This window comes from Apteryx mantelli, chromosome 1 (assembly GCF_036417845.1).
Source record: "Apteryx mantelli isolate bAptMan1 chromosome 1, bAptMan1.hap1, whole genome shotgun sequence".
Classification (NCBI taxonomy): domain Eukaryota; kingdom Metazoa; phylum Chordata; class Aves; order Apterygiformes; family Apterygidae; genus Apteryx; species Apteryx mantelli.
The window spans coordinates 20688458-20951710 of NC_089978.1; the positions used below are offsets into that span (position 1 = coordinate 20688458).

At 38.1% G+C, this 263253-nt stretch overlaps 4 protein-coding genes and 1 long non-coding RNA gene across 19 annotated transcripts; 3 read left to right on the forward strand and 2 right to left on the reverse strand.

The window, feature by feature from the left end:
* The first annotated feature begins 78030 nt into the window (after window positions 1-78030).
* Window positions 78031-135559, forward strand: RNF17 (ring finger protein 17). Its single transcript, XM_067289813.1, has 36 exons — window positions 78031-78107; window positions 78787-78878; window positions 79580-79671; window positions 82266-82400; window positions 84796-84879; window positions 86468-86568; window positions 87437-87608; window positions 89400-89476; window positions 91515-91589; window positions 93211-93484; window positions 96675-96762; window positions 99485-99646; window positions 100852-101041; window positions 101435-101600; window positions 102911-103101; window positions 104150-104288; window positions 104689-104842; window positions 106140-106255; window positions 108602-108722; window positions 109459-109576; window positions 112887-113108; window positions 114042-114192; window positions 118186-118304; window positions 119076-119166; window positions 120039-120154; window positions 120486-120793; window positions 121989-122152; window positions 122984-123103; window positions 124178-124258; window positions 125074-125199; window positions 129311-129421; window positions 131165-131321; window positions 132287-132422; window positions 133804-133993; window positions 134376-134477; window positions 135475-135559. Exons 1-35 carry the CDS (start codon window positions 78031-78033, stop codon window positions 134472-134474), a joined length of 4815 nt encoding a protein of 1604 aa, XP_067145914.1. The 3' UTR covers window positions 134475-134477; window positions 135475-135559.
* Window positions 135560-138040: 2481 nt separating this feature from the next.
* On the reverse strand, window positions 138041-155847 carry CENPJ (centromere protein J). 4 transcript variants are annotated; one of them, XM_013962203.2, is made up of 17 exons: window positions 155706-155847; window positions 153068-153568; window positions 151768-151891; window positions 150618-150920; window positions 149292-149439; window positions 148205-148310; window positions 146294-147911; window positions 144633-144765; window positions 143563-143728; window positions 142319-142555; window positions 141569-141668; window positions 140442-140542; window positions 139648-139746; window positions 139397-139537; window positions 139194-139278; window positions 138976-139096; window positions 138041-138365 (listed from the first exon to the last, which is right to left on the reverse strand). In XM_013962203.2, exons 2-17 carry the CDS (start codon window positions 153455-153457, stop codon window positions 138173-138175), a joined length of 4065 nt encoding a protein of 1354 aa, XP_013817657.1. In that variant the 5' UTR covers window positions 153458-153568; window positions 155706-155847; the 3' UTR covers window positions 138041-138172. The 4 variants fall into 4 exon arrangements, with proteins under 4 accessions (XP_013817657.1, XP_013817658.1, XP_067146110.1 ...); XM_013962204.2 differs by lacking the exon at window positions 155706-155847 and adding an exon at window positions 155606-155628; XM_067290009.1 differs by lacking the exon at window positions 155706-155847 and adding an exon at window positions 155328-155358.
* PARP4 (poly(ADP-ribose) polymerase family member 4) lies at window positions 155524-207562 on the forward strand. Of its 4 annotated transcripts, none has more exons than XM_067290005.1 (35): window positions 155524-155641; window positions 160442-160574; window positions 163281-163476; window positions 164495-164618; window positions 165756-165834; window positions 166411-166524; window positions 167321-167470; window positions 168771-168908; window positions 170919-171092; window positions 173232-173392; window positions 175925-176062; window positions 177269-177367; window positions 177585-177768; window positions 178517-178673; window positions 179200-179324; window positions 181030-181161; window positions 181349-181435; window positions 182454-182618; window positions 183545-183591; window positions 185029-185110; window positions 185559-185696; window positions 187493-187688; window positions 187886-187956; window positions 189959-190146; window positions 191983-192082; window positions 193384-193554; window positions 194007-194087; window positions 195844-195924; window positions 196751-196846; window positions 199032-199181; window positions 201115-201792; window positions 202278-202376; window positions 204355-204457; window positions 205345-205477; window positions 206926-207562. In XM_067290005.1, the coding sequence occupies exons 2-35, from the start codon at window positions 160449-160451 to the stop codon at window positions 207074-207076; spliced, it is 4914 nt and encodes a 1637-aa protein (XP_067146106.1). In that variant the 5' UTR covers window positions 155524-155641; window positions 160442-160448; the 3' UTR covers window positions 207077-207562. The 4 variants fall into 4 exon arrangements, with proteins under 4 accessions (XP_067146106.1, XP_067146109.1, XP_067146108.1 ...); XM_067290008.1 differs by lacking the exon at window positions 155524-155641 and adding an exon at window positions 156397-156426; XM_067290007.1 differs by lacking the exon at window positions 155524-155641 and adding an exon at window positions 157365-157386.
* A 1983-nt stretch (window positions 207563-209545) lies between these two features.
* MPHOSPH8 (M-phase phosphoprotein 8) lies at window positions 209546-235055 on the forward strand. 9 transcript variants are annotated; one of them, XM_067290029.1, is made up of 14 exons: window positions 209546-209828; window positions 214775-214930; window positions 215885-216739; window positions 220212-220308; window positions 221430-221681; window positions 222195-222320; window positions 222407-222495; window positions 223703-223843; window positions 224661-224747; window positions 226640-226794; window positions 229401-229555; window positions 230964-231091; window positions 231698-231781; window positions 232694-235055. In XM_067290029.1, the coding sequence occupies exons 1-14, from the start codon at window positions 209583-209585 to the stop codon at window positions 232733-232735; spliced, it is 2613 nt and encodes an 870-aa protein (XP_067146130.1). In that variant the 5' UTR covers window positions 209546-209582; the 3' UTR covers window positions 232736-235055. The 9 variants fall into 9 exon arrangements, with proteins under 9 accessions (XP_067146130.1, XP_067146138.1, XP_067146146.1 ...); XM_013962202.2 differs by lacking the exon at window positions 209546-209828 and adding an exon at window positions 210285-211559; XM_067290037.1 differs by lacking the exon at window positions 231698-231781.
* Window positions 235056-240234: 5179 nt separating this feature from the next.
* On the reverse strand, window positions 240235-242832 carry LOC136991251 (uncharacterized). Its single transcript, XR_010883264.1, has 2 exons — window positions 241484-242832; window positions 240235-241185 (listed from the first exon to the last, which is right to left on the reverse strand). It is a non-coding gene; the product is annotated as an uncharacterized lncRNA (long non-coding RNA).
* Window positions 242833-263253: the final 20421 nt, after the last annotated feature.

Below are 263253 nucleotides of genomic sequence, written 5' to 3' on the forward strand. Positions count from 1 at the left end.
CACCAGAGTCTAAGCTGTAAAACCAGTGTGTGCTGGGACATGGGATCTACTGATGATCCCAGCCAGGATCTCCTAATCTCTGCTTCAGAGCAGCAGGGTTGCTCCAGGCACACACTGCAGTGACTGCTTTGTCTTCGCCCTCCTTCCCTGCATCACTGGGAAGCAAATCCCTACACCTCTCTGGGGCTATTGAATGTCATTCATTCCCAGCCTCTAGTTTTAGAGGCTAAAACAGATCTTTAATGGAATGTGCTTCCTTCTCCCAGCTTTTATACTCCCTCTTATCTTGCACTGAGCAGGTTAACTTTTTGAACTTTGGGCCCCTTTTGCTGCTTCTGCTCCTGTAGGAGCAAGAGGGTTGCTCACAGGATGAGGTTTCAGGGTAAGATTCATCTCCTCTAACTTCAGTTGCATAAACCTTTGGCCTCTAGCTAAGCTAGCCATTAGGTCCCTTCTATATTAATGAAGGTAGAAGCACCCGACTGAACACCTTAACACCCCCATCCTTAACACCTATTTCAGGATAGGATGAATCATCCTCTGGAAGTGCCTGTCTCTCTCCAGTGACTAGAGGAGGAGACCAAACAACGTGCTTAAACAATCCTTCAAGTGGATAACTTTGGATGAGGATACTCCTGGCATTCTTCAGCCTGTGCAGGGGTAGTAGATACTCAACAAATGAGGTTTTCTGCAATAATCAGAGATCTCATGGAATCATGGGAAACTCTTCATCTCAAGGGCACTGCTGTCTCATTCACCTTATTCCCCCTCTTTCCTCAAGCAGATTATTTAGTTTGCAAACTTTTTGGAACAAGGACTTGGCTCCTATCTGCTGGTAAAGCAGCTGGCACATGGTTAGTCCTGTACAAACAAGCAGTAATAATGCTTTCTACAAGCAGATGCTTGGAATGTTCTCAGATGAAGACAGCTCAGTCTAATTTAATGAAATACAAATAATGTGTTTCACACAATGATCTCCATATGAACGTTGGACTCCTCACTAATTAAAAGGGGACTTAGGGAATTCATTACATGCCATGTAAATCTGGCCTCACAGATAGATGTTTTCTATATAAGTGACTGTGGGTATCAACCCTGATCTTACAGAAATCAGTGGCAAAACTGTCACTGAATGTAGTGGGAGGTAAACTTGGTTCTGTTGTCACAAGAATGAGTGTGAATATTCCCTTTCCCCTTTAATATGAAGTTAAGTACAAATATATTATTATGTCAGTGAGGAAATCTCCAGATACTGATAATTTTCCTTGCAATTTTGAAAATCATTTAAGGTTGTATATTAGTCCTTGAATGCTGTTTCTTTCACTTAACAGCTAGATTGTACAGCTTCTTAACTGTTACACTGAATATCAGTGGGTATCTCTCAGAGAGCAGTAAGCAAAGATTTGAGATAGGTGGTCTTCATTCTGCCCATCTCATATTACATCACAGATTTCAAAATGTTGAACAAAATGTTACCTGCTGAACTAGAAATGATTCTCCCTTTCGTCACCCATTGGACAAAACAGGTTTTTACTGTACTCAAACACACAAGAGACAATGTTAGCAGATTGTTTAATCTACTGGAATTTAGCAAAATAAAGGGATGAAGTATGTGCTCTCATCATAACACAAGATATCTGAGAAGAGTAGATTTTATACATATATATATGTTTACATTATACAATGCATCAACTACAGCAATCCAGTGTAATGGGATTTTCACTTACAGCTGAGACCAGCTCCTCACTCCAGCAGCCTTTCATACGGAGAGAGATGCCAGTCTGTGTGTCCATCATCCCTCCAAGACATGAGCTACCTTCTTTGCTAATTCATAACTCGGGATGTTATTGCATCCTTATAACTGAGCTTAGGTTCTGTCCTTAAGGACCCAGATTTCAATTCACCAGTCACTTGTGTTTATTGCTGCATTGATTTTAGTGAAGCTGTTACTGATTAACAGAAGCATAACTTAGAGAGGGATCAGATCTATCTTCAGTTTTGTGGTATGATTAGCAACAGATTCAGAGCTACAGGTAGAAAAGTATGTGCAGAAACAGCATTTCTGAAATATCTGTGAAACACAGCAATACTGAAAACAGTTGCACCTCAAAATGGTACACAGTGCTTGCCCTTTTTTCTCATTCAGTTCATGACACTGTTTCATTAAAACATCAACAGGAAACCATTCAATTTATAGGCAAAAATAAGATCTGTCAAAATAATCTAAATTTAATTTAATATTTTATATTACATACAGTAAGGTATGTTCAGAATTTCCAGAGTTCAAATTCAGAACAAAGACAAATACCACAGTGACAAAATGTCTCATAGTAAGGAGTGCTGTATTTTGACCAGCTCTGTTTATGGCATTGAAGTTTTGTGTAAGCTTGGGCTGTAGTTCATAGAGCTAGGATCATCACCATACAAACATGGAAAGAAAAATGGAGGCTGAATATTAGCAGACATTAATTATTTGGAAAGCTCATTACACTGGAATAGCATGTCAAGGAAACTTATGGAAGATCTTTCTCTTGGAACACTGAAAATATGATTGGAGAAAACACTTAGAAAACTCTGCTGCAGACAAGAAGACAATCTGATAGATTAATTCATCACAGCTGAACATTTCTAATTCTGCTATCTATCTCTCTCAGCGGAAATTAGATGCTGAGTTTTATCAGGAAGACTGAATTTGATCTAACTGCTGCAGAGTCTTCTGGAGTGATATAATTTCAGCTTTCAAAACTGCTTAAGCTAATTCAAGAAATTTCCCAAACCTGAATGTTACCTTTCATCTTTCAGAGGAAATGATTTTGAGCATGGTATGAGCAACATTTTCAGCTCTGAGGTTTGAACTTACTGCGGTAACTGGAAATGTGAACCCTTTTAAAGTGAGTTGAAGTGTGCTGCTTGACACTTTGCTCTCTGCAGCTTGTTTCCACATATGCTCTTCCAGACATACAAAGTCTGTGCCAAACTTCCAGTCCCACCATGCACTGCAAATGTAGCGCTTGCAGTGAAAGGAAAGACATAGCTGCTATTCTGGATTTGTGGTTTCTACCAACACTTCTCTTAAGCAGTTGTTTACCTCCATCCAAGTAGCAAAGTTATGTGATACGTGTAAAGTATTTTCATAATGAAACATAAGGATGATTGTTCTTTTTTTGGTTCCATCTAGTTTGTATTTTTCCAGTTTCCATGGAGAAAAGCATGTGATATCAATAGTAAATTCCTTGCTAAAGTTAAAATATATTCCACTCTGATTTTTCCAGTAACTCAGTATGGTCATATTGTGTTGCAAAAAATGAAAACTTGATTCTCTGAAAACAAGAAAGCATTAGAGGTCCCAAATCACTTAGTTGTCTGTGGTCGGCTGGAGGATTCTCTTCCCTGCAAGTTTTGTTCTGGCCACTGGTTTCCACAGCTTTGTTACCTCCTTGCTGGATTACAACAAAGTAATTGTGGTAACAATATTAACAATATTGTTAATAAACTATGTTAAATAAACAATAATTTGGATGTGAATCTTTCAGGACTTGGAAGACTTCAGTTGGTACAAGCAGCTTCATGTCTGAGGTACCTTCATGCACGCTAACTCTTAGAAACAAATCAAACTATCCTCACTGTACCACACTGCTTCTTCAAGGCTCCCCTCAAGTAATAAACCTGAATTCAAAATCCCAGGCCAGTTTCTAAAGCACATTGCAGCCTATGGCTACTTCAGAATGAAGTCTCTGGCTGACACCTCATTTCCATGGCACAATGAACATTACTACAGCAATAATTTAAAATTCTCTGTACACGAAACAGAATTTCCTTGGAAGATGGCACTAAACTCTGAAATGCATCTGCATTGGAGCTAAGGACATCCCCAGCCTCACTGCCTGCTGCTCCAAAGAGCACATTCCTCTGACCCTGTCTCCTCTAATACAAAGAAAAAGCACAACATATGCATATTTACATATCTTGTTAAGCATTCAAAATTAAACATTCAAAATTAAGTAATCAACAGAAAAAAATTCATCAACTGAAAGGAGAGCAAAAGTATATTACACATTGGTCATGTGGAAGAATTCACTGCTAGGACGTACGTGCTGGTGAGAACTTCAGAAAAGAAGAAAACAGAAAAGCTGATGTTGCCTGGGGAATTTCAGCATCAAATCACTGTAATTCTCCAACTCAGATAGTCCTTACAGATATCCATGATGTCCTTATTTTCACTTTCTACCCTAAATTGTGGTGCACTAGTTACAACAGAAACACTCTGCCCCAAAAGTAAATTTATTAAAGAAATAAATAATTGTTTTTCTCATTATGCCTTGCCAGTCTCAGTGGCAATGGGATAAGCTTTCATGTTATTTTTTTGAAACACTTACATTTTTGAAATCCACGTGCTTTTAAAATACAAATGCTCCTGCATTAAGAATAGGTTCTTTATTTATGTAAAGGAAGGTTTTCAATCTATCTGCCCAGTTGCATGAACCTTGAATTTTAGGAAAATGAAGGCTTGCAGATGCAGTTCTTACCTATGTTATATGTCATTTTGTACAGAGCAGGTAAGTTTCATACCAGCTGAGATATTTGCTTAAACAACTGTACTCTTAACGAAATCACATTGCTGAAAATTTTTCTCAGTGGAGGCTGCTGCAAGAAACCTGTGATCATAGGCAACTCAGTGGGGTTTCTGACATTTTTCAATAGCAGCTAAGAATAGGACATCTAAAGCCATTTCCTTTAGTTCCTCATTTGGGAAAACGGGGAGGTGATGACAGTGATCTAGAAAGCTACAGGAAGTTGCTTTCAACTCTATTTTAATTGGACTCAGAGGCACCACAGGCAATAGTAAAGAAAAGGTAGTGAAAAGCCCAGAATTTACAGCAGAGGACAAGAAAATATAAAAAGATCTGTAAGATTGCCAAATAAATAAACAAGATGGGCTGTAAGGGAGAGCGATGTGAATGGGACCCTGGGTGGAGACTCTGGAGATGTGAGTTTCTCTCTGGGACAACTTGGGGACTTTACAAGTGTCACTTCAACTTCCCTGTGTCTTGGACCTCTTCTGTGTAAACGGATTTATGTGACCACTGCTGTAACACAAAACGATATAACAACTAGACATTAGTAGGTTATTACTTGTCCACAGAAAACCTGTGATTTAATCGTTACTGCTTTCTTAAGACAATACTGATGGTTGCTGCCAGCCTGACCATGAAAGCAAGTAAAGGTAATTTCTAAATTCATTGAAATTCAGAATTCTAAATTCAAATTAAAATTTCTAAAATTTCAAAATAGCTAGAGTGGCCATGTAAGTCTGTTCTCAGGAATACCACAACTGTTAATTTCTGCATGTCATCCATCACTTTTTCTTCTCTTCTCCTTGTACAAGACAAGAAGAGACAGATATCTGACTGACTGTTGCAGCAAGGGCTCCAGCAGGAAAATGTGAACTATGGGGCAAGAAGAAGCCAGAGAAAAAGAGAAGGAAATAAGGAAGCAATTACAGAGGCATGGTATGAGGAACATAGTGCAAGGAAGTCTGATTATGAGAAGCCAACTGAAAATGGAGACTACGAGCACAGCAGAGGAGTATGGAGAAATTTAGTCTGAAGGAGGCAGTCCCTCAAAGATTCAAAGCCACCATAGTCTACCAAAGAAAGCAAACTTTCCTCCAATAAGCAGCCCTACTGATTTCAATGGGATTAGGAAAGCAGGTATAGCTATAGGCCCTGAGCTCTCCTTGAATTATTTATCATCTCAAATACTCTGTGAGGAACAAACTGTGCCATCTCATAGTGCTGCTCCATAAAGATCAAAGTCTTCAGAAAGAATCCACCTGCAGGACTGCAGATTTTGGAAAGTCTAACCCAATTACCACTCCACGTGTTACATGAAAGCCTGCTTTGTCAATGTAGGTGAAAAGAATAGGCGGGATTTTATTGTCTGACAACAGCCAATATGGGAAGCTGAAATATGAAGATTAGCTGTAACTTTGTTTTTCACAATTAACTTCAGGGCTTCTTCACCAGACTTGTGTGCTTTGAAGAGTGAACACCATGGAATATTTTGAAACCATGCAACATACTGAAAAGTACCATACACAAAAGGATTAGGAACAGAAAATGTCCTTTGAGCAAAGATAAGGCTGGAGCAGCTCAGGAGATAAAATCACAGCCTTGTACCTTTCGATAGCCAAGCCAAGCAGAAGGAAAGGAATAAAAGCAATGGGTGTGAAAACAAGTACAATTTTTAACTATACCGAATGGAGCATTGTGTGTGTAGGTTTGGAAAACTTACTCATATACAGATAAGAGATCCTCACTCAAAACCTCTTAATAATAGGAAGTCTAGATTCAGATCTTGGGACCCTTCTAAACCTTACACTGCTTATCAATTATTGACTATAAAGCCCATGGAAATCACTGATCACCTATCTATTAATCTGAATGGAGTCTATATCAGTAATAAAGAATACTCACATCCACAATGTTGTTTTTCCTGATGTCAGTGACATCTGCCCATCACTTTTGCTAGTGACACAGCCACCCAGATCTAAGATCTGCAAACTAGCTGCACACCTAGACCTTCTCTTAATGAAGCAATTGCCTTTACTATGGAAATTAACTAGGAGAGGCTAATTCTGAAGTTCTCTGACTTGACGAGCCAATAAAAATTGCAAATTGACTTCTCTTCACAGGAATTTCAGAGAGAGTTAGTTAATTAATTCTAATTTTAAAAAGTCTTTTTCCCAGAAAGAAGGGTAGGGGCTGAGGATTTACTTTTTTGATGATAGACTGTCTTTGTTAATTAACATCTCAGGCAAAAGCTCATCCTGCAGAGCAGTGAATACACAGTCTCAAACTCTAGTAAAGGCCAGGCTGTGCTGACATAGCTAATCACAGTGTTGGGAGAAGCCCAATACTATCATGTGCCAAAGTACAACCTGCCACTTCTTCAGTGCACACACGGAAATTACTGTGCTTCAGATATCTTCGTACAGTTAAAGCAGCAAAACTCCCTCCTAGTATGGCTCAGTTATATCAGTGTAATTTCCATGTTAGGCACTTGCATTATAAATAAAAAAAAAACAGACACAATTAGGTGGGAAGGATCAAGCCCTCCAAAAAGACAAGTGACACTCTAGATGAGATTCATTTCTGCTAAATTCAGACTTCTACAGAGGAGAAACATGCACCTGAGCTGGTAGCACCTTCAGTAGCCAAGGGTCCAGACGAGGCATTTTCAAGGCATGATTCCTCTAACCCACTTCAGATTTAGGATGGAAAAGACTTTGGCCTGAATGTACCTGTTTGTCTCTGTTGACTACAAATGGAGACAAGATAACTAGAGCAGACACAAACATCTACAGGGGAATATTACATTTGGTCAGATAAATTCACCGTTTGTGTCAAAAAGTGGCACTACCTTTCTCTGTAGCTCTGATAGTTCAGAAACAAATAATCTTCATTTAGAAACTCATATTCTAACATATAAAGCATATATGAAGGGTCAGTAGCTGTTATGTGCTACATACCGCCTCCGTAAAAACCTGTTATAATTCATACAAGGGGAATAAAAGTGTTCTGATAGTGCCTTTGATTTGAGTGACATATGCTCAATTTTTTATGCTGCCAGTGTGAAGTGATACTTAAGATTTCTAAAAATATATCTGTCAGTTTCCTAACTCATGGAAGAACGTGGAAGAATTCTATATTAGACTCCATCTTGTCAAAGAAAATAAAGCTGATTATAAAAAAGAGTGCTCCAATTTGAGCAGCTGCTTCAGAAAAAAGTGCTTGTGGATTGATTATGGTTGCTACAGCAAATGTCTTGACCACTAAATCTGGCACATTGAAAGGGCCGGCTTCACAAAGCCAAAAGTTGTTACCGGCTATATCAGTTATGAAAAAGAATTTAAGCAGAAACACATGAATGATCATTGAAAGATGCTTAGAACAATTTATTAGATGCCCAAAAGGCCACAATGCCATAACTAAAAATAAGGCTTGGCTGGTTAGCCGATCAGCCTGGCTTAGAGAGAAAGTGAAAACAGGGATGATGGTAGCAATGCAAGTAAGTGTATTCAAATTTGAAGCTGGAAGTTTTAGAAAACTGAAACAAGAAAGTAAAGCCACAAAAACAACTCCATGAGCTTCAGACTTATGAATAATATGCTGGGTTTTAAGTATCTCAGGAACAACACAAACTTTAAAAATAACAAAGTTCCTGTACTATATATAAACATAAGTCTTGGGCAATTATGAAGAATAAGCAAAGGTGTTCAATAAATGTTTCTATTCTTCACTGGTACAAATATGAAAGAATGGATTAATATCAAATGATGACAAAATACATTCATTTCAAGAGCAACAAGGGATAATGTCAATCAGCAGTTATTAAAATTAATCATTTATTTAAGCATATCTGCATAAATTCCACTCAAGAGTTTGAAGGAGCCAGCCCAGGAATTCTCTGGATCATTAGTGTTGAGTTTTTTGATTCAGTCTTCAAAAAAATGTGGTCATTAAAAGGCCTAGGGTCATCTGAAAGGTCTTGACATTCAGAGAAATAGTGTTCTGCTAATATGACTGGTGTACTTACAAGCTTGACAGCTTGACATTCATCCTCAGAAAAATAGAAGAGCATGTGACCTATACTCAATTAATATGGAATGACAGAAGTTATTGCAATCTGGGAAATTTAATGGACTTACAGAAAACAGATTGGGTGAAAGAGCTAAATAAATTTTTTTCATGGGATTATATATTTGGATGATAAAAAGAATAATGTTGATGTAATAACAGCAGACCTCTGTAAGCAAGTTGACTTGGGACTGCATGACATTTTAAAAAATATATAATCGCACAATATCAATATGGCATGTATTATGTATGTGGCCTAATACTGGCCAAACCGATAGGAGCATAATCTCTCAATTTACTAAGAAAGACATTTTAGATAGATTTGATCATAATTTTTGAAATCCTCCAGAAATTTCTTATTGGGTTTCTTTGGCAGTTTCTTCTATGTTTTTTTATTATGCTGAAGAAAAAAAAACACACATATAATGAGGTCCAGTGGCCAGAAGTTGAAGCTAAATGCATGGCCAATTAAACGTTGGAACAGTTCCCTGGGGGTTACAGTGGAGTCATCATCTATAGATATTTTAGAATTGAGATTGATTGTTTCTCTAAAAAAATGTGCTCTAGATCAGATATAAATTAAGTCAGCAAAATCCTATGACTTGTGTTATGAAAAGGTCAGACTCAGACTAGAGAATGGCCCCTTCTGTTTATTAAATAAACAGAAATACAGATAAGGAAAGAATCATCAAAATCAAAATGAATTTTGGTGTTGGCTTTCATGGGGATAAGATCAAGCAACTGACAGTGTATCTACCCTGACCTCCAAGTTTGCCGTGTTGCCGTTAGTTGCAGCAAGTCGAGGTGCTGATCCATCAGACAGACTCATGTGTCTGCATGGAGTCCCCACTGCCCACGAGGTTCTCAGAGAGGGCAGAGGGACACTTTCACAGAGTAATGGGTTGGATCAGACCACAGAAATTACTATCAATATTAGTTTTACCTCTCTTTACTTTGCAATAGAATAATGGGTCTGTCTTGTGATTTTGAAGTTATGAAACATATATGCAGACACATATATGCATTTTCATATAAACAAAGGATTAAAGGGGTGCAAATTAAAGCAGTGTCAGAAGGGCACATCCTCACCTATGAGGCATGTAAAAGAGAGCAACACTGAAAAGTATCATAAATGCATGAGGAGAAGTAAGTCACTTCTACCGACTTGCACAGAGAGGATTCAGGCTGACAAGGCTGAGCTGGAGGACAGTCAGACTGTGCCCTAAACTACATAAAACCTACTCATTCTTTTGTTTAGCCTAAGTGAGCTATTAGAAATGTACAAGTTTAATGCTAAACAGAAGACAATTTCTCATTTTATTAAAAAAGTCTCAAAAGTGTTTCATACTGCAATGGGCTGCATTTTATTGTGCAAGTGAGAAGACATGTCATATCCTGGTTGCAGAATGCACCTTGGACTAAATTTTATGTGACTGATAGCCCCCTTCACTGCAGTCAGAGCTGCACATATGGAACAAAGCACAGGTTTTTGGCCACTGACGAGGAACTAAATAGCTCTTTAAGCTAACGGAGAAACAGTTTTGTGAGCCCTGCTTGAAGTTCAGGAAGAGGGCCTATCTTTCCTTTCATGTAGGTGGTACAAAGTAAGAGTGAATTCATACTAGTTGTGGAATTACTCCAGTGGAAGAGAACTGTGAGACCCACATGCGAGGAGACAGAATTAGCCTATTTTAGTGAAGCAATTATGTAAAAAGCAAGTGAAATATAAGAAAAAGAATTCATAATAATTATTATCTGCCAGGCACTGTGCTAACACTGGCATCAGTTCTTATAGTTAGAGATTATCCTTAATGACATTCTCCTCTAGTAGGGGAATTCCAGCTGTAATAGAATTTATATTTGCTTCACAGACTTTATGTGAGCAGAGAATATTAACTACAAATAAATAATTAGGCTGCATTTGTTCTGCATGTCCATTTTATGTCATTATTGAGCCTTACTTAGCCTGGAGAAAATGCTTCAAATAAAAACCTCTTTCCATTTTTGAAAGGTATTTTGTTAAGGATGTTACTGTAGTAAAAACATAGTTGGAAAAGACTTTAGGGTTCTTATTTATGTTTGAATTTAGGCAGAACACCCAGAGGTGGATGTAATAACCGTATCATAATGCATAAATACCATTTTTCCACTATATTTGAAGGTGATGGAGCAGCTCATCCTGGTTGCCATCTCTAAGCATGTGGAGGAAAAGAAGGTGATCAGGAGCAGTCAACATGGCTTCACCAAGGGGAAATCATGCTTAACCAATCTGATAGCCTTCTCTGATGGAATGACTGGCTGGGTAGATGAGGGAAGAGCAGTGGATGTTGTCTACCTAGACTTCAGCAAGGCTTTTGACACTGTCTCCCAGAACATCCTCATAGGGAAGCTCAGGAAGTGCGGGTTAGATGAGTGGACAGTGAGGTGGATTGAGAACTGGCTGAATGGCAGAGCTCAGAGGGTTGTGATCAGCAGCGCAGTCTAGTTGGAGGCCTGTAGCTAGCGGTGTCCCCCAGGGGTCAGGACTGGGTCCAGTCTTGTTCAACTTCTTCATCAATGACCTGGATGAAGGGGCAGAGTGCACCCTCAGCAAGTTTGCCGACGATACAAAACTGGGAGGAGTGGCTGATACACCGGAGGGTTGTGCTGCCATTCAGAGAGACCTGGACAGGCTGGAGAGGTGGGCGGAGAGGAACCTCATGAAGTTCAACAAAGGCAAGTGCAGGGTCCTGCACCCAGGGAGGAATAACCCCATGCACCAGTACAGGTTGGGGGCTGACCTGCTGGAAAGCAGCTCTGCAGAGAAGGACCTGGGAGTGCTGGTGGACACCAAGTTCAGCATGAGGCAGCAATGTGCCCTTGTGGCCAAGAAGGCCAATGGTATCCTGGGGTGCATGAGGAAGAGTGTTGCCAGCAGGTCGAGGGAGGTGATCCTCCCCCTCTACTCAGCCCTGGTGAGGCCACATCTGGAGTAGTGTGTCCAGTGCTGGGCTCCCCAGTACAAGAGGGATGTGGCACTACTGGAGCAAGTCCAGCAAAGGGCTACTAAGATGATTAGGGGACTGGAGCATCTCTCTTATGAGGAAAGGCTGAGAGAGCTGGGCCTGTTTAGCCTGGAGAAGAGAAGGCTGAGAGGAGATCTTATTAACGTGTACAAGTATCTGAAGGGAGGGTGTCGAGAGGATGGGACCAGACTCTTTTCAGTGGTGCCCAGCAACAGGACACACGGCAACGGGCACAAACTGAAACGCAGGAGGTTCCATCTGAATATGAGGGAAAACTTCTTTACTGTGAGGGTGACAGAGCACAGGAACAGGTTGCCCAGAGAGGTTGTGGAGTCTCCTTCTCTGGAGATATTCAAAACCTGCCTGGACGTGATCCTGTGCAATGTGCTCTAGGTGACCCTGCTTGAGCAGGGGTGCTGGACTAGATGGTCTCCAGAGGTCCCTTCCAACCTCAACCACTCTGTGTGTGTGATTTTGTGATTTCTAGAGCAGATAATAATCACAGAATGGCAGAATAGTCGACTTCAGAAGAGACCTCTGAGGATTGCCTAGTCCAACTGCTCAAGCAAAGGAGGCTCAACCACAGCAGGTTGCTCAGGGCCAAATCTAGGTGAGTTTTGAATATCTCCAAGGACGGACACTCCACTACATCTCTGAGCAACTTGTTCCAGTGTTTGTTCACCTTCACAGGAAAGAAGTTTTTTCTCATCTTGAAATGGAATTTCCTATATTCCTATCTCTGCCCACTGCCTCTCCTGTCACTGGGCACCACTAAGAACAGTCTGGCTCCATTTTTTTACATCCTCCCATCAGATATTTACACACAGTGATAAAACCCTCCCCAAACATTCTCTTCTCCAGACTAAATAGTCCCAGCTCTGTCAGCCTCTCCCCTTATGTCAGATGCTCCAGCCCCTTAATCATCTTTGTGGCTCTTCATTGGACTTGTTCCAGTATGTTCATATCTCTCTATTACTGGGGAGCCCCAAACTGGCCCCAGCACTCCAGAGGTGGCCTCACGAGGATGGAGTAAAAGGGAAGGATCACCTCCCTTGACCTGCTGGTAATGGTCCTCCTAGAACGGCCATGATGCCATTGGCCTTCTTTGCTGCAAGGGCACACAGCTGGCTTATGTTCAACTTGTTGTCCACCAGAACCCTCAGGTCTTTTTCTGTGAAGCTACTCTCCAGCAGGTCAGCCCCCAGAATAATTCATTATAATTCGTAATAATAATTCATTTTTAACCATTGCATTAATTTGCCACATTTTGGCTGCTGTTAATAGATACAGTTCCACTTATTTCACAGGCACCTATTGACATGTGATTTTAGGGTTTGTATTTTCAGTCTGCAGAGGATGCATAATTACCATTAGGTATTATAAAGTTGCTCATGCAAGTGCACATGTACCTGTAAGAAAAGCAAGTTTACTAAAATATTCAGATGACAGTAATGGAGATAGATAGGTTAAAAATATAGCTTTTCTTTAATAAAAAAATAATGTATAGAATTACACTGAAGTTTATTTTAAATGCATACTTGATCAGCTATGAAAGGGAGATGTTTCTAGCAGCCTATACAGCAAATGATGCAACGTAGCAACAGACTGGCTTAATAAATGCTCATTATTATTGTTTATATTGTGATGGTACCTCGAGTCTCCATGACAGATTGAGACTTCATTGGGCTACACATCACAAAACACGTGGAATAGATCGCCAAAGAGAGGACGTCCTATCTGACGACACAGATAAAGAATGGGAGGGTGAACAAAACACAGAGGTGGAGTAACTCATCCAGTCTCACAGCCACAAAAGTAGAAACTGAATCCAAATATCCTAAAATCCAATCCATTTACATCATTAAAGCTACATATAAAAAAGCTCTATTGGAACAACTTTTCTTCAGAATTTATCAGTTCATTGAAATGAAAACATCCCCAAAGATGGCTAGATTTGAGTTCTGTTTCAGTGGGAACCAGCTAGAAATCTCTTTACTTTTCCACCAACTCACCCATCTTGCTCCATGAGCAGTCTCTGATTTAGGAACCTAGGAAGTCAGGGGCCCATGGTCCTACTGCAGGCTCCTGTAAGCAGTGTTTTGAAGTAGGAGCTCTCCTGAGTCAACCCAGCTGATACTTCTGCCATTACCTTTTGTGGAAAACTAAAGAAAAAATCATTCCAGCTAAAATCAGAGACCTATCATCTTACAATGGGATGGTTCACTTGCTGATGGTGCCCATCTGTCCCCACTGAGAACACAGAAAACCTTGATGACTGGCTTACACCAGACCATAACTTTCAGATGGCTAGATGATAGCTAAGATGAACCCAACAGTATATGTGCAGTACAGAGCTGTATTCTCCTCATAATGGATGCAAGCAATTTATATAATTATGAACTGGAATTTCATGCACGTATCAGTTGGAAAACAACCTACAAAATCCTTGAAATGGTGGATTAAAAAAATAAAGAGAGGAGGAACAGACTTCATTGTTTCCTCATGTCCATCTAAAGCAATTAAAAGGAAAGCTTTGATCTCTTCTCTTTTAGATTAACCATTCTGCAATTTGGGAGAGATCATTTCCCAGATCAAGGAGGGTACAGGAAAATTACCTTGAATGAATGCAGTAAAAACTTCATAGGAGCAGTTAAATAAAGTATAATTTTTTCATTAAAGTTTAATGAGTTACTGTAATTAAAAATGACTTTTTTTCCATAGCATTTTGCTCATATATGGCATGGAAGTCTCATCTTGAAGAAAGAAATTCAATATCAATTCCCAGAAGCCCCACCTCTAACTGCTGCTCTCCATCTCTTACAACAGGCTTGTCTTGTCCTAGCCTCTGGATATTGTCAGGGGAAACCAAACCTGTCACCACAAGATCATGATAAATTCCTGTCTATCATACCATAGCCTTGGGAATTATCACTGAATATAGGAGATAATAATGTGTGTGCTTTGAACAACAGAGTGCTAGTGGTAGTTTTACAGTAGCTATGAATTAAAACCCTTTAATACCTCCTTTAACTGACCAGTATTATTGCCTTCCATGGTAATTTGACTATGGGATTTCAGGGCTCCTCTTCACATTTGTTGAGAGAAGTTCTTGCTCAGGCTCTGCCATCAAGCTATTCTTAAAACAAAAATATGGGTAACCACAAAGCAAAAATGGCCAACAGCAAGAGATCTGTCAGCTCAAGTTCATAGTCATCATAGTCGTGATGTGCACAATTTTGAAAAGTACCTAACCTTTAAATGTCAAATCCTAGATCTTTACAGACCTTTCAGGAAGAATTAGATAATATGTTTGCAATTCAGCTTTGAAAACCTGAGCTTTTGGGTTGTTTGGTTTTTTTTTAATCTGCTATAATTCTCATTTTTATGGGAAAACAACAACAACATTGGTATGGTTCCAAGGGTTGCAAGTAGTGAGTTTGAGACAACAGAAGCAGAAAGGAGAGAAGGATCTGTCAGCTAGCAAGATCATGTTGTGTCTAGTCACCAGTTACAGGGTTTGTGAAATATAAGGTTTGTCAGACCAGGAGTAACACCGGTCCTCTAAAACTGAACTAATGTGCTCTGAGAGGTAAAGAGATTTCAAGCCTCCAGGAATAGGTGCATTCCCAGCTGCAATGTTTCCTCTTGTAGAAGTGGAGAGCAGCTGAGAGATCTGCATCTCCTCCTCATCTGAATGAGTTAACTCAGCTTTCAGCCCAAGGAATACCTAAAGCAAAAGAAAAATTAATTATGAATGTCCTCAGAAACCAATGTAGCTGAAGCCAGAATTTTTGACTGCCATAAATGAAACCGAAATAACAATGTCCCTGCCAGTAAGCATGCAAAAAAGTGTCAGCTGGAATTTGGGTAGGAGAACGGTTAGGACATATATAGCAGTAGGGCAGGTGGATGGGAAAAGCATCTTGAAAAATATACAGGGTCAGACAGCCTGGCCTGAGCCATGCTTCTACATATCCTACCCAGGGTTCTGTGAATGTCAAAAGCCACTAACAGGAATAAGAAACAAACAGTAATTCTGCCTTGTTCAGATGCAGCATAAAGAAAGGTTCGGATGAGCAGGGAAGAACTGAATCCAGATTCACCAGAGCTGTCGTAATGCCTGATCTCGGGCCGTGTCCCCAAGACACTGCGCATGCTGCAAACTGAACTTAGGCAAGATAACAAAGCGTTAGCAAGGAGAAATTCCTGGGAAGTGCTTCAGACAGAGAGTCACAGGACACATAGAAGAGACTAAAAGGTGAAAATACTTCATTTTAAACCCTCAGGTTGATTTTTAAATGTGTGGGTTGCTATGCACACTATTTGTCTGTCCCATGAACATAAAGATTGACATAGTGGAGCAAATCAGTCCAATTTAATTCATTACCTGACGCTTCAGAGGAAACTGAATGATGAAATACTCTCCTTTGCCCATAAAGGAGCACTCTTTCTACACTCTATGATGGGTCTATGCTTCGAAGTAAAAAGATTACTAACAATTTGTTTAAAATGATTCTGTCTAATTTGTTTGCGGATGGCCTCATTTTCCATATTATTCTTCCCCGAGTAACTTCTTGGCTCCAAAAACATTTCACAGAATTAAACAAAACATACTTTGTTTAAAAATGTAATCTATGTTTTCCCTTTGACTTTGATTGAAACCCAATGTGTTTGCCCTCCTTGCTGACAAAGAAAACTCACTGAAGGGAAGTTAAAATATGAGTGAGGGCTACTCAGGTCTTCCTCTGAGAATCAGAAATAACTATTTTATTTTTCTAACAATTGCAGTTTAATCTCCGGAAAAATCCCCTGTTAATCTTCTAATGATATATAAAATGCTATCAAACTGTGTGGCATCTCATGAGCATGTTTTTCTAGTTTGTTTTAAGTGACTAGTGGTTTGAATGCCTCGTTTTGAAGATATCTCGCTTAAGGCCTCTTAAAGATACATCGTTTTCAGAAATTGATGAACTCTCTCTTTGTGAGTTAGGTCCTATAAGCATTTGCTGACCACCAACAACAGAGAGATCCAAAATCACTGGCAACTCATAAAGATTAAGTAAAAGTCACAGCTACAGTTCCAATGAGATGAAGCAAAAAACTCACTCCAGTGAATTGTTTCCAGTCCATTATTTGCTAGCAGACCGGCTTGTAGCAGATGAGGATCATTTTTGAGGGCCTTGAAGTGATCCATCTAAAAATCAGTTTCTCACTCTGTACCTCAATAAATTACATTTGAGCTTTACTTGCCACCAAACCCAGATCTGAAAAGTAATCTTTAAAACAAGAACTGTGCTGCATGCTTCATACCAGAACAGCACCCAGGATCATGTGGAAATGAGCAGCTGATACACCATGTTCCCTGGGAAAGCCTGCTGCTCAGCAGGGCTCTTCTGAAACAGCTTATCTATTTGTTGAGACCACCTAGGAATATGAATCAGGAACTGAAGATTTGATTCATACCCTATTTAAATAAATAGTAATTCCACTTATGCCTTCAGGTTCTGCCTCAGATATTTAGCAAATAGCTTTTAGCTATTAGCTTGACTTTTAGCTAATCATTTACCTAACAGAATTCCTGCATGCTGAATCCTCCTGCAACCTGAATCTCATTTTGCAGACATTGGCCTTACTGGGTATCATCTGCATACAATAGAAATGGAAATAATTTTCAGAGCACTTTGAATAAATTAACCTGCCACTGGAAATACGGCACCCCCTCTGCTCTTGTCAGACCTCTTTATCCCTTATTAAAAGATCAGTTGTTGATACCATTGACAGCTTTATTATTACTAAGTGACAGCATGTGTCGGAAAATCAAGAGAAAACACAGCAAGAATATGAAAAGGTTGAAAACAACAGAGACAACATTACTGTTGCCATGGTAAAGACCAGCATCGAGTGAGGCCAACAGGACAGTGGTTACGACAGACGGTGCTCAGGCAGTTTCTTTGTCCCAGATAATTGTAAAAACACATTGGGAAGGGGCAGAGAAGATCCAGCGGAGTGTTGTCATTGCAAGCTCAAGCAAGGCCTCAGCGAGTACCACGCCAACAGCTTATTTGGAAAAGTAAAGTTGATGAGGAAGAAATGCTTGAGTCCTCCCTGAACAGTACGGATAGCCATTTAGTTATTTCTCTCAAGGGTTGCCTTGCATTAACAGTCATACATTTTGGCAGTGGCTCTGATAATCCGCTGAAGAACATTTTATCACTTGTCAATTCTTGACCAATTCATGGAGCATATTTAAAGAGTGTGCCATTAATCATGTCAAAAAGAAATATGCTTGGAGTTTGCAATTCTGAACTCCATTCCTCCAAAGGTAACTCCTTCTGTCTTTGTTTCTGTGTTTCACATACAGCCTCCCTGTGTCTGTGCAGCTGCTGCTGCATCGTAGGCAGCCACATTGACAAAATAAAGCAATTCAAAAGCAGCTTGTTTTCCAGGTTTCCAGGCCTCTTAATTTTAATTACTTCTGAAAGTGTTGCCTCCTTCAAAAAATACATATGGTGGAAAGTAAAAGAAATAGCTGGTTTAATATAGGTAGGAAATTATACCTGGATAAAAAGTCATACCATTTGTCTTCCCTATAATTATTTATATCTTCTATTATTTTCAACTTTTGTCTATTTTTGGTTTCCTTCCCTAAGAGGTGTTCTTTCTGTTGAGGACCATAGCATAATCATCCCTCTGCAATGATATCAATAGCTAAACAAGGAGGAAGGATTACAGAAACAGATAAATCTTCTTATGCTTGTGACTGAGTCTCCCTGTACCCAGCAATGTGGCAGAACACCAACCTTCCTGTGAACAAAGCCAAAGTCAAAGTGCCTCTCTTTGAAGAATTGAGCATCAAAGTACTTTGCTCTAACACAATAACATTCTCTTTAAATGAATTCCTTTGGGATAAATATGTATCAGTGTTTTATGTATTCTAATTATAATTTTTTAAAGATGGAACTTTTACCAGAACAAATATATCAGCTCACTGGCAGAAACTGCATTAGCAGCTTCCCATTATGTTGAGAAGTCACAGAGGCAAACCTGGCCAATTTAACAGCAGGTTCACAACAGTGTGTTAGTTTAAACCCATTGCAAGGCACCATCCAGACTGGGATAGAAGAGGGTTACTGTGCTTGTTTCTCCTAACTTTAGACTTTGATGCCTTTTTCCTGCTATTAGGGTCACCCCAGTGTGTCCTGAAAAGCCACGATGCTGCCCTTTTCCACCAGGAGCTCCATGTTGCACATCCACCCCATGCCAGACACGGGGAGAGAGGCACAGGCACAGAAATCTCTGGTCTAGCCCGTGCTGTAGGGCTTCCCGACCCATCTCCTTTTGCCCTGATTCTCTAGCCCTGATTCTCTATTTGCTGACACCAACCCCTAACCACAGTATGGGCTCTAGCATTTGGTTTCACCTAACACCTCATGCGATCACTTTAAAATACCAAGAAAGCAGCTAGATGAGTTGTTCTAACTAGGAAGCTCAATATTCTGTATTGCTCCAGCAGTCAAGATAGCTGTGACAACAGAAAATGTATTTAATCCATTTCAAGCACAGATGAGTATTCATTTACCCAAAGTGCATACTCTACAACATTTGTTATTTTCCCCGTGCTATGATTTCCATCTCTATCAGATGACTCCTTAAGGCCATATTATATTTATTATGCAACGTGATGGACATTTTGCTGAGTGTTTCATTTAAGGTACAAAGTGTCTGAATCTGAGAAAACCAGCATGCTGGGCAATTTGTGCTGGTGCCCAATTTTAGAAGCTATATAGAGCAACTACAGAGTCACCCTGTTCAAGGGATTGTCTTCTGAGAGACCTGCTGATTTTTTTAAATATTTTTCAAGTTTTCAGTTCTAAAACAAATATCACTTCTTTAAAAAGCATGATGTGAACTGTAACAAGGGTCCTGGGGAAACACAGCAATATCAAAAATAGCAGAACCAGGACACAACAGTATTTTCAAAACATAATTGCTTCAAATGAAATTTTTGTTATTTTTATTATTTTCTGGTTTTAACAATTAAAAGTGATCTAACACTGGTGGCTTGATCACAACTGAAAAATACAGTAAAAGAAGTCATGTGCAATGAAAATCTATGGACATTGCAGGAAGCTTAGGGCCACTGTGGCACCTGTCTGTCCTGTTCATTCTGCCTGTTGGCAGGACCTCTCCCTGGTCTATCCCACCCATTCCCAGCCTGCCTGCCTCGCTCCACATGAGGGCTACCACAGCCTCCAGCCCCTGCTTCCCAGGGCTATGAAGTGCAGCTGGCAAGGCCTGAGGCTGAGAAATCCTCCACAGAGTTCCCCCAGACTCCCAGGGTGGGACAAGGTGGCAATGGGGTCAGCACAGACATTTTCAGCTTGGAAAGGCATTTGGATTCCCGATACTGGGGGAAATGTGGTAAAACGGCTTCTTATCCCTGAATACCATGTAGCAGAATGGGCCACAGCTCAGTTTCTTCCATCAGCCAGCAATTTCGTAGCAGGGAAATGGGCTAGTGACAGGAGCTTTTTCCTTGGGTTGGCAGTCGCTGGCTGTCATGAAAGCAAGCCACATGCAGTGCCCCTGGAGAGGATCTTGTTCCCTCCCACAAGAACAGCTCATCTTCTCAGCCATCCCCATATCCACAAGGACAGCCATTGCCATCTGGAGCCCAGTAACTCAGTTTCCCACAGGTTGGATGGGAGACACTCGGACGAACATGCATTACGCATGACCCTGCAAGCCCCTGTCAGTGACCAGGAAGGGTCCATGGATGCTGTGACTGGCATTGAATGAGTACATGAAACTCATGTTTCATTAGCCCTGCCCTCTTCAAGTAGGGATGGGGCTGGCAGCATTTCCCTCTGGCAGACAGAAACATTGACAGTGTTGGTGTGCTCATTGGCACCGTGGCCAGCAGACCCTGCAGGGATTACGTGGTCACGTAACCCTCAGCAGACAACGCTGGCTTATGGGATGTGCTTTTGCTGAGCTGAGAGACATGTAGCAGGGCCCCAGGAGAGGGCCAAGCATGCACCAGCGCCCACATCATCATCTCAACAGCATAGCAGATAGAGACCTACAGCCTGTACAAGGTCTCAGCAGAGCCCCAACAAGAAGTAGAAACAGCAGGGCATGATCTTCTGTGTGCAGCACCAAAAACAATAGATCTGGTTTCTGGGATAGAATAACAATCCCATACAACCTCTCCACTGGTAAGTTAAATATATGTTGGACTACCTTCTGGCACTAAAGCCGGAACTAAGCTAAGCTAAGCTAACTAAGCCAGAACTAAAATGAGAACTAAGCTTTAACACTCCAAAGTGGGCTGGATACATCCAAACTATTTAACAGACACGGTCCCTCATTTGTGTTGACTCCTGAATGAGGGGGCACAAGTGTGCCAGGGACTGCTCTAACCATTTAGCTTTATAAACAGTCAAGTTCCAGCACTCAGAAATGTTCCCTATCCTGTTTCATTTACAAATATACATGTAGCCTACCTTGAATAAGAGATCCAGGTGTGCTCCCACAGCAGAGAACTGACATCCCTTCAACTGCTTACTGTGAAGATTACTTAATATATGGTAATCTTCTCTCCTTCTGATCCTAGCTAGTTAAACAGCACTATGAAGAAGTAAATATTGCAAAGTATGGTCTCCAGTAAACTGGCTTTGTGCAGACTGGCTGAAAGGTGTGGGGTCAAAGTTCAGAGCTAGCCTGGATCAACTGAATCGTAAGGACAGTTAGACCTCTAACACACATGTAGACATTCACCTTTAGGCATCTGAGGCTGAAGCTTCATCCAGTCCAGGGGGTTGCATAAATTAGGCACACAGGCACCTGACTAGAAGTCTATCCCAAAGCAGACTGTTGGCTGCAGCTGTATGTAAAGCTGTTTAGCTTTGACACTGAATTTTCCTCATAGGGTGTGGTGGCAGGTACATTGCTGCAAGGGATATATGTCCTTCTGCTCCAAAGCTCTGCTCTTCAGCTCTTCTGTGCCTGTGACCGGCTTAGGTCCTGAAGGAGGAGGGTTTGGTCATGGTGGCCATGAATGTGTTTTGTTCCACACAAAGTATGAACAGTTTCAGGATTGCTCTAATTCATAATTTGCTTCCTTTGCCTGACATAGAGCCTATGAGAAAATATGTTAGGATAGAGATTTTAAGCCTGCTTTTGCCTTCCATTTCAGAATACATAGCTATAGGAACATTTCCATCCTTTACTTCTTTCCTCCAGCAGTAGACCCAAGTTCTTAAGAATATAGATGTTCAGCCAGTACTATCCTTTAGATTACAACAGTTTGTCATTCTCACACTTCCTATTACTCTTTTCCTAATACTACAAATATCAGGCCAAAATATGTTCTATCTTAAAGTAATGCTTCTTCATTGATGCTAAATGAAATTATGCATAGCAAAATGAGGCAGAAACCGGTCAGCTGTCTCTATAATCTATCCTCATATGAAAGTTTCTCCCTACCCACAACATTTTCTGAGGGTGTAGATCAGTAAATTTCCCATAAATTCCCACGTAATGTGTATCTATAACTCAGAAAAGGTCTTAAAGTGCATATCCTTTACGCCTTCTTTGTAAATCCAATTCCAGTTCTGCAAGGCTATCAGGCACTTAAATGAGGCACTTGGTATATACATTATTGCATAGTCATTAATCTGCGTAGGGATCACACAGAGTTCTGAATCTCAGAAAGAAGGAAGAAAACTTTCATAGCAGTAGAAATTTAGTGTCATCACTTATAATGGCATTTATAGGAACATTACATGAAAATACGCTTACAGTAGTTCAGATAAGCAGCTCAGTACATTTCCTCCAGATTCTCTTTATCATTCCTTGTATGCTTTGCAGCCTAATGAATGAGGATCTTATTTTTATTATGTTCATAGCTTGATTCAATGGAGGAAGATCTGGCTTTTAGATGCCAGGCCAAACTTGAAGAGTTATTTGGATTCAAATCCTTTCTCTCACAAGCATTTCTTAATCTTCGACTCAGGAAAGATTTTTGACCTCCTTGCTACTATGCCACTAAAAGGACTTCCCAGCTTTGAAAATATCCCTTGGGTTTAGCTGGTTGGAGGCATCACACATTGAACACTTAACAGAATCAGCTAAATATAACTCCAGTATTTGATGAAGTATTAGCAAATCACAAACCCAAAGAGGGATAAAATGTTCTTTTCTATCTAAAGCGCAAAGAAAACATATCATTGCAAAGCCTTTTCAAACAGTGGACCTTATATTCCAAACAATCATGAATATTAGCAATCATATTTTACAGAAACTTAGAACTATGATGAATACAGTACAGTCTGGGTGCTGACCTGCTGGAAAGCAGCTCTGCAGAGAAGGACCTGGGAGTGCTGGTGGACACCAAGTTAAGCATGAGGCAGCAATGTGCCCTTGTGGCCAAGAAGGCCAATGGTATCCTGGGGTGCATGAGGAAGAGTGTTGCCAGCAGGTCAAGGGAGGTGATCCTCCCCCTCTACTCAGCCCTGGTGAGGCCACATCTGGAGTAATGTGTCCAGTTCTGGGCTCCCCAGTACAAGAGGGATGTGGCACTACTGGAGCAAGTCCAGCGAAGGGCTACTAAGATGATTAGGGGACTGGAGCATCTCTGTTATGAGGAAAGGCTGAGAGAGCTGGGCCTGTTTAGCCTGGAGAAGAGAAGGCTGAGAGGAGATCTTATTAACGTGTACAAGTATCTGAAGGGAGGGTGTCGAGAGGATGGGACCAGACTCTTTTCAGTGGTGCCCAGTGACAGGACACGAGGCAACGGGCACAACCTGAAACACAGGAAGCTCCGTCTGAACATAAGGGAAAACTTCTTTCCTGTGAGGGTGACAGAGCACTGGAACAGGTTGCCCAGAGAGGTTGTGGAATCTCCTTCCTTGCAGATACTCAAAACCCACCTGGATGCGATCCTGTGCAACATGCTCTAGGTGACCCTGCTTGATCAGGGGTGCTGGACTAGATGATCTCCAGAGGTCCCTTCCAACCTCAGCCATTCTGTGATTCTGTGATTCTGTGAATATATGGGATCATACTGAATCTAGACTGAAACTAGACAAAAGAGAAACAAAACACATTGAGCTGACAGGTTCAGGCTGTTCAACCATAAATTTTGATTTAAGGGTTGCTGTAAAAACATGAGATGCTCTTAATCCCATGTAAAACCAAAGCAGGATCTTCTCAACCACATCATCAAGAAATTCCAAGCTTTCTGAAAAAATACTGCTGGGCCCATCTATGAAAAGACAGGCTAAGAGGAGGTACGTACATGAGCTGAAGGGGAAAGGCTTCTGCCTGTATTTTGGAGGAGGGAAAGTCCAGATTCCTCCCCCTCCCTCAGGGGCAGCACCCAAATCTGGGTGTTGTGCAAGCATCATCATATTGCTTCTGCCAGACAGACAGCTTGCAAAGCCTAGTGTTCTTTGGCAAAATGAAGGGGTTTTACTCAGCTCCTAACTCATGCTAGGGCACAGGAAAATTATCTCAACAAGCTGGTAATGCTATAGCTTTTTCTGGTTATCACATAGGATTTTAAAAAAAGAATTATCAACACCAAATTGTCCATTTAAAGAAAGGATTTGATTATTTAAATGTTTTACCGTCCCTTTTTCTGAAATCCTGTTGTGTGCTAATTTTTGCAAAAGCACTTGGATCTTGTTACTGAACTGGCTTAACTGTTACATTAAGCTCCCTCTGCCAGAACAAGTCAAAAATAATTTGAAGGTCAATATAATTATGTTCATTTATCTATTTCCATCATAATGCAACAGGCATTGTGGATAGGAAAGAAACAACTGATATCTTTATCTCTTGACTTCCAGAAAGCCTTTTCCAGTCTGTCATGACTTTTCCATAAGCAGCCAAGGCTCTACGTGAAATTTGCTGCATAAAGATTACCAGGGAGTAGTTGTGTATGTTTTCTTCTTAACACAGAACATTTGAAGTGAAGTTTCACATGGATCTCTCAGTATCTGGTTCTATTTGGTATTTCAATAATGATTTGGATATTCAGGAAGAGAATGTGTCTATTAGATCTGCAGGATCATGCAGAACTAGGAGGCACTGCCCATGTGTTTGAGAACAGGACTAGGATTCAAAATGGCAATGACAAGCTGGTAGAAAAGCTGGAAAAATGAGAATGCAGATCAAGATGGACGAGTTCGGGTACTATACTTGAGCTAGAATAATCAACCGCGTAAATACAGGAGGAGAAACAGCTAGCTGAACGGCAGTGAAATCTGAAGAGAAGGTGCAGGTGAGTGAAAAAAATCATGCTGCGATGGAAAAGATAAAAATCCTACTAGTAAGTCTAAGTAAGGGTATATCTTGAAAATCATGGTAACTGTACCTTTAACATTTCAGCTGAAGTAGGACTAATTCAGACTACGCTGCAGCTGGACATCACTTGCTTCCAGCTTCCTTTATGGTTGTGGTCAAGCAGAGACACAAATGCCACACGCAGTTTACAGTTTAATTTCCTTTTCTTTCAGCAAATAAAAGTCATCCTTCTTTTCTCCCTTAACTCTTTAATTAACAGATCTCTATCTACCCCCTCTGTATTAGACATGCCATTACCACATCATCTGGTTGCTATATTGGAGGATTATGGGTCTGCTGGAAGCAGGAGACAGCTAGACGCAAATGATTGGCCTAGCAGCACACAGATTTCAAGCCACTAAGGAAGGAGAGTTGTTGGAAATGTCAGACATTTCTCTACCCTGGGACAGATGAAAGACTAGATTCCTAGAAGCTGGTCTCTCAGAAACTCTCTCAAGATCTGACCCAGGAATTCATAATGTTCAAGAGAAAGCAAGCCAGCAATTTGTACAAGCCAGCTGTCAGACTCAGTAATGACTCAATTTAAAATCATTAATGCCAAATATGTACAACTCAAGCTCATCGTGGAGCAAAGCAAAGGCCCATAAACCTAGGAAAAAAGAATTCCAGCCAGTTTTTGTAATGGCATGTACTCACCAACACCAGAGGGAGGGAAAACAAGCCTTGTTCAGGACATCGCTTCTTTTAGTGTTTAACAGATTAATTCAAAAGAGGTGGATTCTCTTTGCACTCTTCGACCACCGATCTCACAGATTTCAAAACTTTAACACTTCCAAGCAGACTCCTTATTGTTGGCCAGAACTCTTTTCTTAGCCACCCTATTCAGTCCATGGGGGACACCAGCCAGCACTCTCTGATTCTTTCTGTACAGTGCGAGCAACAACTTCATTCCTCCCAGGGTGCTGCATGGCACTAGTCCTCGACTCCTCAGAGTCTACAGAGCATTTTCGTCTTGACAAAGAGTCCTCATAGCCATAACTAACAGCAGCAGAAGACTGTATCCAGTATCTTAAGCTACCCACCTTATAAGCTTTTTGCATGACAAAATGGTAACTCTGATTTTAACCTCTCCTTCTAAAACAGTACCTAGTCACCCTGAATTTAGACCCTTTAGCTGTTCCCATGCCAATATCTGTCAAGAAAATTCTCCTCCTAATGACAAAAAGGCGCTCTAAAAGCCATAACAATTCAGGCTCAGCTCCTGGGTGTGACTCCAAAATGTGCCTAAAGGATTTCACTGACTCTGCCCTGGATGAATTTTATTCACATAGTTTCCAGCAAACTGACACCCCTTTTTTGAGTAGTACTGGTCTGGGTTAGCGTCTTGTTACAAAAGCAATCACTAGCACATTTGGGCTGCTATTTACATTTGCAAAACATTCACAACATATTTTCATGAGTAGAAGGTCCAGAAACTCCCTTCTGCATAAGCCTCAGCTAAGGTACCACTACCCCATTATCCAGAAATGTCACCCCTCAAAAAGTCAATAGTCTATCTCCTACAAGACTATGCTTCATTCAGTCCAGAAAGACCCAAATCTGGAGCAGATGCTACAGTCTACAAGAGCCCAATGTAGATGTGCTGGCCTACATGCAAGCAGCCAAAGGGCATACAGCCATATCTCTTCCCTGATCATGTAAGTGTGCACTCAGTGGGACCATAAGACAGATATCCCATAACAAATGCCAGGTGCACATCCTGTGAAAGAGGAGTTTGCGCTTTATCACTTGATGGACAAACATCTGAACTTGTCAGAAACCCTTGTTATGTGACCTAAAAAAACAGCTGCACACCCTTCACATTGTTGGATTTGCAGGTGGACCCACCATAAGGCAGGTCACGGCTCCATTTCGGATGCCCAGTGATTATATTTCCAGTTGTATAGAGGATGTGGCTGAGGGACGCCTGGGAAAGCTGGCAGAAGGTTGCAACCTGCCAGCTATGAGGATAATTCCTCTGGCACGCTGGATCCAGCCTGTGGACTACCCGGAGGCCTCTGCCCACGTCTTCCCTCCCTTCTCCTACTCTCCCCTCCCCTTTCTTTCTCTTTCCCTTCCTTTTCCTCTCCTTGAATAATTGACTCTACAGTTGATGTCCAAACTGGAAGAATAGCAAATATGGGAATTAGAATCAAAACAAAAAAAAATTGTTGAAAGTGTCAGAACCAGGTAAACTGTCACAAAAAATCATAGCATTTTAATACAAAATTCTGAAATTAAAGTATACTCTCAAGCTAGCCTTAACATAAGACCTTCTCCATATTTCTAACCTAGGCATTTCCAACAGAACTGAACTGAGGGAAACTTATGATACTATTAAGCCATGCTTGGGTAACAGGAGATATAATAAATAGCAGACATGGTAGCAGAAGCAATAATATTTTTATACTGCCGTCTGGAAAAGCTTATTAGTATGTTTTCCATTTTGCAGTTTTCCCCACAGCAGCATTAAAGAATGACACATACTCTACCTGTAGGGTTTATGAGAAAGGCACCACATGTTTTCTACATGAGAAGATATTTGCAGTCTTTGCACCATCAAATCAGCACTTTCCTAATGCTATATAGCTTGTTTACCCAGCAAATACGTGTTCTGGACATGGTACTTGCCAAATGCTGGTCACTGGGCTGTTAGTGCCCATTGTTTCCTGCCAAACAAAACTGAAGCATGTGTTTTTTTTAATGACATTGCACAGAAAGACATGTTACAGCTTTCTACTAAAAAACGTGGAGACAGTATGTGAAATCTAAGCTCTTTATTCAAGCAGTATCACAATCAACTTGATAACATTTCAATTTTTCTATTATTACCAGCTGTGGATGCAAAGTAAGCCCAAACTTCATACAATAGCTTTATTTTGTCTAACATTTTCTATGTAAACCATATCCAAAAAGTTTTACAGAAGTAAATACACAGCTCCAGGGAAAAATGGCAGAGTCTGAGAGGAGCGAAAAAGACCAGCAGAGACTTGGAGCCTGATGAGGCAAAGAGATGCAGGCATCCTTGGAGGCAGGCGCTACAGAGGATGACAGTGGCGGTGACAATGACTGGGGAAGATCCTCTGCCTACGAGTGAAGGAGGGGGTTCACATAAACTTAGCAGGAGCACTGAACCTATGATCCCTGCTTATATCATACCAAATACTTCTTGAAAGGCATTTCACTGGGAATGAGGACTGCCCTGAAGCTCTCAGCAGATCAAGCTGACTGGACATATTTGAGAATGAGGCTTCAAAAGAAGCTGAGCAAAATTAAAAGGAAACCCCTTTTCAAATAATCCATCTAACATAAACTAGTAAAGGCAGATGAACCATACATGCATTTTGCAGCAATAAATGAAATTAATTATGCAGCTCTGAACCCAGAACTACATTTTGGAATCTGCTACTAACAGCAGGTTCTGTTCTTTGCCGTATGCTTAAACTAATTAGATGAGACAGTAACAGAACAAAACAGTCTGAATCTACTATGACTGTCATATTAAAAATGCATGACAAACTGTTAGTAAATAGGTATTTCAAAAATAGCAGAGCAACACTGAGTTAGACTTATTCAGCTATTATGCAATGTCACGTTACAAATCATTTAAGCATAAAAGGAAAATTCCTTAGCTAATCTTTATGGTTTTCATAGATCTTGGTACATTAGGCAAAGTATTGATTATCATTAACTGTTACACATTTACAGAGAAATTGTTCATGAAAACCTGACTTCCTTTTCACAGAGAAGAAATTAATCCTTAGAGAAGTTCACAACAGATGTTTCAATATACCTTGTTCTTGAAATTTAAAAAAGCAAAAGAAAAATTCCTAATTTAGAAGAAGGGATTGATTTAAGCTACTCATACACCGAATATAAACCTACTTTCACTTCAAAACAAACACTCTACAAAGAATCTTCTCCTGTCTAGTCCAGACAATATGATATGCTTTGCAGCACTAACACAGATGCTGTAGGGCTTTAACCTTACATAAATTTAGATTTCTGGATCTTAAAATGAATACCTTCTGAGTAATCATAATGTAATTACTTAAACCAGATTACTTGATTGGAATGGCATGTTAATATAAGAATCTTGTCATTTAGATTTTGCTCTTAACTATCTTCCCTTTTTCTCTGGATAATCATCATTACAGTAATGACGACGATAAAGGCCCATATGTTTCTTTGTCTTGCGTGCTGTTGATTGAGGGAGTGTGGTGCAAGTTAATGTAAAACAAGCTTGAAAACACACTGTGCCAGATAAAGATGCCTACACAGAATTGTGCTAGCACAATCACCGCCCCAAAAAGCAGGACATGGGGAGGCTGGAAGGCTGCCAGCTGAAATAGGGGTATAGTTAGTCAGGGATCACAGAATCAGCAGGGGGGACAGGCTTGGCCACATGATTCCTTCATCATAACTGCAGATATTTACATGTGTTAAGATGAAAGAGGCTAATGCTGTCTGATGGGGCATTAATGTGCAATGTGCAGAAACCACATGCTGCAGATGTCCCCATCAGCACGAAACTCAGTTTTTGAAAGCTGGCAGCTCCATGAATGGAGGTCACTTGTGTCTACAACTCACCTCTTGTCTGAAGGCTTACCTGCCCTAAGTTTGTAACCGCAACTGCAACCGTTTCACTGCAGCTCCCTCAGGTAAGCACGGTCCACACCAGCGTTGAATGACTTGTATCGCAACACTGCAAGTTGCTTTCTTCACAAAGACTTTGCATCAAGACAGTCATCCCAGTGGCTGAACTCTGGGTGCAGATGAGTTCCCAGAGTATGAATAATTAGCATACAGTATTGGTGAGCAGCTGTGCCTCCTGCACTGGTCAGCATTAATTTCTCATTACCTCAGCAAAGAGCATGGATCAAGAGCTAGGATTACGTGAAGAACTGGTGTCTCATAATAGAGAGCTTTTGCACTAGTCCTTGCTATCCAAAAAGATAAAGGATGTTTTTCTGGCTGTTTTATAGCACTTGTGCAGCTACTCTAACAAACAGATATCTTTTTGTTCTTACTGTCCACCCACAGACGACAGTGGGACCTGTCATATTGCGCCACAAGCTGTTCTCCCAGCCTTTTATACATGTTTCCATCTATTCTAAATGTTTTTTGCAGGACAGGACAACACCTAAGTCCATCCTCCTGCTCTGCTCCTTGTAATGTGAGAAAACATAAGGTGCTTGACTTTCTCCTTCAAAGGCTAATCTTCATGTATTAGCCCTGAATGCTGGGTGTTACTTGCGTTGTACATCATAATTTTTCCTTTAGCAACAGAAATCTAATCTCTGCTGTTCAGCAGAAAAATCCTGTACAGGACTGGCATTTGTCATGTGAGCGTATATATGCTTTATGCTGACATGTATGCTTAAATAATTACAGATATTATGTATCTTACTCAGTATGTGTCCCCTGCTAACATGGACAAAGTTACCTTGAAAGCAGAGAGACCTCCATGGGATTACCCTCATGTTTATATTTTCCTCACAGAGAAAGATTAAAAATTATGCCCATGAGAGAGAGAAAATAAAGGCAGGGGGAAAGAACCAGCTAACTTCCTAGACTACTTAAATTGCTTCTGGCATTCCAAGTACTTTATTAGGTTCAGTCTGAACATGGGAAAATCACTGATGTACACATTTTCAAACTAATCACTAGTTTTCATGAACTTCATTCACCTAGAGAGGTGCTCAGTTTAAAATAACTTGGCCTTGGTTTCTTCAGTGGTGTTGAGTACCACTGTTTCACATTGACCTGAATTTTGTGATATGGATGCTTTACCCTTTTAAAAACCAGTTTCAGACTGGCCACACATCTCCATTTGCATCTGAATGTGTTTTCCTTGATGTGCAGCACATATCAGATTGGATTTTTTCCCAGTGTTCAAAGAAAGAAAGGTAAGGAGTGTTACTGGAGTTCAAAGTACTCATGGATTTGATTCACTTCTCAGTTGTTGATCTGAGAGAGACTCTCTTCCAGAGAGAAGCCTACCCTCGTTAATGCGGACATTAATCCTTGACAGCAGAAGGGAAGGACCAGTTCCTTAATTTAAAGCAGGTCCACTGCATTCATAAACAAGAAGGAAGAGCTGGGATTTCTGCACAGCCTTTATCCTCCCTCTTCATTTCAAAAAAGCAAAATAAAACAATTCTGTTGATCTCAGCTGTACAAGGTTTGTGGGTTGAGGTGCTACACCGTAATCACCCAGCCCATCTCTCTGCCTGAAAACCCACTATTAATTGGTCATGGTCATGATGGACTGACTTTGATTTTCTCATTCTGAGTGAAACTGTATATGCTGCCTTGAAAAGAGTCCAACAGCCTGCTGAACTGTGCAAGGAATAGCTTTTGGGTGGAGGCTGTACTTCTTGCCAACATCAATTGCCTTGTAGAAAGCTTTCTGGTTTATGAAGGACTGAATGCTTCAAAACTCAATGCAGCTCTTGCTGTTGTCTTAAGAGATGCTTAGTCTACATTTCGACAAGTACATTAAATGGGATAGGGGATCTTATTGGAGGATGGGAGAAGGTCTGCTTATCAAAGCAACCTGAAAGCATCTTTCAAAGAGTCTTTTCTGAAGGTTACAAATGATAAACCTCTATTTCTGGCATGACATGGAAGGCAAGTCCAGCTTTAGCAGAGTTTGCTATTTTACATCATAGCTGACCTCCCTCCACAGCATATACTCAAAGCACATTTGTTGTTTCTGGAAGAATTACGTCTGATGGGAGAAAAGAGCTGTCTCTTGAAAATTCAGGGTAGCTATTCATCAGAATAGATGTCAAAAGCTTTAATCATGACCACTCAGCCAAAGCCTTCCTTCTGACAAAAAGCATTTTATTTAATGATGCAGATAAAAACGACAGACTTGACTGAAAGCTGTTGTTCAGTTACATGCTGTTAATATTTACCTTCATGCACAAAATCACCTTGCATTTTCAGCACTTTGTGATTCCTGTATAATCAAACTTGCAGTGATTTGTATATGAAGGATGTTTTCAGTATCTATTCATCTGAAGGGGCATAAAACCATATTGGTATTTTGGAGTGATTTGGTGAAAAACAAAAGTGATTTTGTGAAAGGCTGGGTTTTCCATTCCTTTCCTATAGTGGGAACAGAAAACCTAGCTCAAGGTAGCATCACCTTATTCAACACTGCTACCCCATTCCTGCTTAACCTTATAGAGAAGGGTCCAGTATGCATTAAGTCAGAAAAGCAAGAGAGAAGACCACAAAAAGGGTCAGATCTCCTCCTCGTAAAACTGCTTTAGTTTCCAGGGCACCCCTTTCGCTGCCCAGGCCTTGTGATTTTTCTGTAGAAACCACTGATGTGAATAGAAGTTAGCAGCACTTTCCTAGTCCTGTTTCTTCAAGCATAAAACACTCACTTAAAGTAATAGAAGATAGAACTTATGTGTATTTTTTTCATAGAAATATAGGACTAGAAAGGATATCCTAGGTCAATGGGTCTTATCTCGCTTTGCAGTAAATGCTCCATAAAAGACCCTCATGAAGTGAAAGCAGTTTCACCTTTAATTAGGCATATCATCTCCACTATTTTTGATCCAGAATCTCCGTTCTGTGATGGCAGGAAATATTCTTCTCGTTCCTCACGTAAATTTGTTCTTGCAGTAGGATAGGGGAAAGGTAGGTAGCTGAAGTGAGAGGGAAGGGTCCATGAATCCTTGATAGTGAGATGGGCTAGGGTTTTCCTTTTCCCTGGAGGGGAGAGTAAAAAATTCCCCATCTACATGCAAAGGCTTTCACAAAACAGAGAAATTGATGTCTCCCATCACCTCACCCACATCCAAGATACCCCCTCAAACTACAATTAGCCCTCCCAGTCCCCCAGCTAAACCAGTTCCTCCTACGAAGGCATTGGCCTATTATCTGACTGAAGATGTCCCCTAAAACTTTTGTCAGCCCTACCTGTCACAGCCCCACAAGAAGTGCCCTGCCTTTCCTTCACCCATCCAGCTTCCCTCTGACCCTTGGTCCCAACACCTCCCCTGTGGTCTGCCGGTGTTTGCCCTTTCCTGCTCTGCTCCTGTGGAACCCACTCTGCCATCACTGCAAAACTGAATTACGGCCTCAAGGATCCTGTCTGGGGCAAAAAAAATTGTGCCAGTGTGGCTGAGAGTTTTCAAGACCACTCTAGATCTTGTGCCACAATTGTCCATATCATTTAAATAGTTCTATTTATTTTCTAGCATTTATGTAACCCTTTCATTTCCTGCCTTCTCACCCCTCTGCCACCTTCAGTTAAAAGTATAGAGAGGAATAATGTCCAGTTTCTAACTTCAGCTCACTAGGAGGAGAAATCAAGCTCTTTTAATCTTCTCTCAAATGAATTCCCCTCTAGTCCCTCCATCATACTAACAACCCTTGCCTGTATCCCTTCCACCCTGACTGACTCTTCCTTGAGCATTCAGGGCCCAAACAGAGCACAGTGTCCCAGAGGAGCTCTTGTTGATGACATTATAGCCACTTGAAACATCTTCCCTTGTTCATCATAGAAACATATTGGTGTATTTCATGGCCAAACCACAGTTGTCACTCATAGTGATCCCATGATCACTACTAATTTTGTCCAGCTCTTTTTCCTGGTCTGGTCTTTGTTAGTGATGAATTCCTATGTTAGTGCAGAAGATTTTTTTCTATTACTTCCTAATTACATGGCCCTGCACCTTGAACTATTACAGTTTATTTCATTTCTATTACTGCAATTTTGAAGATTACCCTATTCTTACACTATGATATGTCAAGCTCCCTTTGAATTCAGTGCCTCCCAGCTTACCTTTTCATGGACTCCAGGCTCTCCAACAGGCCACACCTGGGGTCCTGCAGATCATGGGGCTCTGCATTTTGCACACTGAGGCTATTGCAGACTTGGAGGTGAGAGAAGTTAACAGATCTCTCTCTAACACTTTCTTATATGGCATTTTCCCATTTTACATTTAATTTCTATCATCTGTTCCCTTCTATGTTAAGCAGCAAAGGTGACATCGACATGGGCCATCTGTGTACTTTAAAGTGTAAGAATAAAAGATGTTCTGCTGCTGTCATAGACAACAGTCCAAGGGAGTTGTGCTTTTACGTATCTGAGCCAAATTTATCTTTGGAGAGGAATGCATTTAAAGCTTCTGTTACTTCACAGAAGTCTCCTTCAGTTTTGCCTGTTAATACTGTGCAACAACATTTTTAAAAAGGCTTTAGGATAATAAGTCTATTTATTTCAGTAATAATAAACATAATAAAAATGTTTTTGCACAGCTTACAGATATCTCTTTTCTGAAATTACTGAAAGTCCCTTGCTGACATCAGCTCTGAGGAATTCCTGATGCTGGCTAGTTACATTTACATCATTCACTATTTAAAGTAAGGGAATTTAGCTAGAATTACGCTAATGCAATGCATCAGAAACTTGTTGGATAATTATTTGCAAGCTCAGTGCCATATATTTAATCCCAAGAATTGGCATTTACTAAACCTGTATTTATCTGAATTCTGATTTAACTCTTTATATTTACTTAAAGGCTTTACTTTTGTAAAGATCAACAAAAAATACAGTGATAATTAGCAATGTTTTACTTTAATGATCTGGAAAGCTTATTTTGAGAGAGGTGGTTGGGCAAGATGACTGCAGAAGTAGAATGACATCTAAAGTCAGATATAGATGAAAAGTGTTGGAAAGACAGGAGGAACATCACAAGAAATTAAATGGAAAACAAGGACCAAATGAGGTATAAAGAATATGAGACAGAAAGAAATGGAAGAAACAGGAGAGAACAGGGCAGTTTCTGTACATCTACTTCAGATACCTCACTTCAGTGCTACAAAAATCCAAATATTCTCACTCTCTGCAACAGACATCTAGGCCAGCTATAATGCAAGATCAGCACCACCGGCACTGAGAGATACTTGGGCGGGCACCAATAATAATATCTACAGCACTTCTTATTATAAAAGGATTTATTTCATAACACACCCACACAAAGCTTCTTTGCATGAAGGAATGAACACTCTGGTGGAGCATTTTGCATAACCCAGAGGCTGCTTCTGTGTGCCATGTTAGTGCTGAGCTTCAGTAGCAAGAGGAAGACTAGGGAAAACGTGGGCCCTTTGCTGAATGGGGTGGGTGCCCTGGCGACAAAGGATGCAGAGAAGGCAGAGTTACTGAATGCCACCTTTGCTTCAGTCTTTACTGCTCAGGCCAGCCCTCAGGAACCCCAGACCCTGGAGGCAAAAGAGAAAGTCTGGAGAAAGGGAGACTTTCCCTTGGTCAAGGAGGATGGGGTTAGAGATCATTTAGGCAAACCTGACACCCACAAATCCATGGGCCCTGATGGGATGCACCCACGAGTGCTGAGGGAGCTGGCGGACGTTATTGCTAAGCCACTCTCCATCATCTTGGAAAGGTCATGGAGAACAGGAGAGGTGTCTGAAGACTGGAAGAAAGCCAATGTCACCCCAGTCTTCAAAAAGGGCAAGAAGAAGGACCCAGGGAACTACAGGCCAGTCAGCCTCACCTGCATCCCTGGAAAGGTGATGGAGCAGCTCATCCTGGAGGCCATCTCCAAGCATGTGGAGGAAAAGAAGGTGATCAGGAGTAGTCAGCATGGCTTCACCAAGGGGAAATCATGCTTAACCAATCTGATAGCCTTCTCTGATGGAATGACTGGCTGGGTAGATGAGGGGAGAGCAGTGGATGTTGTCTACCTAGACTTCAGCAAGGCTTTTGACACTGTCTCCCAGAACATCCTCATAGGGAAGCTCAGGAAGTGCGGGTTAGATGAGTGGACAGTGAGGTGGATTGAGAACTGGCTGAATGGCAGAGCTCAGAGGGTTGTGATCAGCGGCACAGAGTCTAGTTGGAGGCCTGTAGCTAGCGGTGTCCCCCAGGGGTCAGGACTGGGTCCAGTCTTGTTCAACTTCTTCATCAATGACCTGCATGAAGGGGCAGAGTGCACCCTCAGCAAGTTTGCTGACGATACAAAACTGGGAGGAGTGGCTGATACACCGGAGGGTTGTGCTGCCATTCAGAGAGACCTGGGCAGGCTGGAGAGGTGGGTGGAGAGGAACCTCATGAAGTTCAACAAAGGCAAGTGCAGGGTCCTGCACCTGGGGAGGAATAACCCCATGCACCAGTACAGGTTGGGGGTTGACCTGCTGGAAAGCAGCTCTGTGGAGAAGGACCTGGGAGTGCTGGTGGACACCAAGTTAAGCATGAGGCAGCAATGTGCCCTTGTGGCCAAGAAGGCCAATGGTATCCTGGGGTGCATGAGGAAGAGTGTTGCCAGCAGGTCGAGGGAGGTGATCCTCCCCCTCTACTCAGCCCTGGTGAGGCCACATCTGGAGTAATGTGTCCAGTTCTGGGCTCCCCAGTACAAGAGGGATGTGGCACTACTGGAGCAAGTCCAGCAAAGGGCTACTAAGATGATTAGGGGCCTGGAGCATCTCTCTTATAAGGAAAGGCTGAGAGAGCTGGGCCTGTTCAGCCTGGAGAAGAGAAGGCTGAGAGGAGATCTTATCAACGTGTACAAGTATCTGAAGGGAGGGTGTCAAGAGGATGGGACCAGACTCTTCTCAGTGGTGCCCAGCGACAGGACGCGAGGCAACGGGCACAAACTGAAACACAGACACTTCCATCTGAACATGAGGAAAAACTTCTTTACTGTGAGGGTGCCAGAGCATTGGAACAGGTTGCCCAGAGAGGTTGTGGAGTCTCCTTCCTTGGAGATATTCAAAACCCGCCTGGACACGATCCTGTGCAATGTGTTCTAGGTGACCCTGCTTGAGGGAGTTGGACTAGGGGGTTGGACTAGATGATCTCCAGAGGTCCCTTCCAACCTCAGCGATTCTGTGATTCTGTGATTCTGTGATTCTGTGATTCACTTGTACCTGACTTCAGAAGCAAGCTGGCTGACTCCCTCAACAAATGTGATTTTATTATTTAAGTTCTGAAAATGTAAATTGATTAAAGCAGTTAAAAGCACTTAAAATAGGTTAAAAATTGTGGAATGTCATATACATACACTATGACCCTTATTAAGTTGTTTGGCTTCATAATGGTGAGGCCTAGATGCAAAAAAGTAAAAACCAAATGCTGGCAGAGGTTTTCAAAATTGATAGATAATCAATCAAGCATGGAGTGATTGAATGAAAGAGAAAACCAGTATTAAAAAGAAAAGATTTTGCAGAATGTTTACTGTTAAATGCCATTTTGAAAGGCCTCACAGAAAAATTGTTTTTCAAAGTGGAAGAATGAAGAATTCTCATTATTTGAACAGCATGTTTAGGAAATAATCTGCTTAACTAACGTAATGCGATGTTACAGTATTTTGGGAGAAAGGATGAGTTTATTTTTTAAATCAGCTTCTAATTCTCTCCAAAGTTCCTAATCCATTTTAACTGTATGCCACTCAAAATGGGTTAAAAGAAATCTTGCTGTTTAATAAACTATGAAGTGGTATGTTCTGTTGTTCAGTATAGAAAGCTGCTATCTGACAAGGATTGCATAAAAGAAACAATGTTTTCCTCTGCTATGTCATTCTTTGAAGATCTGGTAACAAAAGTACTGAATGCATCAAAATATGCAGCAGCAATACAGCTAAAAAGGAATGAACTCACTCAATCATGATATTATAAATCTACTGAAAGGGCAAAGAGAAATACCTTTCTTCTTGTTTAGATGAAAGAGTTCTGAGACAACATTGGCAATCACAGTTAAATATCCATATCTAACTGAAATAAAAGAGTACTTGAGTTCCAGGAGCAGCAAAATCAAAGATGTTCATGAAATTAATGTCTGAAATTGATTTTGTTACATCAAGAACCATACATTCTTAACAAATGGTGAACCAAGTTTAATTGAGATAGTTGCAGACTCTTCCCCTTTTGAAAAAGTAACTGGGCATTCAAGTGGCATTTCACTGCCACACATGGAGCAATTCAGACAAAACAAAGCACTCGAAATCAAAATATTATCACAAATTCAGAAATCAATGAAAATTGGAAAAAAAAAAAATTAAATGTCCTTATCTTGCAAGCACTGAAAAACCCCTAGTTCAAGATGCTTCTGGAAAAGGGTGTTTGTAGTATTCAGAAATGTTGATGAATAAAAGTGTGGGACAACTTAGTCACAAGCAAATGTTTCAGTACTTTATTCAAATTTGAAGGCGGTAACATTATTGCTAGCCTCCAAAGGCCAGAATTGTCTATAAATGCGTTATCAACAGTGGCTCACAGACCTAATATATTTTGCTAATTTTAATTTTCATCTCAAAATACTAAATTCTCTATTTCAAGGTCATGGAAAAAAAGTGCAAAGTATGCTTGATTTATAAATGAGCTTAAAGAGAAACTATTTCCAAGAAAGGATTAGACTTGAAAAATGAAAATACTTCTTGTTATTGAAGTCACATTTGAAAAGAGAAGAGTATTTTCATGACACTGTTGACAGTAATTATGAAACATGGAGGTAGTAAGTAGATTTTACAATCAGTTATTTCAGGAGAAGTTTAATCAGGTATCTTTGTTTCAAAAACTAGAAAAAACACTAGAAAAATGTTAGAATGATCCAGTTCATCATGAATCCAGACACAGCTGAGTTTAAAGTATTATAAATGCAGAATTTCATCCATTTGGCTATAAACAATGTGAAGAAGGAGAAGATTAATTATTAGCTGTATTCAGTTCGTAAAAATGAGGTTCACTGATGTAAGAGAACAATTAAAAACTCCTCAATGTGAAACACCAAGTGTAAATATAAGAAAGGAAATCCTAAGAGCCTAGAAATTCTTGAATGGTTTTTTCAATGCAATAAAATATTTATCACCGAATAAGTGAAAAAATTTTGGATTTACATATTTCTCCAGAAAGTTGTTCTCATTTAAGAATTATGTAAAATCACAAATCTTACGAAGTAAATGAGTGTGAATTGCACAATTCTCAAAGCAGCCACATTCAAGTCCAGGATTTTGATGCTTCCTGCAGATCTGCAGCATCAGATATCGCATTAAGTCCCAACATTACCAGCTCATCACATGAGTAGCCTCCGCTCATAGGTAAGTTTATTTTTTAGTAAGGTTGGCTTCAGACCCCCCAAAAGTTGCTGTCGCTTGGTAAGGCTTCCTATACAGTAAATGGAGAGGTCAAGGCATATTCAAAGAGGGATTATAAACAGCTAAAAGTGAGGCATTTACATTTTACCATTGATTATATAAGAAGCACAGGCACCTCTCTGCATAATTTGGCCTTTCCAAATACCAAATGAGAAGAGAGCAGGAGTCACATGAAATGCTGAAGGCATTTTAAGATCAGGCCAGAGAACACTCCATGGTGGAGACATTCCCCACCCCTCCTGCGAAGTGGGTTCATACTATAAAGAGTGGAAATCTTAAACAGCAAGAAAGCACTTCCCTGTGAGAGGAGAACCTGTGGTTCCTGTTCCCCCCCACACACACACGCTTAGTGTAAGTAAGTGGGAACTCTAAATGGGAAATGTATAAGCAAGACCTGTAATCTTGGCCCCTCTCACCCTATTCTTTGTAATCAAGATGCCTAAAGTTGTTGCATAAATTATGATTGAAAGATAGGATATTTCAAGATTCAGACTGCATGGTCATCCTTAACTCTACTGCATTTTGTGCCTAGTCTGTATATTGAATGAAACATGGAGTCCTAAAGAAAATAATGTGGAAGTACCCCATCTTTTGACTAAATACAAGTGCTTGAATTTGCAGCTTAAACATTCTCCATTTTGGTACTTATCTTACTTTGTAAGAAGATACAGACTAATTCTGAACTGTCAAACAGCTCTATAAGGCCTGAAGGAAAACTTGAACTTGAATCTTCAGTATTCAAGGCAGGGATTCAGCAGAGTTACCAAATGTAGAAGGGTCTTGTTACTGCAGAAGTTTGGAAGCGCTGCTGATATGACTGCTTGAACATAAGGTGTGATAAGGGTTTTCTACCTCCCACATCCCCACCCAGTATTACCAGGATTGGCCTGGCCTCTACAAAATGCCTTCTGTTGCAGTAGCCATTGCAAGGGCAAAGCCTTTCCATATTCAGGTTTTAGTACTCTCTCAGAGAAACAAGAGGACAACTTACTCGTATTTATACATAAGAGGAAAGAAAAGGCACAACTCCAGCTTAATGAGTTTTGCTATGTCTACTATCAAAGCACATCACAAATAGTGCTGGTGGTAGAACATCTTCATAAAAAGGTCACTCTCATTCTAGACTTCTGGAATAAAATTGATATAACAGAGTGGAATAGTTGTCCCTCATAAGTTAATATAAACATGAAAAATATTCTTCCTGATGCATGTGAAGCTATTTCATTACTACTGAAGAAAATAAAGACATTATGTTTTTATTGGACTAAATTCTAGAGGTTTTAAAACTCCTGATTTCTCCAAACTAGATACTATACCCTACAAAGCAAAATTTAATTATTTCATAATAGCCCATAGAAACCTTAAAGGCAATTTATTTTTTTCAACAGAATTCATAGATGCCACTTTAATTGTAACTTAATGAGCTTAAAGTAAGCATAGCGTAGATATAATCAACCTTCCTTGGAGTGCCTTAGAGTCAGTGTTTGAAGAAGATTTAATTTCAGCAGTCATAGCTAAGCAATATAAACTCTTTCCTATTGAGTGGCAAAACATAAGCAGGGATTCACAGTGGTTTACAATTAGAGAGATCAGCATCTCATAGCCATAGATACCACAGTGTGTCTCTCTTTAAAAGGGAGATCTCCCTCCCCATGAAAGGGACCAGAAAGAAAGAGTAAAGCCTACAGTTGTTCGGCACTCAATGGGGAACTGCATAGCACCAGAAGGGTCAATTACTCCAGCAACAGTAAGTGTTTCTGAGAAGTCTCATCTATTAGCTTTTACCCCATGAAGCTCCTGGTAAAGCCTCAGGAAATATAGGCAGAAGACAACTTTCTCCTTTTGACCTGTAAATGATGAAGACAGTTGCATGGAACTGCTCAGCATTACATTTTAATTTTCCATTCCTCAGTTTTCATGGTATTAAGTTCTTCTGATGATCTGAATTTTCGGGTTACTGTGCTTCCTGAAAGGTGCTCTCGAATTGTCTCAAAACAAACTCTTAAACAACTTAAGAATGAGCAATTGGTGCTATACCTACTCCTGAATCATTCTACAGTCCCACTTTGGACTTTAAAACAATTCTTTCCTTTCCTTGCTAAACAAAGGGGTAAAGTAGATGCTAGACTACATGAGGGAAATACAAAAACAACAAGATGCGCAAGTGTCCACATTGGAATCTTGGAGGAAGCTTATGTCTCTGAATCCAAGAACCAAGTAAGAAAGCTCTACTCTCTATCACTGCCAAAACTTTCTAGTTGGAAGGGGTGGACCCCAAGTCTTCTTGGCACCTGTATTTGTGTACATGCTCGAAGCAGCACAGTCTGAGAGCTCAGCATCTTCCTAAAACCCTTTGCAGTCCAGATGTTAGACCCCTCATGCTGCCATTTCCACTTCAGTTTAAATAGAATTGTAATTTAAATAGAATTAAATTTAAATAGAATTGCAAATGTCCTGCACCTAGGGAGGAATAACCCCATGCACCAGGACAGGCCGGGGGTTGACCTGCTGGAAAGCAGCACTGCAGAGAAGGACCCGGCAGTCCTGGTGGACAACAAGTTGAACATGAGCCAGCAATGTGCCCCGTGGCAAAGAAGGCCAATGGTATCCTGGGGTGCATGAGGAAGAGTGTTGCCAGCAGGTCGAGGGAGGTGATCCTCCCCCTCTACTCAGCCCTGGTGAGGCCACATCTGGAGCGCTGGGTTCAGTTCATGGCTCCCTGATACAAGAGAGACATGGAGCTACTGGAGTGAGTCCAGCGAAGGGCCACAAAGATGATTAGGGGACTGTAGCATCCCTCTTATGAGGAAAGGCTGAGAGAGCTGGGACTCTTTAGCCTGGAGAAAAGAAGGCTCAGAGGGGATCTTATCAATGTGTATAAATATTCGAAGGCAGAGTGTAAAGAGTGTTGTGAGAACACCTGCAGAAGATCTGGCGAGGAGTCAGTGACTGGCAGAGTACATGGTAGCCAGCCCAGCGTGTGAAACTACACACTGACCAAATTCCCATCAGGTCCAGGCATACATATTCCGTTTTGTCAGCAATGTCTAGCTGCTTCCCAGACAGTAGTTTCTCAAGGTTAGCACAGCTGAAATAAGGAAATAGTTCTAGTAGATGTAAGGGGCCCTTAGGAACAAGTGGAGTCCTGTCTGGGCATCCGGCCCGTGCGTCCAATCAGTGCCTCCAGCAGCCTCCTGTTGGTGACCCCTCAGCATGGTTCCCGGGGCTCCCCGTGAAGCTTGGAATGCAAGTCCTTTATTAAATCTATCCTGTTTAACCCCTTATTAACCCTGAGTGTCTCTTTCCCCTGGTATCCAACCCTCTCTTGCCTGCCTTGCAGTCACAGGAAGATGGGGCCAGACTCTTTTCAGTGGTGCCCAGTGACAGAACACGAGGCAACGGGCACAACCTGAAACACAGGAAGCTCCGTCTGAACATAAGGGAAAACTTCTTTACTGTGAGGGTGACAGAGCACTGGAACAGGTTGCCCAGAGAGGTTGTGGAGTCTCCATCCTTGCAGATACTCAAAAGCCGTCTGGACACAATCCTGGACAACCTGCTCTAGGTGACCCTGCTTGAGCAGGGGGGTTGGACTAGATGATCTCTAAATATCCCTTCCAGCCACAACCATTCTGTGATTCTGTGAACTTTGACTTAGGCATGCCAGAGACTGAAAGTGAGATAACTCTTGCCCCAAGATCTGAGCAAGCTGCTCAAGTTAGGCAACATTTTTTATGTACATGTGAAAATGGCAAAGGACATGGCTTGACCAGAGCTAGAAAATGTCCATTGGAAAGCCCAGTACAGCCAATGGAAAGTCACTCAGTGATTTCAGTGAGACTTGGAATAGACTTTAATTGCATTACTTACAGCTCTGGAATCCACAGGTGTAAAGAAGCCTTGCACACAACTCCTTAAAAGGGGAAATAGAAAGGGTACACCCTGTGATTTCTCATTCCAGTTACAAATTTTGAAGTTAAGGCAAATAGTCAAAATAAATATGTGTTTTCACAGCTGTTCACAATAGCTTATAATATATAAAGCTTGACTTATAAGTGATTTTTCTGTTTTAGAATAGCATCATAACTACCACGCCCATATGCATTTACTCAGAGAGACTGCTAAAATAACTTGCCAGGAATGGGAGTGCAATTCCATCTGCTAACAGTTGAATAAAATTGGAAATAGCTTTACCCATTTTCAAAAAAAAAAATTGTCCTCGTATTGCCAGCAATTTCTCCTCATCTTCTGTCTTCATGTGACCTATTTTCAGCTTTTAAACCAGTTCTTAGGTCATGAATAACAGGGTGAGTAATGACTTAGGCAAGAATCACTGAAGTGAGAGAGGAAGGACACTAACTGGGCAACCAAGTCTGCCTCCTTATAGTTAGAAGATTGTATTTACATTTTCTTATTTACTTTTTCAGTACATTTTTGTAGCATTACAGGCAGACAATTGCAAATGTTGCAGGTCTCCATGTTCCTCCTGCTTCCTTTCAGAAGCGATTCCATAACATAACGTTGTTATTCCACCAAAGATTTTCTTGATACCATGTGAACATTTAAGATGACCATTCTTATACATAGCTCAGCTATTACTTACCTCAGAGAAGTTTCATCCATTCTGTGTTATAGTTATCTTTCAGAGAAAGGAAAGCTCTAGTCCCTCTCTCCTTGACAAAGTCAATAAGACACTGTGGCTCCGCATTCACTTCTGCATTTCTAAACAAGGTTCCACAGTAGAGATACAACATTAATGGGACTTTTTGTTTTCATAGCTGGAACCTACTAACCTATCGTGAACATGATCCCAATTGTTCTGAGTATTTCTGATTTAAAAGGGTCTTCTGGTTAGTGAGAAAATGTAATAGGACTTCTAGTGCATAAAGAGAAGACTCAAACAAGCTGTATAGCCCAAGGTCACAATCAGATTCCTTAGGGGAAGAAGATATTCCTGTACTTGTCATCTAAACAAAGGAAACAAGAAAGGTGTCATTTGTATTTTGGTGAGAGAGATGCTGAGAAGTAATTGGGAACAAAGCCAGACTCCTAGGTGTACAGTTGAGATAATGCATCCCCAAAACACCCATGCAAAGCAGCAAACATGCATCTTCCTGGGGTTATGAGAATAAATACACCACTTTCTACATCTTCCAAGGGCATGTAATTCTGGAGAATTTAATCAAAAGCAATATACTCTATAAGCAGACACTGCATCAGTACAATTATGCACGACAATTACTGTTCCTACAAACTGATATTACTTTTTGATAAAGTCATATGACAGATATCCTCTACTTATCTCCCACTTACACCCACTTTCTTTCTATAATGTGGAGGTAGAAAAATTTCCCAAATTAGATAGCTAAAAAAACTGGTGGGAAGAATCTCTTTCAGTTTTCTTCACTATAGTTCAAACATCAATGACCACTGTCACTCATCTGAGGAGCTGGGAAACCAGTCTGCTCAAAAACAGTTTGCTAGGTGACCCTGCTTGAGCAGAGGGGTTGGATTCCAGAGGTCCCTTCCAACCTCAACCATTCTGTGATTCTGTGATTCTGTGCTTCCATTCTTTGCAAAAGAAGCAGAATTTAGCTTGTTTTGCCTCATTAATTCTAAATTTTGCAAGTGATAGGATTTGAGAAGTTTCAAAAATTTGATCTCTGAAGCTTGTTTATATTGACACAGCATATATTATATTCTCACATTTTCCTCATTTAAATGATTTCACCTGTGATATTGAATAGATGGAATATTGTTAGAGGTGTGAAAGGTGAGATAGGGAATAAACAAGTTTTATGTCATGCACCCCAAGTCTTTCAGAGTTGATATTTTAAATTTAGCATACGCTGTCCAACTATTGGGCTTGCTGGAAAAGCTTATAAGCAAAGGACAGGTGCCTCAGTCTTTCAAACTAGATTAGCCAGGTTAGTATCACGTTCATTAATGGGCCATGCAAAGAGAAACTCTGAAATGCCAGTGTTGCCTGAAGAATAGGAAGACATTTCCCTTCCTACATTATGTGATGCATCAGAATATGTTTGTGTTGTTTTCAGTAACATTATTCGTTTCAAGATTCCTGTAGCTGAAAGAGAGAATTACAAGTCTAAAATTTCAAATATTCCTGATAATCCTTTTATCTCATATTTTGGAAACCATCTGGAAGACCTTAGTGAAAAGCAAGACACCCAAAAGCTAATGAATGCAAAGCACAGTCTTTCCTAAAATTGTGTGTCTAAAATAACAGACTTGTTTAGATTCCAGTTGGAATAAGTGAGAGTTTCAGGCATAGTTTCTTTGCCAAAGGGTTTGTGCTCCTCTCATCTGGTTTCCGGGGGTTCCCTCAAGTGAGCATTTGGGTTCATATCTTAAAGAGACAAGGCCTGTACTGTAGCCTTGAACACGTGTCAGACATTTATTATGCTCTGAGTGGGAATCAAAACAGGCATTAAGCTGAAATTTTATGTAAGTACAATATTTCTTTATGGAGATAGATCTAGACCACATCCTGGATTGCTAGACCAACAGATGTGGGATTGTCTGATCTAGAGGTCACAGAAATATTTTGGCTAATTTAAGGTTTCTAACTCTTCTTTTCCTTCACAGAGATCACTGACTATCTCCATTGATTTTAGTATTGTTCTTAGCTTGACCTGTTGTAAATGAGAAAAGAATCAAATCCAGATGTTTCCACTAATAACAGATCTTGAGAGGATGGCTGCACAACTTTGTCAGAGTTCAGGTAAGTAGAGAGAAGAAGGCAAATAAACAGAACTGAAACAGGGTAAGGAAGAAAATCACAATTTTTCAACAAAGTAAAAGCAAGAAATAAGTTAGACCCCCTGTAGAGACAATAGATGATGAAGCTAAAAGAGGAAGGCTCAGTAAAATGAAGCCATAGCATAAAAATTAAGTGCATTTTGTAATCATATTTGCTGTGAAAAAAATGAGGAGATGCTGATACCCACCACAGCACTTCTTTATGGTGAATGGAAAATCTTTCTCAACTTGAAGTGTCAATAGAAGCGGTTATGGGGCAAGAAGAAAAAATGGAACAAATGATCAGGACAAGATGGCAGAAACTCATGATTTCTAAACATATTCTCAAGGATGAAAAAGCCAAACTACTAAATTACTTCAGAGAGCCTCAGGATCAGAAAAGTGACACCAGTTTTTACAAAGGATTTCAAAAGAGATCTGGGGAACTATGAACAAGTAACTTGGACATCTATACTGGGGAAATTGGTAACAACTATTCTAAGGAATAGAATTAGCAGGTACAAAGCTAAACAATGATGTAGTGGGGAAGATCAACACAGCCTTCATAAAGAGGTTGAGTCTTACAAATCTATTGGAATTCTCTTATTATTCTTTGAATAAACATGTGGACAAAAACTACATATTTGATATAATCTACTTTCATTTCCAAAACACTTCTCGCAAGGCTTTCTGTGAAAGGGTCTTAAAGAAGCAAACTGAAAAGGACAAGAGGAAAGGTCCTCACATGGGTAAATGACTAGATAAAGTTAGAAAACAAAAGTGGGAATACTCACTCATTTTTCACTGTACTGGGAGGTCACTATGAATCTATGATTGGGGCCACACTGTTCACCACAGCTATAAATAGAGAGATAATATGCATACGGGTTGTCAATGTTTGTTAACAATACTAACCTATGCAGGGTTATAGAGATGCCAGCTGACTGAAGAAATACAGAAGGGCCCTATCACTGAACGACTGAGAGAGAAGATGGCAGATCAAGTTCAGTGAAGAAAAATCTAAAATTATACAGAGGAGAAGAATCCCTACTGCATACTTACGATGCTGGGCTCTGAGCTGACAATTGCTACTCAGGAATGAGGTCATGGGGTTATCAATAGCTTGATAATTGTTTCAAAAATACAAATCATAATTTAAAAAATAGTGGAAGACAGAAAAGAAAGCATCACAGGTCACAGTACAGGCCAATGGTGCAACTACATCTTGAACACTGCAGGATATTCTTACCTCTCTATATCAAAATGGTAGGAAAAACAGAAAAGCTAGCAAAAAGAGCAACAAGAATGGGTCAAAGGTATAGAACAGCTTCTACATGGGGAACAGCTAAGTTGATAGGATGATGTCAGGGTGCAACAAAGTTTTATTAAATCCTGAAAGCAGGGAAAAAGTGAATAACGAATTACACAGGGCCTCAAGGAAAGCTGAAGTGGCAAACAAAACTAACAAAGGTAGATACTTCTTCACAAATTGTGTAGATAAATGACCTTTTCTCACAGGATATTGTGGATCCCACAAAGTTACATAGGTTAAAAAAGCATCTAGACCACCTCATAGAAAAAAGTTAACAGAGGTCTATAAAATTAAAATGTGCAACCCTTTGCTCAACTGCTCAATTCATATGGTCTTACCTAAGCATCTGCTATTGACCTATTAGGTTTAGCAGGGTTTGATGGGTTTTGGCCAGACATGGTACAGCTGTTCTTACAGTCTAATGAATATATTTTTTTTAATCTTTCATATCTTACAGTTTATCCAACTAAGAAAATTTGTTCTGCCTATTATTGTAATATAATACTTCAAATACGGTAAGCAGCACAACAGGAACACTTCCAGTCCTAGTAACTGGTGAGATGTTGATTCTCAGATTTATCACAAGTCCTTTTAATCTAGCAAAGCTTTTTGTGTATGCACAAGCCTGAACAAACAAAATAGTAAAATTTAGGAAAGAAGATGTACGATGGTATTCATCTTTTTGCCAGTCCGGGATTGGTCCTGACAGTACATTTTCTCACTGTTTTTCTCTGCTGTCTAATTCCCATGAGATGTTTTTCTATGGTTAATATATCTCATGTCATTTCCCAGAGGTTGTGTCACTGTAATTTCCAAACCCTGTGCGTGGTAAAGACATCTGCAAGAGATAATAAACACCCACCCTGAAACTGAAATCTTAACTTGGGCAAAATTCCCTTTTGAGAAAATGGGAATGGCTCTTCTTGAAAAACAGCCAGAGGCCTGTAGCTGCAAGTGGAGGAAGAACTAAAATTGCTTTAGAAATAATGAAGTAAAAGCAAGTGTTTTTCAGCATGTTGTGTACTAGGCCTAGACTGCAATCTGATCATTAGATCCAGACTATTCCTTTGTAACACACAATATTCTGTTTTTTCAGGAATAGTCAGGTGGTCTCATCATGAACAGTGTGATTTCTCCTAAACACAGTTGGACTGTTTCATAACGAACTGTATGATTTTCTCTCATTTATCTGTAAAGCGAGTAGTATCATAATTTGACATTTAGGGATGCTACAAGGAAAGCTTAACCAAAAGAATAGGGGGTGACTAAATACTTCTCCCCTTTTCCACCAAATGACTACACAAAAATATACTTCATAAAGATGCATTGTACAGGCTGCCAGGACCCTGTCTATACAAGAAGATGCTCCCATACTCTGTCTTGATGTTTCAGAGAAGCATAAGGAGAGATGTAAGCATTGCAAGATGAGCTGCAGAGGCCAGTGCTTTCAGGTGAAGTTAATAGCAATGGACTTTCTCCAGTGAGAAGAGAGTCTGTTGATAAAACTGAGTTGAGAAAGCATTCCAGTTTGTATTTTCCTATATACTTTACAAAAGGGATTAGTCTTCATGCAAGAAGCACTGAAGAACAAGTGGGTGCTCCACACTTATTAGAGGACATCTGTGGAAATGCTGTGGGCTGAAAGTTGCACTGGCAGGAGAACTAGTTTAAATCCTGATGAACGTGCTAGGGAGAATTTAATTACCTTTAATGCCAGAAAGGCCATGTGGGTGTCAGCTGTAAATATATAAATAATTAAAATCACCAACTGGTTTTCTTGATTTCATGGTCTTCTTCTGTATGTCTGTATGGTTGTTAGATCCCTCGCAAGGGCTGTCTTACTGAGGGAAGGCTCCTGCACCTCTGACTGAGGCCCTTCAGGATCCCGTAATGAAGACTTCATAGAGCACAAGTACAATCAAAAGCAGACGAAGCACTGATTGCCAAGCTATGGACAGCAAACTATCTGCCCAGACAACTCAGCTGACTGAGACAGAACAACACAAGCCAACACTCTGTATAGCCAAAGCTTCAACTTAAAACAGCAACTCCAAATCTTCCCTGAGCACTTTGGGTCTGTTCCTGGCTTCTGCCATTGCCCAGTGACTCCCTGCAAGATGCAAGTTGCTAAGCTCTCTCAGCACTGGACCTATGCATAGCTGGCTTTGGAGGTAGAAAGTCTTGGGGGAGTTGGGTTTTTTTTTCCCTCAAATATGCATCTGTACTAGGTACCCTGAAAAATCTTCCTAGCTCCCTTCATCTCAAGAACTCCATGGCACGAGTAATGTGAGTTTCTACTCCCTTAAAGTGCATGATCTGAAGAATACTTGGGCAGGGCAGGGCTTTTTCTCACCCTTCCTCATGGAAACCCAAGTGTGAATGTAAATGGACCCACAACAGGGCACTTAGGGTTTACAATCATTAGCAGAGACTGCAGAGCATAGACTCTTTTTAAGGAAGTAGGAGACAGGGAAAGGGGAGAATGAGAAAGGCGGTGACAAGACCAGCTTCCTATATCGTTAATGTTCAGCTGTGGCTTCTCTGTCTTTTTAGCCCTTCCAATCAGTGATGAGAGTGCCTGCAGGGAGCCTGGCATACCGTGCAAGCAACAGAGTGATTTTATCTTCAGCTCTGTTAAGGCAGAGTTTATCCAGGGAGCCTAAGAAAGTTCCCAAGAAAGTTAGGGTTAAGAAACTATGCAAGTGATTTGTAGATATGCCATAGGTACACACAGGCTGAAGGGTCAGGATGAGCCCATGTTCTTTTAGATCTGGGGTTCAAACATCTCATGATGTTCTCAAGTATACTCTGAGAGCAAGGCAGTATGGATGGTAGTGTCCCATTAGTGCAGCCTCGCTGTGCTTCCATGCTCCCACTCCCCAAGCATCCATACTGCCTTGCTTTTTACTTTTCAACAGTTTTATTTCCAAACAGCACAGATTATCATCAATCTTACTTCTATCACTACAGACACTTGAAACATGAAACTAAAGTACTAGGTGTTACTCAGAGAAATTCAGAAAAGATTTCACACCATCTGAAATCTCTTGCACAGTTCCTGTGTTCTTTACTTTGGACCTTTTTCCCCATTATAAACTGAATTTCAGTCTTTAGAGAGTTGACAGGTAATACATATTTTTAGTGTGTGCCCATGGCAACATTTATTTCGTTAAAACATAATGTGTATGCCACACTGCCAACAAATTGCCAACACTACTTCCAAAAACAATAATTATGCATTTCTACATTGTCAACACAGAGATCACTATCAACATCCCCAGCCTCAGAAAATTACTCAATTCACTCCTGAACTTAACTTCTCTCTAAAAGTACATTCTTCCAGGAAACATCTGAGTGACTGTCTAAGCCTTATACCACTAAGAAGTCACCAAAAAAAGTCTAGTAAAGTAAGAAGTGAAGTGACTATGAGAACAGAGAATTCTCTACCAAGAACATCAGATTCACATTTCAAAAACAGCATCAAATGTCTTTTAACAAAAGCAGTGTGGCTCAATTCAGCCTTCTCACGCATTTATATAGTTGGAAGAAATGGTCTATTCAGAGCTTTGCAGATTAATACTTACATTTTGAGGCTATTTCAATGATACCGTGTGACTGTTCACTCAACTCCTTCTCAGGATTTGGGCCTAACACACAGCTACTGCTAAGGCCTGACATAGCACCATTAGGCTAAAGCAAGAGCAACATGTACCCCAGATACTGAAGGACAAAAAGAATGAGGTCTGCTGTCCTTGCAGTTGTACAAGTAACTGCTTGTTAACACCTGATAAGACTGAAACTCTTTGGAATTAAGCAAATCCTTGCCCAGTGACTGAAATGACCAATAGGATTTGTAGAGACCAAACATCCAAGCTGGAAGGTACAAATACGGCAGCTCACCCAAACAGCCTTTGAAGCAGATCCACCAGCAGCCCAGCTGCTGAGGTTCTTGTGCTTCCCAGTGCAGTTCAGGGGACACCAGCAGCATTGTGATGGAGGAGAAAGGATAAGCACCCTCCCCATCAGTTAAGTAACTGTTTTGCTCATAAGTGCGCAAATTATCAAATTATCAAGTTAATGAATCAGTGAACTTGCAAATTAAGTATCTAGAGAAATAACAATTTAGCCTAGTCTACAGAGAAGGGATTAAATCTTTGTGTGCCTTCTTGGGTTTTTTTCCTAATGAGCTCGTAAAAGTAAAGTTTGTTTCACACTTTATACTGTCCTGTAAATTTGAGAGATTACAACAAATTGTGACATACCAGTGGGATTTCTGATGCCTCTAGTGATGGCTTCATCCTCATCTAAATGAAGCATAACTGAGTATGATGATGGCAGGATGTATTTCCTTCATTTGCTGCCTTATTTTTTGAATCCTTCTCAAACCTTGTAAAGCCCAATGCTCCCCTCAAGGTAAATGCTGTCTGAGGAGGATTCTGTTGTACACATTACATACAGCACTACTGCTAATGCTTCTAAGTCCAGCCTAAATACATGCTCTCTCTCACATTCCTACAGGAAATCCCACATTTTACCTTTTTCTGATAAGCATGCCATCACTGTTCCCAGCAGCAGAGTGGCTTGCTTGCCAGGTATGAACAGAGTAGATATTCTGCTTCTTGTTTGGAAGATTCAGTACAAATTAGCAGATCATAAGATTTCAGCAAACTTCCATGAAAATTAATTAATTCATGTCCTGTTCTAAGTGAACTTTTTTGCTAGTGAGTTTCAAAAGTGGACAGAACTCTAGAAAACATTCTGTAAGGCATAATCCTTCATCCTCACAGAAAACTGGATATCCTACCAAGTATTTCCTATCTATGCTAGACTGCAGCACTTGTGGTCTCTCAGATGTTAGGTCAGATAGAAAGGTGACTAACGTCATCTTGAGAAGCATATTAAGCTTTACTTGGATATTAATGAGGTTGTAGAGGTCTGATGTATAATTCTAGTCCATGCTTAAATGTGTATGAAGCAGTTCGACCATCCAGAAGAGATGATTAAAGATACTGACTAATGATATCTTCCTCACACCCATTGTACCAGCCCCATTCCCTGTGCTTTATTAATGAGTGTACCATTGGAAAATCCACTATCAGTGTTCTTATTATCCAAAGGTCACAGACTGCATTAGCATTTGCAATAGAGCAGTTTTTCTAGAGGTTGTACAAGTCAGTCACTTACCAGACAAGCTACCATATAAAGAACCCATAATCTTTCACTCCTGTCTAGGCTCAGTGTAGTCTACCAGAAGAATTTCATGAGCATGAAGAAGACTATAGGATTATCTGTATTGCTCGTATCTCTTCTGTAACACCCATTTTCTATGAAACATCTCCCTAAAGAGATCTTCTGAAAAGCAGCACTGTTGAAAGTATCTAGCTGCCACATCTCTCAGCAAGTTCCTATATCTTTATTTTCAGCATATGATTTCGTGCCTGCCACTAAGTTCTCAAATAAATCTCAGTGCTGTTCCCAAAGCAGCAGAAACTCAGCTCAGAGGACAAATGGGGAAAGAAAACACAACAGTTTTTCTTATAGTTACCAATCTTTACAGTACTCTGAGGTCAAAGGATGCTGACATTCAGATCTTGATAATGAACATGAGATTTTCAGTTACATTATCATCTCCAAATGTCAGAATGGAGTACTCCAGTCACAACACATTATAGCAAAACAATCGGTGCACTCAGAGGGGGTCTGATCTTCCATTCTGTCATACCACTTTTATACCAGTTTGACTTCACTTACCTTAATGGAGTTGTGCTAATCTAAAACAAAAGTAATAAAGCAGAGAATTGGCCCCAACAATGATTTCTGAATTACTGTGGGGAACATATTCCTAAGTAAGATATCTTGGATATTTAACAAATGTAAAAATGATTATATTTTAAAAAGAAATCAACTCATCCTTCTCTAATATTTCAGACAATAGAATGCCTTGGGCTTTTCTCAGATCTATAGCAAAACTGACAATTTCCCTGGTGTTCAGCACCTCTGTAAATGACCCTGAAAATTTGAACTAGGCTTGCAGAAGGACATTTCCAAAATGGTAAACAGAAAATGAAAAGAGCAAGGAGAAGAGAAGTTAAACACAAAAATGTTGTTTCGTGCTCTGCAGCACAATCACTCCAAAAACTCCAGTCTTTTTGCTCAAAATACTTGGGAGAAAATATGAAGAAGTTGTGGGCACATGGACAATTAGAGAAGCTCTACTGGTAAGGTTTTCCTCAAAGATGGTCTGTCATACTACTTTTCTCTTCCCCTGCAATATATCTTAATGAAGCTGAGACAGGGTCTGGAATCTTATCTCTCTTTGTTTGCCTTTGATGCACCAAATTACTAGATTCAGAAACTTATAGTACAAGAAGAAGGAATAATAAGGGAACACTTAATTTTTAAATCTCTACTTGATGCACCTCATATTCTCATAATGTTGTTGATGTCAACCACTAGCAATAGAATGTAGGAAACCACATTATGTATAGAGAACAAGTGAGAAGAAGATGGCTATTTATGGATGAGACAAAGAAGAAAAGAAGAGGAAGAAACTCCAGCCAAGCTATTTCTGATCTGATACAAAACCCCGCTTACCCAATGGCTGGGCAGTGTCAGGACATAGAGGGAGACTGCTTCACCACACAGGTCAGCAGGATGCACAGATACCAGAGTTCAGGCACACTGACATCTGACCATCAGCAAACCAAGAAATTTGGACAGTAATTTGTTTCCTCAAATAAAGTGTATGTCTCTTGTACAGCCTGATCTGTTCAAATTAGTCCCCCTTGGAACAAATGGTAGTTCCAATAGATGATGCTTTATATTAATATATATCAAGAAATAAGCATTACCTGTTTTTTATCATGTATAGTATCACAATCTTTGACTTAAAAATGATCTTTTTTAAGAAGGCCAAGTTATTGATATCTGCAATTCAACATACACAGAAATAATAATACAGATAATCAGAAAGAATATTATTTATAAAAATGCTTTAATAAATCATTTCCTAACACAGTGACCACTTGGATCTTGATGGAATTATTTCAAAGCTTTTGAACCACTAGCAGGTATGTATACGGTTCATACAGTTCTACCATTCTTAGAAACTCCTCACTCATCGCGTATTAATAAGGAGATGAGACGGGAATACAGAATGTCTTCCAAGCATAAATTTTTTAAACATTTTACTTATGAAGAGAATAGCTCTGTATAAAGAAGATGCTTTTCTTTTCCTCCTGCATTTTCTTTTTCCCACTCTGTTCATCTCTCTCATTATTTTTAAGATGTTCATTCCAGCACCCTGGGAGGAAGTCTCCCACACCAAATGGCAAGACTGCAGATCCAGTTTAGTTTTTGATCACTGCAAAGTCACTAGAGATCTTGCTAACAAGACTACATGTCATTACTAAGCTTTGTCCAGTTGTATATGTAGCTCATCTGTTAGCCTGTATTTTTCTTGCATGCTGACATCAACCAACCCATTACCTAATTTATCTCGTTGATAACGGGTTTTGTTCTAAATTCTCAGTGTATAGAGAATACTTTTTAAATGTTAAATATTAAGATTGCAAGAGTAGTGAAACCATAGACAGCAGTCCACTAAGAAGGCTAATACAAGATATCAAGCTATGCACATGAATCCACTCCTCTTTAGAAATCTGCTGGTCTTATGGATATAAAATATATGTTCAACTGCTGAAGACAAATTCTCCTCTCACTTACAAAGCTGCAATTTTACATCAATAGCACAAGTGCAGAAAGAATCTGCCCCTAGTGTTTTGGGGTTCTATATAGCCTTGCTCTAACAATATTTTGTGTATCTTTGTGCATTGCACCCTTTTTAAAGAGCAGTTGTTACTTCCTGAGTGGCTGAAGAAATAGCCTCTGACAGAACCAATGTTTCAAAAACTTCATCTTCATACAGTAAAAAGTAAGCTATTCCATTTGTATTTAATTTCTGTATGCTGCTATGGTTATTACTTAATATTCCACGCTTGACATTGCAAGGATTTATATCGAATCTTCTACTTATTTTTGTTGCAGAACCTTTCTCTTTCTCCCTGTGTTCATTTTTACCAGGAATTAAACAGTTTCACATGAGTTATGTAAGTTGGCAAAAGATATTATAGAGAATAAAATATAGGAAATCTCTTGTTAGAACAAACAAAGTTAATCTAAAACCTTTTGGCAGTAACAGTGTTACTCTCCTTACCCAGTCCATCCTTGCATGTTTGATATTGTCACAGTATGTAAAAGTATTTTTCTTTTTCCTGTTTTTTAAATGGAGCATCAATGTTAAATATTATATTTTTTATTTTGTTTTATATTTGATTTGATGTATATGTACAAGTGAGGGAATACATTTTTAAGAAGTATAAAAACCATCCTTGTATGATGGTTACCTCTCCTGTAATGAGCTGTGAATGCTCTAAGCACTGTACATAGTGTACAATGACATAACAGAATTTAAGCCAGATCACAGGGGAAAGGCTGTCAAAGGGGCAATTGTTCAAAAGCTTCTGACTTTTGTTTCTCCACAGAGACTTAGCAGGATGCCTTATTTTCACAGGTTTAAAAAAATAATGCTGTTAAAGAAAAAAAGTCGGTTAATTCTCAGTGCTGATCCCTCCTACCCTACTCTACCTCCCAGTTAGTCTAAAAAGTCTCATCTTCACCAGGGCCTTGTGCACATTAGTTTTCTCCATGTACACAGAGCACCTTTCTGAGCTGCCAGAGCGTAGCAAGTACCTCCTGTGTGAGCTTTAGCAACTCTGATGGCAAGTGCTCACATTTGTCTGACCTGTGCATGCTCTCACTTTCTCTTTCCAGCAGAGCAGGCCAGCTCAGTCCAAGCAGCAGAGCTCCCATGGAGAAGGCTGTCACAGTGGAGATGCAGAGGGATGCTTTCTGACCTTCTCTGCATAGACATGGCAGAATAGTTACTCCAGTCCTTCTATGTCTCTTTTGCCGGGAAAGATCCATCTGCTTGAACTCCATGACACACAGGAAAGCTGTGCTCCCTGCATACTCTTCAACTTTCTAATTTACAGCTCAGCAGACTCATGAAGGGATGAGGGAAACAGAAAGAAGGGAGGGGGTAATGGTCTGTGGCACTGCAAGACATTGGGTTAGCACCTCTGTGTCTGGTTTTGGCTGCTGTGCATGTACCTCACTTCCTTGTCAATGCAATGCAGGGAAAGCTACTCTCAGGAAACATTCCTGATCACAGTTCCTCTGATTTTGTAGCTTGTGCTAGCTAAGCCTCTTTCTCCAAAGCTGCCTCTATGGATATTCTAATTTTGTGAGTGGATTGTATCAACATTTAAGTGCAGTGTTTGAAACTCATGCTCAGTTTTATTCAGGAATTACTTTCCCACATAGACAAGCCTTTCTGCCTATTTTTTACCGTTGGCCTCAAAGCGAGTGAAACAAGCAGATCTGGTTGTAACTAGGAGGGAGAAGAAGCAGATCTGGTGTCACACCTGCAGCCCAACCCATGGCACCAAAAACAGCAGCTGAGACAATAATGCAGGGACAGATAGGGACAGTTTCTTAACAGTTTCTACAGTTTCTTAAGGAAGAAAATCACTTGACTTGCACAGGACCAGGACAGCTGGGGCTAAAGCTCTGTGACTAAGCCAAAGAACAAATAGGTGGATTTAACTTCCACAGCCAACCATCCACCTTCCACATTATGAATTGCACTTATCCAGAATCTGAACTTGCTAACAATGTTATTTCTCTGCCTTGCTCTATTTCACACCTTATTTTTGTTTTTCTAAGTAATTCAAAATTATCTGAAAACCTAATTCATTGAATTAAAAAATAAATAAATAAAACAATACTCAGGAAATATTTGCCCCAAAATGTCTTTTGATAAATGAGATCAGATTTGTATATGTTAAGTAGTCTATTGCTATACTGTTCTGTATTATGTTAAGAAAAAAGCAAGAAATTAAGTTCATAATGGTAACTCATTTTAAAAAACAATGTGGATGGCATCCAATATAACTCAAGTTAATCCTCAACCAAGTATTTTCTTTCACACGAAAACAATCTTTACTTCAACTGGATCAGGACCAGTTACAAAGCTTTGTTATTTTTGGTAGTGACAGCAGTAACCATAGTAGTAAAAAAAACAGCTTTAGTAACTTAAATGGCATCTCAAGCATTTTTAAAAGTACAATTTATTTTTTACATGATTGAAAATCAATTAGTCATTCATTTTGCATGGTTTGGGGAAAGTTTGAACAGTAGTTTTCTGAAACTGTAGCTCAAAACATGGCTTAAAAAATCAAAGTATAAAAATACTCTAATATTAGTCTTTGCTTTCTATTGTTTTGATTCACATGGCTAATACATGAATATATAGGAAGGCTCTCAAAAGTGTGAGATTGCATGGTACACTTACATAGCCATACGTATATACAAAGCTCTCTATAGAATTTCATTTATCACCTTTTTTTTTTAAGCGTTTAGCATCTCATTGTTGCAGAGCACCTTACAAACATGAGGCAAGTTTATCCAACAGTATCTACCCAAGTACACCAATTCCCCCTTTGCTGGAATATCAGCTTTAAAGCCCCCAAAAGTCATTCCGTAATCAAAACTATCTAATCAAGAACCAATCATATTAGTGGCTCAGATGGGGTAGGCATTGGAGTGAAAATAGCTGTGTTAGGAGCTGAGAGTTGTATCATGGAGGGAAATGTTACAGAAACAAGAGAGAAGACTTTCAAAGACAGGAAAAGCAAATGAGCACAAAAATAAAAGAGAACAAAATACAATAGTGGCTTACAGTGGAACAGATTTTCTTTGTAAATTATAAATGCAACTGGACATATAACAACCTTAGTGTTTAATTACAACAGAAAGTCACATTCCCTGTCTGATACCTGTGCAACCGATATGAGTAGATAAGAGCTTTGTGCTTGGGGAAATTCACTGTCCTGCTTTTATAGTCCTGACCCCATGAACTATGTCATGCCTAACCAAATTGCAGAACTCATTACCACAAGATGTTAAAGAGATCATATGCATAAATAGGTTCCAAAATGATTAAAAGATGTATGGAGAGAAGATCTACTAATGATTATTAAATATGACTAATATCTAACCTACTGAGTCCCAGAAGCTAGAAAAACAAACCAGGGGAAGGAGCAATCTGTACTTATACTGTTTCTCTAAACATCCATGGCACTGGAGTCAGAGCACTGGAACAGGCTGCCCGAAGAGATTGTGGAGTCTCCTTCTCTGGAGATATTCAAAATCCACTTGGATGCGATCCTGTGAAACGTGCTCTAAGTGACCCTGCTTGAGCAGAAGGGTTGGACTTAGACAATCTCCAGAGGTCCCTTCCAACCTCAACTATTCTGTGATTCTGTGATACGGCTGTGATCCTGCTTTTTGCCATGCTTGACTCTCTCAGGACCCTGAACTCCACCATCTCATGGTCCCTGCAGCCAAGGCTGCCCCCAGCCTTCACATCCCTGAGCAGTTCTTCCTTGTTTGTAAGTACGATGTCTGGCAATGCATACCCCTCATTGGCTCCTTGATCACCTATGTCACTAAATTATCATCAATGGACTCCAGAAACCTCCTGGATTGCTTGTGTTGCTCTTCCAGCAGGTATCGGGGTGGTTACCCCCATGAGGACCTGGGCCTGTGAACATGAGGCTTCTTCTAGTTGTCTGAAGAAGGCCTTATCTACTTCTTCCTGATCAGGCAGCCTGTTGCAAACATCTACCTTGTTGCTTATGTCTGCCCTCTAATTGTAACCCATAAGTTATCAGCTGGCTCATCATCCATCTCTAGGCAGAGCTCCATGCATTCCAGCTGCTCTCTCACATAAAGGGCAACTCCCCCTCCTGCCTGTCCTTCCTAAAGAGTTGTATCCATCCATTGCAGCACTCCAGTCATGACAGCTATCCCACCACATTACTGTGATCCCAGTGAGATCATAGCCCTGCAACTGCACACAGACCTGTAATTCCTCCTGTTTGTTCCCCATGCTTCATGCACTAGCATACAAGCACTTTAGCAGGGCACTCAGTAGTGCTGATTTAGTAGCTTAATTCAATTTTTGGTCTGATCCTGTAAGGCTATTCTTACAAAGGGCTGTTCCTGTATGTTTTTACTATGATCCAAGGTGGATAGTGTAAGTAATTACCATAGACAATAGATCATAGACAATAGGTAAAGAAGGAACATGGTCATCTGGTCCATCCCCTTATCCCAAGCCAGGGTCAAATAGTGTTCCTGAGAGATGCTTGTCTAATCTATTCTTAAGAGGTCCAGTAGTTTTTAAATATTGACAGCCTCCCTGCGTGCTTATTTATCATAAAGCTTAGAACATTTTCATAGTATTTAACCTAAATATTCTTTTTTTCAGCTAAAGCCCATTACCTCTGTTCCTGCTTCAGTGAACATGGACAGCAGTCTATTAACTTCTTCCTTTCTGATACCTTTTATACTTCACGACATTACATCTTACCTGTTATTTACATCTCTGAACAACCCCCTTCCTTCATTCTTTTCGCTGGCCATGTCCTCCTGTCCCCTGATCAGTCTGGCTGCTTTCCTTGGGACCCTCTCCAACCAGTCCAACTTTTTCCTGATATGCTCCCCCAAAACTTGTGTAACTGAGAGGTGAGGTCTGCCCAACAGAAAAAGTACACCAAGCATCTTTCAGATGACACTTGCCTTGTTCACAATAACATGTCATTATGGACTCATATTTAGTTTGCAACTTCTAAAGTAAGTATGTAACTTCTAAATCCTTTCATAGGACATGTACAAGCCCAGTTATACAGTATCTGTATTGACAGACAGATGAATGTATGCCAGCTTTGACAGTTATACATCTTGGTTGAGGACATCCATGACACAATGTCTGATGGGAGAACGTGTCAGAAATGGTCTTGGGATAAAATCTTCCCTCCCAACAGCATTTGAAAAAGCCTGCCACTACACAGAACAGGTGGGATAGCAGTCACAGAGGAGACATGGCAAAGGCAGGTGAGGATGTGTTATTTCTATACAGCAAAGCTTTTGCCTTTACCAGAAGCTTATAGTGCAATTAAGTGCCCCCAGCAAGGCTTCTTGCCTGTCTTTGAAATGAATCAAAATGTATTATCTTGCATAATTACAGCGTATAATATCTGTAGTATTCTATGTTATTGTTGAAGACAAGGCCTGCGAGAGCCACCCCTGTGAAACAAAAAAACCCTCTGTGTCCTCATGTGTTTGAAGAAAATTAGTATAAAAAACTTGTCATTATGAATTATCTGGATTCATACCTGTATATGCATTCTTATTGATGAGGCAGTTCCTGTTTCTTTCAAGGACAAAGCATGTTTCTGTTTATGTTCAGTCTCATTCTACTTCCATTCTCCCAGACTAACTCAGGCTAAGATCAATGCGGATCACAGTCCTGGCATCACATGTTCTGTGGTATGCAGTGATCACATAGTTTCCTAAATGGGAGAAGCCAAAGGAACTCCTTTGCTATAAAAGAAAGTTCACACTAGAAGATGCAATGGATGTAGCACTCCTCGTTTCAAGCACAAGAACAGACAGAAACCAAGGAGGTAGCAACATCTCTTGAACCTGTTTTAAAAGGTCTTGTGTTGCTTTGCTCACTGAGTAGATCCAGCTTATGAGATCAGAGGGCAAGAGAAATATTTAAATGTATAAAAACAAGTAAACTGCAATATTACCTATCAAAAGTTTCCATTGCCACCTACGTATGTGCACAGAAACTGGTTTGTGGAAGTGCTAATGCCACTGTCTTCTACTAGCCTCGTGGAAGCATAACACTTCTGAAAATCAGACATGCCTAAGCCATTTTTAGTGCAGTAGATTAGCAGCGCAGTGAGTAGTGGAGACATTAAATGAGGTCATCTTGTAATCTAATGATCATTTTCAATTTCTCCTTCCTAGGCCTTCGGGCTGTAGCCAGGTCACTTCTTCCTTTGATACAGCACTAAAACTCAACCCTTCCTCCTGGGCAGAAGTTCACATTAGTATAACCCTTTTAGTTAGAGCAAGGATGAAAGTAATAAAGAGGCAATAACAGCTGTATTTGAATTCTGAAGGGAATTGTGACTATTAAGAAGGCAATATATTAGTCAGACCTGGAACCTGCAATCGAGTAACACTGTTCCTCTTAATGATTAGGTGATTGAGGCAAAATATTTACAAATTCAGGTGATCTTGGAAGGAAATCCTATGAAATTAGGTCTTCTGTTTCCTCTCGTTTAGTCTTTCCAATAACAGCTATTACAGATTGCCAAAGTCTTATTATTTATTGTCAACCACCTGCAGATTTCTCTGTTGTGGAGAAAAAAAAAAGAAATTAATTTTAAAATATCACAGTTGATACTTTATCCTAGGGAAAGAACAGACAGTAATATCCAACAGTCTTTAAATCCCTTTGTTTACTGTACCACTAGACTTTATGTAATGCTGTTTTTCTTCCTGAAATACGTCTGCCAGTGATATGAAATGATCGCAATGTAATATCCTAAATGTTTTCATCATGTGTAATTATTTATTTTCATGCCATTCTGAAATCCTAGGCAGATTGCCGACTTGATGATCATGTTTTCCCCCACAAAGTATTTAGTAGACAAGAGACAAAAGCCTTAAAAGGATCAGAAATAGAAATGTTTACATAACCTGCCACTTGAATCATCAGAAAGCAAATGCTATATTTTATCAGAAGAACACAAACAAGCTTTTCTTGTCAATGACTTTCTTATTTATTGTTTGCCTTAAAATTTTATATTAAAGTAAATATTACAAACAGAAAACAAAACAAAGAAACAAAGAAAGTAAGTAAAAGCCAAGCTGATTGAATTGATTTGTATCAAACCTGGCAAAAGGCTGACATGTAATTTTAGCTAATGTTATTAATTTAATGGACTGCCTCTAGAACTGCAGTTATATTAATTCAATTTACATCAATTTGCAAATAAATTTACAGTGTAGGCCCTAGTTGTTAAACTGGATCAAGAGAAACCAGTAATAGCATCACAATCGCTTTTGTTTGTGGAAAAAAAGTAAGATTTTACGTGGATCTTTCAAAAGATGGTATTCAGTGAATTTTGATACCAGACCGATGGTTCTGAAGCCTGTAATTAGGAGGAATAAAAAACATATGACTTCAGGAGCATGTGGATGCTATCTTTAATGCAGCTGCATGAAAAATGCACTTTTAGCTGCTCTGCTAGAGGAAAGGTATCCTAACAAAAAGTGTGTTCCCTGTAGTCAGCTTTTTTTACCATTTTGGTTGAATTATTTGGATTTTGAAAAGTCAGTTGCTGGAAAAGCATAGAAACCTCTGCTTTTTCCTAAGGATTGAGATTTAAGGCACACTGGGCACTTCTGTACATGTCTTCAAAGCTTCACTTGTAGTAAACAATTGCACTCTGGGCTTCTCTCAGTCATGTTTGAAAGCATTAGTAAATCCCAAACCCAGTATATGGCTAGTGTGATACACAGCATGCAAAAGAACTTATGCAGGTTGGAGAGAAGAGAAAAATCTGCTAGATAAATCATTAGATAGGAGAATCATTTGGGTAGGATTCATCTCAGCTAAATTTAGACAGTTGTAATGCAGATGTCTATCTCAGCTAGTCTCTCTAAGTTCTCTTTATGGTCAACGGAGAAAAACAGGCACTTTCATGTGTGATTCATCTGTTTTGCTTGAAACATCTAGTTTAGAGCGCACAGATTGGTATTCTAAAACTGCCTGTTCTTCTTCACTAATTATAAAAGGATGGTCAGATGATCTATGAATCCATGTGTATATAAACTGATCCTTGAGGTGACAAAGCAAATGCCTGCTGTGGTTGCAAACATGATAGTTCTTCATCACAAGTAGCAGAGCGCTCCATTTTTCTGGGTCCCATGACATTCTTCTCAGCTTATTCACAAGAAGGGGAGATGAAATGGGGCTGCTACTCATGGAGTGTTTGCAGAGAACCAGCCCCATCTGGAAAACATTGTTCCTGCATGGTCATTTCTGTTCAGAATTCTTCTGGTCCTGGATGTCTTTGGAAGGTGTCAACCCAAGACAAGAGGAAGAAGAAGTTAGCCAGACACAACACGTAATAGCTTTCAAAATTTTTTCTTGGGATGTCTTTGGGAATCTTCCAGGAAAAATCCAGTGAAACTATATTGCTTTTTTTGCCATCTTCGTTTCTTCCCAACCTTACTGAAGTAACTGTTATAATACAAGGCAACACAGTTTAACAAGATTCTGTATTAAAGTTGGTACTCCTTTTGATGCTGTACCTTTTAAAATTACCACAGCAAACCTGGCAAATCTAATGCTCCTATCAGCCTGAATATATACCAAAACTTATGAGCTCTCATCAGTCCTAAGAAGGGTTTCTACTGCTACATTAGCAGAAAGCAATAAACAAGAAATATCTGGCCCCCCTGAAGAACAGGGCAAGTGATTTAGTGCCAGCGGACACAGATAAGGCTAAAGTACTCAGTCTTCTCTGCCTCAGTCTTCACCAACAAATTCTCTCATGGCCTTTGTGCCTAGAGCCAGGGTTCAAGGAGAAGAACTGCCAGTAGTGAACAGGATCGAGTCAGGGATATCTTGTGAAATCTTGGCCCATACCTCTCCCTGGGACCAGGGGAGATGCCCCTGAGGATGCTGAGAGAGCTGGCTCAGCACATTGCATGACACTGTTTCTCTGTCATCTGTGAAATGTCATGGAGGTTGGGGGGGGGGGTCCCTGATGACTGGAGGAAGGCAAAAGTTGCACCCATCTTCAAAAAGGGAAAGGACAATGTAGGGACCTACAGGGCACTCATCCTCACTTCACCCCCTAGGAAAATCATGGAGCGAGTCCTTTTGCAAGCCATACCCAGGAACATAAAGGAGAAAAAGGTGATAGCGTAGAGCCAGGATGAATAAAGGGTAAACTAGCGCTTGACCAATCTGATTGTCTTCTGTGATGAAATGACTACATCTGTAGACAAGAGGAAAGCAGTGGATGTCATCTACCTTGACTTTAGCAAGGCTTTCAACACAGTCTCCCACATCACCTTGTATTCAAGTTGGGACATCACAGTTTAGATGGGTCAATTACTAGATGTGTGAAAAAATGGTTAGATCATCAGGCTCAAAGAGCAGTGGTTAATAGTTCAGCCTCTATGTAGAGGTCAGTTACAAGTTCCCCTATCCCACTCTATCCCGAACCCTGTTTTGTTCAATATTATTAACAAAGACTTGGCAGAGAAGATTGAGTGCTTGCTATCAAGTCTGTGGGTGACATCAAGCTGAGGGCTGCAATCAATATGCCTGAGAGCAGGACTGACATTCAGAGGGATCTGAATAGGATAGAAGAATTGGCTGACAGGAACTTCATGACATTGAACAAGGACAAATACAAAGTCCTGCAGCTGGGATAGACTAACCTGCTGCACGATTTGTATTGGTGGGGCTGCCTGGCCAGGAAGCAGCTCTGCTAAAAAGAATGTGGGGGTCCTATACGACATGCGGCTAAATACAAGTCAGCAAAGTTTCCTGGCAACAGTGAAAGATAACACCATTCTGGGCTGTATTCACAAGAATGTAGCTGGTAGATCAAGGGAAGTGATTCCCTTTATTCAGCACTCCTAAGACTATCTCTGGAATACTGTGTCCAGTTTTGGACTCACAGAACAAGAAGGATGATCATGTGAGTCCAGAGGAGGGCCATCAAGATGGTCGGAGGCTGGAGCATGTGCCCTGTGAAGAGAGGCTGAGGGAGCCAGGGTTGTTCAGCCCGGAGAAGAGATAGCCCTGGGGCCATAATAGCAGCCTGTCAGTGCCTATGAGATTACAGAAAAGATTGAACCAGGCTCTTTACTGAAATACATGGAAGGACAACAAGAAACAATGGTCATAAATCGAAAGAAAGAAGGTTCTGACTGGATATAAGGAAAAAACATTCACTATGAGGATAGCCCTGAGCAACCTAGCTGACCCTGCTTTGAGCAGGAGATTGGACTGGAGACCTCCTGAGGCCTCTTCCAGACTGAATGAGTCTATGATTTAAATATATTTTAAAAGGAGAGGAAGCAATGAATAGCCTTGCAAGAACCATGAAGATATCTTTATTCCACCTGGGGAATTCTGTGTGATAATACCCACTATTTAGCAAAATCTTGTTCACAAAAAACAGTAGATATTTCAGCAGAGTATTTTGGGCAGGGCTGAATACATTTTTTTTAATCAAGCTTTCTCTCCTAAGTCCTTTCTTCCCACCTATACCTTCACAAACACCATAGTTCTTTAGTTTTACATGCTCAGTAATCTCCCTTCAGTCCACAATCAGAAACTGTTGAACCAAACTTACCTCTCATATATTAATGACATTCCCCAACTGCAAACTCCATTCAGAACCCCATATGAGATGGATGTTTTTCAAAAGTGAAATAATTTCCACTTAAAAAAAAAAAAAACACTATACCCTTTCAACCAACTGTAGGCTATTTCCTGAATCCATTAGCAACTACAGGATATGAGCAACTTGATTTGGGGGTTCAAAATATACGGCCAGGACTCTTGGTGACCTGTTTGGAAAGACTTAAAAAAACCGCCAAGTTTGAATAGATCAACTTTGCCTGAAATGTGATTGAGTTCCCCTTTGTAAATACATTGAAGTACACTCAGAAAAAATTCTAGCATTTCTGATACTAACCTAGCATTTTCCATGATTTTGATTGAAGTCTGCTTGAAACGTTTAAATTTGTTTTTTTCCTTGTTTTAGCCACTGCTCTGCTGTTCCATTCTGACTGTGTATGTTGTTCAGTTTAGAAGAACAGGCTTCATATTTTCCACTTAGAACTCCAGTGATTCCTGGAATATATGTGATTTAGAGGTAAGAGCCTTCACTCATTATTTCAGTCTGACAAGTGTGACTGAAGAAATGGGAGAGAGTGACATGGAGAGAAACTCCAGCAAAGCCCCTCCTTCACAGAAGACAAACAGACATTGGAAAATGCTTGAGTTCTTTTTCTTTGTCCTTTGATTAATGTATGTCATAAATTTTCATTAAATATTCTCTGAAATGGTATGAATTTGAGACACATTATAAGTATTCACAAACAAACTCTTGCTTGAATTTAGTAAGGTGCCAGAACACCTATTATTGGAAACACAGGCCTTTGCTTTAACTGCTCTTAAGATTCCCCACTGCACTTCATCAGCAGGCCTTCAGTCTATATAATAAGGATTATATTTTCATGTCAATGAATGTTTTTCCCAATTTCAAATCAAACAGGGTCATCTTTGCTAAAGTTAACAGATCAGCCAAAATGTCAATTGGGATATTGTTCCAACCAGGTGATACACTAAGACTCAAAATGTATTTTACTGATGCTATCCAATAGATGATGAGTCTAGTCATTGGTGTCATGAACTGGATTTAAACCATGGATGAGAAACTAATCACACCCCTGAAATAAGTATGTGTGTACAAATTTTACTTGTATATATACTGAATCGTCTTGTGCTACAGCTGAATTTAGTTCTCTCAGACAAGAGGCACTATATCACATTATTACTCTACAATGTTAACTTTGCATTAGACCTTTGTTGTTTTCTTTGGGTCAGAATGCTACTAATGTGGAAAAAAACAATAAATACTGGTTCATACCATAAGATAATTTGAGAAAACTGGCCTTATCTCTTACTGTGACCAAAAGTGGATGTTTAGAGAAAATATACAAAAACAGGCAAGTGTGGAATGGTACTTCCCTCACTATACTCCCTACCTATCAGCATTTAGAGGCCAACAAAGCTAGAGATCACGTCTGCATCACCCTATTTAATAGTTTGTCTGGTCTAATTCATGAACCATAAAACTGACTGATCGTATTTTAATACATTTATACTTCTGTAGAAATTAATTTGTATTATTAAGTTATGGATTGTTTCCAAAAGTATTTCCTCATACTTAATTTAAATCTGTCATTTGATCATTTCATCAGGTGCTTCTGGTTCTTAAGCTATTTAAAAGGAATGAGCAATCATGCCTGACTGCATTCTCATAGAAAACTATCATTTTTCTGTCACATCCATCCTAAGCTGCAGAGTTATAGCCCATTTAAGCCTTTTCCGATGAAAATCTCTGCATATATCTCACCATTCATGATTATCTTTGTATCTACTCTCAAACGCAAAGAACAAACAAGTATGATCCTGTAAGTGGTTTAGAGTCATTTTTCCTTATATGTACCATATTGCAATTATCAACCTCAATTTTATGCTCAGCACTATATGAATTATTAAACAATAGCTTTTGCATCAACAAAAGTTATTAACCATGTACTTCAACTACTATTCACAAAAAAATCAGAAAGACAGATAAATATGTGAAAAGGGAAGCAGACAGCTATACCAGCCAAGCTAAATAAAAAGACTTTCTGTTTCTGATATTTTCTTGCATTTTGAAAGGAACTGAAATGTAAAATAGAGGTCTTTTTTTAGATTCAGCAAAAGCTCTGGGTGTATTAATTCTCATATGCTGTACACATAGTAGCAACACTTTATACTTTCTCAAATAGCAGGTGTGTGCCCAAAAAATGAATGATACAAAAGACATTTCTGGAAACAGTAGGTACAAGAGGCACACAACTGTAGCTTTCTTTGGAACAACAAACATAGCATTTCTTGGATTTTTAATATTATATCTTTTGTAGAGATTTAAAATTAAAATGTTCTCAATCTTGAGAACATGCCCTCCTTGCTTAGCAGTTCCTTTAAATTCAAATTCCCCATTTGTCATTGATTCAATAACTCTTTTCCATTTTCTTTACACATGAATAACACAAAAACCTAAAAACAAACAGTACCTTCTAGTAAAACACTTAAATGTTTTTCCTAGCATGAGCAGAATTAATTTGATAGTAATTGCAATGCCAGGGACTGGAATGGCTGTGCCACAGGGTTGTAATCCTGTTCCTGTCAAACAGCATCACTTCACTTTTATTGGTAAAGTAACAGAATTCAGAGCCGGAGGTATGTGGTATTTCTCATGGATATTACAACTCATAATAATTATGCATCTTCTTTGTCTAAGGTTTTGGACAAAAACATCGCAAAACAACTAAATAGACAAGAGGAATTGACAACAGAATAACTGACCAGCTCAAGGTCATATAAGGATTTAGAGGAGGATTAAGGTACTAAACTCTTATTTCCTGAGTTTCAATATCCAAGCTCATAACCATTAGACACAGCCTTTTAACCATAGGAATAGTCTATACTTTGCCTTCCTCAGTCTCAATTTTTAACGCATTAGGAAGAATCCTAACTAGTAAATCCTCTAAATGTCTTATTAAGAAGTCAACTATTTTCTATGCATTGGTTATAAATGACAAAGAAGCTAGTGATCTTGCCTTACGCAGAGATCCAGCACAGGAGACCAAAGCTGAGGATCCCAGTGGGATAGCTCAAAGGCTTATAAGAACACATTTGGTAAATCATATTTTGAGCAACTTGCTGTGAGAGGAATCTTGTTTTGTATTTGCATCTTGAACAGTTGGATCTTCATTTGTGGACAGACACTCGAAGAATACAGCTGATGCTTTCATTTTCATCTCAAATAGGTGCAATTTCTAGAAAGCAGAGGGTTTAGAGAAGCTTATTAGTTCTTTGAAAGAAAATTAAACCATCTAGTAAATCTAGTTCTTTAGCAAAGCACTCACACATGAATAAAGACATAATAATATTTATTGAAGAAAATAAGAATTAAGAAATTAAGAATTGCAAGGGCATTTAGCCAAATGAATCCTGAATTCAGAATCTGGAAAATACAGAAGGGTTTTAATTTCAAATCTTTTTAAACTTCTTGTTGCTTCAAGAGATTAAATCATTTATCATTAAATTTGTTCAGATTGTTCTTAGAGATGCCCCTGATATTAAGGAAGGACTCCTTTTATGTCCTCTGAGCACATTGATTTTTTAATGGTTAATCTCCCAAAATCATAAAAAATGAAAATTTAAGACAGTTTCTGCTTGAAAACTAGGTATGTAAGATGCTGTACAGCACTAGCTCTAGCACTATTGATTGTTGAGATAGGAACTACTAAAATCTGGCCAAAAGTGAAATAAGAGAAGAAGACATATTTAGACGTAACATGTAATATCTGATGATTCTTACCCTCAGTGGATGGAGATAAGCACACTGAGACTGATGGAATTTTGGCTTTCCCATGGTATATGACTTATTTTCCCACTCCCACTCCAGGTCTTTTAAGTGGCAACTCCTGTGATGTGTCTACCCTCAACCTTTACAAGGTGAAAATAGAAATGGGAAATTGGCCAGAAACTGATTAGAAACAAAAGTAAAATTCACAAGTTTATAATCACAGTTCAAGATCAGGAATGTGCCTTTCTAAACAAACAGCCAAGCCAGTGAAATGAAAATGAGATAGTTCACATTCTTTCTATTTTAACAAAAGAAATTAGTATTACTATTCCAGTCATGAAAATATGTTTGTTGGGAGCTCTCTTAATCAAAGGACTAGATCACTGTATTTACCTTAACATCCATTGCAGGATACTGTGCACAGCTGTTGATTCAGAAGGACCTTGAAGGAGAGCAGAAAGAAGAAACAGCTTCTCTGTGCTTTTCAGATAGATCAGCATTCTGGCTATCCATAGCCTTTGCATACAAAGCTGTGGTGTGGGCCCTGAGCCAAATCTCCTTCTCTCTTTTTCATATATAATCTTACAGATGCAAGAAGAGACCAGTGCTTGCTTTCCAGGGTGGTTATGCTTTTCCTAAGCCTTTGCCTCCACAACCTCTGATTTTGCCTGGCAATAGTTTCCATCTTTGTCTCTGAATAATAACTATAGTACAGTGAGGGATGCGGTTGCAAAATGCATGTAACTACGTTGGACTCAGTTTGGACAGTAATATATGAAGAGATGACAATGCAATCTTCATTGTGGACCGTAAAGCTTATCAGGGACTCTGGTTGCCCAGGTTACCACGTCTTCACTGTCTTGCAAACAAGCTCCATAAAACACAGCCAGAGTTTGTTCTTCCATGCATGAGCAGAAATCTGGCAGTCAAAACTGCATGCAGTCTGCAGTAGGGTGCATTATACTATTTTCTGCATTATTATGTTCCATAGGTTATGGAATCACTGTTAATATTGTCTATCATCTCATTTGGTTTCTGAAAGTAGTTTCACACAGGGCAAATATTTGCCATGCTTTAGTTTTTTTCTGGAGAGTTTATAGTCATTCTGGAACATACAAGCATGTACTCAGCTGAAAAACTTGTTTCCAAAAAGTGTTGCTTAGCATTTCTCAGTGTTGGGTTCACATGTATTCAAATATCGCTATTCCTTAAGTTCAAGCAAAGTTTCCTAAAGGCTCCATGTACCTTTAGCATTTTTAGAGCTATATTTAAAAATCACCTAAACAATAAAGGATGAGCTTAAAGTTATATTGTATGATAGCATAAAAACAAATGACAAGACCACTAACCAGCATGTTTCTCTCACCTATGTGTTTAGACCCTAACGATCTACGAAAATTTTTTGTTTCTGTTGTACTAACTAAACAATAATTTATGCCCCAAGGATTTGGACTAAAAAGAATATTTCATGAAGAAGAATCTCAAATGGGATTTTTACTGTGAAACAAAATTTCTTAAAGATTTTAAAGACAAAAGAGACTGCTTGGTTTGCCCAGAGGCAGAATTTCATTTTCAGTGAGCCTAACTGTGGCTGAGCTACAACATGAATTTTAGAAAGGTGTCAACATCTTTCATACATACATCTACATACATACAAACATAACTGAAAGACCCCCAAGATCCAAATCCAGCAGATGATAGAATGCAAACTTCAGCACCTACACAGAAGTTTCAGTAAGACCCCACAGAATACAGCAGTGTCTCTCTTTGATACTCATTTCTGTACTAGGGCCCAAATTTGCGCCAATATGAAATGGCCTTCCTTACTAAAGACATATTAAGTCTCAGACATTGAAAGATGAAGTCAGAAAAAGGTTTTCTGATGGTTTAAGGAGTCTTACAGTATTGGATATCTTCTCCTTATTCATAATACACGGTCAAAGTGCATCTTAGTCTTTTCAATAGTGGACTAAAATTGGGTATACATGCTCAGCCTCACTACTGGCTGGGCCTGGGGACATGGAGCTGTGGCAGCCTTGCCTCTATCAGGCTTCCAGATTCAGTATCCAAACACAGTGGACAAAGCTAATTCATATTCCAACCTTGGGCTCCTATTTCCCTACAAGGAAAAAATGCTGTTGTTTAAATAAAAACTACTGTATCCTGTTCACAGTAAAAAGCTTAAAGGAGGAATTTTAAAGCTTGATTCAAATGTTAAAGGTGTCTTACAAAAATTACAAGAACATTTTAAATAACAAGCATCTCAACGCATGAATTTTCATGTCCTATTTTTACTATAAATATACCTAAAGACAGACCCAGCAAATTTCTTGCACTGTCCTTAAGGCAGAAGAAGAATTCTTTAATGAAAGTAGCATAAGTTCAGCACAGTTGCCACGAAAGTATCTAGAACCAAACTCTGTCCACCATTACATTTACAGGTGTTTTGTTGGTTTCAATGCAGCTGCTGAGTGTGTGGGAAGAAAGTATCTAACATACTCTATAATTAATTTCATTACAAGATTAGATAAATATTAGCTACTGAATATAATCACCCAATAAGCCAAGGCTTACCAGTTACTTAGTCAGATTAATTTATATACAGGGAAATGCTGTATAGTAAGGATTGGTTATATGCAACCGTGGTGACATCTTCTGGAAGGCAATTTCTGGGAGTTTTAGCATAATTTTCCTGATACTGAACAGCCTTCCTTTTAAAGATAGGCAGCAATTCTGTAGACCCTTTTGGGGGGGTGAAAGTCATTCTCACCCTCCTCCCTCCCCCAGCCATTCATTTCTGCTCCCCACTGCTTCCTCAGCTGTGGTAGTTCAGCTGTTTGTGTGGACTGCATGGTGAACTGCAACAAATAACAGTACTTCATTATTTTAATGTGGATCAGTTTTCTGGCCCAGTATGTTGTATGCCCTCACGAACAGTTGTTCCAGCACAACAGAGGAGAGAGGAAGAAGTGCCTGAAGGCAGAAAGAGATGCAGAAGGACTTCAGCTGACACCACTACTGTGGGAAAATGTCCATCTAAGAGCAATCACTGACTGTGCATTGTTAAATGGAAGGATATAAGGTCCTCTGTATGAATGATGAGGGATCTAACTGGTTATGTAACAGCACTATATTGATCCAGCTGACTGTATGGCTCCAGAAAAAATTGTGATAACACAACAGAAAGGTCACACACCTGTGACCAGAAAAAGGGCAGGATCCTCCACTTTCAGCAGCAGCACAGGTTTAGATCAACTTACACTGGTCATGAAAAGTCATTTTAGATACTGTGAAGAAAGCAACATTTTATCTGCAAGTCACTAAACAGTATTTTTACATGAATGACTGCAGCCAGCTAGTATAGTTGTAAAAGTTAACTACTTCATAATGATAGAAACTTCACTGAAAAACATACCAACCAAAGTGTTGGACCTGAAACTATGGATATTGGGTAATTTTAGAAATCATTAATATGTACATATTGGCTTAAAAAAACTGATGATCTTGAAAACTCTGATCCCTTTTTCAGTATATGTTATCTAAGCCTGGGGTATTTCAGAAACTGTTAGTAATTAAGTACAACAGTACCCCCAGACATCAGTGTCTTTTTGTTAGACCACCACACCATGCTGAGATTGCTTGCCTAACTTGTGTAATGTAAATTTCAGAAACTAGATAGTTTAATTGTTCATGTTTTGCAATCATTGATCAAATTATACTTTCAATAAAGCTGTACATCCCCTGCCTACAAACTTTTCTGAGTCATTGCATTCATTGCATTTGGCCTTTCCTGCAGTAACACTAGAGGCCTATCTCCTTCTCTAAACACATGTGCAATCTCTGCCATAATGTTTAGGGGAAAATTATTTTTCTACTTAGCATCTATCACATGGCCACACTACAGAAAAAATCCAGTAGCAATTATGTACCAGAAAACCAAGACAAATATTTGCAGAATCCACAATCTAAACATTGGCCCACTGGCCCACTGGCCAGTTTTAGTTCATTCAGCCACTAAACCGTGAAAACAGAAATTCTTGCTGAGAGAGGGCAAAAAATAGAGGATGAGAAAAAAGGACACATTTGAAGAAATAATAATTGTTACATGTTCCTGGCTGGAAAGATATTCCACCTACAGTTAATACATGCTGCCATCTTGTGGTTCCTAATTGTAAAGGTTCTGATCAGTTTTGACATTGCATTTTAAATGCTATCATGTAAAATTAAGAAACAATGGAAACGTTCTCTAAACAGCTAATGACACAGATAGAAGATTTTCATTCTTTTCAATCCCTGTTGCCTTTGCTGAAATCATAAACCAGGTTGCCATTTTTCTTTTCAGCTTTTCAGAGTGATATGAACACAAAGCTGAAGGGGTGCAGTGTATGTTTGTTTATGTATTATTTATTATTTATTTATGCATGCATTGAATATAAACAAAGATATCGTATGTATGATATACAGCATAACATATATGTATATCTTCTATAATTCTTTGTAATTTGTGGGACAGGCATAGAGAATAGAATGTGTAGCTGTAGAGATTTTTATGAAGTTTAACAATACATAAGCAGAGAATGGCAACTAAAATGAGGATTTGTTGTTATCGTTCATTCATTTATTAAATGCAGCTAAAGTGTAAGGAAAAGCAAGGATGAGCTATCTTCCTACAAAAGAGCTAATTAGGCTTCTCATCAGAGAGCTCACTAAGCTACCTTCTAGACAGTCCTATACACTGCTGATTTAAAACTGGATTAGGACCTTTAACCCAAGTATTCCCTCTTATCATTCCCCTTTCTCTGCTATATCTGATAGAGGTCTCCCATCAACTACCCTGCATCCTACCCCGCAGCCATTATTTACTATCAGCATGTTTTTAAGTAATGCTTATAAGAAGAAGTGATTTTTTCAATTAGAAATTAATACAAAATATGGAAGAAACAGACAAAATTCTGGGTGCACAAGCCTTTCCTCAGCTTTGAAACATAGGCAGAAATTTTCAAAGCTAAATACAAGTTGAGAAAACTCCTGAGAGTTTAACTTCATTGTGATAACTGGTTAGACAATCTGAGAGAAAAGACAAGCGGTATTGATAGAGCAGGAGAGAAGGGGTTAGCTCTTATGGGACAGAGAGACAATTTATCACCTGTGGAACACGAGTTAACTGAAGAAGGGGAAAACGATAATGTGCCATAGAGCCAGTATCTAAAGTGAGTCTATGCTTTTAATGTCAAGGAGAAATATGAATTCCAGTACCCCGGCCTGTCTTTGGAAAATATTTCGTAGCTCTCCTTTGAAAAATGTCTTACTAGTAACTGGAAGTTGTATGTCCAAGTTCAGTCTGGTATGTAGTGATTTTTAGTCTCACTAACAGGATTTCCTCAAGGGCATCCTGGGGACAAAATGACACAGGGTATTTTTGGTGAGGCACATACGTGGGGTCTAAAACTGTTAACGATTCTGCTGTAGTATGACATTTATTGTAGTGGTTGTGGAAATCTACTGGCAGTTGTCACATTTATTGTTCAGTCCCAGTTAGTTCCATCAAATACGTTAATTCACTGAAGCTTTTCTTCCAATAATAAATCTATACAGATTGGAGGGCTCTTTGAGGTCAGTGATGGGGGCCATGGGGAAATTTCCAAATAGACTCTTCTCCCACCACTGGTTATAACTGAATTTTGTAATACCATCTTGGTAAGGATGGAATATGGCAGCCAGGGGTGTACAGTCAGCAGGAGCGGGTCTTTTTGTATCAAAGTTTGCATCTGGTTTGCTCTAAGTTATTATCTACATTCCCAGAGCAGTGACCTCATAGGGCAAAGGTCTTCTTTAGATCACCAAGATGGAATACAACAGTATTCTCCTCAAAACAAATTTGACAGTATCTAAGAGCCTGTTTGTGCATCACAGCCTTTCTGATGTGCCCTGGGTGGTTTCTGGTTTTGCCTACCTAGGTGTGTTCTGGAATGTATTTGTATTTTGTAAGCTATGTGTGTCTAGAAACAGCTTGATGAATAGGTGATGGCTATTGAATCACGAAAATCAATAAAGGAGTCCAAATTTTTAGCCTAGATGTTAAAGATGCCATCTGTGTATTAGAGATGCAGGGCTGGTAATGCTAGGACGAATGTAGGTTCCCTTGCCAGCAGATCTTGGAAAGGATGCAAAAAGTCTTGGGGAAAGAGAATGAGACATCAGCTTGCTCTTGGAGTTGTGCAGGAAGGGATGATACTTTGAAATCTTAACTCAAAAGTCAAATAGCATCTTTTTTGATGTCCTTATACTAGATGAAAACAGAGAGAGTTGCCTGTTAGTCTCACTGATGCACCCTCTGCATTTCAGGATTACTGTAGTTTTAAACTGCTGGTTCAGTCACCATTTGGAGAATCTACATTCTTTTTCACAGAAATCCCTCCCAATGTCCTAGCAGCCCTCAGCCTCACTAAATTAACTATAAGAAGCAAACTTCCTGTAGGCCAAACCACACCAAAGCAAGCCAGACTGCGCATGAAGCACAGCTGTAAAATTTGGCAACAAATCTCCACAAGCATCTTATACAGAGATGACCATAATCAGGTCCCAGTTAATGAAACAGGCTCCTGGGGAAAACAATTTACAAGCAGAATCACCTTAAGGATAACTTTGATCCAAGGAAAACTAGAAATTTTTGCCCTTCACAACCAAATCATGTTACAAAACATATTCAAGTGTAGATAATTAAAACAATTCACGTTTGCCTGATTTGTGTATTTTACAGAAAGTAGCTGAGGACTTCTTTCCACAGAATTGGCCAATTTTTGAACTTTACTGCCCCTTTCTTCATGCTTTCTTCCACATTACTCCTCCTGAAATTCTTCCTCTGTCCTTTGAGCAGATAGGACTGTTGCCTTCTCCTTCAGCTCTTTTCTCAACACATGCAACATTGTTTGCATTGACCACGCCACTCTGGAATTGCTCTGTGGATAAGAAAACCTAAAGAGTTCATGTGAACTTTTGAACTTTGCCTCATTATCTGAGTCAAAACCCCAGCCCAACAAATACTTCCTTCATATATTTAAAACTGTTATGGAAAATTAGGCTCGCCGGCCACCATAACAGAGTCCGACCCTAGGTTCCCGCTGAGGCAGAATTTCGAAGTCAGATTGGAGAGAAATAAAATTTAATGATACACGTGTGGTAATTACAGCTCGAGCTGGGTGCCTCCGAAGAGGGACCCCGAACAAAGAAATCCCTGGACAATTATACCCTTACAATCTAAATTCCCCACCCCTTAAGCGATAGTTTGGACCAATAGTAATAGTTAGGTCTGGGGTCTTCCCCTTCTTCACTGGGCCCCTCCATTGTCTCTAGGCAGGCTGCTGCTTTTCTTACCTTCAAGGTTGGCTGCTCCTGCTGTCCAAGTAACTTCTTTATCCCTCCAGCTTGAACCGGCTCTGGGGCCCCCTTTTACTTATCTAAGTAAAAGTTCACAGCCTGAGGCCTAAGGCTTCAGCAAATTTAGCTACTAATGCTAAGCAAGTTATGCTAAGCGATTAATTCTAGACAGCTTCAGTCCAATATTCTCTAACAAAAACGAAGGCCTAAGACACCGTTTTCTTTCAAGATTACACATTTTGGGTAGAAACTAGTTTTATTGTGAACAGTGCAAAAATATGAATAACCTAAGCTTTGTTAGGAAACGTACCTCTTTGCAAAAATGGCCTATTTCATGGTTTTGCAAGGAAGGTGTCTAACAGGTAAAATCAGTGGGTGTAACTGAATTTTGTTTTAGGTGATTTAAATAGAATGCTGGAGGATGCCGTGGTAAACTCAGGATAGCCAAAACAGGAGTGGTGAAACACTGCAAAAACTACTCTTCCACTCTTATTTGTTCTGCAAGTTTTGAGAGTGCCTGTGGAATACAGTAACCCCAAATCATGACTTACTGGGTGCTAGCCAAAAAAAACCCAGCACCTTTAAACGCAATTCCTGCTCTCCCAGCAGATGAGGGGAGGGCTAATGCCGGGCTACGCCCTGCCTACGCGGCCGTTGGAGCCTCGCCGCGTCGCGCCTCAGCGCGCCCACGTGGCGGCGAGGCCAACGCGCAGCCCCCACAGCCCGCAGCAACAGCCGCCCTCCGCGGGGGGAGGCCGCCGGCCACGCCTCGCCCTGATTGGCTGCGACGGGAGCCAAGGCTGAGGAGGCGCTCGCTGATTGGCGGCGGCGGCGGTGGTGGTTGTGGCGCGTGCTGGCGCGGCGAGGCTGCCGGCTGGAGGGTTGCTGTGCCGCGCCCTGCTCCTTTCGCCCGGTCGCCTCGGTATGTCCTTGCTCGCAGCTTCTTTACCGGCCGCTTTGTGGCACGGCGGGCGCCCGGGGCTTCCCTGTGGGCACCTGCCCCGACAAGGTTGCTCTGGGTGCCCACTGCCAGGGAAGAGCAGGGCTCCCGTCGAGTGGCGGGGGGAGGGGAAAGGAGGAGAACAAGCTGCTGCGCGGGGCAGAGGTGCAGCAGGGAACACAAATGGCCCAATAGCAGGCCTTCAGAAAGGGAGCTGGGATCAGTATGTGTGGAGGGTCGCAAGCTGAGCATGAACCTATGCTGTTGTGGTACTGCAGTATTTGTTCAAGTGAAGGAATGTGTATGTTAAAGTGAATTTGTCATCTTTTTTTTGAAAGTCTGATACCACCATGAGTAGAAAGAAAGGGTTCTCCTCAGTGGATGACAGTAATGGAGAAGTTAATAGAAGAAAAGTGAAAGATAAAAAGTATGTGAATTTTGAGGTTACTCTAGTGATTTTAATTCATAAGTTCTGACCATATAACAAGGAATATTACTGAGTAAATGTAGAAAATAATGTTTATATTCTGCAGTGTCATGGATGAGTCCATTTTTATTTACTGTGTATGTGTGTGATATGTCGTATATGTAGTAATGTACGTGTGAAGATGTAGCATTTTGGGTAGGTTCAGGTGAAAGACATTTTAAATCCATTTTGGGATGTCACCAAATAAAGTTATTAGGTTACCAACATCTCAGATTGATCCAAATATGTATTTTACAAGTAAATAAAAATTTAATTCACTTATTCATTTTTAATTCAATAACTGTATAGAATGGATGTGACATGAATTGTTATATAGTAATTCTTCTAGAGCTGGTTCTAATTACCTAACTCTATAGTCACCTGAAAGCTCTGTATTAACAACACCTTTATGGGTGCCAAGTTCAGTATCATAGAGATAACTTTCTTTGTCTTTGCTTCCAGTAGAAGAGGGTAAAGTGTGATTTGTGTGTGAGCATGTGCATGGTGTACATTACATTTCATTAACTGCACATTCCATCTGCATTTCATAAAAAGTGGGCAAGTTTGGTTCTAAGAGAGCTGAAAATCAGTAGAGTTCATGTTTGGTTTATATCTTTAAACTTTACTTTTACTTCTGAAGGCAACATCTTAAGATATTAGAAAAGGATTTTACAGGACCAAATCACAGAAAGAGTGATTCCTGTCATATGTCAAGAGCGATGAGTATGAAAGGTAACACTTTTGGCTTTTATTTCCAGAAATGTTGTGATGTGCAGTATTTATTATTTATGTTTTAGTTTATCTCGCCAAAACAATAGCTAAGCTGTCGGGTTTGATTAATGCATTATTTACTAAATCCCCAGCAGTTATCAGAAACACTTTTCTCTTTATCAGAAACACTTCTCTTTTCCCCCCTCCTGTTTTTTTTTCTTTTTTGAAGGTAATGAAATGTTTCTTTTCTTCTAAAAGAAACTTCATTTATGCTTGAATATCTTTTTCCAACAGTCTTAAAATTTTGTTAAATAAATAGTATTTATTGATGTATTACAAAAGAATTGTTTTTTTTTTCTGTACTGTATCTGTATATTTTGAATGTGTGTTTTCTTTTGCCTTTTTATTTTCTCTTTCATCTATTTATCCTGTCCTGAATGTAGGAGCAATACCATACAGATAATCATGCAGATGATAACCTAATTATTAAACAGATATGAAAGTTTTCTGGGAATTAAGAAAATTTATTTATACTTATCTGGACTTCTATTCGTAGCTTTTAAATTCTGTCATCGTAAAAGTCAATGTCGAGATTTTGACTTCATTAAGACTGGGTAGAAGACTATTATAGTGATCATGTATTGCTGCTTTTCTGTCTCATTGGTTAAGATGCCCTCCAGTTATAACTTTCAGTCAAGTATTTGGTATGCTTGCTTTTACAGAGTCACAGGAAGAGCCTCCTGAAAAGGATGAAGACGCTGACTTTTTCGATTTGTCTGCTCTTCAAGTAAATCAATCCGAAGCTTTCTGTTCAGTATTCATTGTGATGGTCTGAAATAATGATATTACAAAATCTTCTGCATTCTTAGTGAAAGTAATTGAAGCAAGCTCAGTTCCCCCTTTTCTCCTCTACCTCATGTATTGTAGATGGACAAATTTGAAATTACTGTTGTTCAGGAAATACCTGTTAGAGATAAGCATCTGTTCTTTAGAGCCTCCTGCTCCCCAGCTACTCTTTGTTAGTATTTCTGGCAGTGCAACATGATTATGTAGTGCCCATCTGATGTCCGAAGTCTGGTTTTAGAAATTTTATTTTTACTGTTCTCTTCAGTGGCTGTTGTTGTCAACTCCATTCCACCATCTCCTCTGCACATACACAGGCAAAAAAAGGCAAAAAATCACATGTACATTTAAAAAAAATTCTCCCCTTTCAGCTTCTTAATAAAAAGATTAAAAACAATAGTTTTCCTGTTGCGCAGTTGTGCATACCTTATGACTGTAGTTCTCTCTGTTTCTGCATTTTAAAAAAAGAAATACACTGCTTGTGAATCCTTTCTGCATTGTGGCTTGCTGATGCCATTTGTTCAAAGGAAACAATTCTTTTGGACAAATGTTAACTGCATTTTTTTTTTAATTACTATTTTTAAATGTATGCAAAAGATACGGTGTGACCACTCTGGCATTTCCATTATGAAGTTCAGGTTTGGCTTTTATTGTAAAATACAAAAAAGTGAAATTTCCAAGAGAATTGAGCCATGTCACTAAACTCTACAGAAAAGTTATGATGAAGTTCATTAATACAATAACGGTAGAAGCATGCATCAGTTTTAAAGTGTGAAAAACCCTAAGAGCAAACATAGGAAATCAGTGTTGCTTTTACTAGGAAGACTTCCCATTTACCAGAAGGATGTTCTAATGGGTACAGAATTTGACCTGAAAACTGTTTTCTTAAACGTCTGGTTGCTCCAGTCAACAGCAATTGCTTTGAAGCTTGGCCTCACTGAAAAATGGGGAGGGATTGAAGGTGAAAACAGGCTCATATGAAGACTTGGGGGGGACACTAGATTTCATCCTGTAGTTGAACTTGTTTTACTTCTTTCCTCTGGATTTAGACCAAAGTTGATTTTAGACCGCGCAGTAGAAACTCACCAAGGCTGACAAGGTAAACCTTATTACCCAGCTATTTTCAATGTGTTTCAGTGTGTGGGGGGGACCTGACCAAGCATATTTCCAGCTGTTTTGACTTCTGCTGATGCTTAATCAATTTCTTCATGTGATTTGAACTTCACTGATACTAATATGTTCTCAGTATGGCTCTTCAGTGCAGCCAGAACACAGCTCACTTGAGTACATCAGACGAGTACTCAAGGCATCCTGGTTTTCTAACACTTGAAAACAAGATTTCTTTGGAAGGCAAAAAGAAGTAGATATGGTTTGGCTTGAAAATATTTGGAACTGAAGGTTTTAAACCCTGTTTGTGGAAACTCCCTGATCAGAAAGAGAGAGAGAGAGAGAGAGGCAGAGACAGGATAGAGAATTGATGAAATACCAGGCAATGGAGAAATGGAAGTAAGGACTATATCACTGAAGCACTCCACCCCCCCCCACCCCCCCAAAAAAAAACCTTCTGCTTAGATAACTAATCATGACTATAAGGATTTCATGCCAGCAAAGTTTTCTGGTAAGGTCATATCTAAATTACTTTACTGTTTACTCTCACTTATTTGTTTAGCCTATGTGAATTTGATGAAGGATAGTCTTAAAGCGGGTGTCTTTTGTCTGTCCATGTCACTGCCCTTGCCATGGAGATTCATGTTGATATAAATGGGAATAGGCCCAAGTGATTCTTATGGATCTGTTGTAACTGTGTGAGGGAGGTATAGAGAATATCTCTTCTGAGATAGGTGCATGAAGTCGCACATTGTTGAACTTGTTCAAAGTAAAATACTCAGGTTTTGATGTGTAGCTGTCAGCTTCTACAGTACTATTCTTTGAAACCTCTCACCATCCATCAGAAACAACAAACTTGAGCATGGAAAGAACACCACAGTGCTTCCTTCCTATAATTATTGATTCATGCAGATTGTTGCTGTTAAAGTCTTGACAGCTCTTTAGGTCTGTGTGCTTTGTAGAAGAGCAGGAAGGGTGATAATATGAGAGAGAGAATTTAAGAGCTTTCCTAATGGATTGTCAGTTTGTAACATTTTTGTACAACAATTTTGTTTTACAGCATTGTAACATGATCTGTCATGCACTCTAAAATTAACAGCCTAATCAATAAGTGATGGGGTATCTAAAAGAAACTGCTTGGAAAGCAAATAAGAAATTAATCCTGAAGTATTAATATTCATGCATTTTGCTCTCAACAAGGGTAAAAATCTCTGCTACCTCCCAAAGTTTTGTTCTTCCTTGCCAGAATTGCCAGGTATAAAGCCATTGGCTAAAGGTGATTTTGAAGATGATGCTAGTAGAAAGGAGGAGACCTTTTGAAAAATGAGGCATCTCTAGTATTTTATCCTTAAAGTCTAAGTTTTGGAAGTAGGCATGTATGTCTGTTTAAGGGCAGATTTTGGAAATACTCAAATTGTGTGTAAAACAGTTTTTGAAAGCTTGCTACTTAATTTAAAGCGTGTAGGGTTTTATCTTACAGTTTCATTTTGCAGGAGCTTCAGTCACAATACCAAAGAGAAAAATGTTCAGCATCCGGTTTCTTCAGATGGTGGGCTGAAGTACAAACCAGTTCTAGCTCCACCAGTAGACACGGTGTGTTAATGTTGAATTTCATTATATTCTCATTTATTATTTCTGTATATGCGTAGTTAATACTCCATTTGTTAAGACACAGAGACAGAATGCTGAAGCTTTACTCTGACATGCATCTTACAATGGAATTGATGTGCAGGCAACTACAGCGTTAATAGAATAACTGACAAAATGAACACAGACCAAACTACTAGATCATAGCTGAGGAGGGCTAATGTGTTCAGGTGGCTGTGAAACTACATATTTTGAATTTAGGTTTTTAAAAAGACACCTGAGGCTTCACAATATTCTTTTTTTTCCTTTCCCCCCTTCCCCCCCCTTTTTTTTCTAATTCAAGACAAAGAATTGCAAGGCTTATGCAACACGTCCTTAACGTAGTTAGGCAGTGTCTCAGGGCAACAGTGTGCTTACATTAGGCTATTAGGCAAGTGGGTATCTCTTAAAAAAATTCTGTTATGAATTTTCTAACCTGATCTTCCTGAATGAATTTAAAGTTCTAGGCCAGGTGAACTAGTTTTGTTGACACCTGGTGGTGTCTTAAAATGATAAAATAAAACTGGACTGAATGATATATTCCTTACCAGTCCTGTTTTCTTGCTTGAAGATTGTTCTATGCAGTTACCTTGAAAGATGTATAATTTGTAAATGTCTGTATTAGTTTCTAATGTAGTTTTGTTATGGTGCCCATTAAAGTTTAAAAATGTTTTTCTTTTCTGAACATTCTTGAAATCTATTTGAAATAAGGCCATATAACATGTTATCTTAAACTATAATGTCTTACCATTGACAAAGTTTTAAACAAAATAGGCTAAGGTCATCTTTTAAGTATACTGAGTTTGCAGTCTTAAGTAATCTTTGATGGTAGTCACCCCTTCTGTTGATGGAAAACTTTATTTTCTGGAGAAAGCTGTTGCAATGTGTATTTTCCCCTCTTCTGACTTCATCATTTGAAAAACCACATTTATTGAGATTATATTAATTCTAAACTTGATAAGCTGATGCTTCCTCTTGTTTCATTCTGCTTTTTCAGTCTTTTTTATTCCTTAACTAGTGACCACTAGATTTTTGGCAGTATCATTTCTTTTATCATTGAGTGAATATGTATCCATGTGCTTTGAATTTTGAAAGGGTATTTATTATTGTGCTGCCGATCATAGAACCATGAAGTAGGGAGGGAGCTATGTTATTCCCAGGCATTTTTTTACCTATTGTGTCTCTTTACATCTGCTCAAAATAGAGTGGGAATGGTTGATATAGGGAGATATTCCTAACACAGTTAGCATCCAAATCATAAAAGCAGGAGGATTTTCTTTGTTTTTTTTGCTCTTAAGGAGGAGACATAGTTTGTTTGAGATGTTCAGATACATTAATCAGAAAACTGTCTTGGAGATGAAGATGACAACAAACCTTTAATAAATTCTGAGATCTCTAAAATGATGCTTGTGACTAATTCATCTCTCCCAGAAAACCACCTAATCATGGTGCAAAAGCAGCAGTAGTTGAAGAGTCTGCTACCTCCTTTCACTTTTAGAGGTGTTTGGTCAGAGGCAAAACTGTTTCATGTTTTTGAAATCAAGCTTTAACTTCTCTCCTGAGTCATTGTTCTGCTAAACTATGAAGAACCCTTAAGTACTTGAAGAAGTTTGTTAGTTAAGTTGCCTTTTGGCAAGCTAAACTGATTGCCTGGTAGTTGACAGGCTTAAGCAGCACCAGCCCTAACCTCCACACGTTGCCCTCTGATGACTTTTTGGGGCATCCCCAACTGGTGACCTTCTTTTTTTGTTTACTTGTTTTCAGCAGAACATCAGCACTCTAACACCAGCTTTAGTAATGCCAGTGACAGAATAAGTTACTTCTGTATGTACATTCACTTCTATGCTGATTCTAAACCCAAGTATCTTATTATCTTTTCTTTCATCAGCATAGAGCTGGGAGCTTGTTATGTATTTTTGTGTTACTGCTGTTTTTCTGTTGTTCCCCAAATGCAATTTCTAAATATTTTATTTACTTTTTTTTCTTGGGTACAGTGTTTCCATTTTTTAATCTGGCGTGCCTTCTTTGCTCAGTATTTGCTCTGTTTATAACCTTGCATTGTTTTCATTTGACCAGATTTTTTAATTAGTGTAAATAAATGTATGCATTTAATGGAAAAAATAATTTGGAATCCTTGTTTCAGAAGTACTATAATGAAAATAGCCTTGGTCTAAAAGTGTAATTCAGGCGAGCCAGTGTTCTGGGCCTGTTTCCTGCTGTAGAGCTACTCAGAGCCTTACAGAGATTGTCAGAGTCACTCACTTCAGGTGCTTCTGTTAATTAGAAATGGCAAATGATTATAGCCCATCTCGGCTTCTAATCATACAAGTGACTTATTATTCTTTGGCAAATTTTTCACCAGGACAGCAAAACTGTTGATGAAGATATTGATGAAGCTTTGTGGATAGCTATTTGTAATCTCAGCCGCTTAAAAGATGCAGATGAGGTAAGTGAAAATAAATTGAATAAATCTTTAAATATTAAGTCTTATCCTTGATTAAAGCTTTTTGTTATGGGTAGTCGCACAAAAACATGTTCATGCTCTTACTGCCTTTGCAGTGTTTATTTCGATGTCTGTTCTGTCCTTTAACTGTTTGCATTATTTTTGTGGAATGTGCAGCATTAAGCTCCAGACTGTACCAAGTACATGAGCCTGTGTTTTATTTAAATATATGGGTGGACCCAGTAACTTCAACAGAACTGCATATAAGCCAGCCTTTAAGTACTAGCTTGTGTTTCCTTGCATCAGGGTGAAGTGCAGCATTCTTTTTTGCTCTAACAATTAAGCTAACTCTCTAGTTTTCTTGTGCCTCCTTTTGGATCTAAAGATGGAAAAGAAATTATCTGTGGGCAACGGGGGTAACATTTCTCCAAAAAAACAAAAAACAAAAAAACAAAAAAAACCCCAAAACACAGATGATGTAAAGTCAGGCATTTTTGTATGCAGAAAATAATATAGGAAAAATCCTAAAATACTGAATAATGCTCTTAACAGAAAGGTTTTACTAGATATCCTATGAACTTCTTTATATTGATTATTTGTTTCCACTTTAATTCTTATTTATATTAAATGTGCTAAGGAAAAGCTTGCATCTTTGCCATTTATTGACATTTTTATATGTATTTTAAGTTATCCAGGCACAGAAATGTTTTATGGTCCAAAAACCTAAAGCAAATTCATTCTAGTACATGTTGCATGAAGTGCCCTTAAACATTGTTTTCCATTTCCTCTCCAGTTTGTCTTGCTGCAGTGGCTGATCTGTCATCTTGTAAAAACCTTGCATTTTGGCAATTTTTATAGCTAATGCACACAGCTGTGGTCTTCAACAGCTTTTCAGTAAAGGCTGAGTATTGCCAGTGCAGTGTTGTATTACTGACAGGTTTTGGGTTTTTTTGGTTGTTTTTTTTTTTTAACAATCTCTTTATCAAGTGTAACTAGAGCAACAGAGAACTGATGCTTAACAAGAGGAAAAACCTTTTGTTTCCTTAGTGCTCCCATTGAGGTTAAAAAACAGTAGGAATCATAGCTTGATAATTACCCACGCACACTGCTGTATTAGAATGTGAAGTAAGGAAAGTGAGGCCGCGAGTCCAAGACAGGAAGTTACCTCTTGCCTGTTAGACCTAAAGACTTCGGTTGACATAATGCAGACAGTGTGAGCTGATTTGAGCTTAGAGAAAACAAAAGGATGGGTGAGCTATAATTTTTCCCCTATTGTATCTTTATAGTTAGCCTCTATTGCTGTAATTCAGTCCATGTTGAGGGCTGATTGTGCAAAGAATAGTAGTTCTGCTGACAGTTACAGTGCTGAAAACTGAAGGCTAAAACCTGGCATTGTGGGTCATCTTGTTTTGTTTCTTTTTTGGTTTTAGTCAAGACCAACCACACTGTGGTTTCCTGTCAGTTCTTCTACTGGAGTGTTTGTCACTCTCTTTCGGTTCATTGATTCATTTGTTCTGTTCTGAATAAAACCAGAAATATTAATGTGAGAACAGTGGGTAAATGGATGTTTATTCAATATTGAATGTAATAGATGCTGAAGTACTTGGAATTGAAAGTGAAACAGGAAGGAGACAAAGTGGCAGAAATTGCAGATAGAATGTTTGATGAACTTATTACTTCTCTCCAGTCAAGGTAATGTTCTGGTTTGTCAGGTTGGGAGTGGAGGGGAGACTGAGTTATTCTTACCAATAAATTGTTTCCAATTCAGCTAAAAATACATAATTCTGAATAAAATTTCAGTTTTCCTTATAACAGTATTTTATAATACCTGTTTTAATCTTTGTACAGCTTTTTTGGCCATTCATAATGGTATCTTAATTCTTGGAGCTACTTTGTATGGCTGGAAGAAAGTAGCATATGTAGCCTCTGTTGTTTAAAAAAAAACTTAAACAGTCTTATTCATGTCTGTTCCCTGAAATAATAACTTGATTCCAAAGGTACCATTGATAGTACCATTAACAGATGATCAGTGTGAGAACAAGAATAACTTACAAAACCTACTTCCTGAAAATTTTTGGGCTTATAAAAGCCTAAGGATCTTTCTAGTTCTTCATTTTCAAGAATATGTGTATCTTGAGATTTATGTATATATTTATGTATGGCAAAGCTTAGTATTCCAGAAGAGCCTTTAAAAGGGGGATCTGATATCTTAATAGACTGAATTATAGAATTCAGCCTTTTAGTCTGTGGTTGAATGTGTATAGAAATACCTGGAGGCTTGACTGGAAGAGTGGGGTTTTTTAAACATTTAATAAAAAAATGTTTCTCCAAAGGATATGGCTCTTCAGTGTGAACTGTTAAATTTTTTGGTTCACCTGATTTTTATTTCAGACTTCCGTGTTTCCACTTATATCACTGTATCAGAAAAGCCATACTTCAGTTTGAGATGCATCCACTTTGTGTTGTGGTGGAACTGTGGCAATTGTGTTTTACAGTTGAAGTTTGAATCTGCACTGCTGAGTTTATTACGTTCTGAAAAGTAATGTTGTTTTTAATACAGGAAAAGGAAGTTGTATGCAGAATTATTGATGAATATTGACAGTTATAGTGCAGAAGTTGCAAAGGCTAAAGAGTACATTGAAGAGAAGAAAAGTTACTTGATTGGTGCCGTTAGGATTGCAAAGGAATTAAAAATTACACCTTCTGTAAGAATCTACTGTGATCTGGCTCAGGTAGTTAAATTCTCACACTGTGAAATAACTTCGGTAACGACTACATTCAAATATTTGTTGAAAGTTCTTTCTTTACAAAACTTTTGCAGTAAAGTATTCTATATTTCCCCTATCCCCACCCCCACCCCACCCCCTGCCATTGCCTAGTCTAAATTTGTTTTTGGTCATGAATTAGGGCCTGATGACTGATTGGTAACAAAAAGATGGTCGTTGCCCCTTAAGAGCTTGCCATCTGAAACAACAAATGGAAAGGGAGGACAGGGAAACAGTGACACAGTGGAACAATGGCCAGTGAAAGGGCAGTGATTTCAGGAGTTCAGAAGTCTCTCAAGTCTTTCCCATTCTAGAGTTCTCTGACCTCACCAAACTACTCCAGATTTAATAGTCATGCTCTCTTGAGCCTCCTGCTCCCAGGCCTTTACTACCACTCTTCCTCCCCTCATATCTGCTGCTTATAGAAACACATAATACCTGCTGTGCTGTATCAAACCAAAGGTCCATCTAATGAAGTCTCCCATCTCTGGCAGCAGGCAGGGGAAGATGCTTGGAGGATGAAACTGAGAACATGAGCAGTTAGGGAGTATAGGAAATTGCAGGTTAGGGATTTTATAATTTGAGGTTACATCAGGGCCATTACGTTGAGTAGCAGTTGACTTATTCTGTCATAGACTGGTGTAACACGTCCTTGAGCTCCTTTATACTGCTGGTGACGCTCAGGGTGTGGGTGTACGCGTACATAAACAGGGCCACAGGTTAGTATTAAAAATATGAGGAGTATATAGAGAACAGCTCCCTCTTATTCTTTCTAAACCTGCTACCTGATTATTTCATTAGGAGCCTTTGTAGTTGTGTTGTGAAATAAAATGAATAACTAGTCCGTAGCCATTCTTCCATGCAACTCAATTTTAAGCTATCATGTTCCCTGCATCCAGTTGTCACTTTCCATGTGAAGAAACCTAGTCTCTCTCATCTGGTCATGGATGGAAGTCTGATTCCTCCTTTTTATTTCCTGGAACTTGCTCCCTTAACCAGTGTGACCTTTAGCAGCTGACACCCACCCACCCTGTGCTCCCATAGGCTGCTTCAGGTTGAGCCTACCTTCTTGTGTAGAAGTTGCCCTCTCAGTGGCTGTTATACCAAAACAAAATCCTATTCCTGCTTCTAATTCACAGAATCGTAGAATGGTTGAGGTCGGGGGGGGGGGGGGGGGGGAACCTCTGGAGATCATCTAGTCCAGGCCCCCTGCTCAAGCATGGTCACCTAGAGCAGGTTGCCCAGGACCCTGTCTGGACGGCTTTTGAATATCTCCAAGAAAGGAGACTCCATAATCTCTCTGGGAAACCTGTTCCAGTGCTCCGTTACCCTCAACAGCAAAGAAGCTTTTCCTTATGCACAGATGGAACTTCCTGTGTTTCAGTTTGTGCCTGTTACATCTTGTCCTATTGCGGGCACCACTGAAAAGAGTCTGGCCCCGTCCTCTTTACACCGTCCCTTCAAATATTTATATGCACTGATAGGATCCCCCTTCAGTCTTCTCGAGGCTGAACAGTTCCTGCTTCTAGTTATGTGCTACAGTTAGAAAAAAACACAGGTGTTAGGTCTTAAGCAGTATAAGAAGACATGTTGAGAAGGAATGTACTTTTGACCTTAATTATTATCAGCTATAAATGAGTAAATTTTTCTGTAGAATTCAAAATATCATATTCTGATTATGTCATGTTGTAGATAATAGATGCCTGCATAATCTGTTTTTTGTATAATAGAAGCTAAGACTGCACTTCTTAATTTCAGATTATTCGTAATCTAAAGTTGACAATTGAGGATGAGCTCTCAAGAGTGAATAGTCTGAAGGAGAAAACATCTCTAAGGTAAATGACTGGAACTGGAGGTAGATGGGAAGGTAAATGGATGCACTGGTTATGTCAGTAGCAAAAGCTGTCCATTTACGAGTTAAACAGCACAAATCAAGCTGCTTCACTTGCAGTATATTTAAAAAATTTTACTGATTCAGGTGTATATAAACATATTGTTAAAAATGCACAGTATCTTCATCTGAGACATCAGGGAGAAAAGACATTATGGTGTACATACAGTTTGCTGATATGTTTAAAAAAAAAAAGAATAGACCTGCGTTTAAAAAAATGTTTGGCAGGCTTCTAACATTTTACACTTCCTCCTCTTCCCTTACAAGTAGAAATAAACTGGGGAAGTAACAGCTTAAATCTTTAAAAAAAACCAAACAAACAAACCAAAAAAAACCCTTTCTCATCTTCAGCAAAGATGCTTTTTGTGGCACAGATATCTAAGAAGAAATTCCTGGAAACTCCGCTTACCATGTTGCCCTCCTTAGAAATTGCAAACATAAAATTTCTATACTTGAATGTTAGGAAAAGAGCAGGGAAGAAATGTGTCACAGCTGTGGTTTAGCTGACCCTCTGCAGTTTGGTAGGAGGACTTGACTCCACAAGGTAGGAGTCCTTGTGGCAGGAGGACTGCAAATGCTAGTGTATATAGGGTACGCTCAGAAATGATAAGGGAAAGAATAAGGATGCTGTCAGGTTGTTTGTTGCTGATGTTTTAGTTCATGGACAAGAGCAAGAGCTGGTGCTAGTGATGGCTGTTATTTGCGTAAATGTCTGTTGAAAGAGCATGATGCGTAGTCCGTTAGGTTATTGGAACATGTTGAGGGACCCATTTCGTTTAAGGACATGGAACCACTCCTGGGGAGAAGGGGCTGTTTTGCATTGAATTCTGACTAATGCAGAGGAATGAAGCTGAAAGATCACTACTTACACTCAAAGTACGAAACATTAAGTAGTTGATTAATGTGTGAAAGGAAGAGTCATAGAATACGGGTAAAAGAATTTTTGAAAGCATCCTATAGTAAACTCAGTGAATTGGTGTGTAGGGCCTCATTTAAAGATAATGTGAGTAGTGAAGAAGAAGAATTTCAGAGAAGTTCTTACTTAAATGCACGGTGGCAAACTCTCCCAACCTAGAGGAAAGCAAAAAACAATACAAAGTCAATTGTGTTTGCACGGGGAGACCTTCTAAGGACCTGAAAATGAAAAACAGATGGTTAGAAGAGGAATAAAGGAGACCTGATAAAGGATGAGTATAAAGGCCTTGCATGGTGGTGCCGCTCCAAAATAACATTGAAGGTGAAAAAATTACAACTGGTAAGGTGCAAGAAACTTGAGACCATTTCCATAAATGTAAAATACCAAAGAAGAAAGGATAGGTGCATTCCTGAATAGAGAAAAAAGAGAAGAAATGCTTCAGAGAAGATGGGCTGTTCAATAGTGCATATGCTTCAGTTTTCACAAATTGTTAATGTTGACTAGATGGTTAGCAAAGCAATTCGTTTGAATAAAGTCATGTTTACAGTTCTGCTAGCTTAATTATTGTAAAAGTACTTAAGAGATGTTACTAGCTTTTATTTGGGAAAGAAAATGGAGCTGTTTGTTAGTGTAATGATAAAACAAGAAAAGAATATATAGGTTTTGGGCTTCAATTATGGTTTTTTCCTTCAGGATTTTTGGAGAGGTTTTTTTCTCTATGAGGAAAATTTGATGGAATTAAACCTGTTATTGATGAGAACTCCATAAATAAATATTGGAGTACTCTGTGTGTGAGAGAGGAAGCTAGGAGAGTTTTTAAATATAAATGTGAAGATAAACAAATAACCAGATCTGTTAATAGGCTGTTAACATGCCAATTTTCAGTGCTCTTTTTGTCCACAAGTGAAGGAATGAAATAGGTAATTAACCTCTTTTTTTTTTTTTTTTTTTTTTGCCTGTTTATGTACTGCAGGAATTTTGTCCTAAAAATGATGTGTATCTCAAAGTGTCAGAGTGATTTAGATCATCCTGGTGACTTTCATAATCTTTTTTATCTTTTTTCTAGTTTCTTCATGAATACTAATGAGATTACATCTTTGTTAAAAAATATGGGGAAGATTGAATGGGGAAAAACAACAAAGTAAGCATTTTTTTTAATAAAGAGGATGGGTACAGTAATTTACCTAGTCATCTAGCAGTTAAATGTTTATTAGAGATTTAAAAAAAAAAAAGTCCGTGTATGCTTCTAAGAGTATGATAACAAACCAAAGCAAAACTTATGATGTTGGCATTTTGGTTGCCATTCCAGCTAAACCAGTTAGTGTTTCAGTGGTGGCATTTCAGTCTTACATGTGTTTCACCCAGCTATTTTTACTGTATCATTTAAGTTATGTACTGAAGACTTACTTTTTAATGATGGATGCTATTCCAGCTTTGGCATTTAATGCTATAATAGAGATGTTTATAATTTCAGTATATGAAAATTGCTTCATGTAAGTGTAAATACATCTGGAAAATCTACAGCAAATACTGAAATTTACAGTATTTCTGCTTCATAGTCTAAATGCCAATTATGGCAAATGTCAAAATAATTGATTTAAGATTAACCTTAACCAGAAAAAAAACCTGACTTTTCTTTAATTAGACCCCTTTACTTTTCCTGCGGTCTTTCTCAAAAACTTGAGAAAATAAAATGGAATGGAATTGCTGTTAAAATGTAAGGGAGGCGTATTGTTATCACTGGTAATCTGAGAAAAGGGTTGTCACATACTGTAATAATACTTGGAAATCCTGCAGATTACAGTACAGAGTAACTGCCAGCATCTAGCATGCCTTTTGTTTTTAACATAAACTGTCTGTCACATTACTAATGTTTTTCAGATAGTTTGTTTGTACTTATGGGTGCTATTTGGTCATTTAAGCAGGGGCAGCTCATGTTTGTGCTGACCTGTGCCCAAGGATAAAAGGAGGATTTCCTCTATAGAGGGGTGATGAACTAAATTCTGCATACTGTTTTGTAGCAGTTTGCAGATCATTCTTGGAATCTCTTGCTTAGATTGAGGAATAATTTCTCAAAGAATGAGTGGCCCTCTCTTTATCTGTGATTTATTATGACATTGGCAAAAGTGTTAAAAGTGCTTTAAGGAAAATCTGTTTATGTACAATGGCCTGAATAACCTATGCTGCTCTCTTGTATGTTTATGGTGTCAGAAATCTCCCAAGGTATCATATATTACAGTTTGGAATAACCCAGATTTGACAATCTTGAAAGCATGCTGTAAAAAAATCTCTCTTTCAATATGAAGTATAGTATACTGTAGTGCATAGTCTATAGTATAAAGTGGTCCCTTTTAAAAAAAGTTAAAAGAGAACAATGTTCAATTAGGAAGGAGGAAGGATCAGTTCCAGCAGAGGCCTAGTTTTTTCTCCTTCATAGGATTCAGAAATAGTTCTACTGTTTTGTTGTCTTGGTATTCAAAAATATCATACAATTTTTTGAGAAATACCAATTTTTTAATTGAAAAATTTTTTATTTTATATTTTTATTGAAAATATTTTATTAATTTTTTATTGAAAGTTTCAATAAATATTGAAATTATTAAAATAACTTCTGCTGTTTCCGCCAGTTTTTATGAGGTATTTTCATAGTATTGTGATCTGTTTTTTAAAAGGAAAAAAAATGCTTTAACTTGCCTGCTTCTCTGAAAACAAACCCAATTCTATTAATTCCTGTCTCCAAATAGATGTTTTCCCAAATATAGTGAAGACGATGGACAACACACTCTTAGGCCTGATGACAAAGAAGAAATACCACCAGGCTGTGATACTCATTTTTCTGTAGACAATACCTTTCCAGCACTTACCAGAGAAAGGAAAATAAAGGCTCTTGCAAAACTTGGTGTTCATGAAGAAGTGAAAAATACTCGAGTACAAGAGTTACTTACTATGATACATCGTCAGAATATTCCTGTTCTACCCAAGACTCTGTCCAGCCCTGATGTCATAATAGAAGAAATAATTGAAGATGATGAGGAAGGTAGGTTGCTTAACACCTGATGCTTTCAATATTCAGTTGTCAGTCATAATGTCATTTATCCATAGCATGTTTGTAGTCAAACTCAGCGCTCATACAGACTCTTTCATGGCTCCTGCATTTCACTTTCCCTTGCTTTGAACTTCTGTGGTTTCTTTTTTTCCTTCCCTTAGCTTGGCTTAGGGAGAACTTTCTTACAACTTTTTTCTAGTAGCTGTCATCATAAGTTTCTGTGTCTTCCTGGAAAAGTCTCCTTGACTATCTTAGTTGTTACAGTCCTTCCTGGAGTTTCTAACATTGTCTTATCTTAACTAGCAACAACAGTAAGTTCTTCAGTTTGTCAGTTCTTCTCTGAACTGATTAGTAGAGTGTAGCTAGCAGGTCCAAGGAAGTGATCTTAGGCTCTGTGATACCGCACTGGAGTGCTGTGTCCAGTGTTGGACCCTGCAGTACTGAAAGTCACTGGTCTACTGGAGCAGGTTTCAGCAGAGTCAGCCAAGCTAGCTAGGAGCTGGAGCACATGAAGCGTGAGAAGAGGATGAAGGAACTAGGCTTCTTCAACCTTAAGAAGAGGAGGCTTCAAGGGGAACTTCATGGCTGTCTACAGCTACCTGTTTGGTGTATATAGAGAAGTTGGAGCCAGATTTTTCTAGGAGGTACATTGATAGGACAAGAGGCAACAGACACAAGTTGGAACGTGGAAAATTACAATTAGATACTAGGAAGAACATTTTACTGTGAGGGTGGTCTAACACTGGCACAGTTTGCTGAGAGATGTTGTGGAAACTCCATCTTTGGAGGTGTTTAAGGCTCTGTTTAGCCCAAGTCTAAGAATCTCTTTTTATTTTCAGATTGCCTTTTAGGAAATTATCAGGTTTCCCTACCTTACTTCCCTTTTTAACAACTTTTGAATATTATGGAGGCATGTATCGTAATCTTCCATTGCTGTGCAGCTGACCTTAACATCTTAAGGTTTTTAAACTTTTTTTGTGTTCATGCTGCCTGCAGCCATCTTGTTTACAATTCTTTCTGCTGATTCTGTTATTTCAGCTTTTTTACCCAGACTATTCAAATAATTGTTGCCATTGAACTATTACCATTTGTTATTCATAAAATTTAATGTTGACAAGCCATGTTTCTCCAAGTGCTTTTACATATGTATATTCCATTCTGAGTGCATATACATATCACATGCTCAAGTTTGGAGACTTTGCCTTGGCAGTGCCTGTACAGCAGATAACCTGTTTTTCCTTTTGGTCTGCATCAAGGAAATAATAGACAAAACACAGTTCCTTTCATTTGCCATTGGTAAATGGCAAAGTTTTGCTGGTAGACCATAGCTTTGACTTTATAACCACTTTTGAAACTTGATTTTCTTTATTGATCAATCTTATTAGTGGCTCAATTTCCAGTTTGTCTCTTTGCTTCATGTTTAGACTATGCTACATCACTTGTGTGGCCAAATAAGCCTTAATCTCTGTTTCTGTTCAGGCATGATAGCATGTCTTCTTTCAGACCACTTTGCTTAGAACTTGATATTGTCAAGTTCTTGTCAATAGTCAGGAAGAACAGGGCGGTATGTATGTTTGTTGTTGTAAAAAGTTTAAACATTAGGTCTCTGACATTAGCCTACTGGGGTTGCACAAACTTGGCAGGCCAAGACATTTAACTCTTGAGGAAAGGAATTAATTACAGGGACCCTACTAGATGGAGGAACATTGCTTCACCAAATAATGTGCTGAATGCAGGTCCTTCACATTCTAGGCTAGGGAAAACAGCAAAAAGGCTTGTTTTATGTGCAAGGTAAATCTGTTGGGTCAGTTTTGAATTCCAGAGCATAAGACTCTGCCAGGTATAAGCTCACTGAGGATAAAAGATTCATATTCAGAAAAACAGTTGCTGGTGACCAAGATGACATTCTTTGAACCTAGACCTGGAAAGAGAAATTCAAGGAGAAAATATCCTCCTCATCATTTTTTTGAGGCTTACCTTTCTCAGCCATCCTCTTCTGAAATATACAAAGGCACACTCCTCCACAGCAGAACAGCAATGATCTGTTCAACTTATCATACTCCTCAAAGGTTTCAGAAATACAAACATAAGCTTTGTTATCTGTGCACTCTGACAACTCTTCTTAACAGTACAATGGCAGATTTGCATGTTGACTGTCCATTCCTTTCATCAGTTTTTCCATGCCAAAACAGGAGTGATAAAGGCTCCCTGCATTGGTGTTGATACAATGCCTATACCCAGTTTCATTTCTGTGCCTCCTTTTCCTTCTTGGGAATCTTCTCAGGACATTGTGCACCAGCAAATTTTCTTCTTGCTTTTATCTCAAAAGGTAAGTTGGTATCACTAAGGAAAGTACTTCTGTAAGGTTCACTTCGAAGTGTTGTTCTTAATAAAATTATCATCCTTGCACCAAGCTAAAATGGTAATATGAATAACCAAAATTCTCCCTTTGGAACCAGATTATTGGTTTATACCTCTCCACCTTGAGGACACATGCTAGAGCTTTATCACCATACCATAGTACAAGAAATATTTGTGATGTCTGATCATCTTACTTTTCAGCAGTGCCACTGAGCACCACAGATGAGCTCAGAATAGGGAAAGAATAAGTTCAACAATGCTTTGGGGAAGTTAGATGTTCTCAAGTTGTATGAGCCTCAAACTTCAGTCAAGTGGCTGAATCAATTTCAGAGTCGTCCGTGGCTGTTTTTGAGAATAAGTGAGGTACCAGAATACTAAACAGCGCATGCAGTACCTGATTTTAGAGAAAATGAAAGGACAACCTGGAGAATTGTTGATCAGTTTTCATTTACAGAAAGAAATTCATGTGATGTAAATTTCAGAGCTTGGGTACGGCTGTCTAAAATAGCTTATTCCAAAATCCCAGTGGACTTCACAACACACTTTCTGTCCAAACAAAATTTCTTCGAACTGGAGTGTAATACAAGTTTTGCATATCCTGGATCTTATATTTTTTATGTAGTTTGATAATCTTGGAATTAACACATGGGCTGGCCATGTGCATGTTTCACTGAGTGTGCATCTGCTCCAGTAACATCAGGTATGAAAATTTTTTCCTCCTCAGTACCCTTACAGAATCCTTAATTTCTCTTTAATGTATTTGCCTATATGTATACATACTTTAACTAACATAATTCATTAAACTTCTTTTAAAACAATAAACAAACAGAACTTCCCACAGAATGTCCTGAAGGTGAACAGAGGAAGAAACTCTTCCAGAAGAAAACACCTTTTGAACACAAAGCCGGTTAGTGGTTTTCCTATCTGGTAAATGGTTTAGTTTGTGGTGGTAGTTGCTTGTTGCAATTTTTGTTATTTAACTAAGTCTGACTAAGATCTGCTGTTGAAGAGAGTCATTTTTATAAGGAGCTGTTAGAGAAGACACTGAAATTAGTTGGAGAGTTGGACACACATTAGCATTCTAGTTGGAATCAGGAATGTATTATGAAGCAGATAGCCTGTTTTTGCTTATTTGTAAAAGCTGTCTTGGGACATGTGAACTGAATTCCTTCCAGGTGAAACTAGTCTGGGAGGTGCTTATAGTGTGGATGTCATTCTTGATACCAGCTGTGTTGCTCTGTAAATCCACTCGTTGTGCACTCCTTGCTAATGTAGGTACAGTCTTTAAGACTTGCCATAAAACCACTTAGTTTGAAGCTGCAGTACAGGAAGTCCCAAGCAACTTTCAGAAACTCAACATACGTAGTGTTTCTCAGCAGCTGGTAAATATTTGACTTAATGACATCAGTGCTGTCTGTGGCCAGTGCGACCTGTTTTTGTAGGTCAGTAATTTATATACTGAATTTTGAACTGCTGTCTTGTTCTCCCTCCTTCCCTGTTTAAGGTTCTGAATTATGAGTAAACGGAAGTGTATGAAAGTGAGAGTGTAATTTGAGGAAATAACTTATTCTCTCCACAGATTCTGTAGGCAGAATTTGTGCAGCACTTTGTTAAGCGTGATAGTAGTGATAAAAGTTGAAGAGTAGAGATTGCAGTATTGGGAAAGAAAGAAACTGACCTAAGACGCTGATAGAGGAAGAAATGGATGTAGAAAATACTGCTGCAAAAAGCTGTGCCTTACTCTAGGAAACAAAATAGTATTAGCAGAGGAATGAGATCAAGGAAATTGCATTGCTGTGTTTTATTACCTCAAGAGCATACAAATGCTCTCTCCCCTCTCCCCCATCAATTTCCTCTCCTGTAACTTGAGAATTCATTCATCAGTCTTAATGAGACTTGATAGAGTATTAAGGGATTCAAACAGTTAATGTTCATAATGAGTTCTATGGAAATAAGTAGTTAGCAGAGAAATTCTCTTAACACCTACACTGAAGTAAAGCTTTAGAGGTCAGAGAATTCACATAAAGAGGAAAAAAAAGTCATAAATATCACAACTCTCTGGTGTTTGAGCCTGTCTGGGCACTTAAGTGAGTCTCCCTCATGTATACGTTAGGAAAATAAGATCTTAAAGGTTAAATGATCATGATTCATAGAATGATCATGCTGTGATTGTATTTTTCAGCAGTACGCTAAAATACATATTTTATGCAATATTAGATCTTTGGGGATTATGGAAACTGTAATTTGAAGTATGATGGAACAAGTCTTTCATTCTCCCCTGCTAGTAGGGTTAGCTATCAGACAAATACATTTTTTGATAAATCTTTCAAATCCTTTTCAGGCACTTGTGTTTTGTTTGGGGGACGGGATGGGACAGGAGCAGTGGAGGTTACTTGAAGAAACATATTTGTACTGCCTAAATGTGAACAGACTTCAGCCATCTCTTCTGGATCCATCTGGTTCCAGTGATCCGGAACTGCCCTAGCTCCTGTCACTGTCTCTTGTGCTGGAGATACCGGACTCCACTGATCTATTGAAGAAGCTGTTAATACATGCTTTTCTTAGTTTATTTAAGACAGACTAGCTGAATCAGCAGATCGTTGGAGATGGTGACCTCCAGCAGGGGTGAGCCAGAAGAGTTTGTGTACCTGTAGCTTAAATCTTACAAATCATTCAGACTTACAGGCTCAGACACCATCTTAACCACTGGAGATGCCTAAGAATAATCTTAACCTCTATTCTGGGCATTGAATTTCCTAAGCTTCCAAGCACGGTCCTGTGTACATGCTCAGAATGTCTTGAATGCCAAATTCTTTATGCCATCTCTTGCCCGTGATCAGTTCTAGTTCAGAGATGGGCGCAGAGATGATTATGCTGTAGAATGCTGCATATCTGTTTGTTAGCTGTGCCCAGATCAGTCACTTACATGACATGGGTTCTAGTACAGATTGCAGCTGCTTTGGAGTGATGATGCTGTCCATTCTTTGCAGAAAGTTTTGTGGCTTAAAATACTCTTGCGGGAATTGAGACACTGGGCTTCTGAACCCTCCTTGACCCATCCACCATTTTTGGTGACTAGCTTCAAAAGTGGACCCCCACGTTTTGGATCCCAGATCAAGGGAGGTGCCTGCAGTACAAGTAATATGGATGCTTAGCCAAAAGTACCTTTTTATCGAGGGTTCTGTTGGCTAGCTTTTGAATGTTTCTTGATCTTCATGCAACAGCACTGAATAACTATACAAAAGTGCTTATGATTTCTGTTTTTAAAGGTAGATATCTCACTTAGGCTAATTCACTTTCTTGCTTCTTTGCTTAAATAGAATACAAGCTTTGAATTACCTGCCTTAGTTCAAGAGCCTACTTTGTAGGCAGTGAGACAGTAAGCTTTTTGTTTTGTAAGGTGGCTCAAGGGAGGTAGATCTTGCTCTTTGTTCAAAAGAGAGGATTTAATCAGGGAAGTGAACATGACAGTTAGTTGAAACAAGTGTGAGCAGACTGTTGTGAGATTAAACTATTTGAGGTAATGAGAAGTGTCATGACTGATGCAACATAAACCTAATCGTATATGTATAATAATATCTATTGGTGTCACTTGGACTGTGTTTGACATCTATTTATGTCTTGTTCAGGCTCGACAGAACTCGTGTTTGTAAGCCACGTTATAAATCCATGCCACTTCTATATTCGGAGATACTCACAGAAGAAAGTAGCAGGTGTTTTGGAGAAGAAATTGAAAAACTTTTGTCATAGTACGAGTTCCTATCTCTGGCCTTCAGATGTTTTGGAACTAGGTAACTTAGTCACTTCCAAAGGCCTACATTAGCTTAAAATACCATCTTGCAGTATTTCTTCCTTAGTTCTCGCTTCTAGAAGGTGTTTAGAAAACTTACAAAAATTATGTATTAATTTGAATAGACAGTAAAGTTTAATATTACTTTGGAATGTATCAGTTTTATTCTAGTAATACATTTTTTGAAAAATTTGGAGACTAAATTTGAGCTAGGGTACATTATGCAGAAGTGGGGAACTTGTGGAATATTTAGTTCTAAATGTTTTGATGTTGGGGTTATTGTGCACCAGGTAGGTGCTGGTTCTTTCCGGATCTTAGTAAGAAAGAATGCCCACTCAAATCTTTACATGTAATATGATGCTTAATCAGAATATTCAGAGATAGAACTGGAATGCAAGATTAGCAATTAAAATCATCTGATGGTGGAAGGCCTGAGATGATACAGAATTGAACAAACCTCTTAATCAGGACATGGAGCACTGTGTAGATCCTGTCCATGGTGAGGTTCACCAGCATTTTGGTCTTTAGAGCTCTTACAGGTTTTTCTTAGAATAAAACATCTGTATTTATTCATACTGTCAAGCAAAAGGATGTTCTCATGTGAACATGCTGCTTCAGTTTTAGATAAAGATGAGGTCACAGGTGGTACAATCACCGGTGCCAAGTGGGAGCTGCCTACGGGTTCCTCTGTTACAGTTAGCTGGACAAGTTTATCCTGCAGCCAAGGGATATGTGCAGCACAGCGCAGGCCAGTGCCTGCTCAGGTCAGCTGTTCTGTGAATCGCTAAATCTTCAGTGTACAGTAGTCTTCCTGGTTAGGATCACTGCAGAGATTTTTAAATTTTTTTTCATAAAGGATTTTTTTATGTGAACTTGACTGAACTATTGCAAATAAACTAGACTTTCCTGGGTTTGGGTGTTTCAGTAATAGGTATAGAAGGTTTACCAGAAATATTTTTTAATGCAAGCCAACCACCTCCTAGCTGTACAGACATTGTGTAAATGAATGTGGGGAGAAAACTTCTATTGGATATCAAGACAAGGTTTTTAATGTCTTTGTATCTTTATTTTAGAGGTAGCACTCTTCTACCTTTGCAAAAGAGTGAAAGCAGTAGACCATTATATAGAACTGTAATAGCAGTACTTACAATGCAGGATATCTACAAATTCTGAATTTAGTCTGTTTTTTCATTTGCTTTTCTATAGGTGCTAGAACTTTTATTAAGAGTAAAGAAAATGGAATGTGGTGCCGTGGAACTATCACTGAACTAGTTCCCCTAAAAAGTAAAAATGTGAGGAAGCCTTGTGGTTCAGTAAGATACAAAGTTTGTGATATTGCAGTGATGGAAGTATTCCTGATAGATTTTGGGAGTTCGGAAGTTCTAATTTTTTCAAGGTATGTTTACAGAGAGTGTTGTTTGTCAGCAGTTGTTGTCCTTTGACTGTAGTTTCTCAAGAGGATCTCTACTAAGAAACAAATCCTTAATCAGTAAATAAGCTTCATGCAAGCTGATAAATATTCATATGACACTAGTATTCTTTACATCTCTCTCTCAGAAAAATTGGAGGTGTATGTAAGTACACAAATGAACTAATCTTCACGTTAAAATGTTTAAGTTAGACTTGTATTGCAGAAAGAGAATGTGTGAGTTCTGAATGTTTAAGAACAAGAAATGCATTTTATTCAGGCACTAAACTTTCTAGATCTGTTTTAATCTCATGACATTATGCCAATTAAAGTTTGGGTTTTGCTCTTCTTTCAAACTGCTTTTATTTCCATTAGCAATAGATATGTTCCTGTTGAAAGGCCTGAAACTGCTGCCTTGCAAATTATTGACACAGATGATGTTTGTTTGTTTGTAAGAAAGCCTGATCAGCATATTGAGGCACAACTTGCTGCTATTCCTCCTTTAGCGGTACTGTGTTCATTGAAGGATATTGTTCCCAAAAATACGGTAAGTAAAAGATGTTCTTGCTATTTCATGAGATTTTTTTTCTGCTGAGAATTTATGTTAAAGAATTTAAATGCATAATTTACAATAGTCTTCTAGTATAAACAGAAAAACCCCATGAGGAGTAAAGAGTGTATATAAATTTATTAAATATTTATATTAAATGAAGACAGATGTCTGTAAGCTTGTTGCTTTCTAGCTATAAAAAGCCTGTGTTTACAGTGATACATTGCAGGTTTAAATCTCATCGCTTTTTTGCAGAGATGTTCTTTTGTCAAATTCAAAAACAAATGATAGAACTGAAGTTTTTATTTTATGGCTGTCTGATAGCTTCATGCAAATGGCAACTTTCAAAAATAATCAAAATAGAAAAATAATGGCTTTAGTTATTCAGGGAGCCTACTGGGGTTATCCTTTATTACTTGAAATCTTGTGCCCTATGTTAAAAAGTGTCATTTGTTTCTTTTTTTTTAGTATAAAACCAAATTTAAAACTTTGAGCCCTTATTCCCCTAGGAAAGGACATAAATGGCAGCTTTTTTTCTTCAGTGTTCACTCTTATTTATTCGGTTACTTTTTGCAGCATTCACAGGGGAATGCGTATGTCCAACACAGTTGTGTATTTCTGACAATATAACTGCTGGTGTCTTTTACTAGTCTGAGATCATCTGAAATAGCTTTAAATAGGACAGATCTGGAACAAACTCCACAAATCTGAATAAATTGTCCCATCCCGTCGTCCCCCCCCCACCATGGGCTTGGATCTTCAAACCTAAAAAACACAAATTTGAAGTACCAAATGCATTAATTTGATTCAAGAGAATTAAGTTTAGACAAGCTATTTCAAGGTAGATAAAATGACACAAAGGATGTTGTGGAGAGGAAGAATATGTAAGTTGAATGAACAGCTATAGCGTGTTATACATTTGTTTAAAGATATAAAAGGGAAACGATAAATTTTCAGACAGCTTAGAGCAAAAATGTAAGTAGTGAGATAAAACTGCATGTTGGCAATTCTAGTCTGTCTGTCAGGAAAATCAGAAGTATTGAGTTTAAAGAAAGGATGGTACAAATTACAACCCTTTGTTCTAACTCAATTTTATGCAGTTAAAAACATTTATAAATCCATCACAAAGAATACTGTCTTGTGCTGTCCAGACTGCAGACTAGACAATCTTGATAGGTCTCATAGGTGGGTTAAGTATTCCATCTGTACAGGTGTGTATGTATTCACTTCCCTGCTTCCCTTCACCCGTCCCTGATTTGGAAGTCCCAGACATCTTGAATAACTTTTTTTCCTTCTGCTTAACACAGAGTGAAGGTTGGGGACAGGAAGCAAAGACAGAATTTTTAAAAATGGTAAATAATAAAGTTGTTTTAATGAGCATATTTAGAGAAGAGGACGGTGTGCTCATTGTGGATCTGAAAAAACCTCCATTTAACAAAATAAGCAATAACATGCCAGTGTCTCTCAAGGATGCATTAGTTTTTTTAGACTTGGCAAGGTACGTGTTTTCTTTTAGTTTATGCTCTTATGCCATCAATGATAATTGCATAATACTTTTAAAATTAAGAAATTTACCAAGCAAATTATTTTTGCAGTGGTTGAGATTTATTAATCTTCAGCAATATCTGAACCTAACTTTTTACACCTTTGCTAATAAACATTGTTGCATGTTCATTTTCACTACTCAGGGCTTTATTTGGATAACAGATCTTAACTCATTTTAGAAAATGACAAAAATTAAGTTCCTGTATAGGTTTGGTGAGATTAATGGCAAGGATGTGAAAGGAGAAGCTTAGTGCCCCCCACCAACAGAAAAGAATGCAAAAATCAGCCTTTGTCTTTTTGGTTTGGCTGGTGACAACCAGGCTAGTCAACATGTGCGGCTTCCAACCATCCACGTGATGTGATGCATGTAGCTCAACAAATAACTAAAGATCAGGCATAAGGGGAGCTTGCTGGCATCACGGCAGAAGAGAGCGCTGCTTTGGAGGGACTAGTGGAGGTCCACAGGCAGGGGATAGAGAAGAACATGAGTGTTAGATTTGGGATTTGGGCGCAGGGGTATGGTATGCAAATCTGTAGGAAATTAGAGTTCATTCTGCTGCACACAGAGCAACTTATTTGTTTGTATTTATAAATATTTACTCAGAGTAAAAAATAAATTACCTCTCACTGATCTCTCCATCTACATGCCTCTGGTAATCACTTTTTTTCTCAAAATGGTTTTGTCAATGTAATGAGTTCTAGTCTTTTGCTTTAATTTTTTTAAATGATTTAAATGCACAGTACTGCTTTCCAAATGAAAAAATCTGTTTTAAGGCCAGCTGCTATATTACATTTGTGGAGGGAGAAGCACTAAGGTAGAGAAATTTGGTTGGGCAGACTGCAAGAAGGCAAGTTCAGACTATTCATACAAATGTGGATGAAATTATTTTTAAGAGACCATTCTGCATTTTTCATGAGAAATTTCACATCTGGATATGAAAGGTTTCCTGCTTAGTTAATTTTGGCAGAATTTATTCAAAATCTCTTTTTGTTTACTTTAGATTTAGATCACAGCTTCCCAGTGAATTAGAAAATAATGTAATCTTGCGGTATAGTCCACCTAAAATACCACAAGAAACAGAAGTCGTCTCTGTTGTAGTTTGTCATATTAATAGTCCTAGTGATTTCTATCTCCAATTGGTAAGTTTAGAAATAAGTTCTGTTAAAATATTTGTACAGAGGTTTATTTAAGTGTTGAACTACTTAGAGTCCACATTAAATGACCTCAGATTTCCATTAATTTTTAGCAAAATTCTAAAAAGTTAACTTTTTTTTTGGTCACTGTCTTGTTACATGCTTAATAGCTATGTGGGTACATAGAGTCTTACTGTTTAGCGTGATGACTGAACAGGTCATTATTAAAAAATTGTTAGGTTCTTTAATTCACTTTGCATGTTCATAACCATCATTTAATTTGGGAGGATGACAAGTGCACTACTAGATAAAACATCCATTTAAAAAAATATATCATTGTGAAAATTCAGAATGTTCTTAGCCTAATGTGTGTGTGTTACAGGAGGTTTTGTTTTTCATATTTTAGATGGATAGCCTGGATTTTTTAGCTCTTCTAAAGAAAATTGAGGAGATATACAAACATGAGGGTAGGGAAAATTTGGAGATTGTCTGCCCAGTTGAAGGGCAAGCCTGTATTGCAAAATACAAACATGGAATTTGGTGCAGAGCGCAGATTATAGGTGAAGTATTGATATTTTTTTTCCCCACTGTATTGATATTTTTTTTCCCCACTGTATTGACGACTTTTTTTTTCCCCACTGTAATGTTAAGTTGCAAAATTAGAAATGACACTGAGTCACACACTGGATATGAATAATAACAAACAGTAATTATTTTTATCGGGAATTTTTATACCGACAGCTAGCTTCATAAATTTCATCATACTAGTGCATGTTATGTTCTCTTCTTTTGCTATTAATAGATTGTTTTGTATATATATATATTCTTAAGAATATATGAGAGGCAGTACATTTCACTTTCTATAAACTATTGAAATTCCATTATATAATTACTGTTAATAATATCTTTTCACTTATTACAATTTCAGTTTACAAATCTGTCTTTTATATCCAATCTCTGAGTGTAAACTGTGTAGAAGAGAATCAAACAAAATGCCCACTGCACTTATGTGGAGGAATGGTTAGATCAAAAGGGCCATGATCTGTTAAAAGTGAGCAATCCCGCCTACGATTACATAGAATAAGGTTCAGCATGTGGGCAAGCTGCTGTCCTTGAAGTCTCCTCTAAACGATGAAAACAGGAACATCGCCGGTGTCGACATCAAGAAAAGGGGAAGCAGCACACAGCTCTGACCGCAAAGCTAGTAACACAAGCAGTCGCCCGACACCAATCCTGTCGAGGCACATCGCGCGTATACAGGGGGCCTTAACCAACAGTAGCATTGTTACTAACGCAAGCTTCTGCTCATTGTCTATATATACTCTGTAAAAGCTTGAATAAAGAGAGAACGACCATACTCATATTGAGACTCATCGTTACTCCGGGCCCGTCCCCCACTCCGACACACTTAAATTCCAGGGATAGGTAGCAACCCGTTATCCCTGTAGCAATTCCAAAGTTTCTTTCAAAATGAAAGCTGTGATGGCATCTTAAGTTGTCATTGTGAGTAGTGTGGTGTATTTAACAAGCCTGCATGTGTACTTTCTTGTATACTTGGTACATACTTAACATGCCACTGTCTCTCTCATAAAATTGCAAGATGGCAACCAAACAAGATGGACCAAAATGTTAACTGTATCATTTCAGGAATCCCACAGAGCTGGCTTTTAAAGACTATAGTTTTGAATTGGGATATAAAATATTTCAAAATGTGACATTTCATGCTTATAGGATGTAAATGTGGATTTTGCTTTGAAACTGACAACTTTTTTTTTATTTATATCTAATACTTATTTTCTGTTTTAGTAACTTAAAAGTTTATCTAATGTTATGATTTCTGGGTTGTTTTTCTTGAAGGGCTGCCAAGTCATCAGGAGGTTGTGGTAAAATATGTTGACTTTGGCAACATTGCTAAAATAAGTCTTAAAGACATATACAAAGTAAAAAAGGAATTTCTGAGCTTTCCAGAAAAGGTAAGTTAATGCTTGCCCATAATAAATATTGAAAATAAATAGACTCTCAAAGGATGGAAGGGGAAAGAGAGGATTGTGCGCTTTCTGAAGTAAATAAAATGTTAAGCAAGTAAGAGGTTGTTACAATTTCTTTTCAAATGGGTTTATGATGAGGCATTTGAAGTGTGTTTTGAGTGCAATCTGAAAACCTTTTTTTTTTGTGATGTTACTTGGTTTTGAATGAAATTAGAGTTTACCTTGGGGTGTTTTTTTTGTTTTTGGGGGGGTTTGTTTTTGTTGTTTGTTTTTTAATGCCTTGTCCTATTCCGTAGATAGCCCAACTAATTTTTACATTCTTTAACTTTCAAACAATGATCTAATAATGCTCTTGGAGGTGGGTTTTTTGTTGTTGTTGTTGTTTTGTTTGTTTTTTTTAAGGCATTTAGAGTTTGAGGTTTTCTTAACATTGGATCTTGTAGAAGTGTTTTTGGTTTTTGACAAGGGGCAAATCTGAATGGGAAAGGAAAAGGGTTTTTTTTGTCAAAAATGCACGTAAGTAGAAAATTTTTTTTCAGCTGTTCAGTAGATGGTTCTAGTTGCCAACTACAATTATACTAAACTGAAAAACTTCATATGTCAGTGGGTGTGTTTTTTAAACCTGTAGGCACCAGAAGTAGTAATTATTACAATTAAGGTTAACCAGTACCAGTTACTGAAACAGGGTTTAGTTGCTTATATTTTGAACAGCTCTTGCTGGGGAAAGTTTCAGCCAAAATCATTCAGCTGTTTTTGACAGCAAGGGAGAGGAAATGCTCTGAAAATGGTAAAGGGTTCTTGCAGTTGCAGTGTTTTGATGCTTCCTATCAGAGTGATTAATGAATAAGGGTGTTGAGTTGATGTGCATTATCCCATCATTCCATTTGGTTGCTTATTACTGACCAAACATACGTCCTCAGAAAAATCTGTTAGGAGTTTGTTAGCCATTGAACACATTACTATTTGGTCTCCTCACTTTCAGCATAAAGGAGAAGGGACTAAAGAGTACACGTGCAGAAGGATGTAGAGCCCCTAGAGAATGATTTACAAAACCTCGAACCAGTCAGCTGTCAAATTTCTGTGTTCTTCTGTCATCTGTAGTTTACTATGAAGCACTTTGGCAAGGTGTTTAAACCTGAAGTTTGCATAAAAAATAGCTTTCTATTGCTATTGGTTCTTTAAATTCAAGTAGTAGAAAGATCTCCAAGAGTTAGTGTGCTTATGTGTTGCTATGCTTTCATACCTTTTCATTTTTTAAAAAATAATTTATGAAGGGTTTAAAATTCCTTGAAACATGAATGAACACAAGACTGCAAAATCAGGTGTTCTGAAGGTAAGAAATGCAGAGTTGAGGTTGCTTTTGCAAGTCTGTCCTGTTGCATGTAAGCATTGACAGGTCTTCATCACATGATCACGTTGTATTGCCCCAAATGTAAGTTGGTAAGAGATTTAAATTAGACTGTTATAAGAAAAACTGGACTTCCAGCGCATTTTACGGCTATCTTAACAGACTCAAGTGGTGCAGAAGTCTTGCCAAGACTGGAAAGGGCAAAACTGTGTAATGTGAGTTGGCCTTAGCATCCATGGCCCTTTTTTTCAAAGGTTATCTAATTTATCAGCCCACTTCATTTTCCTGTTCCTGACTGCTTGTATCCTAAGAATATCTGCACAAAATACTCTTATTTCTATTGCCCTATTCTTTTTCTCTCCCTTGTCCCCCACCTTTGTTAACTCTTCTTACTTTTGATGTGACAATTTGCTTAAAAAAGGAACTTTTTAATCTTTGTTTCAAAGTACTTCATTTTTTTCTGATTTCCTGTCTGTCTTTTTTTGTGTATCCTAATTAATACCTTTCCAAACTTTCTTTGGCAATTTTCTGACATAGTTACTGTGGAACTGAGGTGTCTGCCTGTAGTCTTTCAGACTTATACAATGATACAATCATGCTAACCTTAGATGATTTGAGCCTGTATGTTACATTCAGATCAGCAAAACCGGATGAAGGTTTTCTTTTTCACTTCTGTGCAGTAGTCATTCTTGATTTTTTTGCAGCCAATTCTATACCTAACCATAAAGGGAGTCAGGGAGAAGTAAAGCACTTTATATTTCAGCAAGAACATAATCTGAATTTGAGGTTCATGTCCTGCTGCAGGCTGTGAAGGGACCTTGTGGAGAACATCTTAAATCAGATCAAGGACTAATGATGTGGAAACAGGCCAGGGTCACGCTGTCTTGCTGTTCTGCACGGGTACACAACAAAGGCTGTGATTTGGCTGTAAAGGGATGGTCTTGATATGTGATGGTAGATATGTAATTTGAATTATTCTTTAGGCAATCAGGAGCAAGCTGGCTTACATTGAGCCTTATAAAGGAGCAAGTGAGTGGACCAGAGCAGCCAAAGAAAGGCTTGAAGAAATGACTGAAGATAAATTTATGCTATGTTCAGTTGTTAGTAAGTTATCAAGAGTGTATCAGTCTTTATTTAAATATTCTTAAATTAATTCAGAAATAAAAATGTACACTTTCATATCTTAAATAGTGTTTGTTTGAAATTCTTACGTTCATACTTGTGACAGGTAGCCTGGAGTGAGAGTGTCCAAACACAAAGTAACTGGAGGAGAGGTAATAGATACAGCCTCTGACAAAAAGCTGTTTGTCTCTCTTATGGGCCACACCAGTGTTAATTGGTTTATTAGAATTGGCTTGTTTCTAAGGGTGCTGATCATCCTTGACTCTCCCTGACTTCATTGGGAGCTATGAATGCGACCACTGCTGGTCTTAAGCATCCCCAAAAAATGAAGTTTGGTAACACTCATGAGTCTTAGTAGGTTTTTTCTCAATACCATTTATTGTTAATGTATAGGTGATTATTTTTCTACAGCTGTGGAATGATGACCCATCTGATAAATGAAATTACATGCAGCAGTTGTTTTTTATACATATGTATTTATAGTGTATAAACAAGGTGTTCATACTGTACTTATTGGTGTCTTTTAAGTTAATTTCACAGATGTGTGCAAAGTTAAGCCTCTAGACTATTGATATTCAGGATCAAATTATTTTATAAATCAGATACAGTTTTACAAAGTTTGGCCTCTTCCTAACCATTTACCTTGTCTCCAAAACCATTAACAGTCTTTTTACTAGCATTGTTTAGTGCTAATTACGTTTATATTCTTCATTCACAGAAATTTTAGAAAATAACTTTTTATCTGTTGAACTCTTTGACTCCTCTGCTGTTCCTGGAAGATGCTCTAGTATTAACCGTCAGTTAGTTAAAGAAGACCTAGCATCCTACATATCTGGGTAAATATGCTGTGCATAATGTAAATATATATATATATAAATACAAATATATATATAATATAAAAATATATAAAATCTGGAAATACTGAATTTGTGTAACAAAATTATGGGCTTTAGTATTTCACCTTAAACAACTGGAGTTTATCATACTTGTCACGCATCCATCGCCTGAAATAAGTAACAATCTGTGTAACACTGCTGTTTAGCATAATTGAATTGTCTAAAAACTAAATATTGATTAACATGATAACTTTCTAAACTGGTTATTATGAGGTTCCCATTCCCTCATAGTAAGAAAATAAATATCATTTTTGTAATTTAAGCTGCACTTCAGATAAGTCATCTCTTTGGAAGTACTGTGACTTGAAAACAAATACTCAGATAATCAGTAATGGGGGAATCAGAGCTACAGGGGCTATTGGGAAACTGACAGACAAAAAAAGAAAAGTTGGGAAGCCTGTTCGGGGAGATAAGGCTGATAAGGAGATAATGCTGCTGCATCTACTTTGCTGTCTTTTTTAGCAAATAACCCGTGGATTATATGCATGAAAATCAGTAATCAATGATTATTTTTTCATTAATAATTTGTTATTACTGATCACAATGAAAAGATTTTGTTTTGAAAAGGGAAAACTGGATTTCTGCTGAGGAATAGAAATAGATATTTGGGGGGGGTTTCAGCAAGAAGTAAATAGATTTTCATATCTTAATTCAGGAATAACTAAACCCTAGTAACATTTTTTGTTATTACTTATTATTTTGAATACACCTTGTAAAGTTAAGCAGCTTTATTAAACTTTGAAAGCCAAATTAAAATGTTTTGTTATTGTCACTAGGATATCTTTTTCCTTTGCAATTCAACTATACTTAGATGTCTGCCTGTGGCCTGCAGACAAATGAATATGTTGTTTTTATATTGGTCACTATGTAACACTTATAATTTAAGTAATGTGGATTTCTTTTTCCATTTCTTTTAGCTGGAATGATGTTTTGGTTATTTTTTTAATTTGTAGCTTCTTCTGTTTTCCAGTGTACATAGATTTCTCTAGTTCTCCATAGCTCACTTGTTGCATTTTCTATTCTTCTCACTGAACATCCTGTTTGTGAAGACAAGCATATGCAAGAAGGAAAGAGATGGGATTACTATTAGAACAGCTGGAATCGCATTTGGGATATGCTTACCCTTCTGCATGTAATGCTGTTTAGGGATATCCAGGCAAGCTCTAAACACATATGAGGCAATATGAGTAGGTGAGCACAGTGCTCCAGGGAGGCTGACTTGCTGAGAAGCGACAGTAACTGCATGTGGCAAACGTCAGTAACCTTACTCTTGCTTTGGAACGGGAGGTAGCACATACAGAATTCAAGGAGAAAACCTTGAAGTCTGAAGCTCATTCCAAACTGACTGTTTTTTCTGATGGATCTGCAATGATAATGCTCTACTGGAGTTACTAGAGAGAGGGTTATATGACATGTAACATTTTTCACTTGTGAGAAATCTCTGTGGCAGATTGCCTCTGTATGGAGCCCATTTCGTAGTTCAGACTGGTTGTACACAAGCCAAGCATATTTATGCGCTATCGTGTTCATTTCTTACTTAGTTCTCAAAGTTAGCTGTTTACTCAATGATTTCCAGATAACTGCATCAGGAGGGCTTGCATAAATAATTGTATGGCAGTATGTAGCAGTTGATTCAGCCCTTAAACATTCAGGATTTTTCTCTCTGATAGAGTAGTTTTTGTTTCAATTGAAGAAAAAGTTAGGGTGGATCTCTGAGGGGGAAATAAGTGAGTTTCTTCCTGGAGACCCAGAAATGTAGGGAGCAATAACCCCATGCACCAGGGCAGGCTGGGGGCTGGCCAGCTGGAAAGCAGCTCTGCAGAGAAGAACCTGGGGGTCCTGGTGGACAACAAGTTGACCATGAGTTAGTAATGTGCTCCCGTGGCAAAGAAGGCCAGTGGTATCCTGGGGTGCATTAGGCAGAGCATTGCCAGCAGGTCGAGGAAGGTGATCCTTCCCTCTACTCAGCCCTGGTGAGGCCACATCTGGAGTGCTGGGTCCACGCTGGGCTCCCCAATACAAGAGAGACATACAGCTACTGGAGTGAGTCCAGTGGATTGCTACAGAGATGATTAAGGGACTGGAGCATGTCTCATATGAGGAGATGCTGGGAGAACTGGGACTCTTTAGCCTGGAAAAGAGAAGACTGGGGGGGGGGGGGGTGTTCTTATCAACGTGTGCAAGTATCTGAAGGGAGGGTATAAGGAGGATGGGGCCAGACTCTTCTCAGTGGTGCCCAGTGATAGGATGAGAGGCAAAGGGCACAAAACGAAACACAGGAAGTTCCATCTGAACACAAGGAAAAATGAGGGTGACAGAGCACTGGAACAGGTTGCCCAGAGAGGTTGTGGAGTCTCCGTTCTTGGAGATGTTCAAAAGCTGTCTGGACAGTGTCCTGGACAAAGTTGTCTAGGCAATCCTGCTTGAGCAGGGGATTGGGCTAGATAATATCCAGAGGTCCCTTCCAACATCAGCCATTCTGTGAAATGGCCAGCAGTTAAACTCGTGTGGTGTTGGATTTAGTCTGAGATTTACAAGAAGCAGAGATAGATGATTTTCAAGCTGTAATCTCTCATGTCTCTAGTTAGCATAGTTCATTTTGACACTTAGTGAAATGGATTGATAGGTATCGGCCAACTCTTGATTGCTGTTGTGCTTTATTCTGTCCAGTTTACACAATTTAAGCAAGTTTACGTTAAGGTATTACTGTGACTATACTTCGCTTTGTACTCTAACTAGGAAAGAGCTAGCTCTAGGATTTTGCATTGTATTTGTACCCATAACTTCAGGGAGTGCTAGAAGGATAAATGTTCCACTGACTTAATGTTTATTTCTGAAAGGAATATTAACACATCTTGGAAGTAGAGTATTGCAGACTTCACTCAGAGGCAATATAGCTTTCCAGAAACTTGACACTAGTAATTTGATGTCTTTTAAGCCAGACAAGCAACCCCATTCGTATCAGGTTTACTCTTCTGGCAGCCTATATTGCTTAGTACTCTCATCTGACAGTAGAATATGCAAGGGTAGCTACTGAAGGAGAATAAAAATGTTACTATCATGAGTGCTTCAGATGCAGCATTTTAAAATGTTTTTGGCTTTTGTTGGAGTTTTTTCTGCTTTTCTAAGTTGTTATTTGTTTTTCACTTTTTCCTTCTTCCCCTATCATGTTGGAATTGCAATCATAGAACTTTTTTTCACTTTGATAACGTGTAAACTTTCAGTCCTAATTATTTGACATTCCTTACAGATATATTGAAAGTACTGCTGTGGGGCCCAGTGAAATATGGGATGCTCCTCTAGAAGAAATTCCTGAAACCCTGGAAAATTTAAATCCTATAAACATGGAATGTCTGGAGGAAGTGGATTTCAGATCACTTTCTAATAAAGAGCTACAAGTGAGAATTAGTCATGTTGTGTCCCCTAGCAAAATTTTTATACAATGGCTATCATCAGAAAGTTTACTGAAAAGGTACTTAAATTCAAAGAACTTGTCTAGAGTTAAGGCACACTTACTACAAATTGATGAAAAATATGGTTAGAACAAACTATTTCAGGTGGCATTTGGCAGTGGGGCACTCTTTTGAGTGCTGTTGAATTGTCCTGCTTTGAGGGAAGTATAGGAACAAAAGACAGATTTGCACTAAGTTGTGTTTCATTAAATATTTGTGATTCAAAATTAACTGTATGATCTAACTCCCATTTCAAATAATTCTGATGTAGCAAGTGTGGGAGCCTGGCAAATGCAATATTGTCCAGAAAGACTAAATCTTTCTGCTTGTTACTCTCTCCTTCTGTTCCTTTGTTTGGAATCTGACTAAATAATACCAGCATTCTAAATCATAGACCTTCAGTCAATTTATTTCTTTTTCCATGATTCTAATATGCTGTTAGGAAAGCTTGAAAGCAACTTCTGAACATGATATGTCAACCTTCTTTGGTACTTGAAAGCCAAACCTTAAGTAATACTGCCTACTGTTTAGAGACAAATATAAATATCATTGTTTAGTGCGAGTTACTTATTTTCTACCTCTTATTTCTCCTTTGATTTTTACTTCTTTGCATATACTGACCTGGAGTCCCCTTCAGTTAGTTATGGCACTAAGTGAGGCTCGCTGTCTCTTAAGTTGTCAAGAGAAAATAATCAAGAGTATCAATCAAATATTGCTATACAGGAGGGTCAGGGCCTTTCAGATTAATTCAGCAATTCTAATTGGATTGCATCTTTTTTGAACCTCCATTTCGTGTATTTCTAACATGCCATAAGGAAAGGCTACAATACTAGGTGTCTGTTAAACAGTTATTAAAATTTTACTGTATGCTAGTTAAGCAGTAATTGACTGAAAAAACCCTTTACTTATTGGGTAAAATCTTACTATTGGAAAAGTATATTTTTTAATGTTAGTTTACAGGAGAAGATGGCTACTATTTATGAAGAATCCCAGCCAGAGTCTGTGAAGTGGGAAACCAGTATGCATTGTGCTGTTTATGTACGTGATTGGAAACAGTGGCAAAGAGGTCAGATAAGCAGGATTGTCTCGGAAACAACTGCAGAGGTGAACATCATCATAAGATTCATACTTTTATTTCTAAAGTTTTTGAGAATTCATTGATAAAATAATCTCAAATCTTGAGGTTTTTGTGTTAATATTTTCTCATATAGCCTTTTGCTTTTGTCCAGAGTTTATTTTCAGTTACATTATACATTGCTGTAAGGAAGATTATTGTCTCATCAAAACTCAAAATGTATTTAGCAGGGCACTTGATAGTTGAGGAAGGTTCATGAGATTGACTTTGTGTATGGTCACAGTACACAGAGCAACATGCCACAGATTCCCAAGCTGTAGCCTAACAGTTTGACTCAGATTCCAGAAGCATTATGATCCTCAAGTTGGCAGTCAGCCAAACCTAATAATCCTTGCTAAGAGATGGGGTTGGCTGAATTAAGTCCACCACCATGTGAACATCTGTAGTTATGCTGTTCCTTGAACCATAAACTGATGTTGATGCACTGTGCCAAAGAGATGTAACACTTTACCCAGTAACCTTTCACACAATGCTGCTTTAAGCGTGCATTTTGTTGCACCCACTTGAATAAGGAGCATCGGGAGCAGGCATTGAATGAGTAGATAACTACTTAACTCAAAAGTAAGAGTGGCTTTTTTAGTTGTACAGGTAATCCAGGTCTTGATTACAATTAGTTCTCTCTAGCATCATCAGATTATGCCCCTGGATCTTAGTAACAGGAAGCAGAAGTGGGACTTCCTATATTTAGGATTTGTATAATCTTTGCCTTCCAAAACTAGGAACCCCTTCAGTTGGAAGTGCTGGAATTATTTGAAATTACTATATTATTTTTTAATTATATAAGACTTATAGTTTGTATCAATCATTATATTATTAGTATATGAAATGCTGGGGAAGGTGAGAAGAGGGAGTTGCCCTTTATGTGAGAGGGCAGCTGAAATGCATGGTGCTTTGCCTAGGGATGGATGATGAGCCAGCTGAGAGCTTATGGGTTATGATTAGAGGGTGGACCAACATGGGCAACATTGTGGTGAGCGTCTGCAACAGGCCGCCTGGTCAGGAAGAAAAGTAGTAGGTGAGGTCTTTTTCAGACAGCTAGAGGAAGCCTCACATGCACAGGCCCTGGTCCTTATGGGGTACTTTAACTGTTTTGATATCTGCTGGAAGGACACATGCAATCCAAGAGGTTTCTGGAATCCACTGATGATAACTTTGTGACACAGCTGACTGAGGAGCCAGTGAGGGGAGAGGCTTTGCTGGACTTCATACTTACAAATGAGGAAGAACTGCTCAGGGATGTGAAGGCTGGAGGCAGCCTTGGCTGCAGGGACCATGAGATGGTGGAGTTCAGGATCTTGAGAGAAGCAAGCAAGGCAAAAAGCAGGATCACAGCCATGGACTTCAGGACAGCAGGCTTTGGCCTGTTCAAGAATCTGCTTGGAAGAACTGCAGGGGATAGGGTCCTGGAGGGAAGAGGGGTCCAGAAGACCTGTTGGAAGCATCACCTCCTTCAAGGTCAAGAATGGTCCATCCCCGCGTGTAGTAAATCAAGCAAAGGTGGCAGGAGGCCTGCATGGATGACAGAATGCATGCTCATCAAGTTTGCAGACAGTACAAAACTTGGAGGAGTGATTGACAGACCAGATGGGAGCATTGCCTTTCAGAGGGACCTTGACAAGCTGGAGAAAAGGGCTAACAGGAACCTCATGAAGTTTAGCACTAGGAAGTGCCAAGTCCTGCCCCTAGACAAGAATAATCTCATGCACCATTACAGGCTGGGGGCCAACTGGCTGGAAAGTAACTTGGCAGAAAAGGACCTGGGGGTCCTGGTGGACAAGTTGAACATGAGCCAGCAATGTGCCCTTGCAGCAAAGGGAGGCCAACGATATCATGAGCCGCATTAGGAGGAGCGTTGCCAGCATGTTGAGGGAGGTGATTCTTCTCTACTCAGCCCTGGTGAGGCCACATCTGGAGTGCTGTGTCCAGTTCTGGGCTCGCAAGCACAAGAGAGATACGGACATACTGGAGAAAGTCCAACAAAGGGCCATGAAGGTGATTAAGGGGCAGGAGCATCTGTCATAGGAAGAAAGGCTTAGAGCTGGGCCTGTTTAGCCTGGAGAAGAGAAGGTTCAGGGGGGTGTCTTATCACTGTGTATAAATACCTGATGGGAGGGCGTAAAGAAAACGGAGCCAGACTGTTCTTAGTGGTGTCCAGTGACAGGAGAAGAGGCAAATGGGCACAAACTGAAATACAAGAAGCTGCATTTCAAAATAAAAAACCTTTTTCCTGTAAAGTTGATTTAACACTGGTAGTGGGTTGCTTAGAGAAGTTGCAGAGTTTCCATCCTTGACGATATTCAAAACCTGACTGAACGCAGCCCTAAGCAGCCCCTATTGTAGTTGATCCTGTTTTGAGCAGGGAAGTTGGACTAGACAATCTCTAGCGGTTCCTTCCAGCCTCAATGATTCTGTGTTTCTATTTGACTGTGCTTAAATTTCTTTCAGGCCTTAAAGATTTGAAAGAGATTTTGTTGTTATTCATGGTATAGTTCAGAAAAGATGTAGTATAAACATAGTTGAGCTAATAACAGTAATAACAGGCTAGGATATCTGTTACTGTTCAGGAAGGGAGGAAACAAGCTATTTCAGCATTTCTGTGTTTGCAAATTTATATGCACCAATATAACCAAAGTAGGGGAAAAGAAATTTCTTTTTCCAGGTAACAGCCTAGATGCATACACACTCCTACAAAGAGTGTGCAGGTATCACCAAGAATTGCACAACGTAGTGGTAGTAAGTCCAAATGCACGCTCCAGTAGGTGCACATCAGCTATTGTGCTGTAAGTCTTGTATGTTGTTTTCTTGTGCTTTCTACATCCAGCTCCCCTAAAACAGCATTTCCCTGTCCATTGGACATCACCTTAGGAATTTTGTCACTTTGCTACCATCTGATTTCTTAGCAAAGCTTCATTGTTTCCTGTGTTGTTTTTTTACTTTGTGCGTAGTAAGCTAGGTCTTTGCCTGCATTTCTTGTTATGTTTGTAGTGGCCTGCCTTTTGAAACAGTTTCCTGAGGCTTTTGCTTGAATTTTTTTTTTTAATCTCTCTGTGGACAGTATATTGAGTGGGGTTAGTTATTTTGCAGGGAGACGACTGGCATGTGTGTGTGGAGGGGAAAGGGAGTTGTTCCCTAATCCTTAATACCACCACCAGTAAAAATGTCCAGTGAAGTATTTAGGGGTTTTTTGGTTTTTTGTTTTTTTTCTTAAAGTTGTCATTATCTAACAGGAGTAAAGATGGTTCTGACTGAGCTTTTGGGATCCCAAATATGCCCCTTTTTATTATAGTTCTCTTTCAGTGAACAGTGGGCCCATGTTATTACCCTTACCCTTACCATTTCAGGAAAAGCAATGTTTGGAGATAACTTTATGATTGCAGGGAATATAAACATCAGTGCTAATCTTATCTGATTGAAAAGGGCTTGGATTTGGCTTTTCAGGCCAGCAGTTTTGCTGGTTCATTCTTCTTCCTGTTGTACAAGAAGCTGCTCTACTGGGTCAGACAAAGATCCGTTAATCCCAGTATTCTCTCTTCAGTAGCATCTAGAGTAGATGCTTGGGGAAAGCTTACAGTAAACAAGGCAGATATAGAGTGACTTTCCTCTGCCATACTTCCCCAGTTTCCAGCAATGAAAGTTGTGGGATTTCTGACTTGAAGGTGCAGCTGTACTGTCATGTTTGGTAACCTGGCAAACTTATTCTCTATGAATTTGTTTAACCCCCTTTGAACACGTTTGCGTTTCAGCCTCTCGGTACTCTGTGGTCGTCATTTGTGTTGTGTGAACAGTGCAGAGGCCAATGGTAATCTCTGTGTGGCATTCACTGGTAACTTCACTCCATTATGAATGCTGCTAGTGTGTGTGTATGCATATATAAAAATTATGCATTGAATTATCGTTTATTGCAGATAATGGATAATGTTAGAGGGTTTTTTCTGTTTCATTGTGTTTCCTGTCTGTAACAGGTAATGTTGTATGATTCCGGAGCTGTAAAAACAGTGGATGTCAGCTGTCTAAGAAAACTTGAAGAAAATATGAAGATAATGAGGACGTTAGCAATAGAATGTTCCTTGGTAGATATAAGGTAACCTTTCCCTTATATTGAAATAGCAGTATCAGAAACCTGCTAATGATATAACTCAATATTTTCTTGGGTTAGCACTGATGACCTGAGACCTGGATATGATTTGCTTTTTGTATAAAGAAGAAATTGGGTGACAGCTGTCACATGTTATAAAGGCTTTTTTTCTAAGGTTATGGTGCATACCAGTAAAGCACAAACTCTGATACAGAAATAAAAAACTTTGCATAGGATGAATTATAAAACACTGGACAGGTGGCATAGGATTTCCTGATTTCCTGAATGTTCTTTTCTTTGACACAGAATTTTGGATGAATCCAGCCTCATGAAAGTGTACAGAAGGTCTCTCTTTTCCAGACTGTAGAAAAGAGAGAGAATTGTTGTGGGTTTTGTGTGCTGTCTATACTGGAAAGAAAAACAATCATGTTGTAATACCTGTTCCCTAAATGAGTACAGAATGCCCAATTTGCAGATGAACTATGGTTTTCCATGGTTCTTTGAAGACTTAATTCTAGAATTCATGATCCTCCCAGAATTTGAAAGTTTGTTTTTGTGTTTTTGAATTCTTCTGTCATACCAATCCAGAACCAAATAACCATTTCTTTTTACTATTGGCTGTAATACAGATTGTCTTTTTTTCACTGGCAATACAGGCAATTTCAAAAAACATTGGAGCCTTAGTAAAGGGTTAGATTTTTCCATGTAAGCTTAGAAGATGGTCAGTAAAGCCAACTTCTCTTGTACTAAAGGAAGTTTTAATTTGTTTCATGTCAGACCAACAGGTGGAAGCATGCAGTGGACAGCAACAGTATGTGAATGTGTATCCTATTACCTAACTGACGCACAAGCAAAAATAATTATACAGGTTTGTAATTACAAACAGCAGTATTCATGAAATTTCTGTTAGGTTGTTTGTTCATTAATTTAATTTTGCAAAATATTTTCACTCTTCAAACAATATGAGTGGAACTTTAGGTTGCTGTTTGCTATAAAGGAAAAGATGCTTTCTTTTTTTTTCTGTTTGATTTTTGTTACTCACTGGAGCATTAGAGCAGTTTGGCTGCAGAGTGTAAAAAGAAAATCTTACATACACTTAGTTACTGAAGCATAGTTTTAAAATATTTGGGTTCACTGGGTGCTGGTATCTCTTATGGACAGATGAGCTTTTCAGCAAGATGCTCGTGTTCTTGAAAATAACTTTAGCAGCTGCTGTATTTGTTTTCAAGCCTCAGAAACTGAAATAACAGGTCAGTTTTAGGTCCAGTGCTGTATGAACATCATTTATGGTAGACTTCTTCCATCAGTAAACAAAACTTAATTATTATGAGGGTTTGATTTGTTCAGTATTTGTTGGCAGCTGCCACTGAGTTTTATAGTGCGTCTGGGAATAAAAGCACTGATGAGCAAGGTTACCTATGAGTAGATTTAATGTTCCTGGGAGAGAAAAACAAGTATTTGGCAGTTCATTCAAAGAAAACAGCTAGGGGAAGAAGCAAAGCTTTACTCTGGTTTCTTTCTTTCTTTTTTTTTTTTCTCCCCCCCCAATGTCATGTTTAGAAGAGTTGGTTAGATGATGGGAGCTGTAATATGAATTAAATAAACTTTGCATCTTCTGATCTGGCATCAGTTGTTCAACAGAGTCTTATTTGTAGTCAATACAAATAAAATGAAAAATATGCCAGTAGTTTAGAGAAAGTACATATTCTAACATGTTGTATGGCTCTAATTTTTTACCAGGAAAGTGATGTGGCTTGTCCGTTGCCTGTGAAAATTCTTTGCAAAGATGAAGCAGGACAATTTATTGATATTTCAGAACACCTTATTAAAAAGGGTTTGGCTTTTAGAAACAGAAGGTTTGGACACTTTTATATTCTTTCAGACTCAGATTCAAATTGTGGTAAGCTGATAAGTAAAATGAAAACTTGAGTTGTTCTCTGCAGCATACATAGAAACAAAGCACTGTTTTAAGTGGACTTACTTGAGTAAAATAGTATTAATTGTATCCATTGCGTGTTTCAGTTCTTTAAGTCAGTGGATGAGATGTCTGACGATATTTTAACAAGCATTTGCCATCTCTGTGGTTTGTTGGGTTTTTTTTCTTTTTACTTCTGTTGTTTTATTCTTTTTCACTTTTCAAGTTGTTCATCTTCTGATATGTTGATACGATTTGATTGAATTTGCTAGAACTGATAAAGCTGATGTGGCTGGCTCAATCCCCAAGGAACATCTTGAAGTACATTTAGAACAAGAGAACTCGCAATTAGATGGTTGTAATTTGGAAACTGCATGTACGCTAAACAGTGCTGCTCCAGAGAAAGACATCACCGTTTCTGAGAGAGAACATAAATCAAACCAAACAGAGGAACCACTGCTTCAGTCAGGAGTGGATGAAGTATATAAACCTCCTGTTATACCTGAAACGAAAATTTTTCAAGCTGTAGTAAGTTGCGTTGGTCATGATGGAACTATCTATGTGATACCAGTATCATTAGGTAAGATTACATAGAAGGAAATGTATCTGTGTTTATGAATCCAGTAGCTGTGGTAATGTCAGAACATTTTTCTGTAAGATTCCTGTTTGGGACTGCTGTCCTTTAGATAGGATGAGGACTTTTGCATGTGTGTGTGCACGCACATTGCATGTATTTTGTCTACTTACTTTTGTCCAACTATGTAGAAATTCAACAGCTTTTGGAAAAAAGAAACCAAAATCCCCACAAGGCAGTGCCTTACATTTTAAAAGATCAAAATAAACTGTTCTGTCCATCCACCCCCAACAATAAATCAGAAAACCCAAAACACTCGGGCAAGCAAGTTACTTGCCTTGCTTCTCTAGGCAGTATTGTGTAAAGCAGCAAGTGCTTTATTTTGTAATTGTATTTTGTATTTGCTTTCTTTTGTAATTTGTATTTTGTCTTACACATTCTCAAAAACTAGGTTGGTTCTCAAGTATCACTGGGGGGGGTGGTTTCTGTCTTCAGTGTGAGCTCAATGCCCAGTTTTCTTTTTTAGTGTAATAGATTTTGTATCTCTGAATATTTTCTATTTCAAAATGTTTGAAAAAAAAGTACAGTTTCATCTGACAGATGCCATGTCTTCTGTACCCTGATAATACATTGTGCTCCGGAAAAAGGTTTTGCCGTGAAAACAATCTTTTTTTCACTCTGCTCTACAAATGTATTTAACTATTAAATCATGTCATAAAGATTTGAAAAAAGTACAGTAATCCCTCCCACCCAAGACTGTATTGCTCTTCTAGTAGTTGCTGTAGGCTACTATCAGAGGAGTGTTTTTTGGAAATATGTCTCATGTTGTCTCATGGCATCCTGCTGCTGTTTCTGGGAATCTCTTGTCTTGTTGGTGACTGCTATTTTCAGAGGCTCTTGCATTACTACTGTCAAGGTGTCAACTGCAAAAACTTTAGATCCTTCTTTTCTGAGATTAAAATCCAGAATTACTGATGGTTTCACTATTGCAAATATGATTAAATTCTTGTTCAAGTAATAACTTGTTCGCTAGTGCTAGAAGTTGAACAAACAATGCATCAGTGTTGAGAAACATTTTTGGAGTGGCATAGGTACTTTATACATGTCTTCATGCGAATCTGCTATCCTCAGTTGATAAAAGTAATTTGCACTAATATGTTTTAGACTATTTTGAAATTTACATTTACAAAACTTTTTTCAGCAAATGAACTAAACAAATTGATGACTGAAATACAATGTAACTTCAAATGCCTTGGTCTTCTGGAACCCTACTGTTGGAAGAAGGGAGAGGCTTGTGTTATAAGAGGGTCAGATACCGTGTGGTATCGAGGTAAAGTTACAGAACTTGGTGGTGGTGCTCTCCAGGTAAGTTTGATTATATATCTTACAAATATGTGTGTGTGCACACATGTGTGCACCTGTATGTGTTTAAAAAAAACAAAAAACAAAAAAAAAAATCACTCCTTTTGTCATTTGGATGACCTGACTGTCCAGATAATCATTCTGCTTTAAAACTGTAATAATTTTCCATTCTGATTTTCCATTTATTTTAAAGGTGAATTCTATCTGCCTATTTCATTTGTTGTAATTTTCCTGTAGTTCTTCTGTTGATGATAAAGGATCCTAAATAAAAAAGCAATCACCTAAGTAATCCCTTTAAAAGAGGGAAAAAAAAGAAAAAAAAAACTGAATACTTTCATTGTGATCATATGTGCAATGCCTTGAAAGTATTTTTGTTTAGCTTCCACCACCACCACCCCACAAATAGTCACTATCTATTTGTTTAAGCTCTTTCTGCTGCTCAGGTATAGAGCAACTTTTTCTTATTAGCAGTTAGTCTTACCTAATCTCTTGAGTCTGGTTGTGCTCTTTAAATGTAAGTTTCTAACTCTGACACTTCCCTCGTTCACAAAATTAGTATTTCTTCCAGATATTAGTGTTAAACTACTGTAGCTTATTGCACATAAAGGTAGGATCTCTTGCAGGGCAAGTTTAGAGACTTCTAATCCTTCTGATCTATACCAATTCTTTAATTCCCTCCTTATTTCCACTTTGTCACATCTCATACATATCAGCAAACCATTTTATTTCTCTGGAAAAATCAATTCTGTAAATGAACCCTTTCTATGATAAACTTGATTAAAAAAAAGAAAATAAAAATAGGAATTATTTTTGGAAACCATTTTTTTCATATAGGTGCAGTACATAGACCGTGGTTCCATTGAGAAGATCCCCCAGTGTCATCTGTATCCAACTGCCTTGTACACTGATATTCCTCCATTTTGCCTACCATGTGAGCTCTACAAGACAGTACCAGTGAGTAATGCTAAACTTGAAGACTTTCTAGTAGTATTCAGACTGATAGACTGTTTAGTCATATAAAGGTTGAGAGTTATTTGTGGGTATTTTCTGGTATTTTTGCTTGTGTTTGCTGACAAATCTATGAGAACTCAAACAACAGCTGATCAGGATCATTTCAGCAAGGCAGTCTTTAGGCAGAAAATGCCAGATTGCTTTATGAAGTGACTGTTTCAAAAACCTCTGTCATTGGGAAAGTTGTCTTGGGAATGAAATCTTTGTGAGAGAGGACACAGCACTAGCTGGCAGGATGGTATTCTCAAGTGACTGTTTTACAGTAGCAGCAACAAGAGGTGTGGCCTGTGCTTCTTAATACAAAATGGCCGGAAAAATGTAAATCTTGATGTCCTGCAAAAGTGTGTGTATCATTCTGAACTCCAGCTGTGCAGGAAACAATCTGTTAGGCTAAACTAATACACATGAATTGTTTCAGGGTTTGTTGCTAGTCTCAGTAAGTGGTTAATACCTAAGTAGCATTTTCATGCTTTATCACATCTTACTCAAATTTGAACTGTCATTTTTTTAATGTAACTTAACAAAACAGCTAGATTATTTTAAGGAAAACTGTTATTTACTGCTATAGACAATTTAATTGATTGATAGATTAAGAAAGATAGGATTATAGGCCTGCAGGTTGGGATGCAAACAGATATTGCAAGGAAAATATTTAAAGTATTGTGTGTTTTCTTCTCTCTATCTTCAAGTGTAATTCTGTATGTTGGCCTATGTTTCATGTAATTCTGCACACTTACATGATTATGTATATAGTAAGGGTTAGACTTGGCAAGCAGCATCTCTTTCTCAATGACTTCAAGATTTAAAAATTGCTGATCTGCTTTGTCAAACAGTAAAGTCCTGTATACCAAATAGTAAATCATGTTTGTTGCGGACAAATCAAATTAATGGTGTGTGTTTTCAGTGTTAAATTTTTCAATGTTAAGCACGTATTTTCATTTTACTGTTTTAAGAATAATAGTGTTCCTTTTAGCATCTTACTGTTTTGGGTGTTTGTCTTTTCCTCTCACTGAATAGATTGGAAATTTTTGGCAGCAGGATGCAATAGATCTCCTTCAAGAGCTACTTACAGATGAAGAGGTTGAAATACATGTTCAGGTAGCTTCATTCATTCATAAATGAAGAATGAAGCTTACTGTTTTGCTCCCCCCCTTTTTTTTTTTAACTTACATTATAAATACTAGATCAAGTAGCATAACAATAAATACATTTCTTAGACAAAATATTTAATTTGGTCCTCAATCTTTATGCTGTCTGTGAGAGAGAAGGGGAATCAAAGGCTAAAGTTATTTCTCTTATGATTTTTACCTGTGTCATAAATATCAGGCCTTAGATGAGTTCTTTAAAGGTATTGCAGCTTTTTGCTATTGTTTGTATTCTGTGCCGCTGAACTGGCCAGTTTGCATTCTACAAGCCACTTACCAACATTAGAAATTCTTCTGAATCCAATTTTAACTGATTAAAATTGGGTGAAAATAAGTATGGGCTTAAATTAATATATAATGCTATAGGGAAACGTAAATATCTATCTCCTGTAAAACTTGTGATTTCAGGTAATTTAGCTTGTAATGATAAATTGTGAAGGAAGAGGGTTTATCTTTGAGCAAGCATGAGAGAATGTTTCAGTGTTAGACTGGGTAGTCAGTGCTGCTACTCCAGAGATATGTGCAGTCATACTCCAATTTGTGTCATAATCTTAATAGCCATTCTTACTGGGTTTGTGTCCTTGATGGTACCTGTAGGTACCTACAGTTAATGATACCTATGGGAGTACTATATGGTCCAAAAAATGTGGTACCATACCTATAGTTTTGGTACCTATAGAAACCACAGATTTGAATTTTCTGGCCACTATTTTTAAAACCTCAGTCACGCTTTTACTGTTATAATCTTATTTTGTCTTGTTTAAGTAGGAACTACCAGATAATCCATGGGGCAAATTGTCCATCAGCCTGTATATCGATGGAATGTCACTTTCTTCCCTCATGGCATACCAAAAGCACTGTCTTGTTGAATCTTGTCAGGACTTGTCAAAGCTGGTGAGTGTTTTTTTTTTTTCTTTTGCTATTGTGATTATTTTGAAATTAAAAAGCATACCAGTTGCTTGTTGTGACCCTTGCTTTTTCTTTTTGTAATAGAAAATTCTTTTTGTATTTCTATACAGTTTTGCAATGTAAATAGTAGTAAGACTAAATATACAGCTCCCTAGCATAACAACGATACATACAGCATGTTGCTAAAATTGTGTGGAATGGTGAATTGCCAAGAGTTTGTTCTTGAACTCCTTTCTGAAAACAGATTTTTGTCTGCACTTCTGTTTAAAGTGTAATTAGTTTCTGTGCTCATCTGAAGCTTACTTTAAAAAGGATAGTAACAGGGTGGTATTTTTATTACTTGAACGGATTAGCAGTTGATGTCAGAAAAGCATTTAAACACAAATTATTGGAAAGGCTGTTTCTTCTTGTCCTTAGTAAGGTACCACTGTTTTTCTGACCTAGCTCATTCAGATCAGGTACACTTCTTAAATTTCAGCTGGGTAATACCTCTTTCTGGGTTTAGTTGTAGAGGCTAAACAGTGAGCCTCACAAGCCAGCTGATACTCCACATTGACTAAAGGAGGTGATTGTTACATAAAGCATAATCATTATGTATTTTACTGTTTTATAGTTTTGTAACTTTATTTCGTTATTGCAGATCTGTGCTTTTACGTAAGTGATTTGGTAAGTGCTGTGTTCCATTCGTGTAGGTGTTGTAGTTCTGTTAATAGCGGTACTAAGCTGCTTGTGCAGACCCGTTACACTGTTGCCTTGCTGCAAGTATCTTCTTGTCTTTGAGACACCCTTCTGTTGAGCTGCCTAGGTCAGCTTAGGAGCTGGTAGCACTCCAGTCTTCAGTCTTTGTTACCATATGATAATCCTAGCTCCATCGTCATGCAGAAATCTCCTTAATAGCAGCAGGATATTGGAGAGGGCACCTGAACCCCAAGGGTTCTGGGTGAGCTTACAACAGTGGATCTCATTCTAAGTACACGTATATATACACAAGACCATTATACTGTGGTATTTTTTTGTTTGGGTGGTTTTGAGGGTGTGGGGATTTTGGGGTGGGGGTGGGGGTGAGGTGTTTGGTTTTATGCAACTGTGAGTCAGAACCAGGTAGCCCCAGGCTTCCTTATGCTCACATATTAAGGCATGAGGGACCTGCTTCTTTTGACAGGCAAGGGTTTAATCTGCTTGTTCTTAGCTCAGGCTTAACTAACAAAAGATTTTTCTCACAGATATTTAGAACTACTTTTTCTACAGCAGTTGACTGCAAACTGTTTCCATCCATCTGAACCAAAATCGATTCAAAATTCCTTCTATAGACTACTTCTGTCTTTAACTGAATTCCAGATAAACCCCTTTACTGTGAGGTACTTAAACTTACAGCATTTAAGCTTTGTTCTTTCTTGAGTTGATTCATTTAAATGAATGTCGAACATTGGTGCTGTGTCTTTGAGCAAATGGCCAGACTTTTTCAATTCGCCCCTTGAGGTGACAGGGCTGCTTTTTTTTTTTTTTTTTTGACTAGTCAATCAGTTATATAAGCCAAGTTCATTCAACCAGCATCTATCTGCCTTCCAAATTACACCAAAGACAATGCTGAGAAGACCTGATGCAAAGCCATCTTTGATATTACTGACTTGTCAATCTGAAAGCTTCCAGCATCACCAGGAGCTGTTCCAGATTCTGTCAGCAATTCTACAGAGAGATCAGTGTCATCTCGGGCAGAGAGAAAAAATCTTTCAGTCCAGCATTGAGAATAAGGCAGAAGCAGCAGCATAAAAAGGGCAGATTTCTCAGGCACTGATACTGTAACCATCTGCATGAATTTCCATCCTAAATGAGGAGAGCGTATAGTGCTGGTGATGGTGCTGTACTACATTCATCATTGCAAATTCAAGCACTGAGATGTCTATGTGGTTTGGCACTTAAACTGCACGAAGGCCGACTCGTCCTGTCCCTGTTCTCCGTTTTTCAGTAGGCAACTAATTTCCTCTAAAAACAATGATCTATATAACTAAAAGACCTGCCAGATACCCTAAGATGTTGTTTCCTGTCAGGAATGCAACAAGACAAGCCTATATGGAGGGGAAAAGTCAAATGATTGCGAACATGTTAAAGGCCAGCTGTGCAGGTCTTAAGTCCCCCCATCTCTGGCATCAGGAAGGTATGCTGTGTCGCTGATGTTTGCAACAAGACTAGTGGAAAAGCATTCTGCAAACTCCTAGAAGGCATTTATGCTTTCTTTCTGGTAATATGAGAGTAAAGTCTAGATACCTTGTCCTTTTCAGGGAAATACAGTATTTGAGTTTTGCCAGAATATCACTTCAGACTTCGTGATCTTAAAGATGTTGTTAAATGCCTCATACTGGTGGTTAGGGTCAAGTAGGCTGTTCATAAAGTTTTTTATGTGGTATAGAATACAACATAACACACTGCAGTGAAGCCTACCATTTACTTTGAATTAAATTTTTCATGCTGAAAGGCAAGAGTGTTTAATCTCCTGAGTTGCCTTACTAAATATACAGAATTCTGCGATGTGTAAATTATGTTGTATAATTTCTGCTATGCCTTTCCAAACATAATAAAGAGCAGTTAATATAAGCCATTTTTATATTTTTAAAGACTAGACACAAAGGCAGAAAGGATGGGGGACAACTTTTTGGAATAGGTGACTCTTAAACATCTCTCGGTGGAACTGGTGGACATCCTTATGGTATTGCTCTCCGAAACTGGACTGTCTGTGCCGAAGTATGGTAGATCTAGCAGTAACTGATCTGCTCACAATAAGGAAAGATTGCTAACAATAACAATGATAACAGCAAAAATACTAATGCAGTTCTTTCTTTCAAAAACACGCACAAGAGCTGGCTGAGATAGATATCCACCTGAACTCCCTGCAGTGCACAGTTGGGAACAAGCTGAAATTTCAGTTGATAGTTTGCAGCCAGCTGTAATCAGATTGCCTGTCACAGTGTTTTTGACTGTTTTGCAGAATTCTGCTGTTCAGTTTGGCATATATATCTACAATACAGCCAGACAAGGGGCTGTTCAGACATCCTTTCTTTACTAGTACATCATTTAGCAAGATTTTCTTTAACTCTTCGGAGAAAACACTTTCGCGGGAAGAGGTATTTTTTCCTGTTAAGGCTGAGGTACATAAAGGTTTATGTATTCTGTCTTGTGTCAGGTGCTACAGAAAATATGGGTTGGACTTCATTGCTTTATTTTGCAGTTATATGTTTCTGGTTGCTTCCATGTTGCTTTTTGTTCTGGATCAAGTTTTGGATGTAGTAAAGTCCATTCATTAAATAGATATATAAAGACATCTTTATTTTAGAGAAATTGGTACCTTTTGTTATGTGTTTTATTAAAGTACCAGAGAGAATAGGAGCTGTACTCATGAGCTAGAACCTGGCTGAACTATGTGCTATACAGACACATCATTATAAGGACATCATTTAATGCGCTAAAGCTTATTTTGTCGTGAACCAAATGACTTAATGGCATGTAGAACTGAAACTGTGAAGTTATCTGGCACTAGAAGCAGATGCACTGCAGCATGCTGTGTTGGTTAAACAATACCTATCTGTATTTTGCAAAATCTATTATGTTGTAAAAGGAGTGATAATTCTTGTGGCAAAGGAGTTAAATTACTCTGTCTTTTGCCAAAGAGAGAATTTTTTCTCTGGCAAACAGCAGGAGTGTAGGGCATTCAGGTTAATCTGTGCCAGTTAGTTGCTTTTACTTTAGTTTTTCTTCCTAAGTATTCTAAGCTTTCTTTCCAAGTATTTTATCTCTTTAAAGGGAATCAATATTTCAGTCTTTTTTGCATTAATGGCAAACAAGTTAGCATGTCAGCACATTAGGACCATTTCTGAGATTATCTTCTTTATATTTTAGAAGTGTTTATTAAATAGTTCAGTTCTTTTAGCTAAAACTTTTCTAAAAAAACTAATAACAATCCAAAGAAATTGATACATATATTTTTTTCTATCAGACACATTGTTTACATTATTAGATAATTCCTCTCATCAGAAGTCATAAAAAGGTCAGTTTGCAGTTTATTACTAAATGTGAATGTTGACTAAAGTCTGTCTTGGTCTAGGAATTGCTTGAAGGAGATGTTCCTGTTCTGCCTCCATATACATTGCCTTCACTACCTGTTCCAGGAGATACCTTTCCTGTCAGAGTTACCCATCTTGTGTCCCCTAAAGAGGTATGTTTCATAAATGTCTCAAATATTGTAGACAGGCATGTTGCAGTTTCGAGCTAGTGAACAAGATATTATGGCTAACAATTGTAGACAATATAAAGAAGTATCACTGAGGTGGCAAAATGCTACTTATTTATTGATACTGATGGTTGCGTAGTGCAGCTGTTGGTTAAACTATTATTTCAAATGTCCTAATGTATTTTTTTCTGAAAGCAGAGAAATTAATACTGCACATTTCTCTAAAAATTGAATTTTTGGAATCACGTCTGGTATTTATTCATCTTGTATGATAAGAAAATAGATCACTGGATTTTTACTTGACAGAATGACAATGCTTTTCTCTTCTGTATCCTCCAAAAACTAAATTACTGGAATATACATTGAAATATGAACATTTTCTAGCTGTTAGAATGGAGCTGTTTGTCTTTGGTCAGTGATTCAGCATTGATTTTTTGCAAACCCAAGCAGCTTCCCTCTAGTAGCTTCCTAGACAAAAGACTGAGTGTAATGCTGATTGATTAGTTAAAAGATTCATATGCAGACCTTGAGTGTTGAATCAAATCTGAAAGCAGGAAGTAGTAAGAAGCTGATAGTGTCACAGAATCTAAAATCTTTTAAGTGGGTTGACTTATGTTGAACTACTCAAAAGTTTGTTGTTCTGGTAAATATGTAAACCAAATAATTGGTTTTATGGTACTCAAGTGATTGTTTTAAATTCAGTGTTGTGGTCTAACATTAATTTACCACACTTATTTCCTTAAAGAAATATATATATCTCCAAAAACAATGTACAAACTGAATATATTCATCTGTTTTGACTAAGTACAAGACAGAAGTGTTTGTTCACCTTAGTGAAGGACTTTTCTTCGATTATCTGTTCTGTTTCCTTTCTTACTGGAGAAGTGATATAATCAACATTTTGGGTTCATTTTGTGTAAAAGATTTGAATTCTTTTGCTTTTGATCAGGATAAATGCTGGGAAATGTTAGATCTTGCTTTTGATTCCTGTAGATTTAGGTAGCATTTGCTTGATAGAATCGTGGCTTGATAAATATTATATATAAATTAGAAAATTAAAGTTAATCTTACTGATTGCTGGTGAATCATGATTGTAAGTTTAAAAAAAAAATTTTTTTTACTCATTAATTACTCATTAAGTTAGTAGAATATCATAGTATTCTGAAATGGCTCTGTAAAAAAGATAAAGATTTTAGTTTAGTTAGAAAATCTTTCCAGGTAGGTAAGCTAAAATCTACATACTAATTTTTATATATAGTGTTTAAATTTCCATTTCCTTGACCTACAGCATTATACTGATGACCAAATTATAAACTTGGTGAATGGAATGTCAAAAAGTTTGTTTCTTCTGTCATTAATTTTAAAATTAATCTTTGGGTTTGCCATTATGAAGCATGAATATTACCAGGTAGCGTGAGGAAGGAATCCTGATTAGACACAACTCTGTATATCCTATATAGGTACGCTCTCTAATGTGTATATTTCTTACATTCTTACTTTTTGACATTATGAGAGGTGGTGTTTTAGTGACCCTCTTTTATTTTGGGAAAATTTTTGATATAAATGTGAAATTATTCATAATAGGTTGAGGAAAGAAGAAATAAGGGAGAGAGGCAATGCTGAATCTTTCCAAGATGGGAACAAGTATCCTTCTAATAATCTTTAATCACTGATGAAATTTGAAAATTACAAGTCTGCAAAAATTATGAGAGCTTTTTCTCTGAATAGGTATATATTTGCCTTGATCCTTCCAAGAGCCTTAAAAAACCATCTAACACAGACAGAGATGCCAACAGCAGCTCTGCATTGGAGAGCCTTGATGAAGCCCTGAAGTGGTGCAATAAAAATGTGGATTTTCTTCCTCCTCTAACAAACTTCAGAACAGGTATATTAGAGTGTTTATTTCCCCTGTTGTTTCATGTGTTTGTACAAAAGGCTGAAATTATTTTGGAGGAATAGAAATAATTATGTTTCTTTGCATCTTTAAATAAAACTCACTTGGAGAGTAAGAAATAATCCCACTATTCTCCTATGTTCGTACTTTGCATGAAATTGAGACTTCTGTCTCATCTTGTTCTACTAGAAAATGATGGAAAGAACTCACGTTTCTGTGATGCCTGACAAAGCTTATGAACTGAGTTCAGATTGCAAATGCTGATAAACTTTTATGACAGTAACAAAATTCCTCCCTTAAGGTGACTGTCGCTGAAGCTATAGCTATGTAAGTCTTGCTACTAAATATTCAAAAGACACAAGTTGTATACAGAAAATCATGTAACCAAAAGCTTAAAATTATGTGAACCCTAGGGAGTGTCACTTTACTTTAATTCTGGATTTCTCAATTTAGGCAAAAGAAGGACTTTCATTCTGTCATCCACAATTGCTGGGCCTACAGCAACATAAAGCTTACGGGTCTAGAGCTTTGTGAAGAAACAAGTTATTGCTAGGACCAATCAGGAGAATTCAGCTTGAGCTTTTAGACAACACCTGCCTCTTTTTCCTCAAGACTATGTCTATCAGACGGTTCTTTTTAGATTGATCTGTTTACTAATTGGAATATGTAAGTGAGTCAAAGTAAGAGTTTAGATGTTAGATGGGTTGGTTCGCTATCTTTACCAAGCAATTTTCTATTAAGTCTCTTGGTTGCCATATGAGGTGCAGAGACTTGACTTAAATTGCATAGTAATGACTGTGAATTGGAGCGCAGAGAGAATTGGAGGATGCGTAGAATAAAATAGCAATATGAAGTAGAGAAAGAAGAAAAAGTTGAAAATACCAGTCATGCAATAAAACTGATTTTAAAGTGCATTTTGAGAATATGTTGGGGTTTTTTTTTTTTTCTTTTTACAGAAATGCCTTGCCTTGTTGAATACAATGATGGTTTATGGTATAGAGCGAAGCTCCTTGCTGTTAAAGAATTTGACCCTGTTAAGGTCCTGATTCAATTTGTTGACTATGGTAATTTTTCAGTTGTCCCAGCCAGCAGGTAAATATATGAATATATAAATATATAAACTTACATTTATATATATATGTGTGTGTGTATGTATTATATATAATGTATATAACATTCACTTGTTTATAAATAAATGTGTGTTTGTAAATATAAAGATATGTTATATGCTGTATATTTGTGTATAATTATAGATATATTATAAATAGTATTAAATTTCAGTTGGAGAGAAAGCTGGTTGGCTGGTTAAATGAGTTTCTGTCTACAGAGAGGTAGATTGTGCACCTGCCTCTCTTTCTCAAGTAGTTATGTTGACCCATTATTGTAATATCTGACTGCTCCATCATCTTTGGGGTACTTGCTTCACAACCTGTGAAATAGGCTTGGGTTTATAGTCTGCTTTTGCACCTGAGAAGTTTGTACGAAATAGGGATGGAACCCTCCAGGTGTAGACATGCCTCAGCTGGTCCTGTGAGACTGCTTAGCTCACATGTAAGCAAGGTACAGTCTGTACAGGAGACAGCTGGGGAATAAATAAGGAAGGGTCTGAGTGGGCCACACCCCATGTTGCTTGTGTGGAAAATAGAAATTCAAATTCCTGTTCTGCTTGGTGCTGAGCCAGTCTGGGAACTGCTTCTCTGCCCCCCCTCCCCCCCCCAGATGCCAGCTAAGTGTCTCAAACACCCAGGCTTTTGGGTTCCCTAAGCTTCTCTAAATTTTCTCTGTTGCGATTCTTTTACTTTGTATAAATCTTAATCATATAAACTTGCTTTAGAGATCACTGAAGTATCTACAGGTCTGTGCTTAACATGAGGCAAAATGGGGATTTGAACTGAGTACCTGCTTCCCAAACTACTAGGGTTTTGGGGAGAGGCTTTGTTTTGTTTCAGGGTTGCACTTCCTGCTCTGCTTCTGCCTCTTGCTTCTTGGATGGAGAGAGAGTGAAGTGGGAGATAATATAAAATTAATATCTATTTTCAGTAATTTGACTAGGACGCTTCAAGGAATAGCACTTCTGACTGCAAAGGTCCCTGTCATTTTCCAGACGCACCAGTTTTGGAGCCTGTGTTGTGGTTCCTGGTTACCTTGCGTGACTTGCTTTTTGCATTTCTTGCTCAAATCTGTGCAGGCACTTGAGTCTCCTCCCCAGGCACTGTGATGGGAGCTGGTGCGCCTAACAGTCTGAGGGCTCTGTGTGATGCTCGTCTGCCTCTTGAGTGTTACCGTGCTGAACTCCTCTAGAGAACCTAGCCCTAACCAAATTGTTCAGTATGATACCGGCAGGTTTTTGTAGAGCAGTTACTCTGATTCCAGTTTCTAGACCTTTACTTGACTGCACTAAGCTCTCCTTCTGTCCTTATGAACTGTTTAGCTTGACAGATAGTTCCAGGCAAATGTTTTCATTTTGTTTTAGACTGCGTCAGATACCTTCTCATCTGCTGCATTATCCTGTTCAGGCAGTACGAGCTCTGTTGGCTGGCTTTAGGCCTCCTGTGTGTGATAAAAACAAGAAAAGAATTCCTTACTGCCCCGAATGGAGCATGGAAGCATTGTGGGCTATGATGGAGTGCATTGAAGGAAAACAGCTCTCTGCTTCCATACTTGTGAGAAACCTTTTTCTTTTAGCTCTTGCTTGGCCTAAAATTCTTATTAGCAGTCTTAGTATAATTTCTGAGTATTTGTTTTATTGTGAGCCCTATTAATTTAAAGAAGAAAAAAAATGAACCTTTTACTGTGCAGGTACCACTGATGAAGAGAGGAAATCATGCATCTTTTTTCTTAATCCCATTGATTAAAAACTTTCTGAGCATTCCTGTTATTTAAAACCAGTTTCCTTTTACTACAAAGAGAAATATTCTTTACGTTCACAATTCCATTTGGGCTGAGAGTATAGCTGGTAGAGTGAATTTTACTACTGGTTGGCTTTTGAGATTTGAACCTGTTTTTGTCATGCTGCTTAAAACTGTGTCAACTCCTGGTTTTCAGGCTGTTTCACCAGAGGTCACCATTTCTTTGTATGATGATGATCAGAACCTAGTTCATATGAAGCTGATAGAATTGGGATTTGCAGATATGGATGAGTAATGTGTAAGTACAGTGAATAAGAACTACAAATTCATAGCATTATGAAGGGCATTATTTCAAAAGTTTTAAGGAAAGGACTAAATTGTCACTGTAATATAAATTTATCACAACTAGAAGTCTTTACTGATGTGGGGTGGGGTTTTTTTGTTTGTTTAAACTTAGGTAAGCTTTCTGATTTTCAAATGAGTTTAAATGTTGGGGGGGGACTATAAAGGATAAATATTAAATATTTTGACCAGATTTTTTTTACCATGATCCCTGCTACGGACACTTCCACCTTTCTAAAAAGCTGTTATTCTCTGCAGAGAATTTTTTTTTTTAACTTGCAAATTACTGAAGCCCACAGTATAGTTTTAAGAATCAACAGGGACTGAAACAAAGAGAGCTAAGTTCAGGCAATGTAACAGGAAGAGCTTTTGCTACTAATCATTGAAGAAGAAAAATTGCAGATGGTTGGCAGTGTATGCTACCCACAGTCATAACAAGTTGTTCATTATGAGCATTTTATCTCCATGTTCTGTGCCAGTGGTTCTCAGACTGAGATCCATGATATTGTGATAAAATTTACTGATATCCATACATTTAGTCAAACATGGACAAATTTAGTGAAAAGCTTCACTGCCATATGGTAGCTGCAAAAAATACTGAGGACTGATAATGATGTAATTCTCAAATTTTTTTGCCCAGCACTACTTTAGTCCTTTTCCTTTCCCTTTAATGAGCTCTCTTCTGATCTACTTTTATAGATAATACTCTCTAGACTTCTGAATCTTGAAATAGCAAAACTGTATATTTACATTTCAATCATTCTTTACCTTAGAGCCTTAAATATTGTCTTGTGATATCCTTTTTATAAGAGTATATGAAATAAATGTAGAGAAATAAAGAACTAGATATAAGAGCTAATGCTGGGCACACTTGTTTAAATTATCTCCTTTTAGAAGACTTAAGAGAAGGTGATAGTCTTATTCCTGTGATGTAACTCAAGTTTGTGTTTCAGGCATATTTGGTGACAGACTTCTCCAGTACTGGCGTCTTAATCAAGAACGAAAATGGGGGGGGAGGATTGTTACTTTATCCCCCCCCCCGAATGCACTTGTATTGCTATGTTTCCTGTTTTCAGAAATGTTCAGATTCATGTGTTTTGTGTGTCCTTGCACTTCCTCCCCACTCCCAGAGATGCAGCATTCATTTGAAAGGTGTTAGAATAAACACTAGCTTGCTGAACATGCATCTGAAAGTTTGGTTTTTGGGTGTTTTTTTGTTTGTTTGTTACTGGTATAGTCAGTAAGGTTTTTTGGATGTGCCTTTATTGTGCTAGTGTAGTGTGTTTTTTACGTTTGGAGCTCAGCCTCTGCAGTTTCCTCGTGGAGAGTTTTGTCTAGATTAGCAAGGAAAAAAGTACAGGAAATCAGTGTAGTAAAATTCAAGTCTTAATGTCATACAAGGCGAAGGTGATACTCCTTTTAAACAAAACTGGTTTCATCTACTCGGTCATTTGCTTAGAGATCTTCATAGCACTCACCCCCACTTCCTCACAAGCACCTAAGTACACGTATCTAGCTGGGTTGGCCAGGATTGCTCACCTGCAACGCAGAGGACAAGCCATGAATCCTCATTACAACAAGCTGGGTCTTGGATAGGTCTTCTGTACCTACTAGGAAACCGCATTACTATGGCAAGAGTATTTTGCTTCAGTCTTGCTTGCTTGATCCTCCACAAATCTTGGGCAAGGTTTCTGTCCACTTTGTGTTTCCTTATTTTGGTATTTTTAAGGGCTACAGTCTGACCTCCTGTTTGGAATAGCAGAAGGGGGAATGGCACTTACACTGAAAATAGAAGGACAACATTAAGGTACAATGGAGTGTAAGTTCTCTTAATACAGACAACACTTTTTGTGTTCACTAGTGCCAGCTGTAAATCCTCTCCTTGATTATCAATACATGCTCTTATTTTAAACCTTTATCTATATTGTTTCTTCAGGTACTTCTACAAAGAAACACTTCCATTCCTATAAATCTTAGTATTTGTTAGAAGTATCTTCAAAAGGATAACAGCTCCATTTGAGTACCTTCTTGCAGGGGGTGGGGTGAAAATATGTTTTAACAGCCTTTTACCACTTGAACTGCTTTCGCTACTTCATTGCAATCAGAGAACCTATGGCAGAAGTGTCTCCTTTTTGCCTTTGTAAAGATTAGAAAAAGGTGTGTTATCTTTCACAGCAAATACTTCTTGAGCTGAACAAATATGATTTAATCTCTCCCCCTTTGTCCATTGTGTTAGTAACTGGAACTGAACTGGTCGGCGGGGGGGAGGTTGCCCTTGGTCTTCTGCCAATTTAGCAAGCTGACCTGAGTTACAGAGATAGCAAGATTGTCCCTTTTAGGCTGCTGTATCAGACCAGCTTGTGTTATTGAATTATACCCTTATGCTTGTCCCTTCACTCAAGATCACATGAAAGCAAGAGCAGAACATTTTTATCTCTGGAATTCACAGCATGCCTGTTCTGTAGCAGGAACATTGTGTGGTTTTAGTACATATCTGGTCTACATCATTTCTGAGAATATGTGCTATGCTCTTGCTAATATCCTATAGAGCTGTTGTGTGGTATCTTCAGAAACTGATGTTTGTCACCTTACTTTCATTAAAAAATTGATAAGGGCCTTAAAAGGCAGCTCTTATGTAATTCTGATCTCTTGAAGACTGCCAGAAAGCATGTGAACTCTCAACCAAGCAGCTTCTACTTAGGAATAAGCAAGTGAGTGTAGTTCCACTACTACAAGTTGCCTTACCCCTTGAGTAAGGGCACAGGCTGTAACTACAGAGCTTTGCTTTCCATAAGGAGAAAGGGGGGCCTGGGGGAAAGAAGGTGAAAGTCATCTAAGCAAAAGGTAAAGAATGAAGCAAACGTTTCAGCGTCTGCTGCAATGCAGCAGACACACTGACAGTAATGACAGCTTGTCTGTGGACTCTAGGGAATTCTTAAAGACAAATCAGCTTATAAAACTCTCAGGCAAAAAAAGAGGATGAGATGACCCTTGTTGACTACAGATGTTTCCCTCCACTTTTTTCATGAGTATCTGGGAAATTGAGCTATCCCACAGTCCCACCCTGTCCTAGCCTTATGAATAAAGCTGAACATTTACGGAACTTACTTTGGGATCTGTTTCCTAATTACGGGATGAAAAGCAAATAAGCTAATGAAGGAAGAAAAAGAATAGTCTATGGCTGAGTGAAAAGAAATACTGACACTCATTCATTCTTTTAAGTCCAGTGGTAAAGAAAACCAATACCTAGTCTAAGTCTGGAATAATTCCCTAATTCCAGTCTTCTACAGTATTCTACAGCTCATAGGAGTTCCAGCAACACAGCCTTTTAGCTTAAAGTGTCTTTTCCCTTAGGCCTCTAACATAACTACAGAAGTTTGATCAATTTTCACTAACAGTTGAGTTAACACCCTCTAAACTACACATGACAGAATATTGAATTGATAAACTGCTTCCTAAAAGTAGAAGAGGGGGCAAGACTGAAGAATTTATATAAGGAAAACCACTGATACAGTAAAACCCACTGAAAAATAAATTTATTTCAGGAAAACTATAAAGAACATATACACAACTTTAAGCTTAAAGGGAGTTTTTGTTTACAGAAATGTACATTATTTTTGCTGCTAACACTTCCAGTAGTTTCCGCACCAACTACAACTTGGTGTCCATGATAATATTACCATCCTTGTCCTTTACTCTTACTCTCCCAGAGACATACTTTGTTTCCTGATGTCCATTCATATACACAGTCTTCACAGTACCATCTGGATACTCCCGTCTCTTGAACTGTGATGTGTGCAGTTCTCTCTGGCCGTTATTAAACTCTATAGTTTTGCTTCCATCTCTGCATTAAATAATACATTTTTATTAATATTTTTTAAAAATCATTTAAGTCATATATAGACTAAAGTTTACTCTCAGGACTAATATTAAACATGCAAGCCTAAATGAAGAAAGAACTTCAAAAATATAACACTTGTGGAAAGTCTGTTTTGTTAAATCTCATCCCAACCAGTTGGTATGCAAAATCATGTTTCTGAGAAACCAGCATGACTTCTTCATATTTCACATATCTACCTCATTTTTTTCTGCACTAAATCTAATGCTGCAACAGTCCAGGGAAAATTTAAAACTCAATGTTTTGAGGCTAGACTTGCTTGAGGCACCCAAACTACACTCTTAAGTGTTCTCTGGAATTATGCACAAGTCAGGAAGATCTTTCAGCTGAAAGCTTAAGAAAACATACATAGACATTCAGTCTTCTACATCTCCTGCAAGCTACAAAGAGGGAAAACTTAAAATATCAAGAGCAAATCCATGTTCACAGTACAGTACATTTAAATGTAAGGTGTCAGAAGTAGATAGAAATACCACTATATACTGCATCTGTTAGCTAAAAACTACTACTTTCTCATCAACCAACAGTCCATGGTACCTTTTAAGCTAAAGCTTACCTCTGAACACGAACAATAGTACCATCTGGAAAAATACTTTCTTCTTGCCCATCCAGAAACAAGTTTTTGATAGTTTGATCAGGGAAAGTAATTTCTTTCCTGCCATCAGGATAATGCTTTTCTGAAACATTTTGAGACAATATGCTTATTATATACATATACAAGTATCTATACAGGCAGCAATTTTGTGGCTTGGTTAGGTTGAATGGTTTCTTTACCTATTTGCCCATTTGAAAATTGCAAGACCTCTAAGCCATCGGAGTATGTAGTATGTGTCGTCTTAGCATCAGCATAATAATAGATCTGCATAAAACAGTGCATATTAATATATCTGGCCACAAATTTTGTGTGTGTGTGTGTGCGCGCGCTCATGCACGCAAATATGTATTTATAGAGAAATGCAGAAGATTAGCATACATACCACTGTTTGATCAGGCATAACTTGCTTCACATCTCCATTAAAGAAAGTTATAGTTATGGTCTTCCCATCAGAACTCACTTTTTTCCATGTCCCATTGGGGAAAAATATGAGGTGACAGCCATTTTTTAAAACCTTTTCAACCTAAAGAATAGGTTACAGAGAAGTCAATATTTACCATCAGATTCACATACCCATAAAGCTTTCACAACAGCTGTCCTGTAGAATTTCAGAGTAGCAAGCTCTCATTTTACCTTTCCATCAGGATAAGCAATTTCTTTCTGTATCTCTTCACTGCCTGTATATGCAGGTACAGATGGTACTGAAACAAGAGTTTCATTAGGAGAGGTGTCCTGAAATGACAATAGTAATCTAAGCATAAACTGAAACCAAGCCTTGTCTTTATACAGCCTTTTCTGGGCTGACAGAAAACAAGAAATATGAGGAGAGGAAGCCTAGAAAGGCATAAATTAGGTTTTATGCAACTTGTAGTATAATGTAAATAAGATTAAACTCAGGCTCAGCTATAATTTGTCATCTGTGGTCACTTTTTTCTGGATTAAAATGGAATTCATTATAGCATTTCAGCATGGTGCCCAAATGACCAAAGTCATCCTTATCAAGGTATGAAACAATTGAAGTTTCATAAAGCCTAAATGCTACCTACAGCAATTAATGTTAGAATGAATTCAACTACTCGCAAGATTCTTGCCTCTTCCCCCCCATATGGAGCATATAAATATCCAGCTTTTTCCCCCTCTCCAAAGTAAAAACATTTTTCAAAATTCAAGGGGGTAGCAGCTTATCATCATTTTATTTTCTTTCCTCAACCAGAGGAGGCTGTGAATACTAGACACAAGTAAAACATTCTGTATTGATTACTGCATAATCGTTTTCTGGTTTGATAACGACATTGCTGTTAAAGAACATAAGAAAGTTGAGTCAACAGCTTCATAAGTCACCCTCCAAATACTCATTTAAGTGCAAATAACTGTACTACTGTTTTTATTTGTTTTCCTTTAAAACCAAATCAAGATACAGGACTTACTTCCATAAAAGTCCTAGAAGCATCCTCAGGTGCCACCACTGTTTCATCCGAGTTGTTTCTATCATTAGCAGGTGCTGACTTAGGTATTCTAGAAAGCCTTCCTACTCAGATATATGTAATAAAGTTAATTTATACAGAAAAACTACAATTTAAGTGTAAAAGTAATCATAAATATACATGAGGTCAAGCTGTACAGGATACCTACATTTCTTACGTGCAGTAGACACTGAAAGCAGTACCTTTATGAAAAGAATCAGCATAAGCCAACTCCTTCAGGGATATTACTGCTTTGTATATCAGCAAGAAGCCACAACTGAAGCAGCATTGCAACAATCATAATACCTGCACCTTCTCTATTGCTTTATTTCGATAGATTTACAAAGGAGTTTTTTCCTAACAACCTAGATGATAGATAACTTAATGTTTTTATTAGTTATACTTTACAATGAATAAAGCAAGACTGATGTAATCTTTTAACAGGGACTGATTGGCAGATTTTTCCCATGTCTCTCCCAGCATGCCAGAAGGATTACCAAAATAAAACCAGCGAGGGCTTCAGTTCTGGAGTGCACGCCTCTAACAGAGAGCATAAGGTTGGTTGTCTTTAGCACCCTAACAGGAGAGGTTATTTGATTACTCCATATTTTATTATTCATTGTGAACAGGTACAGCTGCCAACAGCATTGGTTTATTACTATGAAAAGAAGGAAACCAAAGAACAGCAGTACTGTCCACTGCTATGGCATTGCCCATATGCTTACAGGTGCTGTTAGTGGAAGGCTCTGGAGAGAGGCAGTAGTTCTGATGCTATCAACTTAGTCATCTGATCGACACCCGCTGCTGGGAGAACGTCAGCGATCAGTGCCATTTTAGATTACAGAACGCAGCTTCTGGTATGCCCCAGACCACCAACATTATCGGAAGCACTTGCACTCCAAGAATGGCATCATCACAGCTTTATCCCTAATCTTACCCTGGAAAGTATTTATCCATACATTTAAGTCCACTTCAACTATTCTCAACCTACTTTTTAGTTGGTGATGCACTCTATTTAATACAAACAAAAATCCCCAGTTATTTTCTTCAAAAGGGTTAACAGAATTCTGTGATTAAGCAAACATTTATACCTTTTGCCCATGAATAACTTTTGCCACTTATCTTGCTGCACTTTTGTGCTGGAAGAAGTGGAGATGGCGTTTGACTTTTCTGGCCTCTATTGGGCAGACGCTAGAAGGAAGTTAATGAGTTAGTTGTGGTTTACATGATGTTTATTCATAACTGTTCATACACTTGCAATAAAACTTATCAACACACACCATCTGACAGGAAATTTACTGGAAGCTTTCTACACAAACATTGTACCAAACATTTTTGAGGTTTAGTCAGCTGCGGGGCTTGTATAATGTAGCCCAAGGTATATTTTGGAACTCTTCCCCTGTCTGCTGCCTTACTACCAACAACTACAGAATGTTAATTTGGCATAAGTAATCCAGAGTAATAGTTACAGCAGTTGCATTTAGTTTTGAAACTAACTAAACAGTGGTGAACTGGCTGGTTTGCCTGGATCATCCTTAGAGTTCAAAAGTTTTCAGGTTTGATCCCATCCATTCATTTTCCTCATATAATTGCATCATTTTGAATTTTTAAGTAGATAAGTTGCTAAAGAGAATGGAAGTTGCATACCGCGAACACTTACATTTGGACAGAATTGGACATAAACAACATTCTGTGTTTGTCACCACTAGTAGAGCCCCAATATTATTAAATTAAAGGAAGCATCTAGGTCGTGTCTATTAGATTCCAAGCTCATGATCCAAAACACTCAGTATTCACACACACACACGCTCAATTTAAAACACCTAAGATGAATAACTTACTACAGATTCTGCTCTTTTTATCCCAAAATTTTCAATTTTCCTCTTGTTTCCAGCAGCTTCAACTTTCTTCCAGGCTTCTAGACGAAACCTCTCCATAATTTTGACTTCTTCTTTTAGCTCCAAATTCTCATTTACTAAAGCTTCTATTTGATCTCTAAGACGTCGCTGAGTGGTTAACCATTTCGTCTCTTTTTGTTTTATATCTTCCTGTAACTCTGCAATCTGCTGTTTTAAAGCCTTAGAAAAATGCATGTTTGAAATTTAAAAAGGTGTATTTTTTAATATACTAAAAGATGTTAATGTTCTAATAAAAATTTACAAGCACAAAAAAGAAGCCCAAGAGACAGTGACAAAAAACAGGTAAGATCTGCTTAATGACAGAGGTTGAGAGGTAGAAGTTTTCTTTCCTGAAAGAGATATTACTTACTTTAGACTAACAACTTTTTAATCTCAACTTCAATCACAGGAAGTGCCTTATGCCCCTCTCAGCACCCTTTGCACTTCAGAGACTGGCCAGCACAAATACTCAAGAGTCAGAAATGTTAAATCTTTAATGCTACCTAGAGAAGATCCTTCAAAAATCTTGGCATGGGAGAATAGGGAGGGCACAGTCACATAAAACACATGAATCTGTCTAGCCAGATCGTTTAGCAAGTGACATTACTTCAACAGATCAAAGCAAGTTAGGAAATTCAACAAATAACTGTATGGGGAAAGGGGAAATCCATGTGATGTTTAATACAACTTGTCTGTACATCTCAATTACTACACATCCAGACAATCATGAGGCAAATGGATCTTGTTTCTTACATCTCTGACATTTAAAGACCAACAAGTAATCACAAAGCATAACTGTGAAAACTGTAGAAGGTAACTATTTTCACTATGGAAAAGTCATAGAGGGAAACACACTTGAATACAGTTTCATTTTGCATTTTGATCCACTACCATGAGTAAAAACTTGCAACTTAATATTAACTAGAGTAATTTTCTGTCAGAGTTCAGACCATTCTGCTATAGTTATGAGCACTTCCTAGTATGGAAGCAGGACAAAAAAAGTTGCTCATCAGGGTGGTTTTTTTGCCTTAAAACCCTCAAACATGATATTATAAAGACTAAAATTCCTAACTTGAAATCACTTGCAATCTTCCAAATTAAGCTAGAATTTAGTTCTCAGCCTCCTTTAAATGGATTTAGGTTTTTCCCCACATAGACTAGAAGAATAAGAATTAACATTTTCATACCTGAATTTCATCACGTTCTTTTTTATCTGGAATTGCTCTAGCTTCTGTAGTGTATTTTTCAAAAACTTTACGCTCTTTTTGCAGTTTTTTCATTTCTTTCTTTTTATATTCTTCTATTTCAGCCAGTTCTTGGGCTTTCTGCTGTTGAAAGTCTGCAATTTCTTTCCTATAATTATAAAACAAATCCTTCTGTTTTAGTCCCAATCTACCTCACATCTGGGTTTGAAGTGAGAAAATTAAGACACTTATTAAGACATGAATTTGGTGGAAGTTGATTTAAAATTAGGATCTTTTACCCCCAGGAAGACTGTACTATAAACAGTACTACTTTTTAAGAAATAAGAACTGTGACACAGCCAGTACTTGAAGTCCAACAATTCCCATCTTCATATCTTCTACTCACAAAAGTTGTCCTGAATTCACCAAAGCTTTGGCTAGCACCTGCCAACGTTCCTTAAAACGGCAGAATATCTTACCCGAAAAAGTATTGTGAAAAAAAAAATCTGCTAACAACAGCAGGTCACAAATTAAACATTAGCCAGCAACATGATGCTGTTTCCAAAACAAAATGAAAGTGACTTTAGTTTATAGGAAAAGATGTGCTACATATAAGTCACCAGAGATAATTACTCTGCTCTATTTGTCACTTGTAAATCCCCCAGTTCAAATCAAAACATTCCCAGTTTGTGCACACAAACATCCAATCCAAAAGAAGAGCATCAACCATGTTAGCCTGAACATTAGCTTAGCAAAACCAATTTAAGACTATTTTATCATTCAAAACAAAAGAATACAGAATAAAATACTGTCATATATAAGCCTGAGGATATCACATTAAACCAAGAGGGGTTCTTAATGTTATTCCTAGATTAGCACTTCATGTATGAGTAATAATTACAGTTTAACATGTATACTGAGCAACCACCAGTTGCTTGACCTATGTCTCCACTGTTACTGAAACACACCAATTAAATATCTATGTTGCTGTAATACTATCTAGGTAGGAACAGAATATGGCAGTCTGGAACATACTAAGTGAATACACAAAAATATTTTCAGTTAAAAGTTACCTGAGATTTGCCAAGGCATACTCTCTTTCTTCACGGAGTCTAGTTAGAGTTGCATTTTCAGCTCTGAATCTCTCAATTTCAGTTTCCAGTTCAGTGAGTCTCTCTTTCAATATCTGGGATGGAACAGTGTTTCCTAGCAAAGAACAAGATCCAAGTTATCTAAACAGTGTTCATATAAAGATTCAAGTAAGCAACTATCCCACATTAGTAAAATCAAATTATACTATTTTTAAAATAGTAATATTATTGCAAAAAAAATTCTAATATTAAAATAATACAGAAAGTGACAATATTTTAAAGCACCCTGCACTATTAACTTAGGCACCTTGAATAGCAAGCATATATCCATTATCTTCATAAACCTAAATATATATTAGGAATTGGAATTTGAAGCAGGTTTTCATGTCAAGCTAGAGAAATTAAGTGAAAGGATGATAAGGACAGAGTTACAACCAAGAATCAAACAGGAGAGATTATGGTCATAAGCTTTCCCAAGTTTTACTCCCAAAGTCTGCTCACATGCATCACTGAAGTGAAATCTATTGCAGAGACCCATAAGAGGATTTGCAGGCTTCTTTGCCCTCTCGGTTTCCTCTTCAGTCACGACTTAACTTTCCTAGAGTTTTAATGGTCTGCTTCTAGGTAGGCAAGAGAAGTGCCTAAGTTTTGATGGCACAGTGTAGCTAGTTGCCACATTCAACCTTAAATGCCACAGAGATTCAGTAAATACCTACCCCTCTTATTCCCTGCAAACAAGATCTAGTAGGCATCTTTAGGCAACCCTACAAAATCAGCTCTCCACAAAACATAAACAGAATAGAAAGCAGCAGTTTTCATATGAACTTTCCATAAAAAAGAGAAAAAAAAATCCTTAACATTCTTTGGAGCAAAGCCTGAAATCAAGATTTCATTACCTCCCAGAGGAAGGATTTCCTCCCGGAGGAAAGATTTAAACACTAGGCTATGCTGTCAGGCTCCCATTGAACAACTGCATTTTTAACAATCTCGCAGCTGCAACAGCTTCAACAGGAGGTTTCACAGGCAGTCCTTCCCCAGACTATAACCTTATACTTAAAACAGCTGAAATCAGCTTGGGCAGAGCAGGAGAATGAATCTAGGTTTCCCATATTCCATGTGAGTTCTGTATTGTACTGTTAGCTGAAAACAGAGAAAGGGCTGCCACATACTCCTATGCTGTAAGAGGAACAACCTAAGCTAACAGGGCATGGCATTACCCTACTGTGGTGTGAACACACTCTACCACCAAAAAGGGAGGTTCTGCTTCATTTTATGCACCCCTTTGTTGCTTCCCTTGATTTGGAACCAATGATCAAGCAGCTTCAGATTAAGTTAGTACAATGTGCTGGTCTGATAGAAAACTAGCCTTCAGAAAGAAACTAATTTTATTTATAAACAAGTAAATAAATGTCCACTGATCTTACTCATCCTGCAAGCTGCACAATTGCTAGATCTGACACAAGGAGAAACAGCAGACATGCAACTGGGAGAGGAGATGAAGGATAAGGCGGCAGCCATTCCCTCCAGCAGAAGTCCATACTTACACCCTTTGGTGTAATGTCAAATTGTATCTCACATCTTAGAAGGAAAGACTTTCAATACATTTCCTCTTCAATATTTCCTACCAGTTACTGTTTTCTCACCTCCTGGCTCCTGTTCCACATTTGATTTGATTTCATGTTCTGAATGACAGCCTGTCTTCTGTTTCGGTTTCAGTGAAGGAAACAGTTTCATCATCAGGTTTGATACAGGAGGTCCATTTGAATCACCATCTACTGCAGGCTGTTTGGACAGTTCATCTCCTCTCTTTGAGGCAACTTTTCTCTTTATTGTTTTATCTGGGACAAAGGTATCATTTTTACAGGAAAATTCTGTCTGTAGAGGCATTTTAGTTGTGTATTTTTCAGGTAAATCATTCTGAACATAATTTTCATCAAGATCACTCCATGTTCTTTCATCATCAAACTCAAACTTACTCCTATTTATACAAGACATGCTTCTCTGATGGTCTGAAGCTTTGCTTTGCTTTGACAGTGCACTGCAATCTTTGTCTGATAAGTCAAGGTCAGCATCTCCATTTTTTTTTTCTCTGCTAATGTCTGTAACAGAACCTCCATAACCAAAAAATTCTGGATCACTTTCTCTATGGCTCATAAAGGATGTATTAGCATCTTCACTTTCACATTTTAATGTGGTCTCAGATTCTTTTTCAGAATCTGTAGTAATATCACTGTTTCCTTCATCCTTATCTTCATTTACAATCCATTGAGTACTTTTTAAAGCAGGGGCTGCTGTCATGGAAGAAGCTGAAAACAGTATACTATCTGTTTTATTGAACTGATCCTTCAGTCTAAAAGCTGTTCCTGAAGTTGATACTGTATGCATAACTGCTCTGTCATTTTTATTTCCCTGTGTGTCAGAGCTTGCCTTCTTATTTTTCTTATTTTTAAGTGTAAAAGCCAGTGCATTTACTTGCTTCTGTTTTGCCTTGATAGGGGTAGAAGACATTCTCCGTCCTTTTAAAGTCTGCTGATCTTGATCCAAGATCCTTTGCACAAACGAGGAATTACTCGAAAAAGATATTTCATCCGCAGCTTGTTCTAGAAACAAGAATTCATCTAATTCTAGATTTTCTTTTTCCTTTTCTTTTTCCCAGTGTTCCAGCTTATTCTGAAATGAAACTTCAAAAGACAGTTCTGGGCCTTTTACAGAGTGACTTACAGAACATTTAGAATTAGAAAAGGCACTGGTCAGCTCATGAGACAACTGAGGCTTTTCTGTGTCAGGTAATTTGTTTCTGATTCTGCTGCCAGTGTTAACAGATTTAGCAAATTCCATGATGTTCTCTTTATTTTCTATTTTGTTGTTAATTTCTGATGGGAAAGAATCTCTCATCTGTCCATCAAGATTCTTTCCTGTTTGCACTCTTGTTTCTAATGGGAAGATATTTTTTCCATTTTGATTCCTGAGTACCAGGGTTTTCTGAATAGGACCATGCTTTGCTTTATCAGACTGCTTATATTTTTTACATGGTGCAAAAGGATTCTCAGAAACCAGTTCTTCGCCAGGAGGCACAGTTTTCTTCTGTATTTGTGATCTGTCCACTCTAACATTTCTGTCCTCTGAAGCACTTTGTTGAGGTTTGTTTTCTCCAAGTTTTGTTATCTTAGATTTGGCATTAGTAAACCTTGTTAAGCCTTCTCCTCTTTTCAGGAAGGGTTGTTTGATCACTGGTTTTTGAACGGTTGATCTACTTGTCTCCTGTAAGGGGGTAAGGAAAAAGAAGCAAATGCAAAATGTTAAAAGCCCCTTATACAGTTTAAGATTTCTTCAAATAATCCCACATATGAGTAGGAATTTATATAGGATGTCTCTACTGGATTTCTAAAGACTTCTTAAACAATGAAATAATTGGGGTTTGTTGTTTTTAAAAATTTGAACATTGCATTCAATGTTAGCTTTTAAACACTAGAATTTGCCTTGTACATTTGTAAGATACCTATAATATTTTGTCACAGTATAGAAAGAACAATAAAGTTAAAAAATAAAAGAACCTGTAACTCTTGGTTTTGCTTCAGACGCTGCTCTTCTAGTTGTATCTGTTCTTCTAGGAATTCTTCAAAAGTCTGTTTCTTCTCCTGAATCCCAGCTTTAATAGGTCTGGTGTAATTCAGAACCAAGTCTTACATTTTTATATAAAATAACTGTGTTTAACATCATTGCTATTCAAAGACCTAAGATCTAATTACACAAAAGATGACAAATTATGAAGAACTTCAGTCATTAAGTTGCAAAGTTAACCCAAGAAATGCATTATACCACTGGCTGTTTATCTTTTGAGAAATGGTTTATCAAATCCCTGCTATAATGAACGACATATATACAGAAGATACTGTATGCAAGTTTTGCTGTTTCTTCTTTCACTGCTTTTCTCAGTGATCCATTCTTCTGCCTGAACCAAACTTTCACTCAGATTCTAGTCATACTGCCAATTTATACAAATAGTCTTAATGCTGATTCACAGTAATGCCACTGAGATAATGTTCCTTATCTCTCCCTTTGATTAGATACTCCTGCTCCTTCACTGTTTGGAACAACTATTTATTGGCTTTGTGCTGACCAGGCAGCAAAGGCAGAGCTTTAAAACAATTCCAACCACTATTTTTATTCCACCAGGAACAAAGCTATTACCATACATAAGGCTTCTCCCACAAGCACTATTATTACTTCTTGGCCATCCACAGATGCTTACAACATAACTCCTGGTAATAGAAGGGGCCTTACACTCCTCCTTCACATTACTTCTTTTGTCACCTAACAGTGGGTAGGAAGTTGTAATTAATCAAGTTGGGAGCAGTAATTATAACTGTTTATATACTAAGCCTATACCAAAATGTGCTTCTAAACTATCATTACCTCATGCTGTACACACCTCTTTACGCCATGTCTTTCACAGCAACAGTGATTTCAAGCTAGAGCCTCTCTTACCTTTGGTCTCTACGGTATCTAGCAAAATGAAATCCTTAGTTGGGAAAGCTATACAAATTGAGAATATTAGACTCTTTCAATCAGGACTCAGAAATCAGTCAAACTAGTGTTAGCTATTTGACAAAAAATATGCATAACAATGGTCTTCATTACCTTTCCTCTGTATTAGTCACCCATAATTGTTTTTCTGCACCGGAATTTTCTGAGAAATCTGCACTTCCAACACATGCATGATCAATGTGACAGTCTTTACTCTCCACTGATTTTTCCATCTTTTGTTCTGGACACCACATGTTTTTTCCTATGAAATGACAGAAAACTGTATTTTTTTTCTAACATAAAATCAGTTTTCAGCTCTATTTTTACAAAGCATTCAGATGAGATTAAAACCAGAAGGGAGCATTGTGATCATGTAGTCTGAATTCCTACATAAAATAGTCCTAAGATTTCCCCAAATTAATTCTTTTTTGAGTTGAAGCTGTCTTTTTAGAGGAACATCCAATTTTGCATTTACATTTTCTATAGATCTTAGTACCTCATTCTAATTGTTCATCTTCTTTGCTGTTATTAATTTATGACTTAAATCCAAATTTGTTCAGTTACTTTACCTTTGTCTGCTGTACAGAAGAGCTCTCTTATCAAGCTTGTTTCCCACGTACATACACGTAAATTAAAATCAATTCCTCCTTTACATCCTCTTAACCAACCCTTCTGATTCCAAGTTTTAAAGAAGCTATGAAGTATGATGAAATGCAATCTCATACCTTTTATCTGAAACCTCTACAGGTTTTCAGCAACTGTATTAAATTGCTAAATTAAAACTGAAAACAGTATTCCAGCCAGAGCATCACAGTAGTCACACTGGTGCCAATAGTAAAACTGAGGAGAACAGGAAAGGTGAAGAATTCTAGCGCATTGTTTCTGATGTATAAATAACTTCTGGTTATACAGTGGGATCTCTTCGTCAACTCACAGCCATCTTGACCCCTAATTCCAGTTCAGTTACTAATTCTGACGATAGAGGTGGTAGGAAGACATTCTGTATTCCTGGACAGATCGTTATGTTCCATTCACCATATGAAAACATGGGTTCAATTCAGCCCAACTTACCAACAATCCAGCTATCCAAGATTTGTCATTATGTATCATTTTCCCAGTCTTTATCATATATAGGCTTTAACAGTAATGATTATAGTTTTTCCTAAAACAGACAAACATTTTATACAAACAAAAGAACCTGTTTTTTCTGCACACTGCTTTTAACAAAACTCAAATGGACATCAACAGGAACCCTCTGAGGCCTACAAGCTGACGGTATGTCAACTGATGAAGTATTTACCAAAGTAAACCAATATTTACCTAAAAACTTCACAATAAATGGTAGCAAATTATTATGTTCAGTAACTATGGGGGGGGGGGGGGAAACACCACACACACCAAGTTATCTTAAAAAGGTGCATCTTTCAACAAATGACTAACCAGTGGTATATTTGTCTTCCTCATTGTTTTTCAAGCAATTCTGCATTTTCAGAGGCACACCCCGACATTGTTTCTCACAGGCAGAGACTGCTGAAAGACTGCTTTTCAAAGATGAGATGCATTCCTTGTTGTTTAACTTTTGTAAAAATCCACTGTCACGTGTATGTGAAGAAACATTATCGAGAGCAAAAGCTCTGTCTTCATTGTGGTTCTGATATACAGATGATGGAAACTGGTGTAAAGCTGTCAAGCCCAGTGAATGTTCATATCTTAGGTTTTGACCTTCAGCTACTAGAGCAGAGCCTTGAAATAAAAAGGAAAAAACCCTGTGTCATTGTATTTGTATTATTATATCCCTACTGTTCCAAAAAGAAAAGAAATGGCACTGAAGAGCAAGACTGATCATCCAGCCTCCATCCTTATACTCCTGATCAAGAATAAGCCATGAGGCAATCTGGTTTTTGTTCCACTTAAAACTAATCCCTCAGCTAACTTTCTCAGGTAGGCAGAGTGAAAGAAAGATAGTCATTTAAGTAGGCATGGGCTGATACTGCCAACAAAAGAAAGTGCCTCTGCTCAGCTGACTGTTTTTTTCCACTCCAGTGTTGTCCCCGCCCTTTGCACATAACAAATTGGACTGGAAAACTGATCCATGTTGCAAATGTTTGGTTTGGGTTGGTTGCTTGCTTGGTTTGTTCATGTTTTTTTAAACACATATCAGCTTCCCAGTCCAGCTCACCATCTGAACAATTTGTGCTGCACAATCACAAACAAGGAAGAACCACTTCTCTTGGATACAGTGCCAGCTTCAAGCAATCAAAAATACTGTTAGAAACAGCTAATCAGAGAGGAAAGCAACTGTTTTATCCTGCCTTTTATATTTCGACTATGTTCTTTGAAACAAGGGCTTCCATCATAATGCATGTTGATTAAGTTACAATTATATTCAGCATTTTATAACAACAGGATATTTGGGTGCTACTGTAGAAGGAATATTATCAAACACTGAAATGACGCAGCACTTATCTTTGACTAATTAAGTAGTTTTAGGATGAAGAACATTGAATACGCTTTCACATTTTAACTGGAAAATGAAATCAAACTCCTCAGTTTACTCAAGGTACGTCATCTGCTTTATTTCTCAGCTTACCAAGAACTGCTGTCTGGCCAGATACCATACTAAGTAGCTTCTGCTGCTCTTCCATAAGCCTTTGAAGTTGTTCCATCTGTTGTTTCTTTAGCTGTTCCTGTTTCTGTTGTTGCAATTCCTTCAGCTTTTCAAGCAAAAAATAAATGAGTTTGAAGGTAAGTTTACTTAGAATATATCTCAGAATAAGTGTTCTCAAAACAACAAGTATTTGCTGTTTTAAAGATGTTCTATTAGGTAAGTAAAACATGAAAAAAAAATCTAAAAATTATGAAGTGCTATCCTGAACAAAACTGTCATTTTTTCTGTCTGTGAATGCATATACTATTTCCAGCTTGCCTAACAATTCCACTAGTCTTAACACTTAACAATTCCACTAGTCTTAACACTTAACAATTCCTCTTCAGATACCAATATTAGAACGAATATCCTTTATTTAGTTGGATACCACTTACATTACTGGAAAAGTGAATATATCTTCCTAACATGTAAAACAGGGGGGAAAAAACAGCAACAACTTCTAGCAAAGGGGACAAGGAGGTTAGTGAGCTCTTGATCCCTAATAGCAAGATTTATTAAAGTGTCTCTTAACATTTGCAGCTAACATTATATCTGGCACCTGGGGAGAGCTACAAGCAGACATAGAGCCAGTTACAGTGGCTTAACTAGCAAGATTGCTTCAAGAGGCAGGGCGGAGGGAGGAGGGAAATCAATCATAGGGTCATAAATCCATGCTTTTGGTCCCAAAGTCTTGCATACTTCATCATATTCAACACTAAAATCTCTCATCACCTAAACAGAGCCTGGTATATGGGTGTGTATACCTATTTTGAGAACTAATAGAAGATGTTCCTTGCTATGTTGCAAGAATATACAACTTTACTGTGTTCCTCTGTGATTTTCCAATGTACTGAAGTATTTGGACTGAAGTACTACCATTGTAACAACCAGCACTAGCACTCTGTTTCCTAAGCTTTGAGTGAAGTAATAATGGATTACTCTAAAACAAAGTGCATCTTTTCAGTTAAAAAAAATTGACAGCAAATACTCTGCCACTGAATGCACTTTCATTTCTGAACTGGAACCTGTGCCAGCTGGAAACAACAGACATTAATTAGATCTTCAATAACTGCACATTATGAGAAGGAGGACAACAACCTTTATTCGTGTGTAGAGACTTGCTCTTTAAGCATGGTCTGTTCTATACACTGCACAGGTTTTGCTTACTTTCAGGTATGACAAATCATGTGCAGGAACAAAATAAATCTTTGTTGGTGCATGTCAAGAATTTTATAACTTTTACCTGTTCAAGCTTTTGTAAGAGTGGATCATTGTAGTCTGATTTATTCTGACCATCCACTTCACCATGGACAAACTCTGTTTTAGAGGCTTCTAAATTATATGCTGCTGCTGGAAAAGATGTTTCAGTGGTGTGTTGCTGAAGTCTACAAGAGCTGCTGGATTCCAGTATTTGTTCTTCACACAAGGAGTCCTCACTTATAGAGCAGCTGCTTGAAAGATAGAGCACTTCAACAGGGAAAGCTGTGATGTTTTCATGTCCAGATAACGGACTTTCTTTGTTGATTTTCAACCCAGGAAAATTAGGATCTAGTAAGACTCCAGCACGGGAAGTGTCAGACATCCAATGTGCAATGAAGTTCGGTTCACTACTTAGATCTTCAACAGTTGGCATCTTATATTCCAATTTAATGTTGCATCAGCAAATAACATCTAGTGTTTATCTAGTGTTAAAACAGTAAAGAGTTTCAAGTGTTTGGTATGGATGATTATCTTCTTTTTGCACCTAGAAATTAAACAGATAAACAGAATGAGAAGTCTACAAAAATAGATCCTCAAACAGAAATTTACTCTCTTATGACCAACTTAATATATTTATAAAACTGAGTCACTATCTATTTTTCTTTTTTGATACAATCAATTGATACAATTGATACAATCAATTTAGACCACTAGTAACAAACACTTTCTATACAGGAAGTCAACAAAATCTAACTTTTAAACTTTAATATTAACTGCATTCAAATAAATAACATCTCAAACGTTATAAAGCTATACACAATATTCTATTCAATAGCACAGGGACAGGTTCAGAGCTTTTAAAAAGCATTCACAGCAAAAGGAGAGAGAAATGTTTTGAGGAGCTGAAAAAGATACACTAATATGAAGGTCCCGTGAGGGAAGTAATTTTTAAAGTTTGTCTACATACAATCATTTTACTGTGTATATTTCAGTGAGCACTTATCATTTTCATGCTTTCCTTGGTTTCTCATGGGAACTCTACACTGTGCTGCCTGTTAACCTCTTCCTCCTCCTCCCATCATCTTTTTTTTTTTCTTCCCCCAAACACAGAAAGAGTTTGAAGACTATGAAAGTGTCAGTGATGATCAAATTCCTACAAGCTTCATGAAGCAGTAATGAATTCAGGTAGCTAAGAAGCCCGGAGCGATGCCCCACTAAGGCCAGAGCCAGAACTGCTGCTGCTCACGTGGCAACAGCAGTCTGGCCACTCAGCGCTGCTACGTCAAACAAGTCCAAGAGCAGATAACTCTCTGCCTGTGTGTATGATGTGTCATAAGGAACACAGACAGAAAAAGTGGTCAGGGAACAAAGGACATTCAACCATAGGAAACCAGTCGTCAACAGTCCTGCTACTCAGGAAACAACATTTTAAAGTTTCCCCATTCCCAAGAGATCAGTCCATGCCAGCTCTTGTTTAATTCTCCACATACACAGAAGCTGTAAAAGGGCTTAAGCCTTTAACCAAAGTTTCACAGAGGCAACAACATGAGAAGCAGCAGACCGGCCTATAACTAGGGGAGACAGCAAGATTCCCTTAAATGAACGGTTTTCAACTTCATCCTGTTTTCAGACACCACTGAAACTTCCCCAGCAAGGTGCAGATTCCTGCATAAGCAAATTTAAACCTGCTGGGTTTACACTTTTTTTCGTGTCACCTTTTGGAGACCCCTTCAAGGCAGCCTGTCAGTCCACAAGCAGATGCCTGAGCTAGACAACACAGTGAAAACTAGTCTTAGATCACTGCCCACCAGGTTTTGAGACCCCCCAAAAATACCCTCCTAAAATTTATATGAACTGTCTAATAAAAGTGCGATCTATTTAAAGCTTCTCCTGAAGTTTAAAGGCAGCGGCTCCTCTGTGCAGACCTTCTGAGGGAGGGGAGGTGGGGAAGGGAAGAAAGGACCCCCCAAAAGCCGGAAGAGCCCTCCTCGGTGGCGAGGAGGCGAGCGCAGCCTTTCTCCTTGCTCCGGAGCGGAGCCGGGGCGCCAAGGCCAGCCGGCATCTCCCTCCCCCGGGGACACCCCAGCGCCGCCCCAGCCTCCAGCACCGCGACGTCCTCACAGAAGGCAGCCCGAAGGGCCGAGGGCGGCCGCCCCGGCGGGGTCCCCCGCGCCCGCCGCTCCCCCGCCCCAGGGCAGCTCCGACCCGCGGCCCCTCGCGGGCGCCGAGGCAGCAGCCCCGATCCTCGCACCCCCGCTCGCCGCCGCCGCGCCGGCCGCCCGCCCTCCCCGTCTCTTACAAACCTGCCGCCATCGCACAGCCTCCCAGCGCCACAGGCTGAACAACGCCCCGCGCGAGGCATGCTGGGAGTTGTAGTCCCAGGCCGCTACCCTGCCCGCCCAGCTGCGAGGAGGCCCTGCGGCGCTCGAACTACAGCTCCCACGAGCCTCAGCGGCCAAAAGGCCGTTGATAGGCTTCAACGGTAACGACCGCCCTCGCCCCTGCCGCGCCCGCGCTCCCGTTCCTGCTCGGGGCTGTTGGAGGCGGCGGGGATCGGGCTGGGACGGCGTCTTTCCAGCACCTCGAGCTGCCCCTCGCTCCCGGGGCGGCCTTGCAGGTAGAAGCGGCTCGCTTTTTCCCCCAGCTCCCTCCCGTGTCGCTGCTCGCGGCCCTGGTGTCACCGAAATCACTGCGGGATCGCGGGTTCGCAGGCGTCTCCCCGAAGCTGCTGCGGGCGTCGTGTTTCACGCCGGGCCCCGGCGCCCCAAGGCGGCCTGGAAAACCTGGGAGGTTAACGGCCGGTTCCGCGCAGTATCCATTAACAGCTGCCGTGAAAAGTACGAGGAAGTTCCCGTTTAGTGAGCGGTCCGCAAGCCTCCCGGGGTGGGGCTTCCCGGGGGGGGTGGGGCTCGGCTCGGGGGATGTTTGCTTTTGCAGCCGGTTCTTACGCCCTTTTAATCTTTAAGTAGCTGCAGTAGGCGAGGAGTGGAAGGGCAAACGGGCCAAGAGCACGCCTTGTCTTTCTGGCATTTTGCATTTTAGGTGTGCTCTGTCTTGTTGAGCTTCCCCCCCCCCCCTCCAAAATTAGCGGTTTCCTTTAAACTCCAGTAGAAGGCACAGCATCACACACTAGAAACTCACGGTGCGTTGCAGGTTGCGACAATCTGGTTTTGCTCTTTACTCTCGTAGGCAAGTACAAAACTGTGCTCTAGGTTGTATGTACCCGTGGCAGCCCTTCCAACTGCCGAGTACTAGTTTTAATTTCAGCTCTCTCTTCTTTCTGTAATTCCACCTGGTTCTTTCTCCTAAACTTTAATTTTGCCAGTTATGAATATATTTTCTACATGATTGTCCTCAAGCTTGATTCTGCATTAGCAGTGTGAAGCTACTGTGATAGAAAAGGTGAGGATTTCTACCTATGCCTTTTTAAGGCACAGCATCACTATTAATTCCTTTGACATCTTTATTAGGAAAATATGGTAGAGGTTTGTTTTCAATATTTCTGCATGCTGAAGGCCTTACTGGACTCCAGATTATTCATGGACTACTTTGGATGATAAAAATTTCTCTTTGGCTCCCTCTGCATGCTAAAAATGTAATCTGTTGTTTGTGATAGTCCCAAGCTCACAGTTTGATCAGGAAGTGCAAGCTCACAATTCCTTTGAGGAAAATCGGACCTCAATGATCTCCACTGACACAAATTAAAATTGTAGGAATTAAGCCAGCAGTGATTGTCAACAGTTTTCCTTTACATAACTTCCTTATCTGGTGCTGCCCCAACACAGTTTCCAGTTTAAAGTGTCTATCAGCTGCTAATTAATTTTCAACATGCAGGTTCAATTGAACGGTCTATTATGATTTTGAAGTTTGAAAGTTTTACAGCTCAAAAAGACTAAAGCCAAAGGCTTTGCTAGAATTCCTTGAAAAGTTTGATTCTCCAGAAGAATAGAAAAGAGGCTAACATTCAGTGATAGCATTCAGCAACAGTGAAAGAGAATAAAATCCCCTTCACTCAAGGGAGAGAAAAGCTCCTGGGAGCAGACTCTGAACAGGTTTCAACTCAATTTCCTCTGCTCTGTAAGGTATTCCAAAGTTCACTTACACTGTACAGTGGTAGTTTCCTCATTCTTCCAAGTTTGGAGAGGGTTTACTGTCCATAGCTGTGTGGTAGACTGTACTTGGCTTGGTTTGATTTATTTGACTGGGTCACAATTAGTGTTGCTGCCCCTTTAGGCTTTTTACAGTGTTTGAGGAATGAGTGTGTCCTAGCCCTTCCTATCTCACAACACCCGGTCTCTCCAGTTGTATCTCGCACTGTTGGGAAGCAGGAAAGCCCTTCAGGGAGGGGAGCTGCCTCAGCAGGTGAGTGTAGATGATTTGTGTTGCTTAAAATCTAAAGAGAGGAGTGGGATCAAGGGTCGTTTAATGCCTGTAGTGCTGGCAGTACAGAAGGGTAGGGGGGTTACTTTGCGAACAAACTCAGAGGAAATGAATCTGTCCTTCTCTCCAGTTTACACATTCCTTTCTGCTTGCTGGCTGATGTATGGTTTATTTACAGATCAGTTCTCTCAACAATTTTTTCTCAGTTCGCAGTGAGCAGCATAATTTTCATAAGCAAAATGTGATATAAAATAACATTGTGGAGCTTTTATGCCACATGTGGCTACCGGTCTCAGGTGTTTCTGATGTTTCAAGGTGATATGGATGTACTGGCAGGACTGATGCTTGTAATAGCTTGTATTTATTTCATTGCCTTCTAATAATCTTATTGCTTAGGCTATGCAAATAGAATTCGTTATTTCCTGAGGAGACAACTTCTGATGAAACTTTGGCCGGAATCTGCTTTAGAGAGTGTATTGAGAAAACTAGTGCATGCAGAGGTCTAGGAGTAAAAAGGGAGGCAGTGCCCTGGTCCACTCTGTTATTATTAAGGGAAACCTTTGGCGATGGCACATTTGCCCTTATATATGCTCCAAATTTATGCATCTTATTTGTGATGAGATTCAAAATAAAGTTCATAAAAGCAGCTTACACCATGCCATAGAGCTTCTTAAAGTTATAGTTTCCCACAGAGCCAAATTACAAGAAGGCTGGCTTGTAAGATTTTTATTACCTCAGATACCACGGTATTTTGTGAAAACCTCTCAGTTAAAATATGGAAGAAGAGTTGTTTTTCCTGTGTGAGCAGAGCGTACTTTGATGCCAAAAAGATTGCTAATTCCAGACAACAAAAAACAAGAGTCACAAAATACACGTTTATAGTGCCTTCATGTGCCCTTTTGTTAGGCAGTGCCTGCCTGATCTAAATATATGTATTAGAATTACAGTGTCGCCAGTTCGCTCAGATGTATAGCGTAGTAGATGGTTTGGGCCTTTCCTACAGGTTGCCTTTCTGAGATCAAATTGTACAGCTATGTATAAAATCATGTCTGATGGTGCTGATTTTCCAGGCTTTCCTGAAACCCAAAATTCAAATGAATTATGTTGCTCTCTCCCTTAGACAAACTCCTTCCTATTCTTCAGCTCGTCACTTAGTTATTCCACAGTAGCTGGCAAGAGTATTGCTTTACTTTCTGCATTGAAAAATGATTTTACTTACATTCATTGAAAATCAAATATGCCATAGAGTAAGAAAATATGCTCAGTCCTCAATTGTAATCCCACCTCTAAATTACCGCAGGTTCATTTGTTTATCTGAAACTGTATCGTTTAAGGCTTAATCAGAATTTGCAGTGCATGTGGGATCTCTCATCAAGTTGGAGAAAGCTCATCTTTTTTCTTCTGAATGGCCTGCCCAAAAGAGAGAGCACTTAATGTCGGGCATTTTTGGCCAACACAAGAAGTACTTTCCTTTCACATCGTCTTTGCTTTTCGAGGAGCAATTTCTTATTTGTTTTGCCTTATCCTGTGGGTCCAGGATGAATTTGGAGAAGGCAAATATTCTGGATTGTCAGTTTTGTCCAGTCATCTCACAGTTAGAAATATTTTGCCTTAAGTCATGGTGAAAAATTTCTATCAGCAAGTAACTCTTCCAGAAATATGAAAAGTTAGAGTAAATACAAAGTCTTTACAAGTAACATTGATGCTAACCCTCTGTCTGAGATACAGACACAATGGTTAGCCAAAGAATTACCACTAAAAAGAATTTTCTGACTGAAATATTTTGTTTTACAGGCATACGTTCTCTTCACGCTCATTACTGTAGGGTGCATCTGCATTAGCAGTTTGGCTTGGAGCAGAAATAGTTTTAAGCCAAATCTTTTGGTTGTCACCAGTTGCCTTATGTTGATTAAGGTCTCAAAGTGGTTTTGAGATGTACAATCTGAATGCCTTTCAGAGAAAACTGAACTGAGCACTGTGCTTCAAATATGTCTAACAGGGACATAAGTGTGGGCCTAGGCGAAGGCCCTCTAGCTTGCACTTAGCACACATGCCACTCGAAGGCTCTCCTGTGACAGGCTGGGGAGCTCAAGGGATATAAAGAGCTCAGTGGTCATAAAGTGTTCTCGTTTACACTACAGTTCTTTTTATCATTCTCATCAGTTTTTAAAATAATAATAACTTTGCACACACAAGCAGCCAGGAAAATAGGTATATACTGAGGATACATTTTAATGACTTAAGCCAGACACTGTCTTTACATTTTGTTGTCATAAATTCTACTCCTGATTAAATAAAACTTTCCCAGCCTCCCATATCTTAGTGTAGTTTGTCACAAATAACACGCAGCCAATTTTCATTGAGGTTGTTCTACAGGCATTGTAGGCGGACACTGCTAAGAAAAGAAGCTGTCCACCTACATCCATCCCTCCCCTGACTACTCGCTTCCACTCCCATGTTCCTATGTAAGTCTTTGCCCTAGGCCACAGGGTGAAGTAAATCAGAAAACAGATCTGAATTAAAACTAACCTCTTGCTTTGTTGTTTTTTGCTCTGTTGGGTTTAATCTGGATCATTTTTGGAAAGTCCTTTTTGAATGTTGTTTTTCTGTGTTTACAGATTATATACATCTATGAGTGGAAACATGAGAAACAGTTTACGTTCTTGAAAAAGAGAGTTGTTTTATAGTAGTATTGTCTGAAAGGGGAACAGAAAGATTGTTCTAGTCTAAAATAAAATAATTCCACATTACTAACAATGGGTATTAGCAGCAAGAAATCAAGATATGAGTTTGACAATTAGTTCATGCCATGCCTTTACTGAAAACGTAGGTCACACTAAATTTTCCACATGATTTAAGAAAATGAATAAAACTGATTAAGAACTATTCTCGGTGGATTTGATTACCATGCTAATAAAATGGATTTTGTTTTGATATTTTCTAGAGTTGAAAAGAGTATATTTGGTGGGAGATTACTTAGATGGATAATAGGAATGAAAGTTTTTTGAGCCAAAAAAACTATTTCCTTTTTTAACAGGAGGACGATGACAATCTTTTCAAACTGTGTGTTTTTTTTAAAACTGAAGCACTTGCCTATTCAGGAGAAGAATAGGCTGAAAACATGCATTAAAGAAAACAGTGGAGTAATTCATTTTGTGCTTGATCACAAGGTATGTTTCAGATTTATTTCTGAGATCTCTGTAGGAAAATATCAAATACTGTTAAGTGTTGTAGAGTGTTAGTCTTACCTCTTCTACAGAAGTTGTAAGAACTGTAGAGATTATTTCTCTGTTTAATATTTCAGTAACAATAATTGTGTTTACATTTTTAATGCATCTGGCTCTGTAGTTTTGAAATTTCACATAAAAAATTAAGAGCAATACTCTCTCTCCACAAAAGAACCAGGAAGTTTCTTTCCTGGTTAAAACTGCCATGCTGTTTTTCTTCTCTCATCATCAGGTAGGGAAAACGCTGAATAAGGAGATGCATCGTGAATTGGGCTTTAGTTATGTTATTGTTTGTATTAATGAAAGCATTTGATTGCTGAGTGAAAATAAATGACTGTGATATTGCAGCTTTTTATTTTAAATCCAGTTTTATATTTTAAATATATATAGAACATGCAACATGGCTAAATCAAGGAGCCTGCTTGCATGATGTGTGCAACAACAAAACCAGTGGGCTACATTTATATTAGTATATTAAACATGACTAGGAATGTTTCCAGGGACTGTGGCCATGTCTGTGCCTGTAGTATGGCTTGGCCCACATCTGTGCTAGTGAACTCTCTTGGTCCTTGGGACCGAGTGGTCTCATCCAAACTGCCTGTTGGGAATGGTCACGGTGATGTCCTGTCTTCCAAAGCCCACTGGGAACTGGGGGGATGCACATTGGTGGAGGTCAGAAGTATGCCAAGGACTATGCCAGTGCCTTAACAATATAGATATTCGCATGCCAGTGACAGGAAATGGATTATGTAACTTATTAGTGAAGGTATTGCATAAAGATACGCCACATCTTTTTACTTCTGGCACTTGAAAGTGACATTTATTTTTTTCCCCCATAACTCATATATTATGGCAAGCTCGTCTATATTGTCATATTAGAGTGCTTACTTCTGATCCCCCTGGGGGAGAAGGTAGTGCATTATGTTATGATTTTATTTCTTGTTTTGCCTAGGTTTTGTTTGTTTTTTTAGTTTCAAGAAAAATATGATTAAGTGAGCTAACTTCTCCCTCTCACTTATGTGCAGTTTTTCCTAATATAACATTAAACATGTTACTTTAGAGCCTGCTGTTGTACATAGAGCTTCCATGGATGATTATTATGTTACAAACAGCAAAAACTGTAGATGCTGTCCTCAAGAGTCTACAGTTTAAATTGTGCGTAACATAAGGAATTGACATTGAACAAAAGAAAAGGAATGTGTGAAGAAAAGGAATATTGTAGGTGCATCATCACCTTACTCAGAACACAGCTGTTTCCTGACAACTCTGACAATGCACATCTGTTTAGGAGAGAAAGTGAAAAATAACATACCCGTTTTAGGGAGAGTATTTTTGTTTTGCACCGTAAATCCAGGATCTTCTGAGTTGTTTTGACGCATCACTGTGCTATGGCTCTGGTGGTGTAAAGAACTATGGGCTGGACAATAAATAAGGTTCTCATTCATCCCTTCAGACTGCTGACCTGTAAATATGAGCTGGGGAAAAAGAAGAGTCAAGGAAATTCCCTCATTAAAAAAATGGACTTGGAAACAAAAATGCTAAAAAAAATGAATTCCTGAATATAGCAAGTGAATTAAGAGATAATGAAGTACAAACATGCCTTAATTGAAACATGTATCTCGAAAAATATTTATAAATACAGTGCAAAGTTAGAATTTCAGTACCTAGAAATTGTGAACTCTGAGATACTGAAAACCACTAACAAGTGGCTGGCCTGTTCGGAATGGACCTTACCCAAGCTTTTAAAAATTAAATTATGATTAAGCAAGCATTTCATCCTATCTCCAGGTGGGAATCTCAGAATAAATCTGGGTTTAGTGCTGAGAAACACTGTATCAGGGAAGAACTCTCCCCCCCCCCCCCCAAAAAAGCTGTATTTTGTTATATATGACAAATGAAAGTACATGCATTTATTATCTTGTTTTCAAGTAAAATAGATCTAATATCATTCTAATGACCTTGCATTGATCTGGATCAGTCAGTTTTTGTATGCTTAGTTTTAACTGCTGGAGGTGCAAAATTTACTGCTTCTTACTTATGACCATTTTATATGAATTGACTTCTCTTAACATCTCTATTTTGACCTGTGAGGAAAGCTTTAACTTACAACATGTATATGATTCCAGTAAAACAGTATAAGATCCTTTATGAGTCTACCAAAACATATTACCATTATTTAGCCCTCTTCCCCATTTTTTTGTACATTCTTCCTCCTTACCCTTTGAGGTAAGAGAGATCTGGGTTTGGCCTGGGTTTGTACCGTGTTTGCCACAGTAGAGCCTGGCCCGTTATTGGCCCCCCTGTGTGCTGCTGAGAGCTCTACAGAACGTGAGGCAGCTGGTCACCCTCGTATCTCTGTAGTCGCTGTAGAGAGATTAACTCACTCTGAAGTTGTCCTTACTTTAGCTGGACTGAATTGTGGACAACTGAAGGAGTCTTGCTCTCTCTGTTGACAGTGGAGGAAGAGAAGTACTGCTATGTTCCTAAATTAGATGTTTCAATTAAAATATGGCCCCAAAAGGTTGTGTATTTTTTAAATGTTTCGTTTGGACTCTAGGGTTTTACCAGGATGAATTACAAATAAACGTTATTTGTGTTAATAGTGTAGTTATGTGTGCATAACAACTGTATTTGTAACTTGTCTTTTAGTGTACACATGTTGTTGTGGATACTGTCAATGTCCTCAGCTCCCATCATCTAAAAATTATTCGGAAGTATCAGCTCCCTGTTGTATGTGTAGATTTCATATGGAAATCAGTTGAAAAGGGGAAACTTCTACAAATTGATGCCTATGAGGATAACAAATTACAAGACAACACTTTTAACCAAAAGCTAGATAGTCATGGTAAGTTTGTTTAGTGACATGATTTATTCATATATCAATTATTTTGGAACAGAATGTTTTAGAAGGTGAATATATAGAATTAGCTTTTAAGAAATCAGCAACCCCATATACTGACAACAAAATTGATATAAATAAGAAATTTTCTGAAAATAAATTATTGTCCTGAAAATTATTAATGTTTTAATTCTTGTCTTTTTCTAGTAACTGTCCTTTTTATTTCTGTTTACTTTTGCATCTCTTAATGGAATGCCATCTCTTGAGTTTCATGGGGTGCTAGCCTTTCCTTTAAGTATTTCAAAAAGTAATTCCTTTTGACACAAAACACTGTACTTTATGGACGTGCTCACATCATGAATCGGTACAACTTTCTGAACTAAATAGAACACTGAGAATCAAGAACCCAGCACTGGGTTACTGTTAGACAAATATGGTTTTGCACAGTAGAGGCCATGGGCATGCATGGCTGAAACGGGGTAGTTCCTTTTTCTAGCAGTCCTAAACAGTTTTAAGCTAAAAGTGAAGCTGCCTCCATAGGCCATATCTAGAAAAGTTTGGGGGGGGGGGGTTGTTTTTAAAGCAAAACAAAACAAAAAACTAGCTGTGGATTGTTCTCTGGCACTGGGGCCAAGTGGCACAGAGCAGGTTTCAGCTACATGCCCAAATTTTCTCCTCTCCCTATCACAAAAGTCAGGGTGACTGCATACAGAGTGCCTGGGGAGAATAGGCTCTGGCATTGCCTGTGGAAGTAGTATTTGACAAGGAGCAAACCTCCAGGAAGCACTCCAACAGCAAAGCAGCTGGGGCAGTTACCCTCCAGTGGTTGACTCCATGTTCTGCCCAGTTTTATGTCTGAATAAAATGTGGCCTCAGTAGCTGTTAACTTGTTTGAACATGTAAAATATTTATGAAGATCAAGTAGCTGTGTTGGCCCTTTAAAAAAAAAAAACAAAAAACCTATTCATATGTTAAATCAAAGAAACCAGATGTTATGCCAAGTAAATAAAGATTTTGACTGCAGGTATAGAAGACTTCTCATCTTCTGAGAATAAAAATGCTACTGAGAAAAATGAAAACAATGACTGCAATCCTATTATTACTGAAGAAAGTGGCAGCAGAATTGAGTCCGAAGTGGGGACTCCTAGGTAAAATAAGATAAAATTAAAGGTGTATTTTGATTTATCTATGTTGATATTTCTGTAAAAGAACAAAAATCCCCTTTGGAATCTGTTTCAGTGACTTATGGAGATGGTTCGTTATCTTAAGAATACTATAGTGGAGGAAAAAGTTATCCTTTCTCCATTTTCTGTACTCTGTGTGTATGAATTTATACCAGCTTCTGATTTATTTTCCCTTTGAATCTGACTGTGGAAAATGATTTTGCATTTTTCCATTTCAGTGTACACCCACGGTGCAGATCCCTAGTATGTGCAGAGCTTCTACCAACTCAGCAGGCAGTAGGCATTGCTCAAGCTTCCTGGATTAATGATTGGAGCATTGTTTATGATCACAGTTTTTTTTCTTTTGGTTGTTCATCATCTTTGCAGTCCAGTTTGGTTCATTATTTTTAGAAGTGCGGAGCACATATCTCTCCCACTAAACTCCTAAGAGAGCTGAAAATCAGGATCATTGAGACTGCTCTTACCTAATAGGAAAAGAGTATTGTTATAACTTATTTATTATTGAATTAAAGGAACAAAATGAGCTCCAACACTGATGTATGTTTTTTTAAATGTATTAATAAAATGCAGCTTTTGCTTTCAGAGACTGCTGTCAGGGATAGGATAGGTGTTTAATTATTCTCTGGGAATATATATACTAGAAGGTGTACTTACTTCATTTAAAAGTCCTGATGCTGAAGGACCCAACTACAAGTGTATATCCTAATATAAAAGTCAGGAATGAAAGAGGGATTAGCCTAGGACAGCACAGCTAGCTGACCAAAACTAGAAGCATCTGTTAGAAAATTAATGTGCAATCAGGCTATGAAAATCTATTAATTTTGTTGCTTCCATAGTTTTTCCAGAGGATGAAGATTTAAATGTAGTCTTCATCTTCAGGTTCACACTAGATGGTTTGGCTTACTAGTGCAAGTCAGGAGCTTGTCTGGGTGGGATTTTATTTCTCAAAGCTTTTTGTTGTTGTTATTTTGTTGCTGAAAATATATTTATCTTCCTATATTAGTTCTTACTTTAGTGTGATGCTGCAGCTTATGACAGTACTGTTTTTATTGATGATGGGTGCTTTTAAATGTTAAAGGAAACTAATTGCTCTGATTCCAGATTTTACACAGAAAATGATCAAGATATTCCTTTTTTTCCTCAAGATTTTGAAGTTGCAAAATACAATGTCCTTGAAAAAGTAAGCCTTTCTCTTACTGTGAAAAAATGTAGGAGAATGTAGGAGGATCAGTAGATGAATAAAAGGTTTGCAGTTTTATACGCATCAACAACTCTTTTATGTTACCATGTACCTCAATGCAAAGAGAAGTATTGAAAAGTACTTTAATATTATGTCTTTCAGTGCAGCCTAATTCAACCCAAACAAAACTCTTCTGTTTACTGTCATGTTCTAATGAAAGCATTACGGTAGAATAATACATATATGCTTCTGACAATGTATGTTGTTATCATGGCTGTTATATTTAAATTACATTTAATACCTAAAACATTTTTATTAAAAAGAAAACTATCAAAACACAATAATAGATGAAACTATATAGCAATCAGTACAGTGAGGCCTGAGAGGAGTTTCTGCTTATTATTGTGATACAAATAATGAATAATTTTGCTTGTTTTCATAGCTAGTCATAGAGTGTGGTGGTTCTGAATGGGTGGAAAATGAGTAGAGTGAGGGGAAATATATGGTGCAGCATTATGTGAACGCAATACTGAAACAATAAACGGGGGGGGGGGCTTTATTTATCTCTCCATTCAGATTTACTCCAAGGAGAGAAAAGATGTTGTAGTTATTGAATTACAGTGTTCCAAAGAACATTATGAGTTTCCATTTCGAGTGTGTGCGCACTTTAGTGCATCAAATGGATCCAAGGTATGAGCCACTCATTGACATTAGGTGTTTGTTTCTTTATGCACGTTGAACACACCTGTCCCAGAGCTCCAGATACGTTTCATTCTTATTTGTAGTCTGTTTCTTACTTACAGATAACAGGAAGTCATTCTGCTAGCTTTATCATAATAAATTTGATTCAAAGTTAACTTCTCTATGTATGTCTACAGCACTCTCAGAAGAGCTGGTTTAGTACTAGGCAGCAGTACAGCATGGTTCCGAATGTACCTGCTTTCATATACATGTTTGCGGTAATATCTAAACTGTATAATGGCATACTTAAGGGCTAAAATGCTATAGAGAATAATATTCTGGACATACTTTTGACAGCAAGGCTGTTCTTGAGGGCAGCCTAAACATATTTCTCTGAATACGAGTTATGTGTGCAATCTGGTATAGCACAATACCAGTCAGTGTCATTGTGACAATGTTAGGTTCAAGTCAAAGGAGCTGAATCAGGGATGAATTTGGACAAGAAATCTTGATTTATAGTTTTGAATCATTTATTTATCAGTTCTAGCTCAGTTGGTAGAACAGGTTCTTCTAAATGCATGCTGGAATAAATTATCTTGTCACTATGGGGTTTGTGAGTAGAGCCTTGTGCTTGTTCTTCTTGTCCCACAAACCCTCACAAAAGCACTGCCTTACTGGAAGCCTGTTAAATAAAAACCCAGAAGTTAAGTGTGGATTTGTCAGCTGTTAGAGCAGTGGGCTGTAAAATTAACTCTGTACATCTCCATATAGTTTCTCTGACTAATTTTATACTCTTAAATTACAGAACAATAAACAATTCATAATAACTAAGACTGCTGAAGAAATTAGAGAAAACTATGAGGCTTTCATTGCAGACCTGAAGAGCCAGAATTTCCTGTTAAGAGAAACTTTTCCACCCAAAGCAGAATCTTTAGCTTCTACAAAACTGCAAAAGGCTAGTACAACTTCCATGTTTACGCTTTTTTGTCCTTCATTATTTATTTTTGTTTTCAGCTTTCTGAATGTGGTAAACATCGTCTTGATTGCAGTGATATAATCATAAGTTAAAGGAAACTGTGTGTAAAAGTTTTGGGGTTTGGTTTTTTGAATATTGAGTGAATGCTGCACATGTGTAACCACATTAAAAGCATATAAAGTCATTTTCATTATAGCATATATTCTCAGTAGGCACATTATCAAAATGAATGTGATGCCTAAACAGCGATGTTCTAATATAGCAACCGGAACTGTTGTGTCATGTGTAACTTAGACTGTCATAATTATTTCGCATGCATGCAAGGCTTCACAGGCTTGATGCAGATCTTACTGAAATCAGTACCAGGACTCCCACCAATATACTTCTGGTCCCAGAAGTATATTTCAGACAACATTTTACTGCTATTTAAATTAGTTGTAGTGTCACAAAAAGTAAATGAGAAAAACCTTTCTCACTATAAGCTACCTACTTCTCTTCTACCACAGTTAACTTGCATTTTAGATCACAACTGGCACCTAGATTATATCCAGCCTACATACCTCCTCTAGTGATCTCAGAAGCCATGTGGTAGATGCCATATAGACAAGTAATGTAGAGTGTCCAAACTGGTATGATAACTAGTGGAAATGTCAAGTTTAATGTTAGCTGCTGGGGTTGAAGAACAGTGAGAAAAAAACGAAGTGTTCAACTGAAAGTGTTCCTCAAATACACATGAGAAAATCTGTGTTTTCACAACTCTTTTGGATGTATGGACTGCACTGATTTTCATGGCCTTTCTATTGTCCTATAGCTTTGCTGCTTCAATTTTTATTTTCACAAAAGGAATATCTTTCCCACCGGGGCTTTCTGAACTAGAGATACAACAGTCATCTATTACAGATGGTACAAAAGAATGGCCATTTGAATCCATCTGTTCTATTACCAGCTGTGCAAAAAAGGAAATGGTTGAGATCTGTAGACTGCTATGTTTGTACCCCTGATACTACAGGGTACTGATAAAGATACCTCAAGCAAATCAACTTCTATCTTCTCCCAGACGTTACATCTCAGCTTTCAAGCAGGCCATGGTCACCTGCCTCTCATGCTCTCCACTCAGAAGACAAATCTTCCCCTTAAGTTGATGGGACTGAAGAAATCGTACTAAACCTGAATGTGTATTGTGTACTGTATTGCTTATAGGAGAGTTTGTTTATCTGAGCAAGAACTTAAGGGACTTGCATCTTTGTCTTTTCACTGAATTGTGTTTGTTTTACTACAGTTACTTCTAGAAGAAGCCATAAATTCAAGTGCTTTATGTCAGGAAGTTAGTGATTTTGTGGAATTGATCTGGGCAGAAGCTCTTGGTCACCTGGATAGTTTACTACTTGAACCAGTAAAAAACATAAGCCTCAATGATGTAAGTTAATTCTTGTTATTCTGCGGGAACGAATAGATAAAAACTACTATAAGTAAGTTTCTTTTTTTTTCCCAGCAAACAAATACGTTGTTTCACATATTGGGATTGGAATTACACTTGATAATACTGTACTTAAGCATATCCATGCTTCAGAAATTTTGATATCAAATTTTGAGAATTACAACACTGAAAACATGCAGTACTCCCTAGAGCAGATGGTTGTCTTTTCCATTTTATAGTGATTTACACAATCCTTATGGAAGGAACCCTTCTGTGAGGTAAATTGAGGCACGTAAGAAGACAGTCCTTTATTTTCGTATGCTAGAAGTGTGCATAAATAGTAGGTTATTGTCCCCTGCCAATATGTTTCAATCATACTTCAGCCAGACATTATCTAGTAATGGAAAAATAGTTCTAATTATAGTCCATGTTTGTATTATCAGATGAGACATGTAATTAACACATGGCTACTTTTGAAGGCCTTTATATATTACAGCTGTTATTGAGACTAACTGCCTATCCACCCCTCTGTAACTCTAGGGTTCATTTAATCACACTTTTCCACATACTTCAGTAGTTTTGCTTTGCTCCCTAGGTGCCTAAGAGGTTAACATTTATTCATATGATTAAAGCCTGGCTGTTTAAGAAGGCACTTTTGCTCATCTCTGTCACCACTGAAGGCAAAGTTAGTTGGAGAATATGTTGGTTTTAAATTGGAAGAGCTTTGCCAATAAAAGTTCCTCAATTCTGGAATGTCCTTGCCCTTATCTTATTACATAAAACTCAGTTTTGATGTTCTTCAGCAGCAGATGTATGGTAGGAGAATATCCCTTTAACTTTTTGAAGTGGAATATACATTTGCCTAGGCATTGGTGAGTAAGCAGTACATTAGGAATATTTTGTGTACTCAGAGATAGTAATGAGTGCATTTCATAAATCAGCAAAGACAAAAATGAAATGCTTTTTGTGGTAAATGCTTTTTATGAGATGCAATTGTTTGGATATGAAGATTCCTAACATGTTTCAGATAGGTGAACAAACCAAATTTGATAGTGTTCAATCATTGATAGCTTTTGCAAGAGCCGAATCATGGACCTAAAAGATTCTGTATTCCAAAGCACATACCTATAAGGATATGATAAAACTGTTTTCACTAACTTTTCCCACTAATAATTAATTTTAAGAGAAATAACTTTTGTCCAGGAAGAAAAAAATCTCTTGATTTTTGAAACACAATAATTAAGTGAATTCCCGTTCAGTTAGATTAACTCTCCATCCTTTTTCCAAAGGCTTTTGCAAGACAGAGACCAGCCTTGGGTCAATATTGGAACTGCAGTAAGACTTTGTTATGCAGCCTCTAATATCAACATTTTACTGCCTGTTGCCTATGGTTCATGTAAAGTAAAGCCACTTTGCCTTTTCCCTCCTGCCCTGAGAAGATCAAATAACATGAGTATTCTGTGAAAAATTTCCATTTGAGAGGCAGTGTACAAATAAAAGCAAATTTATGTCCTGTCTGTCTGGACAAAGTATTTAATGAATCATTACTTTCTTGTGATCTAGAGGCTGCATGTTATAAACAGGACTTCTGCTCTGCTTTATGTATTTTAGGATAAATTAGTGCACTTAGAAATTTCATAAGAAACGTATTAAACTAATTTCTGTCATTATTTCATCAATGCATTAGAGCTGACAATGTGAATCAGCAAGAAGTTAAAGAGCATTATCTTTCGATCTAATTCATATTCTGTATTATTTTATGGAGGTTATTTTACTGGCTCTTAGCTCTACTGAGGTGCTTTGCAAGTAGTCAAGTATAAGGACAGAATAATATCCAAGTTTTAAATTTCATATCCTAGTATAGAAAAATATTTTGTCGATATTGCACTAACAAAAAGTTGAAGTGGAATTTCAATGTGGAATTAAATGATCCATTTTCAATATTTATTTTTTTGTGCTTTTTCTGCAATTTTGTGATGGTTTCCAGTTTAATGATCTCTTCTTTTATAGGTGAGCAAAGCAGAAGGTATCTTACTCCAGATAAAGAATGCACTGGATGAGGGAGCAAATGAGGTGGCACTGCAAGTGATGATAAAGGAATTTTATCAAGTTATACGTCACAAAACTGGAATAGACTATAATGTTTCCAAAAAGCTGTTATCTAGTAAACAGGACCTTTGTCAGGTAACTTTTCCAGATTGCTAGTAATTCCTGATCTGCACTGTGCTGTATCAGTTTTAAATGTGCTCACTAGATAAGTTGACTGGGTATTTTGTGCAGCCAGTCACAGACAGTATTAGTTTAAAAAATTAATTTATTGAGATCTCTTGCGTAGAGTAACGCTCTTGGTGGGGAATTGAACCTGTTGAACAGGAAGACCAGTCAAGGTATGGATGCTGACAGGCGTCTCCTTTGCAATTTCTGTGATGGCATCTTCAGCTGGATCAACTGAGATTCACAAAACTTTTTCTGGTGAATTCTTATAATCCAGCTGGCCTTAGTAACCACTCCAGCATACACATAATCAGTTTCTATTGATCATCTTAAATTAATACAGAACATATCTTAACTCTTTTATTAGTGCACAGAAGACTGTTCTGTGTGATCTCTACTACATATGCAGGAACAGTTTCAAGAAGCTGTTTAAAATTATCTACCTATGTACAGTTTGGTCAGTTCCTACATCTACAGCACAAAATGGGGGGGAGAGGGTGTGTAGTCTGCCAGACTGCCTGGATTCTCTGTGCAAGAAGCTAATCAGCACATCTAAACATACAGATAGTGTTTTGTCAGTTGGTGTAAGGCCAGCTGTCCTGCCTAGGAAAATCTCCCACCACCACTCCCCCTTAGGTCTCCTGTGTTAATGAGTTCATTTTTAAGCTGGCTAGGAGTTCAGGCAGACAGGAGTTCAGTTGCCCTGTTGCAAATCAGTCCTCCGTCTCATCTTCGCAGAGTGGCTGGGAAATTCTCAGGCTGCCCAGGGAGCAGGTGCTGACGGGTGCAGAGCGTGCGCGCAGGCAGAGCCCTGACACCCAGCAGCTGTCGGGGAGCAGCAGGGGCAGGCGAGCCAGGAGGGAAGGTGAGGAAGGCCAGGACAGTTACCTCACCAGCAAGGGCACAGGCCCGCAGTACCAAACAAGAAGAGCAGAGCAGGTGACGGTGACTGCCAGTGGCAGTAACCAGGGGCAGACAGCAGTCCAGATCACCTCATCATTATGGCCTTGTCTGGCAGGCCCAAGGTCAAGCCAGGAAGTCAAGTCCACAGGATCAGTCAGAACTGGGGAAGTACCAGGCCAGGTGCAGACATATCTGCAACATAGCTCAGCCAGAGACCAAGGACAAGAGCTGGAGCTTAAAGGCAGCTCCTGAGTAAAGGTAGGTCATGCCCCTGCTGGGGCTTCTCACAGCTTTTTCAAGGCCTTACAGCTGTACTGTCAAAGCTGGCCCCGAGCCCAGGCAACTAGACCCTCGGGTGAAGTGAGATGCACTCAGGGCCCTGTCAGCTATATCACACTTGTAACTGTAGAACAAACTTGAATTTCTTCCTTGTATCACAATTATAATGTAAATTGCATAGATTGTGCTAGAGATCCCTCTTTGTTTTTGCAAAGGATACCCAAAGGTCAGTCTTTGAGTTACAAAATACAAAGGGGGAAAGGTAAAGAGAGGGAGGCTTCCTACTGGGGTAAAAAAGTAAATGTTAATAGTGTCTTTAATCTGGAAGTATTCCTGATATCAGAAATTATTATGTCTCGTACACCTTTCCCATGACTTAGTGAAATGTAGTATTAAAATTTTATTAACTGTCCTCTTTTTTCCTGGTCTGTGAAAATTACATGAATGCGTTGTTCTATTGCCCTAACTAGATAGTGGCACCAGTGACAATATATGACGGATTCTAATAAGTAAGGGTTGCCTTGCAAGCGAAATGAAAACAATAGCCGACCATGAATTCTGGTTTGTGGAGCTTTTATGAGCAGGCTCCATCAGGAACTTGATTTGGAGTTGTACAAAAGCAGTCTAACTATTTCTCGTATTCCTTTTTCTTCTGATTTGTTTTTATGGGATGCAATAGCCGTTTTGGTCTTGTTCCTTACTATATCTGACAAGTGAAAATGTTCTTTTGCATATTCCACTTCAGTGATATTACAGTGTAACTTTATATAATTCAGTCTCAGTTTTGTGTTCAGCCTGAGTGTTTCCTTAATTAAAAATGTACCAAGTATTCGTTTGCAACAGAATTCACTGAAAAAAGTTAATGTTTATTATTCATTCATATGTGTTAATCATGCAACAATTGTAATTTCTGTCATTATTTTCTAGCTAATCCGAGACATGCTTAATATACGTGAAACAAATATGTCATGCCCAAACCCATCATCTTTGGCCAAATACCAGGCTCTAAGGTGCAAGATTGAAGCTGTTGACTCAGAGAGTTATGAATTTCTCAGTGTTAAAGAACAACTGTTAAAAAACAATCACAAGTGAGTGTTTAGTAGTTATACAATGATTCTATACCATTCAAGGGACAGTGCACGATATACCTCTAAAATGGACTGAATTATCAGGTTTTGTTACGGTGCAGCGTTGATTGATGTGAATATGATGTTCTCTCTAGAGCTAATGGGATTGCAGAACAGACATATTTACCATAACCTATACTAGAACCAAATGGAAGTAAATTCAGAAAACTGAAAATAATGACATTGTTCAGTTTTTAATTTTGAAAAGCTGTCTATTTATAGAAGCTAGTGAAATAGGATATATAGGCTTTAGGCTTGTTTTCTCTGCTTTTCAGTGTTTATTTTCAGGTATTTTATAGTATAACTTTCTGCTGAGTTAAAACAAAACAAATTTTCTGTGTGTTATTAGAAGACACTGATGATGGGGGGAGTACTTGGTCATCTCTTGAATATTTACAGAACTTCCTGTTCCTTTTGAAATAGTTTTCAGTTGTGTAAACATTATATATTTTTGGAAAGTTATTCTGCAGATTTGCCTGTGATTTTATTTAATGTTCTTGACCTTGACTTTTAACTGGGTTATAACTGACCTCTGTCTTTTTTAAGTAATTAAAAATGGGTAAATATGGTGAAATAAGGTTAAAGGGATGGTTTAAGAGATTAATGGTTCTAGAAATGAAATAATCAATGACTAGATCTTAATACAGAGAAGAATGATATGGCCCTCAGTTACACACTTATATAGTCACTTCAGGTTTGTTCCTACTGAGTAGTTACATTGTTAAACAACTTGGACCTTTGCTCAGGCCTAAACCTACCTCGAAAATACTGGTTACTAACCAGTTGCACTCAAATGTGTATTGATCAAGTATGGAAAGAGCACTGTGCTTGGAATGTGAAAACTTCTGTTTGGCTTCAGGAAAGTTCAGTAGTTGTGAGCAGTTGATGACATTTTGTTTATACTTAAGGCATTTAAAATTAATACAACAATAGTTTGTGACTCAGTTCCATCTTCTGGTTCTTTCTTTGACAGAACCAAATGAATAAACTTTTTGTGAACTAGCTGTCATCCGAACTACTCTTTGTGCATAGCGGTTACCTATCTTAGCTAACTTAGGTCTTGAGACTATACTATGTACCATATAAGTCATCCAACTAATAAGCACAGGATTTTCCCAGAAAGTTTTGACTTTACTTTTAAACAGGATATAAAAAAGCATAATTACATTGCAGGAACTGGAGCATATTTAGTCCCTTTCAGTCTCTGTATTTGCAATTCTATTTTTTGTCACAAAACAATTGTTTTGGGGGGAAAAAAAATTCAACTGCAGTAGAAATGTATTGAAGGATCAGTGTCTAAGTAGTTTCAAAAAAAAAAAAAACCTTTATATAGCAGCTTCATAAATTAGGACATAAAATATCTACAATCCTTAACAGAAGCCACACAGTTTGAGTAAAGTATTCAAGAATACAGAAAAGTGCAAGTCCTATTTACCAATATTATTTTAGCACTTAGGAACTCAAGTCTGACTGAAGTTCACTGGGCCTTAAAAGCATAACTGTTTGATTTATGCTTTTAATTTCCAGGTAATACCTGCTTTTGGTATCTAATCATTGTGATCCATAAGCCTTTTCTGAATTGCTTTGTAAATCCCAAAGTACATCACCATGTCACAGTCAGGAATCCCAGAATCCTAAAAATCATCTTCTGAGTATTTCTTAAGGTACGTCTGTCTTGACACTGCTAAGCAGCTCAGTCCTGAGTCCACAGTCTGTCACCTGAGGAAGTGCATCCCAAGGCTGTGTTCATACCAGACTCCTTAACTAGAGGTGGTGAGCGTGCTGTTCCCCACCCAGGCCTTTACACCATAGCTAAGGAGAGCGTTCAGCTGGCAAGGATAAAGATGAGAGAGAAAATCTGGCTCTGGTGCTTAGTGTAATCACAAGAAGGGAAGGACATGAATCCCAGTGACTGCTCAGTCCAGTAACTATGGTATGTAAAATGCATACATCTTGTGGAAGGTGGGATTGCAACCCAAATTTTTCTCCTCTCAAGTGTATTTTTTAATTGGGAGGTCTAAGTTACTACCTCCAAATAACTTGAACTATAATGCCAAGATGTTTAGTTCAGCCAAGACAGTGCGTTATCTGAGTGTTCTCAGAATTTTTAGTGCAAGGTAAGTCTGCTTGTAAAAACTAGATGCTAATGAACTCTGAGCCACATAGAGATATATGGAGTTTTATATGTCACGTCTTTGAATTTAGGTCCCAAAATGTCAAATAAGATAATTTCATCTGAGTTTAAGCATGAAAAAACATTTTTGGTTTATCTCTAAATGTCTCTAAGTAGCACTTGATTTTAGTCACTAGGTTTTTAGTATCTCCAGTGATTTCAGTAAATGCTCTGTTATCTTTTTTTCTCTAACAGTTGCAAAAAAAAAATTGAACATTAATTTGAGATTTACAATCAGCCTTTATCTCTTAGCAGTAGATTGATCTCGAATGCACTTTCTAAGTCATATGATCTCAAAGATAATTTCAAATTCCTTGCAGTGACTGTCCAGTGAGAATTTTACAAGTATATAGGGTCAGCAGAATAGGTGAAACAGCAGAATTTCTGAGCAGTCTTGGAAATATTCAGTCCCTATTCCATGCATCACCTGTGCGCAACTTTGTGGGAATTCTTTGCAGGTAAAAATTTACATTACCTTTTTTTATGAAGCTGAATCAGGATTAATTATTTTCTTAAGTATATTTTGACTTAATAAATTGATTTTTATAAAGTCCTTTTACATTATGTTTAACCTAATTGTTTACTGTTAACATTTATATAGATATGTCAGTATACTTCTACAGACCTCTAGAAGGAAAATCGGTCTTTTGTAATGTTGAATTTAATTACTCTCCAAGTGGGTTAGACTTGAGATGCAAGTGTTTGGATATGGTGGTGAGGAGCATAGTTTAAATCCACATGAAAGACAACAGAATGGAGAAAGTAGGGAGAATAATGGCTGTGTGGATAATTTATCCTGTATTTCAGGAAAGAATTCCAATGATGTCCTCCTCCTACCTCTATACGTTATTTCTCCATGACCACTTTATGATCATTTAAAAATATGCCACTTAATTTTCTGGAGTAACCTGGCATCTTGTTCTATGACCAAATTCCATGGGTTCTCTCAAACATGGCAATAATGTTCATGGCTAAAATAATATAACCTAATACTGCCTACATTATATTTAAATCCCCATCACATGTGATGAATACCAGATACTGAAAATTCAAGGATGTTGAAAAGAGCATGTCTGATGTATAATACCATCAAAACTAAATTTATTTCAAAAGTCGTATTAGCATTCTGTTTTCCTCACACTGCAGACTTTAACTGTAGATTACAAAACTGTTGAACTTACTTAAATGTTTTGTCTTTTTATATTCCTTTTATGTAAAAGGTTTACGTGGGCATCCATCAGTAATAAATCAAATGTCTTATAAAAAGTCTAAGGATGGTATCTCTACACTAATATGTTTGCAAATCAAACACTGAAAATGTTTCCAAGTATCATTCCCCCTCATTCTGCCTTTAAAACTCCTTTTTTTACTTAGATGCATTCTGCTAAACATAGGAAAAGCAAACAGTCTTTATTGCTTATATTAATCAGTCTTGATGACTAGTATTGCCTTGGGATTTATTTTTTTGATGAATAGGCTTCCTTGAGTCTCTATGGGTGGTTTCTGTAAAGTGTATTTTGTTTTAATCCTCTGTAATTAGTTATTGCACAATTTGAGTTAGCCCAAATGCTATATACAAAAAACATCAAATATCTTGAGCTTCACTTGTGGTTTGTTTTTTTGTTTTGTTTTTTGTTTGTTTTTTTGTTCCCCCCACCTTCTAGAGGACTCCTTATGCCAAAAGTGGTCGTTGAAGATCATGGCCTGGAGAGAACTGACGCTGGGAATCTGGGCAGTGGCATTTACTTCAGTGATTCTATTAGGTCTGAATGACCATGGTATCTTCTTTATTTTGCCTTTTCTGTATTCTTTTGACTTTCCAAGTTAAGTAGATACAATGTTTAATACTTATAAGGTAATTTAATCATAAAATTTATTCCTGACCATTTTTCCAGAAATACTTGTGAATTCTTAAGCTTTTATGACATTTATATTTACATCAATTTTAATAAAATGTCTATGATCTTTCTTTACATATAGTGCCAGTGTTAAGTATTCTTCGCCCAGTGTGATGGATGGAACTCGACTCCTGGCAGTTTGTGATGTGGCACTTGGCTCCTGCTTGGATTTGTATCAACGAAATTTTTCATTAAATAGTGCACCATCAGGTTATGACAGTGTGCATGGAGTTCATAAAACAACAGATGTCTCCTCAGATTTTGAGGTACTGTTCCTACGGTATTGGGCACTTGAAAAGACACCAAGTTTGGATGTATTGTACCAGTGATAGATAATAGAATGTAACCTGTATTTCAGTTCAGACACTAAATCACTAGATAGCAGTGAGTAAAATGACTATCTGTCTTACTATCTGTAAAGTGCATATAAAACTTCTAAGGCTCTCTTTATTACTATTTGTAAAAAGATTTAAAATTTTTGCAAGAAAAAATAATTAAATGAAAAAACAATTTTATTATATCTGAATTATTGTATAAATATCTGAGATTTGATATTGGAGTTGTTATTTGGAAATGATATCCTGCCTTGTATGGAATAAGAAGTAACCACCATGGAAGGTTCATTGTTTTGTAAGTGAACCCAACTACCATAGTCTCTGTCCTTATTAAGGCCTATACTCCAAGGCAGGGATTATAGCTGTACCAGTACACAAATACAGTTGCTGTCTAGGTATCCATTGAAGTTTGGATTTGGGGTGTTTTATTGTTAATTCTTTTGAGGAAATGTTGTGCTTTAGAGAGAGGAGGGACTGTGGAGAATACAAAATAAGAAGGTAGAAGAGATGCAAATGCAGGTGTTAGAGTGCTTAGGGGAGTGAAAAAAACTGGCAGATTTTTATTATTTATCCAATACGATGTGCCATTTAGATTCACCTCTTAATCAGTTTGCAGGTTTTTTTGAAATAATACCTGTGGCTTTGCTTTTCTTGTAAAATGTCTTTCTTTTTCCACCAGGATGATGAATTTGTTGTGTATAAAACCAATCAGGTTAAAATTAGATATGTTGTTAAGTTTTGTGTTGCTGAAGACCATGTAAAACCATTTCAGCCTGGAACTGGGGTGGAACTGGAGCGAGATCAGCCAGTGTCACAACATCCTTTACAGCATGAAAGTAAGAAATGTTTTCTGTTTGTAGCTTGATTGCTTCAAGAATATCCTAAATATTTATCAGAACCCTTTCTAGAGTACTTGTATGAAACTAACATTTTAATAAAAATTAATTTGCAGTTGATTTGCAGATGTTGCCAAATTAGACATGACCATGTGGCATCTTTATAGCATCTGTTTAACAGATTTCCTATAGGCGTAATTACCGAGAGCAGTTGCAACTCCTTCTGTCAGAGCGTGTTTCAAGAGACCTAGCAGGAAATGCTTTTGCATAAATCATCAGATGGTCTTAAATAATTCCAATCCAAGTTTTAAAACAAAGGCTTCATAAGACCTTAAAGACCTATCATGCTCAGGTAGCAATGAAACACAAGTATTCCTAAAAGAAACGGAGTATTACTTTTAATTTGTGTCTTCTGAATTGCATAGATAAATATGGGCCATTGATGGATAGGATTATTTTCAGACCACTTTCCTGGATATATATTTCAAAAGCTAACTTTCTAATCTTTCTTAAACTCTTTGTTTAGGCTATGCCCTCCCAAGTGTGAATCTTGTGAATGCTGTAAAAACTGGTCTTCAGGACAGATTGGGAAATCTTGTCCCTCTGAAAAGTGTTAACATCAAGGGGAGGATAATAGACTTTGTAGCACAGGTAGAGTACACTACTTACTGTCCTTTTCCATTATGGAGGTCTGAAATATTATTCCAGTTGTTATATAGCACTTTAGTTGTTTAAAAAAAAAAAAGGAAAAAAAAATGGCAATTCTATCTCTAAATGAAGACAAGTTCTGAAACTGAGAGAAAGCAAATTTTATTCTTAGAGAAGCACAGTCAAACAAATGCCAAAAACTCTTTGGTCAGTGAAAGGCTTGGCTTTATTTTTCAAAGTTTTTTTTTTTTTCTGCCTCTGAGTCATCTAGTCAGCACTGAAAAGGAACTTTTTGCAGCAGCTTACGCATTCTCTTCTCTATTGAAAACTTTATTGCTAATCGTTTGGCTAACTGAATTAGAAACCAGTAAGAAATGCGTGGTATGATTAAAGGTCTCTGGAATTACATTTCTGTGGTTTGTTTTTAACTTTGGTTAGACAACCTAAATTAGCTGTCTCAAGTAAAAAGAACTTCCTATTCTAACCTGAAAATTAGCTAATAAAAGTTAGCCAAGCAAAGTTAAGGGCTTACCTTATTTTTTTTTTTTAATATATATGCCCTACAAATATGTTTTGTTACATCAAGTCATGGGTCTTTTCCTATCCTGCAATGTAATTCCACAATTTTCCCCCTGCAACTGAGTTCTGTATAGAGTGGTCTCAACCACGCTAAAGCCTGGTTCTACTGAATTCTGGCATGCATGTCTCGCTGCATGGGAATCTGTTTTCAGGGTTTTCCAGTGCCAAAGTAGCTCCTTAAAAGCAAATTATGTTGTTATTTGTTGCTAAAGCCTTAGTAAAGAGAGCAGGGAAAAAACAGGAAAAAAAAAAAAGAGATTTTAAAGAAGCCTGTGCTTATATTATTCTGACACTGGCAACTGTTGTCTGGTCAGTCTGATTCTGATTTGAGCAACTGTTCCTCTCATGAGAGAATGTCTTTTTTTAGTCTGTTTTTCTATGGAAATGAATTACTATCTAGTAGCATCTGTTCTATGACCCAGTCTACCAAAGCAGAAAATAGTCTCCAAGGCTGAGGAATAGAGCATAAATCAGAAATGATCAGATGACAAGGGACAACAAAAGTGCCAGCAAAGGGAGATGAGAAATTCCTGGAATCTTGTTAGGACACAAGAAGTGAACAGAAGAACAGATGTAGGAAGAAAGTCGGACTATCTGCCACCTGAAAGACAGAAATTCTGTCATTAGAAGATAGATACTACACCTATAGAAGCGATATTGGCTTTTTCAAACATCCCTTTCAGTATATCTTAAAAATAGACCAATTTTCTTTGAAGGTTTAATCTTCCTTCTTGTTTAGTCTTTACGGCCTTGAAACTATCTTAGACATATTGCAGTGGTGGCTTTTTAATGTGGACTCTTCTTTTGTAAAGAGTAGTTTGACAGCTCTAGCTCTGCCAGTACACCAAATGAGCTTTAGAAGGCCATGGCTTACTCTTCTTGTGGAAGAGATTTGATTAATGATTTAGAGTTTAAAAGTTCCACAGCTCCTTGCATGTTTCTGGATGTACCTATTCCTCAAGCACTGGCGAACGTTTTACACTTATTTCTAATGTACACATAAGTCTTCCAGTTAGGGCGTACTTATTGACATTTTGCAGTACAAAGCAGTTATGCTGTTACACTTGAAATACTGCTGTTTTTATCGTATTTTAATGTTACAGAGTTATGAAAGAAATACTCATTTCAGGTAGTGATGTTTCAGACTTACACCAATCAAAACAGTAGTCCGATTGAAGCTAAATATGTCTTTCCTTTGGATGATAAAGCTGCTGTGTGTGGATTTGAAGCTTTTATCAATGGAAAACACATCATTGGAGAGGTAAAATGTTATTGCACTTTGATGCATCCAATCTCAAGATTTGAAAGCACTTAATTTTGTTTTTTCTCAAGTTCTTTGTTGTTACCACTTGACCAGATTTCAAGGTAGTCATGTCATTTGAAATAATATTGGCTAAGTGTTCTGTATATATAAATGAAATAACTCATTTTGGAACAATCTTTCGTAGGTTAAAGAAAAGAAACAAGCACATAGGGAATATAGCAAAGCTATCAGTCAGGGTGATGGAGCTTATCTAATGGACCAGGATGCACCGGTATGTTGAATATGGTGGTTTGTTTACCTATATGAAAATTTTGTAATGGTCAGATTAGAGACAGATTATCTGGACATGAGTGAATATTCCCTTGGAATCTTTACAGAATCATGTCTTTATTGGGAAGTTCCTTTTTATTGGAACTTATTTAGACAGTACATGTGATCACTTTTAAAAACTAGTATTTTTTCTTTCAGTATGTCCTACAGCTTATATAAGATACTTCTCTTTCTGGAGCTTTTCTTTGTAGAGAAATCCAAACTTTTTTTGTAAAAGAATAATTTTTTTTTTTTAGTTAATATTGGTCAGTTTGGCCCAGAAATCTTAAAGAACTATTAAAGGTTTGTCATTTCAAATAGTACTTTCTGTGCTAGCATTTGGTCTCAGCATATGTAAACAACAATTAAATTTGGGGGAGGGGGGAGTGCAGGCTTTAACAATGTCATTAAAGCTAGCCACTTTGTTATAGGTAAACGTGACAAATCGTAACGACCACTCTAACTGGGTTGCATAAATTCCAATTTAATAAAATAACTGAGCAAGTCACAAGTAAGCAAAACAGCGCTGGGCGGCCAGGGAGCCTCCGCTCCACCAACGGCGCGCAAAATTCCCCCGCTCACAGTCTCCTTATATGCGGCTCTAGTTCCGGGTATACGTGGCACTTCCTGTAACTTCTGCGGTTGCGCCGACTGTTGCTAGGGGGTCTTCTGCAGCGGGGATGAAGGCTGCAGTCTTCCTCGGCGTTGTGAGTGATGACCTTCAGGTCGTGTGCACACATTTCACAATACAGTTGTGCAGTACCGCCATATTAGGTAATCTAAACTAACATTGCAGTTTCGCTAGCTCAGTGGAATCATCTCGGGTGGGGGACATGTTTTCGTTACAGGATGTTGTAGTTTAGCCCGTACTTAGCGCCTAGTTTCATCGTACAATCACTTCCCGAGTTGATGTAACAAATTAGCACGTATCACAACTTCCTCTCCCCTTCTCTCTCCCCCTCCCCCACTTTTTTTTTAAGGATATTTTTGTAATAAGTGTTGGAAACTTACCTCCCGACTCTACAGTTCTCATCAAAATCTCCTATATCACTGAACTGAGTTTTCATAATGGTTGTATCTCCTTTCATTTGCCTGCTTCTGTGTCACCATGGCAACAGGACAAAGCATTAAATGAGAACACACAGGTTTGTTAAAAGTCTTAAAATAGCGTCTTCGGCATCTTTTTGTTTTGAAGCAGAAGTTCTGTGCCTAGCAGATTGTAGTTACGCAAGAGGCTTCTGTACAGTCATGATTATTTTCCTTTTAGTCTCTTATTAAAAGATAATTGCTTGCAACCTTTCTTGTCGTAACGAGGGTGCCAAAAAGCAATGTGAGCACAAACTTAAGCAGGAGTGCTGCAATTGGTAGAAAGCTTCTAACTATCTCTGAGGATTTATTTACACCTGCAGTACTTAGAAAGCTGACTTAAGTTGAAACATGTTATATGTCATATAGTTAGACATATAGTGTCAACAGTTAGATGTCATATTTTGTTCTGCATTATCTGGTGCTTCTGTACTGCTGTTCCTCCTTCACAAGATGTTTGCAGACATTTACAATGCATTTGTTTGCAAGAAAGACACTACCTCCATCATGAAACAACAGCTGAGCATCCGCTAAACACTCTATTATCCTTCTCTGCTTCATGGACAAGGTTGCCCATCTGTTTCCTTGGGTGCCCTTGATGGCTCCAGAGTTCTCCAGGTGGGAGGGGAGGTCATCTCTCTGTTTAAATGCTGGTTCTTTGTGATGCAGCTCCTGTGAAATCATACAGCTGTATCAGATTTCCAACTTTTCGACAAACCTGCCTTCTACCTCAAAGCTGTATTATGCTGAGTTCTGCAGTTTAATTGTGGGAGAGAAGCATATGCAGGTTCATCTGAATTTTAGCTACTGTTATGCTCAGATAACATCTATATGAATAAATAAAGTAGAGAGGGTTCCATGCAATTCCAGCTTAGCAATATAAGTGGAATGAAATATGAAATATGAATATAAGTGGAATGAAAGTGGAGTAGCATACAAGTATTTTTAAAGTGATGCAGTTTAAAAGTTCTTTTTTATTTTGTAGGATATGGTAAAAAAGGTTTATGTTAAACAAGTAGATACACGAAAGAAGTAAGTTGCTTTCATTAATATTAATCTGCTTTATTGTCAATACTTTAGATCATTAAAGTAAAACATCGTTTTAAATTAACTTTTTTTCTCTTTGTATGGAAATTGTGATGTCAGGTAGCATTATCAAGAGATGAAAGTAATTTCACTTCTCATTCTCATCTATTGTTATTCTTAGCTATTATCATAGGGGAATAATTTTTAATTAAGCATCATTCTTTTTTTTCTTCACTAAATACTTCATTTTGTTTCTTTTACTAAGGTTTTTATATAAATTCCCAAGTCACATAACCTAGTGAGCCTCGCATGATCTTCATATTTGCAGTATCATTGCACTTAATACTTTAGCCTTTCTTTCCACTTGCATTTTAAATAAAAATTCACAATCATTTGAAACTATGATGTTACTGGTAAAGTAATACTTGTTGGAAACTGATTATTATAATTTTATTTCCTGTAACACTTCACAGATGGCTGTTCTTAACCAAAACCAAAAGCCATCAGGTAGCAATAACAGTAAATATGCCAAAGAGACAGCTGCTCTTCAAGGAGTTGGCTTTTCAGTTTAAAAAAAAACAAAACATGAAAATTTCTCATGAGCATGTCCTAGTTTTTTTCTTCTATCTACAAAGCAGGCACAAAACTACATCCGTTATTTTCTCAAGTTTTATATTATCTTGAAATGGTGGTTCCTATTATCTTGGTTTTGTTCAGTATATTTACTGCTTGTTAATAGAAATGTTATACTGCTGTGCTAAAGGTTTGATGCTGTTTCTGCCATGTATCAGGAATAAATTAACCAGTTTGTATAATAGGCATCTAGCTGTAGAAAAGGTATTTAAAATTATAATACAATTTTAAATTGATATGAAGGAAAAATTCAACTGAAAAAATTGGGAAACACGTAAGAATAGATATTGTGTGGGAAAAGAGATCAGGTATCTCAGGGACGGAAAATACCGTCTGACAGACTGGTTTTTAATCTGGCTACAAAATCAACTAACAAGAACCAATGACTGCAATCCGAATGAGAGGAGGTGGTGTGCACTTTAACAGTAAGGACTGGAACGGTTAGTTAAAGGAAATTATGAACTTGCTCTTTCTGAAATCCAGATTGGTTGTCTGTTAGGAAGTTATGCTTTAGACAAATAAAACATTACACTAAATGAGGAGAAAATTGGTTAAAATGCTAGTGTGTTATAGAGATCATGTCAAATGACCTGTTGATCCCTTCTGGCCTTTGAAGGTGAATCAGCAAGGTTATTTTTTGAGTATCCTAGGGACAGAAACTTGTCTAGGTAGTTTGCTATTCCACACTTCTATCCAAAGAATTAAAAAGGACAGGAAACATAGCTCATTTTCATGGAGATGTCATGGCATGCAGATTAAATATCTTCCATTCTAGAATGCCATTTGATCGCTTCCTTTCTCTTTATATAGTGGATTTTCCTTGGACATGTCTATTGAGATGCCGTACAGTATTGAATGCATACATAGTTGGACACATGAACTTAAAATAAAGGTAAATTAATTTCACTATAACTATGCATCTGCCTTTGCAGTTCTGCTGTATATTTTAAAAGGACATTTTATGCTAGGAGGTGTGTGTACTAGATCTGTCTGGTTTGTACAGAGGGTTCATTGTGCAGACTGGTTGTTCCTGTCTCAGATGAAAACTTCTCTTGTGCTTGAAGCTTTAAAATACCTTAAAAACTTATATTCTTTAAAATATCATTTACTTGAATGTATTTTAAAATACATTACATAAGTAGAAACTGCACCTTGTAAACTTTGTATAAACTTTTTAGCAAAAACCTTTGGGACTACTCATTAAATGTGCTGTCTTCATTCCCTGTCCTCACAAATCACAAGTTTGTTTTAAAACATGCTGTTTGGCACAAGTAATTACCATTTACTGTACTGTTATTGCTAAATAAATATTTAAATGACTGGATTTTTTTCTTTTCTAGAAAACAGATTGCAAGGCTGTAATTAAGACTGTGGAGAACAGCTCTTTGGACGTTAGTGGCTTTGCTCTAGAAATCTGGATTTCTCAAGTCTATCTACCCCGGATGTGGGTAGAGAAGCATCCCAACAAAAGGAGTGAGGTGCAGTAATTGTGGGCATGACCCAAGTTCCAGGATTAAATGCACATTATTATACTGTTCCTGAGGCAATACTGACAATGCTAAAATATAATAGACAGAAACAGTTTCTTTTTGATGGGTAAAAGATGAACAATTTCACATCATGGACAATGTTCAGTTCCTCCCCCCCCCTCCCCAAGCTGAGTATTCTCCAGAAATGAGTTTTTCATTTCAGTTACTTAGAATCTTGTCCCCTTTGTTCTATCCTTTGTCTTGTAATAGAGTAAATGTTGAGGTGCATTTTGAACTCTCTGTGTCCAGTCATATTTCTGTTAAAACACTTTCTTTCTCTAATTGTGCTGCAGTTGGTATTTCATAGAAATGCAGCTACAGTGTTTGATACAGATGTTGCATGCCTGAGGCTGGAACTAAGTAGCTTCAGAGTCATGCAGTCACTATATTGATTAAAAAATAAGCAGCATTTTAAGCTATTTTATTCTCCAGACAGTTATGTAGAAAACGTATAAGAGAGCAGCAAAAAAAGAAAGAAAGAAAAAAGTAGATTCAAGAGCTAAATTTGCAGGGGCTACATTTACAACACACACACAAATGTTTATAGAATCTGTAAGTGTTTTATTTTAAGGGATTTGGCCTTCCTAGGTAATTTCACATTCTGGTGTAGTTCTGACTGTTGCACTGATTATTTGCAAAGGCATTTAAAGCTAATCTTTTTCACTAATAAGTAAAAGAGAAATAAATAGCAGTTCCACAGCTTCAGATTACCCAGAAGCAGATGTGGCTGCAGCTGTGACCATGTCATGAAGAGCCCATCATCAGCCCTGGGAGACATTAATGAAAGATTAGGGAAGAAAGGATGGATCGGTTCAACCTCTTTTGTCTTTACTGGCAGTAATTTCTTGCCTGAGAAATAAGTGTAACACTTAAGAGTATATCTTTAAATATGTGATTGCAGGTTATTACAAACTGTCTCATTCCCCTGCATTTTTGTGTGACCACAAGGATAAGAGTGGAGCCCCTGGCACTTTTAGCTATTTTCAGCTGCTGCTTATCAAAGTTTTTTCTTAAATAAGACAAAATGCTGCAGAAGTGACATGTAAAGTCTTGGTGTTACCAGTCCTGTTAATCCAGTGTTGATTAAAACAAGTAAAATGACAGATTAGATTGTTTTCTTTGATAGTTATGTCTAGTTATGTCTTTTATGTTTTTTCCTCCTTTAGTCAGAGTTGCTTGTTTAAAGGGATTAGTTTAGGGATTACTTTCTGATGACTACAGTAATATTGATATTCCCCTGAGGTGAGGAAAGAGAAAGAAATTCCTGTTTGTGTTTCCAGAAGCTTTCCCTCCTGTTGGAGACAGGCTTTTCAAAGCATTTGTTTTTTGTTTTTTGTTTTTTTTTAATATCCCCTCTGCTCATAAAGAGGGCAATAGGCACTTTTATGCTTCACCTATTTTTTAGTTCTAGTACCTTCTCACAAGCTGATGGTGGCAGTGATGATTGTAAAACATAATATCTGGGACTTTTTAACTTGGAGAAGTGAATCCAGTGCTGATTGCAAAAGAATGAATTGGATAGGAACAAAAAACCCACAAAATTCCTTCTCCTGTTTTTCATATGAGAACAGGTAAAAGACAGGGAGGTTGCGCTTTTCAAGTATTAAGAATAAATGAAATATATTTGCTAAAACTTTGATATATAGTTATATTCTGCTCTCATTCCATAATAAGAAAATTTGGGTACACTTCAAATGAAGTAACATTTGTCCACTGCAATGATGATCTTACTTCTCTCTCCTCAGGCTTGCATGCTTGTATTCCAACCAGAGTTTGTAACAGCTTCTGAAGAAGTGCAGCTGTCCAATGAAATTATTATTTGCTTAGACTGCTCCAATTCCATGGCAGGTTCAGCCCTACAGCAAGCAAAGCAGATTGCTTTACATGCTTTGGAACTGTTTTCTTTAAGACAAAGAGTGAATGTTGTCAAATTTGGCACAAGTGAGTTTTTGTTTCCTTTTTAAATGAGAGCCACCTTTTACTTTCTTGTCATGACTAAACTGTGGTCTGGAACACCTAGTACAGTAATATGGAATACTCTACTCTGATAGTCTAGTCATAAAACTTAAACTTTTATTTCCAAAATGGTGCCACATGCTTAATATTTTAATGCTCTTAATATCAATCTTTATTCACAGATTTCACAGAACTTTCTTCATTTTCAAAGGACATCTTGGGTGATCTGGCATCACTGAAGGAGTTTATTACAGTAAGTAAATTAGTTTGGCTGCATTCTATTGAACACTTTTTTGCAAGGAATACTCATCATTGTAAAACACTTGCACAAATTTTCCTCCTTTTTTACTTTTTTTCTAGGCCAACATCTTGAATTTCTTCTATAATTTAGTCTATTTAAAATCTGTTTGCCCTAGCAACAAGCACAGGCATATCTGAATATTAATTCCAGTTTGATTTTGAGTGACTGCTTAAGTGGTTATTTTGAAGCTTAGTAGATATCAGTGTTAGGACATTTTTCAGTGTTTTCCCCTAAGCTTACCTTTTTGAGTTTCATGCCTCTCCGTTGCTTGCTGACAGCAAAAGAGAAGAATCAATAGACTTCCTTCTGGAAATCCATAATTTGTAAATGAAGAGAACATTTAGAGGCTAAAGCACTTTTAGTGAAAAGAAAAATGCTTTTGAGTCCAAAAGATTAGATGTGAACTGTTTAGGACAGCAGTTTTTGGTTAGTACTGTATCTTATTGCCAAATACAGGCTCCTCATCTGCAGCTAAAGCTTCCTGATGCTAGCATAACACTTAAAATACTAACATAATAGATATCCTGAAGATGGTATGGTAAGATGGCAGATGGTGTTAAAGGCAAAGTAACACAAAGGGGAAAACAGCACTAATTATACATATAAAGTATAGGGCTTCACTCAGAAAAGAGATATTGGAGCCACTGTGGATAGTCCTTTTTTAAACAGTGGCCTAATATTCAGCATCAGTCAAAAAAGTAACAGGTAGCTGCATAAATCTGCGTTGCTCTGGTATCTTGAATACTGTAAGCTCTTCTGGTTGCTCCATCTCAGAGAGTAGACTTAGAAAGGTAGAGAGACAGAAAACAGAGATGACTGGAGATATGGAAAACCTGCTATGCAAGGAAAGGACTCTTCATAGGTTTTTAAGCCTTTGTTGCATCCTTACTCAGTTGTCTCTTCTCCAGGATAAACAGAGAGGAAAAGGAGAATAGGGATGGTTAATTACTGTTTCTCACATCATAAGGATCATAGGACGTGCAGTGAGATCAGGCAGCAGATTAAAAAACAAAAATGAAACAGTTTTCTTCATGCTATCAGTAAATAGTGGACCTTCTTGCCACATGATGATGTTGAGGCTAGAACTGTAATTGAGTTCAGAAAGTAGGTTAGGGCATTAGAAAACAGTGCTTAAGCAGCTCTTGGACACAATAGTCTGGATGAAAACTCCAGTTCAAGAAGTCACAGAATCACAGAATCGCTGAGGTTGGAAGGGACCTCTGGAGATCATCTAGTCCAACCCCCCTGCTCAAGCAGGGTCACCTAGAGCACGTTGCACAGGATTGCATCCAGGCGGGTTTTGAATATCTCCAGAGAAGGAGACTCCACCACCTCTCTGGGCAACCTGTTCCAGTGCTCTGTCACCCTCACGGTGAAAAAGTGTTTCCTCATGTTCAGATGGAAGCATCTGTGTTTCAGTTTGTGCCGTTGCGCCTTGTCCTGTCGCTGGGCACCACTGAAAAGAGTCTGGTCCCATCCTCTCGACACCCTCCCTTCAGATACTTGTACACGTTGATAAGATCTCCTCTCAGCCTTCTCTTCTCCAGGCTAAACAGGCCCAGCTCTCTCAGCCTTTCCTCATAACAGAGATGCTCCAGTCCCCTAATCATCTTTGTAGCCCTAAAGTCCCTAAACCAATGATTAATGAAAGCTCTGAGAATATTTCACGGAAAGAATTTACCATATTTCTTACACATTTTTGCCTAAGCATCCTTTTGCCTAAGCCAGGGAAGATACAGGACTAGATGAACCTTAAGCTGTATCTCTAATAATAATAATAATTAATAATAATAATAAAAGAGCAGGAACAGAATAAAATTTAAGAATTAATTAATCATTTGTATTTGGAAACCTGAAAACATGTATAATGAAAAAAAGATTAAATTATGCCTTATATGTTATTTTAGAAAAGGTAATGAAGTTCGAACTAAAATTGTATTACTTTACTTTTCAGTGTGCTACTGCAACATTGGGAAACACTGATTTATGGAAGGCCTTACGTTACTTTAGTCTGCTTTTTCCTTCCCAAGGGCAGCGTAACATTCTTGTTATATCTGATGGACACATTCAGAATGAGAGTGTGACCTTCCAGATTGTGAAAGATAATGTCCAGCATACTAGGTTATTTACATGCGGGGTTGGGTAAGTACAAAGTTAGCTGGCAATTGCATTGTGTTTAAAATCACTGATAATTTATTTGAAGCAAGAGGTTAATGAGTTGAGAACTGCCAGATGCCAGTGTGTGCTGTATTAAATATACATGTATGCTTAGATTAAATGCAGAAATGTTTGTATACGTTTTATAACTGAAATGAAAAACACATCAGATATTTCAAAGGAAGGATGCCTACATTAAAGTCAATTTTGTGTGCAAGTAATCTTACCTATTAATATTTTTCTTTATGATAACAACTTTACTTTTTAAGGAATATAATTGGAGAGTATCTGAGTAAGTATTTTAAAACTTGAATTTCATGTTTTGGGATAGTCTCATTTTAACAGTACAATTTCAGTATAACATTAAGATAGTTGCATAATAGAATTTCATGATATTTATTGTAACAGAATTATATCTTAAATAGTAAAATAATATAAAATTATACAATTTTATTATTTAATTTTTCATTTGTTTTGAAAGATAATGACTTAAAGAGAAATGACAATAGCTTACCAATGTAAGCACTAGATACCTGTGGGGATTCCCAAACCTGTGGTACATGTGTCACTACTAGAATGCAACCCACTTCAAAATGATGTGAAAATAAACCTCTTCTACACCAAAACAGTCTTTGCCTTTCACCTGGCAAGACAGGGTGTGACTGTTGTACAGGCAGTACTTTCCTGAACAACGAACTTACTTCTTCCTCTCAAGTGGAGACAGCAAAGGAGAAGCATGATTTCCGCTTTACTTGTGCGCTGCCTGCCCAGAGAGGGGGAGCAGGAGCAGCTGCCACTGTGGTGGCAGTATGAGAGGGAATGAAGTTTGGGAATATCTGGTATAAACTCTGGTATATGGGTAACTCTGATATATGGATATAAGATGTTATCTGTGTTACAATGACTTCTCCTCAAAGATCGGAGGAACAGGTAAAACCTCACTGAAATTCTGTTTTATCTGTAATAATTCTTTGTGGGTAAATGAAAAAAAAAATCTTTAAATAGTGCAAGACTTGCACTTTACAGTGTTGTACAAAGCAGCAAAATCTGGAAAAAGATTTTTAAGAGGGCAGTAAACCTTTTTAAGCCCAAGACATTATGTGTTCCTAGAATAAATACAATTGCATTGTATTTATTTTGCCTTGAAGGATTTTGGTGGGGAGAGTTTTCCAAGGTTTCACTAAGACAGTAGTGTGACCCTGGCCAGGAGTGAATCTGTTACCTGTTTGAGAAGGATTTGAGGTGTACTGGGTTGTTTCTCACCCACAAGAATCCTCATCTACTTAATTGTTCTCCTTTAAATCCTCTATAAAACTCTCATTTGTCTCTATACCCACCAAATAGTTTGATAGTGGTCAGACTGTTAGTGAGCAGAGCCTACTGTTCTGTCAGGCTAATAAATGTTATCGTATCAGTTATATCCATATTGCCCAGACAGTAACATTCTCTAGCTGACACTGGACTTAACTGCGTTCTCATTAAATAGTTCTGCTGAGATTAAGGTTAATTAATTCAAGATTAGAATCATGTTGATGCAGCCTTATAGGTGTTTGAACCTAAGGTAATTTACCTGCACAATTCTGCTATGCCATATAAAAACTCTTATGCCATGTAATTCCCTCAAATGTTGTTAGGAAATCAGTAACACAGCAGGCCATTCACTGGCCCAGTTGCTTCTGTTTGGTCTGTATCCTGAAAAGGGGATGGGATTTAGAAAGTTCAGAAAATTTGCAGCACTAATCAAAGTAAAATATTTGGAAATGGTATCAGATGACAAATTTAACTAAGTAATTGCATGAAGAAAATTTTTCGTGTTATTAGTTCCACAGCAAATCGTCACATGCTGAGATCTTTGGCCCAATATGGTGCTGGAGCATTTGAATACTTTGACCCGAAGTCAAAGTATAACTGGGAGGAAAAGGTACATTTATAAATCCTGAATATCTTCAATATGTGATCGTTATCAGTATATGAGATATATCAATATCTGATACTGAATATCTTCAACAACCCAAAATGGGAATTACTACTTTCCATGGGATCATGTGGCTTTGGTATTGCATTAACATAATTTAAGAAGATACATTTGACAGAAGGTGGAAAGAAAGATGCTTGTCTGTTAAGTTTTATTTTAAATGTAAATGCATCTGAAGTGAGAATGGAAAGTATTTGGTCTGAGTATTATTAAGGTCTCAAGTTTGTTCCTTATTTTCAGTAGGACCACATGTTGCTAGGAAGGGACACGAGAGCTGTAGGACACCCTAGGTTCTGTGCAAGGGAGGGCATTTGCCACTGCAGCTGCCCCACCTTCTCACTAAGAATGGGCACGAAGTGTGTTAAAGCAAGGAAACCATGACTTATTTTATTTTTCTGCTCTTAATGAGAGATCTGCACTTTTCTTGATTAGTGCAGTAACACCAACTTGGAAAAAGACTATGAACTGTCAAAATATATAGTATATAAATTGTACCTGAATAGAAAAACAGTGCTTCACTTCTGTCATGGCTCACAGTCAGTCTACAACATTGCCCTTGTTATAGTGATGAAGCCTGTAGCAATTGTATTCTGTAACTTCTGATGGTTAACTTCTGATGAATCTATGATTTTTTTCAAATAATCCAGGACCCCATGTGTAAAGCTTTTCAGGCTCCTATACAGTTATGTTTCTACAGCTCTACCCCGTGCATTGAGTCTGTTTGCTCCTGGAACAATGTCAGTAGAGAATGGGCAGCAGCAGGCTGGTATCTGGCCTGTACCTTGGTTTTTGGCTAGGGGGGAAGGATGAGAGCACAGATTTTCCTCTTGCTATTCTGGCTGTCATTTGAGTGATATATGCAGAACTAGCCAGAGCAGGCCGTGGAGACGTGCAGTGCTGTTCATATACCTGAGTTCGTGCTTAGGAGATGGTGCTGTATGGCATGCCATATTCCTTAGCCTGCTTGGCAGCCCTGACGAATACCCTTTATTTCAAGCTTCAGCTTTCACTTAAAAGGAATCTTGTTATTCCAGAAGCCAGTGCAATAATGGCTGAGTGAGCTTCCTTATTACCTCCAAATGTTAGATTCATTTTCACCAGTAATATCTGGTTTGTTTTACTTGCAAGAGAAAAGAGAAAGTGTGTTCCATTCACATAGCAAAATACATTATTTTTGTAATGAAAGATTGTTTTCTTTTGAAAGCTTAGTAACAAGCTGAGTTAATTTGTTTTGTGTCTTTACGCAGATACAGAGCCAGGTATCTAGAATGTTTTCTCCAGGATGCAGTTCTGTTTCTATTAAGTGGCAACAGTTTGATACAAATGCACCAGAGCCAATGCAGGCTCCTGCTCAAATACAGTCTTTATTTAACAATGAGAGGCTTCTTGTCTATGGATTCATCCTTCACTGTACTCAGGTAAAGACTGGGATACACATTCACTTAACTGGATAGAAATTTACATATAAAAAGATTGCAAAGGACCCCTTGTATTGTATTAAGTACCCTTTCCAGAGTATGCACTTAGCTAGCTTCTTTTAATTGCTAAATCTAATTAAGTAACTGTTTAAATCCCATTATTGGTCCTCACTAGAGAAGAAATATCTTCAGTATGTGATCATTATCAATATATCAGATATATCAATGTCCATTTGTGCTTTTGTAAATACAAGATTCCTTAATTTATGACTGTCCCCTTGCCATAAGGGAAAAATGTTTTTAAACCTAGACACCTAGAGACTCTCAATTTGAGTTATAATCACCCTTCTGGAAACAGAATAACATGCATATGTGCTAATAACACAGAATGGGGGGGGAGAGAGAAGGAAACAGTGTGGGGGGTTTTTTTGTTTGTTTGTTTTTCCTTTTAGGCCACCTTAAGCACAGTAATAAATGACGAAGAAATACAAACAATGGTGTCAACTACTGAGCTACAGAAGACGACAGGAACAGTGAGTTTGGCCAATGTTATTTTTACATGCCATATTGAGACAAGCTGCTTTAAACTACTGCATACTTTTGTGCATTTCTGAAAGGATCGAGCATCCCTGTTTTCAGCAGCTCTTGAACTTTATTTTTGCTTCTGATGAACAGTCTTTCAGTCTTCAGACTTGTAAAAGGAAACTGTTTTGCACAGAGAAAGGTGACGCTTCTTCTATGTTTTCTAATCAGAAACTCATGCTTCTCAGAATAGGAATGTGCTGCTTTTTATTCTGGCAACTTGTTTGGGCTCTAGCTTTACCCTTGGGTTGGCTGTTGTTCTTTAGGTGACCTCTGTGAAGAAGCTGCTGCAGCATTCTCTTTCAAGTCTTAAATTGTTGCTATGTGGAACATCTTGTCCCCAGTCTGTTATCTCTAGAAATGTAGGGAAAAAGGGACATTTTAAGTGTTACTAGCCTTTCTGCTGCTTCAGTAATGATGAAGTTACTTCAGAATCTTTGTACACAGGAGAGCACGGCACCCATCTTGAAAAGGTATAATCTAAAAAAAACACTTATTTATTCTAACAGATGTCCTTTAGTAGTAATTTTGATATAACTCTCACCCCATGCCCACCAAGGTAAGCTGATTTGTTTTGAAACTGAAGTGCCATTCCTTATTTAATGTAATCCACTTCAGAAGCTACTATGGTGGTTTCCATGGACAAGCCCTTCTACAGACAAGTGAAACCAGCAAGTAGAGGCAATGTATGTCCCCAAAACTGTGTTTTTGTCCATTTTTGAGTTTTCTATAAATTTCAGATGCAGTTTAAAAAAAAAAACAGTTTTGGAAGGTATGAATTGAAAAGGTAAAAATAAAAATTAGGGCCAGAAAGAGATTGTTAATTCTTGATGTTTTTGATGGACTGAGAATTCCTACCTGTTTCTTTGCCAGTTCACCTCAGTTCATCTCAAAAAGTAACTACTTGCATATGAGGTTTCCTTCAGAAGTGGCTCTCTTCAGCATCTATCATATTCTTCCAAAAATGAGCCAGTAGAAATGTCCAGGCTATTGGAATATAGCTGGACTTTATCACATTGCCTTCACAGTGCTCCCTCTCTGTTAGCTTTAACATACTGAAGAGACTGAAATTGTTTTCCTTTTGTATGAAAGACAGGTTCAGTTTCAAAAAGTAATTTCTAGTTATTTCAGTATTTCCTCTTTCTTCATACCACCCCTCAGGTCAAAATTTACTTGATTATGGTAGACCTAATTTTTTTTTTTTTTTTTTTTTTAAAGTTAAACAGTCTGGGCTCGCTTCATTTCCCCCCCAAATTCTGTGTTTCTATGGGCAGGATTCATTTATCTAACTTCAGTTATCTAAATGTTGTTATCTAAGTCTGAGCTAGACATTTCAAGATGGGCTGAATTGCCTGGTAAACGGTTGGGGGTGGGTGAGATTTAGGGGAGGGGAGGGTTGTTTGTTTAGGGTGGCTTTCTTTTTTTGGTGGTCGGTTGGTTTCCCCCATCTCTATCCATTGTGCAGATTCTTTCCAGAGCCAAGTGAGGAGGTGAGTATCTTTTAGTTAGCTAAAGTTAGGTAAATTAAAATGACCTTAGATGCAGGTTGTGATTGTTTTTTAAATGGAAAATGTAGCTTGACACTTAGAAAATGGGATGCTGTGTAAATATAGAAGCTAACTGCATGAAGCTGGACCTCATAAATAAAAGGAATATTTAAAAAAAAAAATTGCTACTCTCTTAGCATCACCTTTGTTATCTTTCTAGGTGCTGCACAAACTCACAGCAAGAGCTTTCATTAGGGACTATGAAGATGGGATTCTTCATGAGAATGAAACAGAACATGAGGTTTGTTGATCTGAAAGAAAAACTATACATTTAAAATGTGAAGTAGCAAATGGTTCAGTGGAAAAGAGAAGGTGTGGGGTTTTTTTGTTTGGTTGGGTTTTCTAGTTTTTTTGCTTTGTTAAACATAACTAGAAAGTTGCAATACCATTTTAAGGTTAAATTCACCATATAATAACATATTTTCCCTCCCAGGTATGACTGGAAGAATTTGGGGTCAGTCTGTCTTCCTCCCCATTATAAGAATGTCCTCTGTTGGAATAATGTGTGCATATTTTTCCTAATCTGCACTCTGTCATTGCAGCCTTTTGTTGGCTTTTCTTTGCCTGTGGCATGTTAACGCTTTAGTTTCTTGAAGATTGAAATGTTTTAGACCAACCAGAGTCCTTGGTTTTTATATAAAGTGGAAGATAATGACCTCTGTTTTACAGATCACCTTAAGGATCTGATGATCTCTAAAAACTGGCTTTTAGCTAGTTGAAAACTTACAAAATTAATTTTTTTGCTATCTTAGCTTATTGGGGACTTTAGACAAGTTCTTCTGATAAGAATTGTTAGTACAGCTTCCCCTTATATTGGAAGAAACATAGAACCAAAAGAAGCCTATAATTAGGGAAAATGCATGTTCCTGCCCAAAACTGAGTGAGGGAGTAGGGAAAGTTAGAGGGAGTGGAATGCTAGGCAGGCCAGTATATTCGCTCAAGTTCTTGCTCTTACATCTCCCTAGTTAGAGTGTGTAAATCTGTTTATAGGTATGTGTTCAGTTTTGGCATCAATATTTCTTTTAGCTGATCATATATTTTTTTTCATTTAATACTTAACAATCTAGATGAAGAAGCAAATCTTGAAAAACATGATTATTCGTCTCAGCTTGGAGAACTCAATTATAACCCAGTTTACAAGCTTTGTTGCAGTTGAGAAAAGGGTATGTGTTTTCTTTAAAATATCGTGTTCCCACTGGCTTCTCTTTCAAAAGATTCTAAATTCTGTAACCTTATAAACATCAAAACCAGTCTTTCCTTTTGCTGAACAGTGTTCGTTCTTTTACAGTAGAGCTGAAATTACAATTTTTGCAATGGTTTTTGTTTCTTTTGCATTACAGCAAGTTATTTTCCTTTTGAAATATCTTTTCCATCTCCTATCTTGCTTGTTCTCATGTTACAATCAAACCTTGCCAATCAGTGTGTTCCAGCTATGATTTGCCACAGGGGTTTGTATTTCCTGATAGCGCTACAGAAGTCAGACAGGTCGAGGGCAAGACCAGTAGTCTTTGATCCTCCTTAGTACATGAACCACAGAACAACCCTTCCTCTTAAAAAGTAAGGATTCCAAAATACAGCAAAATAGCTACTCTGGCCATGGATTGCTGAAGAAATGGATTTTGTATTGGCAGAACTCATTCCAAGGGAGCCTGTGTCAGGGTGGAAGTCACAAGAAAATCAAGACCTGAAAATTGTCTCTTCTAATACTGCAATAAACTATGGAACTTTTTGTTTTGTTTTCATCATTAGAACAGTGGTAGGAAAAACATACGCTTTGCAGCAAAAGGAAAGAAATATGTGTAAATAATAATCTTGAAATTCCAGAGGTTGCAAAAAGAGTTTTGAAATGGAAAGCAATATCATAATGAGCAAGATGGTATCAGTTAGAGTAAGCTTTAAATGTGGCACAGAGAATGGGAATAGATCTGACCAATCTGTGTGTGTGTACATTTAGCAATAAAGTAGTCATGTTTGACTTCCTTTCATAGTTAATGGAAATAAATACATGTTTCAAGAGCTTGATTCATCTCATCCTGAAGTTAGATACCTAAAAGAATTCAGATGCTCAAAGATCCTCGAAAGATCTTTTTCTCAGCCCTGACTATAGGGGGACTTAGAGTCACTATTTCAGATACTGTTACCTATATAACCACTCAAAGACTAATGAATAACATTGCTTTCCAATAAAAACTTAAATAACAGTATCTGGATGTTATATTTAGAGTGCTATAATAGACAACTGGGATAAATAAAGCAAACATCACTTCTATAGTATCACTTCTAAAACCTGCCAGTTTTGACAAAATTGATATACCTGACACCTGCTTAGTAATAGTGAATTTCAGTGGCACTTTCAGAGCATTCACAGTAGTGAAAAGAAGGGAACCCAGCTGAGTCAATTTAAATATCCTAGCTGTAATGTACCACCAGGAATATTCAGAAGGATAAAAATCTTGCAGATTGGCAAGAGAACATTTGTGTGGGTTCATAAAGTAGTTGTTTACCAATGTCAACAGATGATTATTTGTCATTCTGATTTTTAGATATGTTTTTGTAAATTATTTAGAAAATTCAGTTTTCCTCTTACATATATGATGTCTCTCAGAGAACAGACTTCTGTAAATGATCTATATTTGAATTATGTCTGTAAATATAATAGCTATAATCTCATCTCTAATCGAGGATGACCTTTTTGATACAATGTGACAAAATATTGCAAACCTTTTAGGGCAAAAGTATCTACACATGATACGGTGAAATACCCAAATTGGCCCATTCAGCATGGTACTGTATTATGCTGTGTAATGTGTCATCTTCCGTGATTTTGCAGAGGCAACATATTTTAAGCATAAATATAATATTGCATATTTATGCAACATTGCATAAATGTTGCATATTTATGCAAAATAATTTAAGCGTAAATATAATAATGCTTACGTTTACTTTCTTTTGAAGTGTGCTAATAGGATACTGACAAAAAGTACTGTGTAAGATTTAGATTTTATTTTGAGTATTACTGACCAGGATTTGAACAAATTGTATGTGCAAGTGTGTACCCTTGACATTAAGGTCCACCTTCCTATTTCATGTGAATCTATTTACCAACAATATGTTGTCCCTCAGTATAGTCAAAAGTATAAAGTTACATGTACTGCATATTTTCCTACACTGAGTATTTTTAATGTACTGCTTCAGCTGTTTATTCTTTGTTTTCAACCCATTTCCAACTTACAAAGGAAAAAATACACCACCTTGCAAAGAGGAAATTTCTGGCATAACAGCTACCACATCTAAGAACTAAAAACTGAAGAGTTTTCTAGTTAGTAACTTTGATCTGTTTTAATTTAGGATGCTAATGAAATTTGTTCTGCTGATGTTCCAAACCTCCTGGAAATTATAGCTCAAGAAGATGTAGATTTTTTACCCTACATGGACTGGGAGGAAAAGTCAACAGAATCTGGCTTCTTATTTTCCAAAGGATTTAACTTTGACAGCCTGGTAATTACATTTAATTTATGTTCTTATTTGTAAAATTTTTGGTACGTTATCCAGTTGTGGTGCTGTATGTATATATGTGTACTGTATGTGACAAAATTTAGTAGTCGTTCATGAAGTCCATTCAATTTTTAATTACTTTGAATGTAATTAATTCACACAAGTTGATATAAACAGTAAAAATTGGAGGATCCCCCCCCCCTCCTCCTCCCCAAAAAAGTACACTTTTTATAAAGTATCATGACTGCAGCAGGGCTTTTGAGAGAGAATATGATAACATAGTCCTCCTCTTCCTTCCAGTGGAAACTCTCTAATACCTCTCAAATTTAAGGCTTTGTCTACACTAGTATATTCTTATGAGGACACACTCTAACAGTCTTGTTGCCCTGACTGGACTACTCTCAACAGTCCATAGTACCATCAAGAAATAGCACTAGGCTTATGGCTCCGTTCTTGCTGATGCTACCTCAAACTGACTGGGATGCCAGCTGTCATATTAGTCTTAGCTTGCAATCCCCTGTGGTTTGCTGTCTGTATGTACTCTTACCTGCAGTATGCCTCATCATTCAGCTACAAAATACCTTAACTACTCTTTTACATACCTCTTTTACAAGACCTCAGCTGAAATCCATTTGCAGATCACTAGCTCAAACTGTTTCTTGTTTCACTTGGCTGTATTTCATCCATATATAACACAGCGGTAGCCAGCTCTGCAAGTGACAGGCCGGAGGTGTCTGAAAAGAGCTGCTTCTTGCTTCTTTCTCCTGCTAGTAGATTCAGTCTGACCGAAGCATTTTCACTCTAAGAAGTTTCCTGGGGGGCGATTCAAGGAAGATTAAGTTTTTGCTCCATAGCTAAGTCACCACTAGCAGAGGGGCACAGCCAAAGCAAAGAAATAACTGGACATGGCGGGGGTAAGCATGACTGAAAGAAGAGGAAATATTGCTGACGTGCAATGGGACAGTCTCTTTTGAGAATGTGTAGTGCACACAAAAAGAAATATGGAAAGATAGGCTTACTTTGGGGAAAGGAGGAATTACAAAGAACATTGAAGGGATCACGTTGTTGGGGGGTGGGCAGCAATAAGAGAAAGTTGAATAAAGGAACTAGGATGTTAGCTGGTTATGACTGCTCTTGACTTTGGAAACCACAAGAAATGTCTGCATCAGTTAGCCAGCAGGTATAATTCTGTCAGTCTGTGGAGTCATAATATGCTAAAGCTTTACATCTCCAATATTATGTTGTGCATGAACATGATGTACATTTAAAATGACTGAGGAACATCATCTTAACTGGAGTCTGTAATGTATTGAGATCATAGACTACTTAGAACTGTCCTTGGGCATTTCCACTATAACTTAGATGAACTCATATAAAGCCATTTTCCCTGTCTTTTGACCCGAAAATTCCCAGGGAACAGAGTATATAGACATCTACATTGGCTTATGGTTGCAATTTAGCCCAGGGTCGCTAGCTTGTAGGCAGTGGCTGCTGGACCGTGGCTGGTACATGTACCAGAATTGCTGTACATCATGTGGGCTTCCCAGCTTGAGTCAGTGCAAGCAGGATCCGTGTTTCACTTTGTGTAGATCTACCCTCTGTGTATCTACAACAGCACTGTACAATGGAACTTCTTTGGCTCCTAATCATCATGGTGCTGATGATTGTCATTTTCATCATTTTTATGTTAATAATGTAAAATAACTCCCTGCTCATATTTTGTCGGAGTCAAATTTTACTCTGAATTTGCCCAATGTAAAGTAGAATGGGGTAAGAATTTTTTAGTTTAACTGGTAAGTATTTTACTTTCTTTCTGAATATATGAATGACTATAATAATACTGTGTGTAATATAAGTAGTATAGTTTTGATTAAAAAGAGAAAAATGTCCCACTAACTCTAGAATTATTTTGTTTCCTTGTAAATTCCCTAAACAGGTATGTTCTGCAGCAGTAGCTGATGTTTGCTCAAATGCTTTCGTAAATGGGAGAGATGAACCTAAAAGCTTCCAATTTCAACCTGAAGAAGAAGTTTCTGTTATTCAAAAGAGCATCTCACCAAAAAATATGGGACAAGGCTTTGTAGATGTTCCTGAACTTGATAGTCTCAAATTAAATTTGAGTTTTTATACTGACTTCACGAAGGAGAGATCTTCAGGAACAAGATCATCTTCGCCAGATGACCTTCATCTGCTGCATGCTGATGAAGCTTCCTCATTTGGTTTTAAACCTAAGGCCAAAGCAAGCATTACTCGCGCTCGTAAAAAATCACGTCGGATGTCTGCACTTCAGAAGTTAGGCACTTGTGCGGATGTTCCTGAATTTCCCCGTCTCCCTCCTCTTTCATGTCTTCCTCCAGTTTCTGAACAGCTTCGTGGTTCTCCTATTCCTCAGATACAGGATTCTGCATTATTTAGTTCACCTGCTCCTCCAGGCACAACTTCTGAAAAGACTAATTTTGAAAAACTAGTTATTCCCAGATTTCCTGGTTTGCAAGCTTGTCAAAGAGCAGCATTACCAAGGGCACTGCTTACACTAAGGAGTTCACAAAGTGCAGGAGTTCTGAACGGTGTTACAGCTTCTGAAAAAGGATTTACTGGAGGAGTTAAGGATGTTGTAAGTCTTTCATTAGCAGTCTTTTATATGGAGGATGCTACATGTACTGAAATGTAGCTTACATTAAGCTAAGAGGTGCCTTAAATATTTGTGTTTCAAGATTCATGGATATACAGCCAAAAAAGGAACACTAAGGCTGGTAGTGAGGGTGCTTTCCAATTCAAGAATTCTGAACTTGAAATATGGGGTGTGGGGGGTAGCTATTCTTCTTTTTAAAGTGATAATCATATGGTCTGAATTCTGCCACTTGTTCCATACTAACAGGAAAATACTAATGTTAATAGGAAACTTTTAAATGGGAATTACTTTGTATCATGAAGTAGTAGCTGCATGGGTAATGATAGAATTAGATTTTATTATTTATTTAAAATTATAAATAAATAATATAGTATTTTATAATATATAGCTGTTTAAATAATATAAATATAACTTACAAATAAAGATAATTTATAAATAAATAATAATTTCCTATTCTGTTTGTTCAGGAAGAAGTACAGTGTTTTGTGACAACACAGAAAGAGATCATTAAACAAAAACTGTTGACTTCTGTAAACTGGAATGAAATTTTTGACCTTCAGAATCAGGTACAGTACCCATCTGTGCATTACTTAAAAATAAGATATGAGTAGAAGGAAAATTATTTTAGTCCTGTCCTGAGATAAACATTTTGTAAATGCGTTTGTTTTCTGTGCTTTATAAACTGATTTTGCAAAGTGCATGATGAGATCAGTAATGCTATTTTTTGTTGCTCTCATTGGCAACCCAACAATGGATGCTTAAGGAACAGTATAAAATCAGGGCCAGTATGTAGTGTGATAGATCTCCAGAACTTTCTTAGAGCCTCCATCAGTTTGGAGCATGGACTTCCTGAGGTAAGTATAAGAACACTTAGTGGAAGCTAGGAAAAAGATGTAGATGCATTTCTGAAATACATCTCTCCGAGATTTCGTTACTGACTGATAGCAAATAATGCACATGATGCAAGAAAATAAGAAGTAGCTGGGCTTTAGGTGATTGGACTGAGTGATGTTGCAGCAGGACCTTCCTTCTAGTGGACAGTCTGATCAGCTGCTAGGAAACCTGAATTAAACAATACTATCAAGAATCCTGCAGGTAGGAATCATAACATCAATGTGCGCATGGGCCAAGCACGTAATGTTAGCAAGCGAAATTTTGCTGTTTCAATGTGCCCCTTTGTGGTGGGAGAAGTCCCCGTTTTGCACAACTGATCAACTTCCAGTTTGTCAAGCTTACCAAATCAGGGGTATGCAGTGAGGAGGTGAGCAACAATCAGATTGTAGGTTATACAGTAAATATCTCTAAGTAATCAACAGAAGGAGGTTTGGGGGAGTATTACCTGATCCAACTCAAGAAGCCACGATGGGATGCCTTCAGAGGAGATGCCTGTCATTTCTGGGCAAAGGCGCCTAGTGGTTTGCTGAATTCCCTTTTGTTGCAAGTATACCCTATGCACAAGATCCAGGAAAGGCTTCCAGCTGCCTCATCTTCAAGTACCTTTGTGCAACAGAGGCCACCTAGTATGGGCATCCTCATGACTTTCTTGCCCCCCACCCCCACTTTTTTTTTTTTTTTTTAAGCAATGCTCTGCTCACTCTGTGAGTAATTAACTTTGCTTTATTTTAAATATAAGGTTTGTATGTGAAAGTAGGAAATTACTGCCAGCCTAATCATCAAGAAGATATACATAGTTGTCCTATATTTCTGACAGAAGACTATCAAATAACTTCTAAACATTGAACTATTACCACATGCCACACATACAAGGATATTAAGTAATATTCTTGTGACTAACTCTTGTGGGATTCAACTCTCAAAGTGTGCTTCAAGATTTCTTTTCTTTTTCAGCAGAATTGCCAATTTTTGAGCTTTAGGAAAAAAAATAAAATTCCAATAAGCTATAGTTTTTTTACACTAATTAAGTATAATATTCCAACAGAATCTCACTTTTTACATAATTAGATGTATAATACCTAAATATGCATTAGCAAACTGTTTGGCAGATAATTTTAATCCATCAGAGTTCTCTGATTTTTGAAAGGGGAAGTCAGATAAAATAGGATTGGTTTTGTTAATGTTGTATATAACAACATAAATAGTAAACTTAACTTCATAGAGACTCTGCATTCCTAGCCGAGATCTTTTACTGTTCATTTGTGGTTAGAGAATTGCTCATTTTTGAGCACCTTTAAAAATAATTTTCAGAAGGAATTTGCTTGAAATGAATTTTGACTAGGTTAATACTGTCATTGTGCTTACTTTGTACGTGAGTGATTTCTGAATGGCTTTGTTGTTTAAGGGTTTTTTACAAGACAGGCTAGATATAACAATCCAGGACAATTGCAAACATTCGATGATATATTAAATGCTTTTGAAGTTTAATATTTGAATCACCTAAGCTGATCATGTGCATTTCAACTTGTGAGTTTTTATAAGCTTTTTGATTATTTTTAAATAATTTTCCTGTCTGTTACTTTGTTCTTATCAAATATATTTTCAGTGTCTTGAATCTTTGGCTTATCCATATCTTTGCTTATTCCATAGGATGGCTCTTGGAATCTCAGTCCACAGTTGGGAAAAATCTTAAAATTTGACGTTGATTATTTGATTAATGATTTCCTTATTGGAAAAGGCATTCAGTCACTTGGTAAATAATTTCCTCTCATTAAAAATCAGTAAATTGCATCATATTTCATATTTTTAAGTGTAATTACTCTATATGTCTTGTGGAACTTTCATTAAGGTGTGCCCAGAATTTAAACGGATCTCTTAAATTGTTCCGCAAGGGTCTGGTTTTAATAATAAAATTTCTTCTCAACTTCTCTAACAACATAGTGTCCTGATTGCTAAGGGCATCACCTGTAGAAATATGGGGAGGATGTGAGATAACTGGCATAGCAGTAGAGGTTCTTTTATCTCAGTTATTTTATCTGCTATATTAAAGTATTAATGTCTTATTGGGGGAAAAAAAGGAAGAAAGTCTCTCCTAGGAGAGAGACTGAGACCACTTCTGCTTTTCACCCTTCAAATAATATGAATAATATTTATATAATTCTTTCCCCCCACCACTGTCTCCAGCATGCGGTATACATTCTGCTTATATACACTTTGTCTGCTCTTCTGTTTCATTCTGTCAGTCTTTGCTCTTTGCTGTCAGCAGACAGAAAACTTTAAAAAAAAAAAAAAAAAGCCACCTTTCAGAGTTATTAGAGGATGCAATGCTTCATCAAAGGACAGAAATCACACAAGTTTCCCATTATTGTATGCATTAAAATCAAAGGAGATTACAACCAAAGCAAACACAAACTGCAGAAATCCCAACAAAGCATTACCAAGTTTAAGTTTGAAAGCCAGGAGCATGTTTGTCAAATCACTAATGTGAGCACTGTTGATAGAGCTGATTGTATAGTGAAACAAACAGCATCAGGACAATTACTGTTTTAAAGTGCTATAGAGTACTTTGTGGAAAGTACTTTTTCTGATGACAAGAGATCTTTTAAATAGGAATACTACTTCCCTTCTCTTGTTCCTTAGGTCAAAATGGAAAAGAAAAGATACTGCAGTTGATTGCTACTCTTCTTGTGCTACAGTTTATACGCTGCACGCAGCAACTGAAAGGGATAGTCTTCAAATCACTGATGAAACTGGATGATTTATCAACTTCAAGGTGTGCTTTTAAATACAGTCTCATAACTTATTGTACTAATATAAACCCTTTCAACATATAGAAGATTAATTTTATTACAGAGAATCAATGACTATGCTACTGCATATCGCTTAGAAAAGGGAATGGAAAATAATGATATTGGTGGCATATGGCTTCTTTTAAGAGGATGCATAGAGGAGGAAATACTTTGCAAAATGTGATACAAAAATTGATAAATATACAAACAATGTATTGTAGTAATAAAAGATATTTATACCTCTTACTAGAGTCATTGCATAATTCAGGTTGGAAGCAACCTCTAGCAGTCATCTCTTCCAAACCCCTTGCTTAAAGCAGGGCCAACTTTGATGCTAGAAAGGTTATTCAGGATCTTGCCCAGCTGAGTTTGGGATATTTTTAAGGATGGAGATTCCACCACTTTTCTGGGCAACTTGTGCCAGTGTTTAACCACACTTATTTTGGAAATTCAGAGGAAAAAAAAAAAATCTCTCAGACTTTTCCTTAATGCAACTTGTGTCTGTTGGCCCTTACCCTTTGTAGTCTTTGGAACATGAATATTTTTAGCATTATATTTATGGCTTGATGTTGTTCACAAACATACACCATAAAATATTCTAGACAAGACTTGAAATTATTAGGACAGAAGATTCTTCACAGTACAGCTTCCACCCTTTCTACTAGCCCAAGGGGATGCTAATGCTGGCTCACTCTGACAAGGTCCCCTCATTTCAGTATGTCCCAGTGCATCTAGAAATTCCCTTTCCTTTGTAGTGCAGTGAACAGTTGTCAGCTTGGAAACTTTTTGATATAGAGGGAAGACAAAGGTCTAAGAGCAGGCATGAAGGAATAGGTCTCCAGTAAATCCAGCTTGTCTCAGCTACCAACAGGCTCTTTGTGCCAAGCTGGGAAGCTTGCACCCTTCATGCTTATAGGGAATATAAGAACAGGAAAAAGTAGCTGCCAGAAGAACCCTGCAAAGTCTTCCTCCCTCTTGAAATTCCTTGACAGAGGGATAAATTGGTTTGTTTTATAATTTTGGCTACTCCAATCAGTAATAAAAATAAAGTCACATTGACTGCTGGATGAAAGCAGACCAGGTAGGCCAAAAAAGGGAAGGAATTCTGACATATGTGAATGTACTGAGGAGTCAAGTTTGTCTTTGTGAAATACATCACACAGATCAGTTTTGCTTCACTGAGGTGATTGGAATAATGTGAACGAGTGCAAGCAGTGATTACAAGTCTGCATACTTTCCATGTGGAAGTTTCTGAAAAGATCTGGGGGGGACAGATGATCTGTTTTTCTGTATTAGATGATATTGTATACAGGCTGGGTCATTGTGCTATAGGTAATTTTCTTTCAAATAATTATACTTGAAATGTTTTCTTCTTGCTTCTTTTGGGGATTTACAAGATTTTATTACAATAAAACTTTATTTGTACTCACAGTGCTGTTCATTGGGCTTTTGAGTTGATCAAGAAAGCCGTAGAGTGGGTAAGAAGAGTTGAAAGACGATTTCCAGCTATTTGCTATCGACTTGAACTTGGGAAGGACTGGGATTCTGCCACCAAGAAGATATTGGGTATCAAGCTTAACTAGCATCAATTCTCTTTCTAATTAAAATATTTAATCACATCATAATTCTTTAAGTTAACAGCCGAGTTAGCTTTCCTTGCAATTTTACATAAAATGTTTTAAATTGAGGACATTTGATCCTCTATTATTATTGAATAATAATTTTCATAGTGATAGGCTTCAATTAAAGGCATGGAGATATGGGATTTTCTAATAAGTCTTAATTTTATATATGTAGTATTTTACTAGGAGTAAACTTACCTGTAACTCTGTTAAATACCTTAGTAATTAATTATTTGACATAAATCTCTCTGCTTCATTGCACATTACTGGTGCTTTAATAATGTCTTTGATGTCTTGATTTCTTCCAAACTCTTACATACTTTATTAATGGTACTGTGTAAATAAAGTGTAATGTAATACCAACTTAATTAAAAAATACTGCAGTGTATGTTTTGACAGATATTAGAATGTGTTTAAGGAAGAACTAATAAATATCGTTGTAACATATCAGTGTTTTCAACTGAGTAGTTTTGTAACTCCTTCAGGGTGCCTTGAAATACAAACAGCAGAACAGTTGCTTTTCTCCTGCACTGCTTTTCTTATCAGTCATAGGTCAATTTGTGAATATACAGGTCAGTTCTTTGAGAATGAATGGGGACCCTTTTTATTTTGCTGTTACTCAGTATTCTGATTTTTATCCTGTGAAAAAGCTGACTAATGTTATTTCAAACTGGATCAAACACTGAAGCCTGGTAACAAAACCAGAGTAAAGGTGATTTTTCTTAATTTAATGTACTTTTCACAGGTGTTTAAATGAACACATTACCTCTTCTAGATCAAGCAGCTGTGCAGAATCACAGCCTGGTACCTTGTGGCCTGAGGACCTTTAGCGAGGGACTTAGTACAATTGCATGCACTGAGGCCGGATCAAGTGTGTACAGAGCATAGTCTTCTGTTGTTTGTCTTGAAAATTGCTTGAAAATACTCAGAAGTAGCAGATTCAACAGCCACCATAGGTAGCATGTTACCATGCCCTAGGAAACAAAGTGTGTTCTAGCAATAACAGAGAAACAAACTGTGCAATCTCCTTCATATGTATTTTCATGAGAAGCTAAGCAAGTATCTGCCACTGGTGGAACAGATTAACTTCATCCTGTGTTAAGTGCAGGCAGTTGCTAAGAAGATATCCTGAGATCCTTCTGTTCTAAGATGCTATGAATCCTTGTTTTCACATCTGTAAGATTTTCACTCTTTTTAGTAAATAATACAAACGAAAGAGTTGTGCTGCACTTTACCTGAAAAGAAATAGGATATTGGTGTCATAAGATCTAGAAAGACTCCTGAATTTATACAACTACAGACTAGCTTCTAAGTCTGCTGTTAAGTATTTGGTCAATTGATGATGGAGTCATCTTAGAAAGAAATCGTTGGCAAAATTATGAATAAAAGATTAATTTTTTTCCTTCATTGCAGTTAATTACTTAAATAGTAACACCTTGCATTTTCACTGTTGTAATGATGCATCCTGTATAGGCACTTTTACAGTGTATATGTTCATGCTAAAGCCTGACTCTCCTTTAAGTGATGTGCATTCCCTAAGAAACTGTTTCTGGGATACATGAACGCTTTGGCACTAGGAAAGGCAGTTAAACAAGCAACTAGGATGGGGTTTCTTTGCTTTTTCTCACAAAAAAAGGTTATCTTTTTTTCTTCATGTGCATTACATAAAATAATTGCCTATAGGTAAGCACACCTGTTTTTAAGATGCAAAACACCATGGCATTTAAAGGGGGTTTTTTTTGTTTTCCCAGAGAGAAACCCCATTCCCCAGTGGGATCATCTAGCTCTTCCTGAGGTATTAATGTATGTCTTTTTTTTTTGCATTTCCCCAGTCAAGTGCCTTTTCTCTTTTTATTTGGGCAAGGCAATCTCATCTGGGCACTTCATCTCTTGGCAGAAAGGTCAGCAGTATGAATATGAAAATCTCCTTCCGGCACCCCTAGTCGGGGTAACTGCCCCCCTCGCTCGGGGAAGGGCCGCCGCCGCCCGAGAAAAGCGAAACCCCACGCGGCTGCCAGGGCGGGATGTCTGTCCCCAGAGCAGGGGCGCCGCAGCGAGCGCGGAGCCGCGCCGCCCGTCACCGCTCCCTCCCAGCCGGCAAGGCCGCACCAGGCGCTCCCGGGGCCGCCCGCGCAGCCGCCCGCGCCCCGGCGGCTGCAGACGCGGTCGCCCCAGGCGGGCGGAGCGACGGAGCGCGGGCCTGGCGGCGGCGGGAGCGGCCGCGCCGCGCCCGCCTCCTCTCAGGGCGCCGCCGCGGTCCCCTGCGGCCTCCCGCCGCGAGCGCCGCTCATTGGCTGCGGGCGACTGCCACGCTGAGGGCACGGAGGCTGCTAGGCTTGGGCCCCGCCTCCGTGCGTCACGGGCTGGCGGGGCGCCGATTGGCCGCGGCGGCCGCCCTGCCGCCTCCTCGCCCGGCGGTGGATGTCGCAGCCTCTTTTGCCCGTTGTCGTTTGAAACTCGGCCCAAGATGGCGGCGGCGGACGGGAGCGGCGCTGAGGCGGCGGCGGTCAGGCTGGAGGGGGCGGCGGAAGAGGAGGAGACGGCAGCTGCGGCCGAGGATGAGGAGGACGAGGAGGAAGACGGTGGCGGCGGTGGGTCTGGCAAGGCGGCGGGCGCGGCGGCTGCCGGTGGGGAGGCCGGCGGCGGCGGGGAGAGCGACGAGGAGGAGGACGTGTTCGAGGTGGAGAAAATCCTGGACGTGAAGACCGAGGGGGTGAGTGCGCGCCGCCGCCGCCTGTCAGCGGCCGCCCTGCGGCGGGGCCCGCGCGGGCGGCGGCGCCGGGTGCCTCGGCGGGCTGGCGCGCAGCCCGGCCGCCCTCCGCCCCGGCGGGGCCAGCGGCTCCCTAGCGGCCGGACTCCCCCTGCCCCGGGAAAGCGCACGGGAGCGCGGCGAGCAGGGGCGGCCGCCAGCGCTTGCAGCAGGGCGGGCCTGGGTGGGCTTGGTCGCGTGGCGCTCTCCCTCAGTCTTTCTGCGCGCAGGCTTTGCAGGCTGCGCAGGTAAGAGACCGATGTTTCATGCAGCTTTTTCTACCCATCTTTTCTTTACTTGCACGAGAAACACGCAAAAACTGTACTTCTATTATAATTGTAGCTTAAAACAGTAGTAGTTTTGTAAAGAAGCTCTTCTACTTTTTTTTTTTTTTTTAGTTGACGTAAGATATATCTGGAATGTCTTTCCTGATTTTTCTTTTTCCCTGCAATGTTAAACTATTTTTTTGCTCTTCTGCCTGACCTATGATTGTGTTTCGATGTAAACTTAGAGTGCTGAAATTTGCAGAATTGAATATGATGGAGACCTTGAAGTAGTTTCAGAGTATGTTTGCTGGGAAACACTACTGGCATATAAAATGTGTGAAAGCCTTTTAAATAGAGGGGCTCTTTTCAATTAAAATAACTAACTATAGTGCTCTTCTTCTCTTTGTTTAGAGAGATTCTTCTTTCTTTGAAAGTAGCCTGAATTGGTTGAAACTTTTCTAAAATTTCATAAATTTCAAATGCAAAAAATTACATAACTTTTTTTAATGATTTTATATTTGCAAGTTGTTTAACTAATTTATAAGTTTGGCTTTAGGCTTTAGTCAAACACATGGTGGTATAGAAGTGCCTGCTTAGTGTATCAAGATTTTGAAACTCTTAGATCAGAGAACCTTTGGACCAAGAATTTTTTTATATGTCCATGATGCTGCCACAGTTAGATTGTGTCTTGATTTCTTAAGAATGTTATGCTTCAGAGATAATATTTATAGTTTTGCCTATGAGAGTCATTGGTCCAAATAGTACGTCAAGCTTAAATATAAGAGTACCCTTCCGTTACAACGATGGAATGTAAAATTTATGTATTGGAGAGTCATACCGCTCCACACGCTTCTAAAGAACATCAGCATACATGGATTACAGTCTTTCCTTTTTTTTAAAAAGTTGTATGTGCTGACTGAAAGGCATCTCCCACCCCCTTTTTCTGCCTCCTTCTTCCTCTAAACAGTTTATTCTGTATCAGGTTCTGAACTGTATTCTGTTGGGTATACAGAACTGAAAAAAAGCTGTACGGGATATTCAGTGGCATATATTTAATGTAGTTGGCGTTCGACAAGAGGTTCCCAGTTTGCAGGTTCCCAAGCACAATACGTGGCCCGAGCAGGTTGGCTGTGCTGGACAGAAGCTGGCTCAGTGTGAGGCCAGTCAAGCACTGCCTGGAGAAGCTCTTGTCATTCCCTGCCCTGACACTGCTGGAGCTAGTGCAGAGAGGCAGCCCATCAAGAATGGCATTAGGCTGGGGAGTTGGACCTACTGATAAGTGAAACATTAAGATGTTCTACTTAAGACAGTTGGCAACAAAAGTTTGGGAATGTTTCTGTTTTGTATACCTAGAAAGCTTCTTCTACTGTTCAAAAATTCTTCTAAAATGACAGGCTTCAAGACAAATTGTGGTGTAACCTATAAGCAGGTAACCTTAATTTTGCTCTTTAATTACATGGTGATATCCCTTTCCATAAGAGTTGGTTTTGGCCCATGACTAGCTCTTGTAGAAACTATAGCAGTATAAAAATGTTTTAAAATATTCTCTTATTTGTAAGTAACAGAACAAATAATAATATGAGTAAAATAATTCTAGGAGATGAGTGAAAGTCTACAACTTTAGTATGATGAACAGCAATCTCGTCTTCATTTAATTCACTTTGATAAGCTGCAATTTTGTATCATTCAAGTATGTACTGAACACAGAGTCATTTCAACAGCTGAATAGTCTCACTTTGGTTTATTAAACATAATGTAAGCTTAAAGACTTATATTTACATTCCAGTGAACATGTTAAGTTCCCTATGAACAAGTTAATTTAACATGAGTCAGCAGTTTTTGCAGCAAAGAAGGTTTTTGCAGCCACATCCAAGAGTGTAGCCAGCAGATCAAGGGAAATGTTTTTTCTCTACTCAGCAGTGGTGAGACAGCATCTGGAGTGCTGTGTCCAGTTTTGGTCTCCCCAGGACAAGGCGTGGACCTACTGGAGTGGGTCCAGCAAAGGGCCATGGAGGTGATAAGGAGGCTAGAGCACAGGACATGCAAGGAGAGGTTGAGAGAGCTAGGTTTGTCCGCCTTAAGAGGAGGAGGCTCAGGGCTGATCGTAGCACTGTCCACCCTACTCAGTGGGAGGGTGTAGAGCGGACAGAGTCAGACCCTTCTCAGAGGTGCACACTGAAAGGGTAAGAGGCAGCAGACAACCTGGAACATAGGGAAATCTGTTTAGAAACAAGGAAGAGAAATCTTGCTGTGAGGGTGGTCCAGAGGAGCTGTGCAATGTCCGTCCTTAAAACTTGACTGGGCAAATTGCTGAGCAGCCTAATGTAGTTGGACCTGCTTTGAGCAGGGGATTGTACTTGTTGACTTCCAGAGATCCCTTGCAACTGAGGTTGTTCTGCGACTGTAGTAAGAGGATGTCGCAGATGAGTGGAGAGTGATGTACTTCATTCGTACGAGGGAAGCAGTACTATGTTTATTGTGGTAAGATAGTGATTTAACAAAGTTCAGTCATAAATAAGAATGATTTAACGAGGTTCGATTGGCAAGATTCACTCAGTTATTTACTGCATGGAGGACAGGGTCAGATGCAAGTGCAAAGGAGACCCTCCCCTTGAGTCATGAGGTTCAGAAAGGACCCCCTTGCTTTCCAAACTCCTTCTGAGGGGAGCCTGGGTGCAGCTGGATCTGATCCTAGTCTCAGACTTGGTCAACAGTTTACGTCTAAGGGATTATGTGCACAATCAGTCAGAGATATAACTTAGCAAAGTTTGCAAAGTTTCAGCATGCTGTTACTCACTGAGGATCTGTCACGGGTAAGGAATCTCTCAGCCTCGAGGAGTAACCTTGAGAGGCGTCCCTGCTCAAGAGGAGGTTCTGCAGTGCAGCCCACTGCCGTGCAGGAGAGCTCAAGGGCCTCTGGACTGCCCCCTATTTATGGGGGGGAGATGATTGACTCATAGTCATATTTGCATGCTAGACGGTCTATAGCTTGCACATGCTCAATTAGCCCCCTGTCTACATGCTGTTTAGAGGGAGGTCAGGTTGAGGGGGAAGGAGTGTACCATCACAGAGGGATACTAGTTGCTTATTTGATGAGGAACCCCATTAAAAGAAAGAAAGGGAGATGGATGAACATGGTTTTGAAAACACATTCCTGAATCAGAAGTGTATGGTTAAGCTAAATTGCAAGAGGGGAAGTATACTACTGTGTTTGAATATAGGCTACTTGTTTATGTGGCTGTGAAGCAAAATACTGATAAAGATTATAATCAGTTTTGCTTACTGAAGTTGAGTAGCATATATATGACCTTGGAAAATGGTTAATGGTGCTCTGGCGAAAATTGTGGAAATATATTTAATAGTAAATGTTAAATGGCAGTGCTTCTGAAGATTCCCTTCTCCAAACTTGATTAACAGCATTGGATCTTTGGGACCATTACCAATCTGTTCCTGAAAGCAAGAAATACTGCTGCTTTGCCTCTCCAAAGGTGCTTTGCTTAGTACATTTGCTCAGTATAGACTTCCTTTCAGAAAATAAGTTAAGAAACTGTTATGCTGCCTGGTATTTGGTATGTGTTTATATGGAAAGTGGGTTTTGTTAAGTTTGCTGTTGGTTTGTCATACCTGCAGATTTAATCAGTAAGTATGACCACCCTGATTTCATAGGACATGCCTGTGCTTTTCAGTCAAGCTTGGTGCAGAAGGCTGTGAGTTGCCACTTGCCTGGTTATGTTAGCATTATGCCTAGTCCAAGCTAATAAGAATTGCCTTTCAGCAGGAAAACAGAGTCTGTTTTGAGAGACTTAAGAATTCAGACTACTTAATTTATTCAGGAGAAGGGCAAGAGGTGATTTGGTGGAAAGTTTGGGGTTTTGTTTTCTTTTGTTTTTTAATGGTAAAAGACTTTCTAAACTAGTTTTTAAAAAAAACTTACAAGATAGGGACTAAAAGTTATATATTTTTCTTATAGTGAGGTTAAATACCATTGAAACAACTGGCTTAGGGCTTCGGTATGTAATCTTTACTGAAATCATCAAGAGCAACTCAGTTGAAACACAGAAACTCTGATTTTGTCTAGATTTAGTTGAAAGACTCCTTTTTTTCTGATTGTTGATATTTCAGTTTATCAAGAGCTGCACTGACTACAAATCCAGCATGTTATAAATTCCAATATAAAATCAAGTGAATGATGTTATTGCATTATTGATCTTAAGGTTTTGCATAACTTTTCAGCAAAAAGAAGCAATTCAATCTTGAAATTTTTATAGCTGTAATATTAAAATTTGAAAATGTATTAATATTTAGTTTTGTAGCTGTCAGAAAATCTATTTTGGTAAAATAACTGGGATTATATGATCTGTTCGTTTTGCTGCTTTTCTGAAGAAATTTTAGATATTACACATTTTGAATAAAACCATTTTGTCTTCTGAAATGCTGTAACACCTCTTTAGTTCAGTACATGATGCTGATGTAAATAATTGAAGAAATTCTTATGTCAACTGCAGGTTGAACTTCCATTAAAATTCATTCTCATATATGTAAAGTGATTTAGCTGCTGAGATCCACAAGAATGAGTAGGCAGAGCAGTACTGTGCTGTATGTATGAAATGATTTTTGTTGTTGTTGTTGTCATCGTTTTTACAGGGTAAAATTCTTTACAAAGTACGATGGAAGGGATACACCTCTGATGATGATACCTGGGAACCAGAGATTCATTTGGAAGACTGCAAAGAAGTGCTGCTTGAATTCAGAAAAAAAATTGTGGACAATAAGCCTAAATCTGTTAAAAAAGACATACAGGTGTGCTTCACCTTTTGGTATCATGTATTGAAGACATCTTCCCCATGTAGGCTCTGGGAAGGGGGGGAGGGAGAAGGAAAGGCATTGGATATGGAGTTAAAGAAGATTTAAAGAATCTCTGCAATCTGAAACTGTTTTGTGCTTCAGGTGAAACTGAACGCTGCTGCTGTTGTATGTTTAGGGAATTTGTTTGAATTGACAAGTTCGCTTGTAGACTCTAAAGCCGTCTCACCTTTATTTCAGTGTTTAATGGGACTATGTAAATAATACACGGTCATTTTAAAATGGGACTATGTAAATAATATATGGTCATTTTAATTAGCGTTCCAACAATGTGAGCAGCCCCCTTTCCCTGTCCACATGCACACTGTTGTGTTACTGAAGCTGAGCACTTTGCTCACTTCCCCTTCCTGCTTCATGTGGAAGATGATTGATGGGTTTTTGCTTGTTAAACTTTGAAATAGATGAGGCAGAAATAAATAAAGAAAAATTAATTGCGAGAATAAGGCATGTAGCCTTTTTTTTAAACTGTTTGGTTAGCTTCAAAATCGTGATTAAGAATCTTTCTGAAAGCTTGTACCCTACTTCTGGGAAAGCTGTAGATATATTTTGCAAAATCAGGTTAATTGGTTTTGGTGTAGAAGAAAGTCAGATTTAGTTCTGTTCTGGTATCTGGCTCTGTTTGGTGTCTGATTGGTTTAGCTTGTTTGTGTTGATTCTGTTTCAAGTAGTTAGTAATGTGATTTAGATAAGTGAGAGAGAATTGTAATGTTTACGAATTGTACAATTTAGCAATGAGGAATGTTTGCAGTGTTTAAAGAGGTTGACTTTTTCCCATTACCATCACCACCTGTAATCTTCTTCTCCTTGGGTTTCATTTTTGTATAGTTTATACCTAAGTTATACATCTTAATGGGGAAAGAAATCTTTTTTTTTTTTCCCCCTACATTATAGAAACTTCCTCTAAATGATGATGTATTTGAAGCAGAATCTGATAGTGACTGGCAAAGTGAAACAAAAGAAGATGTTTCACCAAAGAAGAAAAAGAAAAAGTCGAAAGATGGAGAGGATAGAAGCCCGGATGATCTGAGGAAGAAAAAGTCTAAGTCTGCAAAACTCAAAGAAAAACCCAAAATAGAATGTGAAAATTCTTCAGATAGTTTGGTTTCAGATTCAAAACCAAAAAAAAGGACTTCAGAAACCAGGGAGGATTCAAAAGATCCAAAGAAGCAAAAGAAAGAAGATACTAAAGAAGTCAAGAAAAAGAAGGGAGAATCTAAAGATTTAAAAATAAAATCTAAAGAGGACTCTAAAGAAAATAAAAAATCACGGAAGGAGAAGCACGGAGACCTTCAGTTTGACTCAGAATCAAGTACTTTAGATGATGCGTTTTCTCAAGAAGCTGATAATGAAAATTCAGACTTACATTCTGAAAATAAAGAGGAGAAGCAAAAGGTAAGAAGCGGAAAGGAGAGGTTGGAACAAGAAATTGCTGAAAAAGATTCCGTTTCTGATAGGCATCTTGATGGATCAGCTAGTAATGAAGATGATAGTATTGAAGTTAAGGTTAAAAGAAAGAAGAAAAAACTTCATAAAGTTGAAGATTATAAAGAGGAAGGTAGAAAAGTGGAGACTAAGGATACCTACTTAGAGAAGAAAAGCATGCACAGAAGGCAAAAAAGTCAAGAAAAAGTAAAAATAGTCACTGCAGACTTGGAGAAAGTGTCACCTGTTCCTGTTCTGGTGCAGAAGGGTTTAAAATTGGGCACTGATGAAAGAGGACGCAAGTCAACTGATTCAACTGGGGAGGTGAGCAATGTTAATGCATTGGAGTGGGGGGAGAAAAGGAGAATGTTTAGATCAGGCAGATATTTGAGGGACATAAATACTTCAAAAGGCTACTGTTTCTGATGGCAAAGAGAAAAATACAAATTGGAAAGTTTATGAGAAAGATAAAAGAAAGGCAAGGCCCACTGCACAGTCTATGAAGGAAACTGAAAAATTTCTGGATTCTGAACGCTATAAAGAAGGGAACACCTTAGGAGAGAAGTGTGTCTTTAAATATGGTCTGAATGGAGAGGAGGTATTGAAGAATAGAGGCACATTATGAAAGGTAATCTTAAAGTAGTATTCCAAAACCAAGCTTATATATAATCAAATTTCTTTTTTCTTTTTTTTGAGTATCCAGAAAAGTAAGAGTTTCTCCTGCTTGTTATGTGTACTTACTTAAAATGAAATTTATTGGTTCTGCAAATATGTACTGTTACTTTTAGCCTCTTGTCTCCCCTGCCTTCAACAATTGCTTCAGTTTGACTTCTTTCTGCTTGTATAGTCCGCTTGTACGGTAAGGCATTCAGTCTTCTAGCGACTATTCATCCAGCGTTGCACAGTGAAGTGCGCTTCTGAGGTAAGACGAACACCTGATCTTTCTCAAAAGCCAATCACTCAGCTAGCACCTACCTAAGAATTGGAATACTGAAATCACTTCTGAACCCAAGTCTCCCAGGTAATTGTGCAGGTGGCTTGTCTTGCCAGAATTTCTGTGGTGTACGTAAAAGATGCTTAGTTTCATGACTTGATTCTATATTAATTACAAATGCTCAACGGGATCTAAGAAATGAGCTAATCAATGATTGGAATACTTATTTTTCCTCACTGAGTACAGTATTGTTTTCAGAAAAACAGGGTGGTAAAAACAAAAGAAAAAAAGTGTAGATATGGAAAAAATTAAAGCAATATTTCTAGAACATTTCTGAGAAAAAGTTACTTTTGAAAAAAAAATTTTTCAGCTGCTTGAAAATGCTCTAACACAGTTTGCAGTTCCAACGATTTTGTTGGCTGCACAAAGGAAACCACTTTCTGACTTAAAACAGAATTGCAGCCAAAATGCCTTGAAATTCACTGGATTATATTCTGCTTTTCCTGAGGTCATAATTCCATGGCAGCATGTATCTTATTTCTATAGGTTCAGCTGTGGTCCTCAATTAAGACTGTTGTATGTATAGAGAAGGCCAGATTAAGCAGGCCGCATTAAGCGTAAGCAGATTGATTTTGGATAGAGAATAGAAACACTACATGGAGCAATTTCAGAGTAGAACTACATAAAATATTATTTTGCTGGAGCTTAGTGGTGAAAGCTCTTTTAAAAAAGGTTAAGCAATAGCTGTGAGGCGTAGCCATGTTTCAAAAAGTTATTTAAATAATTCTCTATTAATTCCTGAAATAGTATGGCCCTTTCTTATTCCAAGTATTTTTGTTATGGTTTGAGGCCATAGCATTCTTCAGAAATATAAATCGGTGATGATAATCAGATACATCTTTGGAGATCTATTTACCAGTGATATAAAAATCCTGTCTCCCCAAACATGAAGAAATCAGATGAAAATGTGTCTGCATATCGCTTTTCAGCTAGTGCTGTCAGTAAGCTGTAGGTCTGTCTTACAGCTGCATTTCTGGTGCTCTTGTAGATTGGAGGTACCAGGGAAACAGAAGACAGTCTGCTCTTTGCTCAGTTTCTATAGGAGACTCAAACGAAGTTTTCTGTAACTGGTTAGTTATTCTCCAGAGTAGCTGTGAACCCATTATGGTGGTGGGTTTGGTGGGCGACTTAGGGGTGTGGGGTGTTTTGTTTGTTTGTGGGTTTTTTTGGCTTCACTAAGTTGTTGTCACAAATACATTATTTCTTCCAGGTATTATCATTTCACGTGTTTCAACTACCTGTCCTTCCTTATTTAGCTGACTACAGAACACTGTCATGACAATTTACAATATAACGTTCTCTGGAGTCATTACATATGTTGAAGCTTTCCCTTTGATTTGGCTCCAAAAATAAACATGTAGGGTATATTGTGAATCTAATCAATATCTAAAATCTGGAATAGAAGATTACTGTTTTTAACAGCTCTTCTGCTTAGTAAATATCTGGTAATCCCTTTGGTGAATTTTTATCTCCTAATTACTGAGCATCTGCAGGGAATAACAGCTGTCTGTGCTACTAGTTAACCATGTTAGTGATCAAAAGCTGGGCTTTTGGGTGGGAGTGCAGAAAAGGATTAAATGTCTCAGCTCTGCTAACACGTTATGCTATATTAAATTCTTCTTCTGTTTTAATTCAAGTTTGTCCTGTGTCTAGAAAATGGTAGCATTTAATCATAAATTCATAGTCTGTAGATCTTGTGGGTTTCTTTTGGTGGTGGTTTTTCACAAAGCGCATGCAGTACCACATAGCAGGTAGTGTCGAGCTGATACAAAGCCCTGTGCCACTTTCTCTGCAGTTTGAAATTTGCCAGCTGAATATAGAAAATGGATTATAGGAACAGAAGGGCAACTCTTAGTGGAGGCAGTTGAGTTTTATTCTGGTGGATTTGATTATATCCCCACATCTGCCATGAAGTTCTTCTGTGATATGCGATATTGCTAAACTCAGTCGCTGTGTGGATGTAATATTTTTTGATGGATTTTGTCTGACTGTCTCTTTTTAACAAATTACTGTTGCCATAATTTTCTGCATGTGTAAGTTGGGAAACCTAGAACCTTGTGTGTACAAATACAGAGTTTTCTCAGTTACAGTTGAAGTCAGTGCTATCATAACTGCTTTGAATACAGTGCTGTGAAGGTGCTAAATACTTTTAAATAATTCTGTTCTCTTCGGGTTAAGCATTCAGAACAAATAAGTTCATAATTTTGAATTTTCTTCTAGTAAATAAATACTTGCAGTCACTTAAATATTTCAGATATTTATTCATGCTTCCTTATTTTGTAGCCTTGGTATGATGGGATTTCAGTTATCTTGGTTATAATAGAGAGAATACTACTAACAGGCAGTACTAGTTTCTGCCTGCTAACTATTCTCATGTGAAGCTACAACTAACATTTAAGACCTATGATGTTAAATAGGATAGGGTTCCTGTTGTTTTTTGTCTTTGCAGATTTTTTTATCTCAATTTGGCAAGTTGTAATGTAGTCTAATTTTAAATGTAAGCTGTTCTGGGCATATTTGCGTCTCATGCCATAAAGCACCTTGCATGGCTGGGATGCTGTAAAAGTAAGAATTGAAGCTCTATCCTTTTATTTTAGAAATAGCGTCTGTTCTCTTACTTAAGAAGCCTTCACAGAATAATTCCCCTGTGACCAGTTTAATTCTTGGGCATGTCCACAAGTGTGTTACGTGCAGTTTTGAGTAGTACTAATTCTAAGTATATGGTCTCATTTGAGTGGTGAAAGAAGGTTCTTTTTAATTTTCTCTCTACCACTTTAATCGTTTTTTTTTTTTTAATGACAGGAGAAAGAAGTAAAGAAAAATGAAACAAAAGAAAAATCCCAAAAAAAAGAGTCTGAGAAAGAAGAAAAGAGCAGAAGAGAACAAAAGGGCCTAAAAAGTAAGTGCCAGTTGCTTAAAAGAGAGAAGGGAAAGACCATTCAGGACATACTCCTCTTATTTCTACAAGAGCAGAATAGCGTGTTTCTGTAACACACATCAGAAGCAACAATTTCAGCTTTTATTTTTAGGAAGCAAAAGTCTGCTATTTAATGGCTTTGTTGGTGTATTGAGAGTATGAAGCATGAAAGTATATAGAAATCTCTAGAGTTTTCATAGACAAACTCAAGTTTTTTCCCTTTTTCATTTGGTATTGTCAACTATGCTTCCATACTATGCTGGTAATAGTAATCTTTTAGGAGGAATTCATCTAACTCTCTCAACCGTTTTCAGTAGTGTTTTGATAATACTACGAATATGCACTTTGTATGATTAGAGAAAGTAGCTTCCCTTGAGACAGGTTTCTTGCCTCCTGCTTTAGCCATGAGGATGAGTTATGTTGTACAAGCCTTACAATATCACCAAAACAAGATGCTTTGAAACATGAAGGAAAATGCCTAGGTTTCATGCATTTTACTTCTATTTTAAGTAATATAATGGAGTATTAATGGTACCGCTTCTGACCCCAGTAAAATTCTGGGTGATTTTATTCAGGATAAATTTTCTCACTACTCTGACGATGACCTGAGGTGGTGACTAGGTAGCTCCATCTTTGATTATGAATGGATGTAGGAGGAACTATGGTTTGTCAAATAGCTAGTATTAGAGAAATATCTTTGACTTAAAGTAGGATAGATATTTACAATGCTTAAAAAAGAAGTAACAAACAGATTGAGTAATTATTGTTCTTTACATAGCATGTGTCCTTTGTACATTTATCAGAAATATTGAATGGTATTTTCAAAGTAGTGATTTATGCATAATTCTAAATTATTTTTTTTCTTTTAAAGAGAAGATGGTACTGTGTTCAAAGCAATCAACTCAAGAGTTGCCAAGGTAGCCGAGGGCAAACTAGCTCTCACTCATTCTGGTTTAAGCTGTTAAGCTTACTGCTGTGCTTAAACGATGATTAACCTCTGAAAAGGAAATAGACTTTTTTTAATGGAGTCTAGTCATTTACTCAGTTATGTAATAGTGACTCAAATAATCACTCTTGGTATCTGTCTTTAAACTGTATTCTAGGCTATAAGGACATCAAAAGTGCGTTTGACTTGTTTAATGTAGCTTCAGAGGAAAAAAACGAGTATTCTGAGAATAACCGTAAAAGAGAAGAATCTTGTCTAGACTATAAATTTGTGGAAGAACTAAAATCAAAAGACAGCAAGGTGTACAAGGAAAGGAGGAGTATAAGAGACGAGACAGATACATGGACTTACATTGCTGCAGAAGGTGATCGAGAAGTAGTGGATGTGTGTCAAATGGAGGAGAACTCTGGTGAGCAGTAGAAACAAATCTAAGGGAAAGCTGAGCACTTGCATTAATTTTTTTTTCTCCGTTGCATCTTTTGGTGCTCCAATTCTTGTCTCCCAGGAGGCTAAAACAATGTTTTCTTTTAAAACTCGCTGATAATTTTTCCAAGTATGCAGCATGCTTTTGCTATTACAGTAATGGAGTGTTTCATCTGTGAACACTTCAGCCTAATCTCTTAGACCAAATGAATGGTGCGTGGGTTTTTTTGTGTGTGTGTGTGTGTTTAAGCAAAAACTTACTGTTGGCAGTAGCAGCCAACAGTAACTTGTGTTAAAGAGACTTAAAACACAAGAAAAAATAATGTAGCCTTCATTGTTGGAGCCTTTCCACACTGACTTTCAGAGTCAATTTGAATGAAAAAAAGTATGTTGCACTGCTGATCATTGAAGGGATGGCAAGCAGTGAATGAGTTGGCAATTTATTAGTTACTTGTTACTTATTTTATGGTTTTCTTCCATAAAATCAAATACATGATAGATGGCAAGCAACAAGTCTTGAGTTTGGGTATGGACATGCAGTTAGAATGGCTGACACTAGAAGACTTTCAGAAGCATCTTGATGGAGAAGATGAGAATCATGTCTCAACAGAACCGATATCAAGTAGTGAGTAGTTGCTGGGAGGAAGGGACATTTCTTATCTGACGTTTCAAAGAGAAATATCCTATATCTGCATTAAATTTATTTTACAGCTCTCCTGAGGGATGCTGTTAAAAATGGAGATTATATGACAGTGAAGATGGCACTTTCTTCAAATGAAGAATATAATCTGGATCAAGAGGTAATTATTCTGAGAGGAGGAAAAATATATTTAAAACATACTAAATTTGTATTGTATTTTTTCAAAGTTTTTCCCCTCTCTTTTGCAAGGAGCAGATTTCTGTCTCACCTTGTGAACACAAGCACAAGAGAAAAGGCAGTATAGAATTTGAGGCTTCAATATTTGTTCCCCATTTCTTCTAAAGAAAAAGTAAAGCTTGACAGGAGTATCTCAGTAGCCAGATTAGCAACAGACTTGCCTGCTGGATTTAACCGAATATTAAATGTAGAACTGTACATGGTATGAGGTATGATGAAATCTGACAGGTCAAGTGGCTAAAATATAAAAATATCTATACAAGCAAACAAAAATAGAATGTTCTATTTGGCTGGCTTGGACCACTTCACTCCATTTGAAATTTGATTTCTCCTAGTTCTACATCTGAGCTGTGCTCTAATTGTTTTTTTTTTTTCTTTCAAGGATCTTTTGAGATCCTTCCAAAGGAAATTTTGAGAATTAAAATCTCTTATACTAGGATTTTTACTGCTGATCTTGTTTACTTGTACTATGTAGCATTTTGACCATAAATTATGCTAAAACTTCTGTTGGGTGGTAGAAAAGGTGATGCCAAGTGAAGTATTGAGGCAAGTGTGTGTGTTTTGGATTGTAATATCTGGTGGAAAATGCAAGAATAACTAAGAAGACTGGCCACTCAGAGAAATCTCTTCATATTTATACTTAGATTAAATCTGAAAGCAGCTTTGTGCTTGTAGCTGGCTTAAGCCCACAAAAACGGAATAAAATATTTTGTTTCTGAATGTAGAGTAGCTAAATAGACGTTTTCTTTTTTTTTTCTGGTTTTAAATAAATTTGAGCTATTGTCTCCATAGAGATCAAGGAACGGAGACATTTTTGTGGGTTTTTGTTTTCTTTTCTTGGACGGTTGCCAGTTCTTTTACATAGTCTTGTGGTTTTCCCACCCTCAGATACCATTCTGATCTTCCTTCTTGTTGCTCTGTTCCTCAGAACATTAGGTGTTTTGCAGGTTATGGAGCTCACAGCCTATGGAAGAAGAGAAGTAGGAGCTGATACATTGTCAGTGTCTTGTAGTTATGTATGTGTGAATTCTTCTGTAGGGAAGGACCTCTTTGGTTTGTTTTTTGGTGAAATCTCTTGACACATTTGCAGTTTGTTCTGCAGCTTTGATTTATGACAATTGTTGTTGCAGGACTCAAGTGGAATGACCCTAGTAATGCTTGCTGCTGCAGGTGGGCATGATGACCTTCTCCGGGTCCTAATCAGAAAAGGAGCTAAAGTGAATGGTAGACAGAAAAATGGAACAACTGCATTGATACATGCAGCTGAAAAGGTTGGTTTCTTTGTCATATTTATAGTTCTTGGCTCTTGCATTTGCTTTTAAAAGTGGTACTGAATTTAGATCCCTCCCCTCCCCCTCCCCCCACCTTCTTGGATAAGGCCTAAAACGTAGGCAGCTGGACACAGCAGGGTGACCTAAATGGCATAATTTAGATGGCTGTGGTTACTGTAGCGTAAAAAAACTCAGAGTTGCCTTGTAGGTGATCCCAAAACCCTATCCTGAGGAGGCTAGCTAGAAGGAAACACGAGGCAAATGATCTCTCTGAATTTATGCCTATCTTGGGGGCTTGAAGGTCTTTAGAACTGCTGATTACATTTTCTGGCTACATGGGATCTGAACTGATTTGAGAGCAAATCTCTGATTAAGCAGGGTTTAGTACTTGCGAGTAGGGGGATAGAGATGGTGGTCGGTCCTTCTCAAATTAAGACCAACTTGACTGCTGAGTTAAGGATGTTTCATGGAGTGTACTTTTGTTGTTCAGGTTGGTTCATTTTTTCTTATGAGTACAGGAAATAAAAGGCCAAAAGGGAGCTTGATTCCAGTTCAGTTATTAGGGCAGATCTACTGTCGTCTTTCTGGGCGTTTCTTATTACAGGATTTAGAAAAAGGTAAGAATTGTAGATACGCAAGGCTTTCTACTTGCCCAAGTATAAATTGCTCTTCATGAGCAATAAGAGAGAACAATGTTAATTGTGTCATGCTTCACATTTTGGATTTTACTGATGGATTTTAAATAAAGGTTTTCTTATAGTCTGAAACCAAAACAAAATATTCTATACTTACTTGTGTTATGGTTTTGTTTTTTAAGAATTTTCTAACCACAGTAGCTATTCTTCTGGAAGCTGGGGCATATGTGAACATGCAGCAGAGCAGTGGTGAAACTGCCTTAATGAAGGTAAATTCAATATATGTCCTGATGTGGTTTAATAATAATACTTGGCGTTTGAGCTAATGGAGAGTTGAAGACATAAGCATATTTCCAGAGTTGGTTTAGTCAGGGAATATATGCTCCATTTGAAATAGAAAATTACTCTAGTTTTTCCAGCCAGTGTAATTAATCCATCTTTTAACATACTAATTTATCTAAGCAGTAGATCTGCTTGCCATCAGCATAGTGTTAAATGTGGTTCATCATCCTCTTCCACTACCTGGATCAAAAAAATTGGGGTGTAGTCTTAAAACTGACAGAATCTGTTTGTTAGCAGGAACACAAAAAACTCCAGAAGGGAGCATCTATCACCTGCTTGATGCTTTGATGGTAAATTGGATCTCTTACTGAGATCCTGGGATGAAAAGACTCTTCTGTGCTCCCCCCCACACACATCCTAAAAGGAAGAACAGTTTATTTTGTTGTACTGGGAAAATTCAAAGACCTTTAAAAGAGTCTATGCTCCTCTTACTAGTTTCTTACATTTGGTGGAATTATCTGATATAAAAATTTCCCTTCCTGATAAACTTGCTGCATTTATATTTAGGCTATTTAAGTGAATCTGCAAAAGAGATTACAAAAATTTTTGTCCAAGATGGTATGGTGGTGTTTCTCCCTTTCCTTCTGCAAGGCTTAACAAGCATAGGGAATTCACATCTTCTGTAAAGAACAATCATGATAGGCTTGTGGTTTCCTCAGTCACTTAACCCCCAGATCTTTCAGAATTTGGCTGCCTCCAAGAACTTCAGTTTTGAGCTTTGCAGTTTTTGAAGGCTTGTTTTTCACGTTTAATGCGTGGCTATACATACTGTCTCTAACAGGCTGCCTACAACGATTTATTCTGGATACTTGTTTTGCTGTGCAGGTACTAAGAACAGGTCTTTGTTTCCAGTAACTTACTGGGGCAAGTGTTAAATGTGTTTATCAAGTCACTCTTATAAAACCTTACGTGTTGGATGTTACTTCAAAAAAATCTTGACACTTTATTCCTTTCTATGAGGATTTTTTTGTTTTGTTATTAAGATCATGGATGGAAAGCATAGATGAAAGTCCAGGTCTGAAACAAATGGCCAGTTATCTTCTGAAAGGCCTCATGAAGATAGAAATTTTTCTGTTGTGCCTTCTTCTAATTCTTTTGAATTAGCTATTTGAAAATGAACAGCCAAGAGTACGTGTTGTTTGCGTTCCTCAAAGCAGAGGGTTTTTTTAGGCTTTCCTGTATCATTGTCAAGTCTTCAGTTGAGATGCCCTGAAATTCTTCTTGCAGACAGCTTTGAACAGCCTTGGACACTTATGCAGCTGGTACAGTGACTGCCTAACATATCTAAATAACAGTTTGGGGCAGGTTGTCTTAATTTACTGCATATCTGAAGTCTCATTTGAACTGAGATTTCTAGAAAAATAGACACTTTGAAGTGTTACTTTAGTCATTCTGAATACTTTGTAGAAACTCATTTATTTTGGTTAACAATTTTAAGAAACTTTGTAGTTACTATAATCTAGCAGAATACAGTTGTCTTTATAGATTTGTTGTTGTTGTTCTTGTTTTGACTTTATAATTTTTTCTAATTAAGTCCATTTGGAACCCTGAATGTCGGTGCTTCTATAGGATCTGGTGTGTAGTATTGCCAGGATAAAAATAAAATATTTCTGAAATGTGATCCTAAGTTCCAAGTTCTGTTAGCTCTTAAAGGGCGAATACTTGAAAACGTCTTTTCTGAACTGTAACTAATTCTGGATTTTTTTAAAAATTAATTTCTACAATTCTGCTTTCTTCAGTGTTTTGGTTTTGTTTTAAAGGGGTTGTTGTTGTTGTTGTTGTTGTCCATTCTTCCCCATTCTGCTCACTTTCTGCACAGGCTTGTAAAAGAGGAAATTCTGATATTGTGCGGCTTATGATTGAAAGTGGAGCAGACTGTAACATTTTGTCAAAGCATCAGAACAATGCACTTCATTTTGCTAAACAGTGTAATAATGTACTGGTATATGAGCAGCTCAAGAGTCACTTGGAAACGTAAGTAAACTGTATTTTGAATTTTGTGTTTGTTCTGGTAAAGTTTGAAATATTGGACATGTCATCATTTTGGTTTAAGTCATGGGGAAAAAGGGACAACGCCAGAAAAAAACACAAATCTCTTTTGGGCAGAAAGCCAACTAATAAATGATGTGAAATAAGTGATGTGAGCTAACAAGTGAATGAGTGGTTACTTAAACATTGAGTAAAAAGATGGAAAGGAGAAAAATGGAATTACTGAAAGCAAAAGACATTCCTCAAACTAGAAAGAAAGCAAATGGGAAATTTTTAAAAGTGCATAGACACAGGACAGGTCAATGTGAATTCTTATTAGGAACATACTAAATAAAACAGCTTGCTTGAAAGCAAAAAATCTGTGGGGAGTTTTTTTTTTCCCCTAAAAAACATGAAAAGTCTGAAGATAGGAGATAAAAATTAAGATGTTGCTGAATGTTAAGTTAGTTTTGAGCTGAGGGTTCAAGAACACTGTGCCAGAAAGGTGAAGCTTTCAAGACAGTAAATGGTAGAAGTAAAAATCTTAATCATTCAATAGAATGATTTAAGAGCTGTGCAACATACGTAGAATGTGGAGTGTTCGTGTGATATGTTCATGTAAAATACACTGAGTCAATTAATCTGGATGCCAAAGGGAGACAAAAATAGATGTGAGGAGAAAGAGTAAGCTCTTCTTTAAATATCAGTTTAAAAGTATACTGATGAGTTAACCTATTAGGTCAGAAAATCTTAACCAACAGTCTCTAAACTTAGATAAGATTTAGAGATGGTCTTAGAGCTTTTGCATGAATGCATGTTTAGTGCCAGAGGAACACTGTCTCATTACACGATCCTTTTGTTGTTTTATGATAATTTTATCCTAATGATTTATCTGTATAATGCAATAGGATATCTAACAGGTAGTTTGTAGTCAAGCTTATTCTGCGATATTTTTGTATATAGAAAGCATTAGCTGATTTTTGTCTCTGATCTCTTGTTTCCCCATCAAGTAGTTTCTTAAATCTGTCCTGACAGAAACTGTCTGTTATGGTCACTGATACTTGCTAGTATTCTATCTTGCATAGTTATAAAGGAAAAAGTACTACTAAAATACTGCATTTGAGCTTACTGCAATAAGGTCAGTAAGCAAACACTCTGTTATGATATGACAGTTGCAGTGATGTTCCCAATGGAGGTCAGAGAGCCCTTCTGCAAGGCAGAGAAGTTTGTGGAACATTCTCAAAGTGAAATGTCAGTAGAAGATGTTTTAGTGAAAATCAGTAAAATCCAAATAAATACATTTCCAGGACCACCTGTGTATTCAACTGTGAATTCTAAAGTAACTCAGTTATGAAATTGCTGAAAATTAGATCACAATTTAAAAAAGAGAAAATAAATCATCCATCCAGATAAATGATTAAGTGACAGGCTTGAGACAGAAATATTTTTTTACAGAACAACTGAATTACGGATCTCATGATTGCAGAAAGTTGAACTCAAACATAGTGGAGTTCAGAAGGGATTAAGTGGGTCAGAAGAGAGGTATGATCTGGGTACAGTCTCTGATTGGGATGTCTCTAAATCAGTGACTGCTGGAAACTTGGGCTCTGTACCAAGAAAAAGACAACTTTTGTAACTTCCCATATTGCTTATGCTGTTTCCTCTAGCATCTGGAGACAAGAGCAGAGAGGCATTCTGAGCTGGCTTTGGTTCTTGTGGTTTCTTTCAGCTCAAACCCTTCAATTTTAGGTTCTGGAGATAATCTCAACTAGCATGAAGGAGAAGAGTGCTCTGAATAATAGCTGAAAAAGTTATAAAGCTGAGAGTCAGCACCTCCAGAGTATATAACCTTTGCCTTGAAAAAGCATTTAAAACCTGTTTGTGTGGAAAAAAGCTTGCCTAAGAGGATTATCTTGTAACCTGTTTGTAAAAGTGACAATTACTATTGGTTTGATGTGGGCTCTCTTTTGAAGGCTAGGTTGCCTGCTCGAATCCAAAAAAAAGAAAAGTAAAAAAACAACAACAACAACAAATAAAACTTTAATTTGGCTCCAGCTCACCATTGACTGTTTAATGACAGCGTTGCTACTTTTAAACCGCATTTTAGTAGTGTTTAATTGGGAATTGCATTTCTCCCAGCTTAGTATCATCAGTAAAATTATACAGTGTTTTATTTATTTATTTATTTTTACATTGTACTTACAGTCAGGTCAACACAGCAGCCATGCTGGGGAGGCAGTTGTCTGTTCTGTGTAGCCACGGTGTACAGATCAATATTTCAGGGACACCTTTCTACATAAAGAGTTTTCAAAGCTTGTGGCTAGTGAGAATTTTTGGAATCTGCTGCAGTGCACTTGTTTCAAATTTTTATCTTTGTGGACCTGATAGATGAATTTCACAAACAGATCACTGATAAAATGTTTATTAATAAAGTATTCAGGACCTGGGGTTCATCTATGCATGAATGCTAGTGATGAAGGCATTCACTCCTGAAATCAGGAATCTAAAACAGGTACTCTAGAATCCTTTTTTGCTTCAGCCTTCATTAAATCTATGTCTGGTAAAATAATTTTACTATATGAAGTACAAGCCTCACTTGTTTACTTGTTTAGGCTCTCAAGAGTAGCAGAAGATACCATCAGGGATTATTTTGAAGCTCGTCTTGCTTTGCTGGAGCCAGTCTTCCCAATTGCATGTCATCGTCTCTGTGAAGGGCCAGACTTTTCTACGGATTTTAACTATAAACCCCCACAAAATGTGCCAGAAGGTAGTTTAAAAATATATATATATTACTGTCTGCCTTTCAAGTACTTACATGTTAAGGGTGCTCTTTATAATCAAAGATTACAGATTGTAGGAGTTGATAGTGGGAGGCACTGTTTTAGGGAGAGGAGGAGCAATGTTTTGATGCATCATGGGTGGGTTTTGTGTGGTGTTCCCACCCCCAAGAGTTGGTGCTGCCACACAGGGCAGCTTCTCTTCCGTTTATGGGTTATACTGGCTCTGTGACAATATTATAAGTGGTTTACCTTAGAAAGAATAATTTTGAAAAATCTTAATTAAGAGCGTACTTCCAAAATAAAGTAGTGGATCATCTTGTTTTGTGTACAGTGCCTAACACACTGCTGTCTTGGAGTACAGTAAGGGCACTGTTACAGTACACAGTCTAGAAGTACTGTAAAAAACAAGCCAGTGTCAGTTTGTTGTTCGGAGACAGCTAGCTCTGTTTTGCCCTTAGGCCCCTGTGGAAAAGCTAGGAATCATGTTTTTGAGATGTTTCGGAATGTTCCCTCGTTCTGTCAGGAATCCAGATAACAATCTCTGCTCAACTTGCCTGAGCCTTTCTTTTTTTAATTCACCTTTTGAGTGTATCAGGGAGGGAGAGTCTGTATCTACTGATACTGATTTTCTCTAAATAATACATTATTTTGACTGAATTGTTACTTAAAGGTTGTAAGTGGTTGTGTTAGTCCATTTTTCTATTTAGGAACTGGAGTATGAGTTTCAGTGTTTTCCAATTCTTGATTAGATATCCTTTATAGCATTGAGAAACATCATATTTGTTCATGTGTTAAATACATCAAGTTTCTCTTAAGAGTATTGAAGATTCTTGTGCATTAAATTTCAGCGCAGTTCCTAAAAATCTGCAATTGTTTAGATTCAGTTTCCCTTCCTGAGAGAAAAGACAGCCCAGGCTACATTAAATTTTACAACTGTCTCAAACCTAAAAACATGGAGGTGAGGTACGCATGAGAATTGCTATATCCATTTTGCTTTTTCTTCTAGTAGCCACACAAAATTATTCTTGCTGCCAGAAGACCTTGACTTAGTGACAAAGGCAGTTGTGTTCTGTGCTTGGGGTTTCCTGGCTTGGGAGACTGGAATTCTGGTAGTTCTGAACTGCATTAATTGCTTAGATGCTGCATTGAGTTCAATATTTATACTACAAAAAAAAGATTTAAAAGAAGTATCCAGTGTATTGGTTTTAGTATGTAGTGTGCAGTCCTGTGTAGTTTTGAGGGGGAAAAATAAAAAAAAAAAAAACCAGCTCTTCAGAAATGACAAGGAGCTACAGTACCTGTGTAGGTTGTCTTCAAAAGTTTAGTGTATGCAATTCTAAATCCTGGGTCTTGTTTCAGGGGCATGTGACCTAATTAATTGTCTTCCTTTCCTAGGATCTGGAATTCTTCTGTTTGTTTTCCATTCAAATTTCTTCGGTAAAGAAGTCATTGCTCGGCTCTGTGGACCATGCAGTGTACAAGCTGTGGTTTTAAACGATAAATTCCAGCTTCCTGTATTTTTGGTAAATCTTCCCATATAACTAATTGACTGTTTTATAAAATCTTTATAGAAAATCTGGGTACTTTTAGATCCTTAATTTGGATTTTGAGTATTGTAATGCAGCATTTGTTTATCATGATTTGGCCAGGGGCTATTACACAAAACTTAATTTTGCTTTGTATATGGAGGGGAACTGCAAACCTTGCAGATACTAGATTCTATAAAAAAAAAAATTTGCTTTAAAAGGCAGGGACATCAGAATTCAGGGTTTGAGCAGGCAGGTGACATTTCTGAATTTAAAAGCTGTCTTACTTCTCAAATTCACCCAGCCTCTCAAATTTTTGATTCAGGCAATTTCTTCAGTGTAAGTACTTTGTACTGTTTTAACAACCTTCCCTATATTTCTAATGATTTCTGTTTGTTTCTTTTTTTTTTCTTCTATTAAATGCATCACTATGCACACTTTTTCAAGTCTTCTTGTTTTCTCTGTGGTTGCACCAAGTTTTTGCAGTATTCAGGACTTTCTTTCAAAAATGTATAGGTTAAATGTCATGTTTTAAAGTCCACTCATATAGCATAATTGGCCGCATCCTGTCATTAACTTGGTCCATTTTCTTTTTCCTTTTAGGATAGTCACTTTATTTATTCCTTCAGCCCTACTGCAGGCCTTAACAAGCTTTTTATACGGTTGGCAGAAGCTCCTACTGCCAAGGTACAAAATGCTCTCAAAATATGTATGTTAATTTGTCGTGCAATAACTCCTCCATAGTCATAAGTGCTTCTAGTTGTATGGTGTAAAAGTAAAACTACTTAGGATTTCTCAGTCTCCTCAACCCTGTTCCCATCAGTTATGGTTCTGTCCTGTGACGTTGCCAGAACTCAGAGGGGAGCATTACTGAGGATAATGTTAGTTCCATCATAAGTAAACATTTTCCTGCTGTAACAAGAATAATTCTTGAGCCAAGATAAAGTAATGTTACAGTTGAAAATTCTTTCTGTCTGTATTGCAAATTTAACAACTAACAGATGCATGGAGTGTCATTTGTCCTTCTGCATATAGCAGCAGACACACTGCTTCTGTGATTAGAAGAACTTGGAAGCGTTTACTAAAATACGCAATATGCTTTTAAATAGTCTGCATAGTCTGTTGTATGCTTCCAGGTGACTCTGGCAGTAGTCCCAACAGATGTTACAAGATGAGTAACAGGTTCTGTTCTGGTAACATTATCCACAGAAGATATGCCTGTAAATCTTTAGATCTTCTGAATTAAGACTTCCCTTATTCTTAAACTTTAAAGTACTTAGTATTATTTAAAAAAAAATGTATTCAAGTAATCAGTATACATACGCAAATAGAAGTGTGCATGTGTCTCCAGTTCAGATTTGGAGTCAACTGTTAAACACCTACTAATGTAGTAGTGTTTATTTGAATCTTTTTTCCCCAAGGCTGAATTTTTTTTATTATTATTATTATTGTTAAGTGCAGATTGTAAGTAACTTTTGCTTGCCCAGTCACTAGCAATTGTATATATACCTTTTCTCATGCTATTCTTATACTAGCAGAGGTTTTTAATACAGGTACATGAGAACAATTTTTATGTGAAACCTTTGTTTGCTTTTACAGGTAAAGCTGCTAATAGGAGCCTACAGAGTGCAGTTGCAGTGACCTCAAAGTTGCAAGCGTGTTGAGTGAACTGACTTTTTTTGGATATACTTCTGATTCCTCTGTTTAGAGACTGACAAAGCAGTTTGGAACTTTTTGGCACCACACTCTTAAAACTAAGTTCCCATCTCATTGTCATTCATTGGCAGTCATATAGGAAAGTATGTGTTGGAGAGCAGGTGAATATGCTACACTGGTGGAACAGGGTTGTCCGTTTGTTTTGTTTTTTGTTTTTTCACTTTGTACAGATGTAGATGTAAGTATTCGTGCCAATACATATAATGCTGTTTTTCTTTAACTTGTGGAGTCCAGACTGCGTATTTCAGCTTTTCCACAATGTGGAATGGTGCATATAAGAACTATTTAAGGTAACTAAATGAAATGTCTTTTTTAATAGAAAGATCTTTTCCATTTGTAAACTAAAATTTTCTACTTGTCTTAACTCATTGTTTCTATGTAAAATGCAGAACTGTCATATTCTTAGAGCTATGGGTGGAATTACAGTTTGAAGTTACTGCATTAGACTTGACTGTGAATTGCTAGGGGCTGTGTTCTGGTTTGAAGCGCTTTCTACTATGAGAAAGCAGTTATGCTTAGTGATTCCCTTTGGACAGCCACAGTTAAGTCTGTTTGCAGGCATGAACAAAAAGATCTGAATAGGCTTAATTCTTAGAGGATCGCAGTCAGAGTCCTAGTTATATCAGTGTTTTAAAACTACTTTTGTATTAGAGAAGCAACTGATAGTTTTACAGATATCTTAACTTTTGAGTTCTTAATCAAGTGACATACAGGAGTACAAACACAAGCTGAAAAGAGTAAACCAGAAAACTTGTACCTACCTTAAATGTGTAGGCAATGCTTTTTGTAGACAAAAAGATGCACAGAGGATTTCAGATGGTCTAAACCTGACAGATGAGAACGTGTACTGCCCTCGAATTCAAATATTCAGTTCCTCAGTGCAAAGAGCTGCTATATTTTTTTAATTTAACTAACTGACCCATTTTATCAGCTGACAGCAGTTCTGTAATGGTTCTGTGCTATAAAATACAAATGTAAAACTTCAGCATGAAGTATAGAATATTTTTGTTTGTAAATTAAACAACCTCTTGAAAAGTAAAAAGATCCAGATTGTGCCTTTGCTGTTCTGGTTACCAGGTGTAGTTTACATGCCGCTCTGTGCCTATATTGTTAACAAAACTATTGTGGATAAATTCTTACTGTATTTGAGTGCTCACCATCAAAATGGTGCAAATGTATTATGTATCCTTTTAAGAACTGTGACTTTTTAATGTAAAGTTCAGTGAACCAATTTTTAAATTTTGGTTCTTGGAAGTTTAAAACTTTCATATTAAGAGATGCCAAATTACAGTAACTAAGCACACTATTTCAATTTTGTGGAATGTCACATGAAGCTAAATAAAACTAGAACAGCAACATGACATATAAATACTCATTTCTACTTTCATTTAAAATAGTTGCCTATCTTTTTGCTTAAACAGTATTGATGCGATATGAACAAGTCTGTTTTTGAACAGACTTGTTACCAACACCTCTTTGAAATATGCTAAATACCTCATTGTTTTGCTAAAGCATAAACACCTGAGATTCAAGAACAAGCACTGGTTGAGAATCAGGTATGTCACTACCAGCACTTGGGAATTTTGTGTAGCTGCATTTCTTTGTAGTCACTGTTCATGAATTTTTAAACTTAGGTATTATGAAATAATCCTGAAAGATTAATAAGGATAGGGTATATTCTTAAGTGTTTCCTTATGTTGGAGTGACAGTTTTTGTGTATTGTGATTACCCATTCCTTAGTTATTCCTGCATTGTACATCTAACAGTATAGTGCATGTGTGATAAATTGTGTATAGCACACCTCAGTGATAAGTTTGAGCTGTTCAAGGACTGTAAAAGGTGGGGACAAAAGGTTTTTGAAGAAATGTCCGTACAATAATTTAGTGGCTATTTAGATACTGTTGTACAGTCTAACCTAAAAACTTCAGTAATGCTCCAAGAGTTGTCATAGTAACTAGCTTGTCCCAGGTTGTATTGAGGCTTGAGGAAGGGAGGGAGGAGTTTTACAGGCAAGAGGAATAAAATTGAGTTCAAGATGCTCTTATTAAAGGATGGTTTTTGCAGCCGTCTTTCTCTTTGGTTGGTGATATAAAGATCCCTGCAGAAGATGCATAAAAGGCATACTGAAAAGGTGTTTGAAGCTGTTTTGTCCAATTTACTAAATGTTTTTAACCCACCTGCTCAAAAAAAGTTTTGGTGGACAAAGAATGAAGAGAAAGTAGCTACAATAAAAGCCAATTCTTTAGGCACTGTGGAGAAATACTTTTGAAGTACTTGCTCAGTTTCTTCTTGCTGCTGTCAATCAGCAAGGCAAGGTACCTGGGGTAACTATAAACTGCAATGGCAATAAATTGTTCTGAAGGCTTGGATTCAGTATCTTTCACTGCTGCAACATAAGTACTTGCGTTCCTGGCTTGCTTCAGAGATACGGGGAGTTGGTGGATGGCACTAGCTGACTCTCACAGGTTTTCTGTGCTTTCAGCACTCATTTTAAAAAGGAGATGTTTTATGATCACTCTGGATGGAAGGAAGCTGTTTCAAGACATAACCAGATGGAGAAGTTAATGAGTCCCTGAGACAGTATAGTCTGCAGCAGCAGTCTCAGCCAGCTAGGATTGCTTAAAGTGTCTGAGGGTTGTTCTAATAAGTTCTAGTCTACACACTTTTACTGGGAGACCTAAAGACACACTTTGGGCCAAACTATCTTATGATATTATCTTAAAGATAAGTCTTGGGCATTCTAGTAATGGATATTTTTCTGTTATGTTCATATTAATCCTACTCCATTATAGTTGTAGGTGTTTTCAGTAAGGTGAAATAGAGAGAAGGGACACAAAAATCAGTCTTTGAGCTGAAGTAATGATTTTAGTATTACCACAATGGCTGTCTCCAGCTTCCATGGTTCTCATTTCAACATCTGCCTTTCCTTATAATATTGGAAAATATCCAGTATAAAATCTCTTTCCATCAGGTTAGTCTTCCAGGTAGGTATCTGTCTATCATGGGAGCCTAGATAGGGCTTCTGTAGGAATGGCATTCTGCAGGTACTTCAGTCTTGCTTTCTGAGGAAGGATACACAGGTGAACACAGCTTATAAATGTTGATAATGGCATTAGGCAACTACCCCAGAGTACAGAGAGATAGCTGTTGAACTCCCACAGGGTCTCTCAAAAAAATAGGCCCTACTGCTGTACCATGGCTCAGAAACAGGGTGCAGGAGGGAGAAAGGGGGAGAGTTTTAGAACTTTCTCCAGAAGGCAGAGCTGTTAATGGGGTCTCATAGTTCTTTCACATTCTGGGCTATAAAGAGCACCTTTTTCTAAGCTATGGGTGTGGTATGAGCATGAATGGCAAGCCTTAAATCCTGCCACTTTGAGGATGCCTCAGTTTTTCTCTATGATGTCCCTTAGACGTGGGAAAATGTTTTTCAGATCTTGAACCTGCCTTTAATCATTGTTTTTTCCCTTTCAACCAAACAGCTTAGGGAAAAAATATAAAAAACAGATGGAAGACATTATTGGCCCAGACAGCTTGAAGCACATGTTTGAACAGGAGTGGGTTAGCAGTGAAAATGAAGGAAGAAGAAAGAAAGAAAAAATAAAAGACTTTACACCTTTCTCGGTTTTCTTACAAAAAACAGTAGAGAAATTAGGGTAGGAAACAGCCCTCTGGAAAAAAAAATCTCAAGGGGGTAGCCAGGAGGAAGTGTGGGACAGAGGGAAGTCACTATTCTACTTACTTCAGACTTCAAAGAGAGCAGTTGCAGTCAACCATTTTGCGAAGGCAAAAAAGTTTGAGGTACTTTGCAGCATAGCTATGAATGTGACTTTTCACAGAATGGTTGAGGTTGGAAGGGAGCGCTGGAGATCATCTAGTCCAACTCCCCTGCTCAAGCAGGATCACCTAGACAATGTTGCCCATGATTGTGTCCAGATGGCTTTTGAGTATCTGCAAGGAAAGAGACTCCACAACCTCTCTGGGCAACCTGTTCCAGTGCTCTGTCACCCTCACAGGAAAGAAGTTTTTCCTCTTGTTCAGATGGAAGTGTCTGTGTTCCAGTTTGTGCCCGCTGCCTCGCATCCTGTCAGTCGGCACCACTGAAAAGAGTCTGGCCCCATCCTCTTGACACCCTCCCTTCAGATACTTGTACACGTTGATAAGATCTCCTCTCAGCCTTCTCTTCTCCAGGCTAAACAGGCCCAGCTCTCTCAGCCTTTCCTCATAAGAGAGATGCTCCAGGCCCCTAATCATCTTTGTAGCCCTTTGCTGGACTTGCTCCAGTAGTGCCACATCCCTCTTGTACTGGGGAGCCCAGCACTGGACACAGTACTCCAGATGTGGCCTCACCAGGGCTGAGTAGAGGGGGAGAATCACCTCCCTCGACCTGCTGGCAACACTCTTCCTCATGCACCCCAGGATACCATTGGCCTTCTTGGCCACAAGGGCACATTGCTGCCTCATGCTTAACTTGGTGTCCACCAGCACTCCCAGGTCCTTCTCGGCAGAGCTGCTTTCCAGCAGGTCAACCCCCAACCTGTATTGGTGCCTGGGGTTATTCCTCCCTAAGTGCAGGACCCTGCACTTGCCTTTGTTGAACTTCAGGAGGTTCCTCTCTGCCCACCTCTCCAGGTCTCTCTGAATGGCAGCACAGCCCTCTGGCGTATCAGCCACTCCTCCCACTTTTGTGTCATCAGCAAACTTGCTGAGGGTGCGCTCTGCCCCTTCATCCAAGTCACCGCTAGCTACAGGCCGCCAACTAGACTCTGCACCGCTGATCACAACCCTCTGAGCTCTGCCATTCAGCCAGTTCTCAATCCACCTCGCTGTCCACTCATCTAGCCCACACTTCCTGAGCTCGCCTATGCGGATGTTATGGGAGACAGTGTCAAAAGCCTTGCTGAAGTCAAGGTAGACAACATCCACTGCTCTCCCCTCATCTACCCAGCCAGTCATTCCATCAGAGAAGGCTATCAGATTGGTTAGGCATGATTTCCCCTTGGTGAAGCCATGCTGACTACTCCTGATCACTTTCTTGTCCTCCACATGCTTGGAGATGGCCTCCAGGATGAGCTGCTCCATCACCTTTCCAGGGATGGAGGTGAGGCTGACTGGCCTGTAGTTCCCTGGGCTGCCCTCCTCCTTGCCCTTTTTGAAGACTGGGGTGACACTGGCTTTCTTCCAGTCCTCAGGCACCTCTCCTCCATGACCTTTCAAAGATGATGGAGAGTGGCTTAGCAATAACGTCCGCCAGCTCCCTCAGCACTTGTGGGTGCATCCCATCAGGGCCCATGGATTTGTGGGTGCCAAGTTTGCTTAAATGATCTCTAACCCGATCCTCCTCGACCAAGGGAAAGTCTTCCTTTCTCCAGACTTTCTCTCTTGCCTCCAGGGCTGGTCTTACCAGTAAAGACTGAAGCAAATGCAGCATTCAGTGTCTCTGCCTTTTCTGTATCCTTTGTGACCACGGCTCCTGCCTCATTCAGCAGCAGGTCCACATTTTCTCTAGTCTTCCTTTTGTTACCACTGTATTTAGAGGAAGCTTTTGAGACAGACTTAATACTTTACTACACGACTTGAGTCTTAAGAAGATCTTGTGCCTCAGTCGCTGTTGGCTAGCACTGATACTCATTTATAGTAGATGGTTCAGACCTTAATATTATCTAGCTCTTCTCCATTGCATGTGATTGTTAAAAGTGGAATTGCACATCCATCATTTTAAGACCACAAAAAATGCATATAAGGAAACTGAAGAAATTGTGACTATGCACTTGCAGACAGCTGTCTGCTTTAAGACATGATACATACTTAACTATTAGGGCATGTTTCAGCAGGACAAGTGTTACCCACCAAGTGTTCAAGGACACTACTACCCATATGGTGATCTCTTGACTGTGAATCACAAAACCTAGCTTTTTCACAAGCAGTCTTGTTCTTCTGAGATGTTACTTGTCCAACATTTCTGTAGTCAAGTAGAGGGGATATAAATTTGGGTAGGAAAATTCCAGTTAAACCTGTTACAGCAGTGACACTTTTTGCACTGAACACAATCATCGCTATTGCTTACAGGGACAAAAAGCTGCTATCCCTGCCCTAAACACTAAGCTTTCAAATCCCTAGTTTCAAAGAATTTATTTACGTGCAGATTTATCCCCCCAAAAAAGGGGGGGGGGAAGCTTTACCAAGCTTTGTGTACATTCCTGTAGTGACATCCTGTGTGGAAAAGTTTGCATGGGAGATGTGAAAGCATCTGAGGTTTCCCTTGCTTTCATGGATCTGTCTGCCCTACTGTGTCAATACTGGAGTGCTTCCTCTTTCTGTGAAACAAACATGAACAGGCAGCACAAGCGGTTGTTCACACAAGAGCAGAGGTGAGCATCCCCACACACAAACCACCAGACAGAACAGTAGGACAGTTTTGAAGTCAAGAATGGGAGTCCTGATAGATTGTTCTGGGAAGAGTGAATGCAGGAGACCCAAAGAGATTATCAAGAACTCTCAGTATTTGCAGTATCAGGCAAACCAATTCAAGTAGATCAAGCCAGTACTGACTTGCACTATTTTTATTAGTAGTATGATGCAACATTTAAATACACTGAAAATTGTAGAAGACTTCCTCATTTCCAAGGTGCATATTCATAAAAGAATAGTTTGGAGAGAACCTCCTGAAGGATATCATGTTCAAACCTCTGCAAGTGCACCAAAACAGTGCTAACTTCAGGTTAGGCGGGGGCTTGTTGAGCTTTCAGTGGAAGTGCCACAAGCTCTCCAGGCAGCTTGTTGCAGTAGGTGACAATCCTCATTTTGGAGGGAAAAAAAAGCCCCACTCCTAGGAGCAGAATTTCCCTGTTGCACCCTGCCCTGTCCAAGCACCTCTGAGATGAGCCTGGCTCCCTCTTCTCTACATCCTCCCATTAGGTAGGTGAAGACAGCAGTAAGATTTCCCACCCATGCCCACCTTCCTATTTTCCAAACTGAACAGACTCTCTCTCTCCCCACTTAGGTGATGTGCTCAAGCCCCCCACCATCTTGGTGGTCTTCACTGGACTCACTCCCATACACCCTTGTCCTGAAGAGCCCCAAACTGGACACAGTGCTCCAGCTGCAGTCTCAGAAGTGCTGAACAGAGAAGGTTCACTTCCCCTGAACCTGCTTGGCTACACTCTTGCTAATACAGCCCACAATGTGGCCACCTTCTTCATGTTCAACTTTCTGTCCATCAGGACACCCAGATCCTTTTCTGCAGAGCTGCTTCCTAGCCCATCTGGGCCCAGGCTACACTACTGCACAAAGTTACAGAGTCCCCAGTGTAGGGCTTTACATTTCCCTTTGCTGAACTACATGACGTTGCTGACAGCCCCTCTGTTCATGTCAACTGCCCTTTCTGATTTCAGGAAAAGCAAAACAAACATCCTGTTATTCATAGATTAATTTGAAATAGTTTTATTAGAAAACCTGAAAAATACAGTTACACTGGTGATATGTTACAGTGCAATGTTAAAATCTAATGCATCAAAATTAATTTTCATTTTTCATTGTTCATTTCATTGTTTTTTATTGTTCATCTTTTCTTAGGCCACATTAAGACAGCAAGTATCATTTTTATCATAACTTGCAAGTATGAAACTTAATTGCATCAATCATGAAATCACACTGCAGCTTTAATCTCCCAGTTGGTTAACATTTTCTCAGTTCTTTTAAACTGTTGCTGGCTCACAGAGTTTTTACTAGGTAACTACTATTACTGTTCTATTTTAAACTTGATACTGTAGATTAAAATCCAGACTATTGTTTTCTTCTTTAAATATAAGTAGTACTGTATTTTCCCTTATTTTGTTATATATTAGTGCTTTAAAATATTTTCTTACTCATTTACCTCCAATAGTGTTTATTAATCCAAAAACAATCATTTAACCTAGAAACAGTATTTTAATGCATCATTTACCTTGACTTCAATTGTAATATCTGCAAATTTAAATCCTTTTATCAATGCCATTTCCCAAAACCAGTACTGGAGACCTGAAAACTAAATCTACCTTCTAGTTCAGTCTAGACTGTAGTAGGAGTCAAAAGCTAAGTTATGCATCAAAGTTGTCTCACATCAGGTTTATTATAAAATGCTTGATTTTGCTGAACACTGGATATCACCTTTTTTGCTGGAGAAGATGTAACTTGTCTCCTCCTCAGAGAGGAAAAGGTATCTTGAATGTCATCAGATTTTTCCAGTGCTGCTTTTCCAATCTGAGGTGGTTGGTGGGGGGAGAAAATCAGGTAAACAGATCGGTACTGATAAGTCTCCATGCTGATGATTATTCTCTCATCATTTTACAAAAACAAATCATTGGCCCTATTTGCTCAGGTCTGCAGGACTACTGAAACTGTCAAAAAACAGAACACAAAACAGAATACAGCTTAAGTGAGAGTTATCAATTCATCCCTCTCCGCTACGCAACTTGGTGCCACAGATTTAATTACAATTTTATTGGATAACAGGATTACTTGAGCATCCAAGGGCATAGAGAACAATGAAGAAAAAAGAACACAGATGTTGCACACACAAATAATGCAAGCAAACTCAAATGGATTGCTAATCTAGTACCCAGGACACAGATTTCATCACAAAAATCTCAGCCACTGTAAATGTTCTAATGACTAAAAACATTATTGTATTCTCACCACGGATGATCCTTTTAATGCTGACTTGAAGAGCAGAATTTTGCACACAATCATGGTATAGCAGAAAGTTATCTTTCATTTTCAAGGCGGTATAGCCAGGAGTAACTGTCATTAAAACCTAATGCAATGTAGAACAACATTTTCAGGAAATAAGATTCAGGCTGAAGCGTTACAAGATATTCTCAGTGATGATAAACTGCCTGAGAAAGCATTTCTGTAACTGAACTGCAGCAAATAGCAAGATTCAAATAGCAAACTACAGAGAAACTTGTAAATATTAGCAATTACAGTTGGATAGATCAAGAGCTGGGAAATGCTTATACTTTTCTAAACAGCAGCATCAAGCAGTTATCTAGAATTCTCTACTACATTTTAGGTATTTCAGCAGCAAAAAGACTGACAGAACATTTTAGCTTCACTAAAAATTAAATCAGAGCCCAGTACACGTTCTGGTATAACAAAACTGTATGCAAATTTATTCCCAAAGTTGAAGAAGGGAAAGTAATGACACCCATACTGAAGCCAGCATTCATCTCTTCAAAATATTGCTCATCAAAAGGTTGAGAAAGAGCAAACTGAGCAGGTGTAATTTTGACTGATTTAACTCACTCTCCCACAATCTTTTGCAACTTTTTGCAGTTTGCATTTGCACAGTATGTCCCAGATACAATCCAAGCCACTCATATTTTAATCCCATCTTTTCTCAACTTTTATTGCAACTTAAGTAGGGTGTTAGGGTTTGGTAGGCAGGTTCACACTACAGTCTGGAACTGCAACCTGAAGTGTGCACATGCAAATGAACAGTGGGAGAAAGGAGGAAAGGATTTTATCACTCCACTGAGACAAAGAGTCATTATTTAGCTAGTCAAAGAAACACTTGCATCTGCAAGGAACTCTGGCCATCCTCTCTTCCCTTCACAGGAAGGGAACAGAGTAAGTCAAAAGGAGAAAAATTCTGTAACTCCTGGGAAATTCGCCAAACAGTGACTAAGTTAACCTCCTCTGTGGAGGCTCTCAAATAGCTCTTTTGCATGGCTGCAGTCTGATATGTAAGGATAAGCAAAAACACTGAATTCCTAACGGCTACTTGGTCAAGACAAATGGTCAGCTGGATAGAAAGACCTCTTATGATTTAAACTTAGCATACACATACATCAAGTGCTTTTCCTGCTACCACTTCATTGTTCTCGAGGGGAGGGGGGTGGATAAAGTTTTAGCTGTATTGTCCGTTTTAGATCTTGTGAATCAATGCTTTTAGTTTTGTTCTGTCCTTAGCTTGGCTTATATTATATTATGATTTTACAGCGACTAGAAGGTAACAAGGAACCCCTTAGCAATGAGCAAGGCAAACCCACAGCACGTATCTGTTATCCTGGCTCCTCAGCGCCACCATCTTAGATATCTAATAGGTAAGAAGTGCATGTCCCCAATTTCAGCTGCAGAGGTGAGATGGGAGTTAGCACTACAGAGCTCAGAAGAGAAAAAGTGACTTCCAGTAGCCAGCAGCAGGCTCTCTGGCACACAGCAAGTTACTAGGGTGCACCTGAACACTAGAGAGCAGAGCTCCAACTCTGAGGCCCACACAGAAGAAACTGTCTTTGGAAAAATTATTTACAAAGTAGTGCTACCTAAGTGAAAAATATAACAAGACATTGCAGGTAGCAAGAGGTACAAAAAGGAGACAGAGCTTCTGTGGAGAGCATAATTATCTAAATTCTACCTGTCTCAAGTAGTAATTTTGAATTGTTTAGTCTTGAGAATCAAAGACCACATACAAAATTTCACAGTATTAGTTATAATTCACAGTACAGTTTGAGATACTGCACGAAGAATTTTTCTCATTTTGCCCTTTTCTTCCCATGCTTTTTTACAGAACAACAAAGGACCCTGTCATGTTTATACTTCCTATGCAAATCTCACAGGTTTTACTGCTTCCCACACTTAATTTGCCAGCTGACTTGGAAATCAGTAAAGATCAGTAAAAGAACCCCTCTGATAGCAAGAAAGATATATTGAGTATTACACACTGTACCTTGATTATAGATGTGTTAACAGTAAATAGAGAAATAGAGACAGCTCCCATAACATCACTAGGCCAAACATGAACACAAAAGAACTTGCCCAAATTCCTCATTTTATCAGTACAACTTGCAAATCTCAAATCCCATCAGTATTTAAAATGGTTTGTACTTTATGAAAGCAAACTGACATTTTGGAAACTTAGAACTACTGAACCAAACTGTATATATCTCCCATTAAAACATGTATCTGTCAGTCCCACATAGATGCTGCCAACACCTAGGGTAGATTATACTAAATCCCTGCATGCAAGGCAACTGAATTCCACCCCAGGTTTTACAGGGTAAACAGCTTTTCAGACCAGGAGTCAGACTCTTCCCACAGTGCCTCCTTGCTAATCCCAAAAATGGTTCAGATCTGGAAACTACAATGTTGTTCATACCAACTGGATTCTGAGCACAAGGCATCAAACAAAATCCATTAGCTTGGACACAGCTACATTAGTGTAGCATATGGTTTGGGGATATCAGATGCATTAGGGCTAGCCAGATTTTGAGCTGTCTGCAAAAGGCTGTGTACACATACTTCAAGTACTTTAAAAACACATTAACAACTGACAGGAATTATGCAAAGAACAGACATATTATCTGAAAGCAAGTATCAGCTGAAGTATATAAGCAGAATTATTCTACATCAAATGGCAAATGTGAATAAAAAGCAGACTCCTAATTTCAGTAATTGCTGAAAAAAAGCTAAATATGGTAATACATACCTTATACTAAAACTTGGTTTAGGATCTTGCCCTTATGTATTCATAAGGCAGCAGAAGGATTCTGCACAAGACCGTCTTCATCTGCATTTTAATATTGTAATAGTAACCTAAAAAATAAAGAGACAGTAAATAACCAGAACATTTTAAACAAACTAGAAAATACTATAGCTTATTTTCTCAAATACCCACTTTTTAACAGGGAAATAAGTCTTAATGAATCTTCACAGCATCAGACAAATCCATTTCTTCTCTAGCCATTCTTACCATGTAGTTGTATGTACATAGATTTCTCTACTCTTAAGATTTTAAATTAAATCTCACTCCCCAATATTTAACAACTAGCTGGTTCAAGAACCATAACAAGTTCCTACATTTTCATACTTCAGCTTGAACTGCAGTCAGTACAGTTTCTGTTCTGAAAAAAATCCCCTCCTGACACTTGGCCTAAGTTCCATCTTCTCTTTGGAGGGTTTTTAAAACATACACTCAAACAAAATTGTTTTCTGCTAGGTCTGCCAATGCACAAACCAAATGTGCCCCTCTCATGTTCTGCTACCGAAATAATTAGGATCCCTGCACATAATAGTTATTAACAAAATGTGAGATAACCACTCTCACTATAGTTGTCCTGAAGGTATGAAAGCAGAAATATACTCAGCCTGCTGGGGTACATACTGTTAATAAATACTTAAAATAGGTAAACTATCTATGAAAGAAATACAACTGAATTACATATGAGATATAAATTGAGTAAAATGTCCTACTTTATAATAACATCTCAGAGCAGAATTGCATGCATGTCTCACTAAAATGTATTTCAATACTAAAAGCTAAAAAATGTTAGACGTAAAAGTTAAGACATTTGCCATTTCAAATCTTTTGTAATAATTTCCTTGCATTCACAGTAAATCCAGTTACAACTTTGAACAAGTCAGAGTATAATTTTATTCCTACTACTTTTATTAATACATATATTAAAGCTATTGTAAATATATTCAAATAGAGCTCTGCATAATTATTAAAGGAGTTAATAAGAATATCCATCCTGAACTCTGGGTGTCTTCTTCCAGATTCTACACACAAAATAGTAATTCAAAGTGTTTAAACCTCAGTAACTCCCTCTCCCAGTCATTCAGGCTTCAAAATAACTTTCACTTAAACACACACATTCCCTCCCTCCCGTCTTAATTAAAAATTGTGTCTTCTCCACAAATACATATTATTTTAAATTTGAAGTAAGTACTGCAACATTTGATAGGTTTAACCCAACCCATTACTCAGGTCGGGGAAACAGAAACATGCTGCAGAGCTAAGGAACCCTAAAGAAACCTCCATACAGTGGAAGACTGACTGGAGAGCCTCTGCTCACAACAGCAGCACGAGAACAGCTCTATACGCTGATAAAACTTCTTAAAACAATTTAACCAACATCCTGAGGTCCAGCTCCAGTTCAGAAACTACTAGCACATCTTGCAAAGTATCTGTTAAAGAAAGACTTACTTTGGAAAGCCATACACCAGCTGTGCCTATTAGACTAGCTTCACTTAACGAACAGCCTCAAAAAGCAACTTGAGTGACATGTGCAAATTGCAGTACACAAACACAGAACACTTACAGCAAAGGGCAACATTCACCTGATTAGATACCACTGAAAAATGGCTGAAGCTAGTAGCTCAGATTAAATATGATTTCAAAGTTGGCTCAATTCAGTTTAATAACGGAGTCCTATTAGAAGTTGTGGTAACTTCATCTATTTTCCCACTTGCTTCCCCTCCATCCTTTTGTTTTTGGATGGAGTAACTTGCTTCACCAACTACTGACCTTTCCAAAGTTGGAAGTATCCAACTTCAGAAATTCTATCATCTAGTCCATAGCATAGGATTTCAGCTGGATGAGTACCTTCTTATTAAAAACAGATATTACAGACCACGGCCTTCTAAACCTTTATAACTAGAGCTATAACTCTGCAAGCCCTACTATTAAAATCAGTTAATAAGTCAGGTACAAAATCACCATAGCTATGACTGCCAAACTCAGGGACCAGGCTAGAATTGTTGTCTGGACAAACATTAGTTACAATGCAGATATAGCGTCCAGAGACATTTCCATGTGGAGAAATCACTTCAATGATTGAAAATTAAATGTATGTTTTCTTAAAAGGAAACCACAATGACAAACTGCCAAATGTTCAGTCTGTATTTCAATATTATGCAAAAATCTAGTATTAGGCTCCCCCCACTCCCCAATCCACAATCAGCAAGGCTAAAACCCCAAATACCTAACCCACAGTCCCTCCAGCTTTCATTACAGCCAGTACATACTGTTTTCTCTTTCTTGGCCACTCAGACTTACTGAAGGGAATGCAGTGAGCCAGATTCTTAGCAACTAAAATGAAAATACAAGTGACAAAGTTGTAGCTAAACTCTCAAATAAATCCTCTTGCTGTTTTTGAAAATGACCCCTATAACCAGCCAGCAAGACCATACGGTAGTGTTACTGATTATTCCATTTGCCATAATTCAATATGAACAAAACAATTATAGAATGATTTTTAAGAATATGTATCCACCGCTACGCTGTTTCTTCAGAATTCGATCCCCACTAGAAGCGAAAGATCATTCCAATATCTCTACTCCCAATCACGAGACACTTTAACAGTAATTACTCTTAAACCTGAACATAACCTAGCAGCTAATGCTGAAAAAGGGAATTGTGAGTGAGCAGGAACACAGCCAAACAGTTATTTTCAAAGTAACAGACACGGAATCTTCTTCATTCATGATAAAAATTAATTATTCTAAAAAATAATTAAAGCTCAGTAAGTAGATTAGGTGCTCAGTAAAATGAATCTGAAATATTCTAAATGGCTGACAGCATGATAAACACACATTTGGGAGAACAGATGCACTGCTTTGCAAGTACATAAGATGAAGCAATACAATACTGTACATATACTGTGCCATTATCAAGGAAAAAGGAAAACCAGCTCTTCAGTACAAGCTATAACTCACAAGTTATACACATTCAGCTTAACACAGTATTCCCCATCTTTCCAATACAAAATCGGTATGCGAGACAAGCTCCAGACTGCCACAGCAACATACCAAGCAGAAACAGAAAGCCATGACCATCTATGACACTGAAGCACCTTTTACACTTATCTTGCATACTTTCACACACTGTACTGTTTCCTTCTCAAAGCATACACAGCTAGGCAGCTTCACTAGCTTGACTGACAGAACAGGTAGCCTCCCCATTCCCCCCTTTTTTTTAAATTAACAGGATTTACTCTGGTGGCTATTGTAATAAAGAGTTTTCCCCTTATAATACCCTCATTTTCCCTTTTATGTCTACTTAAAAAATTACCTAGTGACACAGAACAGCAGCATAGGTAAATTTTGACTTCCACTGAAGTAGACCATATGACATTTTGCGTCAGCAGGAATATGTATCATTTGTGTGAGTAGCATGCCCACTATCCATCACACAGAAAGGACGAAATCCAGTTCCAAGTTGCTCTCAGGATAACACACAATCCCTTGTGGTCATTTAGCAGGGGTTAGCAAAGGGAACCCCCGAGACAGATGATCTGCAGAGCTGTGTTCCTATTGCATTTGTTCACGACTTCCTATCAAAAGGTAACAGATAACAATGTTGGCTGCCAAAGTACTAACAGAAGATACAGTGCTAAACATTTTTAACGGTCAAACAATCTTCTCCTCTTCATTTTTCCTCTTAGTTTTTACTCAAGTTGGTTGAACCTTGCTCACCTTAATCACAAGTAGACCCTGCTGAAGCCAAAAGTGTACATTAGCAACAATAAAACCATCAGAGATCAAAAGATCAAGTATCAACTGGACATCATTGCATGGCTGCCAGTGATTACAGGAGACTAACTCCAACATTCTCTTTTCCAATCTTATGTTCACAAAATTTTCCTTTAGGACATGTACTTGCAAACATTTGAGGAAAAAATAAACACTATCAAAATTAGGCTCACAAAGCCAAATTAAGTTCCTAGAAACAAAGGACAAATACTACTTGAACTGAGCCAACAAGGCTTTCATTTTCCTTCATCTAGGAGATGACTAAAAACTTTCTAAATCTATTGCATGATTTTTCAATTTACAAGCTGTAACATATCTGAAGTTAGTACCTTGAACAGAATGAGGAATGTGAACATCCTAATATTCCTCTTCTGGAATCAGATTTCCAAAAATAAGAAATAGGGGCAGTTAGTATCGACTAGACAATAAACTAGTACCAGTGACAATATTATGTTCAAGGGACACATTTCTTCTATTTTGCCTGTAATACAAGACTTCACTCATACAGAAGTTGAATTATTTCTTAAGTATTCGGGGGATGATGCATATGTTTGAAAATATTTAAACTTTAAACAGAAACTGCAGAGATTTCACCTATGTATGCAGCTTAAGGCACAAATTTGAAGACACTGAAATTTCTAAGTAAATTATAAATTTCATGGAAGTAGACTTGGGGGGGGGGTCACTACTTTGTTAGATATAATTCCATACATTTAATAGGAAAGGAAGCTCAATTTTTTAGCAGAAATTAAAGACTCCCTATGATTTCAAAGAGCTTTGGATTTGATCAGCAAAAGGGGAACTAAGTTCTTAATTATCAGCCAGATTTCTATTCCACGATAGAATGAAATTGTGTATTACATTATACAGTATTATATTTTTATGAAATTTTGTCAATTATGAGATTGTAGCCATAAATATTCATTAAAATACTCCTGCATGAAACAGAATGCAATCACACATTTTGGATTACTGGTCCATTCTCTATATTCACTAACACCCCTGCATCAAGTGGAGGAATCAGAGTCAGAATAGCTGGCTAATAAGCAAGTGATTTTCATAATTATACATTCTATATCTGTTGGCATTAAAACAGCAGAGGGTTCCTTCTGATGTCCAGATTTCTACTTTCAATGACTATGTTCATGCTGAGAGTAAAGTAATAGTACAGTTTTCTCCATTCAGAAGTCGCATACCATTTTACACAGTTGCTAAGTTCATGAGCATTTTATGGTATTTTACCTTATCATGAACAGCTATGAAGTAAAAATTGCTGAAGGAGCAAGGGAAAACCCCCAAAGACGAACATAGGCAAAGCCCAAGAGATGGTTTTCACAGATTTTACATTTTGTAACACCACTGAAAATCACCACAGGCTTTGTAATATAGAAGAATACTTGTATATAGTTAAGATGTGATTACCTCAGTAGTTTGAGGATATTTTGAGCTTCCAAAAAATGGGAAAAAGACATTCTAGTTTCAAGGGAAACTTCCGGGATCGTGCATAACCCAACTTTTTCTTTAATTCATAAAAGCTGTATTACTAAGGAATTGCAAAACTAACTGATGTACAGAGCATTTACTTCTGAAATAAGCATTAGCAATGCTGCTTTATACAACTTTATGCAATGCTCCCCACTCCCTCCTGTAAGATTCCTTACCTGTCATTTTTGAAGCAGGTGCCAAGTAAGGCCAGTGTCCTAACTTCCTCTTCCAAAATAATGACAGCTGAATTGAAAAATCTTTGTGGGGCTAAAACTTCTTAAGCCATATGATTGTGCTGGGGGAAAGGGAAGGGCAGTCTGCGGTCTATGTAAAGATCAACAACTCAAGTTTCACTCAAAGAACTTTCATCTTTGAAGTGCTTCATTTGAAAATGTAACATATAGCAATACTGAACAATATATGCAACTTTCTTGGTAAGGAAGCATTCAGTAGCTAAGCACGTAATAGCTTGTTATGTTAATTCATACAGATCAAGAAAGTTAAAGTTTTATTTAGATTTGATAATTACTTTTTTACAATTAAATAAATTCTTTCCTATGCTCAATTCTACTGGGGGAATACTGACTTTTTATTTCTCTGATTGCTTCACCATGACAAACAAAACAGCTACTTGCATTGTAATAAATAGCATCTACTGTAATAAAATCATATTTGGTAGAAGAAACAGGATCTTGGATTGGAAAGAGACAGGAAATGGAATCTGTATTTCACAATAAAGATGAAAACACAGCATTAATAATTTGCAGTGTATCCTGCAAATGCTCTATCCTGTATTGGTCCATTGAAATAAGACCTGTTTACAAAAAAAACACAAGACAATGTTGAATAAAGGTAACATTTCTCATGAAAACTTTTATTTTGTAGACATGAGGTAATTTACCTATGTGTTTTAATATGACATATCTAGTCTTCACAGTAAACAAAGCCTGCACTTGCCTAGTCTAAGCAGATTGCTATTCAGACCTGGGCTAAAGTGGTGCATAGTAACACCAAGGAACCTGTGATACATTTTTAAGGCAGAATATTCTGTGAATTGACTGTCTAACACTAGAGCAGAGATTCTCAACTTCCTATTATCATGCAAGGTTTACCATCTGGTAAGCTGGGACTCAGACGTGTCTGTGTCCTTGTACAACTGAACATATTACTGACACTCCACTAAGATTTATCTCAACTTCCTAGTTACCATCTTACTTTTCTCATTTTAATAGGAAGGGACAACTTCTTACAGGATAAAAAGTCATTGTTCCTACCCAATGTGAAATAGTTCTAAATATCAAACAAATAAAATATCAATAGAATATCAAATAAAAAAAGCCTGAGCTCTCATATAACTAGAACTAGGGAAGTACCTGCTAGTGTGTAATAAAGAGGACTAAAGAAAAGCAAGATACTATCAGTATTTTCAAGTTCGGATAACAGATCGAACTGCTAGGTATGTCAGTGTGTTTTTGGACTACTATTAAAATTAAACTTTTTTATTTCTTTAAAGACACTCTAGTCAGCTGAAACTTCCTTCATTTAAAAGCAAACTACAAAGGCTTTCAATAATGAAACCACTTTTGCACAGGACTAGATTAAGAACACGTGGTAAGAAATAGGGAAATTCCTTTTGTCACATCTTACATATGGAAGATATCTAAGTCGGATCAGCTGGCATCATCTTCAAGACTAAGCTATTCTGAATCAGACAGATTGACTGTTAGCATTATTTTTAATCATACATGGGATTCATTCAGATTTCAAGATGCAAACCCATACTAAAATGCTCACATATTAAAAATGTACACGTATAAATAAGTTAAAGGCATGTGCTGAGTGACAAATTTGTAAACAACACATTAATGAGAAAATGCTTATGAACAGACTAACACACAAAAGCTGGTGCTTCATAGTTACCTGTTCGTAACTTCTGATGTACAAGAGGAAAAAAACATCCATTCTAACATGCTACAGACAAACATCCTTTACTATGTCTTGAAAAGAAGCTCCATGTTTCTCATATGAAGTCCACATTTCAAATCCAAAGTTCTGTGTACTGTCTGATAAATCAATTTCTTTGAAAGGCAGAAAGAATATTTACCTGTTACCAGATTCTTCCACTATTTTTAATGGAACAGCATTAAAGAGCATTACAGTTAGCTCTCCTCAACCTTGTTCCTGCTTCCTCTTAATTGTACTTTGGTGGTATTTAAAACCTATTTTGGCCAATTTCTCTTGATTCTGAACTCTACAAAATATTGCTTCTGGTCAGCATCTGACTGCAAAGTGTGCTCTCACAGAGCATATTTATCCATAAGCTTGAGTGATTCTAGTTCACACCACACTGTGTAAACTAAAACAAATGCAAATAGCCAAATAGTTTAAAGCTCAAACTGAGCACCTGGAGGCAAAGGTAGAACTGGGACAGCTGCTTCATTAGAAAATTAGTGACTCAGAGACCCAAACAGCCTTCCAACATACTCATTTCCTGCAGTACACCACTTTGATATTTCAAAGGAATTTGTGTTGTTGATAGTAAAAGTGTAATGGCTTTATATTTTTTCAAAGTTTGGATATAATACTCCTAAGTTCCTATTCAAGCTTGCTCACATCAGCACCTTGAGAGTACCGTATTTATAATTCATGAAAGGTAACATTTGGAAGTGCAATGCAATGATTGAACGAGGAAGAGTAAGCCAAGTAGCCTGCAGCTGACATGAGCAGGAGGCAATTTAAGTACTCCATACCTATGTCACCCCCACCCCACAAATTACAGTAGCTACCACTGTGTGACTAAAATTCACTAAGCAGAGGAGGAGATAAGAAAAACTAAGAAGTGCCCTTGAAAAATGAACATCGCAACTGAGGCTGGAAAAGCAACTCCTGAAACAATCAAGGGCATTACCTGATTCAGGGAACTGTAAAAATTATAGCTGTATACGTATCCAATCAACAGACAAGCTACCTCAGGTGCTGACTGCTGAACTATTCATTACTTAGATTTATCACTCTGGCAAGAGAATAATGTTCTTCATAAATGTAAATCCTGATAGTTCTGGTTCTTGTTGTTTGTCACTGTCAGGGCTACAGTTGCAAAGACAAAATATTCCTGCAATTAGAGCAAGACCAGGGTTGCACAGCATTTGTTTTTGAACAGGAGCTCTCTGAACTCGTGACTGAACATACACTCTCTACTGGAAGAAGTAAATGAATCAAATTGAATTATACATATTTGAACTTTTTTTTTCCCCTTAGAGCAGTATTTTCAGCATTTGCTTGCATGTCATCCATAGATTTCCATCTCTGTTCTTTTTAGCTTATGTAGACAAAAGTTTAAAAATGAGAAATCTAGCCAACTCCACTTTGTCACTATTCTTGTTCTCCATACCTTAATGAAACATAGGCTTTCAGACTTATTTTTGTCCATTAAAGCATGTATTTTATTGACACATTTACATTAAATTAGTTTCATTTTTAGCAAAATCTGAAACAACAGTCAAGAATTTTAGATAAACTTTATCAAGAGTCATATTCAGGGGTTTTAGTTCTAATGGTAACTTCCACAGTTTTAGGCGAAAAGGAGTCAGAGAAACTGAAAAATGAGGTCAAACCTTCATGCTTTTTCATCTGTAAATCCTGGAAGGGCACCTTTACTTTTATTGTTCCATATTAGTTTCTCCACATGCCTATGAGTCAAGGAAGGGCACTTATCTAAATTCTATTGTATTCAGTCACTTAATTCTTGTGTATTTATTTGCACTACTGAGAAACTTTAAAATGAAATTAAACCAGAACTGATATAAGACTTTTTCTCAGCACAAAGTGCTGAAAATCCTCTTTTTAACTTCACAACACATGAAAACATACACAACATTCATATACTAACAAAACACACATGGGGAGATGTGATGACTTGCAGAATCAGATGAAGAACCATTTTTACTGTACATCTGACATCATCTCTTTCCTCTAATCTATTTCTGTCAAGTTTAGTATTACAACCCCTGAATGAAGTTTTACACAACTCGTATCATCAGGAAACATTAAAGCCGTTTACAATAAAGAGAAATCCCTGAATACAGAATAGGAAATGAAATTCTAAAGGGAATGGATCAGGATACCACAGCAGGTCAGAGACAGTCTTCAAAGATGCAAGATTCAGCCCAACACTTTAGTCAGTGTATCACATTATTTCCTCATACTGCTTCTTCTAAAGTTTTGGGGAAAGGGAGAAAATGATGAATTTTAACCATAATACTAACTGAAGGTTAGGATTCCACATACTCCATGGCAGTCCAGTGAAGTATTTAGAGCTCTCATACTTCACAAATATTTAAAATCTCTGCTTTAAAAAAAGTCTTCCCACTTTCTTGAAAGATACACCATTCAGCTTCCTTGACACTGGGCAGTTTTGAAGATACTTGATTTTTAAACAATTATGAAAGTTTTTTACAACAATATTAAGTTTCTGAAACACCAGTTTTTCCCATCTGAGGCCTCAAGTACTAAGCAAAACACAAAAATAATCCCTTCCCTCCCCCCAAAATCTAAAAATAAAAGACTCTCAAGCTTGTGAATACTTCTGCAACTATTACAGCAATAAAGTACAAGTGCAAATATAGTATCAGGGTTGTGGGCAGAGATTTAAAATTAGTGTTTATTTCCCCCAAAGTATCAGACACCTAGGAAATTCAGGCTTATGGATAAATGGAAGAAGACAGACAAAGGAAAGAGTTCAGTTCAAAGGTAATAAGAATAATGCTAAACTAAGATCAGCTTTTATCCAACTGGGCTTAAAAACAAAACATAGTATCAGTCTTCAGTAACTGCCATCACTTGAGTTGTCCCATTTCATATATTCTTACTGCACAGCATTATCCACAATAAAGTACATATGCCTAATCTAACCAATCCTACCGTTAAGACATTGACATAATGAATTAGGTCTAATAGCTGGGTAAAATTAAGACAAATGGTATTTTTAAGTGTTCAGAATGAACAATTTTCCCAATTTAAAGAGTAAACAACTACATGCCCATTAACACAATGCAACTCAAACAAGAGCAACATTCCTCCACAAATTCTGCACAGAAACTTTTTTTTTTTTAAACAGTGGATTGTCTTACTCCCACTCAATAAAAATTTAACTTTCACTTTAAAAATGATGAAGTTACATTTAATACAATTTGGAAACTTATTATCATTCAGAGCAAATATCTTCAAATGATTTTTATTAATTTACTGTCTAACATGTGTTTGTGATGCTTGCGTCTGTAAGTATTAAAAACAGAACATTATCAAGATTTGAGAAAAAGTATTAACGTTAATACTGAAATGGTGCATAAGGGGAATAAAATCTAGATGTAATCATGCAGAAAGATGTATCGAGTGATTTCATTCTACTGAGCCACGGTCACTTTAGAAACAGTATAAGGTGTCTTCAGGACCTCAGTTTACTTTCCTAATAAAACCATTTTAATGACTTGATACACTTTCTCCCTGTAAGTGGTAGGAAAAGCACCTTTTACACAGAACATGCATAGTGAACACGAAACAGAACAAGCTTAGCTATAAAGAGACTAAATTTGATAGTTACGTAATAGATATAAATGTTCTAGTATCTCCCTTCTAGACACACATTTGCACTCAAAAGTGAGGGTGAATAAACCATGAGACACACACAACTGTGATTCAAGAATTAATGAGGCAAAACATGCATTAACTTGAGTGACATTACAAAAGCTACACAAAGGATAACATGGCAACAATCAACTGACAAATATACCATGATACCTTGAAAAGCACAGCCAATCCTTAATGCCAAGCAAGTTGACGTAATTTTCACTTACAAACCAGTAATTCAAAATATCACAACTGTTTTGTAATTTCAAAATTCTGAAAGTTCAGTTTCTGAAATGTGATAATCACATTCTCCACACATTTAGTCAGAAACTTAATTTGCATTATTTGGCACAGCTCTGGTTCTGAAAGTTTCCGATGTGGAACAGCTACTCACACAATGACAGAAGTTGTAGAAGCCTGACGTCCCACAATGCAACAAAACAGAAAATAAACTATTGTTTTGTTATTACACTGTTTTCTTTCTGTGCCTTCTGGAAAAGGCTTTTGATCCAAAGTTTTTTAAAACTGGAGCTGCAGCTTACCTTTCACATGCTCCGTCCCTTAAGTGCTTACAGTAATATAAGGAACAACGCAGAGCTACTGTATCAGTGAAGAACGTTAGCATTTTTAAAGATGCTACTCCCATCTTTGGACTATTTCCCATCTTTGTAACTGCAGTTTATGTATTTTCTTCAAAGAAAAAATACAAAGTGAATAGACTTGCTTCTCTAAAGCAACTGTGCATTATCATCTCTCCTGGAGAAGTTGTGAAGAACACTATTTTCCACATATTACTGGCTTACAAAGCACCTTCTAAAAACTGCAGAAAGTGAAGAGATGGATCAAGTTCACATACAATATGGTAAAACATTTTAGCAGTAGGTTAATTCTTTGTTACTTCAAATTCTTGCTCTCTTGGCCAAGTATCACTAAATGTAAACTATAACTGTGCTATTCAGACTGAAAAGGCATTTAAGCTCACTTACTGAGAACACACATAAGATTACGTTCTCTTCACAGTATGTAGATACAGCACAAATTGGCCTCTACCCGCACAGTTACTGAGAGCCTCGCTCTGCTGCCCCCCCCTTGCTGTTCATTCCCGCCACACCGCCACGAACAGGACATGTCACTCGGCAGGTTTCTGACCCTGCTCCTCGCAGGGGCACAGAGATGCAAGCCCGCACAGAGCAGGCGGGCGGCAGGAACAGCAGCAAGGAGGCAAGAGGAAGGATCACCCCCATCTGCAGCAATGTATGTACTGAATTATTATTTTTAATATACACACACACAGATCAAGCTAAGACTTATCTAAACAAGATTTAGATTTTCAGATTTCAAATTTGTTCAGGATTTCCCATGAGCATACAAATATTTAAAACATTTACAAACAACTTTCAGCTTGCACTTCACTAAGACTGCATTCTACAGTACTGCAGTAGCTGGTTTACAGTTTTTTCTTTTATTTTTCCTCAAATTTATACTAGATAAAAATATTTAAAGCTTAGCAACAGTACTGCAGAATAAATTCTTTTATAGCAAATAATCAAAAAAAGATAGTACCAATGTGAATGATACTTGACAAAAATATTCAGAAGGTTAGTTTCAACTATCAGGTGTCTATAATCACATCACCAGCAATAACCTTGTTTAATAGCCAACATTTAATAATTGTAAATGGGTTATTTCAGCCACAGAGAAGTTTTTTTTTTTTAATTAAATGTTGAATTTACCTACTCAAATAACTATGGTAACCATTAGGCAACTAAAAATCAAGGAAGCACATTAAAATGCCCAAAACAGCAATAGCAGTCACCTATAGAAAGATTTAACACTGATATTCCTGGCTGTTTTTACATGTTTTTAGAGTTTTATTACACTTTCTCTTCCACCTAGGTTAAGTATATATGATTATTTAGAATGGAAAAAAAAATTTTCTTTAGTTCTCTGAAATATTTCCAGAGAATAAAACCACTTTCCCTATCACATAATTAAAAATAAAAAGCTGATTACAGTGAAATTAAGACAAGAACAGGTTCATGAAAATACCCTAACCCTGTCCAGCGGGAGAAGGAAAAAAAAAACTTCTCACTGTTATATTTATTCTTGCAATCTTCTGTTTGCCGCTTCTTTGGCTGCAATACATAGGTATAATTTTGTAAGTAAGCTTTTAAGTCTATGAAGGTTAGACAAGAAGCAAACAACCTTAAAATCAGGTATTTCGTACTTACAAAAACATGATGTGCACACTGTATACAACTGCTGTATTCAGCCACAAAAATTAAGTCCTACATAACAATTTAAGAACAACATAGAAGAAAATTATCCAATCTCCCCCCACCCTCAGACAATTTACACACTTCAGTTATTCAGTTGGTTATTTTGATATTCTTTGATAATCTGCACAATACTAAACCTGAAGTTTATAAAAATTCAAGACATTAATGTAACTGGTATTTCTATATTTTCCATTAAAATTAGTTGTTTCAGGGGGTTTCATAATGACAACCTTTCAAGTTACTTTTGTACATTTGATGTAGATATAAAATTAAACCACAGTCCTCCCATTTTTATTATGTTACTTTATTTTTTTCCTCCCACTTTTTTCAGTTTATACACAGGACGCTTATTCCTGGGTTCAAGGTTCTGTGCAATCTTTTTTACTTAGGAATTAAAGACAAGAACAGTATTTTTATTCTCACTGCACTTCTTTTAAGTCAAGCACTGATGTTCCAAATACAATAAGCAAGCATGTAAATTCAAACAACTTATACAGCTGTATGTTGCTCTACAAAAAATAGATATAAAAGCACTAATAAAACTAGGAACAACAGAAGCTCTAGACAAGCCATGTACCAAAACAAAGTTAAAAAAACACATCAACACATGTGTATGCAGTAACACAATTAAGCTCCTTTTGAATTTCATACCTCCTATGAAAAGCATTTTGTTCCCAGTTTGAGGAACTACACAAAATCAGCAAGTTTATCCACATCTATAAGTATTTTTTTCTTTTAATATGACTGGATGTAAAAATAGAATCATTCTGTGAAAGCAGTTTTAAAGCTATTTTTACCTGCAAGGAGACTGTACTTATCTCAACTTAAAATCCAAACAGTTCATTCAATTAGAAAAAACAGTATCTGATCTACACTGCTTTTCTGAAGAAACCTGCCTCCTTCCTGTTTACTAAAATGGACATCTACCTCATCTGCCAGACTTTGGAAGTCAGGCTGAAGTTATGTAATGTGAATATCTCCAAATTTCAATTATATTAATTTTCATTGTAGGTTAAGGAAGTTTAAGATGGAAAAGACCTATTAGATCTATCCCACTGAAAATGAACACATAAGGGCTTGTTTCAGAAGTACTGTTTTTGAGAAAATTCAATATCCAATTTATTTCACCTCCACTAAAACATATGTTTTACACAAAGAAAAAAAAAGTACCTGCAAAGTACTGCAGGTTCTTTTACCCAATCCTTTTATTGTTTATTAAGTCCTCATATTTCATCAAATGGATTTCAGTGAAAACAAATGCTTTTAGAATGAAGTCCCAAGTTGCCACTAAGATCCTATGGAATAGCCAATAATCTGAAAGAGTAATGTCCAACCCCTCTATTTTCCACAGGCCACTGTCTCTGCATCAATTAGTACGTTCACAGATCAGGAAGTTTTAACAAGAGGGAATATTAACCTCGAACGAGCTAAGAGCCCAAGCAATGCACCCAATTCCAAGATGCCGCTACATGTTTGCACAGCACAGTGCCCAAATTAATAAATTCAGGGCACTTGAGAACACAATTAAATAGCATCTGAAAAGTCTGCTACATATCTCAAGTCCCACAGTGCTGGCCCAAGCACAGGCTAACTAGGCATGCTGGATGCAGACAACTACCTATGGATATAGGCACCATTCCAAATTTCTGGAATGGGACTGAGAATCACTCCAGATTTGTGGTCCAACCTAAACTGACCCCATCAGCCATCATCTGGCCTCCCCTGCTTTAAAATAGTTCAAAATTTTATTTCACCAGTTTACATTTTATTTCAACTTAACTGAGAAGGGAAGAATTTTCATCTACTTTGTTACACAAAAAAAAGATGCACTGAATTAAGACGCATGACAAAAAACTGCTTTCTACAATATGCTCAAGTAAAATGAGCCTTGTGCCATCAGAGCACAAAACTCATTTGCTGATCCTCCAACCTCAAAGCATGTTCTGCCTTTGAGAAGCGTAAGCGTTTTGTTTTTGTTTGGGTTTTTTTACCTGAGAAACTTCATTTAGATTAGTTATTTCAGCAGAGTTATCTCCAGGCAATATGTAACTGTTTAACAAGCAGTACTTCATAAAAGTTGATGCATTCTTGTAATAAATTTATTAAAAGAATCTGTAATTGCAAATGATTATTTTTAACTGCCAAAAAATCTAGGATTGGAAGTGTAAAATACAAAAAAGTTTGGTATAGTTTTTTTAAAATATTACAATATAATTTAGACCAGAATTCTACTCAAAGAATGCATATTATGAAATCCTATTGCATTATGATTAAAATTAAACTCATTTAGTTCATACTGTGTTTTTTTCTATTTTCTGTTTCGTTTTGTTCTAATAAAAGGAGGTTCAAACATTTGGTCTCCAATTTATAGTATCTTTAGGTCCAACTGGATTTCAGTCTAAAACAGAAATATGGACAATAAAACATCTTAAGATCAGGAATTTTCTTTTTAGAAAATCCATAATATCTTTTAAGTATTCTTAGAAAATGAATACAGCTTAGTGTGCCTGGATCACCAGCAAGTTATCAGTGTTCTTTCTCTGATTAAGACACTGGACAGAAGAAACTACACAGACATGAACTCATAACCAAGATGTTTTTTGTTTAAGTACCAGATAGCTCCCCTTTAAATAACTGACATGATAAATGTAAATGCAGTTATGCACGCTGAACCTCGGACCATTTGGAAAACATCACTGAACTGCCCTAACAATGTTTACATTATTTCAAGTGCTCCCAACGCTTCCCTTCTGTCTCAACAATAAACGGCTTTTATATTAAAAAAAGCCTAGACCTAATAACTTTTCTAAACAGTATTATAAAACAGTTTCTCAAAGATTTTAAATTGATGGTCCACAGAACATTTAGGGAAGAAAAACCCATAAAACCATTTGCATAGTCTTGTCCTTTACCTTACCATATAGAGACCACTCTGAACATTTATTTCCCACCGTTTACTTAAACATGAAGAGATGCATTTTTTTATTTTATATTTTTGCAGCTACCTTCTGCTGTCATAGTGACCACGAAGAGCTCATGGACCACAGGCTGATAAGCTAGTGCAGAGATTGATTTTCATGACTCCAGAATGAAGTAATCTATTTTGTTTCTATAAAAATATAAGCTATAGACACATTCTACTTTTTTTTTTTTAGTGAAACATTAAAACTTTACAATCTGGAAGTACTAAGACAGTGTCTCACATGAAAATCAAGCATTCTGCTCAGAAATTTCAGGAATACCCTAAAATCTCAATAAGTACAACCAAAAAGTAATACCACGATAGGTACCAATTTCATATCGTTTACTACTATTTGTATTACAACAGCCTGCAGGAAAATTAGTCAGGACCTCACTGTGCTTCCTAGCCAGCCAGAACAGGAAAAGTGTACAACTTGAGTACGCATGCACACAGAAGAAAAATGATGAAGGAACAGTAAGCCAGGTGAGGAATGAGAAAGGTAAATCATTACCAGCACGTGAGCAGTATCTTCAAGCAAAAAAAGTTGTTTGGCCACATTTACCTACTGTTTTTAAGAAATAAATTCGGACCATTCCTTTCTTAACAATATTATACATTCACTATACATCTAGCAACAGTTACCCCACAAACAGGAAAACATAGCTCTGCCTTACTACTGAGCTATATACAAATATAAACACCACCAGGCAGCCCTAAGAAAACTTGTATTATGACCAGAATTTGGCAGCCTGTCATCAGCAACAAAAAGAATTCTTTATGAGAGCTTTAAAGTGTGTCCAAATTCAACATTTCAGTACTTGGCTTTTTTTTTTTTTTTTTAAAAGGACTTAATGACTTTGTTCATAGATATTTAAAAGAGATTAGAAAATGTTCTGTAATAAGGACAGAAGACAAATCCACTGCTAGCATCAGCAGAACTATCCAAGTTGGGGAGTTTTAAAGAGACTGTGGAATGAAAATCACTGTAACATTAAACTCTACAATAACCTTCAAAAAAATAAAAACCTCTACTTGCTAGAAAAAATGCAGTACAAAAACATGCACTTAAAATACCATGAGGCTGGCAAGCAAAGAATGAACCATTTTTCACAGATATGGTATTTTTAAGGAATTTCTGAAACATTCAGATACTATAGAGACAAGAATCAGGTGTATACCTAGAACAAATACAAAGGAGTTACCTAAAAGGCCTGAATGAGTCGTTTTCTCCTTTGGAGGGGAAAAAAAAAGTTCCCCTTATAAATCAAACAGTTCTATCTTTCTCAATCCCAATGAAAATGCCATGAACAAAACAAGGCCTGAAAAGATGACACACACAAAAACCCCCTTATATTTAGACACTAACTCACACTGATGTAAATTGTATTCTTCAAATGAGTGCATAACACCAAATCAGAAAGCTTAAGTAGTAGCCATGTGCAAACCTTTGCTCTTAATGAAAAAGTAGCTATTTTAAGTTTTAGGGATAGCATGCTCAGTAAAACCAGTTGTAGCTTTCTTGGAAGAATATTGTAATATGTCACAAATATCAGGTAGGGCAACCAGTACTTCAGACTTTAAATCTAACTCACTATTGCATTACAAACTATAAAATGCGACATCTATCTCAAATCATTGAGCAAAAAAAACAGGAGCATTAAAAGTTAAGAGTCTAGGAAAAGACAGGTGAGGACCTATACATGTAGTAACTAATTCTATCAAAATAATCTGTCACTATCTTAAGTCATACAACACTGACACATCAAATATTGTACTTCCAAAATGCCAGCAATGCTTCCATTTTTCCTGTTACCAATTATTCACAATTAAATTCAACAAGACCACCACAGATGCATATTAAAAACTAACACGTACACTCTCTGCAGTTTGCATCCCATGCTTTAAACTATATACATACTGTTCTGATATAATTAGGGTACATTGTTGTATCAAATCAGTTTTGAATGGGTTTAGTATCACAACTCATACTGACAAATTTTAATAATTTGTTTGTGAAAACGTGAGTGAACTGACAAGAACAAAACACTAATATTTTGAAACTATTTTGTGCAGGAAAAAAAGCAATAGTAACCAATTTATTTTACTTTGCTTACTTTCTTACCATTAGAGGATTAGAACTAATAGGCCTTTTCCATCATCTTCCATTATTGACAAAATGTGAATCATAAGCAGCTTCCTAATAGCTTTATGATTAGTTTTATCACATCACTATCAGCAAATCTAGCCTGAGCTACTGTGCTAGAAATGAGTGTTTTTCAAATTTATCATTCTACAAACCATTTATCAAGAATACTTATGCTCATTTCCTTCTAAATGCACGTTAATACTCTATTAGAAGCGAACAATTATTTTAACCAGAAAACACACATTTGCCTTTGAACTGAACGGTTAACCACTGATAACAGACTTGTTTCTATTCAAGCCAGGCATGGGGAAAACATAGACTTATGATAATGCATTAAGCAGTGGAAGGCTTTAAAACCAGCTAGCATAAGTATTTCCTCCCTTGCGATGGCAGGATACCTTAACGATCAGCAGAACACACTGACGTCACAACAGATTTTTCTTCTGTAGAAGTATATTGTATACAGTTTACTTAAATCCATTCAGTTATAAATAAAACATACATACAGATTCCTCTTCCAAAGTTTTTTTCAAAGTTAAATTTCAAATAATTTGAATACTGGATGTACTCTGCTTATAAGCCTCTTGTGACTAAGTTTGCAAAGGGAGATTGAGATACAGGGACACAGTACCCTTAAGAGAGCGCTTTGTATGAA

What these genes read in the sequence shown, in the direction of transcription:
- MPHOSPH8 (XM_067290029.1), top strand. Translation starts at nt 209,583, where the DNA reads ATGGCGGCGGCGGACGGGAGCGGCGCTGAGGCGGCGGCGGTCAGGCTG. An exon ending in CAACTGATTCAACTGGGGAG is followed by an intron (nt 216,740 to 220,211) that starts GTGAGCAATGTT and finishes TTTTAATGACAG; the next exon opens with GAGAAAGAAGTAAAGAAAAA. An exon ending in AACAGAACCGATATCAAGTA is followed by an intron (nt 222,321 to 222,406) that starts GTGAGTAGTTGC and finishes TTTATTTTACAG; the next exon opens with CTCTCCTGAGGGATGCTGTT.
- PARP4 (XM_013962206.2), top strand. An exon ending in AGAATGAAACAGAACATGAG is followed by an intron (nt 195,925 to 196,750) that starts GTTTGTTGATCT and finishes TTAACAATCTAG; the next exon opens with ATGAAGAAGCAAATCTTGAA. An exon ending in TTTTTGACCTTCAGAATCAG is followed by an intron (nt 202,377 to 204,354) that starts GTACAGTACCCA and finishes CTTATTCCATAG; the next exon opens with GATGGCTCTTGGAATCTCAG.
- RNF17 (XM_067289813.1), top strand. Translation starts at nt 78,031, where the DNA reads ATGAGTAGAAAGAAAGGGTTCTCCTCAGTGGATGACAGTAATGGAGAA. An exon ending in ATTACTTCTCTCCAGTCAAG is followed by an intron (nt 86,569 to 87,436) that starts GTAATGTTCTGG and finishes TTTTTAATACAG; the next exon opens with GAAAAGGAAGTTGTATGCAG. An exon ending in ACCTTTTGAACACAAAGCCG is followed by an intron (nt 96,763 to 99,484) that starts GTTAGTGGTTTT and finishes TGTCTTGTTCAG; the next exon opens with GCTCGACAGAACTCGTGTTT.
- CENPJ (XM_013962203.2), bottom strand. Translation starts at nt 153,457, where the DNA reads ATGCCAACTGTTGAAGATCTAAGTAGTGAACCGAACTTCATTGCACAT. An exon ending in AAGAACGTGATGAAATTCAG is followed by an intron (nt 142,556 to 143,562) that starts GTATGAAAATGT and finishes CATTTTTCTAAG; the next exon opens with GCTTTAAAACAGCAGATTGC. An exon ending in TAAAAAGAGCAGAATCTGTA is followed by an intron (nt 141,669 to 142,318) that starts GTAAGTTATTCA and finishes ACTTCCTTCTAG; the next exon opens with CGTCTGCCCAATAGAGGCCA.